The sequence below is a fragment of the Platalea leucorodia genome (genome assembly GCF_965183815.1).
Source record: "Platalea leucorodia genome assembly, chromosome: 8".
Taxonomy (NCBI): domain Eukaryota; kingdom Metazoa; phylum Chordata; class Aves; order Pelecaniformes; family Threskiornithidae; genus Platalea; species Platalea leucorodia.
The window spans coordinates 22,061,338-22,349,695 of NC_138830.1; positions in this window are offsets into that span (position 1 = coordinate 22,061,338).

A 288,358-nucleotide genomic window follows, 5' to 3' on the forward strand; every position below is an offset into this window, starting at 1 on the left:
GATGTTCTCCTGAATTCCTACTGATACTGAAAAACATGCATACTTTTAACATTTATTTCAAAAGTTTGTGAACATGTCCTCCAAATTCAATAAATTATGCCTCCATTGTTTTGCAATTCACATTAAGAACAAAAAAGAAAAAGAAACATGAAAAATCTCAGATACATTCAAGACTTAAAAGAAATTAATTAGAGAAATATCTATCTTAATATCTTCTCAAGGACTTTCCAGGTCTCTAGTCATAAAAGGAAGCTCTAAGTGAAGTGAAGAAATGGGAAATCAAAAAATCTGCAGCCACAGATGCAGCAGGTCCACGCTGCATTTCTTAAAATGGTGGAGTATGTGCATTTCCTCTAACGATCTATCTATGTATAAGTTGTGCTGATTGACACTTAAAGCACTAGCTTTTAATTCTATTCACATTTGTAAATATACATCGTATCACAGATTAGAGCATGCAGCTACCCACAATAACATGTTCTATTTATCAGCACCTTTAGTTACATTACATGTGTAAAATTACACCAACTTAATCTGTATTGGAACCAGACTCCCCACCCTCCAAAGTACCTCTTACATTTTCTCCATTTTCTTCCAACTGCACAGCATAATGAGTTCCTCGTGGGAACTTAAGCAGACTTAAAATGTTTAAAAATAAAGACTTTGTAATTCATTAACAAGTAGGCTGCTGTGAATTTTGTCTTTAAGACTAATTCACACTAAAGGCCAAATTCTTCCCTTAGATCTGCATGACTGATCTCAGTTCAGATATTCTACTCAGCATATAAACGAACTCTTTTAGAGATTCACATATGTACAGAAGACAGTCATTCAGAAACCAGATCTAGCATCTGGTCCCAAAGGAAAGGGCTCATTCTCAGCACCACAGCTGAGTAGGAAGGAACCGCTCCCACACAGCTCTGGTATATTTTCCATACGATGCACATCCTATATGAGAGTGAAACCAAGACCTCTGGAGGATTTTCCCCAGACAAAGTATGAGAGTCATCCCCCAAAAAGTCGTTATCCCAAATTTAGGTCATTCCCTTGCAAAGCAAGACATTAAAATCTTTGAGTGATAATTTGGAGCTTAAGTCCCACATCACAGCCCATCAGACCAGCTGATGTTTAGCTCATCAGCTATTTTAGGGTATTTCTTTTAACCTTTCTCCATTTTGACCACCATTTTCCACTTTGCATAGGAAGCACCTGCCCTGATAAAAGATTCATCAGAAGTGCTGGATTGCATACCTGCAATTCTGCTTGGAACCCACTTCCTCTGCTCAGGTCAATATAATTGTAGCAGAGAGGTCATCACAACAAATTCACACTCTCCAATACTGCTGTTAAAGAACAGAATGTATTTGCAAAAGAGTCTAAGGAGCATACTTTGTGATGTGCAAACCAGATATCGCGTATCACTTCTGTGGTTTTTCATGGAATACAAACAGGAGAAGGCAACCAGACCTAACTCTTCCTATAAATACACATGGCCCCATAGACAGGAACAGACAGGGTCTATTAATCCATCTGTCCAGTGGTGGAGCTACTGCCAAAATTTGCTCATGGAATAGATGGCAGATGTTTGTGTTCTTGACCAAAATTAATGATTTCTACCATATAAACCATTCACAACTTTGTGTTCACATACACATCAAACTGTTGCTACCTTTCCAAGTAAGTATCCTAAAGGATACCTTGAATGCAATACAAAACATATCACCCTCTGCTCACCTTGTAAAAGCAAACTGTCAGAACTATATTGATTAATGGGTGGTACCTTTGTGTTTCCAAAGTTTTAAGGGATCCAGCATCCACTGAGTTGTGGAGACAGGGAATTTATAAAAGTTACTCACTTTGTTCTGAATATTTTTGCTAGTTACTACTGGTCTTGAACAGAAGGAAAAGGAGGCCTTCAGCTTACCACTTACATGGGAATATATTAATTAAAACCGGATAGAAGTAGAACTGAAAATTTACCCTGCTGTTCAGATCCATGGAATATATGGCTGCTCTTCTGCTTTGAAGGACAGCCAAAAACTCTGTGCCTTTGTTTTATTATGCTTCTATTCCAGTAGCTTCTGGTGTCTCCCCTTCATTCAGTCTGAAGATAGAGGTCTACCTAATTAAGTTTGTGAGAAATATCGTATAGACAGCAAAAAACACATCAAAGAAAAGGCAGAGGTGTTTGAAATTGTGAAGAAACAGAAGGTGGACATCCATATAAGAAAGAAACAAGGATATAAGCATAGAAGGTGAGGAAAAAAAGGAAGATGAAACCTCTTCTGACTGCAAATATACTTCACAAATGTAGCTGCTTTTCATCAGAAAACACACCATCAACATGGAACATTTGGATACTTTGAGTAAAACACTAGGATTTATGTTGCACTTGACAGAAATATTTTGATTTTGACTGAAATATTGTTTCGCTAAACAAAATTTTCTTGGAACGTCTTTAAGAACAACTTAGAATTGTTGTGATTTTCTTTTGAAGTGGAATGAAAATCAAATTTGAAATCACACAATAGTGTGATTAAACAGAAATTTTATCTTATAAAAGTTCTATCCTCCACAGAGCTTTGATGGCAAAATAGTTCTGGGCTGCTAGTCCTATGACAACTTTATAAGATTATGTATCTGTTATCTTTCCATTATCGCATATTTCAGATGTCAGAGCAAGTGAAAGGGATTGGTTATATGTCTATAAAAATTATGTTTTCTAGATACACGGGCTCTTTTGTTGGTAAGTTTTTACCTGACACTGAAAATGGACAAACGTGAAAAACTATTTGAAACAGAGTTTACAGACACTGAGTCATACATACTTCTTCATCATGAGACCTTCCCCAGTAAGATCATGTTTAATTAATGATTCTGCAAGTCTCATTCTTCCCAAGATAGCTCTATTAACATGAATGGATGTATCTTGCCTTATATGTTTTAACCTCTAGAGAGAATGCTGAGGCTAAACAGATAAGCAGATCAGCATATCACACTTTAAAAAGATGAATGAAACACTTAGGATTTAGCAAGGTATTTATCAGATAAATTCCACTAAGAATGTAGGTTTCAGATTGCTTTTATGGTCCATTTTACTGATGGTATCTGGCAAGCTCTCCAGGTATAGCAGTCTGCATCAGGGAATGGTCTCATGAGCTACTATTTTAAGTGGCTCACTGTAAACAGCCTATTGCATATAAACAACATTCCACATAGCATTTGGTGGATAAGCGTGATGGAGTCTCAAATGTTATTATTCTCACCAAAAGACAATAGTTGATTTTTTATTTCTTTCTTTTGCTTCAAAGCTTTGAATAAAAGTTGTTGCGAGGCTGTCAAAGCACTTCACACTTGGCATCTGAATGTAATTATGCCATTCAAAGAAAAGTCATGCAACATTGATTACACTTGGGTTTACAACTCCAAACTGCTTTATGAAAGCAAATGAAACAAACACAAACAAATCTCATATGTCTTCATGTCTCCAGAAGCAGAATCTTCCAGGATAGGAGAGAACTGATGTGTATTTTAGTAACTGAAAGCTCCAGTCAGAGAGGTACCACTATTCACCAATGGCACTGGCTCATTGTTACCACTAACAACAAAAGTTTTTGGGATTTTTTTGTTGTTGTTGTTTTCCTCCAATCATATAACCTAATTTAAAAAAAAACAAAACAAAACAACAACAACAAAAAAAACCAACAAAAAAAACCCCACACAAAACCAAAAACACAAGGTCGAAGAACAGAAGCCATGATAGCAAGACACGTATTTCTAGTAATATGTGGAATTATGCTGTAGCAATTATGATTATTCTAGCTGACCTTCTTGCATTTGGATCCTGCCAAAAAAAAAAAAAAAAAATCACCGAAATGTAGAATATTCATTCTCCTCCTCAGGATTATAATGACTACCTCTTAAAAAGATGGAGTGAACCTTCTTGAGCACGCAGTCCTGTCATTTATGCTGACCCATAGGATTTTGGGAGAGTTCCCCTGCAAACCTGCTCACTATAGAAACTTTTCAACATCAAGTGGGAGGAGAATCAACAAGTCACACAATATCAGACAAAAGGTACCATCTGCAACAGAGAAAGCCACACTTTGAAAATAAATCAGTCTTTCACATTTGAGAAAATGGGAATACACCTCTTGTTCAATTATATCATATACAGTAGAAACACTCCCAGTCTCTCAGCCTGTAAATCAATGTTTCTTCACAGCCTTCCATTCAAACACAGGGGGAGTACAAAGACAGATATACTTGTCCTCAAACAATGTTGTTATTCATCAAGAGATAAAATAATTCCAAAGCCATAAAAAGATTAAAAAAAAAAAAAAGATATGCCAGACTGGAAGCATGATGTCATAGCCAAAACTGGTTGACAATGTCTGACTGCAGAACAAAATAAAATAAAAAAAAATTTTCAAAGAGAAAACCATCTCTACAAAGATATTAAGTAGATGTAAAAACAACAAATACCTTAATTTACTGCCCAGTCTTCCATCTGCAAGTGTGAGAACACGGTGGCACTATGCAGAAACTTACTTTTACAAACCAGAGGATGACCACCCAGGTGCTGGCTACTGGAAATAACTTTACAAATACAATACCTCTTAATTCACCTACATCTTTATGGTTGTCTCCAGTGTTTTTATTATAAAGGAATTCACTCTTACTTCAAATGGCAGGGGCAAAGTAAATTTTTCCAAATCAGGAAATTGAGAGAAAGAGGGAATGGGCAGACTAAGGTAGGTCTACTCTTTTAAGGCATAATTCAGAACCCATTAAAGACTTCTTTTAAACTTAATGGATTTTAGATCAGGCCCCTGGAACTTTTTCAAACTGTTGGGTAGATAATTGTATTTCTGATCTAAGCATATTTAAATTTTCGCTTCTTTACATGTCAGGTCCTTTCCTTCCTCTTTAGTATTAGAGGAGTCCAATGGGCCATTAGATAGGATACCTGGTCCAAAGAGCTTTCCTTTCCCCCTAAAAAAAGCTTCAGCAGCTTTCTTCTGGTGCAGGGATTCAAGAGACTCAAAAGGAATTTATGCATTTGTCATCAGAGGACTCACAGATGTTGCGACTCCTCTCTTTCCTCATATGTGTGCCTTAAGTGTTTTTCTCTGAATGCATTTCGAAAATCACCTTTCTCACATCCAGTGGTCCCTGTTGCTTTTATGCATAACATTTTCCAGAGTTATTAGCATTTCTTCAAGTATTCAGATTCCCGTCCACTCCAAAGGCTGTACCCACAGTAGACGGGGAAGAAGATGAAAGTTTTGGGGGAAAAGCCCTTCAGTATTCAAGTTCTGCACCTAACCCTAATTTTGCAGTGAGCTCTGCACAGGCTGACTTTTGCTCTTAGAAGCTGAGCTCTCCTGATACAGCAAACGCCTCCCAGTGTTTCTTTATGAATGACACCAAATAGAGGTTTTTGATCAGTGACCCCCCACACCTTCCGCCCAAGAAATCTTACCACTGCCAAAAAATGAGCTGTTGAGATTCAAAGCTGTACTGATGCGAAGAATAGGGCAAGAAGGAGCACACTCTGTTTTCCAATCCAAGTAACAGGTATCTCCCCCTAGACTTTACAAAAATTTAAAACTTTTTTTTTTTTACCTCCCCTCCTCCAAAAGCAGTTTTTCCTGATGGAGTCACTTTGAGTCAAACAGGGTTCTTTATGCTGAAAATGAGCAGTTAATTGAACAAAACATTTTTTGGCACATGTCAAAAGTAGTACATAACAATACCACAGCAGAAGTCTGCTTACGTAGTCACACTATCTATTTATTATGGTTCAGATCATGCAATGAAAATGCTTCTCAAACTCTTTGAGATTCTTCTTTAACAAAAATATCTGTAAAGAACAGCTTACAGCCCAAAATACCAATGCTACACGAGGAGAATTCCCTCTTGCCATGTCCAGTTGCAGACCCTGGCACAAGTGCCTAACCTCAGCTGTGGCAGGTTTTTAAAGCAGCAAACATCAACCAGGTCCAAAATCAGAACCTGACCTGTGTGATCTAGTAACCCCCAGTTTACAGGAGACAGGGAGCCAGTTACCTCCAACAGCAAAACAGAGACAGGAAACACTGGATTCTCACTCCCACTGATCCCTGAATATTGCAGGACTCAAGATGTTGCATAATGTCTGATCATCAGCTTTTTGTCTTGAGATAGACAATATCTACCAGATTCTGCAGAGTTTCTGATTTAGGAAAGAAAAAATAGTGTGACACACAGCTGTTAGAATGTTACTGACTCCTTGGATAAGACTACTCTTGGGGAGATTCCCTGGATTAGTTCAAGAGACACATCCTTACATAAAGGAATTATTTCATATTTTTGTAGTTCAGTTAGCATTTTTAAACTGTATTTGAACTCCACATATTATTATGGATTAATTTCTCATTATGTTCCATTAGAATTTCTATTTGCTGATATAAACACCAACAAAAAACTAACATGAAACCCAAGCAGGCCCGTGCTGTTCATTTTGCAGAATGACATAAACACTAAGTTTAAATACAAATTATTCAGCACATGACAACTTTAACTTCACATAGATGTCCTACAGTTGAGTTCTCACCCATTGACTCTGATAGAGGTTTATAACTTACATTTTAGTAAATCCATTGTTGGCCATTTGTTACAATAGCTTGTACAAAGTCTCTGGAAATTTGACTTCCAAAGAGGCAGTTTGGTGGATGTGCTGGTTGACATCAATCTTAAATACATCCAAGCAGAAGAAACTAATACACAATTAAAGTCTGATAACTAGATTTGATGCCTCTTGTCTCAAGCCTCAAGATTTGGTCTTGACTTGTTAACAGGCTGCCAGAGATAGTTGTGGTAACATGTCCGTAACAGAGACCAAACCACCACAACCACAAGCAGCTGAAACTGTAGTAATATACTTCTAAAAAACAAACAAACAAACAAAAAAAAACCCAAACAACCACACTCAATTTTTCAGCCTGTTATTTCCACATGCCTCCACCTGAGGCAAAAAAGCATGCAAAGACCTACAGGAACACATTTTCCCAAACATTCCTTCAATTTCTTCCTAATTCCTCATGAAGGAGCAGACTTTATTGCTACAGAGAATTCTATAATTCAGCTTATCTTCAGTTTAAGACAAGGTAATTGTGCTTGAAGTAGTACTGCAATCACATTACTAATATACTTCAGGTTTCTTTTGTCATTTGTATGAGAAAGGGTGCCAATTAATCTACAAATAGAGCTCATGTTGTATTTTTAAGGTAGGGTTGCATGCAAGATTTATAGAGAAACATTTTCCCTTACAGACAATACGAAGATTAACTGACATAGGACTAGTATCACAAGAATTTAACAAATAAAAATAAAAACCCACAAGTGACCAGAAGAACATTATTCAGCTCCAAAAAGAAGGAAAAAAACATCATACATAGCTGATGAGGATAAGGTTAGTTAAAAATAATTTCAGAATAACAAACTCAAATAGAAAATGCTAATTCCCCCCCCACAACTTCAAAAAAGTATTGAGTAGAGTTTTAACTTGGAAAAAAAAAAAGTCTAGAGTTCTGGTCTTATCTATAAGTCTCAGTGGTATATATCTTTTTATGAAACTGATTTGATTTAGAAAAGCTGCTGAGTTTCATTTTCAAATGAATCAAGATGTGCTCTGCTAGGAATTCACCAGCCCACAAAATAGAACTCATTTGAAACAAAAGGTCTGTACTCCACAAGTCATTAACACATCCATGCATTCTGGATAAGATTCAAAAAAACACAAATCAAACCCTCATAATAGTATTGTGCACACAGAACAGAAACCAGAGATGCAGAGGACTGAAAATGGTAAACTTAAATTTTTTTCTGATTCCACAGGTTTTGGACTCACAATACATTTAAATTGTGTACTAGATAAATGTTAGGCACACTTAGTTTGATAACATTGCAATCTTTTAAATTAAGTTTTATAACAATGCAGTATTATTTTCTATTCAGAATTATTTTCTACCAAATATTCTAATCTCATATACCATTACTCCTGTGCATTCAAGAATTGATGACCCAAGCATTACCCATTCCCCCCCCAAGCCCCACTAACCCCAAAAAAGGATCAAAAAACCCCCACACGTTGACTTTGTTTCATAGACTTAGCATATGCTCTGTAAAACTACAGAAAAAAGAATAAAACACCATTTTGTTTCCTTAATACATTTCAAACCATATAAAGTTGTATGATTAAGATTTAGCATAATGTATGGATTTCTGAATTCTCTTAACTTCTTAATGTATAGCAATATATTTCCTTATATTCACATTTATACTTACAATAATCAGCAGAAAAGTCAAGAATGTGCACAAAGATCCCATTTGTTGTGACATCTTCCCAAAGTTAGAGAGTCCTAACTGCCTTCTTCACAAAGAAACTAATGCTCAGAAAAGCAGGGTGGGGTTTCTGGGACACACTGTCATTTTACAACAATTTGAAGTGTTTCTTTAGGATGTTGCCCAAGGAAGAGGGAGAAGACAGTGATGAAAAGACACAAATTGGAACTGAAAGCTTTGTTTCAAGGTGTTCCACTTGTACAGCAAAAAAAAAAAAAAAAAAAAAAGGCAATTTTATTGTAGTAAATGTAGTAAAATAAGAGGAAGCAATTAAAAAAAACCCAGTATATCCAAAAAAGCAGTGCTGCTCATATGCTTTGGCAAATAGGTAGACAGCACCTATATTTTCAAAGACAGCAGAATGCTGTATAAATAAAGATAGTCTAATTAGTCTTGATCACCCAGGTTTAGAATAGTTTTAATTTAAAGGAAACTGTAATTGGTATCAAGAATAATGAAATAAAAATCACTTTCCTAGTGCAGCAAAGATTTGATGTATTACAACTTTAACACCAGTTTTCTCCCTGAGAAGTGAAGTGTTTAATATAATATTCTCAATTGCTAAGAAGAGGGAAGACTTCTCTCTTGCTACCTCCGTGCCACCAGCAAGGGCTGGGAGCACCCCGCCCTCCTCTTCTCTCCCTGACCTCTCTCACATTCCAAGATAAAATCTTAGGTTTCTTATTAGGTCCACAACGCATATCCCGGAAGAACAAGAAATTACAATAGTTAAACTTCAGAGATTGAAACCAAGCAATCATAGTTACACAACCATAATGGAAACGCCACTAGGGAAACATCACAGAAACACTGCTGCACTGGAGCAGAAAGGCTTTGCTTCGCTCACACCTGCGCCACAAGCCTGGGATATGGTCAACACCTGCAGCTAACTCTTTCTTTTTGAGGCAGAAATGCTTTTAGCAGCTGCAACTCAATAACCTGATCACCATATTTGGGGGGATGCCATTCCCAGGCTGTGTGTTTCTGTTTGTATCACAGCAGACCTGGAGAGCTACTGATACTTCTTTATCAACTTGCCCTGTTTCTGAAGCCCTTAGCAAGCTCTGAATGCACATGGCAAAGCTCATTACTCTTGTAGCTGAGCCTAAACACACAAGATGGTGCTCTCGTCTAAAATTCACACCAGATGTTACATGGGGTAACTAAGTCCCAGGCATTTGTTGGACGGCAGGTTACTTAGCTGTTATCCAGTATTTCGGCAGGTACATTATCCACTGAGTTACTTATGTATAAGATACTCAGCCACCAGATGTCCCTATGTTATGCTTCGTTTGGTGAATGGCTGTAGCCTGTGTGCCCAAAGGAAGATGGAAGCCACATTCATTTCCTTGTACATCTCCTGTTTTAAAGAACTGCACTTTAAACACCCCGTAGTCAAGTGATTAATAGCCTGCCAAGGAATTAATGTTATAATACTAAAATTAATTTATATTTCCTAAAAATATACCATAATTACAGCATTCATATTTCACTAAATGCTTTGATAACTGCTAGAAAAGCAAGTAACAGCCTTGTTAAAAGATGAAGTTACTTTCCTTAACATCTCTAGAAGTATATGATATTTCTACAACATACCCTAGAAATAACTGGTGGTTAAGAGCATATGCTTGTATTGGTCCTTTTCCTGGCATGCAGAGTTATTAATTTAAAACCCATAGATATACACAACTTACTTTTCTTTGTGCCACTATGAAAGCACTATATATTCATTCTGTTGTTACAATACCATCATCATCTATAGCTGGTAGCATTTAATAATAAATAAAATGTTAATAAAGATTACAGTAATATATAAAAAAATATCCCCATCAGCGCATCCACACTAATAGCTGAGATCAGCATAAAACCCTAGCTGATGGGTAGGGCTTTCAACACATCACCATTACCTACCTATCAAATAAGTAAAAGATATAATTTCATTACATTTCAATATTATAATATTGAAAGCTGTAACAATTCACGTTCACACTTCATACGAAAACAGAACAAATATTAACACCCCTTTTTTGTGAAACATATATTTACCTAGGTACATTTCAACAGGTCAAGCTGCCTACATCTGATAGGAAGGAAGTAATGACACAGCTTCTTAAATACTTTCTGTAATGCTTTTATACCTTCTGCGCATTCCCAGTCACTAACTAATTAATTACAACTCACTGATGCAGGCAATCACTCAAGCACGCACATGAAGATCAGAATCAGGGCTAGAACTTGGGAGCATCTGGTTCTCAATTATGGGGCTGCTCTGCGAGAGCGTAACACTCATCTGCCTGTTACGCACACAGCAGCAGAGGCTTATTTATAGTTGCTCCTCAGGAAACTGTAATTTGTATTAAAATATGTAATGACTGAATTACTCTTCAGTGCCTATACTTGAGAATAACAGTGTTCCCACCAATCCCCATACTATCTAAAGCTGTAGCTAATACCAAGGATTTGTTCAAAAGGCAGCCTAAATTGGTATGAAACCTGACCCTTATACAGCAGAAAACAACTGTTACGGTTTTTTCAAGGTTATTTCACCAATACCACAAAGTAGAATTCTTGTTCATTCATACTGATATACAGGCATCTGCTGAGTATTAACAGGGCACACAACATTAGGTAATGGTCAAATGTAACACAGAAGCTTGAAGTCATGCTTGAAAAGAAATCTGTAAAAACACAACCACCTTCTTTCACTACTAGTTTGTCCTTCCTTCTCACACACAAACCATCTTGAAAAAAGGACGAAATCAGAGCTATGTTCAGTCAGTGCTTTAAAGCGCACTTAAATGTTCTTCCTTGCTTAGTCCCCCCCAGCTACCCCTTAGCTCCACCCTGCTGTGCATCTTGCACACCTGGCAGTCAACTGCTAGTTTCACATAATTAGTCTGTAATCTCTACCAGTTACATCATTATCACCTGCTCTGCCTACAAATCCATGTCCCTCCCACCTTCTCCAATTAGCAATTCCTTACTTAATCCTTTCTAGCATGGAGTTGGGAAACATAATTTCTATTAAGAAATTAACTCTTTCCTGAAACACTTTTCAGTTTGTTACATGCAGGTTGTGCTTCCAAACAAAACAACATAAATCCACAGCAAATCCTCACAGCACACAACCAAATGTTGCACGCTCTTTAGTGGCCAAGTGTCTCTTGCACTTTAAACAGGGATGCACCCTGTTGCACACATGCATTACAATGCCTAAACCTTAATAATCCAATTTTAAAAGGTTATGTAAATGAAAATTAGATTACATGAAATGTCCTTGTTAACTGGTTTGTAATAGATCTGTACAACACAGCATCCCAAGGACATTCCGTTTCCCCTAGTAAAATCCATAAGTGATGTGACTGAACAAAGAAGGGATGATTCTGTTCATAATTTAAAGACTTGGAAGTTTTGCAATGTTTCTTCTACCTAAATCCCCAGAAAGAAAGTGTATGATTCATATACAAGTTCAATGGGTGCAATAACAGAAAGCAGAGTTATACAACATTCCAAGAAAAAAATTGAGTACAGATTGAGCAAATAGGCTTGTTTTACCTAAGAAGAATGACAGTGAATGTAAGTCATCAAGTATGTGAAAGTCTGGTGCAGAGATACGAACAGTCTTTGTTTCAATGTACACAGAGCTGAGGACTTAAGATGCAGAAAATAAAGATTCAATGTCCAGGAAAACAAAAGCAAAAAGCAACTTTCTGATGGCAAAAGTAGTGAGATACAGGTAGGGAAGCTGGGAAGTTTCTATCATAGCGAGTTTTGGAGAAAGTTTAAAGGAATGTCAGTCAGGGTAAGCCTTGCGTAGAGGAGGACTTATAACCCAGTACTGGTACTGCGCAAACCAGAATGAACTAGAAGAGGCAGTGCAGCGGGTGATGTAGGAGGCCTTGTTACTATAGCTGTCGTTCTAAATCCCTTGCCTAGCACAAATTTTAGGATACTCAGAGAGGTGGAAAAAATTCAGAGAAACTCAAAACAAATTTGCATCTGATTATTTTCCCTTGCAGTTAGTTCCAAGGTGTGATGGTGGTGTTTTTTTCAGGGCCTTGCAATTTGCACTATTACTCTAGAAAAAGCAGTAATCCTTCCAGAAAGGCTGTTACAGGCTCTACTGAAGTTAAAGTGCATCTTTCTATACAGATCATTAGGTGTTTTCCTGCTCCTTTCTCCCACAGAAAATAAGAGGGAATATGCAATAAAAGGAAAATGTGATCCTGAGGGGAGAACATGTCTGTTAAAAAAGAGAACTACTGAATCTAAAATATGCTGAAATTAAATATGCTGCTCTAGATACTCAGAGTTTAAAAAAAAAAAAAAAAAAAAAAAAAAAACCAAACCAAAAAAATCCACTCCTCCCCAACACCCACCCCCACCCCAAATCAGTAGAAGTATTTTTCTCAGGTAGATTTTAAGCATGTGACTTTGCTATTTACATCATCGATCAATTTGCTGAGTTCACACAGCATACATCCCCAGCCTCCTAATCTTTTCACTAGCAAAAGCACAGATATACCCTGTTTTACCTCATTTTTTTGATTTTATATAGCTGCACATTTCAGAACATCAACAGTTGTGCAATTCAGGTTCTACATAACAAAGACAGACCTTACCTATTTCTGGAACTAATATGAATTTACAGGATCAGCGATTAATTGTGTAATTCATGTGAAGTATAGTTTGAATATAATTACAGTAAGTAACATTAGAAAAAGTAGATCTTTCTTATGGTCCATTTTTGTTTTTTTTTTTTTTAATTGCATATCTTAGGTGTCTGTTATGTTCATGTATGTCCAGAAATCTGCTCTCCAGAAATCTGCCTTGATCATGGCCAGAATGAAAGTTCATGGTGAAATCAAAACTTGAGACAAGTTTCCCCACATTTTAGTCCAAGTTCAATAACTTTATCGTTCCTTATAAGCATGCACATCCACTTCTTGCTGAAATAATCGAAGGCCCATGTCCTGTGCATGAAAGCCAAGCCAGACTGGAAACCATCCATTGAGGTCACCAAGCCAGTATTCTTACTTCCTTCTGGTTTATTCCCTACCCTATCAGATACCATTCTCTAAACTAATTTCAAATATCTTTATGGGTAGTTTCCAGATTTTAAAAGTCCTTTATTTCCTGAATTACTTCCAATATTGTTCATGTATCTCCTAGCTAAATGATTCTTTACCCGTGATTGCTCTCTGTTAGCTTGCCTTAAACATTATGAATATACGTATTGAAAAAGGGAAGTCACAGGCCTGAATCCAACAAAAGGACCAGCATAAAATTCACCTATTACTTAAAGGCCTTTAAGAGTTTCTTCACATCTCCGTTTTTAAAATCCATAAAACAAAGACCCAAAAAAACATTGCTTTCATGCACAACTTGCTAGAGATATATTTAATATCAGCATTCCTCTTCTACCCCTTGTCAAAACCACTTAGAGAAAATAGGGATAGAGAAAATAATACTCAAAAAGACTGTGAGATTTTGTTGCTGATCCTATTAACTCGTGATTTTAGGACTACTTATTCATTTTCGTGTGGATTGTAAGGAAAGCCGATGAACCTTACTTTGTGGAAACAGTAACAAACAGAGATGTTGGGAAGTTATTACCATTATATTTCAAGTACAAAACATGAAAAGTATGACAACAGTGACATCTTTGTTTTACTAGGTTACATCTATCAACTCTGAGGCAAATATGGGAAAACCCAATTCACAGTCCTGGGTAGAAAATTCCTGAAACATTTTCCATCCATGGTTGTGAAGTGTTGACACTGACCTGGGGGCCAGTTCTGAAATCCAGTAGCACTTGTCCAAACAAACAGTGCATGCTCACTAGAACTCTTGTGCAAACAAACTATAAATATTACACCTGTGTTACACATTTCTCATTTGTTCATCTACTCAAACAAGCTTAAGATACACATTTGAACTGAATCAGCTTTCAGCCGTATTGCAAACTTCCATCACAGTTTGTAGTTTTATGGGATAAATTATCACAACATTACTTACTGAATCAATAATATTAATACAAGGTAGAACTTATTTTTCTTCAAAAAGAGGACAACAGCACTCCAGATCACTAAATCAATTTCACTTTCCTGAACTACCTACCAATTTTGTCAACACAGCCTCATGGTAACTTTGTTTCAGTTTTTCTGTGATTTTGTTTTCCATGTTTCCATGTATTTAGTGCCTGAAAAAAAAAGAACACATCCCACATATTTACTTTTCTGTCTTAGGGCTTCTGACACATTGGACATGAACCTGAACAGACCCTGACAAAATAAGCTCTCCTTCTCAGTGTTTGCCATTACTCAGGTCCCAGTTTGGTCCACCATAGAGCCAGGCATTAGGCTGGAAATTAAGAGTTAAGTCATAATTACCTCCTGAGGTATTGGATCAGGAATTTTAATTTAGAGAGATGTGATCAATTGGACCAAGAACTGTATTTTACTGCATATTGATGGACGCAGAAATTTTCCTAAAATCATAGAACTTACGTAGCAGTAATATCGTTTCCTTTGCTTACATGTAAGTTGTAGAAATCTCTAAAAGGTACATAGTTCATAAATTCCACAGAATTGTTCACACGGACTATAGAGGTATTATAACACTTTCATAATATTTTTATTTTATTCTAGTACATTTTCCATATGGCTAAATTGTAATCTTTTCTTATGCACAGGAGTCTAATGTCCTATAAATGTATCTGCGGCAATTTTACAAACGTAACAATTTTCAATAATAGTCTTTCCCTGAAAAAAGTTAAATTCATGTATATAAATGAGTATGGGATAAGGACCTGAACGGCTAACCCTGCCAGATGCTGATTTCAGCAGGGACTTTAGCACTACACTGATGCTTTCAAGAGAAATTTAAGAGCAAAGTTAATTTTAAGGGTTCAAGTCTATTTTCATAAAAGCCATAGACATTTTCATGATAAGTTTCAGAATTGGGCCTTACTTGAACTTTGAAAGACAGGTAACAAATATTTCAGTTTGCATGATATAACAGTCACCTGATCTGAGGCAATAAAAAGGAGACAGAAGAGTCAACTGTTCTCTATATGGTTAATCTACGCAGATAAAACCATGCATCCTCCCCAGGCAAGCTACCTTCACTCTAGTGCCTTCAAATACTCCTACTTCTGCCAGTCATGTTTAGTAGTGTTTATATTTAATCTGAGTCAAACTATGCAGTTCTTTAATAATCCAAAATAATAATGCCATTTCTTCATTCTTCTGAAGATGTTACAAATCAGGTTTTTTAAAAAGAAGGAAAGGGGGATGAACAAGTCCTTATCCGAAAAGCCCTGCAGTTTTCCTTCTACTTTGGAAAAAGCTGCCTTTATGTTTTCTTAGGGTAGAAGCATGTTAGTTTGACATGATGTCAATCAAACTCTACAGATTAAAAGGCCATAGTTTGTTTATCTTCAGTTCTGATATTAACCAGTGAAGAGATTGAAAAGCAGCTATCTGGACTTCAGGAACAGTATTTGAGATATAACAAATGCAACATTTGGAAAATTAAAACACAATTATTGTCTGTCATTTATTTTGACAATATTGTTAAATTGCAAATGGATTAGAGGCATCTAATAAATCATCCTAAAATTTAGAGATTCAGAAGTCCATATCTTAAAGCAGAAAGAGTTTTAGCTTCAGTCCTTTCTCATTTTCTAATTTGAGAAATCATTGGAACTGGCATCCCTAACCACAAAATACAGTAGGAAAAATTGTAGGCTATGCAAGAAAAATCTGAATCTGATCTGCAAAGGATCAGTATTTTGTCACTTGTTCTTATTATACCATCCATTCTAGACAAATAGTGCATTCATAAATTACTATGTTTTAGAAATACTGGGGGCTAACTTCCATCCCCTCTCTAGATCAAAAACATGTGCAGGGAAAAAAAATGAAATAAAACGCTTATGTTGAGTTTGCCATTTCTTCTAATAGTTACTCAGGAAGCTTTAGGTTGGTTTTGTGTTGGTTTTCTTTTTTCCTTTTTTCTTTATGAAATTAAATAGGATTTATGAATTCCTGTTCCAGAGTTCTATGTGAAATCCCATCTTGGTTTTAAGCAAGATTACACTGCCAAACTGACTAGGTACAGTTTACTAGCTCCTCAGCCATGTCACCAACTTCAAAGGACCCAGAGGCAGGTTAAAGATGAAATTATACCAGAGCATATGGTGCACATTACCATCTCTGATCATCTACCTGGGGCCAAATCTCCACAAAAGACATTTACATTTTCTAGAGCCAAATTAATATTCAGACAGGTTTCTTTTTCAGGTATCAAAAAGGATGGCACCTATATACTGAGTTCTCCTAGTTTGTCCAGCTCCCAAACTGGAAGAAAACTGTACTAAGTGTATTTAACCACAATTATAAAATGGCCTCTAACTTTGCTAACAAACCACAGTAATTGGAAAATTAAATATATATCAGAGGATATTACATATTTCATTGTGTAAGACCCTATTTACAGTGCTGTAGACAGAGCTTCAGATTTTCAAAGGACATCAAGTTGTGGCAAGTGTTTTGAAATCCCACTCTGATGATTGCAACACAGTATAGTTGAGGGTATCCTCTGGAATTTTTAAAAAGTGTCTCATTTGACTCAAAATACAGCAGTTATCCTGACTATTTGTAAATGAAGCTAAATGCTCTTTATGCAAGTTATAAGAAGCAGCTGGTGTAATGATTCATGGCCAGCTTCAAAATTTCCATCCTAATCTTCCAAGTCTCCTAAATTGCTTTAGAGATTGACCTGTTGAGACTTTTCAGGAGCAGCCAGGGGTATGGCCCTGCTAGTGATTTGGTCTATAAGGTTGTTTTTTCCAGCTGCAAATTTGCCTGTTGTCTATACCTGGGTGTCAGGCAGTCTGCATCCAAGCATGCCAGTGGTAAACTTGTATCAGCTTCCTCCCCGGTGGAACCAAAGTGGAAATCACCTGTAAGGGCACTATCTGGAGCACTCCACTTGCCACATCACCCCAAGGTTTACCTATAGTCAACTCTCTACATATGCAAGGTGTGTGCCTAGGACCAGACACTGGCAGGAACTCCGCCAATGCTAAGGACACTGTGTATAAATGGGCCTGGAACCAGAACAGCTTGTGGACAACCAAACCCTGGCCCCTCCTTGTACTTCACCATTCAATAACATAGACACAGCCTATGTCCTCCTTTGGAACGGTTTTCCATTACAATCCTCAAAACCCTTACAATCAGTAAACTTATATTTGATATACAGGTGTCTGGGTCACGGAGCAAAATTATGGATGCATAATTGGTTGAAAACATTACAGTAAAACAACAAGAACCTTTGGCTATATTCCAGCAATCAAGAGCTACGCTGCCAGGCACTGAACACAGATCTGGTCCAGCAACTGTCTTACCAAGAACCTCATTCCTGTAATGACCGAGATCATTGTTTTCAAAGCACAGACAACTTGAAGGTTTGCTAGATGTCATATTTCTTTAGTGGGTGACCAAGGTGTTCGCTAAATTTCACCACATGCTTCTGCAGGTTTGGATGAAAGTCTCAGATTAAGCTTTATAAAAGAGCAAAATTAAATTTGCCATTCAGTGATAACTCTTCTAAGTGATCTGCTCTCCAGAGGGTCTGATCAAATTTTGTGTTGAATCTATTTGAAACCTAATCAGAGGTGAAGCTTCTTAGTCTTAACATAATCTCAAAATCTGAATGCTTTTAAAGGAAAGCCTCTGATATTTCCATAGCTTAAACTTGGGGGGGGATGGGGACGGGGGGGACGGGGGGGGGGAAGCAGCTACCATATTTTAAAAACCCTGAAGACTCAGCTCTCTAGGTCTTGTCAAAAAGTGTCCACATAGGATTTTCGGCAGCAGCTGGTTTTTTATTGATAGCCACTCAGATAAAGGATTTTGGGTCCAAGCAAAAAAGCAAAAGTTGTTGACAAAAGCTACAGCTAAATCTCCCTCCTTGTTCCTTTCAGATTTATAGCCATTTGATAATTAACTAGTAACTGCATATGACTTTCAGTTTTGTTGTACAGGTGTTTCATGATGTTTAGAACAAATTTTAAAGAAAAATAGCAATTCTTTCAAAAAGCAAACAGAACTAAAATCAGGATGCTTCAGACAAATATGTCGTACACAGTTTGGAAACTGTGTGACAAAACCAGAACACATAATGGAGTGGGATGTATGAATGGATAAAGCTGAAGCAGCATTGCGTCACTACAGAGATGGCAGGCTGGCCCTGGGTTTTAGGCTTCAGACGAGGGAAGCTCCCAGAAAAATAAAACAAAATTCTGTTGGGGGGAAGACAAAGAAAGGAGTTTATAAAGCCAGAGAGAAATTAAAACTTGGTCTTTCTTCTTTCTCTACAAAGAAATTTAAGAAGTTCACATTTGGACTAGAGTATTTCTGACCAGCATCCCTGCTTTGAATAGCACACTCGTGATAACTTAACTTGTCCCTCACTTTTGAATTCTCTCCACAGAAAGCTTTTGCCAGGTTTAATACTGGTCCGTGCCCCTAGGCCATGGCATGATCTGCTGTGTTCCACCATGTGGGGAACAACCCATTTCTTCCTCTCTAGGCTCTGATCAAGGCTGAGGCTTACAAGGAGGTTGCCATGGTTCATCAGCTGCTCCATCTGCACTTGCCTTCTCTCAAACAATTTTGAGTGGGCCTCACAGCCCCTTTAACAGCAACAGCCTCACTCACCTGGCTAAGAAAACACATTTATCAACTCAGCTGCCCTGCAGAAACTTGCTTGTGAATCCTTAACTACTGAGATGCTCAGTGCCCTGGAATGGAACTGTTACAACTCTAAATTCATTGTAATGAAAAGATGAAAGTTTCAGATCAAGAAAACTGTTTCACTATTGACACAACTTCATTAACTAAGCTAAATAACCAGTCTGTGTTAACCATAACAGTTTGAAAACTGGGGGCCAGCCACATTCAGAGGAAAATGAGTTCATTGACCTGGCTAGTTCATTGAAGCATTTCCCCCTTCACGATGAGTAGTAGTTTATTAGTGCCTGAGTTTAGTTGAAACCAGATGTTTCTGATTTTTTGAAGACAACCTCACTGCGATGGCCCTGGCAGCCAGTATTTTCCTTCAGCCCTAGGTGTATGTGCAGTTTGGGAGTCAATTAAGCTACAGATCAGCTAGTAAAATTATTCATAATTCATGATCTACACTATTTGCTGAGCATAAGATTACATCACTCATTTGAGACAGTGGAGATCCCAATGTCTTCTTACATTTATATCAAACCTCTATTACCTAACAGCTCTTGACCTTTTCGTTTGCCTGTAACAGAAGGAGCTGCTGCTTTGTAGAGTGGGCACATTTCTTACCTGTGAGAGAAACTCTCAAGTAAGTTAAACCAGCATAAATCTGCCATAATTTCTTTACATCAATAGGATCTTCACATTTACGCTATTGTAGCAGAGAGACAGAAATAAGTTAATGACACCTCAAAACTAAGCAAATCAAACATATAGACTTCATTCCCAAATCCCAGACTGCATCACATTGTAGGAGACCCTCCTATTCTGACTGGTTGCTGTTGGAGCTTCTGATGCTGCAGGACAAGACATGAGATGATAAAGAAAATATACTTTTTTTTTTTTTTTTTTTTCCTCTTCCTTGCTGCTGTAGGCTTGCCTCATGCTGACCGGAGAGGAAATGACAACCAGATGCCCCTGTGACCCAGTGTTCCCCTGAGGTGACCAATCCAAGCATAACATGTGGTCACCTCATTTGGGAAGGAGCCAAAGCCTGTTCTCTTTAATTGGCCAAATGTTCCCCTACAGCTGCAACAGATTAGGGACAAATTCTCTTCAAATAAAGCTGTGCTTTCTCTCCCCCCTACTTTTATTTGGGGGGTGTTGGGGAGAAATCATGCCTGGAGAAACATGTGCGCATACACACAAAAGTGAAGTTAATAAAAGTGTCAGGTAGGCAAACAAAATACCATTTATTATTAAACAGCAATAAAAGACCACATTGATGTGTATAAGGAATCAAGCAACCAGAGAGCTCGAGAGAGAGAGAGAGGGAGGGCAGTTGTATCTCATGAATCATTACAAAAGTTTGCTCTGATCTTTAATACCAGACTTGGTGACTTTGGGAAGGGGGCAAACGTTCGTAATTTCAAGTCCTAAGCCCTTTCTTTCCAATTCTACAGCAATTCATGGCTGAAAGAGAATGAAACCAGCACGGCTAGAACAACAATTTACTGTAAAAAGAAGTCTAAGCTGTGAGAGCTATCCCAGAGGGGACTTTCATTTGGCCTGGCCTGGCCTGCTAGTGAGCTCTGTTAGCAGTTATTCTAAAGAATAAAAAGAATATTTTAAAGAATAGGATTTTAAAGGCATCTTCAGAGCAGAGGCAGGTTGTTCATTTACCTAGAGATTCACTATCTGAGAAACTTCTGATGGAATGGCTATATTTAGCAGCCATTCAGCTGGCAAAGAAGTGCTCAGCTATTCATTATAATCTCAAATTTTCATGAAACAAAGCTCATCTTCTTAGACTTTGCAGAAGGTGAGATTTAATGCAGTCTTTTTTTTCCTCTCAGACACTTCTTACTGGGTTTTTCTTTCATTGTTTGGTCTTAATTTTGGGTGTGGAAATTAACTCTTTAGGGGACATAGGTGGAACATACTGAGAATATACCTTGGGGAAGGAGTCGCCAGGAGTTCTGTACCAACAGTTCTGGAGCCCCAAACAGATACCAAACTGTTCTTGCTGCATAGACTCCTTTGGATCCTCACAAAAAGCTTGTAAGTTTTCAGAGATCCATTCATAAAATCTGATGTAACATAACAGTTATTGTTTCTACTTAAGGCAAAGGAAACGTCATCCTCCTCTACCAATGGTTTATTAGGAAACTGAGTTCAACAACGATGCAGGGTGTGAGAATGACCAGATACCTAACATTCATTCTGCTCCTTTTGCAAAAAAGAGTAAAATACATTACTCTTGCCATGTCCACTCTTGTGCTTACTTAAGAAGAATTGTCTGTTATTTTATTTAGAGACTGATTTGATAGCCCAGTGCCATTAGGGCACATATTAGTATAGTCATTACATGAAACATATTCACATACTATATGATCAAAATAGTTATACAATTATAGCTAATGTTCCAACTGAATTTTTCCAGATATCTTCCACACCTACTTCATGGATGAGACCCCTGAAGACAGGATCAATCATTCATAACAATTCAACTGGATCTGTTGCTGTGCCTTAAATAATCATATATTAAAAAAAAATAATCTGCAGATTTGTTGTTCATTTAACTGGAAGGAGGAATCTTAGTAAGAACTTGAAAACTCTGAAGTTGAGAACAAATATCTGTATGTGGGTCAGCAATATGAATATGTTCGGCTCCTAGTAAGATGTGAAAGTGCTCAGAGCTATGGACTTTGCTTGAAGACCTTTTCTACCCTCAAAAGATTAGACAGAATGTGAAAGCTCCTCTTGCTTTGCGGTATTAGTGTGTTTAATCCTCCCAACTCTTATTAATTATCTGATTTGTTCCTTTCCCAAAAAAATATCTTCTGAGGAAGGAGGGAATCAAAGAACAATGAAGGATGAAATAAGTCATTGTGGAGATAAGATCTTTTAGAAGATTTGCAATACTTTCAAGAAACCCCTCTAGTTCTCTCTGTCCACACACAGAGGTATTTAATTTTCCCTTCGCTCCATACATTACCACTAACTGGTTTTGCATGTATCTGTTGTAGGTACAAATATATATATACACTAATAAACATTTTGAATTGTTTCCTTCATTTATTTTAGAACAATGCAGTTTCCTTAGCCTGAGAATTCATAGGTATTTACTGTGTATTCATCACATAAAAAACAAATGTAATGTCTTGTATCACTAAATACAGCCTTTTCCTCAGGCAGCAAAATGGTTTTACATCATTTTTCAAATAGGATGCCAAAGGGGTGGGAATGGGATGAGCCCAGCACAAGCTCACATCATTCTCAGGTTGCTATCATTCCATAAGCAGGCAGAGGAACAAAAAGGGCACTCTATCCCAGAAATATTTACCTCAATGATTCAAATGTGACGAGACCCTTTGGACAAAACCCATAGGCTCATGTATGCTGATGTTTTCTTGTACTCAGCTAAACTTGAAGTATTTTATGTTGGGAACACAAACCTTATGTTGGGTGGACACTTGTTTATCAAATCTACCATCTTTCCTCCACTGTTACCAAGCAGAACTTGTTCGCATAGGCATTTATCTCATTAAAATGTTAATTGTATTCATTCTATATGCCTACTAGCATTTTGTCAAATAAATACAGGACTGCATCATCCAGAAGCAAACCATCAAAGGCAAAATCAAAATTCACAAATGCGTACAATGTAAAAAATACTTAAGGGTTATTCCCTTCCTACTCTTGGCTTACTTAGTGTACAGAACTGTTCACAAGAATCCAATTAGATACATAGGCAATTGAAAATCTAGCTTTGAAGCTCCTGTGACAAACCTATTTCATACTGATGTATAATCACAGTTCACAAAAGATTACGTGATAACAGACTGTCAGTTTATCTTCTCATTACACATCATAAATATGTAACTGGAGTTTTTTCCATGTTGATATCGAGGTTGAATAAGTTAAAAAATAGCATAGCTTTGTGCTTCCCCTTGTCTTTTTTTTTTTTTTTCCTGTCCTGCAGCCCTGGCCACAAAGTTCACACTCTTGTGCTATGACATTGGTTGGATCAAATTGGTCAAACCATGGGACCACAGAAGAAAGAGCAGACTCCATCTGCCTTGTGCTCTCAGGAGACAGTACAAGGCTCATGCATGCCTTCACTCCACCTGCAGCAGCTGTGCTTCTGCAGTCAGAGAGGCAGGAGTGACATCCACCCCATGACATTTGCTATGTCTATTTTTCATACCTCATTCTTACCTTCTTACCTTGTCTGGAGCTTTTTCAACACTTTTGTGTCACAGTACCATAGAGAATGACTGCATTTTTTTTTTTTTTCTTTTTTAGTCCAGAACAGTAAGAGCTTTTCTACAAATTGTTATCTTGGGCACATTCTTAACCCATTTTTAATACAAATAAAATAATTTTTTTGTACAAATACAGTCTCACATTGGAAACACACTACATTTATATTTTTGGATTCTTCGAAGGTAAAAATAGCCGACTTTGCTGACATTATTGCATAAAATACACTTTTGGGAGCAATTCCTTTTGAATAATTCAGAGCATATGAAAATGCGTATTTGTGGATTAGACTCTAGTTCTAACTACTGGTATCTTTATTTTTAAATATTTTGAAAAAAATATTTTTATAAAACTCTATTTTTTTAATATTGGATACAAGTATGGTGTAGAGATGGGTTTGGTTTGCTTTTTGGCTGGTAAAGTCCATGTTTAAAAATTTGGCTCTGCAGTGCTGGATGCTAAGGTGCCTGTCTTAATAAAATGATAAATATGCTACCACAGTAATCAACATGGTCCTCACATTGCTATCAATAATATCCAGCCTGTGAAATTCCCAAGATGTTTTTCAGCTTGCCCTGTTCGATGGGTACTGTAAATAATGCTTCTACTGCAAAAGGGTTTTGGTCCTGCCACCACTCAGGCCTGTGCTGGCTGTGTAATCCATTTCAGCAGGAGTCACACAGCACTCAGCCATGCAGGCTGAGCTTCAAGTCCAAGGCAGCTCCGTATTTCATTTTAGTATACACAGAATTGGCCATCATTCTTTTCTGGATATATCCAGTCATGCAGACAGGTTCCTCAGGGGATTAGGGGATGTCAGTGTGGGCAGCTGTGAGGTAAGGGTTATCTACTTCATTCTCCAGAATGAAGGATAAGCTAATAACCATTTGTTAAAGCACACTTAACAGATTTCATAGAGCGAGCTGCTCATTGCAGTTGTTATTCTTCTTGCAAAAACATCACAAAACAAGACAGCATATAATTGAGCATAACTAGTGCTTTGTGGAAAAGTATGGAAAAAGCGAGCAAATCCAACAGGCCAAATCCTATACCAGAACTAATACAATTCTTTCATGCCTTCTCGAAAAACTAGGGAATCCTGCCCAGTTCTGCTGACTCTTACCAGCGTCATATGCTGTAACAGCCATCCTTGGAGCAGGTTACTGTATAAATGTGGTTTCTCACAGAACGTGACAAAAATCTCTCTATAAAATGTCATTACTTTTTGCAGAATTGACCAGTCTATACCACTATACAGCCATGAAGTTTTGCAGTGAACTCCAGATCAGTTGCAGCTTTTGACATTTATCTAACTTGAATGCTAGAGAATATACTTTTTGGTTTGATTCGTATCTGTTACCAGCTAATGGATCACTAAGGCTTTTTTTTTTTCTTTTTTCAGTGAGAGAGGGTCTACACTTGACATCTTCTTTTAAAGTTGGGCAGACAGTTTCATTCAAACTGCAATGCTCAGCAACCTCTGATATTCTAGCAGTACCCAGCTGCTCTTCTATTGTTAAGGGATGGTTCAAATCTCTATTATAAACCCTTCTTTTTTTTCTTTTTTTTTAAACGAGTTTAAAATGCAGCTGTAAAGATTGCTTTGGGATGAACCTTGGCATGCTGAGCTGTCTGCTAGCCTCTCTTTCTCTTGCTTGCCCCCCCCGCCTCTTTAAAATTTGAGTTTAGATGTATTCCACCTGGAGACAGGGGAAAGAAAGCGAATAATAAATATAACCTATTCCAAAACTAATAGGCATACGCCAAGCCATCAGGTATCAGGTATGTGGCTTGACTATATATTAAAAAAAACATATTAGATGATAACATGTATTTGCAAGTGTCAGACCCCAAAATCTTCACAGCATTAAAAGTAAAGATATAACAGGTACGTTGATGTTAAAGGTCATCCATCTGAAAAAGATCCTCCATCACCAAGTCAGGATTCTCCTTCAGGCCATCTCTACAGTAGTTCATGGAGTCAGTCTGGGTACTGGGGTGGCAGTCAGGACTGAAAGTACTGCAGTAGTGTACTTTAATTTAATATTGCTTTTATCAGCAGCAGATCAATACAATTATGTATACTGTACATGTTATGTTTCAATAGATCAGAACATACCATTGTATGGCTGTTTCAGTGCCCCTGCTTCCTCAACAGTGAGTTCATTCTCCACAGTAATGCAAAACAGAGCTATTAAAGAGGCAGACAGTTAATTGTCATGGATATATTTCAGAAAAAGGGTAATAATATGTGCTGTCAGTGTGATGTATTTGCAATAGCTACGGCACTGATACAATCAGCGAACTCCGTAAGATTCAGAGTTAGCCTTCACTAGTGCTGGAAGTAATTAGCTACCAAATTGATCTCCAACTATTGGAGCCCATGGATAGGATGCCTTCTGTCAAGTATACAACTAGCTATTCCAGCAGCCTTTCTTTATGTCTGAAGCATTAGGATGCACTGGAAAGGACCCTCAGCTTTAATCCAGAATTTCCATGCTGTTGTACATTTAATTAAGATTGTGCTTGGTCTGAAGAGAAATGCAAAGTTTTGTCCTTGCTATTCACACCCATATTTGCTAGCACCTATTGGGATTATGGGTATCAAATAACAAATGCTAAATGGTGATACCTTAAGTTGTAAAACATTCATAGAAAAAAATGGCTTGTTTTGTTTCTGAAAGAAAATTCTAAAAGCTGTATTTGCCAATGTTAAAGGTTCTGAACATCTGAACAAAGATGTTCAGAAATCTCAGTACAAGTAGCTGTTTTCACTTGACATGCACACATGACATACCTTAAGAAAAGAAGCTATTTGTGAAACTTCCTTAGAACCAGGTGGCATGGTGTCTTCTCTCTGACAGTAGCAGTATGGCTTATATCAGGGTGATATAGGTAACAATACAATGGGAAATTGTAAAATAGTCCTTCAAACAACAAATTCAATCATAATCAGCATATACTTTGTCACGATAGATCCCAAACCCTTTGTCTCGCCTATCATGTCATCATTCACCGACAAAAATTATTTGGCCTTTTACAAACTATTACTATGTTATGCCTTGAACAATATCTTGCAGCAGTGAGTTCCACAAGTTAATTTAAGAAGACGTACTTCATTTTCCATTTACACATCACTATTTTGAACACATTAAAGAAAATCAAAAGCATTCTCAGTAATACTCACTTCACATTTCTTCATATATATACATATATATATATATACACAATCCTGTTCATATCATTTCAACCAATTCTGTTTAACAGACTTAATCATTCCCTTCTTTCTCTGTATGGGAGAGACTTCATAACTCTTCATGTCTTTAATCATTATTTATTCCTAAACTTCAAAGTTACATTTTTAAAATATATTTTCTTTCTTAGAGAATTTTCTTGTAACTTATTCTTATGTGATGCAAATATTAGTATTTTGCTAATAGAAGTTAAATGCTAAAGTATCAAAGCTAATCAAATGACAGTTCTACAGTGAAGTAAGTCCTTAATTGGTTTTTTTTAACTATTTCTGTGCTCTTTATTAAGTTATTCTGAGCTTTGCACCTGAAATTGTGCCTTACATCAAGGGTCCACAGAACCATGATACTGTGGTGCTTTTGCTATGGAATTCTTATCCCAGAATTTTTATGGCCTGAAGGGATAGAAACATATTCCCAGTCCTTTTCATTTCAGAGATCTAACCTAATTCCAGTGACTTTCATCTTCTATGTAAAATATGTAAACTGTGGAATCCAGGAAATAGGGTGGTTTATGGTCTGTGCAGAAGGAGAAAGATTACAGTGCTTTGCAGCATGGCAGCAGCCAGAGCTGCATGCAATGCATACAAAAGACAGCTACAAGGGCATCTCTGCATCTCTTTGCACTAGAATGTATGAATAGTACACTCTATTGATAAGACCCAAAATAAGTGTTATAGTTAAAACAGGGGAAACCATTACTTCAAACTTGGTGAAAATATATATGTATATATATTTAGTTGATAAAGTAATAATGTGAAAACTTATAAATGAGTACAGTTGATGTATTTAAAACTTAGGCCTTTGAGCCAAAGCTTTGCAGAATAGGTATTCCTCAGAGCAGTAATATAGCATGACAAGAAACACAACAAGCTGAAGCTGATAATTAAGTTCACTTTAACTTGCCATTAGGAAGCTTGGGTCAGGTACTTACAATCTAAAGGCTCGCCACTATTTGGGTTAAATGAACTGTTCTTTACAGCTGTAATCATGATGTACAACACAATTTTGGCCATGGCCATTTCCTCTCTGTCAGAAATCCATCCGTAGTTGCAGTTGGAACCCATGTGCATGCGAGGATTGATTTCTTGACATTTTGTCAGTGCCACTTCTCCCTGCATGACTGCTGATCTGATTAGAAAAAGAAGTTTGCCTTGGTGGAAGGCATGTGTTCCATTTCCTGCCCCTGGCAGCAACCCGCTCCACAGGGTTCCACCAGCAGCTCGTGTTCAGCAAGTCCCTCCTCCACCGTGCCCTCACCCAGAGCCGGGAAAGAGGAAGAAAAAGTTGTTAAAAAACAAATGGGGAGAGAGAGAGACAGAGAGAGGAAAATTCAAGTAAACAGCCTGAGAAATTAATGGAGGCTGAGAGTAAATCTCCATCCCTAATCCCCTTTCACCGTTTTTAGAGCAGATCAGATTAGATTAGCCTGATTTTAACACTTTTTGGTGCAGAATGGCATATAACAACAAAATTTAAATGGCAGGAGAGAGAAGAGGGGAGGGATACAATGATCTCCCATGGCAGAATTTTAGCAGTACTGTGAATAGAAAGTAACGCTTTCTTAGATTTAGGTTATTGTGCATTGTAAGTGATACCATCTCAATTTCACTTGCTGAGTGGCCTTAGAACAGCTAGCAGAAAACTGGAATGAGCCTCTAAGCAACTGCCCCAATGACAGTCATCATAAAGCTAGGAAAACAAGGCTACTTCCAAGCTAGCCCTCATTAGTTTTTCCCACACCATCTTTGCTGCTTAACACAAGCTGTTGCAGCCAGCAGCTTATTCCATTAGGTTCTGAGAGTACAAATTAACTGTGAAAGACACTGAGAACAGTAAATGATGGAAGAGGAGGAGAGAAAGAAAAGAGGGGAACAGGGACTGAGAGACAAGGAGGCCCTTGAATTAGTTGGATTTACCATTCAGTCTTATATTCTTTAAAATAAAAGTGCCATAGTCATTGCTACGAAGAAAGGAAAAAAGGAGGAGATGGCATATAAACATCATGTAACTTCTCAATGTGTTCAGAGGCATTTTTAATTAAAATTTAAAAAGTATCAACTTTGTTACAATCAAACATTCACATGTTTAAAATCTGCTTTGTATTAGTGCAGAAGATTTAATCAGCCAAAGTTAAAAGCTTTTTAAATACACAGGCATTAAACAGAAGTATAAGAACTTGTAAGGTTTTGATGGCAGGAGGACATAGAAGATGACAGGTGTCCTGAAATATTCTCCCAGTTCAAAGATGTAACTTGTTTAAAGCCAATCTGTAGGTTTTTGAAGCAGAGAACTGTTGGTCTGGATTCTGATATATTAGACACCTCTTTCATAGGATCTAGGCTTTGTAACTAGAGACATACTGTTCTGGAGAGCATTCCCAGGCAGGTGTCTGAGACTGAGCAAAAGACAGTATTTGGAGCTATAAAGGTCTAATATAAATCTGGAAACGAGAGGCAGGATTTATTATCTACAGGCTTATTTAGCCTTTAATGTACATTATTGGCAGCATTCTCTGCCCACACTAAACATATCAGATGTATCTGAGATCAAGGCTAGATTGCTTTGTTTACTCAGAGAATGAACCAAAAACCAGCAACCACAACAAAAGGAATCAAATCACATAATCTGCTTATAAGTAGTAACTACTTTCATGGAAGTGAGAGGGGAAGTTCTCTGTGTCATCAGATCACAAACCAAACTGCAACATCCCACATGAACACCCACTGGCACATAAAGTTAAGAGAGAATACTGTTTTGAATTCACCCCCCAAAACCAATTCCATCACCAGTCTCCATCTCCCATTACAGTTTTCCTCAGGTGTGGAAAATTGGATGGGGTCTACAAAAGCCAAAAGCAAGGCTGCGAATACCAACCCTTCTCATTTAAAATGAAAATATTTTTACTTATAGTCAAGTCTGGACTGAACGCAAAAGGTGGAACTTTTCATCCTTCATTGCCAATGCGATGAGCCTTGTAAATCCACCTTTAGCATAGCAATAAAAGAGAAGAAACAAGGAGGAAAAAATATTGTTCATCAAGCTAAGGTCAGAACAATACAGCATTAATAAAGAAAAGGGAAACCCGTTGCTTGAGCTGCGCTCTAAACAAATGAAGGTGACAAGCCTGTTACATTACAACTACATCACAACTCAATGACTTACATGCATTGACTTGCTGGTTTCTGTCTAGTTCCTAGAGGAGAGTGATTTTGTTTGGTGGACACCTACTGCAAATGGCAACATCAGCAGTTTTGAGTGGATTGAAAGACTATGCTTCCTCCATCTCACAGATGGTCCTTTTCATGATATTTGAAGGACACAGATGAGGTACTTTAAGTAAACTTTTGCATTTATTTGTTTTATGAACGAAATCTATGTTTGTAGTTTCTGATACTTTTCATTAATATTAAATCACTTCAAGAAAAAGAATATTTATATAGAACCATATATGAAAATTAAAAGAGAGCCACTGATGAGTTACTGAAGCAAGATTACACGTTTATAATTTGGAAGCAATGATTGTGCTGAATTAAAATAATTCTAACTGGTTTAAAGACTTTCAGAATGAATGGCAAATTGATAATAAGCAATTTCGCTTTGATAGTATTACAATGCCAGGGATTCTTTCAAATCAATTCCTATTTCCTCCACAAAAGAGGTTTGCAGATAGTAATTGTAGAAAACACATCTTTACTGTCAGAGCAGATCAGCTTTTGTCTCTGAAATTGGATCAGCTCACTTTCTTCAATTGCTATTTGCCATTGAACTAGAAAGCAGTGCAAGTGTTACATAGCTGCACAGTGGGATTGTACCCGGGGCCCTGGGCAGAAACAATGGGACTGCTGTATGATCTGTGCATACAAAGTGCATAACATATGATCTGGAACCCTGTTGTTTTTAAGGACAATGCTGACTGAACCAGGTATTTTAGACAAGCCTAGAAAATAAGACAAAAGTAAACAAACTTTTATCTGTGGAGGTCAAAAGCTTAAGAAACAGTGTTACCCTTCAGCGTGACTCCTAAAGAAGCAAGACTGTATAATATCAGTATCAGTCTCTCAGGCATCTTAGTCCTTTCAAAACTACATTTGTTAGAGACTGAAGTTTTCCAGGGGTGAATCCTTTAAAAGCTCTGACCTTCATATGCTAACACAAACCATGCGGTATCACCAGCAATATATTTGGTGTGATGATAGCAATATATCATTCGTGACTTAAGAAGCTGTTGCATGTCAGAGAGGAGGCAACACAACAAAGTAATGTCATGTAAGAAGGCAACATTAGTATCTAAACAAGAGAAAAAGCAAATAGCAAAAGGCATCAAGAGAAAAAGAATAAGTAATAGGAAGAACCACGGAAGAAAAAGCATGACCAAAACATGTTTCTGGTGATTACATGGGCACATGAATATTTCTGACACTACATCAGAAGCCATTCTACATTTACCAAAAATCAACAACAGATCTTCCCATCCCTCTTCTTGCACTTGCAAGAAATCAAAATGCTTAAAATGAGGTACTTCACAATCTTCCAAATACCTGGGGGGCTGCATGATCCAAGATCATGGCAAGTACAGAGTCCAGTGTACAAAACAGGAAATCAAGAACTGTCATTATTTCACTACCTCTTAAAGATAAGGTTCAGTCAACTTCTCAGCACACAAAGCAACTGCACCAGCTGCTAGCTTGAAAGGGTGCTGGATTTCCAGAAAGAGAAAACACTGCTTGCATATAATGTATTGGGATTTTGAATGAAAGACAGGATGCCAGTGAAGCTTTTGGGACATACTGTGATACGGATGTCCAACCTTGACACTGAATATTCCATGGTAATGCGGGAGCTGACCTATCCTACCTACACAATTAGTACTTTCTTCTCATCACCAGCTATGCAGGTTGGCCACAACTGAAGCTCTCCCCAGAGACTCCTATACACTATTCTTTGTTTACAGCATTTACAAAAAGACTAGTTTCACCCATAATCCTCTGAGTTCTTGCTTCCTACAGATTTCCATAAAGGCTGTGGCAAAGGAAGTCTCCTTTAAATTGGCCTTCACAAATGACCCAGACAAGCCTTTAGTGGTTACTATGGCATGCTGTTTGTAGACAGTCCCAGTCCAGCTGAACTGCTCACAAGCATGTTCCTTTGCACTGCAGTTTCAGCAATGTTACTGCAGCATAAACCACACATCCCCAGTGGCCACTCTTCAAGAAAGGAAAGGCAATTGCTTGGAACAACATCATAAAAACAATGATGTTGGACGTCAAAGACTGGGAGAACTTCGTGAATCCTATATAGAGCCATCAGTGGGAGGTCTTATGTTCTAGTAAGGCGAATCACTGCTCTCCAAGATCATATGTCACTAAATCATCACCCAGTACAAACTGTAAATATTTTCCTAGAATGACAAGTGATTGAGGAGAAAAAGTAGCTGCTCAGACAACTGCTTCAGGACTCTGATATCAGCTCTCTGTTCAATTCCTGAGTTTGTTGATCTTGTGGTATGTCTACCAACAACACTACTCGGGCTTTGCTCTTCTACTACAAGCTGAACAAGGAACATCATCTACAAAAGTCAGATGATTAAAACCACTTTTTATTCCTTTCAAATTGAAAGGTGGTTTGTCAAGGGCAATGTGATAGAATGAAAGGAATGGATATGTGGTAATGGACACTGAGCACTCCCACCTGACAGCAATGCAGGAAGAGTTTCTGGTTGGTGAGTTTAGGGGGATAAGAAGTTGTTTTTCCGTAGGTTCCATTTGCCTTGAAGGGAGCAAAATAAACTTCAGGCATTGTAGATTCTAGCACAACTTAAATCACAGTACTACACAGGGCAGAATGTTTTAGTTTAGTAATATAAGTATTTTTCTGACTGTAAAAAAACCCTGGAAGATTCTGGCCAGCTCTGCTCATGATATTCATTCCTTCTATATAAAGTTTAAGCTAAGCAAAATATTGAAGAGTTGTGTTTCACTGCTGAAATGAATAACACTCATTAAATACACTTCACCATGCTTTCCCACAATTGGGTTTGGCAACAGCAAAAAGGAATACTGAAGATCCCTATGCTACTTAAGTGCACAGTGAAGATTTCTCCAAGTGAGAAGAGAATGAGGTTTCCAAGGTACAGCATGTAACAGGCAGTGGTGCTCAGTAAGTTAATTGCAGTCCTCTCCCAGCTACACCACTGACTTACTGCGTGTCTTTGAGCTGGTTAACTTTTCACTCTCCCTTTTTCTGCCTTGACAATTTATATCGTCATGCTTTGGGCCACCAACTCTTGCATTCTGTGATGGTATAACTATATAGACAAGATCAGTCAGGACCTGTTGGTGCTACTGTAATAGACACAATAGGTAATAATGACTTTGCAGATTACATGTAAGCGTAGATGGTACAGGAAAGAGTAGATAAATGATGCACCAATAGGAATTATCTTCCTTAGAAGTCTGTCTGGTCAGTATATCTGAAAATAGAGAAGGATAGATTTTGAGTTACACATCCCCATTGGTTCTTCTGCTTGGAAATCCAGAAGGAGCGTTATTGCAGTATCATGCCATCACAAGCACAAAGTAACCCCGCTGAAGTAAATGACGTTAGAGTAGACCAAAATGACAATATTTACTACCTACCATTGAAAGAAGGTAACATTTTTATTGACACATAATGCCAACTTGTAACAATGCTGGTATATTATTATAAGAGGAAGCTTTGAAATCATATTTTGAGTAACAAAAATGCATATGCTTTTGAGATTGAAATACAACATTTCTTCTTTCCCTGCGCAAAAAGCAGTTTAGGATGGTCTCCCACAGGCTCCAGTGAGAGGTGAGGGTAAGGGCAGCAGTGCAGTGGTTTTAACTTACCCTCTTTTTGATATCTGCAATCACTTTCCAAGTCTTGATTTCCAAGTCATGCGTTCTACCAAAACCCGGCTTGACCCATGATTTGGGAACAGTTACTTCCACAGTATGGGTCTGCTACAGTGCTGGGAGCGCTGAATGATAAAAAAAAAGAAATCCAAGGCTGAAACATAGTGAAAGAGAACACCTGGGATGTTATATTGAAGGGCTGGTGAAAGAGAGGGGGAGAAAGAAGTGTTACATGCCAAATTTAAAAGCTAACAATACAAAAAGGTCTGTTAGCCACTCAAAGAACAAGAAATTAATGTGCAGTATTCTTATTGGAGCTAATAAGAACCACAGACAAAGAGAGAAATCAGCAGACTTTCCACTGCTTACCAATTACCGCTGTTTCTTCCCAAGGTCTGTAAACTAGTTGTGCTTAGAAAGTTAAAGAAAGATAAACGGTATTGATTTAAGCACATTACTAATAGTACCTTCGCTGTAGCAATTGGATTTCACCCAAAATTCTGTTGCACCTAAATTATTCTGTCATACTAGCTGCTTCTTTAAAAATGCAAATTTGTCTTTGAAAAGCAGGATATATTGTGCCAAGTATCCCCATAGCATTTATGACCAAAAATATTTTATTAAAAATGTCTGGATATTTTCAAATAGTATTCCAATGGGCTGTCAAATTAATAGTAAAAAAAAAAAAAAAGTCATAATTCAGAGCTGTAAGATAATATGAGGTTGTACTATGGCTATGGACAGTTGAAACCCACCAGCAGATAAGAACACAAATTTGGAAGCAATACAACCCTTTTCAACTGCCTGTTTTCTATGATTGGAATGTGAAATATGTATTATTTAAACAAAAAACCTGAGTGCCTACATGGAACAGGGGGAGGAATTTCCCTAAGCAGTTATTTCAATTATCCGTCTGTTTTATCAGAAGACTGCCATTCTGCTCGAACAGCAGTACAGACACACCAAGGACACATACCCCTACACTGGTGTAAATGCAGAGCATTCCACTCCTCTGAGTACAGTTACTCCGTTGTGTACTAGCAGAATTCAGAGCATTCAATAGAAGGGTCAAACAAAGCAGCTACTAAAGTCTATGGAACCTTTAGCACAGGATGAGGCTGCAATTGAGGTAACTGTTCAAGAGGATTCAACATTACATTTGAATTGACGATAACAGAGTACAGATGGAAAAGCAATTCTTCCACAAGCTGCATGTGGTTAAGATAAAGAGCTGATGCATCAAGACCATGTGTGATAAGCAGTGACTAACTACCATACTTATCTTAATTCAGCAAGCCTCCCTGCTTAGAGGTTTAGGTTCTTTTAATCAGAGATCAGAGTGTTTGTAGCTGTCTAGTCAGTTTATATTTTATAACATCTTAGCAGCTTTAAATGGTTTCCAGTATTTTGGAAACATATTCTGGGCAGCTAGAACTGACTGAGCTGTGCCGAGCTTGTCACCCTGCCTCCAACTTCAGGCATTCAGGCCTTCTACTTTCAGCAACTCATTGTAGTCCTGGCTGCAATGGAAGAACAGTAGGGTGTGCAGCTCTTGACAAGAAAGCAAGAACCTGTGGAATGACCAGGCTCATACCTATCATCGCATAAGAAACTTTGCTACCAAAGGAGGAGGTATGTATTCTTGGCAACAGGGCATCACATAGCTGCCCTACAGAAGGAATAATGGGAGCCTCCTGGCTTGCCAGAGGCTTTTATGGTCTTGCATCCAACCTTCCCTTCTTGGTATCTCAGCACCTCCTGGCCCACATTGCAATCACATGGAGATCCCAGTCAGTAGCTGATCCATTAACCAAGGGTCCTTAAAGACAGCAGCACTCCAGATAAGCAGAACGGGGGATCCTGTGTTAGGTAGGAAAATATACAAAAATTTTTGCAGAAGATGAAAGGAAGTTAGGTGGAGCAGGATTTGGAGAAGGCATTAGAAAAGCAAAGGATGCAATATCAAGGTGGGAGCAGTGGCCACAAGGATCCTACAATTATACTTGACATGCAAGACAAGCAGAGCTGAGGTGATGGCTGACAAGTTAGTAAAGCAAAAAGACTGCCTGACAAGTGGCACCGAGCCACCACTGCTAGTAATGTAGCTGTAAGGAACTCTCTGTAAAGTTATTCAAACGGGGACCTACATTGAACATATGCTGCCTTGGTTGCAGGCGAGCAGATCCCAGGCTAGGCAGCTGAGAGGCAGTGCTGTGAGCTGCAGTTGGAACAGGAGACAGGCATGGGACAAAGCCCCAAAATTAAAGAACCTGAAATGAAGTGAAGGCAGAGAGTAATCATGGTTTTGTGGGAGTGATGCTGTAGTGTGTAGTAAGAACAGGTGCAGAGAAGAGCATTAAATAAATGTTTGTTCATCAGGAATAGTTTACCACTGCATACATCACAGAGAAAGATGCAGAAAGAATAAAACATTATCATGAGCTACTTTGGCAACTTTCGGGAAACTCATGTACATAACTTTCAAAATCCTTTAAAAAAATATTATAAAGAGACAAAATTAAACAGCATAGACCAGAGCCTCAACCATGTTAGTGGATCAACAGCATTTTTGTGGTAAGTAAGTCCTTCAAATCTAATTTTATTTGTCTCTAAAGGATCCTTAAAAGGACTTTTTAAGCCACCTCTCCTAGCTTTGGCTAACTATACAGAGCAAAGAATTGATTGCATTCCTACAGAAATGCCCCTAATAACTCCTTAGAATGAGCTGTGGCAGTTTTCCACTAATTGTAGAAATAACTAATGGGCACCTTGAGCATGTGTTATTTATCTGTGTGCCAATTTTAAGAGATTTCAGTTGTGAAAAACTACAAGGCAGCAGTTACTCTAGAGCACACACTCTATGCCAGTAAAAATAAAATGTCCACTGTGAATTGGAAAAATAAAAAGGAATTTTTATCATGTGTATTATCATTAAAAGACACAAAATCCTATGTTAGCTCCCCAAAGAACAGGGGATTGATCTGAGTTCAGTTTTCTTTGCACAGGTTCTCAGAAAGGTGATAGGAATCATAAGAAACTGTGTTCCAAGGATCATAACTCTCCAAGGGAGAGATATTAACCCAAGTATGTTTGGACTGTAGCTATGTATTTCACCCATTTCAATGACCGGAAAAGAAGGAATAACTGCAATTACACTTTTCTGCTGAGTCACTCCATGCCAAACATTCTACTCTACCTCATTTCAATTTTTTCCTAAAGATGCAAGATCCAGAACATCATAACAAAATAAAGCACAAGAACAAAATTACAAATCTTGGATGGAGAGGCACTTCCTCTGTGACTAAGATGTTCTGAAAAACACTGTTGAATCTCACACCTTTATTCTTCATTTTGCCTACAGGCCTGGTCCCAGTTTTTGGTGCCCCACATTCTCGTTGTAAGGAGTTTTCCTACCATGAGTAAGTTTGATGTTTCAAAAATATCAGCACTCACCTGGAACGAAACAAAGATCTTTCCTGGTTTTCATGAACTCCTTTTCTTCACGTAGCTAGATGGCTGGGACAGCCAGTAAGGGTATGACATAGTAGCTTCAGGTTCCCGCTTTTGGCCATTTGCCCACATCCCAGATTCCTTGTCTTCATTGCCAGGATGACAACTGTGTTGAGGTGACCAACTTCCAAAATTTCCTACTGAAATTCTTCCATTATGTGTAAATAAATGTGGAGAAACCAGACCTTGAACCTAGATACGGCTATCTCTGGAAGATTAATGACTGAAAAATTGAGCAATGGCTAGTGAAAATTTTATCTAAACTTACGTGTTCTCAGCACAGGACTAGTTTTGCCAAATCAGAATTTTCTAATTAAAAAAAAATGCTATTGGCAACTTTATGTGCAGCTTTCTCCATTACGTTACCCTCTCTCACCTCTAAATTCTGCTGGAGCTGAATCAGGTCCAGAATCAGCATAAGGATAGGGATTGGCTTGAAAACTGTAGGAAAAGGAGCTTATTGCTGTATTTATAACCCCTCCACAGGTTCCATGCCAACAGCAATTGAACTGGGCCCTCAGGAAACCCAGTTATTTTTCAATCTGGGAAAATGCCTTTCCATAGCCAAGAAGATCCCAATACAGCCTTCTTGCAGAATTTCTGTAAAAAAAGGAAAAAAAAAAAACCAAAAACAAACGAAACACTGAGGGGGAATGGGGGACTATATTGCTGTGTGATAGATGTTGAGGTACCATATTTCTTCATCTGCCTTCCTGAGTGCAGTTTCATAATGAGTGTTAACAGGCCAGCTTTAAACACTAAGGAGTACATTTGCAGTGTAATGTGTAGAGATTTGACTGGGCAATTTCCCATTAACACTAATGTGCCCTGCATGGTTAAATCCCTAAACACCAAGTTGAAAATTTAGTTTCAGAACTGCCCATTACATTTGGGTGTTGGATTTTTTTAAAACAGTTGTTAGTCTATTAAACATTCATTGCTCTCACACTAGTCAGACAGAACTTTCTCTTTTCCTTTCAGTTTAGACAGTTAATCATGAGATGCATTTTTGCAACAACTTCACATACTAAATGAAATTTTTAAAATGAATCTTTAGAGCTGACACTGATTAATGTCTTCGTAACGCTTCATCTAAAGATCTACTCATAAATGCTAAAAGCTTCAGATAAATCTATTATCTAACTAAAAATTTTGTTCATGAAGGGCAGCTTGTTTTTTATAAGCACAATATGTACTACATTTAACATAATTTTTGTCAGAATTTTTCTATCTATCTAAGATAAAGACAAAGTGAGTGTATGCATGTTTGGTTTTTTTTTTTTTTTCTTTTTCTAATTAGGCATTTAAAGCACTAACAAGAAAAAAACTCAAGGAATTTCACACTCAGGATGTGAATGCACATAAAACCAGGTAGAATATAGAAGTAAAAATTGAAGCATCAGGCAAGATTATAATTAAGTTCTGAGTGACAATAATGTAAGCATTAAAAAATAAAGTTTGTCCCTACCTTTCCTACCATACAATCTAAGCATGTGTCTGGCTTGTAAATCATGAGATCTTAAATGAAATGTAGCATAGTCTATGCATGAATGGGATAATCTAGTTTTATTAGGAAAAGGCATGCAGCATTGGACCAGTCTTTCTACTAATTACATTTGTTAAGGAAAACAAGGAAGAGTTATCTAGGTGTATGCTGGGGGAGGGGGGGATGAGCAATAGAAATTCTTGAATGTACTTCATAGAGTAAACTGATATGAAATGCCATCTACAGAAAACAGGTGAATTTAAATGTATACTGCATGGGTTAGATTTGTAAATGGACATGAACAAATGAAGTCCACTACATTTACAACAGTTTGCTTATTGGCTTTAGTGGCTTTCGGAAGTGGAAGCTTGCCATTACAGACAAGCATTTAATTCTTCAAAAAGCCCAATTTCTTCTTACGAGACAATAAAGTACTTCCTCTTGCAACAGCAGGTAAGCACTGAAGGCATCCTTAAAAATCTAATCCCAATGTGCTAAAGACACTTAATAATCTTTAAACTACATACAATACCACTTTGTCCCTGGTACCAGGATGTTGTAAAATGTCTAATTAGTCCTTATAATAGTGCTGACACCTCCACAGCACATAAAAGAGGACTTTTAATTTACAAAAGACAACTCTGGTTGTCCTGATTTTTACCTTTAATTAGACTGTAAGATATAGCTCCATGAGACTGCAGATGAATATTCCATTAATTTGGCTGTTAACCAACATATGAGGTATCGGCTTAGGGTACAAGGTAGATTTGTGAGGCTTTTTTTTAAAAGCAATATTCTAATATTTTGAATTTATTTTTAATACACACTGTCTTGTGGATTATTTAAGTCCCTAATGAGGTAGAAAGAAATATTAAAGCCAATATTTTAAATGTCAGGTAAAAGACCCAGTTTAAGGGAAAAAAGAGGACTTTTCTGTTGATTTTCTTGTGATGGTACCAATAACTGCCTAGATTTTGGAAATGACTTCGTGATGTTTAGATTTTATATTAGTGCAATAATTGTGCGCAGTAGGGTACTGTACCTAGCTATGAAATTCATTTAAAAACGAAATAAGAGGCATGATGAAAAATACAGAAAAGTCAGTTGCCCCAAAGGAAATATAAATAATTTTGAAAGTAAAAGTGTTTCTGTGGCAACATGAACTTTAATAAGTCAAAATTTGCAATACTAGTAAGCTATACCCCAATGACAGGTAAATGCATGTGTCTGAACAAGAGGACCAGTGGAAATTATAGTCTTAGAGCTGTCTAATGAAATCAGAGGAAGTGAGCAATACAAGTCTGAGCACTTAATAAAAATCACCATCCAGCTCACAATATGTAACACAAGCCCTAAAATAAGAGGAAATCTGCATTGTGATACGTAAGGGACTTTTTGTGTCACTTGACATGAGCACTTGCCTCGACTGTCATCCACTCCAAACAGGACAAAGAAGGGGGGCAGCCTGACAGGTCCTTCTTTCTTTGTGCCAGCACATCTGGAAGTGGCAAGGAGTTGGCTGCTGCCCTCTAATTCTCTTCCCAAACAGGAGCTTCAAGAAAGCTCTTTATGCATTGTACTGTAATGAACACAACAAGACACTTAAGACAGTACAGCTTCTGGTGAAGCTATACACCACAGGAGAAATATAAAGAATGTGTAACGTCTATCAAAAGCTATCTGAAGACACAAGTTCAGACACAGAAGTAAAATGACCTGCCTGTTTTGTAACAAGTGGAGAGGTTTGGGAAACAGAATGTCTGCCCTGGAAGTGGGAAGAAAAACCATGCAACAATTTTAATTCAAAAATTTCAGTGGAGCTACAGAATTCCATGTTAAAACACTGAGTTCCCTTACATAAAGAAAATAAGCAGAATAGTTAATCAGAAATTATTTTTCTCGCCTTCTTTGGAAATGTCAAATCAGCAGTCAAAACAAATAAATTGTGGTCCTTTGGCCAACTTCTACGATCGGGATATTGCATCCATACAGACTTAAGGGTTCTGCACAGCTCTTTGCTACACACTCTTTCCTCTCCTATCTCTAAAGCAGCTCATGCCAAGTGTGTAAGAAACTGCACTACAATATTAACAGATGGTCTAAATAACAGGATGCTGCACAGCAGGGAATCATGCCCATCCCTGTCTCAGTCATAGCCATCTCCCCTTGTGTATTCATATCTTGACCTACAGAGATTTCAAAGTAAGCCTTAAGGTGATAGAAGTAACCAGGTCCTTTACCATGGATACAGGCAGATCTGTTCAACATGAGTTCTCTCCAGCTATGGACTGATAAAGCCCAGTCCAGGCTAGAGGGGTTATTAAAAACTTAAAGTACCTGGCCTTATATTTCAGTGTACATATTACTGTCCGGGTAACACCTCCTTTACAATTGTTGCTCCAGAAATCAAGAAAAAAGTTTGGGTTTTTAATAATTGAAAAACACACTCATCTAGTCTATAAGACCTAATTAAAAATTTAGAAAGCTCATAATGATCACCTATTCATTTCAAGGGAGAATGCTGGAAAAGAGACAGGAGAGGATTAAATATAAATAAATTAAAATAACAAAAAACTATTTGAAGTATGATGACCGTGTTCGCGGCTGACACCAGAATTCCAGTATGCATCATACTCTACAAGGATGAATACAAAAACTTCTCCATCCTGTATTACCAGACACATACTAATCTATGCTTTGGTTACATCTGGAGACACCTCCGTACTGGTGGTAAGACTAGTTTTAAAGGACATTGCCAAACCACTGGGCTCAAAGAAGAAAAATGAAAATAATCAAAGAGAAAGCTTCAAACATGATGAGAGACTGATGAGAAGAGGAATGCTTTCTTTGGACATGAAAAGACTTGGGAAGGCCTGAAAGAAGTACAGAAAAGTAAACAACGGTATAGAGAAGATTGTGGGGAATGGCTGCATTGCCTATATCATTGCAGAATAGCGTTAGATGAAAATAAAAAAAAAAAGTAGAAATATAGTTAAAAGGTTTTTTTCATTCCACATCATGTTACAGAAACCACCAACATCAAAACCTGAAGATTAAAAGTGTATTTCCAAAAGCATTCACACAGGATCACCAAATATGGGGAGCAATAATTAATGACAGTTCACATTTAATAAGCAAGAAAATAAGTTCTCCAACTACTGAAGACCAGAGTGAGACCTATGTAAAGACAAATCATTCTATTAAAAAGCAAGCGACTCCCATGTATGATTGGACATTTGCATTTAAGACATATGAAAAAAAGCTTTAAAATGGGACATTAATAATACCTCAGCTGGGAGGGTCAAGTTTTGGAAGTTGCTTCATGAGATGGACCAGCTAAAGATATTCCCAGAGAGACAAAAAAAATTACTAGAGGTCTTAAAAGCATGACCTATGAGAAAAGAATTGAGGTTTAAGCTGCAAAAGAGAAGCCCAGAGGACATGACCATATTCTTCAAAACATAAGTTGTTGTAAAGAGGATATTGCTTATCTATGATAGACAGGATGAGCAAAAATGGGCTTGAATTGCTGCAAGAAATGGGAAAAATTTTGACTCTATAAAAAGTTAAATGCTGGAATAAATTTCCGAGGAAGTTGCAGTGTTTCTTTCATCAGAAGTCTTGAAAATTGTTTGGGAAGTATTTGCAAGAGATGAGATAGCTGGAGTTATCTCAGGACAATCTCAAAACTTCTCTTATTTTCTCTGATTTTACATATTCTGAATTCAAACAATAAAGAGCATTCAAACAATGCTTTGTTTTAGAAATGTCAATATTCTAGATCACATGACTAAAACCCTTAGAGCTAGTCTGTTCCATGCTACTAACCCATCTATTAACTCCTGAGGTAAACAACTAGTACCTTCTCTACTTCTGCTACTTCAATTTACAATGTTGATTATCTCTGAGTCATGGAAATACTTATTCCAAACAGTTTTCAGACCAGGCAGACTCTTCTTTTCAGAGAGACAGAACAGAGGAATAAGGCTATCTTGGGTTTTTTTCCCCTAAAACTGCATTTTCCACAGATATGGTCTTAAATCGGCTATAGCTACCTAGCTTTTACTTTTAAATAAAGGTAGATTGTTAACAGATGTTCCAGAGAAAAACATCTAACAAAAGATAACCTTCTCCTTCTGCCTGGCTGTCAGCCCCAGCAATGCCAGGAACAGTAAGAATGGAAACCAGAGCTTGGGCCAAGGCAGCCTACATGGGGCGAAATGAACAGGGCGGGGGGGTGAGGGTGGCAGAATATTCCAGCCCAGACCCAACTCTAGTCTGAACTAAATGCCTGTTAGTCTATTTAGAAGAATGAGTTCTGTGAAAGTCTCATTCAAATTCACCTGGAACAAAAGTGCCCGCACAGAGCCAAGTTAAAATGAGAATCACACTTCATCTTCCCTGTCTCAGTAGAGGCATGCAGAATCCACAAACCAACTTGCCTTCTTTCTTCTCTCATACTTAAATGTACAATTTAGAGTACAGTCCCAGGTAGTCTCAAACCATAACCATTTTGTTTACCAAAAGTAGTAAGTAAAGTGAATTTCACAAGGCCTCTATAATTACGTCTGAATCATTCAAACAGCCGCAAGGCCCAGAATACAGGTTTTGTTCAATAAAGATACATAAACTATAAGCTCTGTTTTTCTCTTTCACATCCTTTTAGATGTGGATGAACCAGTCTGTGTCATCGGTGAAAGGATACAGGCATTCTTTGCTCTAATACCCTGACAGTATTCCCTGAGAGACTGGCCTTTTTCACTCTTTTCTTCTTTCTGAAGAACTGAAGTCTCATTTCTCATAAGAGAGATCAAGAGGGCAGAAACACTTAGCTTGCAGGTGCCATAGCTCATCATCATACAGTTCTCTGGGGAGACTTAAGGTTAGTTATCATGGCCAAAAAGAAACAAGGAGACATTTCTCTCAGAGCAAAGTGACAATCCACAAACAGTTTTCTGCTCATCTTAAGTTTTTATGTGGTCTCACATCTCATTCAGCTTGCCATCCAGAGCACAAAGCTTTTTAGCAGTTTAATTTGAAGTACTGACAGTATATTAATGAAATATACATATTTATTTGATTTTGGTGCTGGTGATCTTTTCGGTTTGTTTTTCATTTACATCTAGGCAATGTTGTTAACTCCTTCAGCTAGGGATTTTATTCTTACCACCTAAATAAAAAGACAACAAAATTATTTTGATCTCTTTTTTACAGTTAGGGACTATATCCAGAATTTTCAAAGAGGTTTAAAGCAAGCAAGATGACAAAAGGGTCAGAGCTTCCTTCCTAACACTTTCCTGCCTACAGACAAGGAGCTGGGACACCTCACTCCTAAGGCAGCTGAGCCCTGCAGCTGGCTGGAAGCCCCACATCTCAGGAGCGACCCACAGAAATTACATGACTAGTAGTAAGCCATCAGGTATGGCATGCTCAGTACCAGAGTATTTCTAAGCTTTTTCCCATATTAGGCTCTTGAAAACAGCGAGGAAAACCACTCCGTCCACACCTTAGAGCCCTGTTTTGGTGTCAAAATGCAGTTGCTTTTTCTGCTTTTTTTTAAAGCCAGTGACTTGGACTGCAAAGATGGGAGCCATCCTTGCTCCCTTTCCTGTCCAGTCAAGGAAATCTGTGGGCATTCTCCAAGGAAGGAGACATGGTTTTAACTCTCAAGCTAGGGGAGTAAGGGTTTTTTCTTCATTCTTTTTTTCTTTTCCCCCAAACTTGTGGAGTAAGTACTCTACTCCCTAGGCCCTTATATTAAAAAGGACTTAAATTCTCATCCATAGCAGCCACACATTTTTTCTGAGGTAGTCTATGTCTCAACATGTACATTAGCCATGGTTCAAGTGGAGCCTCCCACTGGATGAAGCCTGCCACCTGCTCGTTTCTGAATCGGGTTGCTGCTGCAAAACTCCTTAGAACAGGATGCTTCCAAATATGCCAAAAATCAGAACAGAAGGCACTGAGAGGAATTTTAAGACAAAAAAAAATGAACTGGAAAATGAGTATAAGGTCTTCCAAGGGCTCCCCCAATAAAGGCTGACTTTTGATTTACTGGGTTTTTTTAATTTTTTTTTTTTTTTTTTTTTTTTTTTTGACCAGCTAACTTATATTAGGAAGCAATGTCCTAATTTTTGAAGGAATCCTTTAGGCTCCTTAGAAACTCCCAGCTTCATAATTTATTCGATCATTACACAAAGGTGGTTTCAATATCCTTATGTTTCTCATTGTTTTGCATGTAGCTATCCATTACAGCAGAAAAAATTACAAAACTCTTAGAAGATATTATCATTTTCATATCTAGTAAGCCTGATGAGTTTTCTAGGAGCAGAAAAGATGAAAAGATGCATAAGGAAACCAGATTACAGGAAAGAAATAAAAATATGGAGAAATAGGAGAGGACAAAGAAAGGTGAGGATATTTCACATACTGATATAAAAACGAGGGCAGAAGTGCTATCTTTGTTTATGGAGGCTACAGCTGTCCTCTGAGCTCATTAATGATTCATTGCATATCACAGGATTAAAAACAAGGAACGGGTACATCAGCTAGCCTGAGCAGCTAGCCAGATTTCTGACTCAGTCAACCAGCATTTGCAAAAGCCTCCTCTCTTTGAAAACTCCCTATTCTTTTCTCAGAAAAAAATCCACAACTATTTTCCTCCACAGTCCTAACTTCCATCTATAAATAGTGAGGTACCACAGAGCCCTCACCTGGAAGCACAGATGCGTCTGGCAGCCTTGACTGTAGCAAGCCTGTGCTCCGCAGGGCCAGCAGAAAGGTGCGTGAGGCTGGCCTTGGTTACTGGAGACCAGTTATAATCCCCTCCCACCAACAGAGCTGATGACAATAGGGGCAGAAACGGAAATGACTGTTCGTTGTTGAAAGTTCTTTACTTTAAAGAATACTCAGACGGGCCTTTGTTCATAATTCAAATGCCTCAAATTAGAGGTATACACTTCACTAATGTTCCCACTAACATCAAGAGGGCATTTGTCAAAGGCTTCAGTGGGAACTGAAATTATCCCTTAATGATATTGCCATTACAGGACTTCTCTATTTTGCTATTGCAAATCATAACCCACAGTCACATCAACAAAACGTTACAAAATCAAGGTGCAGGAACTCAGGAAGTCTTGGAAATCACCGCTTTTGTCTGCCGGAAATGAAATGCCCTTCTCCAGTTTCAGTTTCTGCTGTTGCGAGTCAGATTGCATTTCAGTACATTCTGCTAAATCAATCACACTGTAAAATACATTAACACTACTCACCCCAAAAATGTTGCTTTTCATGTAATCTTAGAATGATGATGACACAAAGCAATCAAAGCAAGACCATTGACATGCACAGCTAATGCTCTACCTTCACCTCATTACATCGTCCTTCAGAGTATATAGCCCAAATGGTGCTTACACATTCCATTGTATTTTGCCTCTTACACCACACCCGTAACAATGGCACCAACGACATACCAAGGAACACAACTAGGATCTGTCACTTTCAGCTCAAGCTTTCTCAAAGGCAGAAACCTGCTAGTGCATATTTTATATTTAGTTTCTCATTACTATCTTAATTTGTGACTCTGCTGTCACATGTGCTTTTATGTCAATTGCAAAAATCAAAGCAAGCATGTTTTGTTGTTCCAGTAAAAATGGTGACGTATAGCATTCATCAGATTTCTTCTTCAGAAAATGGAGGTGTTTCTCACAAAAGCCTTCAGTCGAGTCCAGAACAAGAAGCAGAAGTTTGTACTCAAGATTTCAGCTCTCCAGTGTTTCGATCAGATCCTGCCTAGATTCTGTGAGACAGATATGAGTATATGAAATTTGAATGTATCTCATGGGCTCTCCCCACCCCACTGAAAAGCAAGTATACTCTACCATATAGAGTTCTCCAGGTACAGCTAAAGATTCAATGTACCTGTTCTGATAATCAATTACTCAATGCTATACAGTAGCTTATCAAAACCCTTACTATATATTGTTAGATGCTTGCTATACATCTGATTGCAATATGGCCAAAAAGAAAAGGAACTTCCATTTTGTAAAGTAAAAGAAAAAGTTGACATACTCAAAAGCTGGGTCTGCATATCTGGAAACTCAGTAAAGCATGTACAAATTAAAAAAAAAAAAAGCAAATGTAAACTTACATGAACAAATGGAGAATATAACTAAAAAACAGAGGATGAGGATGGATTCTGAGCATTTTTCAGGATCAAGTGACCTGGAAAAAGAGAAAACCTTGAGTGGATAAAAAGTGTTTACAGTACAAAAAAGAAAAAAAAAAGTTCAAATAACATTTAAGTAATTAAAATGGGAAAGGGAACTTTAAAAAAGATTTTAAAAGAGAATCTGTGGAAAATATTGTGTTGGGTTTGCGTGGCAAGGTTTTGGTAGCGGGGGGACTACAGGGGTGGCTTCTGTGAGAAGCTGCTAGAAGTTTCCCCTATGTCCAACAGAGCCAATGCCAGCTGGCTCCGAGATGGACCCGCTGCTGGCCAAGGCCAAGCCCATCAGCGACGGTGGTAGCACCTCTGGGATAACATAGTTAAGAAGAGAGAAAAAAGCCTGCACAATAGAAACTGCAGCTGGAGAGAGGAGTGAGAATATGTGAGAGGAACAACCCTGCAGACACCAAGGTCAGTGAAGAAGGAGGGGGAGGCGGTGCTCCAGGCACCGGAGCAGAGATTCCCCTGCAGCCCATGGTAAAGACCGTGGTGAGGCAGGCTGTCCCCTGCAGCCCATGGAAGCTAATGCTGGAGCAGATATCCACCTGCAGCCTGTGGAGGACCCTATGCCAGAGCAGGGGGATGCCCGAAGGAGGCTGTGACCCTGTGGGAAGCCTGTGCTGGAGCAGGCTCCTGGCAGGACCTGTGAACCCAGGGAGAGAGGAGCCCACGCTGGAGCAGGGTTGCTGGCAGGACTTGTGACCCTGTGGGGGACCCATGCTGGAGCAGTCTGTTCCTGAAGGACAGCACCCCGTGGAAGGGACCCATGCTGGAGCAGTTCGTGAAGAACTGCAGCCCATGGGAAGGACTCATGTTGGAGCCGTTCATGGAGGACTGTCTCCTGTGGGAGGGACCCCACGCTGGAGCAGGGGAAGAGTGTGAGGAGTCCTCCCCCTGAGGAGGAAGGAGCGGCAGAGACAATGTGTGATGAACTGACCGCAATCCCCATTCCCCATCCCCCTGCACTACTGAGGGGCAAGGAGGCAGAGAATTCAGGAGCAAAGTTAAGCCTGGGAAGAAGGGAAGGGTGGGGGGAAGGTATTTTTAAGATTTAGTTTTCATTTCTTATTACCTTACTCTGATTTGATTGGTAATAAACTAAATTAATTTTTTTTTCCAAGTTGAGTCTGTTTTCCTGTGATGGTAATTGCTGAGTGAGCTCTCCCTGTCCTTATCTTGACCCATGAGCCTTTCATTATATTTTCTTTCCCATGTCCAGCTGAGGAGAGGGAGTGATAGAGCAGCTTTGGTGGGCACCTGGCATCCAGCCAGGGTCAACCCACCACAATTATATACCCATTTATATTTGACACTTTATTCACATAATTTTCCCCTCATTAGTGCATAATTCTTACCCTTCTACAGCTATTTACCTGCTACAGTATCTCAAATACGATCATTGTTTTTTTCCACTTTTGGTCATTAGTATTTGCATGGCAGTGGCTCCAGACACCTATAGGATGCCCATATTTGAGATGAAGTACCTACGAAAGACAGATAATCCTGGTTCAGAGGCGCAACAGTCTAAACCCTTTATCCAGCAAAAACACTCATGCTCCTTCTCTTTTCAGAAGAAAATGACAGGTCTTTTTTTTTCAAAAAAGATTTTAAAATATTTTAAAATGAGAAAGGCTACACAACTGAAGCTACATGACTTTATTTTGTAGAGGCATTATAGACCTTCCCTTGCCTGTTTTGAATAACTCTTTCAAACAAGGACTATATATTCACACGAGTAAGACACTTCCTCCCCCAGATAGCCCCGTCTTTGGACTAGCATGCATGTTTCCACAGGAGGAGGTTTTCATGTTTTCATCCTCATACCATTCTGAAATTACCTGGAGTGGTTCACATACCAATTCAAGAACCTCTGAATTTTGCCTGCATTTTTGAAAATTGTGGACCCCAAACTGTCAGACTGAAAGCAAGAGAATCAGCTACAATTTCTTTCTCACAGCAAAGTTACTCACTTCAGTTTTCCCCAATTCTGGCAATTCAGGGCACCATGAGTCATTATCCTCTCTTGCCAACTACTGTTTCAAAGCACAAATCTCCATAAGGGGAAATTAAATATTTCTACAAACTCGCCCTTCAAGAGCCAAGAGAACTGTTTCACTGAGAGTGCTTCTTGACATGACACACGGAAAAAAAACTCAACATAATCACTGCAGAGTAATCAGAAAATGTAATCATATTCCAGACCTGTCACTTCCTCTGTTTCTGAGACAGGCAAGTACATTTCTGACATTTGGGGCCTGTTTCTGCTGCCACTGAAGTCAAAGGCAAACCCTCCATTGGCTTGAACAGGCACAGACGCACTATTATGTTATAGAGCAGAGCTATTGTAAAAGAGCAAGGATCTTCCTCAGGAGGACAGATATACATAGCTGAGCTGCTGCTGTTCTCCAGCTATTCTACAAGGTAAGTTGTAGGGTTTCATAAAATAGAGAGAGACAAGCAGTAATAGGATCAAGAGCTACTCTTCTTGTGACAGGGACCAAATTAAATTTTGTTAAGATTAATTTACCTTCCTTATTTCCTCTAAATAAATAGATAAACAACACAACAGCAGAACAAGACAAGCTTATTCTAGTGCTTAACTAATTAACAGTACTAATTAGTGTTTAATGGCAATGATAATTATAATCATATCTCTGTGAGTCTATTGAGGCTGCCACATCAGACGGATTGTACTGTTCCCCCTCCCTCTACAAACTTAAATCAATATCACTTCAAACCTGGCAGGGTCATTTCATGAAAAGTGATCAGAGAGTCACCTTTAGTTTCTGTGCTAAACTGAGAAATTCAAAAGCCTTTTGAGTGGTGGGAGGAGAAAGAATAAAGCACCACTTTGAGTAATGAAATCAGTAAAAGAAGCTCCTTACTCTCCCACACAGGCATCATTCTTTAGGTTTTCACTTGAAGTAGCCACATATAAACAATCCCAAAGCCAATATTCACAGGCTCTGTGCAACCAGCATGTTTCTAATAAAAACACAAACACAGAATAATTTAGGCTAGGAAGGACCTTTCTAGTCCAATCTACCATTCAAAGTAAAGCTACCCAGACCAGAATACTTTCCTTTGGATAGCCAAGCACCCAGCTAAGACAACCACAGAGGATATAGGATATAAAGCAGACAAGAAATTCCTCCAAGGAATGGGCAGAAGAACGCTGCAGCAATTAACTCTGCTTTACATAAGGCCACACCTGACTGTTGCATGAGAACAGGGAAGAAATACAGGGAAGCTACTGAACAGCTAAAAACAAACATAAGCTTGGCATGGTACTAAAATACATATTCAGATACAGGTCAGGGCTTCACACACATAATAAGCATATACAGCAGGAGTACTCTTATGAGTATTACAATAATAATGAAAACAACATGTATGAACATAAAATTCCAAGAAAACAATTCGGAGCATCCAGAGGTCAGAGTTGAGAGTACAACTGTTATTGTTTTCAATGCCAAAAGCAGAAGCACAGTAGAGCCGAGTTTCACAGTGGCTTTTGTTCTTGTCATTAGCTTTAAATGTGGTAGAAGGAATCTTGTAAGAGAGAGACAACTAACTAGGGAACACAAGCTTTTGATCTATCTTAGCCAGCCATCCTACCTTATTGTGATTTTTCTTGTGTTTTTCTTTTTAGAATTATCATATATACTAGACAAAAACAACCCTGAAGTTCAAGTCTCTCATTTTTCAAGAAAAATTGTCAGTTTGAACAAATGCTTGAGTGGCAGAGACTTGTCCCTGTTCCCTGACCACCACTCTCTCTCTATCTCTCCCACTAGGAATATATCTTTCCCTATCTGTTATGCTGATTCCAGAAGGAAATCAAATATACATTTCCACTGGTGACTAAAGCTCTGATCCTACAATTAGTTAAACACAAGCTTAATTTTATGCATGTGAGTCATCCCACCAACATTCCCATATGCCAGAGACTTTGTGGGATTGGTGCCTAAAATGAAACCATCATGAATGAACTCCATTTTTGAGTTGCAGAACTCGGGTTGGAAAGTACATGAAGAACTGAGATACTAGAACATAAATCCACAGTATAATATAGGCCAAGGAATGAAGCATTAAAAAAAAGAAAAAAAAAAGAAAGATTAACTAATTTCTTATTCTGAAAAAAAACACACAAGAGTTGATGTTATTAATTAAGAAGTTTCATTCTTGTTACCCAACAGTTAGTGCTTCTCCAACAAAAACATGGCAAAATGCCTCATTTTAAAGAGCACATGCCAGACTTCAGATTTAACTCTGCCTGGTTTTGGCCACCACAGCATCATAAATTTGGTACATCTTTCATTCTGGCCCCATATGTTAGAAGTAGGTCTAAACCAAACTCTTTTCTACAGATGCAAACCAAAAAAACTTCAGGGATTCAGAGTATTAATGAAAATCCCTAACATGTACTTATCATTTTACATTTGAAAAACACTCTACAAACATTAACTAAATAATTAGAACTAAATTTAACTAATTAATACACTAATGAATTAATCATATGAGTATGTGTATGCTGCTTAAAATGGCTGCAATGTTTTAGTAATGAAACGGTTCATTACAACAGTGGTAACTCTTAGCTCTATTGCAGGAACACATGCCAGAATCAGACTTGTAGTGTAAAAGAAGATGGTAGAACAACATTTAATAGCTCAGAGTGAAATCTCAATACGTACATTGCTGGACATGTCTAAAAGGAATGGGCCTAGAATCTTTCTTTGACATTTTTGCCACCTGCTAAGACAAGTGTATTGCACAACTGTTACTCAAAAGCAAACAAACGTGACTTATTACTTAGTGGAATCTCACACTATTAGTAAATTCAATCTTCTTCAGCCTTTTCACAAAGTATTTTATAGAATCATCTTTCCCTGCGTACTAAAACCACTATTTTAATATACATTAAAGTATATCTCTTGTAAATCTAGTGTATGCTCAACACAACATCATATGCTGTACACAGAGTCATTGTCAGAAGAGAGCAAATAATTTCTTCACATGTATCACCACTTTGTAGTTCCAGACTATCCAAGGCTTACCTCCTTCTCTAGACAGTTTGTAAATACACAACTCACAGGCTATGGCAGCTGGGGATTACTCTGATTTGAACCTGCATAGTAAAACCTGCTTAATTCTGTTTCTCCTACTAAGCAGATTAGTTGAAAAACAAAAATACATTATTTGATTTTACAACGGAAACTTTTAATACCAAAATATGAATTTAAAATTTAGAGTGTGCAAATATTTACCATGCTTTCTTCTCGCAATGGTGCTGATAGCAAACTTATCCCTGACAATATTCATCTCCTGTAAACACTGGCAAAGCAATTTCAGAATTGTTATTCCATTGCATATTCACTAGCTGTTGCTGGAGGTATTTTGTTCAGCTCTAATTAGCACAGTTAATAAGATCAATATTTTCATTACTGCATGCTGCAGTAAGGCAAAACATGCTTAAAAACTTACATTTACAAAATCCCAAGAAATATATTTCTTGGGAAATCCTAGTCTTCTATTGCAAAAGCAAAAAGCCCTCAAAAATTGGAGGAAAAAACACTTTTGGTGTTTGGCATTTTGATGAGGACAAAAAATTAAAGTTAAAACATCCATATTAGTTAGGAGTGCTTTTAGAGAAAAGAGGTATCTTTTTTCTAATTGCTTTTTAGTACTATTTACAGGTGTCCAATTGGCTTTTTCAGGGGAAATAAGCACTGAATTTGGAATTGCTCTCACAGCCCTTAGTGTTGACCCTATCACTCTCTTTGCACCCTCACCTACCTTAAAAAAAAACAAAAAAAAAACCAAAAAAAACCCAACCAGAAACCTGAAAGAAAAGCAGAAGCACTACAAGCTAGTGACCGTGTTTAAAACTGGGCTTCAGCACTGGCAAATAGAGACCAAAGGAAATGAAAACCATACAGCTGTATCAGACAAAATGAGTGCTAGGTCTGAGAAAACAGTGCAGCCCTCAGCATCCCTGCCCCGAGAATGGAAGCACCAGGCCTTGGGGCTAAGACACAACAGTCTCTGCCTTCATTGGACCTTGTGACAGCTACAACAGCACCAAGGAAGCAAAATACATAGATCAGCCCTCCTGTTTCTCAGATATCTGGGCTTTGTTAGTTAGTGTTCTTCATTTCTAATAATAATAGCTCAGAAAAGGATGCTGAGCCTATAACTTTTTTTTTTTTCCCCTAGCATTTTTCTCTTCTTTTTAAAGAAGAAAGCTTTAATTTATATGTGGAATACACTCTTCCATCCATCCACACAACCTCTCCAAATACAACTTTCTTAATGAATCGACAATTCACTGTGCCTCTCCCTCTGCAGAAACGTCAGTCAGGAAATTGTCACTGTAAACCACCCTAAAATAATTCTGTGCTCATGTTGAGTAATTATTTTCAAAACTGTTCCTGCAGAAAAATATGATCAAATATCAAACATACTGTATAATTAAGCAGCAAGACACAACAGGGAGTAGAATATAGGTCTAGATGCTTTATTAAGCATGAGGCTGAAGGTACAAGTTGTCAAAGTAGAAAGAAATGCATTATAGTGCACAGCTTGTAACATAAAGCTGTTTCCTAGGGTAACACATCCTGCACCTGTTGAGGTTTTGCCACCCACTGTGTCCACTTGAATTGGTTTTCTTCATTTCCATGACCTTCTTTTCTACTCAGCTAGTTCTACTTCCTCTCCAACTAACACACTAAACTTGCAATTTTCAGCATCACAGCTGACAAGATATTTAGGAGCCCAAATGACAAAAGACAAATTTGGACTAACACTTCTAGGAAAGGCAAGTGAAAATGCTGATGAAATATGCTAGGCAGTTCCCTAAGCATATTCAGTTTGCTATTAGCTATATGAGCTCTCATAAAAAAACCTGTTCTTTTAAGATGACAATTATAGCAGCATGGCCAGCTTGATCTACTGTCCAAACATGAAACACTTAATTTAAGAAATGGAGGAAAGCTATTTAATAGGAGGAACATAAAGAGAAGCCATTTGGGGACTTACCTGATTAGTAAACTTCACATATTCATTTTCTAACAGATGCAAATGCAAGTAGTAGGCTTAGAATTATAGGAGGCAGTATACGCGTGGCTACCTTACCCAAAGACTCAAATGAGACAGTATTTGAAGTGTATTCCTGTTTCTCCACCACAAAAGAGCTAGTAGAGGGCTAGGAGAACAGAGGGTGAAGGCAGATGGTTACTCAGAAAACCTAAATCCAAATATGCAAATAAAGAGAGTCTCCAATGGACACTAGATCAAGCCAATGCAACCCAAATATTTTCCTGATTCTCCACTTTCACTTGATTGAAAAATGAATTAGATTCTTGTCTGCAAGAAGGGGGGAAGAAAAACAAAAAGAGGTTTGATTCCTTGTTTGGATATATCACTCTGGCAAGATGCATTATTTCTAAATGTGGCAGCAGATATGAACCACCATTTCCAGAAGTAGTCTTTTCTCTTTTTTTTTTTTTTTTATGAAACAGGGCTGGATTTTGGAAAAGAACAAAGGCATTCATCATTAAACACAATCCCTTGACAACATGTGCCAGGAGCCCTGGGAATTCATCGGTCACCAGTGCCATCCAGAGAATTCTCATAAACTACAAGCCTGTGGCTAGTCCAAGTTATGACAGAAGGAGAATGCTGGATCATCCTATTGAAGAATCTCAATCCAAAGACCGTACTGAGAATAAGTCAGGTTTATACTGCATCAGTTCCCATTTTCGTTATGTCACACAACAGATTTAGAGACTATTGTACTCCATTGTCTGTTCTTTTTACTGTCTCTGTCACTAGAATGAGACACCCAAAGCGTAATGCCAAATGCAGTCTGTGAAAGATAGTAATACACTGGACTCCTTCATATTTTATAAGTCAATTTGCCAGGCACTCCCGTATGTTCTTAGAGGCTGCCACAGGTGTAAAAGAGAACAAAAGTAGTTGGCCATTCTTACCACAGGGGAAACTGTTGCATGACAGATCGGCCTCAGAATACATGTCATTACTAGGCACACCTTTGTGACACAGACTGTAAAACCACATAGCAAGAAATGGTGCAAACATAACACATTTTGGGTTATAATTTTACTATTGTATTTGTGAGACCTTTTGAAAATACAGTATTTATGGATGTGCATATATTAGATACCTATACATACATACTTATATAAAAATATATATTTCCATACTAGGAAAGCCAAAATTCCTGTCTACCTTAGGTGAGGAAAGGTGGGGACAGACCATATGCAGTGTTAATACAGGAGAGTTCTCTGCCAATGGACAGAGAGCAAGTGAGGGCAAAATAAGACTTTTCTGCTTGGGTCTAAGGTTCATAATCACTGCTGTGGACAGTATCGAGTCTAGAGACTCTGTAGTTGCTGTTGAACGGGGAACAACATTGCCCTCATCTCACAGCATTCCTACTCAGTCTCATTAGGCATGTTTTGCAAAGGAAAGCTGGAATTTATCCTGTACACAAAAAAGCCACTGCAACTGTACTCCAAACTTTTGGCTGCAGAAGCCAAAACCAGAATTATACTCTTATGTTCTTAGAGATATAAAAAACCTCAAAAAAAACAGAAACCCGAAATGTTCAGAAACAATTGCCTGGAGTTTTGTATTTATTTGTTTGCTTGATGGTGGTCTGTGCCTAATCAACAATGCATCCTCCTAAACCATCCAATTAAATTGAAACCAAACAAAGAATCAAAATCCATCCATCTCTCCCCCCACCCCCATTCACAGGAAAACTTTGATCTGTCACACTGGCAGTAAAACCAAAAAAAACACCCAACCAAAAACATTCCTATCACTCCACTGATTTACTTAGACTCTGCTAGTTAAACTCCACTCAAGTAATCAGTTACCATTTATTGGTCCATTTATCTCCTAGCCTCTTTAGTGTGGTATCTCTACAATCAAACACAAAAATAAAATACTGTAACTCAGTAAGAACAATGCAAACACCGTTAGGAAGGGACTGTGCTATTTGAAGGTCAAGTAAAACAGCATTTGGAGTCAAGTGGCAGTCAAAAACCTGCCATATTGTGCTGCTATTACAGATGTTTATGCTCTCCATTACACTGAAATATAACTAGAGTTGCTCTGGAATTTCTGCTCATTTACACCAGAGTAAATCAGCAACGGTTTTGGATCATAGGAATTAAGTTCATTGATGACTGAGCTTAGTCACATCACAGAGGGATACCTGCACAGTCTTTAATCAGAGAGAGCTTAGTTCTTTCTTTGTATCCTCTAAGATCTAGAGTTTATATATAATTTTCTGTTCCGTCAGTGAATCACGGCTTGAAGTTTGCTTAATTCTACCACAGCATGCATCTCATGTAATGGTCTCCCCCGCAGACAAGATTTCTATCCAAAGTACTAGGCTATTTCAGAAAGAAACCACTCTTATTTGCCTGAATTGGTTGGTATGGTATGGTACTTAAATAGCCACATTCACCTAGTGATTTCTCCAAACGCTTGTTTTCAAATGCTTTAAATTATTTTTGGTTTTGTTAAAGTTAGAAAAAGGTTAGGTGAGTAAGGAACACATAAGATTTAGAATAGATTTGTATCAATCACATATTTAAATTGGGAGCATGTAAACCAACAGTCATATTAAAAGCTGGACCACCAATTGACATTTCTAGGATTCCTAGTACTATTTTAGTTAGGCACAGAGGCATCCAAGTGAGAGAAAATAAAATTAAAAAAAAAAAACCAAAACAAAGGACAGAAGGACTGTGTAAATCCTCAGATGGCTTCGACATTTAAGTGTATTAATTTTCAGATAAGCCATGGACTTTGGCCATGACGTGATAGGAGAAGGCAGACAACTCAGCAATGGAAGAATTAGCAGTCCATTAAGTAGCTTTGTTCCAGTCTGATGGAACCATGTGTATTTGTTGCCCACCTGGCATATCAGGTTAATATGAGAGGGTATCAAACAAGGAAACTGAAAAGCTAATGTCTATAAACGTGCACAAAAATGAGCATGCACTTAATGAAAAAGTAGAGCAAAAAACAGTGTCCTGCATCACTATTAAATAGCTACTGGAAATAAATTTATTTGATAAGCAGTTTCATAGGGCTTATATATCACAAGTCTCCACAACTCCAAGTGCTTCCATTGGCAGAGGGATTTAATTCAAAGGTGATTCATCCTTCCAGGCCTCATCTCATTCCCTGGCACAGTGCGTTGTCTTTTACAGTCATGCTGAATTCCTCAGTGTACTGAAACCAACCAGAATCCAGATATCTTTGATCTTCTGCATATATACACAGAGAGTCTCAATCTATCAAGTGTTTTCACTCCTAGAACATCAAGATTTGGACTGCAGACCTTATATTGCAACTGAGTAGATAAAAGCACTCAGTCCAGAAAAGGGGAACCTCGCCTGAGTAGAGCTGTGGGTTTGGCTCCCAACTCTTCCCCTCACTACAAAATGCTCCGGTGACCAGACACTCAACTACCCTTAAGCTGGGAGCACACTCCACTTTCTGCAGGAATCTGTACCACAGCGTGCTGGAAAAAAATGCAAGATACATGGAACCAAAATAACAGATCTGCAGTCTCATTGTTAGCATGCGAATGCATTCCTGTCTCTCCTCTTCGACCATGCCTGTATGTTACCTTTAAAGGAAGTTAAAGTCAAATGGGAGTCACTACCCTCACCTTCAGTCCAAAGGCGAATGGCAATGCTTTTGCAGACTGTACAGAATACAGGGCTGCAGATCTTAGACAGATCTCTGCAGTCTTTAGCTATATTTTGGGAAGAACGATTTAGGTCTCTTAAATCTTTCCCTTCTCTTCCCTGTCTCCACAAGAGCCCATGGAGAGGGACCCCAGCTGAAGGTTACAAGTTCTATTACAGGGCTGCTCACTATGTGGCTAAACGCCTTTATTACATTTGATCCTAAACGACCTTCAAAACTCTCTAAGTTAGTCTCAGACTCCTAAGCTATAAGGGCATGTTTAAAGCATGCAATGGAGCATATTATAGAAGCCCATGAACGCAGTTCACCGGCAGCTAAAACATGACTTCCATCTGGATGATATGGCATGTGAACAGCAGAAGTATCCTGAATCCCCACTGTGAGGAGCAACAACTCAGTTGAGGCCTGGCCTGCACCGCGGCGGTGGGACCCATAAGGCAGCAGTGCTGTCCTTGGCCTGAGAAGCAGTCCTTGTCCCCGTCTCCCTCTTTGCACTACAAAGCACCATGGGGTGCATCTCAGGACTTATATCCATTAGGATATTTAGCAGCATGGCTGTTTGGCCAGAAAGATTGATTATCTGGCCCCACATGCCCCAGTATTTCCAGTCTGGGGTCGTCACAAACTGAACTAGCTTAAGGGATCTTTACCTACTGCATAGACTTGCCCAGTTGTCTCAGTGACAGCTGACAAACCTTACTTAAATAGAAGCCAGGGATAATATTTTCAAAAGCAGATCCCTGCCTTCTCACCTTTCTCCTTACAGAGGGAAAATTCAATCCATTATTATATGGGAAAAGAAAGCTCTTATCCACCTTTATTCTTATACCACGGGGTTTTCAGCAACCTGATCTAGTGACAGATGTGCCCATGGCAAGGGGGGTGGACTAGATGATCTTTAAAGGTCCCCTCCAACCCAAAGCATTCTATGATTGTCTCAGCATCCAGCCATCAAGTCAGCTATGCAAAACCAAACACGAGAAGAATTTATCAAGTTTGCTAATGGCACTGACCTGTTTTTCTTTCTGACTTTTCCTTTATTTTCCTGTGATTGCCCTCCTTCATAGCCCTTAATGACATTTAGAACCAGATTTTTAATTAAGGTGCCTAACAAGCAGATAGGCAGTTAGGACTTTAATAAATACCTCATAGGCTAGGCATATCAGCTCTACCAATGAGGTAGGTGTATAAGTGCTTTTAAAAATCTGTCAGACATCTATCTGCAGCTTAAAGCATCTAATGACCTTAAAAATAATCTAACCCTCAAATTCTAAATAGTTTAAAAAGCTTTTGGTTTTAGATATATATTATGCACATATACGGAGGGAATATCGTGGAGCCTCTTTCAAGCAAGAACCACAAACGTTAAAAAAAAATATACACAAAAAACAATCCTTTGAGCCTCATAAACTTTCTAAGGAAATTAACTGTCCTGTAATCCTGCTGGTAGAAAATGAGTGCAAGTTCCAAACAGTATTCCAAAGCACGGTAGCAAGAGTAATTGGCTTCGCCTTCCATCCCAAAGTTCTTGACCTTTTGCTCCTCATTAGGGACATAAAACATTGGGAAAACAGTTACATTTGTCATATTTCTTGTAAAATTATACAAGTAGAAATTGAAATGGTTTGGAGTCAGTAAAATGAATTTGAAAGGCTCCCTGTAGGAAATGGCTAAGAAAAGAATTCTTTAAATCCCCTTTAAGTAATTCTAGCAATAGTTATGCCACATGCACTTGTACAATGTACTTAAAAGTATTAAAATTTTAACAAAGTGAAATTATAAACACAGCTGTAAAATTTAAAGATGGTAACACATCTGCTACTATTCTGGTATTTAAACCACAGATCCTGGTGAAAATAATTATAAAAATAACAGTAATTATACAAACACCTGACTTTAGAGACTTTCTGATCCCTACTATTCATTACTGGCTATAAAGCTCTCATTAAGAGAGGATTGCAGAATCGAAATATATTGTCCCTACACATTGTTACTCATAGGCTTGCTCTTTCTGATTTTAGTGGTATTTTTAATTTAAACTCAGGATCCCATGAAGGAGAATATCATACCAGGTAGGTCCTACTTCTGTTGACAAAAGTTTGTGACTTGATGCTAAAAGAGAACAATTCTATGAACTTCAAGCCCTAGGATTTAAGAGGTAAATAACCTTAGGCAACATTTGACAGCACATTTCAGGCATACATATTAATATGTACATTAATATGGGAATTAATGTCGCCTCTGATAGAAGTGTAAGAAAGTAATATTGATAATAATAATTTAATTCAATATGTAACATTAAAATAACTGATGTGTCAAGCACAGAAATGCTGCGCTTCCAAAATTACAATACAACGTCTCTTGAAGGTGATTCAGCACGTGAATTTTCACACTGTAAATCAACAATGAAAGAAACATACTAGTTGCTATAAAGGAGCATGAGAGAACTCCAGTCAAGGGTGTAAGAGTAATTGCCACTTCAATCTACCACTCTTGAGTAATTTTCAATAGTCAGTCAGCTTCTCTGTCTTCAGAAGCTGAAGCAATAAGGCAAGCAAAAATAATAGAACTTGCAGTTTTTCTTGCACGTGCCTACTAGTTCTACATATATAGTTGTTCTATACTATATATGTACAGAACATGTATAGTTCTACAAATACAAGCTCCACAAATATAGCTTTAATCGCAATGAAGGATAACATACAGATACCTAGCAGGGTATGTAGGAGACAAATAATGCTTTAATGAAAAGATAATTACCAGCAATGTCATCTCATGCAAAGTATCAAAATATTTAGGAAACCTACAAAAAAAGACCTGAGCACAGTTTTGACCTGTATAGGATGCGTAATAGCAGAGTCCTCACACTTCCTTTTTCTTTCATATTGTTTTTTTATTTTTTATTTCTTGCTTTATGATTTGAGCCCAGAAAATGTCTGCATTCTTGTGTTATGTTTCCTCATAAGATGTCCCATTTCTGTCTCCTGCCCACTGCCACACATAAAATGATTCATGCAATCAATTAGCAGCACGAACCTTGTTCTTTAAAGATCTGGCATGTTTGAAATTTCACAAGGAAATTCTATGGCAGACACACTTGCTAATTATGATTTAGGAATGAAACCTGAGCGAGAAATAAAAATTATCTAATTTCTTTGTAACTTGTTCTCTGATTCACAGATAAAGTTATTTATTTACATACAGCAAACAAAATAAATTCAATCTTTATAGTCATAATTTGGCATGTGAAAACTTAACTCCATTTCTTTGGGAAGCCAGGCAGTTCCAAGTGTGGAACAAGCAAATACAAACTGACAAAAGGACCTATTAAAGCTCTTTACAGAAGTGATTTTTCAACAAACTTTGATATCCAGGTTCTTCACTAGTTTTGTTAAATCTACCAGTTTAAATGTATAGAAGTCTTTCCAGAACACACCTTCTCCAGAACACGCCATTTTGACATTTATTTATTTATTATTAATCAACTTGTTTATTAAACAACTTCTTTATTTTCTGATTATGAAACAAGGATTTTGCACATCAAAGGTTAATTAAGAGTTTTAGGAATTTTTTCAATATCCCATGCTGAAATACATTAATAAAGCTGTCTTGTGCAGACACTTTCAAATATGAATTTAGAAATACATTATACTGCTTCAGTAACACAGCCCGTATTCTTAAATAGAGAGATCTTTTTGCCACAAGGAAGAACCGTCCGTAACAACTGACGTCGTATGGCAAGGACTTACAGCTCCTGGAGACTGTGGTTACAGACCTCCAGCGTAGCAACATTCTTCTTGTCTAGCCTTGTAATTTTTTGCCAGGTACTCTGTACATTAAGTTGTTTCATTTCAATTGCCCTAAGGGTTTCTTGCTCACTAACTAATGGGGAGCTTGATGCATCATTACTTTAACATTGCACAATGTGATAAAGCTGTAGGATTCTCTAGTAAAGAAATTACTGGTTCTGTTCTTAATAGATTAGTTCCCATAATATTTAGCCACACATCAGCAAGGCCTTTATATTTAAAATGTTATTTAGAAGAGATATTTTACGGGGTTCAACAAATTTCTATAAAATAAAGGGTCATTTCAAACACAATTTACCTGCACACACGCAAAAAATGGAGACAGGGTGAAGCAATGAATTTGCTTCACACAAAAAACCACAGAACACTATATGTTCATAAATGTCAAGAACAGGTTTGTTTTTTTTAATAGCCTAATTAAACTGAAACAGCATATGAGACCTTTGGGGGGTACAATCCTTATAGTTTACTAAACCTAGGGTTGTTTGAAGATGCAGAGGTTGTGCGTTATTGTTCATTCCATGAGGCCCTGATCAGAAACTTCAGAATAGCTTATGAATCTTTTCCCAGTCTGTTACACAGAGCTGAGGCAGTTCACATAAAAGCTGCTAGACTGTAGACAAATCTCATTGTGTATGCATTCTCATTGACTCAATTCCCAGACTACGTGCTTTTCTCTATATTTTGCATATTCTTTGTTTAAAGTTTTTAATTACCATATCCATGTTTTCCTCTCACAGCAATCCAAACAGGGAGACTCTATCTTAAAAAATGTTTTACTGATAGTCCTTTTCCTCTTCAGCTCTGTATATTGAGATAACAGTTTAGGTATCTGCTATTAACTCAGGCTATCCACTATATACCTTGATCTATTTGAATTTCACTTAACATCCTCCAGCACTTTCCTTATTGACTCTTGTGTATCTATCTCTGCCTATGACCTTCTGTCTAAATCTTAAGGATTAAGAGCTCTTGAACCATTGTATGTATTACTGTCAATGCTTTTACAGACATTACAGACATAACTGATAGGTTTTAGAATAGTTCTGTGCTAGCTGCCAAATCCTACAACTGATCCAGAGCCAGAATACGAGAAGGACATGGCATCGACACCATGAACAAAGCGTCAGTCCCTCATTTCTTTATCTTATTTACTCCAAGAAGAATCTGGATGTACAGTACATTCAATAGCATAGACTGTAAGATAGTTCCTACCTCTTGGCAAAAAGGGTGACTATTCTTGTGCTAAGTTAGACTTCCTCCCAAAAATACTCGTTTAACAGTATATTTGATTTCTTCTGAAAACTTCAGCCCTTATCTATGCCTAGGAAGGAAAAAGTAGTCATTTCAGTAGTTGAAAGCAATAATTATCTAGTATATTAATAACACATTTGGTAATCTACCTTTTCATGCCATATGTTCACAGTGGAGCCCTCCAATGCACTGTGGTTCAAGTGGACTGGAAATCCTGGCTGTGTGTTTGACCTGTTACAGGTCTTTGAGGAAGTCAGCTGCATTCTGAATTTCATTTTACAAAGTGTGTCAGGATCCGTGCTGCACAAAAACATTGGTTAATATTTCAGCAATTATACAACAAATCATGATGGTATAAGGTCTCACTCATGTGTAAAGGGGTTGATCTGGCCCCAGTAAAATCAATAAAGTTTTGTTATTGACTTTGCTTGGAGCAGGATTGATCTCTAAAGGCAACAAATGCATTGAATTAGATTAGTAAATTACTGTTCCCACGACCAAGTTAAAAGACAAATGAATAGTTAAGTGAGAGTCTGGTAACAATATCACATCACAGGGCTTCCTGGTTATTTTTTTGTGGAATTCACACAGTGGAATTTCAAAGAAAATATTCTCCCATCAGTACACACGGGAGTTTTATATGAAATATATAAATTCTTTACAAATAGAAAGATTGTAAATCTGTCTCATACCAGAAGGAACCTAAAATTCAAAGTTAAAGACACCCTATTTTGAAGTCTGCATTATGATCAACTGATCTTCTCTTGACTGAGAGTTTCACACAGTTCTAGCTAAACACATTAGAAAATATAGGCTAGCAGGACTGAGTATTTAATTTAAATATGTTTTCAAAAATTTAGACTATATCTTGATTAATGAAGCTCTTCTTGATTAATGGAGCATTGCAGAAAGTCTCTGTGGGACCATGCTATGTTAAAATGAAGAAGTTTTTAATACAGACTTTTAAAATTTTTCAAACTGGATATTCATACAGGTCTAAAGTCTTGCATGATCCGTTTATATGCACAGATTAGAAATGATGGCATATCCTTTTTTGTAGGGGTCTCATGTGTCTGCTCCCAGTGATTGAATGGCACAGTCAAGCAGTTCTCAGAATGAAACACTCTACAGAAAAGATGACCTATAATGTAATAGGTTATGTGCCACAGAAGACAGCATATAAATATTTTAAAATGTAGCATACATGAAACATCTTTACTTTTATTTGCTGTCTCATGCCAAGGGCAGAAGTACCTTCATTGGTAAAGATATCGATTATGCATTGCTTATATATACATAGATATATAGATAGATATTAATATATAATAATATAAGGAAATGCCATGATTCCTGTGTTTATAAAATTCCTCTTATAGTGAACTCATTGGCAAGCAAGCATTTGGCCAATAAGAGCTCTGCAGTGGATAAATTCTTAATGATGGAAAGTAGGCTAACACTTTGAAATTCTGTTTGCATATGACCTTATTTTCTTTCTCCTCTTTCCTTAAACTGGTATATTACCATTTTTCTCCAAAATGGCTACATAAACTTGAGTCCCACAGAGAAGACAAGCCAGTGCAAAGCACTTAAATTCCAAAACAAATGGCCTGGACTCAATGTAAAAATGACCTTTTTGATTCGAGAACTTTTTTGAAAATTCAACATGACACACATAAAATCTTTATTGTCAGCAGCCAAGCAGTTCAGAGCTAGTTCTGTAATCCCAGTGTGGGACCTAAAGTGCACACAGGAAGCTGGATTCAATTTTTCACTTAATTCCAGAAGTTATCCATTATCCTTCCTTACTGAGTAAAAGGGGTTACTTTTCCTTGGCAAGCTCCTTGGTATGCAGAGCTAAAATTGGGTCTCAGTCACAAAAGACCTGTCAGCAGACATTAAATTATCTAATTACAACTGAACATGTTATTGAACAAGTCATATTTAAACTATGAATGACACAAGTCAAAATCCATTCTTAAAATAACCCTAAGTGATACACATACCCCAATATAGCTTCATCGTTTTGCTACTGTCTCATACATGTAGTGTCCGGTATGAGTCATAATTGAGACTTGCAAAATGATACATACTCAATATTTTATGGCTTAATAGGAGATGTGGCTAGAAGCAATGCAAGAAAAATAAAACCATCCAATCAAGATTATATTTTTTAAAAGACAAGAATTTCAGTCCACGGGGTTTTATTCATCAATAACAACTACAGTGAGACACAACACAAAAAGGAGATCTTTAATATCAATAACACAAAATGCTACCTTGCTAATGAAGACATATTAGTTTATTGATTAGTTGTGCAGGAATGTTTATGTTGGTTTTGCTTCTAGTTGCTCATATATGGATGAGCTCTTCAATTTTACTTCATCTGCATGCAAAGACTCATAGAAATGGTTGTAAGGGTTTTCTTGCAGCCTGTGTCCCCTCCTCCCATCTTTCTTACAGCCTATATTTCCCTGTTGCTGGGTTCTGCTATACTTGGTATGCACTAAGCATAGGCAGAATAAAGTAGGCTAATGTTTAGCCTACGGAAATCCAGCTGACCTTTATCAAGCATGGGTTTAGCAAAGGTAAGTTAGTAACCTCCCCCTTACCACCTTTATGGCTTCTTTAGCTATACCTTTTTGAAAAAAAGTCGTTAATAAATAAGTACATATGAATAATAGCACAGATCTAACAAACAGCAGTACGTCCCAAACAATTGTATAGGCCTACCCAGTGTTCTGATGAACAGACAGGTATTGGAAAGGACAGCTTCTTATTATTCCAGGAGGGCAAATCACCACAGGCACACAAACATATATATATATATATATATATATATATATATATATATATAGCGTGTAGGATTTGACCTTCATAGGTCTTTCCTGTCTTTCATAATTTTCTTAATGAGGAACACTACCCCATCAAGGCCAATAAACACTGGCCAGTCTCCACTGCCTCTTTACTCTCTGCTGCAAGGGACCTGGGCTGCAGTACGTGCAAATGCTTCTACAGCACCACATACCAACAGTTGTCAAGAGAATACAAATCATTACAATCATACTGAGGTCCTCAAGATCATTTCATTAGGACAGCCCTTTGAAGGATATGATCCATAGACATTTGCCTGTATTCTTTATAACAAAACTACCTGCCTCTAAAAAGCCTGCAATTTAAGACTGTTTACGGTACCTTCACTTCTCAGAGAGCAAGCTGCATAATCTTAGGCTCTTCGAATAGGGAGGAATGCATAACCTTCAAAGAGTATGAATGAAATGAGTTCTAATATACACATCACTTCTAACCAGCTTTGACTTTTTTTTTTCTTTTAGATTAGTTTCTTATATTGATATGGACCAGATGCAAAGTTCACAGCCTGATCCAGATCTAAACCTGTGAAGCTTCAGAGGTGTGCAGATTCAGGCTTTGGGTTTGTCTGACTTCTAGAAGAAAATATCAGGAGAGTTTTTCTTCAATTAAGAACAGCTGTTTCTGCTACTGCTGTCAATGACAAATTAAGACTTTTGTACCTTTAGCAATGGAAAAAAACAGTAAAAAAATCAGCTTTGTTCAAGAGTTTATTCTTAACATTTTTCTTACTGAAATCAGCAGAAGAAATCACGAGGGAACAGCTTTTAATTACAGTATGTTTTCTTGCATGTTGGCCACTTCTAATTTTACTGCCTGTGGGCTATCTGGGAACTAGCAGGAGAGAATATCCTACATTCCAAATCAAAACCAAAAAAACTAAAGCTCAATGCAAAACTGCATTTACAAAACATAGAGTGTACCAAATTTCAGCATAAATGCAGAGTTTCTACTGCTTTTGTTTAAAAGCATATGCATATGCTCCATAACAATGCACAGAACTGTTCTAGGAAAATATGCCCTGCTCATTGCTCACTGCTTCTGTCTACACTGGGACTTTGTAACGAACAGGAACAGATTTCTCCATTTTAGCCATTTCCAGATCACGCCAAAGATCTCACCTCTCACTTTGTCAGTCAGACTGAATATAAGTATGCAGGGGCATAGAAGTACCGAGATTTCTATAGGCCATTTCAGTCATTACAGTACTTCAAAAAGCAGGACACGCTACATTTCTGTCACTGCCTTCCCATACTTGTCTAACATTTATTAAGATCACCTTGAAGCATGTCAAGACCTCCAAAGTACACTTTGGAGTACTTGTTTCAAAGTATCTACCAATTTCATAAGTCAATACTCTTATTCAATCATCAATAAAAAAATAAAATTAAATGGATCCAGAAAAGAAGACAGAACATTATGAAACCCCCATTAGTACTGTGACAGTTAACCACCAATAATTGCTGCATAGGAAACAGCTATCTAGCAGGTTTTGTGTTGATTCTACAGCAGTCTCTCAGGACTCTGGCTTGCTTAGGAGGGCATCACAAGAGACAATGAACTCACCAATTACAAGATATACAACACCTGCTTTTTCTTTCTTATGTACAAGCCATGATGCTTGCAGGAAGGATTTGATGATCTTAAATCCAAGCTGCCTTCAATACAATTCACAAATATTCTGTTTGGTTATTAGTTTTAGTGTGTTTCAAGAAGCTGCAATTAAGCTGACCACTCTAAAATTCCTCTGCATTTTCTCCCTTTTACCATTTCAAAGATAGGCATCAAATTTGCCTTTTTCAATTTTTTTTATTAATTCCTCTAGACTCCATACTGAGTTTGAACAATAACTACTAGCAGCTCTGAGGTTATTCCATCTAAGTCTTCAGATACCGTAGGATCATTTCAAATCTATTTGAATAAATGACCTTGTATTCTAAGAGGAACTATTTATTTTGGTATCCTTCAAAATCCCACCATATATTTAGTTATCTTTTACAAATCTGACCCAGGAACTAAATCAGAACTGTTAGGAGACACTGCTTTCCTCCTTGAAATTCAGAGACACAAGCCAAAGGTGAAAGCATTGTAAATAATATTGTAGACAGCACTGCGTTTAACTTAACTGGGATGCACCATTATGCAAAAGAGCTAGCAACCTGCTGGCATGTTCAGCTTGATTGTAATAATGCATTACTTTGTAGAAAACGTTTTAATAGAGAAAGAAATAAAACTGGTACACAATCTTTTTTTTAAAACAAATTTTAGAGACAAAACAATACAAAAGTGATCGTGTTTTCTGATTTGACAGAAAATACCAGTAAGTTCTTTTTTAAAAATTCCACACAAATATACAGTAAAAATCTAATTCTTTGACTTGTTCAATGGGATGAATAAAAATTGTAATTTTCTACAGGGGTCCTTCCTAAGAAGGGACCCCATCTCCTCTCATGCAGTCCCTTAGAAGTCAGGATTGTAAAACTCCACAGGGACCGGCTTTCCAAACCTGTGGTCTTTTTTCTTTGAAAACATGTCTAATATAATATATATAATTTTTATATATATATATTTATATATATATTTATATATATAATTATATATAATATAATAATATATACATGTGGGTATATACATATATATATATAATCTTAAAAACTATATCTCTTAGAGATAGGATTTATAGGTCCTTAAAATAAGAGAAAAAAGTTAGTAGGAACGTATCGTTCAATGTGCATTCCATTTTGTACATTTTAGGGCCTCATGTCAATGAGTCCTTGTAAACTACCGTAAAACTATTCTCTTACCCCTTACTTGTAGAGACGTTCACTACACCTACAATATGCATATTTATCATCTGTTACTTTTCAGATATCAGTCATATTTTAAGCTCAAAAGATTTACCTTTGCAGTAGAAATCATACTTAAATGAGAATTAGCAGTGGGAAAATACTTGAAACTCTGATCTACTCCCTTTTAAAGATGTCAGAAAATTAATTATTTTCACTGATATCAGTGGGGCATTAAATCTGTAACTAATTCCATATGTGTGAAAGCTGTAAGGATTAGAAGTGTATAAGGATGTCGTAGAATAAATCAAAACCATAGCAAATTCTGCAAGGTTGCTGAAGTGAGCCACTCTAGGCAATCAGGATATGAAAATTAAATCAATTTATGGGAGGACAAACCATGCTTACCCTCTAAGCATTAATTACTTCTAGTACAGTGGCACCTGGATGATTCAACCCCTTTGTTCATGGAACTATACACACACATAAAAAGATGATTCTAGACCCAAAGGATAAATACATTAACTGTATCCTTTTTGCTTAGCTTTTAAATACTCAAAAGAGTGTTTGAAAAGTCAACACTCACTTTACCGGGTACATGTTCACAGAGAAGAGCGAGTTATATATATATTTCTAATTAAACGTCTATACAAGTGGGCTCTATTCTAGGGTTAGTTCAGCTAGATCAGGTTGTACCTGTCTAATCGTCTCCATAATGAAAGTGAGAAAATTACAGATAAATAATTGCTGCAATAAGAGTACAACCATTAGTAAGGTTTATAACTTTTATTTATGTTTAGCTTTTCAGAAAGACTATCATGATACAAGAAATGAAGCAATGGCAAAAATGTTCCAATGGTTAATTTATCTCCCTGTTAAATCTTTTTTCTATGATCAGCAGAATTAGCCTTGATACCCACTGGCCCCCATGTGACCCTCACTTGCAAAAATCTTTAAGTCAGAAATTAAATTTCTTTCATCTAGCTATTGTTTACAGACCATATCTTGCTCACCTGTGCAATATTCAGTATCCAGTACAATGAGATCTTTGCAAAGCTCATATCCCACAAGGAATATGCAACTGGGAAACTTGAAACAATCTTTAGTGTAGTCTGCCATACCATATAGCACTGACTGAGGCAAAGACCACAAAAGCTGCCTCCTCACCTTGTCCTTTTCTCTTTCTGTGACTTCTTATACTGTCCCTAAGAAGTCTTCTACTACAGTGATGTGTGCCGCTGCTTCTGTCTAGCATGCCATAACTAGCTGTCCCTTTCATTTGCTCATCTTGCCTCCTTTTTCTTATCCTGAACAGTGCACAAGACAGGATAATTGTGCTCTCTGGAACAGATCTTCAACAGATCTATTCTAGTGGAGAATCAATGGCGGTAGGCTGGTACACACACCAGCTGACATTTTCTGTCTTTAACCAGTAATGTGGTAAAAAAATACAGATTTCAAGTTCTGTAAGAAAGCTCTAGTATCCTGGTACTGCAAGGTCAACAGAGCAGGCCTGTCTTTTAAGAAGTCCAATGAATTTCTTGAGCTGTCTTCTGGCATGCTTCAGCCCTGTGAATCAAATAACTGAGGAAGGCTCATAAAAATGAGTAAACAAACATAAAAGGCTGGCCCTGAGAGCTATTGTATTTCAGATCTGGCTCACTGCTCTTGTTAAAGGGCTGCTACAGACATATACAAAGAATCATATGAATAATGCTGGAGCCATCTACCTACAGCACAGAAATGTGATCTTTTCTGTTCAAATGTGTTTGAAATTTGTTAGAATTGGAAAAAAGATTACTCTTTCCTTAAAAGGGCATGTCTTATGCTCACTGCCTTTTTTTGATACAGGACTGGGAGGTGAAAAAAGCCTAAAAACTTACTAAGTCCTTGCTGGCTTAATAACTTCAACATATTATTTCTGATGAAGATGAAAAAATCAGACTTGTAAAAACTGATCCTAAAAAGAAAAAAGAGGCTTTAACTAACAAGGGGGAAAGGAAAGTATGGGAGGCAGCTTAATGCCTCAACATCAGTTAACAATACAAAAGTCTGAAGTCTTTAACTCATTAATTTGAAAGGGTTTGGCTCCAGCTCTTTATTTTGGCTTTTCATTTTTGTTTGTTTGTTTTTCCCCTCCCAAAGGAAATCTGGACTGTAGATGATTACTTTGAAAACAAAGCAGTACACAACTCTGGCAGAGAGATTCTCTTCAAAAAAGATCATTTGAGGAATAAAACATGCTTTAAATTAACAATCAGTTACAACAGCGACAGACCTCGGGGTTTGGTGACACAGCCTCACATTAATTACTTGCTGAAGAAATGGGATTGTGTGCAATATAACACGAGGATAAATATTAGGATAAGTAGTTTCAAGAGGTTAGGCTAAAAAAAAGCGCCTTTTTGACATCAACACTGAGAAATCTGGGGAGGTTAAATACAAAGTTGAAACTAATACACATACACACATGATATCCTTTTCTAATTAGCATGAACTTCTGGCTATGGATCTGCTCGCAGTAGTGCATTTGAGATAAGACAGCTGTTAATGTCCAAAACTAAATAGGAGGGTTTTTAATCTATTAAGAAGGATTTGTACATTTGAAGTAGTAACATTAGTTGATTACTAATTTAGAGTATACTGACTTGTGCTAAATTTTCCTAGAACTACAAACCAGTTCCAAGTTTATCTCCATAGGGACTGGACCTGAATTAGTGAACCACTGCTGGTCAAACAGACCTTTACAGACCATGAACACTCTGTTCAACGTTTTGTGGAAGTCTGATCATTTAGAAAACGTTCAATAAGACATGCTGTGAGCCAGAACTATGTTCCTTGGGAGAGGTCTCATGGTATACCTCAAATGACCCTGCTGAAGTGCTCTGCTAAATATTTGCACATTAGGTGAGCGCCTATAGTGAATTTGATTCATCAGAAGAAGCAGCAGAATTTAAAATTCTCTCTATGATCCAGATGAAGAAGTGAAATCATTTTCCCTTTAGCTACTGTATCAGCCTCTGACAACTCATGGCCTAATAATGTTATCACCTTCGGTAACGCACCTAGTTATTCAAAACTGTCTTACATTATTGTCTAGTCTTAATAAATACATAACAGTTTTACAAGGGGAAAATAGTTTTTTTCTGAGATCAGGAGCTCTGCTTTTACAGCAGAGTGGTAATCTAGTCTGAATATGCTTGCCAGAGGCCTGTATTTACTGTACCTCCTGGAAATTCCTCAGCTAGGGAAAAGCTCTTTCAGTATTTAAATTATAGCCTCCTATTAAAATTTGCATTTTTAAATGTCATGTTTTATCTTATTTTCTAGTTGAATTTGTTTTGGACAACAGCTAAAACAATGCATTCTCCTGTGGATTAAGAAAAAGTAATTGGAGAGTGGGCTGTAAGGACACAGGACCTATGCCACTCTCTGTGGCTTGAAAAAAATACAAAATCACAGCTCAAGAAAAATCACAGTTGTTCTACACCATGTTTCAGCTATTTTGTTTCCTGAGGCCATCACTCCTGTTCCAGCTTTTTTCTTTTCTGCTGTCTCAGAGCGAACTAGCCCTAACTTGTACAAACGTCTATGCAATTCCAAATCTTGCCCCTGCTTTCTGTGAGACCAGGGGTGGAGTGGGGGGTGTTAAGCCAAGTTTGCCAGAGAATGGAAACACAAAACATTTCAAACTCTTACCTCAGCAGTAAAAACCCATCCTAGATTTCATATACAAGAGAGAGAAGAGGTGGCAGGCACCAACCAGCTGAAAAGCATCCTCTTCAAGGCAGCAGCTGTTTTGTTTTGCAAAATCTAAGTGGCCACTCCCAGAAAATTGTGATGCAGAGATGTCCCCATAACCACGCAATTCTCTATGACAGAGAACAGATGACTGGACTGTCACAAGGCTCTGAGATCAAGACCTGGGTACCAACCGTGTATCATAAAGCCTCACAGAGAGGCGGATTCAAAAGACAGTGCTGTCAAGATCAGTTGTGATTGACACTTATTACATACATGTAAAACATACGTTTAGCTTCCAAGCTTCCATGAGCCAATTAGATCCAGTGTTCTCAGGCAGACACTAGGTGAGATAAATCCTCCACACTGTGCATAATTCCCTCTGAAGAGTGTTACCTGAGGCCACCCTGGGATGGCCAAGGACAACTCTGGAGAAGATAAACAAACAAATAAGTAAGTCCCAGCAAAATGAAAGTCCATTTCCCGATGGATTCTTTCTTCTGTCAAATTAAGAAGGCATTCAGGAGCATTGACAAAAATAAACCTTTCCCAGCTGTGGATGTGGAGTGCTCTAACTTCTATGGATTTTTAGAATTAGCTAATAGGTTCAAGGAAAAATTAATATAGTGTTCCAAACACTCCAGGTGACCTGTGCCAAATGTAGCAGCTGGCATTAATAGAGTAAATTGCATGATTATATTAAAGATGAATGGCACGGCTTTACAAAAATAAATATCTAACATTGTTTAGAATTCAAATCAGCTATAGCAGGAGCAGACCTAACAGATACGAATGAACATAGTATTAAAGTGTAGAAATGAAAATCAGAGTCTCCATTTACCTTCCCATCATGACCAGGATTCAGACTTTGTGAATGTAAAATAAAGCTGATGGCATTTTCTCAGGGCTTTCAAATACTGCTATCTTGTCACCTGAGAAAAGAGTATATTGAGACCAGGACAAAGGTATAGTTTGGTCTTACTGGGAACCAGAATTTTGTCTACAAAAAGACCTTGGTGCTTTGCTCTGTGGTAGAATGAAAATAAAACCTTCCAGTTTGGGGGTTGGGGAGTGGAAAGGTGAACAGACTTTCTCAGAACTGGCGGTAGTCCAATGCTTATAGCATTTGCCATGGATAGGGTTTTTTTCTGAAGTAAACATCTGAAGCTGCATCTCCATGTCCCTGTGGAAATGCTTTAATCTGTGCTACTGGCAATTCTGAGCACTGATCTCTCTCCTGGTTTCAGAGAATATCTAACCTTGGCCCAAGAGGCCAGTATGTTTCTACAAAAATATTCACATGTTGATGTGGAGGGGGGAAAAAGCTTCCTGGAAAATTTTTCAGCGAGTTCTAGTTATGGCTCTGCAGCCTTTCTGTAATGGAGTATTTGTGTTGGCAGTAATAGGATTACCTGCATCATTAAAGGTTGCAGGAGCTCTCCCTTGGCAGGTGCAGTAAATGAAGAAAATGATTTTCAGAGTGTTTGGTTTATAACAGAAGGGTTTAATTATAGTTCCAATGAGGCTGAGCTGCACAGATCATGGTGATCAATGTCAGCTCCAAAAAAACATAATGCGGTACATCTGAGAGGTACTGAAAGCAGCACTGCGGGCCACAGGATAACACCACACATAAGCAGCTTTCTCAGACAGGTTCAGAAAAGGAGAGAGGAGACAGCATTTCATTATTTTCTTCCCCGTCTAAGGAAAATTGGAAAGAAAAAGCATTCTAGGCTGCTCGCAGTGCATCACACAGTGTAGTCAAACTAACACAGTTTCACGTGGGTTCACACCATCTACTGAGCGCTATTGCAGCGCTAAACCTAAAGCTATGACAAACCTTAGGATACTAAAGAATCAAAGCAAAAACCAGGAGATCCTGCTTGCTATTATGGATGAGGCTGTGGGAGAGAGAAAAGAAATTAATTGCTAGCCAATAGGAGACATTACTTTTAACTTGTTCTAAATCCAACAGAGGGCTGAAACCGGGGTGAATTACCCTACCACCCTCTCAATCTTAAGTGCCTTTTTTTTTTTTTTTAAGTGTACAGAATATGCTACTTAACTAAGACAGTCTATTTAATACCCTGATTCTAAGAAGTCATCGTCTTACTATCAGTCCTATTAAAATCAGTAGTTACTCAATCAAGTGAATATGGTGATCCAAAGAACCACAGCTGGTCTAAGCTCTTAAAAGAAAAAGTCTGCCTAAAGCTAGTGACTATCAGAGATTGATCTTTATTTAAGACAGCAGTTGTACTTAGGCATTTGGCCAATGGCCAAACTAATAAATATAATCTTTAATATATATATATACACACCTATATTTTTCAGGGTTGTTTACTCAGGTATTCATTATATTTGAAACAATGCCAGTATCAACATGGAGAAGTGACTAAGGACATGATCTTGCACGGATCTGAAGATGGTTATAAACTCTGCTAAGTCCATCTGAAAAGAAGAAATGGAGATTAACTGTACTGAGTACAAGTCTGGATTTGTACTTGCAAAACTAGGTCAGGCTGCCACACAAATCAATCAGAACAGGAGAAAGCCTTGTACAAAACTCTTGGGCAGAATTCTCTATTGTTTCAAGTATTTTTGTCTGCAGAAGAGCTTACTCTCACAGGCAAATGCTGAAACACCCAAGCAGCCTGGCAAGGTAGTGATAAGAAATACAGTGGGGAAGACTCCTTTCCTCATCCAGCCCACAAGACATCTGCAGAGCTGATGCACTGCAATCCCTGGGGTCTAGAATTTCTCTCATTACTTACTCTAAACATCTAACACATAATAATGGGTCTGGGCCTTGCACTTCCCTTCTGTTCCCCTTCCTCAGGTTGGTTTGTACCAGTGAATGTTTTTCACAGGGAATTTGCCTGCAGCAGAATCCATGCAATACAACATTGTGTGGATGCTCACTGTCTTTTTTCTCACAGATCCACCTTTTGTGCACAAATTTGAAGACATGCCATTTAGCTTTTCCTGCAAGCACAGTTAAGTGCAAGAATAGTATTTTCTGTCCTGTCCCTGCCAGTGACGCACACATGCAAAGCCGTCAACAGAGCACGCAACAACAATTCTATATGGATTAAAGGAAATGTAAAAGGTGCCTTATACAAGCTACTAACAACTATTAATAATTGTAAGTATTTAAGGTGGCCCTGTGGCCCAAGGTACTTCACAGAACATTTTGCATCAGGTGAGCTGGAAGCCAGCCTATGCTTTAAATGCTTTGATATTGGGATTCCAATCACTGCTCACCTAAAATAAGGCAGTAGTGTCTGTCTAGCTCAAAGTGACCACCATGTAATCATTGTGGACCATACCTTTCAAATCTGATCTTCTTGTTGAGACGAACAGGATTGAGCAAGATTAGGCTCACTTTCCAGTGATTCTTGCAGTTCAGGGGAGGAAATACATGGCTGGATAGTATGCAATGATTTTCCCATCCCATCCCATCCCCAATAGTAGTCTATTTTCAGTTACAACACCCTGATACTTTTAACAAGTGCAAATAGTCTGACTCAAAAGTTCTTGGAATCAGAACTCTAATTTAATTTTAGTAGATCAGGTGATCAAAGGATATTATTCAGCACAAACAACATTGGATTAAAAGCAAAACAAGTTTCCTGCAGATGACTTCCATTTTTCACTTTATTCCATACCCCATCTGCTTCTGATGACTTCATTTCTGCCTCTCGAGATCTGGAGAGATCAGTATTCATTAAAAGAATCTATACCAGTTCAAGATTCTAAGACCTAATGCTATGGTATAAAAATATAGACAAATTGAATTCACATTGGTAATGGCAATTACACAATTGAATTGTTATATATTTATAGAAGCAGGCTCCAGAAAGTCCCAGCTGAAGCAATACTGACAGCAGCCAAGATGGCCTTTATAAGTAACCGTGAACTGCCTTTTCCTTGTCAGTTCCAAGTCTGCCAGCACTGTCTTGGGGGTACGGGAGCCACCTGTTTCCAAAGGATGCTGAGGAGCAGTGCATAATTCTAGACAAATGAGAAACACTTATGCAGCTCCATTTTTAGTTTTACTGTTTGCGGTACAGATTACTAACCAAACTAAAATGGCATAAGAAAAAGCGTAATCAATCACACTCGCAAGAGAATCACTTCTATTTGAGAATTTTTGTCACTAGACACACGGACACTGCATGCCACAGAAGCCCCAGGTCTCCTACAAGACGTATCTATTATAATTCAATGCCCTTTCACAGTGGCCATGCTGGCTGCTTTTATAAAAGGGAAAAGGGTCATTCAACTATTCTCTTAAGCATCCTTTTCTGTACAAATGAATTTGAACCAGGTGCAAGATGGGATGGTGCAATGTAAGTATGAAGTTTATGCCTTGGATATCAAGAGTATCATTGATTTTTGGATACTGCAAAAATTTAACAGCTGTTTCATCCATGAAAAGAAAGCTGGTATTTTATCCTTAGGGACACTGTATCTCATTACAGAGAAGATGCATGCTTTATAGTTTCTCACAGAGACTTTTCTAGATACTCTCTGTTTACTGTCTTCCTTAACCTAGAATACTGAAAACACACGAATGTCCTTTGGGAAAGGAGAACTACGTTTCCTGTTTTCTCACATTTCTGCATCTCCACCTCACTTCATTTAACCACACTAAGGCCACAGCACATGCAGAATGGCCTATTTCTAGCAGTGTTGCTGTTACAGTACTTGCAGTGCACAAATATTATAAGCTACGTCTGCACCAAGAGACTGGGGGTATTGCACAACTAACCCATTTAGAAAGGAAATCCAAATCATATCAGAGTCTTAATAAGCTCTCACTGGCTTGCCAGTTTGGATAACCACAAGACCAGGACCCTGAATTGACATGCAGCTCTTTACTCTGGATTCTTGTATTAGCTTTCAAATAAGATAGAACAAAAAGATGGAAAACTTGCATTTAACACATTATAGCACTTAGCACAGCACAGCAGCTGTATTAAACATCCTATAACCCCCACTCCAGAGCCTTGCCTTTAAGAAAGCAGTGCAAAGAAAGGAGAAAGTGCCCTTTGGCCTTTGAAGCATGTTCTCTTCCTTACACAATATCTATGACTGATTCATACATCACTTCTGTATATCTTGCCAGCCAAGGGCTTGGCCTAAGCCTTGTTTCATTTTTTAATAACATACTTAATATTAGCATCCAGGTGTAAGCAACAGCAAGTAGAAGCTAACATAGTGTTTCTCCTCCTGCATGCATTTTAGAGTTTCCTGAGATTAGCACTGTATTGTTCCTAGAAGAAACAGCCAAATTCAATAGCACTAGATTTGACTATCCTCATGAATTCTGGTCTTTCTAATCTTCTTCAGTGCTCTTGACTTCCATCTAATAAATCATTTTAGACAGGCTTAGCCTTCATGCTCACATAAACTTTAATGGAGTGACACATAGAGCAGGCAAGATTTCAGGTTCAGCATGAGTCTTTTACTGAACTATGGCTGGCTTTCAAATGAAAATGTCTTTACCATACCTAAACTTTGCATTTTTTTTACACTACAGTTCCAAAGCTTGCTCTTGCTCCCAAAGTAGATAACGTGCCTTATCCCTTATCTTGTAGAATCAGCAGTTCCACAAGACCTCAAACTGTGCTGATTCTAAAAGAAATGTGACAGTATCTGCATCTCTGTTCAAAGGCAACATAGGAGTGTTTCAATCAGATTAATGGATTCATATTTTCCCTTAGATTCTGAATGTCCAGACAATTCTTGCCTAATTGAGAGACCTGCAGCTTCTTCACATTTCAGTCTGAACAAAGCACCTTTTCCAAACATTGCGGCAGTGTTCTGACTGTTTCTCTCTTGCAAACAAAATGCTAAAGGTTAGTCTGGGTTTCCAGTGTCTCTTCATCATGTGAACTGAATCTTCCAGGAATAGGTGTGGGGTGGCTTCCCCCCCTCTCCTTTTATTAAGATGGTAGGTTAACATGTATCCAACTGGGAAACAACACAAATTTTTGGTCTTGATCCTGTACACACAGTGTGATTGCTGGAGACTCAGTCATTCTAGAGAATTTAACTGACCCTGAGGACAATCAGCACCTTACTAGACTGCACTGTAAGGCATTTCAAATAATTGTTTAGACTTGAATGTGACCTTCAGTTGCCTGAAAGAGACAATAAGTTGTATATTTTGCAAACACCAGAAAAACCAACCTTATTCTTACTTGCTTTTCAAAGAGGCACTAAAATAGGCTAAGATGAATACATATTGGAATAATTTACCATGGCCATTCAGATGTAATTTCTATAAGGAAGAAAACACAAACAACTGAACTTTAAGGACATAAAATTGCCTTGAAGTACAAATAACAATTTACATTTACATTCATCTCAGTCTCTATAGGAATGCATGCTCCTTAAAGCCATAATCGGAAGGCAAACAAACAAACAAAAATCATTCTTGTAACCAACCAAGAAATTTGAGGGTATGCTTTCCTTCTAATCCTAGCTTAAGTAATGCTAATTTCTGTCCTATTTCTTCTGCAGCCCTAACAAAATATAAGCACATGAAGAATTATTTGTAGTCAAAAAGGTGGGTTGGGAGAAAAAAGTTAAACTTTTACCTTTATTCAGAAATACAGTCTTTTAAAAGGACTGTTTATTTCCCATGTTCCCTCCATACAAAGACAACAGTATACAGTGAAGTAGGACAGAGCTCAAAGAATTACCATATTTAGCAATTGGCACCAAGGGGAATTTATTTGTTTAAAACTTTTTTTTTTTAATTAAATCATAATTTTAATAGGTTTGAGCATTAAATCAGTACTAATTAGTCACCTATCACATTTTGAAGATATAAGCCCTCATCCCTTTTCTTCATTTTCTCACCTGTAGAATGAGGATAGAGATATTTACCTAACCATTGGGGTTTAACTGCATTAAAACTGTGAGGTGCTCTGAGAACATGATAACATGGGCATGTAAGAATGCAAGATTATTCATAGTTTTGAACTGTAGTCCCTATCTCAGGAAAATCAGCTGTGATCTTACTGCAGAAATGAACATTGATGAGAGAGCTAGCCATTGCTTGACATCATACAAAGGCATAAGTTTTATCGCATAGCCTATGAAATTGTGTAATGATTTAGCTATATCGCCATCATACAAATTCCAGGCAGTAACTTGAGCTTCTCTTTAGCAACTAGAATTTGAAGTTGACCTTTGAGGTTAGGAAAGACTGTGAGTTTTGTAGAGTGTGAGAAGTCAGGGGCTGAGAATATTCTGCATTTATCACTGTGTATGTGTGCATGTGCAAAAGTCCAACAAACTGAAACAAGAGGTAAAACACCTCTTTTCCCAGTCCCACATGCCTCAGAAGCCCTATTCTCAAAGACTGTGTGGTCTGTCTAAAATGTATTTATTGGTCACAAGCGTTGGATTACATATAACAGTATAATCTTGCCTAGACACAAATGATGATATAACTATGTAAAGGAACCACAGGTGACTGTTAATATTACTTGCTCTACACACAGGCTAGGCCTAACTGTGCAAAGATTATAATATATAGGGTAAAATAATAGTATATAAAACGAGAGTAAATTCTTGAGAGAAAATCTTAACCTTGAGAAGTTTTCCTCTCCTCCTTCCTCTCTTCTTCCCTAGGAGACAAAAGAAAGCATGTGAGTCTGGGGGTAAGAGGGAAGAGGAGAGAAAGTACTGTTCATTTATATAAAACACTACAGCTCAGTATAATTAAGTAAGTACTTCAAAAGTCCACTCTAAATTCCAAGGAAAGAAAACTTGCTGCTTTGTATAGCAATTGTCTCTTATTAAATTCTGCATGTATTTTATTCTGGCTTAGTACAGTTTTGTATGGATTTTTTTTTTTTTTTTTTAAATTCTCCTCTGGTTTTGAGTCAAAGCATAAAAACCAGAATTCTTTAGAAGGTAGAGCTGATCAGGCAAAGGTTTTACACTAGTAAGAACACATTTCAAAAATATTTTCATCCTATACTGGTATAAAAATGAAATGATTCAAAGATATTCCCAGGAATGCTTTCCTGAATAGCAAGTGATTCATGAGAGCAAGGAATGAATCCTCATTTGAATACCTACATGTCTAAGAAGCCCCACAACTAACTGGCTATAGAATTATCTCTGTCCCTGTCACATTTAAATTATTTATATTAACTCAAAAAGCTCCACAAGAAACATCCCCCATACTGTGTTGGTCAGGGGACTCACCTGACCTGTAAAAGGTCAAAGGCCAGATTTTCCACACTAAAAAGGAAGATTTGGAAGAAGGTATTTTACAACGCCATCTGGAAGAATGTCTTGACTTACCAGATATTCTGCAGTGGTCTTATTGATTTTTACTATACATTTCTCTCTACTTCTGGACCTTGAAAACTTTTTCTTCTGAACGTTTCATCCAGCCAAGCATGTTCCCATGAAAACTTGCAGGTTTTAACTCGGGGGGGGTTCTGTTGTTGTTGTTGGGGAGGGAGGGGGCAGATTGTGGTTTTTTGTTTGTTTTGGATTTGGTTGGTTGGTTGTTGGGTTGGTTTTTTTTTTACACAAAAACTTATGAGAAAGAAATCAGACTAAATTCATTAATGTTCTTAAAACCTATTTCTAATATGAGTAGTTCCTGTAATACTTTTTCTTCACTTTTCTAGGAGTTATTCATACAAGTATCATCTGTACAATGTTTAGGGAGGAACTCATATATATGAATGAGTATTCAGGCATGAAGTATATTATTCATATAGTCTATACATTTGCTCTAGAGAGCAAGCCTGGAAGCATTTCATTATAATACCACACATGCAATTATGTGGTAGGAATATGATAAGGCAAAATTGGTAGACAGCCAATAAATCTTAGTTTCTCTGAGTCAAAAAGAAAAAGTTATTAAAATCCGAGATCCACACTGTACAGAGTTAAACATTTTGCTTTTCTTCCCCCAACTAGCTCACATCCTGCACTGTCTCCTCATCTGCCCCATAGCCTAAGTCATTTAAAGTCCTCAGTTCTGATCTCTTAATCCTACCAGAAAGCAGAAACTCCATCATTTTACTACATCCCTCAAAATGAGAGTACCAACTTCATCAAGTCAATAGCAGCTAAAAAATCTGAAGGCATATAGTGAACAACATTGACAATTTCAGAAGATCAGCAAATGGTGAACTTCTTTCTTTCTACCTTTATCCTTGCACTATGCAGTGGAAGAGTAGAAACTCGGGATGTAAAAGTGATGGACATTATACAACAAAATCCTTGTATTATTACAAACAATCTGTCTCATGTCAGTGGAGGTTTTCTACTGAAGAAGCACATGTTTGTAAGGACGACTTCATCTTAAAAGAGCCAAGAACTTACATTCTAAAGCTCTGTTCTTCGCTAACTTGAGGCCTTATCCAAAGACCATTGAGATATAAGAAAGTTTCAGTTAATTGACTTCAGAGGACTTTGGATCAGAAGACCCTGGCAAGTCTGACTCTACAACAGCTCTTGAAAGGGAACTGAAAAAGTCTGTCTTATGCCACTACGTATATACATTAAAAAAAAAAAAAAAATCAGAATGGCACAAAAAAGAGTGAAAGGTATTTCTGAGGTACATATGTGCTCTTTATATATCTGATGGCCTAAAAAAAAAAAAAAAAAAAAGAGGGATGAATAGTGTATACTTTCAGAAAACTTGAGTTTACAGGGAAAACCACAATGCAGTTTAGCTTTAATTTTATCTCCCTGTCAACTGCAGAGCCACATGCATCCTCAGAAAATTTTATCTTGTTTTACCTATTTTTGAAGAAAGTGAGAAGAAACGGGATTGCTATCGCCAGTATCGACTCAAATGGGATATAAAGGGAGACAGAAAACTCACATGTAGTATCTGAATTTTGTATGGCCTAATCCCACCACGTGTCAGGCTCCCCACACACTTTCCCTCTGAAACTCTGCAAACAGAGCTACGTTCTCAAACACCAACATTGCACCCTTTTTGAATAGTATAAAAGCTGCAGTAATGATCAGCACTACACCGAGATTGTGTGACAATTGTCCTCACTGTTTTGCTCTCGGAGACCTTTTCAAACAGTTTTCTTCATCTGCAAGAAGCCAAGCACCTTCTCTCAGTGGGGAGGCCACGGCTCTGCTGCTCAGCCTGGCGCAGGCAAGGAGGGCAAGGCTCTCCCTCTGGCCCTATTTCACTTCACAGAAAGGCAGGAGAATGATACAAATAGCAGGTAGCAGGTCTGCAGCGCTTTTGTCCTGACCATGAAACAACAGGCCCTTTAGTTAGAATCATAGGATCATAGAATTGTTTACATTGGAAGAGACCTTTAAGACCATCATCTACAACCATAAACCTAACACTGCCAAGTCCATTACTAAACCATGTCCCTAAGCACCACATCTACACATCTTTTGAATACCTCCAGGGATGGGGACTCAACCACTTCCCTGGGCAGCCCGTTCCCGTGCCTGACTAACCTCTCGGTGAAGAAGTTTTTCCTAATATCCAAACTAAGCCTCCCCTGGCACAAGTTGAGGCCATTTCCTCTTGTCCTATTGCTTGTTACTAGGGCGAAAAGACCGACCCACACCTCGCTACAACCTCCTTTCAGGTAGTTGTACAGAGCGATAAGGTCTCCCCTGAGCCTCCTTTTCTCCAGGCTAAACAACCCCAGTTCCCTCAGCCGTTCCTCATAAGACTTGTGCTCTAGACCCTTCAGCAGCTTCATTGCCCTTCTTTAGACACCTAGGAAATCAGTCAGCTAGGGAACCTGCACTCCCATTTACATCAGAAAATGATCTCTTCAGCTCTCTTTAAAAAACAGTATTTCCCTCGGAAAAGTCTACGATCATCTGAAGCATTGCTACCTTACTAATACCCACTGAAAAGCATTTTTGACATTCAGTCTCTCCACTTTTTCTGGGAAAGCAAAGACAAATTTGTCTGTATTACACTAGGACTAAGATTCAATTGAATGTCGTCTTTGCTTTTCTGAGTTTATATCAGGCCCTTACCATTACTAGCATGTATTTACTGTGGTCTGGTAAACAGAACAGAGAACACAGCACATGGTAGTGATTTAAACTGTGTCATTAGCACATGGCAGGGGGGAGGGCTTTACTTGTATAGTTCACACATACCATACAAATTCTTTAAACAAATAAAGAGCTGTGGAGGCGGGGAAGGAAGGAGGGAAGGGGAAGAGACCTAAACAAAACCCAAATTTTCCATGCTCTCCCACTCTTGTTTGGAGGGCTGGCTTTTTTTCTCACAACACAATGGAGTCTCTCCTCTTACCCAGTTCCTCAGAAATTCCTCTCACACTGCACACACTGAGGTGGCATGCTGCCTACATTTCAGGAAGATCTTAGCAACGCGCAAGCAGCTCTAGAACACATACTGCAGGCAGAGAACATAATCTCATGTATTTTTTTAATAGATACAGTCACCATTTCACATGCAGTATGTTAACCCTTTGTGCCTATGAATTCTTGACAGAAACAAGTACGGTAATGAACAAAGTCCCAAGTAGAGGCAAGAAGCACAGATATCACATTAGAGTGGAGAATACGATGCCTTGCCCTTTTTAAAAATTTAATGATGCATTTCTGTTTATGTTGGAGTTACACAATGAAATGCAACTCAAAAGAAGTATTGGTCAAAGCTCAAGATGGCATACCAAGCCATTAGTAAAGGTATGTTCTCACCTCTCTGCTGGTACATAGCAAAAGGCAGGCTGCCGTGCTCTGATGCAAGCAGCACTCATCTTATCTGATACATTACTTTCAAGGACAAAAGTAAAACCAAAAGGGAAGGGAGAGTACTGGAAGAGGGTGACATACGTGGAGATGATTTTATATTGTTTAATAAGACATGACACAGTTCTTGATTCAATCTAATTTGACAGTTTTTTAACATGGTGCTGGTCTACAAAACACATTTCATATAGATTAAAATTAGCAATACTTCACATATATTATTTAGTCACTGCTTTCAACAGTCTTGTAGATAGGTAAATGAAATTACCTCTCTTTTACTTTTAGGAAACCTGAGGCAAAGTCATTCAGGATCAAATTTGCTTGTCAGAAGACACAAATACTTCTTCAGTGAGTTCCTCAACAGCCCCAAGGTGTTCAAGACCCATTGATTTCAGTGGTCCTTTTAAAATAACAAACTTATCTTGAGCTATTAAACAGTTCTAAAAATTAGAGGTGATGACTTCATTCAGATCTGTGTCAGAAACAGGATTAAAACCTAGGAACCTGAGAAGGCCAGATATGCCCTGAGATACACAGGGCAAAGCTGATCTGAAAGAGTTAGGGCCTTTCACTCACAACCATTCTACTTTATAAACTTTGCTGAGCAGGCAGCGACAGGCCCTGAATAACAGGTGAAGATGACAACCCCACAAGGATGTGGGACAGACTCGATAGAATATCTAGGTATTTGTATGCCACCCAGATCTGCAGCATGTAAGAGAATTGATTTATTGTCCTAACAGCTCACAAAGGAGGAAGAATTACTTCTCAGACAGGGAACTGAAGCAGAGTGAGAATGAGTGACTTTCTTACAATCCCACAGGAAGCACATTCTATTTAAGTAGACTGCTGCATCACCTACAGTTTCCAGGTTAATTTTACACAAAGATTAGCAGTTTAGCAGCTCCCACAAGTGTTTTCAGCTGCAGCGTATACCCTGTTCTCCAGGATTCAATCCCAACTTAAAGACAGATAAGCGTAAAGGAGCTAAGAGAACTTTCCAAAGACAAGCAGTGGCCAGCTGTTGAAGCTCACTGGTGAAAATGAAGTGTTTTCTGAAGTCTCCTCAATATACATGGAGTTGGAGCACAAGAGGACTGGAGGGATTTTGAGTTTGGCAGATATGATGTAGAGGAGGTGAAATTACTGCTTTCTTAACATACCTCATTCCTGAAGGATTTTTGGAACCATAATTTAATCCAGATAGATTTCTTACCAGAATTAACACCATCCTGCACAGATAGACACACAGTAAGTAGATCTCCCTTCAGTATTAAGAAGAAAAGAGATTAACATCAGCTTTCCAACCCCATCCCCATCCCTACCTTTGTGTCTCCAGCCTTCGTCAAATTGACAAGATTTGTCCATTTTTAGAAAATATTACCTGAAAAAGTGTGGAGGGAAAGGAGTCAAGGAGAGAAGACAACTACAGGGAGAGAATGCAGAGCACAGTGGTGTATTTAAGACTGTTACTTGTGATCTTCTAGTGCCACCTTTGGTTGAAGCTCACCAAGTATGGAAAAAGTTTATAATCATTCCCAGGAGAGAATGAAGTTTCATTTGCTTGATATCACCTCATTTGCAGCAAAAGAGTCCTCCTGGATTCCCTGTCTGTTATTATGAGAAAATCAAACACTGAATTCTTCCAGTATAGTGACTGAACTGTATCTCCTATTCCTATGCCATGACTGTGCCCCCTGAAGTGTTGGCTGGAAGAGGCTCACTTGATTTTTGTGACTTAGCGTTCTCATGCACCGTGGAAAAGACGTACATGCAAGGAACCTGCTTTGAGAGGTTCACACGGTAATGCCTGAAAAAGGAGGAGAAAGGACCAAAAAACTCTTCTGTTGTTTCAGTTATCAGACATGCTCTGTGGATTTTTGCGCATTCTAGTCCATGGTTACAGCCATAAGCCTGTTAGACCAAACCCTCAGAGCATGTAAAATGCTCCAGGAAAGTTAATGTAACAATTTTAGCAGAGTTTCAGCAATTTGCTGTTGCCAAGAATTAGGCCCAGGAGCATAACAAAGACAGTTGCTTAAACCTATTAACAGGTAGTGCACTTTTACCACCTCAGTATTATAGTGGCGACTGACTGAAAGCCATTTCAAACACATATGTAGGTGGTCTACTTCATGATGGAGAAAACAGAGAAGAAAATGAACTGAAAAGAAAAATGAAATATATTTTTATATATGCACCCATATACATAAAAATACACAGATATAGAATCATAGAATCATTAAGGTTGGAAAAGACCCTTAACATCATCGAGTCCAACCGTTAACCTATCACTGCCAAGTCCACCACTAAACCATGTCCTCAAGCACCACATCTACCTGTCTTTTAAATACCTCCAGGGATGGAGACTCAACCACTTCCCTGGGCAGCCTGTTCCACTGCCTGACTACCCTTTTGGTGAAGAAGTTTTTCCTAATATCCAACCTAAACTTCCCCTGGTGCAGCTTGAGGCCGTTTCCTCTCATCCTATCACTTGTTACTTGGGAGAAGAGACCTTGTACATATATTTATGCATATCTGCAAATATACACATATGGATCTACATAAATACAAATATATGTATACGAGCAAACACAAGACACACAACAGATATATAGAATTGTTTCAAGAGGGTATAATGAGTTAACTTATAAAGCAGGCCAAAAGCTTTTTAGTACACAAAAACGAACCTTTGAAATATAAAGCAAAACAGTCATTAAGAAGCTCATGGGCCTCCCAGCTTCTCTTTTAAAGCTTCAAGTTAACGGTTGCTGAAAGAGGCCCTTCAGGCTTCCTTCCCTGCTGAGAATCAGGCATACTTCACTTCTAGAGAGCTTCAGTAGTCAAGATGTTCTTCTGTAGTGGTAGTATTGTACCGCTGAAACAAATGGGTTTACTTCACAGCTAGTACAACTAGGTATTTAGAGAGAACTTGCTTTTGCAAGGTTATTATCCACTCTGTGTTGTCAGAAACCAATTTGTGGTTTTTGCAAGAATAGTCATACTGTACTGTCAGGTTTTCAGACAGGGTTATAGAGTCAAGTAACAGCTCCTCATCTTTCTTCTTCTGATCCTCCTCTCAGCATTTTTAATCCCATAGTGGGGAAGAGGAAACAGAGCAGGAAAAACAGTAATTTTTTTTTTACTACTACTGTCTAGCAGAATGTCATTTGCAGAATATATTATCTGTAAATTAGCAAAAATAGGGATAGTGCTATTCCAGGTGTGTCTTTTCATGTGCTGACAGAAACACCTTTGCAACCATTTTATTTCCTGGCAACTTCACTTTCCATTCCCAGACTCTTGTCCTTTGCCTTCTCTTGTCTTGAGGCAGTAACTACACTGTCACTGGGTGCCTCACACAACTACCATCCACTCACTTCCATCTGTTTTCATTCTTACACAGCACTTCTGCAAAACGTATCCTAAAGAAGCCTCAGGCTATTTTATTTGGTGCCCTAGTAATGATGTTCTCTTATGTAAGCAGTGGAGCAAGATGACAGGTTGACTCTAATCTACTCCATGCAGGTGTCATTTGAATGTTAATTATCCCTAGCTAAAAATTCTACTTTCAGGCCATCCATCTTTAAATTTGAACTTAAGATGGCAAATTTCATATGATGAGATTCATTCCTGGTGACTGTAGACAGCTAATAGACACATCTAGGTTAGGATCCTAATCACCAGAAAGAGTAGATTATTTGTCTCTCTCCAGCAACTGTGAGTAGGGCTCAGTTAAGAGCCTGAAGTTGGCTTAGGGGAATCTAGGCTATATTTTCTAGTTCTCATTTGCAGAGAAAGAATCCTGCTTAAGAAGAGCTGCCCTTCAGAAAGACTTCTCAGAGAAAGTGGAACTTCAAGAGGACATTGTTGCTGTTAGTGGCACATGGGACATGACAAACGGGATATTACATTTTCATGATTGGTTGTAGAGTAAGGGCACATCTTCGTCTCACCATCCTCATGTTACCATAAATATGGTAACAGGGTATGGTATACAGGGAAGCACAAACTGTAGTGCCATTAAAGCACTGTAACTCATGGCAATTCAGATGCCATAAAGTACTTTATTTCTCTCTCAGTCACAGGCAACCTACTCTAAGGTACCTTGCACTGACTGTAGCCCTGCAAAATGTGATCAGAGTCAGATGACACAGCCGAAATGTACTATAGTACAACTTGTCCACTTCATCCTTAGGGAAGAATTTAGGTTTTGTTGGTTTTTTGTTTTGGTTTGTTTTTTTGTTTTGGTTTGGTTTTTTATTTTAAAGGTAATGCTATTTCTGTAGCCTTGCTAATGATTCTAGCATTCTATTCAACATTAAGTGTCTAGTGCCACTGCTAGATCCTGTACATGAAATACAAGGAGAGGGGGAGGAAGAAACTGAAACCAGTTTATAATAATTGATATTTCCAGGCTATAATCTTGACATCTCTTTAAATTCATTTATAATTGTTTGCTACCTTTTCCTGAATATGGATAGGCTATTTCACCCATGAAGGGTGAGTGCTAAGTTCCTTCCCCAATTATGAAAGATCCATAACTCAAAAGGGCTGCAGGCCAGAGTGAGTGGCAAAGATTTGTCTTTTTGTTCTCCAAGCAAGTCAAAGAATCATAATCACCCTTCAGGAATGAGACAGCTTATTTGTTCTTCTTTGCTTGTATTTCTTTTAAATTAAGCTTTTTGAAAAGGGACTGGACCCTGGCATCAAACAGTAAAGAGAAGGATGGTGATAGATCTGGATAATTAGTACTTTGGGGCTTGCTGGATAAGCCAAAAACAGTTAAAAAAAAAAAAAAATTGTGTTACCAAAACTATTTGGGTTTTTCTTCTGGGCATATTTTCACCAAAGTGAATAACAAAAGTAACATTGAAGGAAATGTTTTGTTTGACCAGACATGAAATATAGTGTTTAATTTGATGGTATATTTATCATTTAATTTTTTTTAAACTAAATTCAATCCAACCTTTTATTTCAATAAGTGTTAAAAGAATCATCATTCCAGCTTAGTCTACAAGGGAGATAATGAGAAATGAAACAAAGCTTTGAAAGCACAGCGATGTGAATATCAAAGGACATCTGAAAACTGGCACAGTCAGGGAAAGAGAAACAAGCATAACTGTAGAAGCAGAAAGGGACAAAAATGCAGAAAGACAGAAATATAGAACAGGTTGCAGACTTGAGTTTGAGGCTATTCCTCCTACCTTGATTCCTTTGGGCAACACCATAGTAACCCATACAAGCCAGCCACATCACCTTATAGGAACTCACACAGGGATGCTGGCAGGATACCCAGTTGAAAGTCTAGCATGTAGGACTGTTCTTTCCCTAGGGTGCACTAGGGTTTCACAGCAGAAAACCTTTAAGATGATAGTGCAGACAGCTCCCTGCATGATCTCAGTCCTCTTAAAAGATGTACATGGAAATATTATCCCTGCAATAAAAATCAGAGGCGGGTAATGAATTTTACTTACCAGACACTTTTAACTTTGTATTCTACCTGTTAATCCATTTCTGCCAGAAATAGTTTGAACATGTCAAACATCCAAGAGCTGCAAGATGTTTAGATTTATTTTGTCACCTTAACAGGTTTCCTCCTCCTCACCAATATCCTCTGTTACGGCATTTCCCTCTCCAAGTTACATTGGCCTCAAATGCTGAATGAAAAAGATTGAGCACTGGGTTTAAAAATCAATATTATGCCACTCTGCAGAGCTAGAAATGGGAGCTTTTTCCTCTAGTGATTAAATGTTGCCAGCTTCCCAACGGGTTTCAGAGTATTTGTTTCTAGCCCTGAAGGTCCCAAGATTTTAAAGCAGTGACATTTTAACTATCCTTACAGGAAATGTGTATTTATCATATGAACAGGTTTTAAAACCTCAGGGAGCATACCCTGAAATGATATACATAGCTTTTACAGCACAACAAATTAGTTACTGTTAATTGTACTGTTAGTTGTACACAGTCAACTAGGTCACCTGTTTACTTCAGTTGGCATAGGTACTTGTGTTGTAAAAGATCAGGAGGGCTTTAGTGTACAGTGCTTTACAGACATCGTTACAGAAGATTAGTGTTCTGATAAAACGTTAAGGTATTTGTAAAATAGTTTATTTCCCAAATCATCTATTAGATGTAGTATGAATGGAATGTAAATTCTTTAGCCTGTAATAACACTGAAAAGAACACTGGTATAAATCTGTAACCTACATTTCCCCTTTATTCCTTCATCCTCAGTTGTCATTTGTTCATTAATAACTTTGGAAAGATTTTACACTTTAGGTGAAATATCTTGGTCTAATTTTTGCTCAAGAATAGAGTAGTTTTGGAATTTAAAAATAGGAGTAGAAAAAAGTATAAAAGAATATTTACAAATATTAGAAAAACATGCTAAAAATAGAAAAGATATTAGAAAACACTCCATTTTTACTACCTTTTATGCTCAGTAAACAGCAGAACATTGGTAGCACAAGAAAACAGCTCTCAGCTCAGCACAGTGTTTTTCTATGTCCAGCAGAACTAACAAAACTTAGTTTCTTATAGGTTTGTGTCCTTTAATGCTGCCAAGCAAAATAGAAAATGGCCGCATTCTTTCTGCCATCTTCTCCCTGGGCAATAATTTGGGTTTCTTTCCTCTGCCTAGCTACTAGTTTTCAAATTCTAAACCACTATTACAGTTAAGTGAAATTCAAACATGCATTACTCCAAATAAAATCAAAATGTTTTGCTTTAAATCTTTAAATCTCTTTCATCTGCCTTCACTTTCAAAGGACCTGTAGTTTCACTACTTATACCCTCAGTTCCCAGAAGGAATTGGGATACGTAACTGTCCTTCACTTCCCATAATGCATTTATACTAAAATTATACTAAATCTCAGGTTGCTCTGTGGAAATGTATTAGAGACTATGTAACAACTGTCAGCCTAGGCAACAAGCACAATCTATCCATTTCTGTTACACACTGCTCACTGCTGCATCAAGCAAAAATGAGAAAATTCAAATATGGGAGTCAGATGTTACAATATTTCAAAATTCTTGAATTTAAGCTATTTTTTTTCTGCTTCTCCCTATTATTATTATTATTATTACTATTATTATTATTATTATTATTACTATTAAATATTTCTCTCATCTAGATATTAGGGCTGAATTTTTCTGTATTTCTTAACCAACGCAGATTGTTACGAAGAGCTCATTTTCTGTTCATAATTCCCAAAGCTTTCTGAACTGGATGCAGGCAAAGAATTCAAACATACCTGCAAAATATTTTGGAAGTTTTCCCAGTTAGTCAAGGATTTCCACAAGATAAATCTTCGGCCCTTTCAAAAAGGAGAACAAACGTCAGCTTTGTATATATGTACCACAGAATGTGGATTTCTGAATGCCTGTGCCAATATTATTTCAAAGGCCTGATGAGATCGTCTGAGAAAAAAAAAAGATCTGCATCATAATTTCTGTATTTATTTCCTTTCTCCATTTTAGCATAAATATAAGTTCTATAATTACGATGCAGATCTTTTTTTTTTCTCTATAATTAATTCTTAATTAGTACTTAATACAAAGCCGACGTTTGTTCTCCTTTTTGAAAGGGCCGAAGATTTATAAATATAAGTACTAATTAAGAATTAATTATAGAACTTTTATTTTTATGAAAGACTCTCAAACTCTAGTAAAAACTAGAGCAACTCTAGTTGCTCACTGTCAAAGCGCCTTATTTGTGATATCTCAGCAAACTGTAGTGGAAATGATCACACAATGAAGGTTATTATTATTATTTTCTTGAAATTATAAACAGGAGCAGATTATTTCCTATGAAATAAAAATCTTGCAAGCAACCCCAAAAGATGTTAAGCAGGGGTGTGAAACAAGGTGTTGAACATTTACATTCCTCCTCCCACAACTTATTTCCTAGTAGAATTTTTTTCAAAGTTACACCAGACATCAGTGATATCGGGCTTAGGCCCTAAAGTGGTAGGCTACTATGCATTTTACAGAATAAAACTTACTGTTATCTGAATGCACTGGGAAGAATTAAGAGTCTCAATTCACTTCAGGTACTGCTTGCCAGACTTCCTGCAACCAGAGCATGATATTTTTTAGGTCACACATTTTAAGTTTGTAGGTTTGAAGAAACATATACCTCAGGCAAACACGCACATAAAGTAAAGCACATCTCATCTCATTAGAGGACTGTATTACTGAATCCAAGCACGTCTTCCTTCTGTCATGCCTTTTCTTAAGATAAATATCCACGTTCCAGTCATAATGAGCCAAACAATTCCTAAATGTGACTTTATTAAAATCAAAGATGGTCCACATAGAAGTTCAAGCTACTAGTAGCATTTTTTTTATGAGAATGTTTGATTCTTCAAGAGCCATATGACATATGAATCTGATGAACACATCACAGAATATTTTTTGTTCGTATATAAACACAATGATTAGCAGTTAACTATATCTAATTTTTACAAGCATTTCCAGTGAAGTTTTACTGAAAGAAGCAAATAAAGATGTAAAGATGAAATTTTCTTCTGAAATCGTGTCAGGACTTAGCATTTCTAATTTTCTCCTTACCATTTATGAGCACAATTACATCTGTGAAAAATAATGAATTCATTTTACATTAAACTTCCAAATTCTCCAGACTGAATTCTCGCAGGCACCCTACACTGCTTTCTCAACACCACTACATTATACTGACAGCCCTGGGAAGTCCAATATTGTATATAATGGCACAGAGCAGCCAGTTGGTATCGTTAATTAGGCACTAAATATCCCCATATCTGGTTGTATCAGGATTGGGGGACTGAGTTTGGACATTCATCCCATAACGTTATACACACAGAGCTTGACTTATGCGGCACGCTGCTCAACTGTCATTGAGCTATACCTTCTATGCATTCCAACTGTATAAGCCAATTCCATTTCAACACTATCAAGCAAATCCATTTTCACTGCCTTTGTATAAAGCAATGAGAGTCTCAGTTAATATAAGATGTATTTCTGATTATTTCCTAAGAATACACATTTCTGATTATCTTGGATGATATTTTCCTACATTGCTTTATCAAAAGGTACTCGTCCAAATTGTATCTACCCATCATGCATGGCATTGCTTTACTTTTGATTTATATTGACGTGATTACTGTTATGATTTTATATACACATATATAAAGCATAAATGCTTTTACAGCATGAACAGCACCATTACATGCCATATTTGTCACATGACACACTTCATACTTGTGATTGCTAAATGCTACTGAGTTAAGTTTTCCTTTCCCTGAACAGAATCAGAAAGTTCAAATATATATTTAAAAATACAGTACTACTAACAGTTTTAAATAAACACTGTATAGCACAAAATACCTGTTGCCAGCATCAGTTGCATTTTATTTTTGTTTAAGACTGTTAAAGCTTGGTTTTAAAAATGTAATCAATTTCCCAAAGGTCACTCCTGTGAAATAGTACTATGCCAGCCATGAGAACACTGAGCTTGAAACATTTTTAAAGGATTTAACAAGAAAGCTTTATTACTGAAAAGTAATTCTTGGCTGTTACTGCGATAATGTCTATGTCAGACACTTATACACCAACACATCCATCCACAGTGTTCATACACTAAATTTCCACAATCAAAGCGCTCACAGTTTGGAAGCAGTACGGAGGCCAGTGAAGGTATCACCTCCTTTCCTGCCGCTCATACCTCACCAGAGTCTTATTTTTCGTGCTTACTTACTTCCAACCTCATCTACTCAGGCATCTTGTTGTGAGCACTGCAGCTCCTTCCAACGCAGTTTCCTTGTCCAGCCTGCCCCAGCTCTAGCTGCCCCAATAGTTATCGCCCTCCTCTTACATAGATATAAATTTAACCTCACCAACTCCTCTGTCAATGGGATGCTGATCATTTCTGGATTGGAGACGGGCAGCTTCTTCCTTTTGATACCTGCACTGCAGCAAAGAGACTGCAGCCACCCAAGATAAAAACGTCCCTGTTCTCATCCTACTTCAGTGGAACTGAGGTGTAGAAAGTTCAGTCTCGCCATTTCTTACAAGGTGCAGGAACACGCTCAAGTACACCTTTGAGATGCACAGCCTATAGCAAACTCTGCGTTGCCACAGTTAGTTAGAAAATTGAAGGTTTTCTCTTTTCTCTTAAACATAGTGCCTTAATGTTCTACTGCTGCTACTGCTTCCTAAAGAAAAAAAAAAAAAAAAAAATTAAGATTTAACATTGTACCTCAACTCCCCAGGTCTTGCACCACCACTGCTTTTGAACCCTGAAATGTTGATGTTGGCCTCTCAACACTGGAGTAGATGAGTATTTTGGATACGGAGCATTATTTCAGCCTTTCATGAGGCTGGAAGAGGATAATGGAAAATGTTAGACAGTCAAGCGGTCAATAATCCCTCCCTTCTTGTTTATATTGCAGTAGCTCTTAACAGCTTTAGCCATGGGGCACTGGTTGGTCTTCTGCTAACACACATCAACATATTTCAGTTTTAGAATTATACAGGTCTGCCACAAACATATTCTTATGAATTCTTACAAATTGCTGATGATTTAACAACCATCCACTACCACTCTCTCAAAGCACAACTAAAACCAAATGTTCTAATAATCCACAAAAATCAGCAAAACGGATCTTCACTTGGCTGGTGCTACAGAAGTTGTGTTACCCTGGCCTAGGCATTGTTTTACCAGGCAATACCTAGATGTATTTTTATTTGCTGTACTTCAGGTCAAAAAAGGTCTAGTTCAACAGCAGATTCTGACAATTAACAGGTTCAATAAGGCCCCCAGGAAAAGAAAATTAATTCAGAGTCTGGAGAGACTGTGTTAAGTCTAAAGGCAAAGGTGAGATTTCCACATAACAGTCTCTCCCAAGTTATTGATATGTACTAGAAGTAATGCTGAATCCCAGCCTCTTATTTTGGGCGGTCTCCAATACAGCTGATGTTATGGTGAATATGACTACAATGGTTCATTCCTGCACCACAACAGCTGTGAAACAGAGGATTCTGAGGAAATGCTATGTATACTTAAAAAGGCGTTATGGTCCTTCTTTTTGTGAACCAAGTGCTCTTCTTGTGAAAATCTAATTACATCAGTCAAGTATCTTTGTGCTCATACTGGGATTTGGCCTATGTGTCAGAAAAGTCAACACACGTGACTATAAGAAAAGACAATAATGAAAATAAGAAAAGACAGTAATGAAAGTCTGTCCTTATTCACGCAGATATCTCACAGAACCAATTTCCTTTCATTTTCTTATCCCCTAAATGTTGTTCTCTTTTCAGCATAGGTAATTGTAAAAACACAAAGAAGTTAATTCAATTCCAAATTGTAATTTTGCTATCACAACACGAGTTATTTCTAGACACAAACACAGAGAAGGCTATTTGTGCCTAATGCTGTTATTATTAGCATACACTAGCATATTACCTACTGCTTGTAAGTGTTGAGTAACCTGTCATGCTAACTATGTACAATTGCTAAGGTGTACAAAACTAGGCAATTTATATAGGATTCAAGTACTTCATTTCTAAATTCTTTACTGTATATTCTGTAAATCACATTCTATTACTTATTAAAGAACGATGGATAGTTGCCAGAAGTGGTGGCTATAATTAAGAATTGTTTATTTAGTGCAGAAAATTCATGTGAAGCTTTTATAAGAGCATACTCATCACCAGACATGTTTTGCTTATAAAACTGATTTTAAAGGATAATGACACAGAGAGAGAAAGGTGTTTTATTTTGGTATGTTTTTATATAAAAAAGGGGGGGAAGAAAGAGAGTTACATGAGTCACTTGAGATACGTGGTATATGAAGTTTATTTTCCAAACTTCTGTGCATTTTTTTTTAAGTTAATGGTGCCATAAATCAAAACTCTATAATACATTTAAAGTGTCTGAATATGCTCCCAATGCAGACTCTAAAATAAGTTTTCCAAAACCTACATGCTAAGCCAAATCTATAAATTGATCCCATTACTCTAAAGATTAGAGTTAATTGTCAATATGTGCTTTTTAGTTTGTCTGCTAGACCTAGTGTCTTGTCAGGCAAACTAAATAACATGTATATTGTACAGATTTCAGTTACTACTTCACAGATATAAACCAGGATTAGTTTTAAATTGACTCTGCAGATTTTACATCATCATTTGAGTCCTCTTGCTGAAGGCTGTTGTTACAGGTGCTTCACTGGAAGATACTTCGCTATTACCCTGAGGAAAATGTGGGGAAGTGCCAGGGAGAGAAACCAGCAAACAATAATGCAGAGTCAGCAAGCTTGGCATCTGAGATATCTAAGTACCTGAAACTGAATTGTGAAATTAGTCTGGTTATGCAACATGGGATTTTCTAGTTGGGCATCCCAACCACTCTAAACCATTGTAAAAGTTTCTCTCTTGAGAAGCAGAGAACCAGTCACTAATATTCTTTTATTTCAAAGACAAACTCTGTCCTTGTTTCCTGAATGTTCCCCTTTGAAAGAAGAGAGAATACCCTGTCTGAGAGACCCATTGCAATCAATGTCCTAATTAATTAGGATGCTTTCATTGAAAATGATTTTTCATTTTAGAAATGCCATTTCTTTAAAAATCAAAGCTTCTCGGCAGAAATGCATTACTTTCAAATAATTAAGGTCTGGCATGAATTAACTCAGGGCCTGTGATTAGCTGAAGGCATAATGATTAAGGTACTTCCTGAGGATGTGGAAGATCCAGATTCAAACCTGGTCTGCCTGATTCAGACCAGGAATTTAAACCCTAGTCTCTCACGTCCCCAGCAAATACTTCACCTTGTGGTCTGGGAAGCCAGTCCTTCCTTTACCAAGGCATATTTATTTATACAGAATAGAGCAACGCCAATAGCAAATACTTTGAGAGATTCATCCCTAGCCTCTTGTAGGCAACTGTAGCCTGTTGAAGAGCCTAAAATATGTTGATTGGGGCATCCATATAGCATATAGAAGGCTAAGACAGCATTCAGCTGCCTAAATATGGGACTGTAGTGCCATTTCAAATACCTTGGTATGAGACATCTTTTCTGCAGATGCAACAGAGAGAACTGCAGACCTGGAAGATGACCTGTGCCCAACTAGAGCAACAGTGGAAGTCAGATGAGAAAGTTTAAGGCATCTCCAATGGCACTAATTGCCTATGTTTAGTCAGCTAAATCCCACTCTGAGTTCCTCATAAAACTCTGAACTGGGCAAACCAAAAGCTTGAAGGCGCATCACCAACGTCCTCTGTGAATAAAGCGAGTTAGCTGCATACTAGCTGCTCTGAATGAGCGTTGTCTCAAAATCTCAGTAGGTTTCAGTTAAGTTTCAGTTAGAAATATACTTTTTTTTTTTTTTTTTTTTTTTTTTTTTTAATGCTGAAAACTTTCTGGGATGGGAAAACTATTGACCTGTTAGGTCAAGTAAGTCTGGAGACAGGTGGTCTAGAGTGGCCTCCTAGTATGGCTTTGTATAGACAAGAAGGGAAGTTAATAGCAACACTGTTTCAGGGTAAGTTATTAAATAATGTCGAGGGAGTTCTAAAGGAGAAATCAATCCACTACACTGTGGATCTGTAAGTTTTCTAGTCTACCATAAACCAAAACACATCTGGTTTACTAGGTTAGGCTGCATGCATGCACTAATAACAACTGTGTTTCATTGCCTGACTGGCATTTCCACTCTGTTTTCTCCAGGACAAAATTACCTAAAACAATGTGTCCTTGAGGACAGAACTGCTGTGAGCTCTCTATGGGAATCCTATGGTATAGTTTACTACCATTAGTGTCATTCTATTTAATTTGCTATTTCTTCTTTACAACATGTGGGTAATAATCACAGCAAATTGATTCCCATGAGCTCCTTGGACAATTAAAGCTATTTGGTTATTGCCACCTGCCTGCTGTTTCCATTAATGCAATTTTCAAGATTTTTTTTTCCTTCCTGCTTCTCACCCCAGTAAATTCTTTGCCCAGTCTTGACACATTGCTGTGCTGCAATTAGTGTTAAAATGCTGTGGAGGGCATCTGCCCCTGAATCTGATCATTCACATTGCTAAATTTCATAAATTCTCAAAACTAAATTTGCATATGACAAAGCAATATTTGGCATTTTTTTAATATACGGTCTAAGGGAAACATGTACCTAGTGACACATAATACTATTTTTAATCAGAACATGGGTAGCTTTGCTATTATTTAAATTTCTTTGTAACCATTTTATTCTGACTGTCTTTGTGATATTTACTAAGTCACCTGCTACATCCTGACCTCTCGGTTAAATGCACATAAGGGAGAGGATAGGTGCTGTATTTATCCTTTTTTGTGTTGTTGCTGTTTTGTCACATCTTTAACCTTTCCTTTCTTGGAACATTTTGCTTTTGCTCCCCTATTTCTCTAGATCACTATCAGCTTTTTCAGATCTGCATTCTCAAATAAGCAATATCATATGGACCTCTTATGTTGTGATATCTCTTTCTTTCCAAGATCAAACTGGGCACTGACTTCTGTGGAGAAGAAGGGCAAAAGGCAAGATAAGGTCATGGATCAGAGAAGTAAAGACTAAAAGCAGAAGGATGAAATGAAAGGTCTCAGTCACAGGAAAATGCAAGTTTTGCTTTATACAACATCTGGAACAAGAGGGAATCTGAAACTTATGTCATCTTTTAAAAATGCAGTCAAATAGAACTAGATTTACTCATTAACCTTCTGTAACAGTTATGTTAGCTACAGTCAGATGCATATGCTATACATAGCCTGGGTTCTCCATACTAAATTACCAAGATTATGAGGTTGCAGTGGGATAAACACATTGCAAGAATCTGGTGCATCATTCTGATAATCAAAAATAGCTGATTAACTTACTGACAAATTCTGATGGACTCACTAACTTGTCACTGCACAAATATGAGTTAATAGTGTTCTTCATGTTGCAGGAGGCAATAAAAAAAAATTATAAAAATAGCCTTGATTTTATTCATTTCTATTACTCATTTTTCAGGCAGGCAAGGCAAGTTTGAACATGAAAATATTTAGATCCATGGCCTAACTACAAATGTGGATCCAAGTAAGTGTCCTGCAAACTGAATGTGCATGTAGAATACAAATTGGACCTGCAACAGAGAGAACAGATATCAGTCCAATTCCAGCTATGTTCCCCAAGAAACATGGCAGAACACTGATGTGTAAAAGAAGCAGCAGGAGTAACCCAAAAATCCCTAATTTAAGAACAAAGCTTAACCCATCTTTTTTAATTTGTTTTGATTATCTAATGTGCCACTAGATTTCAAACACCAGGGTAGAATTTCCAGACTTTGCAGATCATTTAAAGGCTTAAGGGGTTATCAAACCAGTCATTTAAAATGACATTTTCACTGTGCAAATATTTGTCTGTTAAATAGGCTGTATGGCAAAGGACCTGATCAGCATTGGCAGTATTACAGGTTCCTCATACACTGCAAACCCCACTGTTTCCTCATAAAGCTGTCAAGTCTCAGTTTAATGAAACATATATAAACTCAATGATGTTAGCCATGTCTTGGCAAGCTAATTCATTTTGTTTTTTTCCTGTTGAGTTCCTCCTATTAGGACTTTTATCAATTTATTGTTTTCGGAGCACCCCAGCAGGTCTGCTGCCGGCACTGGGATACAAAACTGAAGAATAAGTTTAATTTTCAAACAGTGAAAACATTTGCATATATAACAATACCTCACCTGACCATTATTATATTAACTCACACAGGGTGGAAAAATCAGGAGGCTTTAGCAAGAAGTGTCTCCAAAATGACCTAGAACCACTCCTTCTTCCTAGTGTCTCATGAATTCTTCCATGCCCTATGCTACTATTGTCTGAGATGCATTCCCTACCACTTCTCTTCACTTGTAATTAGAGCTGAGGGATTTTACTACATACCACCAGACTCAGGGTCCAAAGGATCCAGAGGATAAGAACAGTTTTCACAGAATCATAGAATCAGTTAGGTTGGAAAAGACCTTTAAGATCATCACGTCCAACCATTAACCTAGCACTGCCAAGTCCACTACTAAACCACGTCCCTAAGCACCACATCTACCCATCTTTTGAATACCTCCAGGGATGGGGACTCAACCACTTCCCTGGGCATCCTGCCCCAATGCTTGACAACCCTTTTGGTGAAGAAGTTTTTCCTAATATCCAACCTAAACTTCCCCTGGCGCAGCTTGAGGCCATTTCCTCTCGTCCTATCACTTGTTACTAGGGAGAAAAGACCGACCCCCACCTCGCTACAACCTCCTTTCAGGTAGTTGTACAGAGCGATAAGGTCTCCCCTGAGCCTCCTTTTCTCCAGGCTAAACCACCCCAGCTCCCTCAGCCGCTCCTCACAAGACTTGTTCTTGCGCTCCAGCACCTCAATGTCCTTCTTGTAGTGGGGGGCCCAAACTGAACACAGTATTCAAGGTGCAGCCTCACCAGGGCCAAGTACAGAGGGACGATCGCTTCCCTAGTCCTGCTGGTCACACTTTTTCTGATACAATAGTTTAGGGTGGAAGCTGAAATTGGTCTTAGGAAATTAAGACTATTATCCCAGTTGCGTGGTATCCAGCTCAGAAGACGGATCACCACTATCTCTATTCTTTTCAGCAGAAAAGAACATTTCTACCGTAATTTTGAAATATTGGAAAAAGGTGGTGAAATCAAGTAAGTGAATAAACAAAGCCAAGTATCTTGTTACCAACACACCATACACGACACTTGCCCTCTGTAAAAACTTCAACAATTCTACTGAAAACTTGTGTTATTTCCGAATATGTTCCTGCTATTTTTTAATTTGGAATTGGGAAAGAAGGGCTTCTACATAGTATTGCTACCAATAAACAAAATAGCTGATGTCTGCCATTAATAATGGCTTTTTAAAAAACAAACACGCACACAGAAAAATAACATTCTGTCAACATTTGTCTGAGTTTCTAACTAAACTAACTTTGTTTCTGGCCAATCCTACTCACCACCCCATATTTGCTTTCCACAAATATTCTAGCAAACAGTTTATCTGGCACAAATACTTCTGAAACAAGTATCTTCGAATGAATATTGCAGAAGAGATTTGAAAAGTAAATTGCTAGTATTTGTAGTGGAAACACGATTTGAAGCATCCAAGTTCATTCAATTGAAAAATATAAATACACAATGCTTCCAGGTATACAATGAAAAATTGAAAATTTGTGCATTGAATTTATGATGAATGCATTAAATTTCCTTGAAGATTCTGAACAGACACATTTAAACATCTGAGACAACCAACCAGTCTATTCCCAGAACAATTTGTAAGAGAAGTAAAAAGCCAAAAATAATCCAATACATTAATTCTGTCAAGTTATTTATCCAGTCCCATTTACAATTCTAGTTCAGTTTAATTACCTCTGTAGAGAGTTTTGAACTAAAGGGAGAAACTTTGTCCAAAAAGAAGTTTGCATGTAATCATACTGTGGCCTTTTTTTTTCTCTCCTCAAAGCAAATGACACTACTCCACTCTCTCAAAGCAATGACACTACTCCACACAGAACAGAAAAACAAGAGCTGTATACTGAAGACAAAATGAGACAGCCTGTATGCTCTAGTGCTATAGGTATCAGGGAAGAGGGCTAGCACTAGCAGTGAGGTTCAGAGAGAAAGTTGCTAGAACTGATCTTATTTTTCTGCCAGAAGCATGACTGAGTTTAAAAAAAAAAAAAAAAAAAATCAGAGCTAGCTATAAAACTTCCCTCATTTTCCTTTACCCTTCAGGAGATTACTCTGATGGGAATTAGACGGCCCCCTGCAGGAAGCTCTTTAGTTCTTGTTAAGTCTTTTCACAGCATGTTTGGTGGAAAGGAGAGCTTGTGTTTGATGCTGTTCATCACTGTTGCTGCCGATTTTCTGACGTTAAAAAACATCAGTCTGTTTGCACTGCTTTTGAGGGCTGCTAAAGTGAATATATCACATGTGTTCCAAGCTTCTGACTGCTGTGTTACAGCACATCCCCGTAGGCAAGACTGCGTGCCAGGGCTGAACAAGTTTCACATATCAAATGCTCATTTGAGGATCTTCAGTAGGTGAAACGGCTCTTTCGCCAAGTGATTGCATGTGCTTGTGGTAACATTGATTTAATTGCATTTCTAGAATGTATTTGAAAATCATCAATGAAATCTTTTCCCCTTTTGAACCTGCTGTTACAACAACTATTACAGCTTCTCCACCCAAAGGGGAATTCTTGCCCTCCAATATAGGCAGAATAGGTTTGGTTTTTTCTTTTATTTGCAGTGTCTACAAGGAATAGGGGTGTGAGTACTCCTGTTACACAGATTAATAATTTTCCGCTATAATACAGTGCTTCACTAAGGATTAACATGCACTTTACAAGACATTCTCTTCTATTTTACTTAACAGTGTGTTAGTGTTTTGCTCCCCTGCAACTTGCTGAGGTATAAGCAGAAGCCAAGAACCCACGTTCCCCTGCCTTTTTCAGTAAACCACACTTTCTCCTGCTTGAGTTGTAACCATGTTTACCTTTCAGTTCTTCCCTCCAACTGCTCCTGTATGGAGTCAACCAAGTTTTGTTCTCTGATCTCTTCTCCATTTGCTGTCTGGTTATAAGTCTGTTCAAAGAAAATGAATCTCTCGAAGATTGTCATTACAAAATGAACCTTTGCCTCTTTGCTACTTTTACTTCCTTTCACACTTCTGAAAATTAGAGAGAGCTGATAAAGTCTGAGTCACTTTTATCACTTATCAGGGGTTAAAAAAATTCACTCTTAATGAGCCTCCACCACCTCCTTTGGTTTCCTATTTCTCTCCCTTTACTCAAGCTGTCTTTGTATTAAGTGAAAACCTACTCTAAAGCTGTCCTTTATGTCTACCAGATCCTATTATGCCTACGCACAAGGGCAGAACTTCAGTGAGTCTGGATGTCTTCCCTTCCTGTTCAAGGTCTGCTCTACTGTTGTTACTGAATTTGGTACATTATCATTGTACACACATGCACAGGAGTGTTTTCCAGCTGGGAAAGGCTTATCACATCTCCCCCTGGCATAGTCAGCAGAAGGCTTTTCTTTAGCACACCTTTATGAAGGCTTTGCCTGCAAGGCCCCGAGGATCCCAGCTTCACATTTGTAATGGCTGCACATGTAGTTAATTAGGACAATATGACATCTGCACAGTGTCCAGCCACCATTCTGTCAGAAACACATCTGAGCACAATCCGCTAAACTTCACCAGTGCCTTCAGCTCCCATGCCAAGAAACGTTTGGCTTTCCTCATGGCTAGTAGCAGACTTCCCCTATCCCTTAACCTTTCCTTTGGAAGAATTTATACAACATACTCTGTTAACAGATCAGCTTTCAAGTATCTGCTCATCCCTGCTCACAGGCACAGCAATTTCTCATTTAGCAACCGTGATTCAGCAGCTCTTTGATCCATAGTCACCCTTAGCACCTGAACGTTAAGTGGCATTAAGAGTTTGAGTCAGTCTTCAATGGCTTTGCGACCAGCCAGCCTCAGATGTCTCATATTTTTCTGCAGAGGATGTTTAGTTCATGGTTTCCTTTTTCTGCTTGTTCTCATCAACTAAAAAAAATCAGGACATGACTTAGCATGTAGGCACAGGTTACTGTGATTTGCCAGATCTATTTATCTTATCACTCTTTTTCATGTATGCCTGGGAAATAAAGGTATTTTGTGATGAGATATGTATTATCACCATTATTTATATTAACACAAATAAAATGCTACATGAAACACCACGGACCCCCCATGGATACACACTGATTTCACACACATTTTCCACACATTTCTATTGGCTCTGCTTGAGACCACATATTAAAACCCACCAATCTTCCCAGTACAGACTGATGAAAGCCTCAGCAGAAACAGCTGCATTTCACATGTGGTTTAAGTTAATGTCTCATCCTAAATGTTTAACTCTAGCTGGCTATGCTGCTTTTTAATATTCACAGTCCTCTTTAGCTTCACATTAGAAGCAGGGCATTTCCCCCTGCAAAGCACAGAAGAATACAATGAGGCTGGTAGCACTTCATTTCTGGAGTGTCCAAAAATCACTTTTTTATTGCACATAACATGAAAAGTAGTTCATGTTTGATATCCTGTAAGCACATAAAACAGTTGCAGAGCACTGTTAAACAGCATAAACAAACACTGATCTGTCCACACAGTAATATTACCTTTCAATAAAAATGAAGCAGTACCAAAAGTAAGTAGCACTGCATATTTTTCAGCTTAATTCTATTACTAAAAAGAAAAAAAAAAGTAACATAAAATGCAACTTTTTCTACTCCCTCTTCCTGGATGGGCCATAAGAAAAAGAATCACAACTATTTACTAGGAGCTGGAACATGCCTAAAAAACCAATAGCCATGCATAAGTCAGACAGTGCCTTAGGTAGGAAGCATGACTGTAGAAGGCCCTTCTTTTTTTCCCCCTTGAACCTAGAATTAGGTTAAAGATCAGTAATAATCTTACACAAGCAAGCCTACACTTATACATATGTCTCTCCTGCATGAATAACTATCACAGATAAAGACATCAATGCTACCATTTTTTTCCTGACAACACGCACTTCAGGCCAGAGGAGTCTTCTCTGCAGGTGACTTCACTACAAGTTGTGCTAGCATCCTATAGACTGAAAGGTAACAACTTATAGTGATGATATGGCTTTGGGTGTATGGCAATACACGACACACTGGTTTGGCCAACACACCAAGTAAATCGGTGAGATCAGAAGAAAAAGCTTACCTTCTCTAACATGTTAATTGTTAAGGTTACTATGACAGTGTTGAACAGGCTCTCAGGAGAACCCATCCTCCACCAAAACCAGTGGCAATACACCCCGAGCCAGGATTATTGTCTCCAGTTTCTTCAGCTCTATGACAATAACTTCATCAGTTTAGCAGGAAGCCCTCCTACTCTCTATTTACTTGCAAGAGCAGGAACAGAAACCATCAAATGCCTTTCATGATTCTAGCTATTTTCTCTTCAATCTGAAATGACAGGCCTTATCACCCAAGAGGTTTGCTTTTCAGTGAGCACTACATGCCCATTACACCTAATGCATAAGAGCCTTTCATTTCAAGAGAGCTGCAAAACCCTTTTTCCCTAATATTACCAACAACATACAGTAAAACATAAATGCCTAGACTGTGTGCAGATGAGAGGAGTGTAGAGGACAAGAAAGCACTTTCCAACATTACAAAGCCAGCCGAAGGTAGTGGCACCAGCCCACAGCACCAATGTCAAACATGTTCCACAGAGCAGGACTTGGCTCAGACGATTAACAAAAATGTGTTTCATTGCACATTCGTCTACAATAAATATAACAGGGGCACCCATTATTACTAGAGCTCTTCTATCCTGGTATTTGTAGATAACCAGCCATCTTATATGAGTGCTTTGCAAATCCTAAGTAAAGATAGAAGCAGCTTCAACCTACATGTTGTACAAACTGCTAACAACAGCAAGCAGATGATGAGAGCATAAGGAAGGCCTCATTTTGAAACTTTTCTATTACAATCATACTGAGTAGGAAGTGATGCCTAATTACATGGGGTTTGGTTCTTTACCCTTTATTTTCTCAAAGAACTGGTGTGAGCCATACCAGCGAAGCCCTGTTTGCTGGAGTATGCTGTGCCCATCCTAGAAAAGTCTGGTAATGCAGTGATTCCAGAAAGCCTCTTGCAGTGCAGACTGAGCCCTTCATAAAGTCAAACGTCACTCTAAGAAGCATCAGTCATAGGCAGTAGTTACAGTACTCCAGATTCCCTGGGTGGATTCAAATTTTGTTGCCACTAAAGAAGAAAACAGTTAAAAAAGTTATTTCAGCTACAGGTTTTTATGCCTCCTCTTTTCTTTCTCTTTACCTCAGGGTGTTTCTCTTCTAGTCTATCCTCTTTTTAAAGGGGAACAGAAGTCCAGGGTGTTGATTCCTCATTCATTTTCACCCATGCCCTTCTCATACCACATGCAGGAGTGGCCGCTCCAGTCTCAATGGCTGTCCATCTGCACAAGTCTCCAGGCATGGACTGCAGGGGAAGTGCAGCAGAACCAGGAAGCGCTTCCCCAGAACACTCCATAAGCTCCTAGAGTTACAGCTTGGTAATTTCCTGATAAAGCTGCTGACTGCCTTTGATAGCCTTGATGGTTTTTTATTCCATTAATTTGCCTAATTGTTTTTGAATGTGTTGTAATCAATAAAGTGAATGGACATCAGGAGTGGCAAAAGGTCACAGCTGACAACTACCCGACTCCTTGATGGGCAGAGGGAAAGAATTTAAGAAAAACATTTTTCTTTCTGTCCCTACTCCCCATGTGGAAGAATGGATTAGGTCAGGCTCATTGCATCTTCCCTTTCTCCCTTCCTGTAAAGGTGTGTAATAACTAAAGGCAGTCAACCTGAAAGCCCAGGAAAACGGCGTGTCTCATTCTTAACTGATGCGTATTTATGCATACTAAAACTAACTCTGTTGTGCACAGTGGAATTATGCAAGGATTAAACCAGCAGAGTCCCAAGGTCAGAGTTGCCAGCCAGTACCACCAAACTATGAAACCCATTTCCCTGGAAACCAAAAATAGGACAGGTCATTCCCTAAGCTGTCAAAATCTACTTTATTGCTGTTTTAACAGCCAAAACAAAAAAGTGGCAGAGAACAAAGGGGAAAAAGAAAGAAGTGATGTGACTAAGCCCTCCCAATGGACCTTGGCAAGCAAAAGAAGAAAGGCAAAAAGAGCGAGAGGTCACAAAAGTACATGTAATTAACATAATCAGTGTAAAAGTGGTGTCAGCAAATTAAAAATAGAGAGTCCATAACACCCAGAAAGTGTGCTTAGCGCAATGCCATGAAGAGCAACAAGATATGAGCCGTGTGCACTTTGGAATGAAGATGAGGTGATAGGATTTCTAGTCACTGAAGAAGGTATATCTACAATGTAAAAAGAAATCCTTTAACTGGATTTCAATCATTAATAGTCAACCTCAGTATTTTGCATACATTTATGGTATGCAAAGATAAATTCTAAAGACATTCAAAGCTCCCTCCCTCTCCCATCACCTTCCTTGCACATTTCCTTTTCCAGGGACAACGGAGCTCTTCCATGGGGATAATTCTTTTAGGGAACTCTTGAAAAACAGGGACTAAATTCCCACTTCTTCAATGGGAGCAGGGCTGGATTCTCTCAATCCATTTGGTGAAGTAAAGCCTTGGGATGAAGAGCAATCCCAGGCTTGGAAATAAGTCATATGATTTACCAGCATACAGGAGCACATAGATAGATCATGTGAAGTAATTTTTAATATGCAAAACATTTGGGATCAAGCAGGATGTCCATTGATTTATTTTCCTTTCTTATCTATTTCTACCTCACTACCATTGAGCTATCTGAGGAATACTCTGCTATGTATTTTTTTTTGTTCAAAGACTTAATAGCATTTATTTTGTAAACTAGAGTTATTGGAATGTTTTAAAGTTTTATTAACCCCTATTATATACACTCATTACATTATACTGCAAAACATGTTTCCTTTCTTTGAAAAGAATCCTTGAAAATTATCAGAAAGTAATTCTTCAGCAAACCTTAACCTCTGCAGAAATCTATTGCAAAGAAAAATTCTAAGAATGATACTTGAAACACCCTTATCTCTGGTGCTATTCTCCCTCATCCCTCCTTGGGTAGCAAATCAAAAACTTTTGTGCAAGAGGAAAACAGAAGACTAATGTGTATGGCTAAAAAGTAATCAGATGCCTTCACAGAACTGATGAAGATCAAGGGTCACTGAGAAAGGTAAGTTTCAGGCAACTTCTTATTTTCCAGAAGCTGGCAATAGGAACAATTTTATATCCAATAGGTGAGAACCAATTGAGCAGTTTGCTTTGGCTTCCTTGAGCTTCAGCTGTGGGACTGACTCCACCAGCACACCCTCTGCATGTTGGTCCAGGAGCCCCATTAAGCTCAGGGGTCTCAGTTCCTGTCTGAACTACACTGTATTTGTATCTGTGCACATATCCATTAAATTTGGATTCATCAAGTGCTAGCCTATGACAGGGCAAAGATGCATCAGCCTGAGAAGCCTGAGCCACTGTCTGTTCCCTGGAAGTTGTGATCTCTGCAGAAGGATGGCTGAGTAGGATGTAAAACAACCTCTGAATGCTGTTGGCTTGGTTTGCCATATTAAAAATAAATTAAATTAGCAGCTCAATAAACTCAGTTATAAACTGTAGTTGTTAAACCATTATTGCCACAGGGGCAGCAGCCTCAGGGAGAGCCAGCCGAGTAGTGCTTCAGCCCTCTTCACTGAATCCTCTGCAACCAGCAGACATGGGAGATATTCCTTTCATGAGGCATAAGATGCCATTTCCCTCTGCCCACTTTGCTCCATAGGAAGGGCAGAGAAAGCTTTCTTTCAAGTCTGCCAAACCCCTAAAATTTCACCTCTGCATTTTCATGTTGTTTCTTATTCAAAATACACTTTAAAAATAGCAATATTGCAAGTGGTGCTACTTATGATTTCTATTGTTTTTACCTGAAAAGTCACCTTTTCACTTCAGTCATAGAGAAAGACTTCTCTCAGCTACCTAAAAGCTTTCTATTCAGTCTTGTCATACATCCCTAATCTGTTAACAAGCCACAAAAATCAAAATCTAAACATACAGCCTTGAACCACAACATTTTGGACTTTCTAAGTTCCCAGAGGTTGGGAAATAAGCCAAGCCTTGTTATTATGTCAGAGGCCAAGTGCAGGAGAAGAAGGATTAAAAGAGAGCCGAGTTTCTTTATTAGGCTCTCTTTTAAAACAAAGAGAAAGTCTCCTGTACTGCCAGGGTACCCAGTGCCATGAGGCGCGTGGTGCCTGGAACGGCTGCCCTGCCTCACTGCCTGCTCACAGCCTGTGGATGATGCCGCTTTCTCCTCTGTCTCCCTGCACAGCAAAGACAACAAACAACTCCCTCCCGCTTTGCATATTCCAATCTACCATTTCAAACAGAGTCCTTTGCTTTTTATCCTAAAGTGGTACTTGTTAAAGGAGCTGTGACCACTCAGGCTATTTCCTTTGAGGATGATAACACTGCTGCAGAAGCTTCATTATTATGCTAATCGAGCACAGTCTGAGCAGCTTTCATAACTGCCACATTAAATCATCTACCAAGGGGAGGCCTCAAGAGCCATTTACATTGCACTGTATGCATATTAATGAAGCCAGTAGCAGCAGAATTGTTTTTGAAGCAATAGTCAGGTAAGAAGAAAAAAAAAAAAAGACATTATTTTGAATGTTGGAAAAACTAGAGATGGTTAAACTTTGCAAAGGTTTCGCAAGTTCAGTACTGAGGCTCGGTTCTGTTGTCTGTAATTGGGACTGAATAACACAACAGAGCAGAAACCTGCAGCAGCTGCAGTTGTGATAGAGGTCTCTGACAGACTGCAACGGCTCCAAAGTATCCATGCTGTATAACACACAGTCTCAGTCCTCAACCAAATATATAGAAGATTCCTTTTTTCCTCATCCTGTCCTCCTCATGCCCTGGCTCCCTCCCTCTTGCCCCAGGACACACCACTGGTGATGCACCTAAAGAAGATAATGCTACTATGAAATGAGATAAAGAATAGTACCTAATAGCATGCCTTCAGAATAATTCAAACACATCCATCAGGACCAAAGACATATAAAAGCAAACAAGTGACATTTAGAGTGATCTTGGGCTGACAGCTGAATATAGATACACTTTTACCCAAAGATAAACCACCTGGAAGCCACCACAGATGAAGGTGAATGATACAGACAGACAGGTTACATTGAAGAAATAGCAGGAGCTCACCTGCCCAGACAGTGTCACGCTGCTTTTTTTCACATGTTCTAGAAAATGTGTATTGTCAAGACATAGTTTAAGGGCAGAACAGTGGTGTTTTTGTCAGGAACTGGGAGCTTTCCCAACTCGTACAACAAAACTGCATCAAGGAGAGAGCCGTATGGAAAATGAGGACGACGTTGGCATTGTTATTGAAGCAAAGTCAGGACCTTTTTATCAGATCACAGGCTTATTTAGACAGTAAGGCATATTTTTAAATGATTTATAGGTGAATATTATGTGCACTGTAGAAAGAGCACACACTTTAGGAACCCGGCACCCCAGGAAATGTTTTATTTTATGATTCAAGCTGTGCACTCTCTTCCATCACCATGTTCTGTAATATCAACAATCCACTTCCCTATCTTCCTCCTGCTACTCCTACTCTCCTCCGTGGACACTTACGCTCCAGACCCAAACAATGCTTGACAGCAATCCTTCATGTCCTCAGGACATCACCTTCTAGTACTTCCTCCTTCCCCACACCTCTTTATTCCAAAGGGATTCGATAAGAGAAAGCCAGTGTTTACAAGAGCAAGAATTCACCTGGAACCAGTAAAGAATGACTTCTCTGTATGGTTAAGAAATATTTATCCACAATCTCAGTTGAAACTCAAGAACATAACAGTATCAAAATATTTATTTTCATTATGAATGGACTTTTTGCATATTATTGATGCAAATGCCACAGGAAACCTTGCATATTATTTATTTTTATTTGCACATATTTTTATTTGCACATATTATTTATGTGCAAAAGGTCACACAACCTTCCAAGTAAGCCTTTGCAAGCCTTTACCTGCCAAGAAAAGACTAGAACTAGAATAATGGAAGTCTGCAATAGTTTTTTCCATTTTATGAGCAAAGAATGACTCAGGATAGAGTAGGCCTTCAGAATAATGACACTAGCCAGAAGTAAAAGCTCTTTACCAACTTACCACAGTGCTTAAGAAAAGCAGGCGCTTTGCTGCAAGATGGCTTACCCCATCTTCCCCAACCTAAAAGAAATTATTCTGTACTCCAGTCTTTAACTGACTTTTGAAGATCCACAAATTGACTTTTGAAGCACCTTCCTAGTCTTATTTTCCAGTCGTTTAAAAATGTTTCCTGCCCAATTGATTTTTTTTGACATATCACTCAATAAATAATGCTCATGTTCTCATAATAACTGCCCTCCCTACTAAAAGCTGGAAAGTTTCAGTTTTCCATTTTTGAGACTTTTCCTTCAAATGATACCTTTTCTATCTATTTCAGTTGTGTTGCCTGCATTGAAGGGTACCATATCGTCACATAGAATTGCACAGATCTAAGTTTAAATGGACTCTCTTGAATATTTCGATGCTGGTTTTGATTTTGGGTCTCAGTAACTTAAACTAAATAAATTAAAGGTAGGTTATAACCCTGCAGGAGATTAATTTGAGATTTGTCAGTCCCAGTCTGCTATAGATGCTTTTCTGAACTAATTAGGCAGATAAGCTGGCACATATAGATATTATAATGTCCATCATTCATGACTCATGAGATATTTCAAAATACCTAACTTTAAAGGGAATCTAGTATATACCACCCTTGAAAAGGAAAGAAAATATTTACAAGTATCTTATAATTCAACAAGCAATATTAATCTGCTAATACTATGATGTGATAGAACAATGTAACACAATTACATAAATACTCCCACAAAACCAGTAGCAATATAACCTTAATTATGAGATATAATATATATATGTAAACAGATTTTTACACTCCTAAATTGTACCAGCAGAGCATAAGAAATTTTTTGAGTGACTGCCAAAGTCAAGAGCTTAGTTTGGCAAATGGATAAAACATGTAACATTTCAAGTATCTGATTGCAAATCATGTACACACACTACTTTTGATTTGCTTTTTGCACACCTTACTCCCATTTTTGTCCAATTAGCTGTTCAGCTTCAAGAGCTCTGGGATACAGACTGATTTCTTCTACATGTTTATATAGTATCTCTCAACAGCACAACAGGGCTCACTCCTAAATGAGGTCTTTGCATACTAGTACACTGCTATTATTGCTGCTGTTAATGATCCTGGAAATGATTTGCATGTAGCTATGTAAGAGGCACATGGTAACAGTGGATACATACATACCTTGCATGTATTATGAGTGATAATTTCACAGACTAATTTTCTTTCATTACATAAGCAAGGCAAGTATGTCTTAGAAATGTGTGTGTTTGGCAGTTCTGTGAAAGGGATTGTTTTGTGTTGTAAGCAAATTAATGAATCCTAACCTTTGAAATATGAACAGATGGCAGAAGAGACAGAAATTTCATTAGCTAATAAGATAAAAAATGTACTCAACAAGGTAAAGTTCATATTCAAGAATCTAGCCTTGTACATAGATACACACAGAGCTCAGAAGATACCCAGAGAGCTCTGAGTGGTTTTGATTTGTATAAAAGTCCCACAAGTCTTCATTCCTAATCTCTGAAAGCCTGACATTAAATTAAACTTATATATGTGGTTTTGCTGGGGGGGTGGGAAGAGGGTGGAACTACTATATGTATTTGCTAAGATATTATCGACAGAGGGGACATTTCCCACTGTCAATACCCAAGGATTCAACTTCATTGCTAGTCTGTGAATCACAAGTTCCTAAACTACTGTCTATTTCATTTTAAGCACTATTTTACCCACACCATTTAATGTCTATTAGATCACTGCAACATGCTGGTTTTGCCCTGTGTATTTTCCAATGTCTGTTTGAGAAATGATTTATTCTCTTTCCCTTCCCCGGGGCTGTTCTGCACCCTAGTGCTGTGTCTTCCTGAAAGGATTTTTCTGCAAGGTGGAGTTATGAGAGATTTCAGTGCTGTCACTGCAGAGTTGCTCTCTCAAGTACCACAGCCACTGGGGAACACTCAGCTAGCTGGAACGTCATTAAGGGGAATCAGGAGGGCTTCACAAGGTCATCTAAGAATGAAAGAGGAGCAGCAGTGTCTCAGACATGCCTGTGGGACCAGCACTGCAACTGGCCCATCAGACTGGACACTAAAGTGCCAAGACAGCATCTGAGGCTGCAGGTAAGGCTGAACCACTGTTGGGTCCTGCTTTCCTTCATGAGACTACACAAAGCCAGAAGGGCCAAAATGCTCGCTGGAAGCAACTTCTGATTCTCAGTGAGATTCATCACTGAGTGATTGAAAAAAAAAAAAGAACACTATCCTTCATTACAGAATAACTGTCTAATCTTTTCTACACTGTAGGTGACAGTTTTGGAGCTCCAAACTCCGTAAGAATTCATATTTTGGATATCAGCCATCCTTATTTCTGTCTGGCAGGCAATGGTAGGGAAGAGAGGATAAACCTTCTCTTTCAGACTGGGGACACCAGCCGTCAGAAGCCAGCAGAGACACTAGCCAGAGACCCTTAAAGCTGAAAATCTGCAAGTTGCTGTCCTCTGACAGAGGCTGCTAGGAATGCCACAGGCAGACAGACAGCCTAGGAGGAGGAGTTTGCTCCCCTCTGTAGCTCAAGGCCATCAACTAGACATGTTGGGAGGAATATATAGCCTGTGTTTATCTTAAAATACAACACTTCTTGTAGCTCTACAGTTTGTTACTTCCAGTCAGAATGTTTTTTAAAATGATGTAATTCAAATTGGCTACGTTTCCTTGTATTGCTAATTAATCATCAGAGCAAATCAGGTGGCACCTAGATTTCTTCAATGTCATGTAGAAGCTGAGCTAACCAATTGACAATGTTCAAAGGAATATCTATATTTGTTAATGGACAGAACAACCCAAATACCCAGGTTAGAGGAATATGCACGTGTGTAACAACACTTCCCAATTTTGAAAAGTGAGTTATTTCTCTGCAGGGACAGCTTAATACAATAGAGTGCATAGACCTGGACCTCTGCCAGCACCTGTCTGTTCAGGAATTTCATCCACTTTAATAAGCTGCTGCTCTCTGGATCTCAATTAACCAGACAAGCTGGTGCAATTGTAGAGAACTCAAAAATAAGAGAGAGAAGATTTCACAGATTCTCCATCTGCAGGCCTTCTGTAAGCATGACACATACAAATAGAACATAATATTGTAGGTGACATCCTTAAAATTATGAATTACAGTGAGGCAATGAGAAGCTAGTAGAGAAACATCAGCATGAGGCCCCAGAACAAATGTTATTTTTCATGGCTTGCTTCAATCATTGTCATCAGAAGTCGGCATCTATACCAAGCACCTTACTGATACAACCACTCTAGTGGAATCAGAGATCTGCCAGAACTGCTAACTGCTCCATGAATTAACCCTAGCTCCAAGTAGGCAGAAGGGTTCACCAGCATGAATCTAATTACAGGATTGAGGCCCACATTTATACAATGACAATTTAACTACCAGAATATAGATACATCAAAAGGCTTGAATAGCACAGTAAATCATGAGAACATAATTTTCACTTTATAAGAGTCTCACAGGACTTTAAAGGACTTCCTAAAGAAATTACAATAAAATCCCACAATGTTTGCCAGGTAATTGTATTCTTTCCACATATTTTCCAACCTTAGTACAGAATTCCAGAGCAGGGATAAAAGTTTCCAGTAAATTATTTTCGCTTGCACATGTAACCCAGAGATTCCTACTAAATGCCATTAGATTACTCACATGCACTTTTGTCCTGGTTTCAGCTGGGATAGAGTTAATTTTCTTCTTAGTAGCTGGTATAGAGCTGTGGTTTGGATTTAAGATGAGAATAATGTTGGTAACACACTGATGTTTTAGTTGTTGCTAAGCAGTGTTTATATTAGTCAAGGACTTTTCAGCTTCCCATGCTCTGCCAGGTGCACAAGAAACTGGGAAGGGGCACAGCCCGGACAGCTGACCCAGACTGGCCAAAGGGCTGTTCCATACCATATGACATCATGCTCAGCATATAAAGCTGGGGGAAGAAGGAGGAAGGGGGGGACATTTGGAGCGATGGTGTTTGTCTTCCCAAGTAAAGGTTACGCGGGATGGAGCCCTGCTTTCCTGGCGATGGCTGAACACCTGCCTGCCGGTGGGAAGCAGTGAATGAATTCCTTGTTTTGCTTTGTTTGCGTGTGCTGCTTTTGCTTTACCTATTAAACTGCCTTTATCTCAACCCATGAGTTTTCTCACTTTTACTCTTCCGATTCTCTCCCCCATCCCACTGGGAGGGAGTGAGCGAGCAGCTGTGTGGGGCTTTAGTTGCTGGCTGGGGTTAAACCACAACTTTATTTTTTAATAATGACATAAAATGCTGCTACTCTGCCCTATAGAGCAGCCTGTCATTTACTAGACTCATTATCTGTCTGGCCTATTGGGATTGTATGCTCTTAGGATGAGATCTTGCAGGGTTTATTGGTACTTAGCACAATATAGCTGTTAACCAACTTGTGATGTTTAGGTTTTATCATAATAATGCAGAATTTAGCATTTCTTTACAGGGCATTATAGACAAGTGTTGTCAAAAATTTATATTGTTAAACAGAGCTAGAAAATTTAATATAATTTGTATATTTTTCATCACGTGATAAAAGAGATGTTTATTCTATTTCAATGCAGCACACATCAGAAGTACAGGTTGTATTTATTAAGAAAATTTGAGAAGTGGCAGGATGGACTGTGGATTAAAAGAAGTGGAAATCAGTGTGTTATACAACTTTTTTTCAAAGCAAGTTACTACAAACAGGAATCAGAACACATCTGGTGATTTACAGTACTCATAAAACAATTTACTTCATCTCTACTACACCATCCTACACATCACTTTCCACAGTACTTAGAAGATGACTGGAGATGATATAACCAGGTGTCAATTTACTGGTAAAATTACCATCAATGGAAGATACATATAAGCTAGGACCTGTTGCTGCTCTCAGGGGTGTTTAATCAACTCCTGCTGATTCCTTGGTGTCTTATCTATAGACAACCACAAGCCATAAAAGACAGCTGAAAGTGGAAGATGCTACCGGTGTGTAAAGTAGGCAAATAAGCATCAAGGCTAAAATGGCATATAAGAAGGAAACCACCAGACTGCAGATGGCAAGGCAAAATATTTGCAGATTTTGTACACCAGTATCTCACTATTCAATAGGTCTATTCATATCCCAAGTTTTTAATTCAGGCAACCTTCTCTGCTGTGCTACCTAATACAAACTGTGTGTTGAAAAGACAATAGACATACATGATAGTACACAGAATACAGATTTTTAATTTACAAAAGACTATAAACTACTTTCCAATAGCTAGTCCAGTTCAGATCATGGCCCAGATTTTACATTTATATCCCCAGGAGACGAAAGGAAAATGCAATCTGAGGAAGGAATAAAGCATGAAAACTTTAAGTCAACACAAATAAAAGTTAAGATAAGTTCTAAGTAACTGACAGAGTCCCTTGTGATAGAAACTAGGGGCAATCACATTCACAGGCAGTGTTGACCCCCACCCTCATATTAATACAGGTTTTAAGATTCTAAAAAGACAAGGAGCAGAAGCCTTTAAACAGAGGTGAACTTCCTTAATGAAGAGGAGTATATTAATTCTCTCTTATGGCTGTACTACTGTTCTTAATACAAACCAACCCATTCTTTTTTTTTTTTTTTTCTCTTTCCATGTGTTAGAGGTGCAGCAATACAAATATCTCCTGCCAATGTAACAACAACTCTAAGATGGACATAAAAATCATAGGCTTCCCAATTTTTTCTTTTCAGTTGATCTTTGGACTGTTTCACATTAAGTATACCTCTGCCAACATTAGTATACCGTGGCCATATAATTCTTACACTCATCCCATAGAGGCACACCACATTAGATTATCATACTCAATGACATGACATAACCTGATTCACACTGTAGATCTTCACTGGTAGACTGAGGTCAGGGTAAAATAAATTGCATCAGTGTTATTTGTGGGATCAATTGATTGCAAGGTCTAATATGCCTAAAGTCCAAGAGAATATGTGAATGCTCCAGACATAGGGCATTTCTTTGAAATCCATGCTTGCTTGAAAGGCTTGATAACTAGAGGCATTGAGCTATTAACACCAGCTGGTCATTGAGCTATTAACACCAGCTGGTCATTAAGTCCACACAAATTGTCACAGCTTTTATAACCTTTTATTATCTAAAGAAAACAATTAAACATTTTGATTACATTACAGGGATGACAGAAGATAATTGGAGTTATCAGGAAATTATGTAGTCCTGTTAATGTGAGTTACTATGTCATTTCCATTGCTTACCAATGTACTTGCCATCTAGAGAAAGTAAAAGTAACTGTTCAATTAGGTCCATATTCAAACCACAGAAGAATACAAAATAAGTAACACAAACCCAAATGAATTATCATATTAAGCCGGTATTGTATAATCTCCTTAGTTCTGGAGACAGGACATAATGAGGGAGCCTGAGTTTAAAAAGTGCAGTTATCACCTGTGGAAACTAATTACTTTTCATACCTACCTTTATTTTAAAATTGTGAAGTCCACAGAAGGATAGGAAAATTCTATGTTTATATAGCTTCCGTGAACTATTCTGCAGCCTTTACTTAAAAAATGCTACTACCAGTAGAGGACAACCTGCCAAGAGGTGCTGTTTGCATTACTTAAAGTATCAGCCTCTTTAGATCTTTTCTGGGTATGTGGGTCTCACAAAGCTCCTACTTCTGAAATACCAGGAGTTCTGCCCTGTATTTCAGCACATCAGTTCTTCACTGGGATCAGGTTATTATAGTGAGATTTGCATAGGATTATGACCGTGTCTAAATAGGGTGCTTTTTATAGTATGACTTCAGCCTGTTTGCAAGACGAAAAGAATGTGCAGGAATGTACACTTTAATTTTTTGCTGCCATTTTTTTCTTGCATAAATTGCTAAAGCTGAACAGCAGGCACAACAGCAGTTGCATTAGTTCCCAGGGAATTCCTGGTCATGATGTGCCAGCCTGTTGGACTTTGAAGATTTACTGTTTTGCACTTAAGGGAAATGTATAAGAAAATATTTACAAGTGCTCATTAGGGCTAAATTGTATCCTTATCCTGTGCGGGTACACAGGGAATTAAGAAAATTCTATAATGAGAATGGATGTAAGGCTGTAACACTTATGCAGGAATAGTCAGCTGGACAAGGGAAGGATGAAGAACTATACTACAAATACAGTAAAGGGGCCATGGTTGGTAGAAAGTGGAATATGAGTCACCTTTATTATGGACATAGTCACACTGGGATGTATAAACAGAAATATATTCTAAAAATATTATGTTATCTAGCCTTTTCTCACCTTCAGCCCTGGTGAGGCTTCAGCTGTAGTACTGTGCCCAGGGTTTGTTCTTGTACTTGAAACAGGTTGTAGAACAGATGCAATACAGAAAAAAATATGCAATAAGATTTATGTTCCATAGTGTCTAGATGGTCTAGATGATCCAAAAGGAAAGACTGGCCTGCAAGAGATTTATGCAGAGAACAGGCTTACAATTATCAATTACAGAAGTGATACATATGAGATTGTCATGTCCAGGGTAAACAAAACTGTACTGGAGAAGCCTCAGGTTAAACTACAACATGGGAACAGATTGTGCAGATGTCTTACAGAGTGTGTAAGTAATGGCAGGCACAGATGATCCTGCTATGAAGGGAGACAGGGACAGTCATGTGGGACTCACTCACATGATTTTATGATTTTTTATAACAGAGTCCCACTTCAGTTCCTCACTGCATTGCTAGTAACTGAAAACCTACATGATGATGCTTCTCAAGGAAGTAAACGAGTGAAAAATCTGCATGGCTGTACATGTGAGGCTAAAAGTCCACATACTAACCAGCAGAGCTAGCAGCTCAGAATGGAGAAAGAACTACAATTCTGTCCTAGGCAACACACCACGATGCAGTGTGTTCAATAATCATGGTCGGTCCTGATTTATCAAAACTTCTACTGTACTAAACAAAAAAACCAGGTTCCCTCGTTGGTGACTTGACCACCTCACAGGCTTTGTAGATAGGCAGATGAGGATCTGTAATACATGATTTGGGGTTACTTATGCAGCATCCCAAAAGAAATAAAAGACATACTGCTTTGCATTTGCATGACAGAAGAGCCAGGAGATTCTGAATCAGATTCATAAGAGTAATTTAGATAGTGTCTTGCCTAGCAGAGTCATAACTTGACTTGCATCAAGTTGGGTGGCTCAGAATGGAGTCCACTGCTTTGCAATGTGAGGCTTCACCTATCTGATAGGTGATGCTAGGGGAAAAGGGGCAGTTAGAGCACCTTAGGAAAATCGGAGTGTTCAATTCTGACCTGGTGAGGTCACTCGAGATTAGTTTGAGAACTTCATAAGGTATCAAGTAAAGCCCTCTTTCCAAAGACTGAAGAGGAGGTTAGTCCTTTGAAAACTACAGAACCACCTTTTCTCTATCCAACATCCCATTTTAGATGGTCACAATTTCTATTTGTTCCAGACATTTGTTTTACTTATTTGCCATATGCATCCTGCCATATGGGCATGATCTTCAACAGTCACTGGGAAGACCTAGTCATTAGTGTCTAAGTTTTCTCTTTGCTAGAGAATGCCCAAACAGAATAAAGAGGTGACCACCCGAGTCATCAGCATTAAGCACGAGGAATTAGCACCTGTGCAAGTTTATGAGGTCAGGTCTTGCAAGCAAATCAGGATTTGTAAGTCTTTGCTTGCAGGTCGAACATACGAGGTTGTATGTTTCAGACATAAATAACAACATACAAACCTTGCAAGAGAAAACTTGGCACATCTGAATTTTATGACAGCATGGGGATGTATTCAAATTAAAGCCTGTAAGATTTCATCTCTGGGTGCTTTCATTGTGACCACTTTATTTTGGTATAGTTTGGTTTCTCAATCTAAATCTGTCTGGAATTCTACACATTTCCTAGATATACAGAAGAATTATTTGGTTTGTCTCAGGGAAAGAGCTATTGAAGATGATGTGTGTTCCCTTACATGTAAAACCACAAATTTTTATATTTTTCCATATTATCCATTCATACATCCCATCTTTTCTGAAGTTTGGCATTTTACACAGATTGCACACATAGGTTTGTTTCCATTGACTTATTTGCCATTTGTAGAGACATACAACCATCCAGAATTAGACTCAAAGGGCTTAATCTGTTTTTCTAGATAACTCTGCAGACTGCCTGTAAACATAACAGATCCATCTATTACAGCAGAGTAAATTCAATGGTCCTGATACCCCAAATTTCTTCCTACTAGAAAGGCACACATGCAGCCAGTTGCAATGTTACATGCCATGAAAAGCCAGAACAGATGGCCTGGTTGTTCTTTGTAGCAGTAGTTCACAGAAGACCTATAATCCCTGAATTGATACTCTGCTGCTCAATACTTTCAGGAAGTTTGGTTACAGCTACACAAAGTCTCAGATGGTTGCATGCAAAAACAGGCACAGGCTGTCCATGAGGCAAATGCTAAATAAATCTTCATAGCAAAGCTGCTACTGTGGAAAAATTCTCATGTCTATCTGAGAGTTCTAAATTTATCCTAATATGCCAGTCTTAGTTCACTCATAACAAGGATTGCCTGCATGTCCAGCATCACTTGACCCTGATAATCTGCTCACTTGCCTTTTAAATTCTTTTCCCACAGGACGTACAATCTGTACAAGTCTCCAGTGTTTTTTCACAAGGTCTCCATGCAAATGGGGCCTCGGGGAGCAATCCACCATATTGAACAACTGCAAATAGTTCTCCTGATCTACATGACAAGCTATACTGGACAAAATTGTGCTATAAGGGAAGAATTATTTGAATGTGAGAAGGGTTATAGCTCATCAGGGAAAGCAGGAAAGCAGACAATGGCCACAGTATCACTGATGATACTGAGAAAGTGGGACAGTATTATAATTACCTCTTTATCATGGCTGTCTTTTCTTAAACGGGTCATTAAGAATACCTGATATAGATGCTTAAACAGAAAATAAAATTTCCAGTCTCCTTTTTTATTACAGGTTTTTGGGTCTTTATGTCCATGTCCTGCTTTTGGGGGGAGCTTACATGTAGTCTTATACAACTATCCAGCTTTGCAAAGGATGAGACATTCATAAGGACTCACTGCACTTTTATCATGCAGGACCCAGTATAAGTTCTGCTTAATTTAATGAAGAAACCCAGAGCACATTCACTGGATATTTTATGAAACTGACTGTGCAGCATGTTGGAAGGTCAAATCCAACGTACATCAAGAGCCTACAGAAATGCAGGCCAAGAACTGTGTCTTAATCTTAGGCATTTTGTTTCTACTCACAAGGAAAAACATCCTGTATGTAAGCTATCTGCAGAGAGAACTGCTTAAATGAGTGGTGACAAATCTTTCAGACACTAAAATAAAGGTGAAATAGGGCTGTCAATAGAGCAGCTATAATCATGACAAGAAGCAAATCAGCAGTTTTTGCTATTTTAAAGACTATTTAAAATACCAGCTTTCAGACATTTTTGTATTTATGATGCATCTAAGGGAAATATGTGCTTCATATGAATTCATGGTTATTACACCACTGCTACAACACTTTAGTTTGTGTCAGCATTTTCATGGTGACACTTGTAGTGCTAGGTCTGTAACTTGTCCATAAAAATTTGCCCAAGGCAGGAACCTGACATAAAAGCTAACATAGGTACATTATTCTAAGTTGTGCAGGATTAAACATCTTAACCTTAGACAAACGTAAATACAGTTAATGATAACTGGATTTGGTCACTTTCTTGAATCAGATTGAATACATAACACAATGCCAAGTGTAATAAATCAATCATTTATAATATCATCATACCCTTTTAATACTGAGATATTTTAAGACATCCTCCTTATGTAAACAGGGTGTCTCCACCATTTAAGGAAGATGGTTCTGTAGTTCTTTATCTTTAGCCAGTATGTGTCCAGAACACACACCTTTCACACAGAGGTGTTACTATTTCCATTTTATAGATGGGGCTTACAACTCAGAGACTTGCCAAAGGTCAGGAAGTGTGTGTCAGAGTGAAAAATCAACCCTCTACCCTAAATCCTTAGCCTTCACACCAATCATAAGAACATCAGCAATATTCTGATCTCTTCACCAGAGTGAATCTGCACCAAGAGCTTATTTTTTTTATTAAGATCTCTCAGTTCTAAGTCTCTCAGCAACAGCAACTATCGCCTCTACAACAACTGGACTAGAAGCCAACTCAAATAAAAAATATTCTGAGATTGATTCCACATCATCATGCATGTCCTTTCAGCAACAAAATAACAAAATGTAAATGGAGATTATTCTGAGCCCCTGTCTTTTGGACGACTGCGAGCACTGGTGATTGTGCTATGAACCTAGACTGAATGTTGATATGCACTGAAGATATTTATGTTTCTGTATGGGAGGGACTGTGTACCTTAATGATGACAAAAGCAGTTAGAAAATCAGTTTGCTTCCTCTTTCCACAGTTTATAGCTTTGAAAGGAAAAATATGATCTCCTAAGCAATTTGCAAAACACACAACCTAAATTTGAAAAAGAGTAAGATTATTCTATTAATGAAGAGATGCAAGCACAATATTAGATGATTAAGACTGGAAAGGAAAAAGCAACATCACAAAAAGCTGTTCCATTAATCTCAATAAAAGTAGAAAACCCTTGAAATCTAACAAGTCACAATCTTGAAGTCAACTCCCACATTAACAGAGGGCTCTGGAGTCATTTGCTGGGGATCAGAGTAAGGTTATTTTTGAAACTCAAATGTGTGCAGTCTAGGTTGCAGTACTGTTTTGATACTGGCCATTTCAATAATGCAAAAGAGTATGCTTTAACAATAATGTACCAATAATAATAATGTTGCTGTAGAAGTGTTTTAGAATATGTAATAGCGTATAGAATACACTAATGTATACTGTTTAAAAAAAATCTAAGCAACTATATTATTTGGGATCTAAGTGGGTAATTCCTTAGAGCTGCAGTCTCCAAGATAACAACTTAAACATCTGGTTCCCCATCGTGTCTTGCCAGCAGTTCTTGTTTGTTTGCTTTATGTATTATAGCATCACTTCAGTAAAATTATCACATCACATTCAATATCTACTGTACAGAAATAAAAACATTTGTATTATTAATTACCTTAAAAAGTGGAAAAGGTTCCTAATTGTCTTTATCTTTCAAACAACAGAAATTTCACATTTTAAATTACCTTAGTCAATGGGTATTAACAGTCTGACAGAGAGAAACATGAAGATCCCTCTCCAAACCGCGACTCCTCATTTATATGCTAGTTTCTAACATTATAGGAAAACTGCTATACAGTGTACTATAACGGAGAAACATATATATATATAATATACGACAACTATAAACTCTGATTCCATTCTCCTTGATTTACCACTTAAGCAGGAAGATGAATTGAGGATCAATTAGAAAGGTGCATCAAGAGACAAGACACAGAGAGACCCAGTCAGACACTGAGAACACTTGATGCATACATTTATTTTCTCCGTAGAGGCAGGTCGTATTTTGTCATTTATCATTCGAGAGGCTTAGGACATTGTAGTTTAAAACAGCCAAATTAATCACTGTACTGATAACTCTTTCTTTCTAACAAGATTTCTCCTCACTTAGGTAAGTTCATTTCCAGATATTAAAACCTAATTTTAGTTTGAAGTTCAACCTCAGACTTCTTCTGTGCTACCAAAGGCCACTATAGCACATCCCATCAATACTGTATTTCCAGGCCATGAATCTGAAACAGATTTCCAAAAGAAAATGCTCCCTGGTTCAGAGACAGGCAGTGAAACTACAGGCCCTGGAGAAGGAAGGGGAGGCATTTCACATCATTAACAGAGAATAGCTTTACAGGAACATTTCCTATGTTTGGGAAGTGCTCAGATCCCATGGTGCTGCGTGCCACAGGACCTACATGGGAAAACTAACCGGAGATGCACACATGCAGGTATATTTATCATTTAATTATTTCTACACATTAAACTTTTGTCACACTTTCTTCTTTGCGTTTTATTTTGGACACTTCTAAAGGCTTTTCTGAAAGACTAATGATCATTTTCCAAGATGTTTATGATAGTGTTTCTCAAGACTTCTCTGGGAACTCTTCATGATACCCAAACACAGGAGAATTAGGTTGAGAATCTCTATCTTCTAGGGCATTTCTGAGTGTAGTTCAAACAAATGCTGTTGTCGGCTTCTGTGCATCTACTAAACCTCTTTGTTTTGGCAACCAGACGTTGTTTCTGAGGGCTTTCTACCCTGAGCCCTCAAAGCATGAAGCAGCAGGAGTGGAAGTAAGATTCTCACCTTTGATTATTAAGAAAGATCAGCTCTGATGGATGCCTTCAGGCTCACAGTTTTCTCACCACGCTTGCCCCAATACTGCTTGACAGATTATCTCTTGTTAAATCACTCCAGTCTGCAACAGGACATTCATCTTCCTGGCTATTCTAGACACTCCTGTGCACATCAAGCCCCAGTAAACATTGCCGGTGCACCAATGCCATAGAAACATGAGATTCTAGAATGCTCAGTAATCACTACAAAGTGACCACACTGAGAAAATCTTTTGCAGTCTAGTTGTCTGTGAATGGTTTCATTGCCATATTGCTCTACAGCAGCCAGGTACGTATTTTGGTACTGGTCTTAGAGTTCCTCGTGTATGGCTGTCTTAGGACAACCTGCCATATGATTGGTATGATCCTACCTTTCAGCATAATAGATTCCAAATAACAGGCAACATTTAGGCCAGAGGTAGTTCAAATAGTCTATGATCCTTTGCAAAGCTGTTCAAGTCGGAATGCTTCAGATAAAAATGCCTGAAGGTCCCTGGCAAAATTTACTTTATCATGCCAAACTGTTACAGTACTCATGTGAGGCTGAAGAAAATGGGGTATGAGTGAAAGATATCCTGAAATAAACTGTGATTCTTTGTCAGAGTCAATACCCCATGTGAAACAGGGAAAAAAAGCCTTCCTGTAGCCTCAAAGGATAGAACAAATGGAAGCAATTCCACAGGAGGCTCCACAGAATTTTATCTATACTGAATCATACATTGTAGCAGCCAGGCCCTCCTCTGTGTATGCAGCATCCGAAACTTTGTACAAATTGAACTCATATAAAACAAATCTTAAAGCCAGTCATTCCCTAGGTTCCTTGGTTCACTGAGATTTGGACATTTCATATATCCATCCAGATAACCTGTTCTGACAGAAATAGCATTACTATAATATTAGGGATTTGAAAGTGCAATTCCTTAAACAATGATCATACAGCCTATCATTTCCACATATATTCACTCTCAAGTGTAAACCCTTAATACATAACTGGGAAGTGTTTACCTTACTTTTACAAAGCTGAAAGCAGACCTAAAGTGCACTGTGACCAATCACACTAAAAAAATGCATCATCCAAAGGGCAGCTGAAGCAAATTATTCAAATTGTCTACTGGTTCAGAATTTCCTGCATGAAAGTCACTGAAATTTGTTTTTATACAAACAGTGAGATTATAAATAAACTGACAGAAAACAAACTCTCTTGACAGATCATCCTCAGTGGAAGTTTGTTTGATTTTTTTTTTTTTTTTTTACTCCAAAGCATCTCTCAGTCTCTAAGAGCACTGCAACCCACACAGCTTTCTAAAAACATCCAAGAAACCCCGGATTTTTAACATCTGCCTACCAGTCAAATTGACCTCCAAGGTGCTATGCCTCTGAATGGTTTTCCCCGAAGAATGTGCAATATTGAAGGAATCCTAACTTAAATGGTTTTCAAGGCAACTTCACACACAGAGGAGAAGAAAGTCACGAGCACAAACCTGGGAAAATAATAATGCCTCTGGATTTGTTTCTTGGGTTTTCATTTTGTTAGAATGCTAATGTATGAAAGGTTAGAAGAAAATAAAAGCACTAAATCAGATGCACAGGAGAGGAAATTGCATCTAGGATGTTGCAGAATATGCTCAGCAGGCCAGAGAAACGAAGCTTTAGGACTCTATCTGCCTATATAAGACCTGGATTCAGTATTACATCCCCGTTTGATAAAACACCTCAGCACAGGCTTAAAGCTAAGCCTATGCTTAAATTCCACTGAAGACAAGATAGATTCTTTAAGCTGTCAATCACTAGAGAATCTAAAGGCTTTGAGTTCAAATATCCTAATTCTCACCTGCAGACAGCAGGACTCCTGTAAGAGAGAACAATTTTTCTGTAGCATACCTCACTATTTGAAGAAAACAGTTATTACAGTTTTCAAACCCTGAAGTTAGGTATTTAAATCCCAAGCTAGGTACATAAATAATAAAGCTGCACGATTTTCAGACATGCTGAGTTCCCACTGATTTTAATGAGAGCAATACGTGTTCAGATCCTCTTGAAAGAAAGATTGTTTAGCTACCCAAGTATGAATGAAGAAGCTTGACTTTCAGATGGAAACTGCTTTTATAAGAGCCAGCTGGAGTTTTTTATTTCACGTTGTACACCACTGATTAGGGGGCTTCTGGCTCTGAGTGATTATCAACCAGCACATTAAACAGAAAGGGCAGTGCTTTTGTTTACAATGTGGTGGTACCCGTGGTAGAAATAGACTGCTGTCCAACTACTAATGGTGAAGTTAAAAAATGTGCAATTTAAACTGAGTTTCTTCACTAATAACTCCACATACACCTGGATTTCCTAATAAGAAGAAAAGAAAGCTATAGGAAAGATCATAGCTTCAGACTTCTCAGACATGTCAGGAGCAAGACATATTTCACTGTTCCTGATTTGCTATGGGTCTTTTAGTACACATCTGACCTAAGCCAAGTTCATTTACATGGTTTCTCCATTTCAAGAAAGGTAAGAGTTTGGAATCTGGGAACAGATAAGCTGTTACATACTTTGGCCAGCAAATTTCAGAGTGTCATTGCCATTTGACCCTTCAGGTCTATTTCTGAGGCGGTAGGGAGAAGCAACACACAACCTGTATAAATCCTGTTTCCGTCAACTTCTTGAAGTTTAGCAGGTGCAAGACTCCAGCTATTAAGCACTAATCCATACAACATTGATCACTATCTCCAGTACCTTCTCTTGTCAATATATCCAGTGGCGAAAGCAAAATACTGTGCGGTAATCTGGAAGAGATCCTTTTGCAGTGTCTGGGATACAGCTGCCAGGAGATAGCTGTTTATTGGCGCTCACACTATTAAAACAACATGTGTGGCACAATCCATCATCCATGTTGAACATTAAGCAGTCTCTAATGTCAGTTACCAATTGAGAGCTGATAAATTTTTGCAACTAGCAGCCCAGTGAAATAACAGTCTGCTGGTAAGAGAACAATTTCACCTCCTTTTGTACACTTACTCTCCCAGCCCATTCTCAAATAAGGAGAAGGAAATACAATTGTCTGAGAGAAGCCACTGAAAAACTGGGGAAAGAAATTCTGCCTGGGATTTTCAGATGTTGTTTCCAGATTTTTTACTTTACAAGATCATCACATTTCCCAGTGCCACACTGCATTTATTAGTGTAAACAACATGATGGGTAAGATCATAACAGCAGATCAGTAGGCAAGAACACAATTCATATTGCTGGCAGAGTTTAGATACCTGCTCATTACTTTCAGGGAAGTAACACTCATTACTTTCAGCAAATTGCTCAAAAGGACACAGCTTTTTCAAGAAGCTGTTTATTTAACTGCTTAATGGATATTCTTGTCACACTAGGCCCAGAAAAGTCACATCAAAACCTTTGACACATCACCTGGTCCTATTTTATATTTGAAGAAATCTGGCACACATCACACCACAGTGTGATGCATTACTGAGTGTCATTCCAGGATATGAGATAATCAATCAGAAAAATCCTTTGGGATCAAAGGAAATTGAATTACTGACATTTCTGCATGAACAGAAGGGTAGAGGGGAGTGAAGAAGTTGCCATTTGAGGAACAAACTGTTCAAAGAAGCTTAATTATTTCTCTTTCCCTTTTTCTCCTCGTAAGGATTCCTATTTGTGTCCTATTTAGGTCTCAAATTTAAGGTCCTTCCTCTGCTCAGTGCCTGGATTTCCCACCATCTACATTGTGAGTCCTGGAAAGTCGTAAAACACAGAAATTCCCTGTTAAGAATCTGATCATATTACTCAGACCGTTTGGCCTTGGGCTTGCATTCATTATATGAAATGAAATGCTATGAAATACTATGAAAGCCAGGAACAGAGGGGATTAGGGAATCTCTCCAGATCGCTCACTCTCTTCCCACCCCCTTCCCTTCTCCCTCTGTACTAGGCCAGGCTACTTTCCCAGATCAGTCTGTGTGCGTTTAAACAAAATGCAGACTGATGCAGTATGTTAAGGTAACTGAAACCCCCTCTGGGGAAAAGAAAGTGAAAATAAAGAAAAATTGCTGTTTATCTGAAAAAATACAAACCTATTCTGATGGGTATAAATAGTCACCAGAAAAATGACTCTTGCGACCCAGTATATCAAAACCAGCATTTCTGTTTGGCATAGGCTTGGCAGCTTTAGTTCAAAAACAATCCAGGCTGGAAAAAGTACATGTCTATCAACACACATAAGGGCTGCTAGTGCTCTACATTGAGATAATTTATGAATACCAAGAGGGCTAGATTCTGCAACCAAGGTTCTGGAAAAGGCATATTAAAATATATTTTATAACTTCTTTACTTATTTTATTTCTTTAGCTGTGAATGCCTCCCTTTGGTCATTTTTCACATATTTTACAAGCCTGCACATCTAATCCCCGGGCAAACTATCCACATCAAAGAGGCAGCTCTTGAACAAAAGAAGTAGTCAAAGAAGCACCTGTACACTTCGATAAAGACAAGATTTTCCCGCTAAATCACATGAAAACAAAATACATACACATACACAAACGTCCAGTGAATTTATGACATATTTAAAATATGTCAGTAACAGAATTTCTCACCAGCATTTCTTCAGAATGTCTCATGTCTCACATCTCAGAGAGCAGCTTGTTTGATGATAAAACCCACATTTTAATAGATGGTGTTTAATTCATTACTGTGTTAGCAATGGCATGACCCCTGCTGCACAGACAGGAAAGAGATTTTTGAAACCAACTGACCTTAATTACTTTCAATTTACTAAACACATAAGATAGCAGTAGGATGTTTAAAACTGACAAAATTAACAGCTCTTCTTTAATTATCTTCAACTAAGTAGCCAGCTAAGGAGGTACCTTTAGAAGCAAATAAATGAATTAGGCTTATAAATCCCATAGTAGGATGGGATTTAGTAGGATGTCCATTCCTTTAGTAGGACGTACACTCTATACAGCAGCTGCTGAAAAATATCACTTCAGATGTTGCATTTACCTGGCTGACCATGCAAAGGAGGGTCAGATAGGATCTGGCATGAATGAGCAGAGGGGTCAAGAAGCAACCCGGTCAGAGAAGCAAATGCAAGCCGCAGCGCAGGTCATGTTTCTGCAGAGGCCTGCTGGTAAGTCCACGGCATTTGTTCACAGTGTCTTGGCCTTGCTGTACAGTTTCTAAACCTAGCATTTGCCTTTGGGGAACAAACAGTATCAATTAAGTTTCTTAACGCAGGGCGTACCATATGCCAATTGGGCATTACACATTGGGTTTGTTCCTTGCATCTTTCTCTCCACAGCACATCTGTGAGGAAAACAAAGGCCTTTTTTCTCATTAGTGAATGAGTAGACATGAGGTTTGTGGACTGCAGCATGCAAACAATGGGAGAATTCAAGAATTCTATTTTAATAAGTTCATGAGCTAAGGTATGTGCACAATTATTTTATCCTATGTATATATTTATCAGAAAGTATATGTACTAATGCAGTAATACAATGCCATCTTCCTAAAGACACACTTTGACTTATGTGAATATTTCAAGCCAAACCCAGGAGTCCTTTCCCGCTGGCATAACCAGGCCTACATCCATATTCCTACCAGCATCAGTCAGAATTCAGGCTGAAGAGAGAATACAGAAGCAGCGCTCTTCAAAACTCTTACAGAAGAGCAGGTACATGAGAAGTACTTGCGAGTAACAAGCAGCACACTGCTTCGGGCAGGGGATTGCATCTTGCTCACACACATCTAGAGGAATTCACAATTTCTAATAAGGTCCTATCTTCTCTCTTCTCAATTTCATCCCAAAGACCTACAGTTCCCTTAAAGAGCTGGAGCAAAAAAGTGATTCAAGGAGAGCTCTTAAGCAGCGATCACACTGTGTAACCTGTCTGAAGGTTTACCAGTACAGTTCAAAGGGCATAAAAGGGACCTTGATTCTTTGAAGTACAGCTCCCCATGGTGTTTCTTCCCATAAAGAGCAAAACACATGCCATAAAACTTTATGCTCAAACTTACAGGAATCTGGCTGAGGGCCTGGGAGTGCAAGGAAACTAATTAGTTCAAACCACCCCCTGGTTCCCCTGTTACCTCCCATCCAAACAGTAGCAAACCCAACAGAAGCTAAGAAGCTTTAATAGAAGTACAACCAGACCACAGGACACCCATTTTTGTTTACGCAGTTGTTTTTGGTTTTTTTAAAAAGACACTAAAAGAACAAGAAAAGAGGCCTCATCCAGACTGCACATCTTTCTAATTACAGGAGTTCAGCAGTGGTATATGGGAAAAAAAGGAACAGACTCCAGTTTTACTCAGGTATCAGCAACACGGTACTTTTATATATACCTGTATGTACTATTAGAGCAAGTGCAGTATTTCAGTGCTGCTTTCCAGGGTATTCAGTAATATTACATGCACTTAACTAGACAAGAAAAAAGGTCAGAGTAGCAGCAGCACACAGCCTAGCCAAGGGCAAAATGGGAGACCTGCTCACAGCAACTGAGACTTTTCAATGAGTATGTGAAAGATTCTGTGGTCAGGTACTGCTAAAATAATTGATTCCAACATGAGATGTTACACCAACACTATGCTGTAAAGTGCTTTGCTGAGGAGGTTACAGAACCGACGAAGACAGGCACAAATCCAACAATCTGCCTGCCCAAACTGTGCTATTAAGTTATGATAATGCTGACATTTCCACTGACTATGAAACACAAAGTTAAAGAGATTGACTGTATACCCTCACCTGACTATGTTGCTGGACAGCCTGAAAACTTAAATTCTGTTCTCTCTAAGCACAAACCAGGATACTCTGACTGCCAGTGCAGTGACTATGGCCCACATATGCAGTAGAGTAGGCTGTTTCAGTAACTGTTGCTAAGCTATACATGGAATTTCAGTATTTACTGGTTTGGGGGGAGGAGGAAAAGGAGAACACTGACCAACCATCATTCCCATCTTTCTTCCCCTAACTCATATTTTCCCAAGCCCCTTTCTCTCTTACTTTATATCATGTGAATGAGCTCCAGGGCCATTTTATGTAGCTTCAAAAGCATTTTTACAAACTGTGACACCCACATGAATTAGCTCCTGTCTCACTTCCTGATAGCTTGACTTATTTTCCAGCACTGTGCCATAAGATTTCCCCTATGCTGAGATCTCCCACCTGCCAGAAGCAGGCAGCTAATTACATATGGGCCTTGTGGGCTCCAGGAGCAGAAGAGAGACCGAGTAATGTGCCATAACTAAGTTTGTCACTCCTGCCCAAAGGAACCTGGATGGAACACATAGCCCAGCGTGTCTGTGTACGAGTGCCACCTTTGCGCAGGATCCTCCCAACTCCTGATCGCAGAGCACTTTTCTACACCAACAAGAATAAACTTAAGAGGTTGTGCTTGAACGTGATCATTATTTAGCACAGTCAAGCTTTGCTCTGGCTAGTTAATTTTTGGAGACAGCTACTCTAATCAAAAGAGCCAGGAAATGATGACTAAGAACAGCTGCTAAGAGACCTATGGAAAAACTATACCCTGATAACTGCTTTCAGTTTCAGAAAGCTTTCAGTTTTCTCTGGATAGTCATATCAAATGAAGAAGAGTCACAAGATCTGGTCATGTAATACAGGCACCAAAAATACCTCTGTGCATGTGAACAAGATCTCACAAGATGCTGTGAAATTCCTCAGAACTGAGATAAAGTGGTGGCAGCTACCACCTACCATAATGTGCTTAGTTCTCTGCAGAGACAAGAGCTTTTGAGATCGCTTTGGACAGGGACCAAAAACCTGATCCCATTGCTCAATTGGAAAACCCAAGCTTGCCTGTGCAAATCCATATTCTGCATCATACTCAGTTTCACACGACTAGAGTCACAGAAACCCATGTGACCACTTTGATTAGCAAGGGCTATTGACATGAATGTTTGTGGGCTCAAGACCTGAGAGCACAAACATCCACGTCCTCTGACACAGTCATTTAATTTTCTGTATCATTTGTGGGGGAGAAAGAGCAATTTGCAAAGTAATACACTTATTGCACTGTGATTTGAATTTGCATAATAAAAGCATTTGCTTTTTAAAGCGTATATTAATCCTTAGAAGGGAGAGAAAGTGAATATTCTAATATAATTCAAGATAGCTAGACACAGTTCCATTATTTTAATTTACATTTTATTGGGTTTTTGCTTTGGTAAAGAAACACATGTTATAACTAATCACAGTTCTAATTACTGCCCGATTCTATCTTTTATTACTGCTAAAATTTCTATTAAGGGAATGAAAGAAACTAATAGGATCATTAAAAGATCAATAGGAAATATTGCTTACATAGAACTTGCATTGTATAAACTTCAACTCAACAGTTAGGATCAAAGGAATTCTTTGGAAACAGAGAATAACACATTCATTCCACTTAGGAAAGAACATGAACTGATTTAAAGGCTATCCACAAGAAGAATTCTTTTAAATTTCATTCCTCTGAGAGCAATAGGCAAGCTAAAAACACAACAAAATTTTTATTATCTTTCCATCTCCACACTTCTAATACTCTTCGTATAGAGCCTGAATATCTTTCTTTAAAGTTTATCGTTAAGATCTGGAATGCACGTGACATTCCTGAATATAAGCAACATGGGAATGTGACTCACTTTAAATTGTAGCTTCATGGTCAAGGTTCTCATTCTGAAAATGATGCCCAGGTAGATCCCACTGACTCTCCAGTCTATCTAAATTCTCTTTTTCCTTAGTTTTGGCAGAAAAATAATTATTTCACTTAAAGTCACTACTCTGCCTGAAGTAGTTAATCCGGCACGAATGCAATACAGTATATATACTATATATATACACTATACATATACAGAAGATGCAATAAAAGTATTAATATGGCCAGTGCCTTTTCCCATATGATAATACCTACTTTGATGCATCTTCTTACTATGGTTGTCAGAATGAAAAGTACACATTGTACTGACATAAGTACAATGGTGGAATTAGAGCAGGATAACTTCTCTACTTGTTTATTAATACTTTTAATATTTTTAAAACCTCAAATTCCATGCCAATTTCAAATTTAAATCCAAAATTCAATGACAAGCTAGTACAGCCTACCAGCGGGCAGCAGCATCAGCTTAGCAGTATCAAGTGCCAGAAAGTATAAAGAAGAACATATAGGTATTGCATTTCAAAGCACAGCTCATGTAGATGCACTACCTGCCCCATGACACCAAGAAAAACAAAGGGTGGACACTGGGTACAAACATATGAATGGTGCAGGTGCCCAAAATTAAAACCAAGGAACTTCTGGATCTGTTCAGACCATTACTTACCTAAAAATATCTCTCTTCCTCTTTTCTGGTTCTCCAGTGAACTCTGCTGTGTTCTCTTTCTTCAAAAGTCTTTCAAAAAGCAACCCTGTCAAGACTGGAAAAGAAAAGAATTAAAACCAGAACAAAACAAATTAGTGCTCAAAATATTTCAGCACCTGAAAGTCAACTCATCTCTCTTGGTCACTTGCTGTGATTGCTCCCTCCTCTTCCCACAGGTCAAAACGTCAAAGTCTTGCTACCCTCCCATACCTTGATTTGGTAATAAAACCTTAAGGGAAGTAAATTTAGGAACTCTGACACCACCCAAACTAGTCTGTCTCAGCATAATCAGCCACCCCAAGGTTCAAGATCTTGGAGGTAGATTTCAAAACCTTCTTTATAGATGCACCATGAATTATGGCTCACCACATCTCAGCAGGGCATATTAAGAGATATTTCACAGCTTTATGTCTAAGCACTTTTCACTAGCTCATATAGTTAACTAAGGAATCGATGGACAGTTGACTTGGTTGCAAGTTAGCCATGTTAGAGAGAAAAACTATCTCCACAGAGAGCTAGCTCAGTTCTAAACAAGGTTTTCAAGGTAAAGCAGAGTGTCACATAAATGTAGTCTACTTCGAATGTAGGTCAACTGAAATCAAAAGGTGCCAGCACTGACGCTGTAGGTCTGTGTAGAGCCAATTTACTATGCCTTCCTGGGAGTCAGAGTATTGATAAACATGGTATAGAAAAACATGATCACACCAAAATAGCTGGAGTCCTCCAGAGGGTATAATGCCTGATCCAGCTGCAGTGGCACCTGTATTTCTGAGCATTCTTATGAGCTGGAATACTGCAAGAATGAGAAGAAACTCCAGTGACCCCTCAGGAGCCAAAGTGGAGGCAGCAGGGTCTGAGCTGAATTTAAGAATCCCTGATTCTACACGGTGTTGTGGAGGCAGCCCTGAATTGCACTCTCCAGAGCCTCCTTTGAAGTCTTTTATTCAAACTTTCTCACTATTTATTGTTTCCCAGCCCCCATTACCCCAGGTAATGGAGACATGACTATACAGACCTTAAGAAAGCAAGGGGAAAAAAAACCCAAAACTACTCAATATATATATATATATTAGCGGACTGAGAAAATTCAAGTACTCCATGGTGAAATGGACTGAGCTAGAAACAGCACTGCCAGCAATATAAACAGAAGACCTTTTGTTTCTGCTACTAAGAGTACTAGCAATTCTGCTATTTTTAAAGACAGAAATAAAGGGATGATGCAAGCCAGCACCCATAGTGTATAAAAATGCAACAAAATGGGGGTGATAGTCAACAGAAAACTTGATTTCAAGTGGGTAAAAACTGATACGAGATCAGAGTGAATTTTCTCTAATAGAATGTTATAACTCTGTCTACTTTCTATTTCCCACAAGGAACTATGAAAACAGAGCTCTTCCTGCTCGAAGCAGGATTTTTACTTAAAGTCAAAGACTTCCAATATTCTCAAAAAATATATATTCCATGGCCTAGTAAACAAGTAATAATGCATATTTAAGATAAGCAAGTCACATCCATGAAGAAGTGGCACATAGCTGACAAGTCCTAAATCATAACATTCTCAAAAGCAAACACAATAAAATTCATAAGAGCACACAAAAAGTGAAAGAAGATATTCAGGTCACAAATCTACCAGACTGAAATCTTAGAATGAGTGAAAATAGAAAAAAACATTTGATTTTTTTGCTCCCTCTTTAGAATAAGGTAAAAATAGTCCAAAGTACAGCGTATATGCAGCACTGGTATATCTTGAATTGTGTACTTTCACACTTTAAAAATTTGCCTGCATGAACAGTGTAATGATGTAGATGTTTTGGTTTACACTGACAGTGTTGTCTTTTTTAAAAAGATTCATTGTGAATACCTACTGAATTTCAGGAAATTTCTATTTGAAATTTCTATTTGAATTTCAAAAAGGATTGTTGCCTTCTTTCCTGAACAGTTGTAATTTCTTGAATACTACATGACTAGGCAATCTGCAAAGTAATACTCAAAATTATATTTTGCAGTAAATTATGCTTTGCAGAGCTCAAAGGGATAGTTTTCACAAAGCTCTGATTGGAATCATCTTTTATACAGTCTCTTTTTTACATTATGGTCTTTCGTATCATATTTAAAAAGAAATACTGTTTTCTGATTGCAGATTATCAAGCAGACTAAATGCAATGTAAGGAGTCAATTAAAAGAAATCAGCAATTGATTAACCTGAAGCCAGCAAAGAAATTAATCAGAAAACTGATTAGTTTGAAAACAAAGAAAACAGAACTTTGACAGTCTCAGAGTGTCTCTTTTGGCCAATCACACCACTGGAAAATGGAAACAAAACGTTGTCATTTAAAAATTATATACTTTGCTTAACCTCTGCTCCAAAGGGACATTATATGGCTAAAAATACAGGCTGAAGGTAACGCAGTGGGACATAGTTTATAGCTATTTCACAAGACTTTTCATCAAAGGAAAGTAACGTTGTTATAAGTGCAATCCATGCTTGGCAATAAGGCACCAGCAGGTGTGAATGCAATTCAGCAAAGACTGCCCCGAAACCATTTGTTACCCTTGTTTACGCTTACTGTTTCCATACAGAATCTGGTCCTCCTGACACTGTCCCCTGTTTTTTAAGAACCAAGCAAATTATTGGCTTCGGTGTGCAACTCTGAGACATCTGTTTTCTTCTTTTGTCGCTATATCTTTTTTCTTTTCAGGATTCAGTTCCCTGGAATCAAGCCAAGATCTGGTATCAATCAAACCAGTGGATTAATTTACTCCAATAATAATTATAAAGGGTTTTTTTGAGTGGGGGAGAACATGAAGGAGGTTGATTCAATATCATACAGCATTTCAGGCAACACCCTACCCTACTGGTACAGTGATCTTCATCTGCTAACATTTTATCATTGTCTAAACAGTAGTTCTATAAATCATTGCTTTTCTAGTAACAGAGTATACATATGTGCTGAATGAACACTTAAAATGATGATAATGATTTCACTTCAGCCTCTTTGTATTTCCTGGCATTTGCAGGATCACCTTGCCAGTCTCTTAATAGTTATAAATAACATACTGAAGGTACTACTTTATGACCAAAACCTAAAGATTTCTTGATCATCTGCTTTTAACTTTTATACCTTTAGCTGTTGCCTCTGTTCTTGTTTTCTGTTCCACATTTGGATTATTAAGGGATTTCCCCTGTACTGACTTCCATGGACTGGCTATCAGTTTGTCCTCCCCTCTTTCCTGATCCTACCATATGCCTTATCCAGTAACTAAAGTCCACCAGTACAAACATGGCACCAAACACTTCACTGCCATGATCTGGCACAAGTTATAGATGCTGCCCTACAGGAGGAAGCCAATAATGTTTCACTTCAGGCTATGTTTAAATTTTTGCAATAAAAAAGCTATACAAGGAGATATTGAGATTAAAGTTGGGCATGACACAGTCCAGGATTCATCTGTACTAATGTAAGTAACAAGAGTTGTCATTTCTAGGGGACGCTCATGCATGGGTAGCTATTTTTAAGGGTTGTTTTGTTTTGGTTTAAGTTTATGTGAAATGCAGAGACAATATTGTTACAAGAAAATGTTTCAATATAGTGTATAATGTATTTTAACTGCATAAATTTTGCATGCAGATCCTGAATGTGTTACATGGTTTCAATGATCCGCACTGTAACAGCTTAAACAAAGACAATCACATGGGCTTAATAAAGTCAGTTGTAATAAAAAAGAAAAGCTTTACTTTAAGAGGAAAATATTTATATTGGAAGCAATAATTATATAGTATTTTTCATCCCCAGAAGTGCTTTTTAAGTGTCATCTGGTCGTTTGCTTGAAAGACGGAGAGCCAGGATTGGATTTCTTCTCCCCACTGTCACCAACTTGCTGTGTGGCCTTGGACTGATCACTTATTGTTGGATTTTCAGCAATGCCAGGCACCCATCCTAGTACAGCTGAAAAATCAGACCATCAACCTCCTTGGGCCTCGTTTTTTCCACCTGTAAAATGAGATTAGTTACTCTATTTTGCAAGGCTGTCAGGAACATTAATCGGTATTTGTAGGATATCTGGAGATCCTCAGATAGGAGAGTGCTACCATCACCTGGCTTTACTTATGGCAATGTAAGATACTCCCCATGCCAAAGATCTGAAGTTGCTCCTTGAGGTAGAGCAGAGCTGCCCTTAAGTGTAGGAAATAGGAAGTGGGATAAAAGTGAAGGAAGGGTGTTTCCCAGTTCTTATTAGCAATGATTATACCCTACCAGCTACATTGCAATAGCTCCTGAGAGCCACTGTGGGAAGCAGGAAGAAAGTGTAGCTCTCTTCCTCTCACTCGCCTCCTCCAGCCTCCGTCACTCTGCGGTCAGTACAGAACGGCAGCAGTGAGTCAGACAGCTGCTGTTTGTGACCACTTCGTATTATTTTTAATTGAACCTACCCTGTTTCCTTCTTTGGTGTTTCTCAGACCAGCTCATGGAGCCACCACTTTCTTTGTCTTTACCGTTTGCAAGCACTTTGGAAGCTGGCCTATCCCTTTACACTCTGAGTATGAAGCACCTGACAGTTCTCCAAGACAGCAGCCTCTAGTTGTTATTCCAATATTAACACATTCAGGTAAAAAGTCCTTCTCTTCTCAGCTGGGCAAGGCCCCCTTTCCACCCTCCTTTGCAGCAAGAGCTTAGACTCCACTAAGCATGTAGTACTACATCACACCTGTCCTAACCTAGGTAACAGGCTGCAGAAATAGTGAGAGGACTTCTTCCCACTCCTGAATGAAACAAAAGAGGGAACACACCAGTACATCATAGTAGAGAGTAGATGATACAGCAAACTGAATACCTGCCATATGCACTACAGATCTGCCGGAGAGGAGATTATCTGCCGAGAAACATGGCACGCTGCAGCTTCATTTCTTTAGCACCTCAGAAATATACAGAGTTTTCCAGAAAAAGACATTAAAAAAATTTAAAGGGCCAGCGTACCGTACAAGGTAAGAAAAAGGCTAGAGCTAACTCTCTAGCAGGGACTCCTCCAAGAACCCCTGCCCCATAGATGAGGCAGACTAGAAAGAGGACAATGTAAAAAAGCTAAACGGAAACTAATTAAAACACAACTCACACACAAGGGCTGCTGGAATGCACAGGATCAATTTTCATTGTTGTCACTATAGCAGAGCCAGAGAACTTCAAAGGCTTTTTATCAGATTCTCCAAGGCACATAAGAGTTAGATTCCAAAACCACCTCTCCTAAATCCTCTGTCCTCCCAGGCGAATTTGGTATCCAATTATGGACTCGGCATAGCCAAGACCTTATTCAGTATGGAAATGTATCTGCTGGAGTCTCTCCTGCTCTTCCTCCAGGCATAGAATGGCACCTGATATGTTTAGGTTATTTAATCTACTTCCAACCACTATCTTCTTCCAAGTTCTCATTCTCTATTTTCTCTTCTCTAACATTCAAACAGTTACTTCCCACATGCCCAAAGTGACCCTTCTATCCTGAGCTTTTATTCCATTTTCAGTCCTTGGTAACTCCCCAAGTTAACTTCCTTCTTTCCCCGAGGAGCTGATAAATCCTCTCACCCCCAGCCTCTTAATGTTGCAGCTTGCTCATTTTACTTGACAGGAAAACCTCCTGAGTTTAGCTTCTAGTGCCTGACCTACATATCTGGAGAAGTTTGGAGTGGAGAATTTGTTTCTACAGCAGTTACTGAGGATATTCAATTATTTTTTTCATGACAGTTTAATAGTCACATATACACTTCTGTATTATTCTGATATCTCTAAGTTCATGATTCCTTCAAAAGAACTGACACGTTAAATACACCAGTTATTTAGCACAAGATCTTTTGTATACAACAAAATGTATTTGAAACCACGATGGCTTGAAATGACTTTAATAAAAGAGATACTCAAGGCTTATGAGGCTTTGATTTTCATTTTCACTAAGGCCCTTACTGTAGTCTGGAAGAATAAAATGAGAATAAGTGGAATATAGACATGCCTTATGCTCACTTTAAACACAAATGAGAGGAGTCCCCCTGTCTGGTAAAAAGAGAAGTTGAGCAGTTTACCACATTATGACAAATAGTCTTTTCTCCAGCAATGAAGATCTATTATCCTGCTTCACCAGCACCTCTCAGCAAGTCAGTGAAATTGCTGAAGACATGAAGAAAAGCTCATCTTTGAGTGTACAGCATTACATATATATCACCCTCAGAAGTTATTTGTCATATAAACTCATGAACTATTTTCCCTACACTTAGTTTCCTACTATCCTTTACAGAAACTAACTTGAAAAGGTCTTTTTCTGGGTATTCTGGAAGATTTACAGCATTTTGTTACTTGCTGTTACACTTGCTGTTTCAGTTTGAGGGACACTTGGTATACTAAAAAATATCCCTAATGAAGGAGTTGGTGTGACAGGTTCAATCAGCAAAAGCTTAAAATGCAGTATCTCTCAAAGGTGAAGCATGTAGTTTAATACACACAAATGCCCATCACATTTTTTTTTGTGGGTACACGGAACAACGGACTCAATCTTTGAGAGGTGCCACAAATCATCTTTTCTAGTAGCCAACAATAAATGGTCATTTACAAAGGAGCATTTTTACAGGATCACTTACACATACAATGTATAATATCCTCCATATATTTGTATTCAGACTCAGCAATGAATCACTGTATGAAATCTGGCTGTTTGTTGGCTGGTAACTTTAGGAAGGAAAAGATTCATTTCTCTTTCATGTCTCTGCTTTTTTGGGGGAGGAAACCTTGCTTAAAGAATGCAAATTAACAGCGATGTTAATATCCTTAAAAATATTTTTTCCACAGACAACCATTTAAACAGGTACAGTCTGAAATCCCAGAGAACAATATTACCTGTGTACTTAAAATTTCAATGTGATCTTACAACCTCAATCCATTCCCACATGATCATGACATTCACTTCTAGGAATTTCCTGTTCCCATAGGATGATTATTCATCCCTGAAAAGTGCTCAGAATAGGATGGCACGATCCAGTTAACATTCGTTCATCTGAGTGTTGTATTCTTTCCACAGCACTGCATCAATTCAGCCTGAGATTATAGGGTTGCAGTTTTTTTAAAGCTCAACAACCAGATCCTCTCTCAGCTTCCTGAACTTTGCACTTGTGAGAACTCAGCCTCACACAGCACCTCTTGGTGAAGCATGAGACCACCTTGTTTGAAGATAGTAGGAAGACTGTGATTTCTTGCCCAAAACACAGAACTTACTCCTTCATGAAATCAGTCCCACTTTGTTCCTTCCTGCTTTAAAGACACAGGTGAAGGGCTGGCTTCCTTTTTCACTCTAATTTTACATCACTGACTGCAGTGGAATTACACATAAATGATACTAGCTCAAGAAAGAACAGAACAAAGCCCTAATACTTCCCCTCCTCCTGACCACAAAGATATTAAAAAATTGTATTTCCTTGCATCCCTTTGAAACATAATTCAGTTGCTTTGTTAATTTCAGGAAGATCATATTTAAACTCTTTTTTTAACAGCATAATGCCCAGCTGGGAGGTGCAAAGCTATGATCAATGTAGCAACCACACAACAGATGAGTTTCAAGCACTGCCCATTAGGCTTTATGGATTGCTTTAAAGTGTGCTTAAAAAAAAAAATAACAAGGAAAGGAATTAAAAGACCCACACTACCAGTTTAGCTTTCACAATCCGTTATATGATCCTCATTTTGCAGAGCTAGGGGAGAATAAAACCCCAGCCTTTTAGATCTTGGAAACAGGTGAGTGCATTAGACAGCTGGGCCCATGAATGTCATACTGTCCCTCCATTTTCACTAATAGCTGTGCTTAGTTCTCAAACACCAACAGGGAACGGAAATTATCTCCAAAGGGTACAAATTCAAACTTTTTGCTGACACTCAAGAACAGAGCAGAGAGAGCTGGACACTGACAGGCAGTTGCTCAACACAGTTGTTTTACTCCCCGCTTAGCAGTTGTGATTTTCAAAATATGACACATCAGTGAAGGACAGTTAGGAGCAAAAAATAGAAGCTCCGAGTTGTTTATTTTGGAAGACAAAATTCCTCAGAACATGTGTTATTTAGGGATTCTTCAGAACTGGCTCAGTGATCCTGATTTCCCTTTGTAAGTGCCCCCAGATTTGCATTAGCTGGGGTTACACAAACAGAATCTCTTAATTTGATGTTTATGCTGGAATTGTACATATATAAAAGCGTGCATGGATAAAATATTGGCTTATTAAACCTTCCAACGTATCATTGATACATATAACGAAGTGTACTTTTGTGCAACTTTAAGTATTCATAAGGCCTTTTAGTTATTCAAGCCGTAGTTAAGAATATAGTTTTGGTAAGGCACAAGTGAAGGTAAAACAAACAAATCACCTAGAAGAAGAAAACCCCAATATTTGCCAATCAAACTGAATTAATACCCAAGCTGTCTGAGTCTTTTCAGAAATATCAGTGTAGTGGTAAATTTGATGCTGCTTTGACAGTCTGATTCTGTATACTGAAACAAAGCATTAAAGAACAGTTGCATTCCTATAGGCATTGCCCATAGGAATGCATGCTTTACCTTTTGTTTAATTTCATTCTAAAAAAGTCTGCAAGTAACAGGTCTACATTTTTCCTCTCTAATCTGTTACTCCGACCTTGTAACAACACATACACAGGCACCTAAAAATACCAATTACAATGGAGCTAAGGTAATGATGTCTGGGTCTTGGTTTCTTCATGTTTTTGATGTATGCTAAGAAAGTTAAATAGTAGTTCCTGCTACTCTGGTGAGACCTGAGGAAGAGGTCTATGATAGAACTGTTAGTCTGTGAGTTATGCTAGAAATCATTAGCTCCTTGGAACAAAAATGGTCCAATGCAATCACCAGGAGGGTATTGCTTTGTTGAATGAGAGTCTAATGCACTCTGAATGCTATTCCATCTCCCTCTCCTACCATCCAGCCTTCCTCACTCTGACACCTGCTGCATATGTGCCACTCTCCTTGCTTAGTTCCCTCTTGAGTTGCCTGTCCCATCAGCTGACTGCATAAGGAATTTGGAGATCACACCCTTGCCATTAGCTGTACTTTTTTCCTCCCCAATGCCTTTACAATTGTAAAACAGTGGTCAGTAAGATACCGGGCTGATGCAATGGGAGCTATCTTTCTTTGTTGACACTAACACTGGGATGTGGCCAAAACGGTTCACGTTTCTTTTTCCTGCAAGATGTATATATTCCGTTCAGGATTTACAAAAATGCGGCACAAACAAGAGGCATTTCATGACCATCCCAAGCATTCACAGAACTGCTGTGCCAGCACAACCAATGTGGCATTACTTCTGATTGTCATCATAATGAACAGGTTACTTGGGGTCACACTTACAGCTATACACAGACACCCTGTATTATATCAGGAGTTCTGTATATAAGGAGTGTACAAATGGAGCAATATCATCTATATAAAACATATATCCACTCCTATGCCATTGTGTATTCACGTATACAGAAATGAAATGAATTCACCATTGATATAAGGAGGTGCAGGTTTCTTCACTCAAGCCAGTGGATTAGGCACTATGTGAAGGATTATACAGACATGTAAGGGGAAAATGGCATTGATCATTTTAACTTATTCCTGCTGTCACTGAAAAAACAGGAGCTGTTTCAAGATGATTTGGCCTGAACCCTATTGTAATCAGTCTTAGCCTTTTTAAAGGAAGAATTGAGTCATCTACAAAAGGAGAAAGAGAAAAAATCCCATCACAGAAAGCTGTGCTGTGAATCTAGTGTCAGTAAACAGCATACAGCTGCAGACTAAGACTGCCATACATTGCTGCTTTGAGTCAGGCAGCAGCGTATGCTAAATGCATACCAATTTAGGGCCTGATCCTTAAAAGTACTGTACAAATTCAGCTGCCAGATTTCAATTTGTAGATGATATATAGAATGTCTATGTGAAGCAACCAGTTAAGAGGCAGAACTAAATGGCAATGTTAAGTGCATGGGTAAAAGAATAAGCAGCATTAATATAATGCTCAAGAACCTGCTCCAAATTCAGTGGGGTTCCTCTGATTTCAGTGACCTTTGCAATGAGCCTCAAGACCACAAGTTATTAAAATATAGAACTTAATCAAGTAATTCTGCTTTCTTGCTGATTTGATCTGCTTTATCCTCTCCTTTTCTCGATAACGAGGAACCGAGTGATAGAATTCCCATTACTTTGCTATTAAAAGGAAATCTAAGCCTTATATTTTGTTGCTAAAGATGTAAGGATCTAAAGACGTAATTTCCTATGCCACTTCTGCTGATTGATCTAAATATCTTCCTTACTTTTCAGGTCTTTGGTCAGGCAAATTGTTTTCTATGCTTTCCTCTGTGATAAGGCCCTCACAGAGAAGCACTTAGTCACACAGTCCCTGTACATGGTATCATTCTTTAACCATTCCCCATCTGCTTCTGCAGGGACATCAGAAAATTGGGAGAACTGGTATCAAGTTTAGTTACTTCTTGATTTATCTGGACATATCTAGACTTGCACTGAAACAGTGTTTAACATAACTATCATGAAGGAAAATAATTTCCTATTTGGTATGCTATTTTTCTTTTCCAAACCGCATCATCCATACAGGTATATTTCATCCACAAAATGTCCTGAAAGAGATTTTCAACTCTTCTAACAGTGAGAACAACATATCAGATTTCATTGTGCATGGTCTTCATAATCAAAAAGTGCTTGAGGCATACAGTAAGACAATATAAAACCTATCAGTCTTCAACAGTTTGTACATGCCTGTTCCCTCTTCTACTCCTTCTTTAGTCAGTATTTTCTTTGGGGCACTATCTTACCCTACATATTTACCATACTAGAATTGTGATCTCAGTTGCAGATGCATAGGTGTTAATGTAATAAAATAATAGTAATGTAATAAAAGAAGAATAAAGGTTGCTGATTCGCATTGCTGACTCAATTTGTAAATATAAGATCCAATTAATCATGATCCAGTGATACTTCCGTGAGATTTTGTGCAGTGTAAGTTTAGTTTCTACAGCACCTACATCCACATTACAAATTTAAAAGTGATGGACATTAAGTTATCACAGTGATAGGCACTGCGTAAACACTCAGAGCAGAATGGAATAGTTCAGGACCAGGACCAGGAAATGAATTACCTTCAGTCATTAAAATGTGCTGCAGTAAAAACAACCTGAAGAAATATTATGGCTAACAGAGAAAAGCCTTACATCTTCTGGAAGGACTGGTACATTGTAGTTTCTCCATACTAGCATCAAATTATAATAATCCTGCACCAACTCTGATCCAGACAGTGACATGATGCTTTTCTTCTATTCGTTTCCCTCCTCTTCTCTTGTCCTAGCCTCAAGTCTCATTCACATTGTACAATATGGCCCTTTCTATCTTGTATTGTGGTCTCTGCTCTCCCAGTTCTGTATATCCACAGCGGTTCTTCAAGTGTTAAAGATGCATTTTTCTGATGCAAAATACTCTTCAATACAAACTGGCTTTAAAACAGACAGCAAGGCTGTAGCTATCACTGAGTGCTTAAAGCTCTCACAGAGAACAACCATTTGCTTTAGCAAAATATTCTTGCAGTTTATATAGGTTAGGACTTACCAGAAGCATCTCTTCCAATCTAAGCCCTTCAAATATGATAAAGATGTAACATTACCTAAGAGATCCTGTATGAAGGGACACACTCAATATTGAAAATAGTTGCAGTTATAACTGCTTTCCAGAGATGGGAAATTCTTGCTGGCAAAAGAAAAGCCTTTTTCCAAAAACATTAATACTGCTGTTATACCCACAAGATCTGTTTCTATTTGAAGATGACCACAACACAATGAGTTCATGCCAAAACTACATTTTTGATACCTCTGCAGCATTACTAGGGGACCCACACAATGGCTGATCTCCAAAAACCTCATCCTCTGCTTGAACTTTCAGTCCTTTATTCTGACCGTTGCTAGCAATAATAATCACTTGCAAGGTACACTGTTAGAAATAGGTTCCTGGTTTTAAAAATACGAGTGATCGAAGATCTATGTTTTTAAAAATAGAAGCTTCTTAAGCAGATAGACAGTTGCTTCAGACCAAAGAATTCAAAAGCTTGGTAAACTTTATGTGCCTTAACGAAAAGCCCAGAAAGTTACCTATGTATTCTGTCCATCATGTATATCTGTATTAACATATTTTTCTAAGAAGGATATCAGGTAGCATGAATTTTACTAACAAAAAAGGTGAATAAGAATCAAGCATTTTGAGAGATACTGCTATACATCACTGGCACATAATTCAATGTTTTGACGCATTTCAAGACTTTCGAATCAGTAAAGTAATATAGTTGGTGTCCTGGTTTCAGCTGGGATAGAGTTAATTTTCTTCTTAGTAGCTGGTATAGTGCTGTGTTTTGGGTTTAGGATGAGAATAATGTTGATGATACACTGATGTTTTGGTTCTTGCTAAGTAGTGTTAAGCTGTTGCTAAATAGTTGCTAAGTTGCGCTCACACTGGTCAAGGACTTTTCAGCTTCCCATGCTCTGCCAGGTGCACAAGAACCTGGGAGGGGGCACAGGCCAGGACAGCTGACCCAGACATCACGTTCGGCGTGATGGCGTTTGTCTTCCCAAGTAACCGTTATGCATGATGGAGCCCTGCTTTCCTGGGGATGGCTGAACACCTGCCTGCCCATGGGAAGCGGTGAATGAATTCCTTGTTTTGTTTTGTTTGTGTGCGCAGCTTTTGCTTTACCTATTTAACTGTTCTATTTTATTTTACTTCAATTATTAAACTGTTCTTATCTCAACTCACGAGTTTTCTTCCTTTTACCCTTCTGATTCTCTCCCCCATCCCACCGTGGGGGGAGTGAGCGAGCGGCTGTGTGGTGCTTAGCTGTTAGTTAGGGTTAAACCACGACAGTTGATCAACATAATATATTTCATAAATCAGAACTTGATTGATAGATTAATCCATGCGGATTTATAAATCACATCAAGATATTCCCGTCCTAGCAGAGCTTGCTCTTTACCTATTTTTCTTCATGGATTCTGAAACAAAACATTATGAGCTTACATCTCCAAATGATGTGCTAACCCTCCAGGGTTTTTCCAGAAAGCACTGCAAGATCACAAGAGCAAAGTGTGCAGTCTAGATGAACTTGGCAAGCTCTCTTGTGAGCCCACAGAGACTGGAACAAGTGTAAATATTAATGTAGTTCACACGGCCTTAAAGAATGCACAATCAGAAGTTCATCTACGGCTGAGAATCAGCACTCAAACCCTAAGCAGTGAAGTCATCGTCAGCAACAAAACTCCTTTTAGATTTGTAAAGAATCAATCATTTCTTCTGTCTCTCAAGTTTACTTGTTTCTTAAAGAAGAGTGATTTTCTTCAATATTTTTCTGTAGAAGAAAAACAAAATGAAATTCATTTACTTTGTACCAACAAGCTCTGCCAAACAGAGCTATGGTGAAGTATGTCACTTGGTGTACTGGCCTTGTTTTACTTATTTGTTAAACATAAGAGAGAAATGAAGCCACGTTCAAGTACATTCAACAAGGACACCTGGCAGTAGGCCTTCTGTGCAAATACCACCCGGAAACACTCTCAGGCCAGGTATAAGGGACATTAAGCCTGGCAGAGATCAGTCTCCTGGATCAGTGTTAGTTGTTGCAACGTTTTTGTGACATTTAGCCACTCAGCAGGAACTGACAGAAGCCTTAACTAAGCCTTTTCTCTATTGGTATAGTTCTAGTCTCCATTTTTCCATTTTAATATTGACAAGAAAAGGACCAACAATCCTGAATTTCATTGGGCCTTGAACAGACTCCTGACTGAAAACAGCACCTCAAGCTGTCCCTGTTTAACCCAAAAGGCTCTGCAACAGTTCTGTCAAACTTTCTGAAGTCTGTGTCAAAAGTTCTCATGAACTTCATCAAACTCTACCTCTTAAAGAACAAAAGCAACACTATATCTCACAGAATATCTGCACAAGCATATTTATTTACCTTTAAAGACCTGAAAAACATTTATGCTGACTTCTACAACCTTTAAAGATATTTTAACTCTAGGTTACTGACTGTGCTGATTACACTATTTGAGGTAACAGACACCGACTTTCTGTGAGACTTCAATTGTACTGTATATTTGAGGAAATAGTGTGGGGCTTAGAAGCATATATTGCTGTGCTTATTGTGGAGAAAAGAATCAAATATCCTTAAAAATTGCATATGGTAACTTTCCTGACAAATTCTGTAAGACTGAATTTGAGAAGCTCCACACAGCTCTATACCTTGATAAAGGTTATATAAAATTATTAGATCCTGAAGACCTAATGCTTAAAGACGATTTTACTCTATTTAATAGGGATATTTTTTAAATTCTGGCTGAATAATGACCATCAGTAAGAATTAATGGAAATTTTAAGGCATTTTTATTAGTGGATATTAATACACATACTCTGCTAAAAATCATCTCCTTCTCACTCTTCTATAAGTGTCAGATTTTGAACACTTCCTCATATGAAATGATATTAAGTACAATAGAAATGGGAAAGAGGACATTAGGCATGTACCTTTCAGGTGGGGAAAAGAAGGTGGGGACTGGCAGCAAACCAAAAACCACCCACTGGTAAACCCGGGCTTAATATTCAAGCAAGTTTTTACTAGCACCATTTAATTTAAACAGGAATACTCTTTAATTACAGGAGAATTTCCTTGAGACTTCTTACATGGCCCTATTTTTAGAGCGAACATGAGCCATTCTGGCAAACACTTTTTCATTGTTGAAGTGCTATCATGAGGACGCACCTATCTCCAAGATATGAGTTACAATCCAGATGGCAGCTTGGGGAAATCCAGCTGTTATTTGGAACATCCAAAAGCTCTCATCCCTCCCTCCTTTTATGCCCTTGTGAGCTAAACAACAAACTCTGCTCTGTTCACCTGATCCCGAAACAAGTAGCTCCTAATCAAGCAAAGAGGGGCCGGGTGGGGGGTGGGGGGGTGGGGGGGTGGGAGAGTATCATTTACCTCTACTGTTGTCTTTAATTAAATGTATTCCACTCTGGTGCTGGCACTCACTCTGAACCTTTTGCTATGCAAATTTCAAGGCTAACTTCTATTCAGAGAACAACAAGTGTACACTTGAGAATGAGTTGGCATCTTTTCAGTGCTACTTGTGTTTAAGTGCACTCTCAGGTGTTTATGTTATTCTTCACAGCAGCCTCTTCCTTTTCCAATTAGAATAATTAGAGAACTGCCAGGAAAAAAATGCTTTGTTTCTTTTTATCCACAATAGATCATGTAAGACTGTATTTCATTCTGAAAATTAAAGCCCCTAATTTCCTGCCCCAGGCAGCCTCAGTACATGTATTAGTCTGGTCTTTTTATTTAGGAGACATTCCTAATATTGCTACGAGCTCAAATTCATACACCTCCAGAAGATCACCAACCCTGTGGTGCAGTTGCAGTTCTACACAGCAGGGCAGTTCAGGGACTGTATCTTGACATCTTTAAAGGAGAGAGGGGATCGTTATTTTTCCAGATGGCCTAAAATTAGCCCCCAAAACTGAAAATACTGTGTGTTTGTGCCAAGTATTGAGATCAGTTCCAAATCAACCTGGAGGGTTTTCGACTGTTTTTGAACGAGTAGAGAGAAAGACAGTCAATCACTCTAATTGCACAGCATGATACAACTCCATTCACAGACCTCTGCTCATTCACTCTGTCATGAATATGAGGAGAATTTCTATTTATTATTACTATCCAGAAAAGAAGATGAGTTGCTCCCTGAAAAGACTTAATTTCCAGGGAGGCAAAAGCTAAGGAACACAGTAGCTTTGCCTACCACACAATAAGTTCAACATACTTAAATCTGTCTTTAGGCAGGAGCTATGGGGAAAAGGACAGAAAATTGAAAGAAAAAAAAAAAAAAAAAAAAAGATGGTTCATCTTTGTAGGGCTTCCTCCTAGTACCTGTAAGGATGAGTTAGAAATGGGAGTCTTCATACTGCCTTCAAACTGTACTTCTTGTGCAGATACAGCTGAGCATGCAATTGTAAACAGGACTAGGAACTGAATTGCTGGATCAGTTCTAATAAATTTGAATTACTTTCTCTAATCGTTGTTTATTCATAAAGACTTCCATTGTGAAAAAGAGATTCACCTGTTAGAAACCACAAGTAGTTGTTTATGTGTGTAAAACAGTTTTCTTCCAGTCCAGCCAATCATGTCTAATTTTGGTCCAAAATCTTAGTGCTATTTGCATTCTCCATCTTATTTCAACCTTTATAGTTGACTCAAATTCACATCTTTAAAGACAGCATGTTGCCAGGGTTTGCATTATGAAAAAAACAAATAAAAATATGTAACAAAGTACACAAATACACAATTATTTTGGTAAGTGACTTTTTCCCCGAAAAAACAGAGCAGACAAAATGCAAAACAGACCAGGATCATTTTCTCTCCTCAAGACTGCTGAAAAATGCCATTTTGGTCAACTTAAGAATTATCCACAGATTCACCTCAGATTTGCATTGGATTAAAAATTCTGATAGAAAAAAGAATTAGATTTACATCACTGACAGAAGATACAGCAGTCCTGCATTTTGCTCAATAGGTTGGTGTTCATCCAAGTTCAACTTTAATTTTTACCTAAATAGAGAAGATCTGAAAGGAGGCCTCCCACTTGTCAGAAAGAAAAAAGACTGAGCTTTGGCTTTCCACACCCCTTGTGAGTGTTCTTAACACAGAACTAGGAAGGAAAAGATACTATATCTTTGCATCTTACTCCCAGTGCGGTTCAGTAATTAATGTATTACAGGAAAGTTCCACATACCATACTGTTTCCCATAACAGCAGCAAAGTCTGGATTTCACTGCACATTGTGCTATATTCAGAATGGAACCCCGAAGTTTCTCCGTACATGGTTCCAGTTTGCAGCAGCCCTGAAGTCATGCGTGTGTAAAGGGACAGATGAGTCAATACAGTCCTTGAGGGGATTACTGGAATTGACTGAGCTATGTCAGAAACACCAGGCCCAAGTACAGCTTTACCAGCATTCCCCATGGCACCTGATTGTCATTCCCTGTAGCAGTTCCAAAAGTCCCGACCTGTGACCCTGTGCAGAGCCTGGGAGAGTATGTTTCACCCCATTTTGTGTTATGCCTGTCCCACACTGCAATGTAGAAATGTCCCCCTATTTGGTTTCAGCACAGAGATTCATATCCCCGTAAAATAATATGACATAAGATGGAGAGGCCTGAGTATCTCCATTGCCATCAGGGCTAAGGTAAGGATTTAGAGTATAATACCACAAGTGTTCAAAGAAATGAAACTGAGACCCTGTCAGGTAATGAAACTCAGAAAAATCCTCAGCACATAAAAATTGCTTTCACAAACACCCAAGCCCACTAAATAAAATAAAAGTCTGAAATGAAACAGGAGACTCTGGAATGACCTTGAGAGCTGCAATCTTCAATTCTGTCTGATAGCTGGAGCAGCAAATCCCAGAAACATGATCTATATGTGGTAACTGTCCCATCTGCAAAGACTGTCAGCAGGAGGGTCCCCAAAAGAGGCAACATGAGTCTATTTCTGTCAAACACCTTGTATTATTCTTACATATGAGCTAAAAGCCAAAGAAAACCATGTAGTATACTACAAGCAGGAAATGCTGCTAAAGGGATCTCCAGACACGATGAATCTTCCAAGAGGACAGTAGGGTATCATTACAGTGATATCAAAGCTGGACATATAGTAATCCATAAGAAGTCAGAATCTTCATCTCCATTTAACTAAGGCACTATACTGTTGCTTGTACTACTCTAACGCATTCAGGTCTAGTTGTGTCGATGTGCACTTTTTGACTGGTACATATTTTGACTGGTACATCTCTTTTCTGCCTTTCCCCCTACAGTAACAATTTTTCTACCACCCAGAGTGACCATTAGTGCCTTTACTTCTGTTAGATATTTTTTAACAGCTTAAAGACTTTTCACAGTTTTCAAGCAGGATTAAAATGTGACCCGTAATTTGCCTGTGATCTTCTGCAGACATTCAAAGAGATATGAAAAGAGTACAAACACACAAGGTATATACACTGTTTTGCTGATATAAATTTAGTACACAAAGCATAAGAGGATAGCTGAGATTCGGGCCCGGTAATGAAAACTTTTTAGTAAATGCCTAAACTTGAGGACTCTTGAGCTGTCCATATAATACTTACTCAAGCATCTGTATTGTCCCAAATTAGGCAACCATGACAGCATTTGGTGACAAACACTTTCTCCTTTCCAACAAATATAGAGGTATTTAACTCAGCAGAGCTGGTCCTAATGCTTGTTGTATTATCTCCACAAGTAGTGAAATCATTTCATAAAAACAGTATAAAGCAAAAGTGACCCCTTGAGCTTACATTACAAGGAACATTGTGATGGTGGGTATCTCTGGGTTTGATTTTCCTCATGATGAGGAAAGTGATGGTTGATTTCATTTCAGAATTAAAGTATGGTAAAATTGCTGTAAGAGAGTAACTGAATCCATCACTATTACATGTTCCAACGGTTTTAAAAGAGCATGGGCCTGATTCCGGTCTCATTTATAGCAGCCATAATAACTAGGCTACAGTCTACTTCAACTGATAGGGTTGTTTTGATGTCCTGTCAGTACGACTCCAGAGTTACACCATTGACTTGTGTAGGATTACCACTGATACACACTTGTAACAAGATGAGACATAGCCGTGCATAATTCTGCATTTAAATCCACAGCATTCACTGTAGGAGTTCAAAAATATCACTTATGTGTCCTTTAAAGGTGATATCCCTTTCATATCACGTTTTCGTAACATGAAGCTGCTTTACTTGCGTTTGGGTATTATTCTTAATATACATGCATGCAAAAATTTTGACAATTTCACACATCAGACCATGAATGAATATTATCTCGAGTATTTATATATGGACAGCAGTATGGATTTACAGAATGGACATATGAATTATAGATCATATAATACTGAACATAAAAAACTCTTGCAGAGGGGAATAATTCCTATGCATTTACCGTAGCTGCTTTTCTAACCTAAGTCTATCCATCACTTTCAAGATAACTGAAATAAGCAGGAGATCTAGTTCATGGCACTAACAGTTTTAATGGCACCGATTATCTAAAATTTCAGAAGTCATTGAAACTTTTTAAAATGGTAATACTTCACCTTTCTTTACTTTCTATCATGTTGAAGAAGTTTAACAGGCATTTCAGAAAGTGTCTTTACACAACACAATGTCCCTACCCATGGGTTGAGGTACAGATTTCAGTCTGACTGGGTAACTGTAGTTATCATCTCCCAGTTTCTGCTGTACAATACTTTTTCTTGACCAGATATTCTGATGAGTCCCTTCAGTCTATTTACAACATTGCTATACCATAAGAATCAAAAAATGTTTCCACTTTTTCAGACCAAGGTTCATCCAGTCCACACTATCTTCAAGTTTCCCATAATGGATAATCAGGGTAAAGCATAAGATTAAGATGTGTATAGAGTATATTTTTCCAGTTTCAGCAACAAACAGCTGAGGGACTTTCTCATGTATTATGGTTTTAGTATTAACATCATCATTATAATTGAAGGGTTTTTGTGAATTTTGACCTGGAGTCAAGAGATGACCTGAGAATCTAAGCTTTCATCAGACTAATTATATGACACATTCGCACAGCCTACCTTTAGTTTAACAAAGCGAGTCTCAGCTGTCTCCCTCTGTAGGCAATGGAAAGGGAAAAATACCTCCAGAGATGACTCAGAATAGTAAATGTAGCTTCTGTTCCAACTCCTGCTGTGGAATTAGCCTTTGTGGATTGCTTGGAGATAAACAGGAACAGTGTGCAAGAACCTCCTTCTGAAGAAACCTCATCCACTCTCTCAAAAGAAAGGAAAGACAAGAGATAACCCCCCTTTTTTAAGAATTGTCCGATACTTTTCAAACCAGCTTCATCATTTTTTCCTGATTGTATGGGGCTCACAATACAAGCTCTCATGATTTATTCTGCTCGCATATGATCTAGCTCAGTCTTTACTTTCTCTCATTCTGATTTTTCTTCTTGTTGTGAATGACTGATAAAATGTAAAGGTGTGCAGCAACTGCCTATAAATAAAATTCATCATTTTATCATCCCACTGTAAAGTACTCTGGGGTGCAGGATTGTATCATTCCAGGGCAATGGCCTTTATAATGAATATTCCCAGAGCTTAAGGGTACCAATTTATAGCCAACAGAACTCACCCTAAAACATGATACAAAGTATTATGTACAAAGCATGTTGTGCCAATATATTTAGGAACACATTTTTCTTTGGTGGCATGTATGTACTGCTGTGCCAAAATTTTAAGTCAGAAATTAAGAGTCAGCTAGAAAGCATATGAAAAGTAGCTTCATTTTCTAATGAAAAAGCTATGAAACACACTCCCCAGGAAACCTCACAAAAATCCTGGAAGTCCTGGAAGTAATTGGGACTGTTTTTGTGAAACACAAACTTTCAGAAAATTTTAGAGTTTCAAGGAGGCCTTTTTTCTTTCCTCCTTTTTCTCAAAGACACACTACATACATAGAAAAGACATTAGAATACTCTGTTGGGAAGCCTACCCTGTCAAACCCTCATCACCTGTGCAATAGTTTCTTGACAGGAATCACCTGACACCTTAAACAACTGCAAAAAGATGTGGAATTTCAGCCACTGCAAAAAAAAAAAAAAATCATTTCATCTTAAACTGGGGAGAGGAAGGAGGAGAAGGTGACGAAAGAAATCATTATTACCAATTTTTCTGATGGGTCGTGGGTGAAGTAGCCAGAGGAGAGAATGAGTTCAGTTGTGAAACTAGTGGATGTACATAGAGTTGGCATATTTTGTCTTTCCCATCAGTTCTGTCCTATGAAGTTCCAGAGAAGATAACGTGTCTTCTCTACAGATGGGTCTTGTCACAATGGCTTTCTGAGCCAAAGTACTATGTGGTGCGCAGATGAAGGGCAATGAGGGCAATCTGCTTCAGATGCAGTACTAGAGGCAGACAGAGAAGAATTACCAACTTCCTGGAAAATAGTTTTTGTTTCTTTCACTCTCCTGTCACAGTTTTTTTCAGCCCAGCCAACAAGGATTTCACACCATCAGTGAAACATATCCTGCTTTTCTAAAGTATGTATCCCATCAGCCTACCTAGTTATGAAATGTCATTCCCAACAGTCCTAAAAGATCATAAATCACAATTCTAATATTCTCATGTTCACATTTGACTAATGTTCTGTGCACTGAGATACTCCATGCTCATGAGTAGATGGCATAGAGCAAACTCTTCTCATGCTATTGTAAACCTGGAGTAGCTGAAATGTATTTACTGTAGTCAGTCCAAATTTACGCTCTAGTCAGCATTGCTGCATTCCTCTAGAATTAAACCAGAACTGCCTTATTAAAAGAAAATACACTTATGCTGGAAAAGTACCATCTATCACCTAAGTGTTATAGGAGTGAGACCAACAGGGCCATTCTTGAGAAAAGTTCCATACCAAACTGGATTCCCAACTTCATCCCTGAAGTAAGAAAGACCCACTTACAACCACTGGTTTATTATGATTCACATATTAACCAATTCAGCATTATTTTTTATACACAACGGGATATCTCTCATTCCCTATTTTACAAGACTCTTTGTTGAGAAAGGGTGTAGAATGAACTTCAACACCAAATTCTTTAAGCCCCCAGCACTTTATCTTTGGCATGGGATTGACAGTAAACAGAGAAAAGAAGTTGCTAAGAGATGAATTTCTCAGCTATTTAACTGCCAAATATTTGGTGCCCCAGGGCTAACTTCATACTACTGACAGGCTTCTTTTCCTCCAAAACTAGAGCTCTGTGGAATGTTTCTGTGTGATAAAATAAGAATGCAGGTAAAAACTCTGCTGGCAAACCTCCGTGGGAAAAACGGTACTGGAACTGTAACACTGAGTTCTCAGATTTTAACTCTATGATTTTCACGTCATCACCTTTGTTGTCAGTACCTTGCCCTGTACAGGTAAGCCACTCCATTTTCTAATAACACACTATTCCTGAAATTTTAGGCACTAAAACGCTAAAACTCTCACATTCTGAGACAAGAAAGTGGAACAGAAGATGACTTCTAGTAATAGAAATTCAGCTAATTACTGTAATTTTTCTGGTACACAGTATCACTCATAACAAGAAGCCAAGAATTAATAGGGTTTTTTAAGACCTCTATACACCCTCCCATTCTGAGGCCAGTGAGAGCAAACAAAGCTAACATAGGGTCCTACAACTACATAGAAGTCCTACAACTTCTTTGAGCTGTGTACAAAATTCACTTTAAATAGCAATAGATTTCCTTGTCTCAGTTATCATTATCAGATCCCTTAAAAGTAGCCTATGGACCACTGGGGTCCATAAAACAGAGAATGAAGACCACTCCTGTGAAATTATGTCTAATTTTTATTTGTTACTGGGAAGCTGACAACTAGTTTCCCCAGTACCTAAAAATTCTTTCCTGTGTTGAACTCTAGAGTCCAGTCTCTGTCCCAGAATACCAAAAAATGTGTTCAGAGCTGCAGTGAGCCAGGCAATCAGTCCTGCAACTGCAACCAATTTTCTTTAACCTAGTAGAAAATAATCTAGTCCACCAGTATAGAACAGTTCCTAGTTCCTTTAGTTGTCACTTGTAGAGGAAGATGTGTAAACACATCACAGACAAGCTATGAAGAAAATTGGGTCCCATCTCTGCCACAAATGAGATCTTGAAAAACAGAAGACCACTGAGAAACATTCCTAGCTTGATTTTCTTTCCTTTCTTAAAAATACGTTTCTCCCTCATTTACTTGACATTGCATTCACCTAAGGTATTCTATGGAAAGCTTGCTGGTGGTGCTTCTTTCTTCTGTCCCATTAATTATACATCATATATGGGAATGTTCAGTCTTGCCAAAGGTAAAAGGTTTCTTTTCTTTACCTTGCCAGAAAGGAGGCATCCTCCCCGTGCGAAGGACAGAAAACAGTAAATCAAAACCAAACAAAATCTTTATGAAACTGGAAACAATTGTGCTGCATAGAGAATCCAGTATAAGAGAAATTATGAACAGCAAGGTTTTCTTAAAATCTTCACTTTTGTTGATACAATATTTTACATATTGAACATAAGTTAAACGAAAAAAATCCTACTATACACCTAGGAGAGCTCACATCATTCCATATCAAAAGTATTGAACTTCAAGAAATTCTGAAAAACATCCCAGTTTTAACTGTAAAAGATGAGATTTTATAACACTTAAGAATAACAATGTATTTTAATGATTAATGGAACACGTTTTCCTTTTGCATAATTTTCCCGTATTCACTTTTTAAGTATGTGTGTCAAATATTCAGCTTGTCAGATTATATGATAATAAATGGCATACAATAACTGCACAGCACTCAAATTTCATCAAAACTTGGCAAACAGAACTAAAAGCATCTAAACGAAGGAAACATCAAGGGACAGATCATAAGCAGAAGCTACTTGGTATAACCTTTGAAAACAATAGTCCACCACTAATTTATACCCTACGAGAATCCACAGGAAGGGAGAAATAGTGGTGGGAATTAAAATATATAGACAAGTAACAAAACTGATGTAAGGTTTTGTGTATCCTCATGGAATCCTTCAGAAAACGTGAGAAGGTACTGCACTTCCTGTTCATGCTTTCTCAGATTCAGTGCTTGGGTGAGCTACACTTATAAATACATCCATGGACCATCATTATAGACACAGATACAGTTTTTTAAGACTTGACTATGCCAAGGCTTTATTAGTAAAATATGAAGTACTGAAGCCAACATGATGAGAATACACAAAACCTCATTGAAATTGTTTTATATTTATACCAATAGTAAAATAGTAAAAATGGTCTTAAGCTGCATTTGCCGATGGTATTTTCAGCAGCTAGTGCAATTCAGCAGTTTATCTGGGTTGCCTTCGGGGTATTAGTTGGAAACATAATACAATAAGTGCATGTGAAAGTTTTCTGCATTTATGTCTATAAAATTAAAATTCAGATTTGTGTGATCTCCCAGGAACTGTGTTTCTAGTTATTTTCTTTCTCCATGTTCTTTAGAAGTAATCAACAATTCTTGGATGCATTTCATAGCAGTATGGGAGCACTTTCTACAGGCTTTCCCTTCAGTGGGGAAGTGGCTACACCAGCTCATGGTGATAAAGAATCCCTTCTCCCCTTCTCATGAACTAGTCTACATGTTGCATATTTCTAGTGTTCATCTCCTGAAGATTTATTTGCATCAATGATACTGAGAACAGCATAGACAATGCTATTTTCTGTATTTGTACTCTACTACAAAATTCTCTGTCTTAAGATTTCACTTGGGATTGAAGGGACCAACCATCTTTCTAAAAGTTAATGGCATTTGAGAGTCCAGTTCCTGTAGGCTGAGATTTATGAAAGCATCAAGCCACTAAAAATAGCTATTTAAGAAACAAAACACAAAGATTTTTGTGCTCTTCTAGATCAACAAATGCAAAAAATAAAAATATTATTTGAGTAAGAATAGAGCACAATTTTTAATTACATAGGGGTTACCAGAAATAAACCGAAAAGCTATCATCCTTATTCACATACTTGCATCCTATGAGTGGGAAAATTGTATGTTAGCTCTCCCTCTAGCATTTTGTCTAACAAAATTTTAAATGGTTTTAAGTTGTCCAGAAAATAAAGCAGTAAAGTAAAATTGAAGGGGAGAAAAATCTCTATTCAGAATGTCTCAAGATTCTGCTGATGCATAGACCTTTCTATTTATTGGTAATGAGCCCAAGGCTGTTGAATGCCCGCAGAACCTGTTGGCCAAATGCTCACATGTTCTTAGGATATTTGTGCTGTTCTTGTGATAAGAAGAGGGTTTAAAAATAAACCTGAAGAAGATAACTGTCAGGATCTCTATTTTACATCCTTTCAAAGTTTATATAATGTAGAATGTAGAATTTTCTCTTAGTTTTCCAAAATATCCTTAATTCACAACTTTGCAGCCACAGTTGTCAATGGAACAATTGTGGAATCTTCTTCACAAACTTGAATGCATGCTTTCCTAAATATTTTTTTCCACAATGGTAACACCATCAAGATTGTATAATTATCTGTATCACGCTGAGATGTATAACCTAACCAGAGCACTAACCTCAACCAGATCTGGTAGGTTCTATTTTTGGTTTCACAACTTGATAATGTTTTTAGACTTCTTAGAACTAAATACAGTTGAAAGACCTTGGTAGAGATTTACCCAGAGATCCCTCTTAAGAATTTAAATTTCAGGACAGATGCCTATATCTATCTATACCTCAATTTCCCTGTAGAAGTAGGACAGCAACACAGACGTCACAAGTGTTTTGTAAAGGGTAAGCACTAGAAGCTGCGAGATGCTCACATATCATGATGAGAATGATATAAACATTGAGAAAAAAGGTGTTTACCTAAATCTTTTTAAGGGCAATTACAAAGCCATTGAGTAGTGCACACACTTTAGCATAACAGTGAAGTGTTAGTTCAGAAAATAAAATTGGAGATGCTGCAATCATTTTTTTAAAAATACATTCATTTTTTAATGCAAGCATTTTGATTATCTCTCATCAGGTGTTTCAGCTTTTCCTGTTTCCTGGCAGGCATAATGACTGCATTACTTCCTCTTTCACTTCCTCCATTGTCAGAGAAAGTCCTAATGCCTTTAGTCAGTTTGACCAGAATTAATTCAGACTTCTGTTGCTGCTCACTGAGTATTCAGTGTGTTAATGTTTATATTAGCAGTTTTTTATAAAGTACTACAAGGGGACAGTAACTTTTGTGTGCCGTTATGGTGAAGATAGCCTGCATAAACCTGGCCCTTGTTATGTAATGTTATTAGTATTTTTGGCAAGCTCATTCCGCAAAGCTGCAGCTAAACTCACTATCAAAATCTGAAGGATACATTACAGGGCAGAATGTCTGACAACTCTGTTTCCGTTCAACTTGACTCATGTGGTGAATCCTTCTGTCTAATTTGCAGCAAAGATGTCAACTGCAACAGACCATTGGAAGCTAGTTAATTCTTGCTTACCTGGCCAACATTCTTTATCCTCTTTTATAAGTTTCTTTCAAGTACTGGGCTCCATCAGCAGGTAGATAGCTGAGCAGGTTTAACCTTTGGCAGATAAAAAAATGTAAAATAAGTGTCACAAACATCAGTCTTTTACATAAAATCTATCTTGGTCTCTCCTCTGCTGCAGTTCAGTTTTGCTCCTATCTTCTTCAGGACCAACCTTCTCAATAAGAACATAAGATCCCCCTAGCCTTCATCCTTCAACTGCAGTTTACTCAAACCTCAGGGGAATGAACCAAAAGCCTCCTAATGCTCCTTCTTCCACAGCAATAAATATCCTTCTTCTGGTTCTTCACAAATAATTTCTCAAAATTTACAAACTTCACACCATGATGAATCTTATCTTCTTTCATAATTACAGGTGTAGCAAGCATCTGCCTTAAGGAGCTTTACCTTTAACTTCTACTATTATTATAACTAGACTAACAAACAGACCAAGCCGCAGATTAAAAATTGGTCTCTCTTTGACTTAGGAAGTACTAATATGAACTGTGTAACAATATAGGATTTTTTTTGCCTAATGACTACTTTGCCTCTGTTTTCTCTGTAAAATTTCAAGTCTTTATAATTGCTTTAGGAGATAAACATGACAGATAGATAGATATGTTCAAAAATAAAGAAAAAAAGCCCAAATACTGGAATTTATAAGTGATGGAAAACAGAGTTTATCTTAAAGTTCTCAGGTCTTTGGATTTAAAGCTTGTAAAAATGTGGGGTTTTCTCAATTTTCCATTGCAATTTATTAGTTAGAATTGTCTCAGGTGTTTTCAGATTGAGTTAACTGGAAGGCAAAAAATATACAATAGATGAAAGCGATTGAAATCAAAGCCACCAGAGATCTTTCTATGCTGCAAGTAAAAGTGCTATGAACCAGCAGAGAGCAATCACTCACAAATTCCGCTGAAAACCACTGAACACTTCAGTCACAAAAATACAACTAAGCAGAAGAGTTCAACTTTAGTTTTCTCTGCCAGCATCCACTCATTGTATGAGATACTCAGTAAATACGAAGTGCTCAAGAGTCAAACTGGATGAAGGAGCTGCAGTTGTCAGACACTTTTCACACAATCCCTGGAAGACAAGGTGAATCATGGCTGGCTCAGATCAGCAGGAAAAGACTGGATTATAGGCCATTTCCTCTCAGACCAAGATGAATACCAGCCTCTGGCATTTGGTCTGACTGGGACCCTGATGCTTGCAATTAATTAAACTAATTTTTCCACAGTAAGCCTCCAGCCCTGCACCAGTGAGGTGCAGAGGAAGTAGGAGACACAATGAGATGCCTTCTGTTTTCACACTATGTGGTTCAAGTGAGACATATCTTTTTAATGACAGAACCTAAGTTTAGTTTCTTTTTTTCCCCTTTCTGGTGAAAGAAGCTTGTTTTTCTAACACATCCTAGGAAAAACTCTCTAATTCAAAGGACTTTCACTCTTTCTTCAGAGCATCTTCTCAGGAAGGAGAAAAACATAAGAGACTACATGTAAAAGTAGCTTCAGTAAATAAGGATAACTTAATAAATGAAAATCAGTGTTCACTTAGAACCAGTACCATGATGGAGGGTGAATGCTCAAAACCAGCAGGGAAGATACCAGTTGAATGAAAGAAAGAAGTCAGCTAGCAAGTGCCCACAGATGGCACTCAAGAATGATTTTTTTCAGCTCCTACAACTGTATATTCAATAGCACTAGCAATTATTTGTTGCAGACCATAACATACGAGTCGGTTCATGGCATTTTTTCAGGGCAGTCTTTGCAAAGAGGTGGACTGCACAGATAACTTGTTGCATTATTCATCACAGAGCACAAAAGTCAAATAGTACTTAAGAAAAGTTTCCAATAATTTAAAAAAAATACATATATACACACACATAAAAATCAAAGCTGGGAATCTTGGATAGATTGAAGAAAGAACTATAGTTATCATGTAAGTCATTCAGCAATGTCAAGATCACTCATTCCTGCTGTCAACTTTGACAAAACTCATGCTACAGGTTAAGACCAGGCAATTTATCAAAGAAGTGCCTATCAGAAAATCATTATGATGGGGTCAGAAATTTCTCTGCAAACCATCATTATCACTTAGTGCATCAGTCAGCAACTTGAATACTGTCTGAAGTACCAAACACACCGATAACATGGTATGGCAGCGTCTTCAACTAGCAGGCCATGGGGGTAGCCCTGAGTCCTCAGCTACTTCCTTCTGGTCCCCAAATAGTTATGTACCTTTACATTCCCAAGCACTCAGAAGAACCATTGTTCACAACAGATATACTGCATCATTGATGTAAATTTGATACAACAACACAGAAAATGGAAATAGGAGCCAAAATATTCAGGATCAACATTTATATGCATAGTTAGAAACAAACTGCAAGAATGACGGCTTAATCCCATATTCTTCTGTTGTGGCATTAATGAGTGAATGGATGGTAGTTATTAAGAAATATCTTCTGCCCATCGCTCACTGCTGCTGCTTTTGAAGAAAGAATTGAACTTCTCCTTTTCTGGCAACGCTTGTAGACTCTGTCATGCCAATAATTGCTCCTACTGTTTGCTTAGACATTTGACATGGCAATTCCTGCTGTTGACCAGGTACAAAGAGATTTAAGTGTTAATTATCAGAGTGGATGCAGGTAAAAGCCACCCTGCTTATGGATGTAAAAGTCTGCTGTGTTACTGTAGTCAGATTATTTCAAGTAACAGGAATTCACAGCGCTTTAGCTAAAGATAATTAAGAAAGTCACAGAACACAATGTTCACATGAGGGACCACAGATAAACAGCTTTGAATAAAGGCGCGGATATAATCTTTACAGACAGATTACAGAAGGAATACAAGCACGCACACTTTATCCTTTGATTAGAAAAAGAGATAAAATATATTTTAAAAGGAACAAATGCAATTGAGTTTGCCTATCCAATTTTCTGTATATAAATCTCTCATAGTATTTAAAGAAGAAGGTAAATAAAATTTTCTTCATTTTTACAGATGGAGAAACAGGAGGCAATATGACTTGCCAAAAAACACATAAGGTCTCAAGAGAGCCTGGAACAAAAATCAGTGGGACTTTCTGGTCTTCTTCAAATTAATAGGAATCTCATGGACTTAAACAGGTCCAGAATTTCCCCTAGAACACCTGAATCTCATATGCAGGACACTATGATTTTGCAACATGCCACAAGATAATCTTCCAGTGAGCTGCTAGCCATATGTAACCAACCATGCAAAGATTAAGAATTGAATTAATACTCAAGTTTTAATCATACAAGCAGTCACTACTGTCATGTAACAGCAGCAACACAAAGGGTGAGAGGGAGCACAGCTGTAATTGGCAAACAAAAAGCAAACACTGTCTTTCTTGTTCGTAAGTAGATTAGTAAAAACTAAACCACTTAAACATCCAGAGCCTGCTTTATGAACTCAGGCTTTTATTTACATAAATGCTAGGTGCTTGCTGGTATGAATTCTTTTAATTTGGGTTATTTAAATTTGAGGATCTCTAGCATGAAGGGCAAACCACCAGGACAGATGCTTTCTGAGGCTCTGCTTTTGAACCCACATACAACCTACCAATTGGGGATTCACTGAATGTTTAGGTAAATCTGACAAAACCAAAGTTGTAAGAGAAGTACCAAACAGTTCAGTGTCACACACTATTAATGGTCTCTGTCATATAAAAACCTCACAGTAAAACATTGCTTTAGTCCATTCAGTAAAATGATGGAATCTGAGGTATTCTATAAAGGAAAAAGACCTTTCATTCAACAAAAAGGACTTTAATTTTCAAGTCAGTGTAATACAGAACAGCATCAGCCTTAATATTGGTTGCAGTGAAAAATATTAGATCTTAATTGAAGTGTTTTAGAATTGCTTTTTATATACGTACAGAAAAGGTTATAATTTGGCCACTTCAAATACTCTCCTCACTAGAACCATAACCAAGGACTTCCCTTTCAGGGAACGTCAGTATATTTGACCTGAACCTGCAGGTTAGCACTTCTGAGGATGGGAGACAGAGCAACAGTACATTCTTTACTGACTTGTGAGAAAAGGGGTGAAACAAGAAATAGATCATAACCAGAAAGGAAAAACAGCTTTATTTCTGTAGATGATGTCAAAGAAAGGAAGGAAGGAAGACAGACTTTATCAATATTTTCACCAGAGAAGAGAAGTATTTCTCTCCATTAAATGAAAGTGATGACAAGTTGTCTCATGAAAGTGTTTGGGCAATCACATTCGCACAGAGGAACAGTAAAGAGCCTAGAAGGCCTGGGGAAATTAAAAAGTGACAGTGCCTGCCCCAGTCCCAAACCCCCCCAGGCTCCTTCAACTGCTTTTACAGCTTCCTGTGTGATCACTGCCCGGCCACAGCCACACAAGCAAGCAGAAGAAAGAATGGGAGCTGAAAGATTTTGTTCTGGGAGTTGAAGAAACCTCTTGGTGGTTGTGGATGCCTCAGCTTCTAGGTTCAACCTAAGTCCAGACTAAATATCCTAGGATGCACTAATGCTGCTACCTCAAGTGAGATGTGACATGTAGCTGTAAAGAAGGAGGAAGCCTAACTCCAGCAGAGGGAGGTGACAGCATTTTAGTTTTCTTTCCAGCTCCTCGATTTAATTTTCTCTTTCAAAGTTTTTACCATGAAAGAAAGTCCATAATCCTGCTAAAAGCCACTTCCAGTAGGAAAGTTTCAACCATTCATAAACATCCAATAGAGCAAATTCTGCACACCTCCTTTCTGTTCTTCCAAAGCTACAGTAATTAATTTTTATAAATTTGGAAGGCTTGAATTTATAAGTTTATGAATTTGGATTTTTACCCTATCATATTATCATGTACATCTTTTCATGTTCTGTAATACAGCCATATCAAATCTAAAATGCGCATCATGCTTTATGCAGCAGCAACGGACAGGAATGTGTATCTTTCTTTACTGAAAAATAATTTTGGAGCTAATTTTATGCCAGCTTCCCCTCACAGAAACACAACGCAAAGTAGAAGCAAACCACACATGCTAAGGCAGAATTTTGGCCCTCTGCATTCAGAAATTGACAGAGCGTTAAAACAATTTTTACAAATGTATATTACTTGCAAATAAGAATGATGTGTTAGAAATTGGTAATGATGATTCTCATTAGAGGTAAAGGTACAAGGATCAAGAACAGATGTCATCCTTATGCAGGAATTAAAATGAATGATCATGCATAACAAAGATTCATTCATGATTTTATTGAGCTTGACTCATATGAAAATCTAGTGGTCAGTTTTACAATGAACTGAACCCAAACTCCTTCAGCATAAGAAAAGAAAAAACAATGTAAAAAAAGATAACTTAGTGATGGAAGGCATACAGATTCTGCTCTAACAAATGGGAAATCACACAAAAAGTTGCTTGTTTACAAAAAGACTGCAGATGAGGCAAACCTTTATATGTTCTACTCTTTTTAAATACCAAATTGTTATTCAAAAACCCCCACTATGTCACTATTTTGACTGCCCAATTGACTTTTTCTTTTTTTGCATCCACACTCTCTGACTCTTTAGAGGTGACAAGGGAAACATTAAATTAATGATAAATTCATTAGAAAATGACACTGATCAGATGAAATAAAAAATATTTGGAGACTTAATGTTAGTTTTTTTAAATCACTGTTTCGTATTATTTAAAGACACTTGAAAGAAATAACGAAATCCTCAGTACTTTCCTGTGAGGAAACGAAGTCTTTAAAAATATAGCCATTAAATCATTACCTATGCTTAACAGATACAATAAATCAACTTAATGAAACATTAGGCATAAAGTTCTCGTGTATTTAGGCCTTAATCCATGCAGTCTCCATTAACTTCATGCAGAAGAATTGGTCTGCAACTGACAATGGAAATACTCTCTTGTATTTAGTTACTTAGACTGGGAGATATTTGTTAGGTCAAACTCTACCGTTAATTTCATGCCATAAACACATTTTCAACAATATATGACTTCTGTCAAAATTAACTGTTATTGAAGATGAGGAGTAAGAATAAAGGAGATGTGGGAGAGAAAGAACCCATCCTTGAGATGGGACAGGATTAGAGAGGTGTTCTAATTTTTCATTCACCATGTTGGCACTCCCATTTCCAGGGGCCAACTATAGCCTGATCAAAGGCACACAGAGGCTCCCACGACCTTATTCAGTCTTTTTACATCAGGGTTCAGACAGGCACCTATTAATACATGGTAAAAGAAAAAAAAAAAAAAAAAAAGAGCAGTCACCTCCTTTTCACTTAATTAGGTCATGATTATTCAGCCTTCACACAAGAAAAATCTTATTGCAGCAAAGAGAGTTTTCCTGCTATTAACCTCCTCCATTCTTTCCTAGTTGTGCATTCAAGTTGTATGTAAATTGACTGTATTCCTCAATGCCACAAGCTATCACAGAGACAGGAAAGTTGGCAGGATTAAAAGATGTCTGTGATTAAACTATCTAGAAGAATAATTTATAAGACTACTACATCAGCCTTCATACTTAGAAGAGGAATGCCTGCCACTACATGCCTAAGGTTAGGAATCATATTATTGAATGCTTGCCCATTATAGAGGTTTACGCTTTTTCTGAGGCATCAGAAGATAAACCAGATAGATCATTGGTCTAATGAAACAAAACAGTTTACATTTTCTTTTAGGAACAGGTCAAAAATAATTTTGCTTTTTAATCTATTATTTCAGCATTGAAGAGGCAGCTCTCATTTCCCTTTACAGATAGTTCTATAAATTCTGCTCTTAGCTTTTTGGATTCAAAATGAGAAACACTTTCAATCGGTGTTTTCATACTGGCCCAGTTTTCAAACACTTTGGGGTGGGGGGAGTGGCTAACCTAACCTTAGAAATGAACAAAGGAGCTTTGCAACTGGTCACTTCCAGCAGAAAAGTAACCTTGGCAATTTTGAAAATAATGGATTATCAGAGAGCATGCTGAAAGTCTGTCTATGAAGACAGTCTGAAACAAAACTTTTTATATTACCACATTTTTTTAAGATGATTCAAAGCCCACTAAAGTCAACAGAAAGATTCACATTGATTTTAGGAGGCTTTGAATCATGCCTAAAATTGCTCTTTCATTACACTTTCATCCAACACAGTAAAACAAATCCTACAAATCAATATACTTCTATAAACACAGCAGTACAAGTACGGATTATAAAGTTATAACACAGATAACCAGGATATGTACACATAAGCAACAAAAAATATTATTTCTTCCTGGGGTTAATTATCTTTGCACAGTTCAGAAAGGTAATCACCTTAAATTATACTGGTCACACTAATGCTTTCTTGAGTAATTCTGACATTTTAAGGTAGGAAATTTATGGATAGCAATTACTGTATGAAATAGTTGCAGCAAAATTAAATCTACCTAACATTTTCCACTTCCTCCAAAACACAATATTTTGCACATCATTTATTACATGAATAAATATTTTGTCAAAATTAAGAACATGATGTTTTCCCCATTATCTCTGCAAAGGTTTTGCATTTCTGTATAGAACTATTTGCAAATAGAAATGATCTGTCCTTGGGCTTCAATAAGCTTTTGGTGGTACTTGTCATATGCCTCAGGTCAGATGAATTTGGATTAAGCTATCTGTGGGCTGAGTTCACTGAAATTGATTGCTAAGATAAGCAGATGCACCTTCATGCATTTTTTCTGAGGGGAAGGCTATATGTAGACACTTTTTGTGACCTACAAACTAGACACCTTTGTCTGTGTCAGTTTTTTCACACTTTTGCTTCTTTAAACATTAAAGTTATTTGTTGAAAGTGGAATACTGCCCTAATGGGGGACAATAAACAAACTCAGGGATCTAAATGCAAAATATCAGTGGGAAAGGCAAGCAGCCATCCAGACCATTTTGAAAATAGAGGCTACTTTTAATTTGCAAGTGTAATATCCTTAGGAATTTCAGCAATCCATTAGGTCAAAGCAGTGCATTACATCTCCTTTATAAGTGCTTAAATAGCTGTCCCTCTTCTTGCACGCCCTCTTCCAGTTTAACAGCATCGTCTGGTGCTTACCTTTTCTACTAAACCGTGGCTCTGCCTACAGGACAAAAATCAAAGTGCCATCTCAGATCATCTAAGAAAGAAACCATTGGCAGGAAGTTCTGATGTCCTTGAACTACTGAAATAGTGTGGAAATAAACACTACCCAAATTGCAGCTATTACATGAAAACCTGTTATAAGAAATTGTCCTCTTAAACCAAGATTCAGTACGTCTTGATTCTTGGGGTACAAGAGCTATTCTGAAAAGTAATCAAAATCATAGTACACAAAATAAAAAAAAATAGAAAATCACAAAAAGCTGAACTGAAGAAACATTAATAAAATATCACTTTGTTAACAATCAAGTCATGCAGAGCTTTGATCATCATACTGCAGTGGCCTTTTTCTAACAGTTCTTTCATTAACATCAATGTTATTGCAGAAGGAAGAAAGCTTTGTTTACACTGACTTTTAAATTGGCATTTGAAGAGTGTTTAAATTTTACTTTAAAAAATTGTTTTTGACAGCCTCAGTAGGTACTAATGGATTTTCAAACCATGTCTAAAACCCACATCTAAAATCCAAAAACAATTTCCCAAAACCAGTTTCAATATGGCAGAGCTGAAACTCTTAACAAGAATCCACAAAGTAGTAGCGAGAGTTAGCTATACATTTTACTTAATTAACCATACGATGACCCAGTCTGGTCTTTTCCACAATGATTGGTCAAATATATTCACAATCATTTCAGCTGGCACTCAGGTCAATGTTTCCTTAACTTGATATGAATCCACATGGAAAGACAAAATGTCTTACCCTGGTAAACTATAGCGTTGGGTATCACAAGAATTTGTTATTCCTCAGACAAATTTTTGTACTTTACTGATATTGAGAACACCAGGATAAAGACGCTCTGGAGTGTTTATCATTCAGGTAACATTTATTTCATCCCATCTTAGTCATCCAGAGGTAAGCTCAAGTGTCACAAAGAGAATACCTGATATAATTTCTTGTATGTTGTGATGACAACGTTTTAGTACATTTTTGTAATGAGACACCGTTAGTTTAGATGTAGACTCTTGGAGGAATAAATGGAATCAATTTCTAGTTGTCTCTGCTCCTATCATGCAAGATGTACTCTAAGCCTCTAACCTACATTTGGGAGATTCTCTTTCTGAGAACCGCTTCTCAGATAAGCTTCCAAAGGGGAAACTCCTAGGTTTTGGCACTATCAGACTGAGTCCAGCTTCAGCAATGGTGTTTCTTCTGCAATTCCCACAATACTTCAAAATGAGTCTAGAAATTCACCCTGCGGGAGCTCTCAGTGTTCATATATTTAAAGTGCCACAAACCAGCGTGCTCAAAAGAAATTAAATAGTGTTTAAAGTCAATAATATAGAACGGTAAAGCAAAACCTACATCCACACATATAACCAGCTAGTTCCCTCCCCAGACAGCGTGGAAAATTTTAACTAGCACCAGGCAACACAAGTTCATTACCATCTGTTTGGTCTTTGTTTTTGTTTCAAGGCCCAGCCACACCATTCTCATCTATATCGCCCTGACCCAGTCAGCAATGATCTGCAGCATTGTGCAGCATTTTCCAGTTCTTCATATTGACTCATTCCAAACCCCTCACCCACAAACATAGGTCACCACATTCAGTAATGTCATTACTCATCATGCTCTGGAAAGAAATAAAGCCTCAATTATTTCTGTATAACTCAAAAAGCAGTTATCTTTAATTACACAGATCTCAGGGATGCCTTTTTGAGCAGATCTGATGTTATAAAGTAGGAAATTTATGGATAGCAGTTAACGGTATACGAAATAGTTGCAACAAAATTTAGCCCTTTCCTATATGCTAAATAATCATGAAAGTGACAATGGGGAAGTGAGTCACATATCCTTTCTTTCGAAGAATAGCCACCTTCTCTTCCCCCACACACAGCATCTTGTTATTCTCTAACCACTCTCTCCCTCTGCCTGATGCAGTTTCCTAAGGATTGTATTGTTGTATCTGCTCCTGGAAAAGCCTACTAAAAGAAATGAGAAGTTCCCCAGGTATTTATTGTAAAAATTGCTCCCATAAATGCATAAAAAAATATATCTATTTATTTTTGCTATCTTCCAAAATGCAAGATAGAATCAGCACAAGCTCTTATGACTCCTTCCCATTAAAATCTTTTACTTGGTAAATTAATAGTGAAGACCTCTTAGCATACCTCTTTCATGTGAGTAAATTTATTTCCTTTACACATTTATATCCTAGTTTGAAAGGGATTTCTCAATATATAACCCTGACACAAACTGAAGAAAGCACAGTCATTCAACTTTATAGCTAAACCGTGAGACTGGTATGCAGGAAATTATTTTTAAACAGGTCTATTTTTGGACAACGCATGTATTTAAGCAGATTGAACTGCATATAAAAGTAAGGAGATACATGTTGAGACTGAGATGAAAGAAAAAAGGAAATGAATTAAAAACCAGAGTAAATACTAGTAATTGCACATGTGTTCAGCAATTCTCTCTGTAAGGATGAATGACAAAGCTGACTATGAAAAATGAAGAATCATAAATGCAGTAACTGAGCAGGTGTCGCAAAGTTAATTAGGAAATCTCCTAAATGTTTCCATAAAAATGCAATAGTCCGTTGTATGTAAGAAGAAAAAATTATATTTCATAGAGAGCTGTAATTTTGCTATGTGATTATTGGAAAGCACTGCAGTCTTCTCGGACGAGTTTTCAGACCCTAGGTTATAATGACCAGCAAGAGCGGTGAGTTCCTTCTTCACTGTATTTGAGAGATTTCACGTAAGATAGCCAAAGGAAATTAGACATCATGGTATTTTCATGAAAAACACTGTTGAATTACCTTTGTAGCCAAATAACATTACAGCCATATTCACAGTATTACAAAGTTATTACCTAGACTAAGTAAAATCAACACAGTATTAGAACTTAACTGGAAGTAGAAAATTGGAAAGTTCCACACGACAGTTGCTGAATAAGTAGAAATACATAGAATGAAGGGCAGAGCTGTTTTCTGAAAGCCATTGTAATGACAGAGAGTGCTTGTAAAGTATACGGAAGATTTACTGTTCTCAGAACAAGGGGAGACCAGTGCTGCATACACCTGACAATCCTACCCAAAATGCAACAGAGCCATTAGCATCTGTTCACAATGACAGAATTAAGTAAAGGAGCTTTCCTTAGGCCTTGCTAAAGCAGAGTTCCAACATATATGGTTTGATTGAAGCCAACTAGTAAAAACAAGGGTTGAAAGATGTTCTTTATCTAAATTTAAGATGAAGGTTTAAGTACTTTTTGATTGCTGAAGTTGCTCTTTAGGGTATTGACACGCCTCATTTTAGCTAGGTTTTAAAAAAACATAAACCTTGTTGCTGTGTGTTCTGCTTTATACTTTATTGCAGTTATATACCAGGATCCCCCTGTGTACAATGCACACTGCATTCCACATTCTGCACAGAAAGTAGGCACAACAAAAAGAAACTAAAGACTTGCTTGTTTGGTTACATGAAGCTATGAATGAAAGTAGATAAAAGAGGAGGAGAAGAGAACAGTAAGAATCAAGACCTACTTAACCTATATATTGATGTGGGCTAATATGTGAATTTAGGCAAGACACCATATGGTTCAAAAGAACTTCAGGACTATTATGTTGGCTATGGCAGAAGCCCTCCACCTTCTTATTAAAGTCACAGGTCCAGAAAGGCTTTTGAGTTTTGAAAGTAAAACTTATTTGAACATAAGTTAGAACAAACTTTCTAGAGGAAAAAAAAAAAAAAAAAGAGGTTGGAAGAGGATCTACCCCTAGACTAATATGTCCCTTTCCTCTTCACTTGTTTTCTAGTCCAGTAAGTTCTAGTAATTTTCTGGGTGACAATAGACTCTGCACAACCCACACTAAAACCTTCTGAATCCAAGACCACCAGAACTGCTGGACTATCTCATTGCTGTTCTCAGCAAAGCCCTGGTCTTCCTGTTGGCCGTTTTCCTCACTCCTCTATAGCTCCTGGGAAAAACAATCATCTCCCTTTCCCTCCAGAGGAGTCCACTTGATCCAGTTTACAGCAACTTGCACAAGGCAAATAGCCAGCCTACCCTTTACTGCTCATCTACAGCCCAGCAAGGGAACGGAACACAGCTCTCACACATGCGTGGAACTTCAAGAAAATACAAATACAGAAAGAGTTCACTGGAGTGAACATGTAGTATACCATACCCAAAAAGACTTCCCTCTTTATAAAGGTATGTTTTATGAAATGGAGGTCATGATATAGTTTTGGAAATAGAATTTCCTGATACAGAGTCTGTGTTAGTGGCAAACTTAATAAATCTGATGACTCAGGAAATACCCTCCAGTCCCATATATAAGAAACTATGCTGACAATTTTCAAAGCTAGCTACAAAGCCTGGGTACTCTGTCCACATTTCACAGAATCACAGAATAGTTGAATTTGGAAGGGACTTCCAGACTTCATCTAGTACAACCTTTCTGCTCAAACAGGGTCAGCTACAGCAAGTTTCTCAGTACCTTGTCCAGTTACGTTTTGAGTACCTCCAAGGACAGAGACTCCACAACTTCTCTGGGCAATCTGTCCTGTGTTCAACCACCATTGCAGTAAAAAATGTGGCTTTTTTACATTCAGACAGAATTTCAGTTTGTGCTCATTGCCTCTTGTCTTGTCACTGGGCACCACTGTGAACAGTTTAGCTCCATCTTCTACACACCCTTCTATCAGATATTTATAAAAAATTATGAGATTCCCCCCGACCCTTCTCTTTTCCAGGCTACACCATGCCATCTGTCTCGACGTCTTCTCATATGGGAGGTTTTCTAGTCCTTTGGATTTACAAAAGGACATCTGGAAAAAGAGAAAAAAAATAATCTGGTTTGGAGACTTCATTTTAGTGTGATACAAGTTAAAACATTTTGCGCTTTTCATCACAAGAACAGCTGTACAATATTTGCTGCCTCACTTTCTTCAGTGCTCCAATTAAAGATTGCATAGATCCTGGGCTGGAATGTGTGGAAATGGGAAATGCTAGGGATATAAAAGATTACCAATCCCCTTTAATTTATGCTTTCAAATGCTTAACACAGAGCTATAATTGCAATTTTAATCACATGTGTTCTGTGTGTGCATTGAATACAGAGGTCTTCATGTGTCAACTAGCACCCAGTAAAGCTGCAGGGATTTTTTCCACTTTAATGTATTCATGTTAACATGTAAAAAGATCCATTTTAAAGGCTCTGAAAAAAATAGTAAGTGACAGCTTCAACTATAACTGTCAAAAACAAGTGGATATAAAATTCCAGCTTGCCACTAATGGCAGGGTACTTTTTTGTTTTGCCTTCAAACACTTCAAAAACAACCTGCTCAAGGTGGGTGGCAAACTGCTATTTTATGCCCTATGGATAAGTGTCACAAACGATGCCACCAGATTAGCCAAGCAGGTCTGCTGAGAAGAGCTGAAAATGAATGCCAATAATGCTAGTCTTTTGAGGTAGTTTTATTCTGGATTTTATGTCTTTTTTATGCTGTCACTTTTAGTAGGAACAAGACTTACTTTACACAGTAATTTTTGTGTTTCGTGAAATCTTATTTTGAATGTTTAAAAACCTCAAATACCTGAAGTGTTCTGCACTTCTTGTTTCAATTTCAAACATATTTTCTTTTACTGTGGTGTGGTGGCAATTTTGTCACCATTATTTAAATAAAATGGAAGAAATCACAGGGTAAAACACTGCTTTCCAGGACTAAGGGTTGCAGAGGCTGATCGTAAGCTGTTTTCAAAGTGACGCTTTCAAACTTCCTGTGGAAACATTGTGCTGAACACAGCCACTAACCTTGAAAGGGTCTTCACTACATTTAGGCTTAAAAATTAGAACCTTTTAAATACCAACATTTAAAATGGATACAAGCATTGTCAGGACTTAAAATATGATTAGTTGGAGAAGGTCAATAGCATTCCACCATTAACTCACCCCTTTTTTAAAATACACACAACAGCCTCACATATAAATAACACAAACCACCCTTAAAGAAAAGGCTAGAGTCAGTAGGTAAGATTCATCCCAGCCATAGCAACAAAATTTCACTGAAGATAATGAAGCTGGATGATTGTAAATCCCTTTGGGAGATAAGAATCTTATCCAGTATTTCCTGACAAGTCTTATGTTACAGTCCAAGTTGAATAAAGAACTAAGAATTAAATCAGCAGTATAAAAAAAATCAAAAATAAATCACATTTTGAGAAAATGTAATCATTAAAATGGAAAAACTACTGTTTTATTTTAAGACATCAATAATTTATCTAGCAATACTTCCCAGCAAATATTAACCATGAATATTTAATATATACATGGGAACAATTTATAAACAGAAACAAAAATGAAAAATGTTAAAATTATCCTGGATACGCTCCTATGAAGTATCAAATTGAATCATATCACCAAATCAATAGTAAATTCAACAGTTATAAGCCAATTCTTTATGAAAATGCACTCCAGCTAGTAGATCTTGTAACTGTATTTTTGTTGAAGTACATAGTTTTATCTATGCAAAATATTGTGCAGTCATATCAATTTCAATTTAATTTCTTCTGGAAATATTTTCAGATCTGGGCCTCTCTTCTCACCATAGAAGAGGAAAAGACAGAAATTAATAGCTCAGATTTGCAATCCAAAATAAACTACTTCAACACAATTTTGTTTTACAAAAGCATTCCAGAGGCCTTCTTTACATCCCAACTGGCAATGTCATTATCTGTCTCCTAGGGCAGTACCACCAGGCCACAATGAAAATACAAGTGGATCAACTAACCTGACATTTTGATTAAAATTATTTGGAAGTACTTACACAAGGTGCTGAGCCAGGGCATCTTTGGAGGAGCTAATCTCCAGCTGCGAGCAGTATCAGAGATGACCCTAGCATCTGCCTGTCCTGCTCCTGGAAAAGCTACGCTGGCATAAACTCAGAACAAGTCAAATGTGATTAACTCTATCCAGCCCATTTCAACTCACAATAGCAGCCACATCTAGTTCTTCATTAAAATCTGCTTTCAGCCCACTCTGCTTTCAGCATCTCTGTTACGTGAAGTTCTGTTACCTATGCCCACCATTGCCTCTATGCTGTGCTCACACTCAGGTCCTTCTCTACTGCCCCATACAAGAAGGACTGTTCATTCCTGTTGGTGCTTTACTTGAAGCTCTCTCTACCATCCCAGTGTAAATTTTTATTTACAGCTAAGCCTGTGCTGCTGAATTTGATGGCGTTTTTGTCATTAGCTTCGAAGGAAGTCGAGCAGTCTTTATCCAAGTTTTATACCATATCAGTCTTTACATTTCTTTAACCATGACAATAGAACTGAAGAGAGATATTTATTTATACAACTGCACAGTCCTAAATTTTCTGTTCCTTTTAGCTCAAGGCCAACCATGTAAAAGTCAGAGTAAAATGACCCTGTAAAAGTCAGAGCAGTACCTCATTTCCCATCTGTGGCAATGCCAGGCACTCTCCCTGGCCAAGATCTGAGGGTTCTCATCAACTCTACTGCTCTGACAATTAGCCTCACATGCTCACACTTCACTATTTGTACTTCAAGATGCCTCCTGAACTGAAGTGCTATCAGCAGAGAAACCCGTGCCAAAAATCATTTGGCCCACAAAACCTCTCTCAATCACCAGGAGCAGGAAGGAAGCAGTTTGCAGAAGATGGCTTCCCAAGATATAAAGCAGAAGTTATCCATGTCATTGCTATCTACATCACTCCTCCTGAGTGGAGGATTTACACACTCCTTGCAACGCAGCTGCAAATACCACAGGTTAGGAAAGAGAGGATGTCTCAGCCAGTGTTGGTGGAGGACTAGCAGACTGAGAAACATCTGTTTGGAAGCCAGGAGGATTAACTGCTGTCTTTGGCGAGAGGGCGGGGAAAGGGGAGATGTTATTCTATGCTATCCTGGCAGTTGCGCTTCCCACCACCTCTGTCTCATGTTGAGGGATGTGATTGGGAGATTGTGTCTAAAATGTTCAGACAGATCTGCTAGAAGAGAGATTGTTTTTATATTAGTAGAAAGATCAAAGTTATTTCTTCTTTGTTGCCCTCCCTGTTCCTCTGGACTTTAATTTCATTTCTTGTTTCAGGTAAACAAGACTCATGTGATCACAGTATGTGCATAAGTGTGTCTCTGTGCCTGTCTTTCTGTAGGTCTGTTCAATCCTTCTATCTCCTCTGTAAGTTTTGAGCACACTATCTCATTTCAACCAACACTAGAGGCATCAACTGTGAAGTACAAATATACAATGACTCAGGCTTCATGAACTCTTCTGCTCTCAAAATAACTGACTTCTCTTTGTTTTGGGGTGAATGGTAGGCAGTATTTAATTTTTCCTGAGCTGTTTTCCCTCACCTTGTCATACCCATCAGATTTGCCTTCACACCTATCAAGCCAATCAGGGTAGTTTACTTTAAAGGAAAAATGCACATGGACGTAGAAAGGAGAACAGGAAACCTCCCTCTGAAAAACAAGGAACTTCCCTGGGATGCACAGAGAGCAGTCAGAAGCAGCAGTGCTGAGCAGATCACTGCAGGTGTTGTCGACACTGCTACAGTCACCTGGAAGGTAGAGCAATGGAGCAGCTGGTAGAGCTGGCTAACATTCGGCCAGCTTCCCAAAGGAAGACTGAGAACTCCAAGCCAATTTCCCAAAGGAAACTTAAATTGCATCACTTGCAAGGCTAGTCAGGCTGCTGTTCCACCAGGGAGCCCTGGAGGGCTCCAGAATTAATCCTGCCTGAATTCCCAATCCTGTCTCATATTTCTTATTCTGGTTCAGCCGCTCCCCTTGTCTCTGGGACAGCATCACTGGCCAGAAAAATCAAAAGCCAGTCACAAATATTTCTCTATTCTCCTTCCATCTCTGAACGTAGGGTAGGCAACAGGCCTGACTCTGGTGCTGACCTCACTGCAGTAAATCTAAGTTAACTTCTGTCACCACTGCACCTTAGGGATGGAATTGGGATTCACACAGAGATGATGCAGAACAAAAGCCAGACAGGGGTTTCCAGTTGTACTAATTCTAAGCTGTTGTTTTCTTCAACAATGTTTTGCCACAGTTTTCTCAAACTACCTGGCAAACACCAGCCCTGCCCACCTTCCCGCAGCATGAGCATCCTCTGCACGCTGAGTGCTGATAACGCTCAAGTTGCTGGCAGATGTAATGGTAAGCACAACCTGCCCCTGACCTTTTGCTTCCCCTTTGCAGTGAGTCAGACTTGCTTCCATAAAGCAAGTAGCACTTTTGCAGGCATAACAGACAGCACTGATACGACACAAAATTGTTTACAGAAATATTCTCCTTTTTATCTTCAATAAATGTCTCTTCCTATCTCGTACAATGCTCTGTTAGGAAATCTCCCCATCAGGGCCAGTTTCTACCACTTTTACTGACCATGGGTAGGCCTATTATTTCATCCCATTGACTTCAACGGTGCTTTCAACTGTGTTGAGAACTATCTGGTGTAAGTGTGAGGAGACAGTATAACCACTAAGTCGTAAGCTCTTTTATATTCATATCACTTCTAACCAAAAGGGGATTGGTTTCACCAAAAATAAGTTTTAAGAGGAGAGATATTGTCCGCTTCATTCAGGTTGCTGTAACTATCGGACCCACCTTCAGATACCTGACAGAGGGATGCAAGAAAAGATAGTGCCACAGTTCTCAAGAGCAGACATGGGAGTGAGAAAAGGAGCTCTCAGCATTTCTTGCTATTGAAGGTTCAGATGCAGCAAAAACATCCAGAAGGTCACAGTTACATATCCATTTGGAAAGTAAAATGATCTTGGAATGCATTACAAATTTATCACATGGTTTTAGATTGACTTTCTCACAAAATCTATATTCTTTCTACTAATCGACTATGAATGCACAATAGCCCCTCTAGATTATATGATATGATTTTTAATCAAAGATTGCACTAGTTGGCAAACCCTTTTTGTTACTCTTCGTAACAAAACCTGAGAGATAGTGACGAACAATCACAGTTTCATAAATAGAATGCTTAACCTGGGAAAAATATGTATCCTCGGAAAGTTGATCACGTGCACCCATAGATTAGGAGGACAGAAAGGACCACTAAACTCATCACGCCTGACCACTTGTAACAACGAACAGACATTTTTATATCCTTATTTCTGTACTAAGCCTCAAAAATTGACTACAGAACACCTTTCAAAAAGGCAGCCTCTCTTGATCCTGAAACATCATTTCTATTCAAACTATTAGTTTGAAAGGCGGTCTAATTATAGCAGTTATATAGAGAGATTTAGAGACCACAATGTAAACTATATAGCATTTCCTGCTTATATTTTGCAGAAAACTTAAGACAGAGTGTGCCTGATTTTCACTTGACTCTTACAGTGAGTGTCACATACCTCGATGCTGCATTCCACATGACTTCATAATCACATATAATTTTAACTTTATCACACACAGAGGAACTCTCAAGTTTTAACATAGATTTCTTCAAACATTGTCAAATATAAGCAATATTGTTGTGGGACTGACTGTGCAGTCTGAAGAGTAACCAGGCACAGGATTTAAGACCTGGTAACTGGGACATGTCCAAAGGTGTAGTATCATTATTATGTATTATAATATCATTATTGGATTATGTATATGTAATTTACATACAATACCATTACTGTGTATTATAATGATAATGCTATAATTACTAATTATAATTAATTATTTACATATATTCTATAACTTTATGGACTTTTATATAATACATTGTGCCTGACGATTAACTGTCTTTTTTGACACCTGGGATGACATTAACCCCAAAAATCCGAGTTTTCTGAGCTAGAATGTCATCAGTCTATTCTTTGTTTTTATAGAATACATCTAACATTCACATTCAATAATACGAAATTGCAGCTAAAGAAAACAGGAGAAAACAGATTTCAAAGAAACATAAGCAAGACACAACTGTATGAATCAACTGTAACATAATGAGGAAAACATTCAAGTATAGGTTAAGGCTGATCTGTTCTATTCACTTGAAATTCTGCAGCAGACAAGTACTAAACAGGTGAAAAAAAAAACAACAAACAATGTGAAAATGCATTGGAAAAATAATTTTATTTTCCTGTAAAAATGCAGAATGAAACTTGGGTTTTTACCTTGTGCAATAAACAATTTTGTCCCGCTCTGGTAAAAAAAAAAATTGTTTGTGGGGTTTTTTTACTCCCTATTGCCACATAGATTACAGATCTAGAAAAGAAATGAGAATTTCTGAATGCTTTTGAACACAATGAATTTTCACAGTCGATCTCTTCAGAACAGTAGGAAGACAGCTGAAACCAACCACGCAACAAATATAAGTCTCACCACCCACTGCATTGCTTTCTGCATCTAACATTTCTTTCTCTTAGTTGCTTGTATCCCTGCTTTCTGCCTATTTATAATTGCAGCATATATTTCTGCCTTTTATGTTTCATATATTCCTTCATTCACAGTTCATCCACATATTTATGCTACTTTACTTTTCAGACTGTTCCAAGATGATCTCACTATCCCATGCTGTCACCTCTCTTTACAAAATGAGTTTCATTTGAAACGTTTCTTCAGAGGCAAATTAAAAGAGAAAAAAATGAAGTTTTAGAAAAGATGCAATTCCTTCTGATGTTAGATCATTTGTGCTACCATTTTCAAAAGCAATAATTAGTTACTGCTAGATCTGGGGCTGTACATTCCTGAGAATGTCTGCCAGTCATGAAACTTTTAATTCAGATTTTAAATATGTATTTTCTCTCTCCAAGATATTCCTAGTGATGTTGGTACCAAAAAAAACCCTTTAAATTGTTGATTATTTAACCTTCTATTGATAAGAATCTCTCACTCAAAATGCTTACTTACAGGAGCGTTTACCTTGTAAGAAATTGTTTCACAATCAAATCTTTCACAGTCTTTGATAATACTGCTATGAAAAAGCTTCTATGAAATAAGTTATGAAATAAGCCTATTCTTCTGCCTTGATTTTTTTAAATTATCTATGCCAATGTGAAAAAGATCAGCTCCTGCTATTAGACAGTAATGGAAAAACAAACAATAAACAAAAGGAGTCAAATGTACCACGACAAACAGACAAATGTATGCTTGTGGGTTTGTTTTGTTTGTATGAAAACTGCTAAGTGATGGTTCAAGAGAATCAGTGTAGCTGAATTATAGTGGAGTGCTTCCTATATTTCTCACTAAACCTCCTTCATAAAATATATTAAAACCAGCTTGAACATGATAAAACAGATTTCAGTAACAAAATCTCATTTCTTCTACTACTAAACTATCAGGCAATGTCTCAAGCATGTACCCAACATAAGCTGGCAAGCAGCTGAAGCCTTGTTTTGTCTTGGCTGTCTGAGTTCCTTCTCTGGTTGCGCAAAAATAAAATATCCCCACAGTGAGATGCTACCTTACCTTTCAGCCTTCTCTATACAAGCTTAAAGTTGATCTTGTATAGCTTTATTTTAAGAAAAGCTACACTAAATAAGCTATACTTTCCTGAAATATTCAATTCTGTAAAGCAGACAAAAAATAAACCACTGATTCACCAGTAATTCGCAAGTTCAGAGTATCTTCTGAGGACCCTTACTCACTATCCACTGACTCACTGATTTAAACAAGCATCTGGAGCATACCCATCATACATTGGCAATTATACTAACAACTATATACAAAGCTAACAGTAAATAACAGTTTGGCTTGGTAGTATGATTAATGTATTTCACAGCTTTAATACTGGATGCTATTTTATTACTGTATACCATAAATGGTACTGAGTATTTACCTTACTTCAGGATAAGTTCAGTTTATCAGACAATACCCACTCACAATTGAAATAGAGTTTAAGGTAAATTTTCAACATGTAATTTACTGACTTGAGAGACTTACTCATATCTCATAGGTCTTTGTAACTGGAAAAAAATGCTCTATTTTTAAAGATAAAAACCAATAGATTTTCAATATTGGGCACAGTTTATCAAATTCTGTGGACCCAGCTCTCAGCTGATGTACAGTGTTGCAGTTACACTGATGTCAATGAAGCTATATTAAAATCCTTCAGATTAATATACCACATGTATTTTAATGTATTTATTTAGTATTATTTCATCATAACACCTTAAGATAGCAACATCTCCTTAGTTTTCTTGGTTTGTTTTGTTTTTTTTTTAAGATTACAACAGTAATATCACTGAGGGAAAATCAGAATAAATATCAACAAGAATGTTATTGTTTCATCCTGGTTTTGTAGAAGCTACATTACTTTTAATTTTTAAATAACTTTTGCCTAAACCAGAACTATTCTGGTTTGTCACACCTTTCTAATTTTTCCTCCCAGTCTTCCAGTGACAAAGTCACTCAATTAATGTAATGTTTAAATGCAATTCAAACAAATTTACAAAGCTGCATATTCATCTTCTAATAGAGAAAAACTGTCCTTGCTTTTTTATTATTTTTTATGATGCAGGTAAGTGAGTTTAACATTTATCTCCACTGCATGTCAATGACAAAGTTCACACACTATGAAATGGGAATAATGAGCATTACACTCCCTCTTACAGTGCTTTAAGATACATGCATGAAGAAAGTTCTTTTATTAATATTTCCCCCTGGTTTTCAGTTTTTTCTTAAAAGCTATACTTCACTAACATTAGGGAAAAAAAATATTTTCCCAAAGACAGTTTAGTTCAGTTTTAAACAAGTGTTGAAATTTAGTGAACCTGCTTGCTACTTTATTTAAGTATTTTCCACATACTCCAGGCTGCTAGAGGAAAACACTAGCCAGAGGCAACCAGATGGACATGGACTGAAGTAGTATTGGGTACGCTGTATATGTCAGTCTGACTTTTCATTATAAGTCAGTACAAATGTTTCCTTTTAACAGGAACTTGCATATGCGCAAGGTAAGGACTTTGCAAAACAGCTCAGAGCATTTGCACATAGATAGGAGCTGTTTGGTAGAAGGCCTGGAGATTTTTATTGCCGCAGCAAGGCATTTAGTAGTGTCAACAAAAGAGAGGAGGCAATAGGAAGCAATGCTTCTGACTCCAGGCCTTGCAGCAAAGAGAGCTATTTCCTGAAATGCAACCATGGAAGGTTAAGATGTTCCTTAAAAGAAAAGTAAAGAAAGTTTTCAGTACAATATGCTAACAAAACTGTAAGATTTCTCCTTTAAGAGAATATACTGCCTGGAGAGCCTACATCAATACAGATATACTGGACCATTGCGAAAATGAAGTTAATATATTTTTTTTTTCATTGGAAGATACCACACGTGCACAAGGATTAGAAACACGTTCTAATATTGCAAAGTATGTGAACAAAGAAGTCAACCTTCAGTGAGCTATTATGTTGAAATAACATGCAGAAAGGGGCTCAGTTAACATCTCACCTTCCTGCTCTTTTAATTGACTCAGTCCCCAAAACCTGTCCTCAGTACTGCAGGAATTAGACTACCAGTTTAGCTAATGCTGAAAGGACTCTTTTAGCAAGATTTCCTGAAGTAATGTATAAATAAATACAGTGAAGAGGAAGCTTGTTAGGCTTTAGCAATAAATTTAGTAAAGATAGGCTACAATTCTAACAGATCCTACATCAGGAAAGGTAGGATATTCCCATGAATCCTATCTAGCAATTACAGGGTGGGGGTTTTGAGAATACAATGGAATGTATTGAAAAATAGATACTTCTCTGATAATATTCTTTCTTGCACAGCTTTCAACTCTAACTTAAACCAAATATGTTCCTCTATGTCTCATGAAACAGGTATGAATAATAGTGTATAGATCTGGCCACAAAGTAGTTATCTGTTTCCCATAGATAGGTAGCAGGAAAGCAAAAGTTAAAGGTCAACAAAAGGGTAATAGAGAAGCCAGTTCACTGTTCAAACGTGCGATCTCTGTGCAGAATTATTCTGACTCTCAGGCTGAATATTTATATATCCCTGTAGAGAGCGAGGGATATAACAATATAGGCACTTTGACTTTTATGATGAGGAGCCTGCCTGTTGAGTACAGAACAGATGGTTTATGTGTTCAAAGGGACATGTTCCCGTTGTTCACACCTCTGGCAGAGAGACAGCTTGCTACAGCTCTAGTTTGCTAGGAACTTGATTTGATGGAGTACTTTCAGTTTTCTTTTGATAATCTTCTCCTTCCACAACAAAATGGTGGCATGGAGAGAAGGGAGTGCCCTTATTGTTATTTACTATTTCAATTGTCATCATACTTGGAGGCACTTTAAGAGCTTAGCTCTTATCTCATTTAGAGGTGCAAACAACAACAAAAAACTTTTCCCAAAGGATTCAAATTCAAGTATGATTCACACACATTTCCTGTATGCCTTAAAGTCTTTTTCCTTTTCCAGCATTTTAATATGCATTTCATTTTCTTCCATCAAGCAGGAACCTATAAGGCAGATACATACAAATTCATGCCACAGGGTATTCTGTTGTTAACATTACATGTGTTACTAGCAGGTCTTACAACCATCAGATCCAGTTGGTCCCAGAATACATCAAGGCATGAAAGCAGACAATGTTGAGGAATAACAACTAAAATGAAAAGTAGCAAGTCCTTTAAAACAACTAATTTATGAATAAAATCTCTTTTCCATTTATTTTAGAACCCTAACTTTTTTGGCAAGAAGAAGCCAAAGAAGCGTTTGAACACTAGTACAGAGATGCTTGCACTGGGTTTTGTTTCTCTTTTTTTCCATCTTTTACCGTGTAGAAAATACACAAATAGGAATAGGAGAATTATGTACATCTTATACATGCAGCTGAGCGTAAATAAGAACTCCACCATTTGGATGCAGTTCTAAATTTCCTAAGTCTGGAAAACTTAACCAGTAACCTCATGAGACAGCCTGGTTTTGGGAGACTGCCAATCCAGCAGGAATCATGCAATACTGTCTGACTAGCCAGTTTTACAGTGTTCTGGTTTGGGGTTGTTGGGGTTTTTTCCCCTGCTTCTACGTCACTGGGGATATAGGAGTGCAAAAATGGGGAAAAAAATTTAAAAGGGAAGGAATTTGAACACTTTTTTTGAACCTCAGATGGTGGTTCACATTAGGGTTGAATTGGGGCATGAGGGTCTGGGTACAATCTTATTTTATCCAAGCCACTGAATTTTATTTTACATAGGAATGAAAGAAATGTTTGAAACAGGAATTATCAATGTGTTTTCTTTTTCATACCTGCTCAGACTGTTAATCAGAAACCATATCCTGATATTTTCTAGCCCTTGCTCTAGTGAGAACTCAGTCATGAGGATTTTTTCCTCATAAATTTAACGATGAGATATCCTTGAGGACTGACTTTCAGCTTGGGTTTGCTCAAATTGCAGTTGGTTGAACAATTCTTACCAATTTCTACTGAGATGTATTATTGTTCCAATATCAGACACCATAGAAGACTGTCACTAACACATCAATTTAAAACATTGGGGTTTTTCAAAATTCCTTTAAAAGTCGTGCAATTTAATTAAGTGATATCTTCTCCGGTTTCTGCTTTTTAAAACCTCCATTTATAATTCAATAATAGAACCTGAGAGAACTATGGGCTTTTGTGAGAATTATACCAGATGGCTGATGGAAACCTGGAGATACATTATCATTTGCCACAAAATTCTTTAAGACTTTTCCATATTGATATCAAGCAAATGCTACTAATCATCACGTATATCACACAGCATCCAAACAGTACTTCAAGGAATATGCCAATGTACTCTAGTAAGGGAAGAGGATTTCTTATGATACTATAGCCTGAACCAGGCAAGACAAAGGAGAAAGAGTGACCTCTCCTGGCAAAATGGAAAATCTATAGCTGTTTTCTATCAGAAACAAAAGGGGTTGGTAGAAAGGAATGAGTTGTGTTTGAACAAATTAAAGTTTTTTTAAATGTAAACATTGTTCATCTCATAAGAAAATTCAAATCCTCACCTGATTTTAGGAGCTCAATAACGATGAGCAAGCAATGAGATTATAATACAGTTTGGTAAAGTTTAATGAGGATAATTATTAATAAAAAGCAGCTAACATGCCCTGAAAAAGCTTTCTCTTGGGGTTTGTGTGATCATTTGGCCTAATTATTTTTGATGTTTTGCCCATCAAACAACGAATGTGCAGCTTGTGAAATGTCAGATATAATTAGAACAAATAAAGCTGTAGCATGAACCTCCAAAAAGCCTCCCATACCCATTAGAAAGAATTCTCTTCCTTAGAGCCATTTACAAAGCAGCAGGGGCAGACACTTTACAGGTAGGAAAGTTGGCACACAGGTAATAGACAAAGCTTTTGAAGTCAAACAGAAGTGCTCGTGAGATTACAGACAGGTAATAATGCTCTGTGCTTTGTTATAGTTATTCATTTAGGGATCTTATCAAAGTGCCTTAATTTCACTGGGATTCAGTGATAAAACAGGGCCATATACAATAGGATTTTCATATTTCTCATATGAGCTTCCATAGAGTAACATATGTGGCTTCTCTGCTAAGTTAAATAATGATTTACTGAATCCATACTGAAGTCAATTAAAGGTATAGAATATATACATGCAATATAGGATTAAACTCACTGTTTCAGCCATTCAGGCTTGCCCAGTGTGATCTGCATTGCTGTTGCGTTACTACTCCAAGATTCACAGGTTGCCTAGAGGACCCAGTTTACTCCACTTCATTGCTCTGTTCAATAAGGTTCAAGACAGTGTCCCTTTTCATTTATGCAGAAGTTATTTGTTCATTTGCACCACCACCTAACTGGCATCACTTTTGACTGACATATTACTCAGCTTGTATTCCTACCATGCAACCAGTATTTGTTTGGGAGTGCACAGAAAGGCCAGGTTAAAGAAATAAACATTGTTCTCATGTAACTATGTTTCTAACATGCGATGGGAACATCTGGGAATTCAGATCGAACAAAATATCATAGGTATTTTCAATCTAGCCAAACTCAAGAAAGGGTTTTTTACCTAGCTCCTATGATGACAAAAAGTGCTGGATCTATTTATTTAAGAAAATAAGATACATGAGGTTCAACCACAGAAGTTTCCACTGAAAACCAGGCTTTGACATCTAGACAACAGCATAACAGTGAGAACTTAACAATGGAAGAAGCTGTGGAGTTTGGATTTGAAGCCTTTCCATCAAAAATCACAGCACTACAGATAGAAGAAGCTGTAGTTCAAGAAGCTCCTTTTTCTTTCTTCTTCTAAGGCTAGGCAAACATACCTGCACATATATTATTAGAAAGACATGGTAATGTAACTCTCGAAGAATCCACGATTACACTTCAACCTCCACAATTCCAATCAGCCTCTTATAAATCCTGTTTTGTTCTGCAGGAAGTGCCTTTCATACTTATTTCACTGAGTTTTGGGTATTTTTGCAATGATCCCTCAGTATTCAGGGAAAAATGCTCTTACCGTCTTCAGCTTGGTCAGCAGGTTCAGAAATCTGTTTTCTGGTACCTCCTGTTGGACTGTTGATGAGTACACCGCAGCACTGACCTTGCACCGATCTGCAGAATTTCTGCAGTTCAGAAATTCAACTAATGCCAGGGATCCCGCGATAGAACTACCAATACAATCAAAAAGCTATTCAGGACAGTATCTTTAGACTCTTCAAGAACACCACCAGAAAATGTTACTACTCTGAGTAGACAGGAAGTCACAGAATTTTGCCGAAAGAACAAAGAAAGAAAATCAGACTGTTTAAAACACTAATAGATGCACTCTGATTCCTGTCATTACGTTTTCCCACAAATAAATCTTGTAGTAAAAATTATCTCTAGGGCCAGTGACTGACCCCTGATTCTTAACAGAAATGAGGAAGGGAGGCCAAGAGGAAACAAGAAAAAGGGGTATGAAGATACAAATTTTCCGTCAGAGAAAAAAATATGAAACACTTCCTACTGGAAAAATACCATGAAACAAAAGCATGTAATGTTGCCAGATATCTTTCCCACATTGTCCTGTCACATCATAAAACTCTTAGTTTTGATTACAAACTGGCTTCACAGAACTTCAAAGTTCCAATTGGAAAAACTCCCTTAATGCAAATTATTTAGGTGTTCCTCTGCCTGCAGCTAAGAAAGCCAGCATTCAAAACAATGCAACACGTTCAAGTAGCAAACACCTGCAGATCCTAGCCGGTTGAGGTATGGGGATTCACTATGAAGTAATTGGTCTCTGCGTGCACAGCAAAACCTATCCTGCCTTGTGGGTTATGGAAACTCAGGCAGGGCCTACAGCAAAGAACAGAACACGGGGGGAAAGCTCTGAACAAGCCAGTTATTACATTATATGCCATTATGCCATGTGGCACAGAGGTATAAGCATGTATCTCCAAAGTCATGTAACTGCAAGCGCAGAAGTCACAGAACTGCATGGCATACCCCCAAGACTGTGAAGTCTTCTGTCTGCAACTGTACCCTGACATAGCTACAATATTTTACCATATTCTTCAGAGCTGCTATAAATTAAAAATGAATATACCATGCAACCTAAAGAATATGGACATAGCAATCAGCATTCATTCAAAAATTATTTTAAAAATTATATAAACCAGCCATAGTTGACAAGAGCTACAGATTGATATTGCTGCCATCAGCAAGAGCTACAGCTAAACCACAAGAAAGAAAATAAATTGCATTAAAAGCAATCAATCAAATAAAGAAACCATATTAGTCTCCTGCTGGAAATACAGCCTGTCAAGCACAGAAAGTTCTAATCCGGGGGTCTGTGCTGAAACCAGCTGTGATTCCTACAACACTGAGATCCAGGAGAGATAGGGGAAGATCATCCCAGTCATTTGCAGTTGCCAGAACAAAAGTTAAGCCAGCAGGAGTCAGGGATGTCCAAATATTGAGGCTTATCCAATTTTCCCATTTCTGAAATTTGAAGATAGTATTCTGGTGACATGTTATTCAGCTTTGTCTCTTCTCTGTAACTAAAGAGAGATTTTCAAAGTAGAAGTGGCTGTTCAGCATTGGTTTTCACTAGCAATTTAGTGTTCTGCATCTCTTTAGTTACACAAAATCAACACATCAATATAAAATTAAGTTCATGTTCCCATGTTATTCTTGTCATTCTATATTGAATATTTGGAAATAAGCATTCAGGAGTTAAAGTCAACTGTTATTTAGCAATTGTGTGGCTGCGTAGGAGAGAGATTTCTTGTTAGCTCAAAATAAATACGCTAGTCAATGTTCCCATGAAAATGTCGCTGTAGGGAATAATCTGAATGAGCAGATCCACCTTACAGAATATCCTACATTTTGAGTCCATGACAGAGAGAAGCAGCTGCTTTCCCAAAATAACTAAAATCATGCTCTGGCACTGCTGGTTCTTCCAAATGTTTTTGTGATTTTTGCCTACTTTTGATCTGTATGACGGAATATATTTCAGTGAAGCTGGTGTAGTAAATTTCAGCACTCCCTTGTTTGTCTTTAAAATGTGGAATCTTTAAAACACACACACACACTTTCCAGTAAGATCTTTCAAAGCAAGCTTGTTTGTTTATTTGTTTGGGGGATTCTTTTAATCTCAGCAAGGAATAAAATAGGCAACAGTTTTTTAGTAGGTTTTATCAAAGTAGGAATGAAAGGGCTAGAGAATTACCTGTGAAATATCATAATTAATTTCTGAAATAATTACAAAAAAATTGCCAGGCATTCAGGTAATTTCAGATTCCCTAAATACATACAGATGGCTGTCTCTGAGGTACTGCACTTTGAATTTCAAGGAAAACTGCCTCTGTTTGCCCCCAACTGCTGCTATGCTCACAGAGTATACTAGATATCAGGTTTCAGATGCCTCTTTATTTAATAAAATGATACAGACAGTCCAATCCAGCAAAGTTCTGCACTTAATGGCCACTTAAGGTATTCATTGCTTTACACAAAGTGATCAGGTGTATGTAAGGTGACTCCACAGTAAAAACAGTCTCTGCAGTTTGAAAAATGTACAGAGATGAAGAACTTTTAACTTCGCAGCCAATAGAAGACCATTATATCACCAGCCATATCAGTCCCCGCAGCAACCGAGAACAAAGAAAGGTAGACTCTCATCGTATCTTTACATTGGGCTACCAATGAGGAACAAAACCTAGAACCAGTGTCACACTTCCCAAAAAATCAATATCCCTTCAGGATCTGGAGTGGCTGCAGAGTCATACACTGCAGCAGGGAAAGGAAAAACTGTCACCTGAACAGAAATGCGGAGTGCAGAGCTAGACTTTTGTGCCAGCACAATGCTAAGGAGCATATTCAAAAGTGTGAAAATGCCACAAACTTTGGGGGTAATGTTCAGACTTATGATCCTGATGCTAGAGGGACATTTTCAAAGAGATGTGTTAAAACTAGAAGACAGTAGTCCTCAGACATGAGGGGATCACCTAGTTCAGTGGGAAACTCTTCTCCACTGCAGTTATTTCTTCACAAAATTTTGTTAAGAATGCAAAGTAGCTATGCAGACTACAGTCAATATGAGGACATCTGACTGCATCAGCTGTTGAGAGGAACAGTAATACCATAATGAAGTTTAAACAATTAAGATAATTGGGTCATCTACCATGATTGACTTCCTCTCTTGAACTTCCACAAAATCAGAAGGGAGCTATCAAAGTTCAAAATACACTTAGTCTCAAAATATTAGTCTATTTCATTAATACAACACCCTGTGAATGGATAATTTTTCTTTGAGAAGAACGACAGTTACAATTCAGCATTTCTTTGTCTCCTGTAAGAGTAGGATATCATGGACCAGGCAGAGCAACTCCAGCCTTTGCGCAGTTGTCTCGACCGGTAGACCAGACTTTCTCAATTCATATAAGAAGACCCACTTCTACTGAGTGGTGCATTCTGGTGTCTTCCATCAATGTTAACATACACCAGCCCCTAGAAAAGGTAGATCATGTCCTGCTGCAGTAAATACCTTATCTTTCTCATCTCTAAGGCAAGAATACAAATGTTCGGTGGGTGGTAAGTGGCTAAATTCACTAGTGGTTACAAAATATGTTGTCATCCTCAACTGGAAAGCTCTGTGTAACTGCAAAATAATGTATTATTTGCTTTGGCAATAATACTTCTATTTTTAATCTGGCAGTGAATAATTGGCAATTGCCTGCCAAAGATAGACAGCCAAAAATAATAGTCACCAATGCCAAAAGAAAACTAGAGCAGAAGAACTGATTATTTAATCACAGTAACTATTTTCATGTAGTGGATCAAATATTTAAATAAAGTATATGATGGAAAAGAGACAAACTTGAAAGCATCCATGATATGAGCTTTGCTAGTAATGAAATAGTTGTGAGGAATTACAAGTATTCTACCATATTTGCTGAGCTGCAATTATATTTATTTTGCTCCATTCATGTTTGCCACCCCATTGCACTGTGGCACATGCTCTCTAAAAAAGGTCAGGCAACTGCACAAAATGGCTTTCCCCAGCCCAGATTCTGAGTTTAGTTTAGGCTGATGAAACATTCAGTCACTTCACTTTGTCTTTAACTGTCATGAATTTGTTTAAATCATTTGTTTGTCATCTAATTTATCTTTTATGAGGAACCCATTTAAAAACTGAAATAATTCATTTGTACCTTGAATTGCTATGAAAGATTAACATTGGTAAAAAAAAAAAAAAGTTCAAAAGATAGACTAGTTTAGAACTGTCTGCTTAAGATTATACAGAAATCCAATCAGTTACATTCTCTGCTCGTACTGAACCTGCAACAAGTTTCCCAATAACTTCCTAAGAAGGTTTTATTTAATCAAGAACAAGTTCCACGGAGCCCCAAAGGTCACAGTTTAGAAGGATTACCTGACCTAGACTTTGTATAAAGCAGATGGCTCTGCTTTATGGCAATTAGTAAGCAGGAACTGTGGTATCTGGTTATATCTTCTGATTCTCTGTTTATATGAAGTTATGTGAAACTGGAACCTCTTTGAAAGTCAAGATGTGTGGAAACTATTTAAGACTATTTCATTTCTAATTATAGGCTTGATAAAGCCATTTTCATGCAAGAGTAGGATCAATGCAGAGACTGTCAAACTCCTGAACATCCATCCACTGGTAAGTGGTCTGACTGTTTCAAAGGCTATCGCCAAGATAACCTTGACATGGGGAATGGGAATCTCACTTTAAAGAAAATGTAAACCTTAGCTACAAAATTTAAGTTAATCTGAGCATTCATCTGGGCCTGTCTTCAATGCAGCTTCAGTGTGGCAGCAGTGGTTCTTAAATGATGCTGTTTTCTTTAAAGCTGCATATTTATTACCAAAAACAGAGCTTGAAGATATTATTTTTGTACTCCCTTACATTTCCCATTCATCCATAAATATATACATTTCCCGTCATCTATTGGGATAACTGAAATGGGAAACCAAATTGAATTTTTAAGCTAACTCTTGCTGGGTTCTCACATAGATGCAAGGTGGATGGGTTTGCCAGGGCAGTTACATACAGAAACTGACTTTTTTCCCCCTCGACTTTAACACCTTAGGGCAAGTGTGTGTGGTCAGCTGTACATAGTCACATGTAGCACATGCCAGTTCTGGCACAACTGGCATAAGCCACGTCTAGTCCAAAGGAATGAAACCACACTGGAATGTCACTAGGCCTGAACTAATGTTATCTGGAGTTTTATTAGTTCAGGCTCAGCACTATGCTAATTTAGCAGTTCTGTGCTAATGTAGCTACCCAGCTTCCATACCGGCTAGTTTAAACCAGAGGGCTTCGAACATGGGTGGCAGAAGTATACAACTGTCTTCAGCTGATGATGCAAGTTTGTCCTTAACTAAACTGTCAACACTCTAAGCACTGTATCTTCCACTCCTCATTTCTCTGCCTCTCATAGCCTGCTACACTTTGATGAACTTTAGGAATCAATAAGACAGTAATACCACTGCTGTACACAGTGGGAAGTCTTCCTTGTAATACAAAAAAAAAAAATCTCTATGTTTTCTTATGGCAAATCTTAATTTTTCTCTCCAGAAGAAAACAAAAGACAAAAAAGCATCAACTGCAATTTAGTGAAAGTTATGTATGGAGTAAGTGGAAGGCTCTACAAATCCAAATTGCCTTTAGTCACAGGTCTAGAACATATTTTATGCCGGATTCAGATCTTTTCAAGCAACTAGTTATGTTTCAAAATCTAAAGAGAAAAATATTTTAGAACTCAATCACTGATTTAAAATATGCTCTTGTATCACTGTATGCTTTTAAATAGATTTCAGGAAAGAAGGTGCAATGCAGACAATAATTTACTTTTATAAAAATCACATACACATTTAAAAAAGAACATCAAATGTACCCTTTAAGCCTGAAAAATATTCCAGGAAAAGCAGTTCTACACCTGCAGAACTGCTACTGTCATACAGCTAAACTATTAGATGTTTGCATCCCACTGGCATCTGAAATAATTTTAAGAAAATATTAGGCCAGTCACATCAATTGGCAGAGGGATGTCATCAGCTCTGCTGCACCAGTAGTAAAACCGGTTCTGGGCCACTGTGATTTTTAGTGAGCAAGTTTCCATCCTTAAACCAGGAGACCACTTTGTCTAGGGCTGTAAAACTCCTGACCGTACTAGAGAGTGCTAGTCCAGCGGAAACATTTTTGGGGTTGGATTATTAATTTTCTTAAAATTATTTCAGATGCCACTGGGATGCAACCATCTATAGGCCTAAAATTCAGAAATTTTGTACTTAAAAAAAACAGCAAACATCATAACTTTACAAACAACTGGATATTAACATTCTCACTGCCTCTTGGGGCCAGTTTCTGCAGATGTAGAAAATATCATGTCATTAGGATACACGGGTGAAGTATAGAGTGTCCTGAATAGATGGTTTCATGATACATTGTGAGAAAGGTGCCAACAGTAAATAAGATATGATGAGCAGAAAAGGTAGAGAACAATTTGGGACACACATAGAATGTAAGCACTTCTACAATGTAATCAGTAAAATGTATTCCTAATAAATATTAAAGACAGAAGACAGCTTAGAAGTGTGCTGATGGAATAAAGAAAGATGAATGTGGTAACTGTGTGATCACAATCCATATAATCAATATGACTAAAATAGCTGGTGCTGATTGTGACTTTCATCTAAGTTTCTTGCAAAGTATATCAAAGTTCCAAACTAAACCTAGACATTTAATTCTGACCTTCCTGTATTTCCATGTGTTGTTATTTCCACATCATCACAGAAGACTTGGATGTACAGACACAACTGAAATTGGTTGAGTTAATCCAGTTTAACAAGTTACCATCTGTAGTTGAGTCATAGCAGTGAGTCAAGTGTGCTCTTAACCCACACCCTTTGCAAAGAAAACAACTTTTAAGAGTACATTTTATGATCATTTAATCGAACATGGCCTGTTTCACAACTGAGGGTTGGCTAAGAGCACATGTGCAGAGGAATTATTTGGACCAACCTGTTGGGTAGTACTTTGTTAAAACACAGTAACTTAAGCACTTTACACCTTGTGACCAAAAGTTGGGTCAATGTGAATCTCGCTTAGTTTTCTTCCAAATCAGCTGATCTCTTTTATAATTGGATGGGTTAGATTATTGATTTTATCATCCATTTCACATATGCAAATCTCTCATTCAGAGTAGTTTCTCCTGTATTAGTACACGTTAGCTTTCCTAACATCCCGTGTGTAATGGATTCTATCACTTTCTGCTGGCTTAAGAAGTTCTCTTTAATTATGCTGGACAGGAGGAAAGATGAGATTTCCTCTGCACAATGTGTAGCAATCAAGGTGCAAAAAAACACCCCTCTATCACAATATTCCCAATTATCAGAAAACCATATCATTGTTAAATAGGACACAAAAATATAGTCCTCTGATCCAAGCGTACAACTAGACAGTGGGAAAAAACTAAGTTGTGGGATGAGAGAAAAAGAGAGAGAAGGATATAGCATCTGGTTGGTTCAGAGGAACGAAGGCGGCTGTAATACTGCCCTGCTGTCAAGTCTAAACATCTGCAGTTCATCACCTTTGTGTAAAAGTTACACACATGCACTCTGTCCCATTGCTTTACTGAGCCTGATACTTTCCTGCTCTTTTTGACATTTTGAGGTCTTTAAAGAAAGGAGACTTTGTCAGATTTTGAAAAGTGCCTGTAGATGGAAACAGTCCTTTTGTGAGACCTATATGGGAGTCAGCCTTCTCTGACTGCACATCCAGTACTATCTGTAGGTACCTAAAGGACTTCACATTCTTATCATCTGTGCCTTCTAAAATATGGAGTATAATCTCTGACTCTATAAATTACAAGTCTGCCAGCAGTTGAACACATGTGCTCTTTCTTCCTCTCTGAGCACTCCCGCTGCAGTCATGTTGATCTGAGTCAGCAATGCTAGTTGCATGATAACGATACTCAGGTGCTTAAGTGCTTACAGGCTCAGGAACAAATCTGGAAAGAGACTAAACAACTTTGATACAGGATTTAAAAAAGGAGCAGGTTAAAACGGAAATTGCAATCAAGACAGAGTTGTGAGCTGAATACTTTCCTTCTAACATTGCCTTGCTGGGTGTTGGAGACAAGGCGTGTCGATTACTTGGGTAACAACAGACATACTAGCCACTTGGCACACAACTTTGATTGTGGAAGGTCATATTGCTGAAAGTCAAAGCATCTTGACTGAAGAAGGGATAAAAATGACAACATGCTCAAAAACAGAAAGAGCAATAAAAGCCAACGGACACATAATTTCCCAAGGTTACTGAAGGCTGTATTTAAGTCTACCTCATTGAAACAAAGAAAATAAGCATCCTTAAATCTAAAGTTAAATCTTAAGGTGAGGACAGAGATCAAGATGCTCAACTGCTGAAAATGAGAGTAGTCAACTTCAGTGACAGTTCCATGACATACAGCAGGTCAGTATCTTCCCTTTATACCTCTTAAAGTAAGTAAATCTGATCAAAAGATCATTTATAAAAAACAACCAAGATTAAGTCTATTTCAAGGATAAGTTTTAATTTCTAAAAACAACAGATACCTTTTTATAGGACTTTGTTAAGAAATAAGTCTTTCAAACCATATTTGAAATTTCCTTCACTAAGATTTTGCACATGCTTGAATTAAAATTCTTTGAAGAATTATACTTCACAGTTGGAACAGATCAGAAAATTTTAATACCATTTTAGGATAAACTGTACTCTCCATTTTATATGGCACAGCCAGAATGGAGTAGTCCTGCAGAATATTTGCCCACCTAAGCATTCTTTAGTTCTGATATTAAAATTGAGCCTTTAGTAGTACTTTCAACTGCTGTCTCTGAGTTCAAATCACCAATGTGATAGAGTCTGGTAAGAACAGAAACTCCCTTTCTGCTGGCACAAGCCTTTCTCCATGTAATAAAAAACAAAAAGTCCAGAATCCTTGACATAGTTTCAGTAATATTTAATCCTGGGTTACTGAATCCAGTTAATGACTTTAAACTATTTCCCTTAGACATGGTAAAACACATATTGTATTATTTTACAAAGAATAATTACTCTAAATGCCAAGATAAGATTTACACCCTATTAAAGCAAAATGTTCCTTAGTTTCAACTCTCCTATGCAGGATCAGAATATGCACAACTAATATGTAAGAATAAGTGACAGTTTGCTCATAGTTTGCATTTTTTTCCAAGCTATTTTCTTCATCTCCTCCTGAGCCAAATTTTTACTGGGTGAAATTAATGGACCCCAAAATGAACCCATCCCAGTTAGTAACAAATACTTCACAGCAATTTCAGAAACAAGTAAGATACTACTAACTTCCCAGCATAGTTTATGCAGAAAAGTGGATTTTTACCTTTTCTGTTTCAGTTTGGCATTCTTGCTCAGTATCAGTTTTCTTTTACCTTAGTAGTTTTATTATTGGTAGGAATTACACGCTGAGACTTCTGCACGTACAGAATTCCTTCTCTGTGCTCCTGAACTGACGCTAAATAAGATGTGACATCAAGCCTTACGCAGTTTCTCTTTCGATGTTGAATGCAGTCACAAAAATGCAGTCAAAGTAGAATAAGTTTTGAGGGAAATGTCAGCCAAAAGTCTCTCTTTATTGAGACTTCAGACACCTCTCTTCATGCCTAAAATGTGGACGCTAGTGGGTTGGGAAGCAAGAAGTCATTATTCAACCAATACTATGACCATTAGTCAGTCACTCTCAATACATCCATAACTGTTACCTCTCTAAGTACTCTTTTTGACACTTAAAGATGGTCCAAATCATTTTGATGAATATTAGGAAATTCATCTATCAAAATACACGGCAACTGAATCAACATCACTCTGTTATCTATGGTAGAAAAAGTTAAAACCATCTCTGTAAATAAATCTTAGAAGAGTAGAAAAGGCCAAAAAACAGAGAAGGGAGACCCTATAAATAAAAATTAACTCTTTTCCCAAGCCTTAAATCAGGCAGATTTGAAAACTGTGATTTGTCCAATTAACACAGTTTATTTTTGTTCGTCGCTTTCATGCACTTCTGGGTTCTGGCAACGATCATCAAGCCAAGTGCCAAAATACCTTGAAAAGATTGTATATACTTCTTGACTGGGAACAAGACCTAAAAGAAAGATCTCAGAGAAGCTTCCTCTCTTGAGGTTTTCCTACCTAGATCTGTAATTTCATAACAAGATTTTTCCACAGTGTATGAATTCAACCGTGCACAAGAATCTTAGCCAAGTTAGATTAAGATTTGGAAGATTTTCCAAGTCTTTTGGTGCTTCTCCTAACCAAAGTAAATTGTTTTGAGTTTCCTCAAGTATTCATGCAATAGAAATGTAATAGCAATATTTCATGCCTTGCAAAAACAAATGCAATCAGGGTTTAACAAACAATTCATGGCAAATGAAGAGAAAACAGGAATGAGAGCCAATAAAATAAATCAATTGGAAATTAAAGAAAATATTAATTGAAAACTGTTGCAATATTCCAGATGGGTTTTATGTCTTATTAAAAAATTAACAGCAAAGTGCTAGTTATCATCAGAGTAAGGAAGAGTGAATGAGAACTGATTCAGAGAAAAAGCCTCAAAATCACCTGTGCTTCTTCCCATATGAGTTTTCTTTTACCATCTCTTATCATAACAGTGACTGAGCCCAAATTTCTGTAGACTTAATAATACCTGACAGAACGTAGCCTAAGGTGATACAAGAGCAGACTGAGAGGAAGATGAGTACTGCAACTCTATCCACACAAGCACATTTTTAAAAGGCAAACAATATTTTCCACAATTCAGTGAACCTATTCATTTTGGTGATATGGAGAGTGATCACTGATAGAATGAGATACAGCCAGTTACCTCTCCTACATATACCAGTTTTGCAATATAAGAGCGAGAGTTGTGCTGTTAGGCGTCTCCACAGTAAGGATGCTTCCCCAAATTGTCTAGATCCAAAAGTAAAAAGGAATCAAATTTCTCATTGGCCTTTGGGCAACTTAACAAGTAACTGTGCACCTAATGTTCGCAGGTTGGTTATCACTCGTCTGGTGTTAAAACACAGTCTTCCTAGGAGTAAACCAATGCTGTATCAGGAACTGTACAGAATTTAAGGAATACTTATATACAGAGTCAGCTCATAACATACAAAAAAACAGGGACAAAGAAAAGCAATGTAAAATGCCCATTAGCACAGCATGCTTCCTCAGCACCACTATCACTTTGCCTCAGGCTTATTTCAAGTACAATATCTTTAGCAGAGAGAGAGTGGAAAAACTGCAAGGACATCATTGATCTGACAACACTCCTGCTACTTGCTTAAGTTTCTTTCCACTCCATCAGCAGAATCTGTACCAGTTCTCCTTCATGGCTTTACCCTTTGCCTTTCTAAATCCAGGCTCTCTCGTTCTCTGCCTGTAGCATTAACACTAGTCACACAAGCCAGCCACAAGGATGACAGGGATGCAGGCTCACAAACACTGATTGATGATGCACTTCCTAAGAAAGCAGAAGCAAGTAATAAAGATGACCTTAAGACATGATTTATGTGTTTGGCAATTCAAACACACACTCATACTGCAGACTAGCTAGCAACAGAGGCAGGAAGAGTGGATGTTGGTGATCTAATGGAAAAAGTCTTGCTCAAAGCAAAGAACTGGTTGGTCAGCTCAAGTCAGGGGGAGTAGAATATAGAATAAGTGCAGTATCAGAACTAGATGAAGAAATATATTTAATTTTATTTTTTGCTTGTTGAAACTAAAAAGAATTTTAAATGTTTTCAACTAACTTGGAAAAAATCAATAAATAAAAATAAAAATCATTCAGGGTCAAAAAATACTGCTTGTGAGGAATTTTTAAGGAAGGGAACTTTGGAAACATGGGATTAAAACAATAACATGACTCTGACCTCGTCAGACAAGATAAAAGAGGCCAAAGTCTGTCTTTCCTCTATAAAGGGAGGAGGAACCTGAACTGGGAGCTCACACAGATATAGGTAAATTCTCCAAAGACCCAAGGAAGGAAATAGCGGGATATCATCTGGCAGTCCTTGATTTGGGGGTGGTATCTATAGACCCCTGTGAAACACAGCCTGAAAAACAGAAGTTCCATTGCTGTTTTCCTGTTTGTTTTCCTAGGTAAAATCATTTATGAATCTGATAAGGAGCTCCAGCTGCTTTAAACCTCAGGGGATTTTTTTTTTTTAGTAACCAACCAAAACCACGGAAAACATGCCACCTTTTTATACAAGACTTGCCACTAATGAACTCTGGTCAAGTGCTGAAACAAGTTTTCCAATTTATTTATTCCAATTCTAAATATACTCGTTTGTTCACTTTCCATGGCCATTGCAGCAAAGAAAGTTTCCCAGTAGCAATGGAATTATAGAGATTAAACAATACTGGACAATACTTGCAAATACCTTGACTTGCTATTTGTAAAAATAAGAATTCTGCCCAGGACTTGGCTCTGGAAACATTACCTTGGCACTGTCCAGAAGGAGATTTGTACTGTCCATGTGGGGTGGGCAATCAAAAGATCTTGAACCTCAGAAATGGCAAACATACTGATTCTGTGAACAGAGCTATTTAGCGAGAACTGTTTGGTGAATAATGATTAAACTAGACAAAACTGCAAGTCTCAAGTGATTCATGGAAAAGGAAGTTTTGTCAAAGATATTGCTGAATTACGCATGTAGTGTGAGTACTGTTGTAGTACACTACCTCTGCATCATTTCTACAATGCCCCTGACTGTAGCACTTGCACCAATTTCACTTTTCAAGCCCTCCATTTCAAACACTTGTCATTATATGGTTTACTTTGCCACTTAAATTCATAACTCTTCCGTGAAAAATAAGTAAAAATGACACCTTCTTCATTTAAAGAATTGTTCTTTGCAGTGGATTCTTCTCTAATTTCCAATAAAGCAAGCGAGGGCTACAGAATCATTCAGTGGTCTGAGAACACTGTCAAAAGTCATCATAACAGCAAATGTGACTATCTGACACAGGAGGGGACTTACAAAACATCTCAAACATCCATCAGCGCTTGATGTTGATATTAAAAATTATAGACACGGTAGAGAAACTGGTTTTAGTGCACGTAACATTTCTACCTCCCATGACCTTACATATCTATACCTCCAACCTTCTGTTCCTCCTGAGCACCTCTCATCCACAACTGAAAGTGTCATCTTCATTTCAGTAATCTTTGCAAACCATGAAGGCTGGAGAATACCTGAGCCTTTAATTCTCCCTTTTAGAATGAAGAAAAAAAGTGAATTGGCCTGGATTTTCACATCACAAATAGTATTTATAGAGATGTCAAATGTTAAAACTATCAGGTTTTTTGTTTGTTTTGTTTTGATTTTTTTACTGGCAATCTAAGACTGTTGAACCAGGAAAACAATGACGCCCAATCCCACATTTTAGCATATTGTACAAAAACATATTTATGGACCTGAGAAAGCAGGCGTGAAATTGTATTTACCAACACTATTTATTTTTGCTCATTTACAACATGTTTTTTGCTCTTCTCCTCCGGTCTGGGGCTCAAAATCACTCATCTCTTTTTTTAGTTTGGCTCATATCTCCAAACCAACAGGAATTATGATACAAAATTTTTGCTTTAGCAGTTAAGAGGCCACAGAAGACTCCTTTATTGTCTTTTTGAAAGAAAATTAAAAAAAAAAAAAAAGGAAAAAAAAAGGAAAAAAAACACTAGAGGAATGAAGTCACTTTAGCCACTGCAGATGCAACTCCTCATATCCCCCCTAGCAGCAAATGAACTTGAATGGTAGCTTTATCTAGTCCTTTTTGGATATAATAAGAGCACCCAGGAAGCCAGAACACAATATCCATAGCAAGACCGTCCACACAAAAACATGGGGCAAAAAAGGCTCTGCTCACCATTCTGTCTACTTCAAAAACATGACCAGTTCACTACAAAAGTTTGTGCAGAATTCTCAGTATGAGAACTCCATTCAGCGTCCAGCAGATAAGGCTCTATCCATTTCAGCAGCAGCAAAATGTCCAATGGACACCTTCCACGTGTGCGGGACAAACAAAACTCTGATGTTTTTATATGGAAATACAAAATGGTCTACATGTTGGATTTGTTTTTATATAACTCTCGGTTTACTGTGTGGTCCAATATGAAATCCTTATTCCTGTGAAATAACTGTTTTCTGATCTCTCTCCAGAAAGAAACCCAGAGAAACATTTTCATGGCTAGAATACATTAGCAAAAGATTTCATCATGCCTTAATCTAGGCACATATGTAAGACAAAGGATTACTTAAATCAACTCTTTCATTCATCTAAATTTTATTGTGCCCAGCAGAAATGGTATTTTTCCTATCTGAAAGTAGTGTCACACAAACTGGTTTTGGCTTAATTGAAAAAACATAACCCATTTTTACTACGTTTAGATATGACACACATGCCTAATCATTGTTGTTTGCTTTTAATCTTTCAGCGTAAAAGTTTTTAGCATTTCTCTATTCTCAACTGCATATGATCCAGCCCAGACCTAGTCAATCACAACTCCTGATGTGGTTGCATATCCCAAGGCAGTGGTTTCTTATTTAGCTACACTCTGAGTGCTATCCCAAATAATGTATATTTATGTCTGTATTTTACTTGCATTTCTTCTTTCTTCACAACAATTTTTACCTATGTAATCCCTTGACTTTAGGTGGAGTTACTCCTGGGTTTTATTCTGACATACTCAGAGGAGAATCAGGCTTACCGTCTTTACAATTAACTGAAAGACTGCATTAAAACCCACTGGGAACTGTTTCGATGAAAGTACAGTAAATGCATGACTTATCATTTTGGAGGAAGCACTGTGTTTTGAAGGAAGCACCGTATTTTGAAGGAAGCAGTGTAATAGCATCTCATGAGAGCAATTCTTATTAATTGCAAGTTTTGTATAGCTTGGATTTATTAAAGTTCTGAATTTATTGCCAGTTGCCGCCATATGTAGTCTATAATTTGTGAAATACAAGACTATATGCATTTCTTAAAGACATTCCCTCTAATCATTTGCAAATTTAACAAATTTAGCACGAAGAGATGCTTCCTAATCAGGACTAGCAACCTGGCCACTAGCAACACTAGTATACAGACAAACAAACAATAAAAGCATAGGTGCATCTATCTATAAAAGCAGTAATACTTCTCAAAAAGATTTAGTAAGATTTTTTCAACTGTTTCGGACCCTCCATTCTTCTGGATTTCAGAACGCAGTCTGAGTGTTCTGCTGGGACAGAGGAAGCCCTTCCTAACAAAGCAGTTGTTGCCAGAAATGAGAGGAACAGGTCTAAGGAGCTCTTCAGGGAGAGCAGTAACAATGGCTCACATTGCAACAACACTACCCTGAGACATTCAAGCAAAATGGCAGAAAATAAACACTTGCTGTGTTGCAATTCAGAAAACCCTTAATGGAATGGAAGGTTATTGTGGGGGTGACTGGGTAATATTTCAGCAATAGCACATTCACAGGTAGCATTAATGCCAGAAAACTCCTCATTAATATAGAAGATATTCATAAGGTTGACAGGCTGCTGTATGAAGCCCATACAGCCTCAGGCCCAACTATAGGAATAAGCTTTTCAATGAGTGAAGAAGTTACACACAGAGAAGGCTACACCTTTTTGTTTTAACAACAGTCACTATTTTGAATAGAATAGACTATTTCAGTTGGAAGGGACCTACAACGATCATCTAGTCCAACTGCCTGACCAATTCAGGGCTCACCAAGTTAAAGCGTGTTGTTAAGGGCATTGTCCAGATGCCTCTTAAACACTGACAGGCTTGGGGCATCGACCACCTTCTCTAGGAAGCCTGTTCCGGTGTTTGACCACCCTCTCGGTAAAGAAATGTCCAGTCTAAACCTCCTCCTGGTGCAGCTTTGAACCATTCCTATGTGTCCTATTACTGGATACCAGGGAGAATTATTTTCTACCATGTAGCTGACTTCAACTCTTTGATCTCAATTGTCTGAAGAATGCAAAATAAAGGACAGATTCTTTTCATAATTACTCTTTCAAACACAAGAGATTACAGTGATTAGTGATTAGAGTTGTGGCAACATAGGCACAAACAGCTCACGCCTGGCTCTAATGGAGGGCCTCCACCAACAGTAGTCATGCAATGGTATCACAAAAGATGAAATAGAAGGAAATAGTTTTGTATCACAGACTGCACACATCTCTGTGCAACTTCCCTTTGATACTTCCAAATGAGTAACTTTCAACTTTTCTCCTGAAATAGTTGTTTTATTTCTTTGTTCAATATGTGGCCTGATGGTGTCAACCAAAAGCCAGTCATTATCCTCACCTTTCAGTTAAAAGTGGTTTCATTCGTTTTTCTAAAGCTCCTCTAATATTCATTCTATTAGCTGTCACGTATGAATCATTGCTAGATCTAGGTCAGTCTACCCCCCCAGTCCCTGCAGATATCAAATTTAACTGAAATGACTGAAATTTAACTGATTGAATTTGATCTTTTCCAATTAATTTAACTTTTTTTTTTTTTACATTTACAGTAATTTTTAGTTACAGTGCAGGGTCTTAAAGGACTTCAACACTAGAATTAACATTTCATAGCAGAAGATGCAAAAAACAAAGTGAATTAACTCTTCTCCTTCATAATAAAACAACTCTTCCCCTTACTCCCTGTTAAAGCAGTCTTAGCAAAAGAGTTTTTATTACAGGACAATGAATGAAAAGGTAGATTAAATGTAGTACTTCAGGGTTTTCAGAGCATTTATGAGATCATGTAACCATTTCTGGCACGTGTATTTCTGACAGCATTTCTCCTAAGTGTACTTCACTACTGTTTAGACAAGGTTACTTAATACGGTACCTGCCTAATGCTGTTCAGTAGGTTAAAGTCTTTATTCTATTAGCTTACATGACTCAGCTATGAGGTTTCTGAGAGCTTTCATGACCCAGTAGTAACCTTGCATTTGTTACAGGAGCTACAGTTTACAATCTCAGAAATATTATTGCACCCTTGATTCTGGCCTCATTTAGATTTTTTTGTACAGACAAGGGGGTCTGCGCACAGACTATGCATAAACCTCATCAATAGCACAAAACTCCTTTCTTAAAATAAATTTGGGAAAAAGTGTTCTCAGTAGATGGAAAACACTATCTTTTTAAAGGGAACAGTTTCTCAGCCTCCTGCATTGCAAGTGTCCATTAAAAGGAAAGCAATTCTTTTGTAAATAAATCACTCAAATACTTAATGTCAGGCCTTCTCAATCCCCAAAAATCAAAACACTACAAATATAAACAATGACAAATTCAATTAACACCATTTATGGTGAATAATTAAAAAGAATAATACCTTTTTAACTTACTGCAAGTAGATTAAATTTCTGTTAATCCTGGAGAGACCTTTGTACTGCATGTTGATAATAGTGCCATTGCAAGACCCAGGGAAAAGACATTGGGAGTCCTAAGTGGGAGTGAACAGTAACACACAGCAAATCCTGTAGCCAGTGGAGCCTTCCACCTGCTTTGTGTGAGCACTGCAAACTCCCATGACTGTAAGCAGAAGCCAGTCAGTAACTCCAGCTATTTCAGGAGGAAGCCCCAGAATGTAAATTACGTATAATTCATACATTATTAATAGGTGCATGTTGCACTGCAAAAGGATTGCAATGCACTACATAGGTGCAATATTTATGATCAAATTTCAAATCCTTTACTTCCTCTGAATTGTTTCTACTTCTATATATATAGTCTAACATGTTCTCCACTACATCAGCTGATTATTTTTTTTTATTCTGCATTAATATGAACTCATACTTTTACATCATGCAGCACAACACACTGAAAAACGCCTTTGTTTTACTAGGAGGTATGTGAAGCATTTCTGCATGAGCAGTACTTTGCACACATTTTCTAGAGACATTTACAGTACATATCCACAAGTACATATATTTCTTGGTGAGCTTGCAAAATTATAAAAAAAAAAAAGGCATTTTTCTTTGAAGGATAAATACATTTTCTTTGTAGTTAGCAAAAATACATATGCTGATCTAGTAATATCCTTAGGAAAAAAAACCAGTTATACCAAACATGCTTAATCTATGTCTAGAGGGAAATGAAAAGAAGCAGAAAAGTCTAGATTGGTCTGAACAAGGGTATGTTTGATCTGCGTGTAATGGGAGTACTTACAGCCTTCACACCACTAGTTCGTGTTGATGGACAGGAAGCTTAGACTTTGAGTTGGACCTGGAGGAATTTAGTTAACTAAATGCATCCCCTTGCCTCAGAGATGAGAGCCACTTCCTATATCACATGATCTCTCTATGGCTTTCTTGCACTGCTGTCAGCTATTTCAATATTTCTGTGTGTCAGAAAGGCAAATTTGCATCTATGGTACAGGCTGGGAAAAAGTGCCAAACTTTTCTAATATAAAAATTAAAAAAATTTTAAAAGGCCCAACATAGGAACACACAGGTATACATTAAAATTCACCTACCTAGTTGTGAAATGGTCAGCCTACTTATATAATAATCAGAAAAGCTGTTTTGACAAATATGCCAGACGTATGACTATGTGGCTCAAAAGTCACTGAGGTTTTGATTGGTGTGCCTTCTGAAGGCCTCAGTTCAGGCTGTGAACAGGATGCCTTGTGAAAAAAAAAAAAAAAGGTAAAAATCCAAAGTCCTAGCATTCACCTGACATTAACTGTCTTTGTACCAATCACTGCTTTTGGTTAATTTTAATATTTTCCTTTGACTTTTGAGCTCTGGACAATTCTCACTAGCATCTGGAAATTACAATGGGCTTCACTGTACCTGACAGAGTACAAACAGCCTTTTCTCCAGAAAGCTTAGGATCTTAAGAGCCAAAAGGACTGAAATTAAACATGATTATATGGCACACTCAGGGCTTTGAATGCAAAAGATCTGAGTTCTAGTCTTGTTCTAGCCTTACTCACAAGACTATCCTACTTTTCTTCATTTAGAAAACCAGAAGACTTTCTTATTGGCACTTATGCCTTAAATGCAGTGATGAATTAAATATTGCCAATACTTATAGTACTTTGTAGTAACTGATTTGCAAAAAATTGATTTTATACATAACCCAATCAGGGAAATGAGTTTCAGCAAATATTTTTTGCTAGTATATACAGACAAATATTTTTCTAGAAAAATCATAATCTATGCTTAAGTGCGCTGGACGCGTATCATAGTTAAATACTATGTGTATAGCACTATCTTACACTCTTTGTACAATTATTGCTCTTTTATGAAAGCAAGAGCTCCAGATTATGACTGACCAATTTTTACTCATTTAGTAAAGAAGGAATGAATGTAGCTAAGAACAGAAGACCAATCTTAAGTCTACAGCATTTTATGCTGGCATCAGTTATACTTAGCTGTGGAAACAGCTAAGGGTACATGAAATCTTCTGTCCTTGAGCTACAGTTGTCACTATAATGATTCTGGCAGAGTAACAGAATGAAATTGTTGACTTGTTCTAGTATGCTGTATTGACTTCAGGCTCAACAATGTAACAGAAACCTGGTCTCCATTGGTGGTATTGTCTACCACAATGTATTGCTGAACTGACTCTAACAGAGTGGCACTTTTGTTGCTCTTGCTGAAATGTTTCAGTGGAGGTACTAAGAACAAGTGAATTCTCACTGAATTTCAGGAGTTCTAATAGTGTTTCTGTATACCCATGTTCTCTATAAATAGCACAAAAAGTATTGCCAATAAAACAGTATTTCTGAAACACTTTCAAAACAATAATATTTTTCACACAATTTAGATATATGGCATTCCAGATTCTGGAAACACGTATGTATTTTATTATTCTTTCATATTCAGCAGTGAAAAAGTAAAGTTGTAAAAGTTAATCAAACATATGACATTTGTTACTCATCATCACTTCACTGACATTCTGCCTTTGGTGAAGGCTACGGAGGATAAGGTTCTACAGTAAAATGGAGAGGGACATCAGTCTTCCAGGAAAATAATCCAGAGAATGTAAAAGAACTGCAGGATAAGTGGAGTGTTTAATTGATAAATGTCCCTCTCTGGGGATGGGTTTGGAGCCTTATGGACAGAGATTGCACTGTTTAGATAACTATACCCAGCAGTCTTCTTCCAAGCCCTCCTCACACTGACCCTGACCTGCAGCCAGAGGTTCAAAACGACATCTCCAGAAACTGGATGTTCAAGGCATTAACTTATGCACTACTTTTTTGTTATCCATAAGGTCAGAGGTTGATTCCTTTAATTTGAGAGCAACCAGCGTGTGTTATGGTGACTAATACATAGTAAAGCTCTCTTAATTAAAATGTGTAGTGGAGAAAGAAAGATATGTCAAATAAAACAGATAACAGCAGCATCATAGTTGGGACTAAGGTTCCTGGATTACAACATTACTTCTTCTACCGCAGAATAAGTAGGCAGATGGACAAAAATATTCCACTAGAGTACACAAAGTCTTTTGCAAACAGCTGTTCATCTTGATCAGGTTCAAGGATCTTTGTCTCCTGCCCATTTTTTTTCAAAATCCAAGAATTCTTTTATGAATTTTCCCTTCATAAATACTCAAATGAATGCATTACTTAAAAATACAACTATTTGCATGCCAAGAGGAGGAAATAAGTTTTTGAAAAGATATTAAGTTTTCACATATCACTTTATAGCATTTATTATGTACCCCTTTTTATTCTTGTTTTAAATGACTCAACAGGGGAGCAAAACCATGACTTAGCTGGCCAACCACATTATAAATAATGGAACAAACAGGCTCCACATATCTTTATATATACCACATGTGGTTTGTTTTAAAAAAAATTAACATTTTCCTCTTTTGAGAAACTTCATAGCTCATCCGAAATTGTATTACTAAACTAAAAAAACTTTTGTTCAAGGAGTAGTTAAAAAAATGAACCACCTGACCCACATTAAAAGTGGATAAATAATGTAATTTTTTACAAGCAGTTAGAGTTGCCAAATTTATAATACGGAACTACAAAATTGAGTTTTATTGGTGAAAATGCTATCCAGCTCAAATTTGGACTAATTCTTCCCAGCGCCTGTGGATGATCAAGATCAGGTCTTTTAAAGAGGAGATTTTTCTTTCCATTTTCTTATGTAGAAGATAAGGCAGATGTTTTGAAGGTTCTTTACATATATGTAACGTGGTATTCAAAACAACAAATTTATGCATTTTTTTAGGATGTATATTATCATATGCTCCCTTAGTGTGCCCAGTTTTCAGAGAATTCAGTCCTTCTGTATCCTCAGGTATGGGCTTTTAATTTATGTTTTTAACTCCAGAAATCCTCCATGTAATCCCCTTGGACTTAAGAAGACAGGTACCATCAACAGGCTATACAGACTGACAGAGCTGTCTGCAGAATTTGGGAGGTCAGTCCCATAAAAATCAATCAGAAAGAACATCCAGATCTTCTGAACTTTGAAAGTTTTAGATTTCAAATTATGCTCAGTTTAATTGATCCTACAACTGACTGGCCACATACCTGGACAAAGCTATGCTACATGAACTGCTATTATGCCAGTCAAGGAACAATATTCTTTATATTTACATTAGAATAGAATATTCTTAACTTTATTCTGCTCCAGTTGTGTGGACATCAAGGCCTCATCCATAATGTATCCAAACTGTGGTGATTTTTTTCATCGGCTCCACAGAGCTTTAACTCAAACCCTAATCTATTAATACATACCACACACCTCGACCCCTGCCCTCCCAATAAGAATTGATCAGGAAATTGAACACATAAAATGATGTCAAAAAGAAAACCTGAAATATCAATTCCTGTGCTTGAATTTGGAATTAGGACTGTAGGTCCCGAGAGAAGTTTACTTTCAACAACAAGCTATGATGTAATATGGTCTACTGCCCTGAGACTTTTGTTGTAGGGCCCCTGGGAAGAGGTATCAAACTTGACCGACTTTTTCTGTTTTGTTGGATTACCTAATGATAATGAATTTAGTGTAGAAAGATTCAATTTAAACATTCAAGATGCTGATGAAGCTAAGTCAAACAAGCTACACAAACACAGAGTCATTTTATTTAACTCTCACCCAGCCCAGTGCATACCCCAGTGGTTCATGAAGTCTCAGTTATTTATTGATCATGGAGAATAACCAAGAAGACAGTCATTTTCAATCTTACCTCTTATAAAACTTAAACATGAGGCTCCTAAATTGTGTGGGTCCAAGTCAGTCTAAGCACATTTCAGGGGAAAAGCCATCTGCCAAATTCAGTCATTCTATACACAGAGGTTTTAGGTCAGTGCAATTAGTTGGAGAAAATACACTTTTAATGGCTTAAGCCTAAAAGAACTCAGGGCTTCCAACAATGCTAAAAAAGACGTATAGAACACACACAAAAATCCCTTCAGTCTGACTTAAACAAAATAAAACTAACACCAAAACCTCCCTTTGTAATTTCCTATTACAATAAATTTTCTAACCAGCCACATGTGTGGAAAGTGCCCCCAGCAGCTATGTCACACAATGAATTCAGCTATGATTCTATCATTCTATGGAAATAATACTGGATTACAGATGCAATGGGGGCATATAGAGTATTTCCCTTTAGATATTGTTGCTTTGCAGCAAATAGTATGCAAAATTATAATGAAGGATAATCTCTGGAAGATAATAGAAGTGTTTCTCTTAGTGGAAGACTATAATCTACACAGATTAAATTGACATACAAATATATATATATGGTTCAGCTTTTTCAGCTTTGGACATCTTCACAATTCAAGCAACTCACAAGTCAGGTGACCATCAGTTTGCTCCATCTGGCTGGGCGGCGCCATCAGACAAAAACCAAGCCTGTTACCAGGGCATTGCTCTGCTGCAGAATGACAGGTCACAGTAGTTCAGAGTTACACTGAGCAACAATTTGCTTGGTAGATCTGTTTGAGACTGGCTGCCAGACATTTTACTAATATAATGTCAGTCTGTTTCTGGAACAAGAATCAGTCAGTATTAAATTTTACTAATTTAAAAAAAAAAAGTATCATGATAATTATCTTTAAAAAGTCAATGCAAAAAATTTGAATTTCCTACATATCTAAAATGTATACTTCTGTCTTCAACTGAATGCTGAAGTCAGAGTTACTGACCTCAGACCTACGCTGACTTATCCCAGATGAAAATCTGGCTCACAAAGTGATGTCTGAAAAAGGTTCTGAAGAATTTGAGAATGAGATTCTTTGTTCTTGCTCTGGAACATAGAAAGGCTATATCATTTCAAGAACACCAGCCTCCAGCTTCAAGCACATTAACTGGGAAATTCCTGGCTGCACAATTCTGGTAACTCCATACATCTGGAACATTGTCACTTCTCTGGTTTTGGTATATGATGTATGCATTTGATTATGTAATTTTGGCAGGTCAGCGTATTTTCAAAAAGTAAAAAACATATCAAGATACTCTGCGCAGTAACTGCGGTAATAAAATAAATAAGCATTGCAAAAAAAGAAATGTCAAAAAAGCCACAGATGAGAGGCTGGTAAAAAAACAGAACACCCCACAGTAAAAGACACAAGCCTTCCATCACTTATTTAGTGTATCTAAAAGATGAGAGATGACAATCATAGTGAAGAAAATCCTGGCCTTAAGGGTTCTTTAACGTAGTAGAAAGGCATAACAGGGGAACAAATGGCTGGAAGCAGAAGCCTAACAAATTCAGTATTAAAGACCTAAATTGTCAACAGTTTGAGTGGGAAATTAGTAGAAGAAATTACTAAGAAGAAGAAAATTACTAAGAGATCCCTACCACTGTTTGATGTCTTCCAGCTATGACTGGATGTCTCTTTGAGAGGTTTGTTTCAGCCAAAATTTAGGTCTTAAGTGGATAAAATCAACCAGTGTGCAGCACGTGAGAACACACTTGATGATCAAAGTTCTTGTAGGGCCTTAAAAAAAACCCTTAAAAATCTATTAACTATACTGGTCAAGCAGACAGAAAGGACTCGGAGTACATACATACAAACACAGTATTTGCACAGTGAGTTGAAGCAGGCTTTGTACTAGAGCAGGAAAGACTGACCTCTGGCCAGAGGTATGTTTCATACTTGTAGCTGCTCAGAAATAAGAAATATAAAGGAAATCCACAGAATCCCAACAAATATTTATACAGCTAGCTCTTTACTTACACATTCCCCAAAGGTGTTTTTCACAAAATGAATGACCTGAAATCAGGTTAGAAATCCAGTAATTCGGAGTTTAGTTTGTTAGTTACAAGCACCAGCAGAAAAACCTATTAGCAGGACTACTGCTAGGTGCTTGAGGCAGGAAGAGGCATTTCTCAAAATACCTCTCTTGTTTCACTGCATGCTAGTTTTACTGGGTTGTCTTTGGCCTATTAAATAATATACATTATAAGAAGGTACGGTTTCACGTATCTCCCATCAGAGCCACCAGCTCTTCCTATTTATCACTCAAAGTGCCTTCATTCCTTAATTTAATGCTTACTAAACCACTCTGACAATAATCAGAAGAGAGCATCCAGTCAAAAGAACAGATTCAAACCATGCTGCATTCCAAAATGAAACTTGTTCTGCAGTGCTATGCCCTGAAACATCCATCTTATTTATCTTAATAAAATACCCATCTCTATTTATCTTAGAGGTCTTATTATTAATGTCTGATCTGGATGAATTTAAAGGGAAAGAGGTTACAAACTAGGTTAACAATGATAAGGCCTATCAATCTTTGGACTTCGTGGTAACACAAGCTTTGCAAAAAATAATCTCATTAAGAAATAAAACATACCCCTTTTTGCCCTCATGCTTCCCTCCATTTCTTTAAACACAGGGGAGCCTTGGTGTCATGTTTTACCTTGGTTTCTCTCCCCCACAGGCTGTTACAGCTCTCATCGTGGGGAATTTCTTTGCAATGGACTTGGGGTGAGGGCTGGAGGGGGGGTGATGAAGGCTGCATTTGACTCTCTACAGCCACAAATGAAGATGAATAACAACCTCTACTTCTTTACTGTTTTGAATTAAAAGAGATGAAGGCGTCCTCCACATCAGAGGAGTCTATGTCACCAGCCTTCCACTGAAAACTGAGCATACACAGATGGGTGGGGAGGAAAAAGAAGAGAGAAGTTGTGTAGAGAGGATGAAGGCTCATCTCCTGCAATATCCTCAAGCCTGGGGAGTGAAACACAATATCACTTCCAGCGGGAGATAAAGGGATAATTCCAGTGAAGTTTGCCAGTGACACTCAGCGCCCTACAGAGTGCACAAATCTGCAGGTCAGCGCTACCTGGACAACAGGGCAAATTCTGTTAGTAAATGAATTTAACTGGCTACACTAGACAACTGCAAACAGATAGCTGTCCAAAAAAAAAAAAAAAACCCGAACAACCAACCACGCAATCAAAAAAAAACCCAAAACACTCCAATAGATGCTGCCAGACCAACTCTAGCTGCTATTAACAGGAAATTAAAAAATAGGGATTGGGGATTAACTGGGAAAAAAATGGTTAAGCATTTTGGTGCATTTTCAGTTTATCATAATAATTTTGGTAGCAATAGTCAAAGTTATCATAAGGATGGAAAGTTACTCAACCTTTCGGGTACCAAGATCTCTTTGGCAAGGAGAAGATTTACAGGTATCAAATCTCTTGATGTCTACAGTCTTGAATAATGTTACCCGTATTTTTAACAGTTCCTCACTCATCCTTCTATGTCATAGTATATGTGGAATATTTCAGGAGATTCTTGAAGATAATCTTAGTGCCCAGGTGTGGATCAGGGTAGGCAGAAAAACACAACAGAGAGCAAGAAGAGAGAAAAATAGTTTTGTTCAGGCTAAGCTGGACCACACAATAGTGTACACAGTATATGCCCACATAATCTTTGGCTCAGTTTTTCTCATAAGGCAGCAGCAGCTCTTATCCTTGATGTTTTGATCCCAGTTATATGACCTATGGCATATAGGAACATTCCTTTTTTTTCCTAATAAATTAAAGGTAATAAGGTGAAACTAATCAATGAAACCATAAAGCCATATGGTATTGTGGTCCTGGATGGTAAGTTTATACTCTGAGAATCTGCAAATTAGCTGTGAAAATAAAAAACATTTAAAAGTAGATCAAGCAGAGATAAAAGCCTTGGAACACATTGTAAAAATTACAGATTCCCAGACCCATTAAAGTGAACTAAAAGCAAATGACAATGTGACTAGCAACTTTATCAAATTCAGTAAAAGGTCCATTTCTTTTTTTTAGCCAAACAAGGGTTTGTGATCATGAGCACCCCACAATGTCATATGTTATCTAGAAAGCCATACTGTGTCACCAGTAGATAAACATCATCAGGAGTCCAGTTTCCATCTCAAGGGAAACTTCTGGGACTATCTTTGGTTCATGGCTGGGTCAGGTCACTTGAAGTTTTCACTGACCTGAACCTGATCCAAACCAAAGGATTGAAATTCCTGACCCACTCACCCCAAAAAACAACTATAATGAAAAACTGGAATGGAATCATACAGTATAGCAAGCGCATGCCTGAAGAACAGTATCTGCCTGAGACAACTTCAGGAGAGCACCTGCCTCCTTTTATCAGGAGATCCCCTGTATTTACCACGGCATTGACTTGAAGAAGTAAGTCTTGTAGTCAGAAAGCTATTCTGCTAATTTTATTGAGTTAGTCTAATAAAGGTATGTGAAATTCAACTGCATTTTCAGGACATTCCTAGTAATTTGTTTGTAAAACCTCACTTCCTTAGTGTTTCTCCTTGAAATCTGTTCTTCAAGTAACCTGAAACCACTTACCACAGCAGTGCTATTATTTTTGATAAAAGAAAAAGAGCAATCAAACTAAATTTCTAGCCACTTCCAGCTCTCTCTAACATATAAAGTTACTAAGGCAGTCCTGCAATTTGGCATTCTGGCTGCTTTAACAGCTCTGTACTGTCAGTAAGAACTTACTGAAATACAACTTTAATCTGACAGAGACTTAAAGTAGACACTGCGCCAAAATGTGTAAAGAGTAGCTGGTTTCAAAACTGCACAGGAAAGATGACTCCAGCTGAAACAACATCAGTGCATCCATAATTCTGTCACATTGCCATACTGAAGAGGATTCAAATATTGCTTATGGATAACGTTTCTGTGGTTTTAGTCCCAAATTAGGAGATAACTAGGTGTTATTGTTAGTGGGGGTTGGGAGGGTGGGTTTTGTTTGTTTGTTTAAATTCTGCCTTATAAATACATGACTTGACACTATGTAGACAACAAAAGTGCTACAGAATGAATCTGTGCAGATAGCCTTTGGCACACCTTCACTCCTATAGCAACATGCACCAATTTACAGAGCACAAAAATTTCTAAAGTGGTTAAGAAAGTGCCTGTGTGGCAAAACACAGTGCTGTGCAGAGATAGCTTGGTAACTCTGACCAAACAAGCAGTATGCTGTGCACAGCTGAAGAGCAGGCAATTAAGTACTGGACAAACCGAACCACCTCAGCTAAAGAAATACGTTGCTACTTTTCAGGAAGCAGCACACAGCGCACCATCCTGAGCCTGATATACAACAACTGGCTGAGGCTCATCACAAAAATACTGCTTGGAAATAAAAATACTGTCCTCCTCTCCGCAGCTACGCGGTATCTCCCCACTTCATCGGGACTGGGTTTCAGCCAGCTAAGGATTCACCTGCGCCATAATTTCTGCTACATACTAGATAAATCACGAATAACACAATTCATTTGCATTGCTGAACTTGATGCAAAACTGTAAAATTAGTAAGGTGCATTTACTTATATAAAACAGAAATGTATGAAATATATCTTAAAAGTCTTTTCCAACCTAAACAATTCTATGAGTCTATATAAAATAGCAAATGTAATTTTACACAAAATACAGTATTTAATGTTACATAAGTTTTTTTTATCTTCTTTTAAGAGTATTCTTCCCATGCCACAGAGTAGGGAAAGCAGGTAGTAGCCGTTCCCAGGAGGCTTATTTAAACACTGGCTTGTTGACAGCATGCAGAACCCTTACTAATTTACAAATACAACAACTTTAGTTGTGCAACAGTAAGAGAGATCATCCTGCACTGGCAAGATTGCTTGAAACTTCTCATCCCTTGGTTTTATCAATCCTTTATATGATGTGATCTCCAGTTAGATTTGAGCTTTTCCTTTTATTTACTGCTCCCCTTTCAGTTTAGAAGTTTATTTGTGTATTTTCTTTAATTGGCTATATTTAAGCTTCTTATTCCCAGGAATCCTTCTAATAACTGATTAGAAGTGGCTTTCAAGTAGCTTTAGAATGTGTATTTATGACTCTATGATCATTAGACTTGTTTTCTTAGGTCTGTCTCATACCAGGAACAGTGAAGTAAAACCTCCAGGATGGCTGGCACTAATAAATTGGTCTCCTTTATTTGTTAACAATTTAACATAGTTTTCCTTAGTGGAGGTTCAAAAATTTACCTGTAGCAGTAATATTTTTTGCTTATTTCAAAGGCATGTGAGCAGCCTAAAATTTAACATGGCTGTTTAACATATGCTATACATGTAAATATAAAACAATACATAAAACTCTTTCATTCATTAAATGATATTAAAATACTTTTACTGACTCCAACATATGCAGTCCTCAAAAGCTCATCATCGTATGATGAATCTGACTTCTACTTTCATTTCCAGCAGCAGGTCAGTATTAATTTACTCATTGTTTCATCCATCACTCATGACCAGAACCATATTACCAATTAAGTGAATTCTTTCTGGGATTTATTTGACTGAAAGTCTTAAGAAGCACCCATCCACCTATAGTGCATATCATTTCTTGGGAATGGTACACATTTTCAGATTTGGAGTCATACAAATAGTAGCTCAAAAGATGTTACTATGATGAGCACTGTGCAGAGTGAATTTATTTTCATGGCATTCTCATTCTGGAACCTTCAAACACCAACTTTATTAAACCTCTGAAAATTCAGCCCTGTACCCATACCTTCCTTGTCATCTTTTTATTTTTCTTTGAAGCTGCACAGAAAATAGCATGGGATTACAATGTATTTTCCTCACAGCCTCTGTGCACAGCACTTTGCAGAATGATTTTTACAGCATATTGCATGAGGTGCTTGCAATCTGCAGGCCTGAGCTGACTCCTGCTGAGGAACATTGAGGACAACAGTTGAATGGGTTTCCTCACGTGTTATTGCATGAGTGAAAAACAGCTAAATCCAGCCTTCATTATCAAACTGAAAATAATTTAAGGGACAGGTGGGGAAAAGTTGTTACCAGTGAAGTCTAGACAAATGAATTTCACTAAAGGGGTGATTTTGCAGGAGGACAGTAACAGCAATAGAGTGTCTTCCAAAGAAATGCAGCAATGTGAATTACAGTGTGCTGTCCAGAGTGGGGCGTGAGGCCGAAGAGAGCAATGAAGGAAGAAGACTGAACAGGGTGTGACTGAAAATTTAAGAAAAAGATTCAGACAAGACAGAGCTACATAGAATCATAATAGAGCACAAACACAAGAGCCAATGAAGAGATTTGAGAGATGAGTAAGATAAAATGGACAGTTCGAGCTGGTATTTTGAAGGGCTTTGGAAGCAACGAGTGAGTGATGTCTGAATGAGGTCTACATTTTAGGCTACAAAAGCAGAGAGAAAACTACAGCGCAAAGAACACCACTTGTTACAAAGACGACTGGAAAGGAATGATTTTTCATCTGCTATGGAGAAAAACTCAGCAGAATTTTCCTCTGTCTGGTTGTTAGGGTAGATTTTGGAAGAAGAAGAAAATTGGATAACAAGGTGTCAAGGCTTGGCAATTGAAAGGAAAAGGACATGCATACCCATAATAGAAGAGAAAGGAATGTAACATAGAAGGGAAATGAAAGCTTCAATAGTATCAACCATTTTTTCCATTTTAATAGTAATTAGCAAAACTGTAAACTCAAGAATGTCAAGAGATTAAAGCTTTGCAGGAAGAGTAAAATAATTTGGGTTCTCATCGTGGCTCTGACCTTAATTTGTCCTATGCTTTAATTCTCCCTGTGAACAGTATTACAGTGGCAGATCTGTGCTGAGGTTTGTGTCATTAATGCTTGTGAAAGCCTTCAGACTTCTCAGGAGGAGGAGATAAAAGAATTTAAATGGAAAAAAACAACACAAATGTTTTGAGACTATAGGAGGTGAAGGATCCAGCCAAGCTAATAAACAAAGGGTTTTTGAAAAAAAAGTATAAGAGTGAAAATATCTTGCCAGCATTTATTGTCACTTCTTGTGACCAACTTGTATTGATGTAGATTTGTAGCACACTGTCTTGGTAAAGAGTTCTCAGGACTATCTTTGTTTTTTTCTGGCAAATAAATTTAGAGAGCTTGCATTTGCAGCTTTAAGTGTAATAGTCAGGAAAACAGTGACTGACTTTATAAAGCAAAGTTTTAATTTCATCCAGTTTTAATGATATTTCAAAAAAATATAAAAAAGAGGCAGAAATAATAACTGCTGTCAGTTTAAATTCTTGTTGCAGTTGATGACTGCTAGGTATGGTTCTCAATGAAAGAATATCAGTTGAATGAAAATACTCCCTGAATTAAAATTCTTATAGAAAAATGTGTATCTATAGAATTCAACTCTCCCATCATTAGGATGATGAATGACACCCTGAACAGCAAAATTAAGTATGTTTATTTGGCTAGTTAGTTTAGTGGACACATGATAAATTCTGTTTGTCCTCACAGGAAAACACTGCCAATATTTTAAGTTCCAGTTTCTTTCTGCCAGAATATCATCTGCTTTATAAAACATGACTGCAATTATTAGAAAAACATCTGCAGCGATCTCCTCAGACTGAGGGAGTCATCTCCTGAATTCACTGACTTGACTGGCTGCTGAGTTTTATGTTCTTAACAGTAGTTAAATAAACATGGTTTTAAAATACCCCTCTTATTCAAGTGGTGTAATAAGACTGGACTGACATTTAGCAGTGAAGAAAAAAGATCTTTAAATTCAAGAATAAGTTTTGACACCAATTACTTGTTATGCTGCTTTTTTATACGCTAAGATTAGAAAGAAGGTTTAGTGTAAAATATTTTTACCTTCTAGTTCTTAAGCCTTGGAATTCACCACAGACAGGCAATAACATTGTTGCAGAGTATGCAGATATTAAAATCCTGATGAGAACACTGATTTAGCCCCTTTATTTTTAATGATTAGTAATTAAGAGATCATGAGATCACATGAGAAATGCCTGCTCGTAACCCTTCTTGAAGCAGAAGGAGTCAGACTCAAGATGTAATTGGAAGCTTCACTTTTCAGGATGAAATCCATTAGTATTAATTATTTAAATGTTTGTTTACCATACATCAAGATGCCATATGAACTGCACAAGCAAATCAGCCGATTGCTGTATTGCAGACTTTTTGTTCCTTTTTAAGAATGAAAACTCTAAAACGCTTTTGCTTTTGTACCTAACTTCACACAGTTTACCTAATCTGCAGTTCAAGTACACTGGAAGGACTTCTCTTATACTGCATATAAATAAGACCAGATGCTTTACTGTGGTTGTCAATGTATATTTCATTGTTTTGGCATTTATATAAGCATCTTGAAAGGATGCATTTTATATATGCAAGTGAAATCATTATAAGAACACAGGAGAAAAAAAAGCAACTTTGATCCTCAAGGATCATTTTGTATCTTTGTTCACAACATTCTTTCATTTGCTAACGTTTATCCTGCCTCCTTTTCCTCTATAGTTGCTATATTAATGTGATTCAATCCTTTCTTACATAGGCTAAATATAACTCCTCTTTCTCTCTGTCTTCCCATCTCTCTCTCAAACTACTGGTCACATTTTACTCCGTTTTACTGGTTTTGGGTGGGATAGAGTTAATTTTCTTCATAGTAGCTGGTATGGGGCTATGTTTTGGATTTGGGCTGGGAACAGTGTTGATAATACAGGGATGTTTTCCTTACTGCTGAGCAGGGCTTGCACAGAGTCAAGGCCTTTTCTGCTCCTCACCCCACCCCACCAGCGAGGAGGCTGGGGGTGCACAAGAAGCTGGGAGGGGACACAGCTGGGACAGCTGACCCCAACTGACCAAAGGGCTGTTCCATACCATATGGCGTCATGCTCAGCATATAAAGCTGGGAGAAGGAGGAAGGGGGGGACATTTGGAGCAGTGGCGTTTGTCTTCCCAAGTAAAGGTTACGTGGGATGGAGCCCTGCTTTCCTGGAGATGGCTGAACACCTGCCGGCCGATGGGAAAGAGTGAATGAATTCCTTGTTTTGCTTTGCTTGCACACTTGGCTTTTGCTTTACCTGTTAAAATGTCTTTACCTCAATCCACGAGTTTTCTCGCTTTTACCCTTCCAATTCTCTCCCCCATCCTGCCAGGAGGGAGGGAGGGAGCAAGCAACTGTGTGGTGCTTAGTTGCTGGCTGGGGTTAAACCATGATACCAGTCCAGGTTATTCCTGTGCAAACAGCAACTATGAGTCAGCTCCATTTTCAAGAAGTTGCTATGCCCATGGAACTGGATTCACCTCTCTTTCCTTCCAAGTAATGGGCAAATGTCTCACCTCTCTCCAGTTCCAGTTGTATAATTCACTTGTAGTGAAAAGAAAGCAGTCATTTGTGTTCAAACCTGACCTGTCCCTTGACTTCCCCCATTCACATTTTCCTGTATTGCTTTACTGCTGTAAAGCCTAAATCCACAATTGAACTCAGCAACAATTAATATGCAAGGTCAGCAAACACAGACAAATCTCTGTAAGGAATTACCAAGAAAGAAAAGGAATTTTCAAAAGATGTCAGGCATTTTCACAGGCTACAATAAAAGACTAATTTAAGTTGATGAGGCAAGGGTAAGCTTATCCACCCACTGCTTAATTTCACCTTTGGACAGGTTGACCACACCTATGTTATGTGTTTTTGAAGTCTCTCATAGATACTATACAGCATTCTATTACAGAAGAAAAAAAAACTCAAGAATTTTCCTTCAAACTTTATAGAGAAGCATAGAATTCTGGTTTTGACTCTTCTTTAGTGTAATATAAATTGAACTTCTTAGGAATGCCGTGCTAGATCTTTCAAAAGACTGCTCAGTCTCCCTCCTTCCCCAGCCTATTCTGGCCACAACTGCAGGCTAGCTTTTGTAGGACAACATGGCTTTCCAACTGCCAGGAGTAGGAAGTCACTAGGTCACTAACACTTCTTGTCCTCAGCAACTTCCAACTTTAATAATGCCTAAAGCAAGTCCTGCAAATTAACAGGTCTAAAAGCTATGACAGCTTTTGCTCTTGGCAGCCAAGCATAAGAGGTTATTGCAACAAGACACATTGCTCAGTTACAGCGAGTGCATCTACAAGCTGCAGGATGTGATGCTCAGCGCTTCATCAGGACTAAAGGCACTAACACAAGAGTTTCATACATGCTACCCAAACTCTCTACCTGGAAATCTTAGCTCTTACAGTTACAGTCCTCATAAAAATCCACTGAAAACCTGGCAAACAAGCTGCCAGCTACCACCACCCCAATATGCAAATGCACCAAGTTTTTCCATCCCAGAACTTTTCCTCAAACAGTTCAGCACATCACTAATTGAAAGTAAATAAAGGTTTTAATGATTTGAGCCTATATAAACCTTTTTTCAATTCAAAAGCTAGAAGTCTCTTAAGGATAAAAAACACTTGCATAAAATCACTGCGGCAGAGCACAACCAATGCCTCTATCTCCATTTGTTTGCTTTAGCACTTTACAAGGTTCCCTCAATTCTCAGGTCCAGATCAATCATTTGTTAAAGAAAGAAATGAACAGGCTTGGTGCCTCAGCAAAATACTGATAAGAAACAGTGTCAGCTCATTTTAACTGAGGACAGAAGCCAACTTAGAAGATTTTTTTCCTCTTCTCATCCTTGGTAGAAGACTTGATAAAACCTACCACCAAGGTGAACAAGAGGAAAGAAAAGAAAAAAGATGTTTCCTAGCAACTCATTTATGCTTCTCATGGGGCTTTTATTGAATATTTCTGCTTTACTTTTTGAAATGATTTGTTGTATTGTCATATACAGTGACAGTATATTCTTCTTATTATCTGTCCTCAGCATTATTGGTTGAATATTTATTCAAGACTACACCATTGCAAACCTATCACTTTAAATGCCTTAACGACTGGGTCAAGGAATGTACGAGATAGATGTACAAGTTCATTACAAGCAGACGAAGGACTAAAGTAAAAACAATGTTAAGTCAGAGCAACTTACTTCATATGTGGGCTGCAATAGCTTTTAGTGCTGAGACTAAAGGACAAGCATATTATGAGTTACAAGAGCTGTAAATAAGCACAAGTCTTTCAGCACTAGAGTAAGGGAAGAAAATGTTATTCCCATGATTAAACTTCTTAATTGCTTTCATTTACATACATTAATTTCCTTTATGTCAATGACCACTCACTTTGACATCTGCACCCAGTAACACCACACTGGCATCAGTAACTCTAGCACTCACAAAACACTGCTTCCAGCCATGTTTACAGATCAGCTATAAAAAATTGCAAAAGCAAACAGCAGCACTATAAATACAGTTGGGAGCTTGATGATGAGGTCAAATACCGCCTGACTGGTACCAAGTGAAAGGAGCTTCTACTAAGCAATTGATAAAAGGAATTATCTAGGAAATGGTGCAATACACACTGAAAGTCACTGAAATTGCATACAGGGACAATGCTTAAACCAAAGTTTTACTGGTATCACTTTACTCTTTTTGGCACACATTGCTAGCTTAATGTCTTATCTCTGTTTGCTCTTTTCCGCTACAATTTACTACCATAGTCAAAGCGTAACAAAATACCTCGGCTTTCCACTGGAATTTAACAAGTGTCTCTCCTGCCTTTCCCACTGAACAACTAGGGAAGCTACATGGAAGTTGCAGTGGAACACTGATTGATATGCACTAATTCTCTTCCATATTACAAAGACAAGTCATATGCATTTGGAGGAAGATGTTCTATTTTCAGACATGCCAAACGACTGACTGCAATTCTACTGGAAGATACCAGAATGACATAAGAAATGACTTCTATCATTCAGCAAATTCCCCCAGGTCCTGATTTCCCACCGAATGTTCTTTTTCTGATCACAGCAGATGCCAGGTTAATCTTCCCTGAAACAATAGCCAAAGAAAACAGGCAGCTTCATGGGGTGTCATACAGAGACATGTTCCTTGCCTACTTCTGCCAACATACTTTTTCCTTTCTCTACGGCGATGAAGGCTAATAGAGTGCTGCTATTCAAGGACTCTGTCTCTGCTCTACAACTCTGTAAAGCGACATCTGTGCTCTACATAAGCATCTACTTTTTCTCAGTCTTCTCCCAAGCAGACTCTGTGCAGCAGATCACGTACAGTACTGACTCAGCCATGCTGCAAGTTCTCCAGTTCTCTCCCCTCATCTTCTCAGCATCCATGAGGAATACTCTAGGTAAAGTTTTGCCCTATAATGCAGGCATGCAGAGTAAATTTCAAATGTCTGACATTGCTGTATAGTACTTAATTAATTGGTATTCATTAATTAGGTAGCCTAATGTTTCACTCTATGTAACAGGTTAGATTCTTCTTAGGAACATTATTAACTGGATTCAGCTTCATTTTCTATTGGGATACACCAGCTGCAGGAAAAAGACAGCCTCAGACTACTTTAAACTGTCTCCCATGGCCTGACCTTCCTTTTCTCTCTCTCCCCCTCTTTTTCCTATCCCATTTCCATTTTTCTGGCAATTCTATTTCACTTTCTTAGGATTATACAAAAAATTATTAAATTGTTAATGTGGAAACAAAAGTAATTTAGAAGTATACTTTGTTCTACACACATGTAGAGTCACTGCTTGTACATCAAAATGGGGTTCTGCAATGTAGATAAATAAATGGAAGGAAACTAGTTCACAAAGGCAAACTGAAGAGGGTTTTCCTGTGGGCCGTCCCAAGTTGTACCTGGCTCTTTACAAGTGTGTGACAATCGGATAGGGAACTGGCTCTGGGGCACGAATGATACACAGCTGCAAGAGCATTCCACCTCTTTGAGCTCCTGGTGCTGACGGGAATACCTCCTGGCCTGTGTTACAGGCACAAGTAGGTTTACTTGCCACAGGTAGGCTGAATGTGTGTCTCATCCAAAAAAAAAAACCAAACCCAAAAACCCCAACCCCCCTGCCCCAAGAAGGCATAGTTTCTAAGCCACCACAGCATTCCTTGGGAGTTAAACTCTCTGCCCCTTTGAATTTAAGGCTGAATGGCACATTTTCCAAATCCCTGTTCATCACAACTACAACTGTTTATTGCCACCAGTACATAACAGATCTACAGAATTCCTACAGATGTGTACGTTTGGTTATTCATAGCTTTTTTTCTGCTTCCTCAAATTGCAAGTGCACAGAATCCAAACTCCTGTTTAGAAAGCAAACACATTAATCCAATGCATTACAAGTGTTGTTACCAGTTTAGCAGTTTTTAAATAAAATAAAATAAAAATTTTTAAAAAGGCGAAATCCAGCAAGGCATGGATGAGAAAGTTACATGGAAACATTTTCAACAATCACTGAAATTTTGATGCTGGGGCAAGAGGAGAGAGATTATGTTGAGAGAACATAATGCCCGCATTCTCCACCAAGCTCAACATGAGTGAACAGTGTGCTGCTGCGGCCAAGAAGGCCAATAGGATGCTGGGTTGCATCAAAAAGGGCATCACTAGCAGAGATAAAGAAGTCATTATCCCTCTCTACTCGGAGCTTGTCAGGCCACACCTGGAATACTGTCTACAGTTCTGGTCCCTGTTATACAAAAAACATGTGGACAGGCTGGAGGGGGTCCAGAGAAGGGCCACCAGGATGATCAAGGGTCTGGGAAGCCTGCCGTATGAGGATAGGCTGAGAGAGCTGGGCTTGTTCAGCCTTGAGAAAAGGAGGCTTAGAGGCGATCTCATCACCATGTACCAGTACTTAAAGGGGAGCTACAAAGAAGATGGAGACTCCCTTTTTACAAGGAGTCACATGGTGAGGACAAGGGGTAATGGGTACAAGTTACTCCCAGGGAGATTCCGATTGGACACGAGAGGAAATTTTTTCACAATGAGAACAGTCAATCATTGGAATAATCTCCCCAGGGAAGTGGTTGACTCCCCTACACTGAACATGTTTAAGACTCAGCTGGACAGGGTGCTGGGCCATCTCATCTAGGCTGTGCTCTTGCCTAGAAAGGATCCTTGAGGTCCCTTCCAACCTAGTATTCTATGATAATATGATATTAGAAAGTACATATATACAGTACATATGTATGTATAAACACACACACATATAAAGGATTTATCTGTGACATCACTGTATTCACAGATTTACTTTTCAGCTGGTTCACGAGAAAGTTCTGGCCATCACTGACTAATGCAACTAGATTAATATATTTTGCATTTGGAGAGTTCTTCAGTAGAGGAAGCTAGCATCTTCATACACTAGTGTTTTTCAGAAAAGTCTTCAGCACATCAAAGCCTCTGCAGCACTTCTTGTCCAAAAAGATGGTTTCTTTGTCAAAATGAACATCAGTGGATCTTTATACCAGATGTTTGCTTATACAAACAGAAACAAAGGATTTATCCCTAGCCGCCTGCTTTTGTTAGATAAATGGACACGTAGACTCAAAAACTTTTATAAGCTCTGAACTCTCAGTCTCTCAAAAACGCTGTTTTATCACAAGTGTCACTGACTACGTGTTCTGAAGGTCACAGATCCAAATCCAAGACGAGGACAAGTTTCCATCACTGGATTTTTTTTCAGCCAAATTTACAAGCAGTGCATATATTCCTCAGTGCAGCTTTACTAGACATTATATGAGCAAGCCAGTTCTTTCTCCAAGGCTGCAGGTAATAACAAGGAACTACCTATAAATCAACAAAACAACCTTTAAGAAATTTAAAGCAAACAAATTGATGCATTATGTCAGCAGTGATCTTACTGGTTCAGGTAATACCTATTTCCCAGGCTCCTTATTTCCTCTCATAAGAACGGTATACCAAGTATTGAAGCACTTGTATATTCAGCGTATGACAGTTAAGGCTGCTACACTGCCCTTTCCTTTTCCTTTTTCTTTTCTTTTTTTGACAAGATTACTATGTCCACAGAGACTTATAAGATTAATGAGCAAGAAAACAAAAACTGTAGAGCAAGCAAATTAGACGACATGAATGAGTCAAACATATTCAGTGTATTCCTCTGTCAGACCAAGCCATTAAAAATCTGGCAGGTGACTTCCACAGCCAAATTATTATGAATAAGAAAAGCCATTATCCTGGTAATGGACATTAATTGATAGGACAGCTAATCTAGTGGAAATTATTGGCCTGTAAAGGTGTGCAGAGAAGCAAGACAAAAGCTTAACCTAGCTAAAGAGCAGTAGCAGTGTTGTTTTTTTCCTAATCTTCCTAGTTTGAGATGATGTTCACATTTGCCTATTTAGGAATGATCATTTTTGCTTGCAACCTACATTCTACAGACAAAGAGAAGCTCAATTCTCTTTATTTCATCCATTTCATCATTCATTTAGAATTTAATTCACTATAAACATACTTCCCAAGTCCGACTGAAGTTTTTTTGATTGACTTAAAGGAACTATACAACTATTAAGTTGCATTTATCAGATTTCTAAGCGAAGATACTCTTAGATACTCAAAGCTAGAAAAGTGCAGTTGAGACAGGAAACCTGAATTTATCTTGTTAAAGAATACATACACCTGTGATGGGGTATGGAGAGGGAGAAGAGGAATAAAGGACTCTGCACACAGCCTTAACAGAAGAACAACAGTTATTCCCTCCTTGAAAGTGACCAACAAATAAAGACAAAGCTTAAAACCACCAGAGAAAGTCAGTCCAAGAAACTTAGAAACCCAAAGCTTTCCTTAGTCTTCACTCTGAGTTTCCCTTTTCTAGATATTCTCACCATTTCTCTTCCCTTTCTCTCTCCTTCTGTCAGTAGCCAATTCCTGTGCTCTGCAGTAACAAGAGCTCTGCTAATTGTACTCCAGCGCCTGCCTGTTCAGCATTGCTGCCCCTTGATTGGTGCCCCCCGCTGTTATACCCTCTGAGCAATCAGCCAGTCTGCTAATTTCACTTTCCTCTGTGTAAAGCGTTTTATGGAGGAGAATCACTGGCTCTTACAACACAAGACGTGGCAGCTTTGCTATATCCCATACCAGCACCACCACCTGCTCCACCAGTGCTGTGCAACTCAGTGTGAATGGATATTAAGAGCTGGTATAAAGTGCTGCCAAAGCAATTTGGACCAAACCCAGTTTTCAGGCCTCAACATTTCCTGCAAATCTGTCCTCTTCCTGAAAATCTGAAAGTCCAGATTTTGGTCTGCTATAGCTTCTGCTTTGCTACAGAGAACTGTATGTAGTGCTTGGAAACTGGGGTGGCGAGTCCCAGAAAGGCTGGCTGTAGTGGATTATAGCACCAAAGAGGGTGAGAAAATTACCTAGGTTCCCCATTTCTCCCATTGGACTCAAGTACTTGACACCCTGACCTATTAGCAGAAAACAAGGATATAACTGCAACTGAGTATTCTTCCCTCTAACACCACCCCATTCATAATATATCTGGAAGATACTTTTTCCAACAAGACAGACATCAAAGGCAAAGCAGACCACCACTGTGGAAGCCCACGCTTTTCACTCTGCTCTGCAGCATTCAGGCACAGGACATTAGACTACTAACCCCATACGTTAAACCCAGGCTCCCCCAACACTACTTCTGTTCAGCAGGATTCTTTTTTTCCCCTCATTCTTTAAACCACAAACCTCGCAAGACCCTGCACAATTTTCTGCAGGCTCTGCTTTGGTGGTGTTTTAAATCAATTACAGGGGAATCAGACCATCCTTCCTTTAGTTATTTTTTATTGCTCACTTCAAGGAATAGACATGTTAAGTGGCAGAAGCATTTCTTTATAACCTAGAAATTCAGAGAAGTACCATAATTGGAAGTTACACCTCAGAAAACAGCTCTAGGATTCACAACTGTCAAGGCTTGGTGTGGAAGAATTAACTCATTAACACACCGCTATATTGAACCGGTACCACTGACTAGCAATTACCAATTGCACTACTTTCAGTTGCAACTCCAAATTGACTGGAATTGCTGCCTTTCTTTTAACCTGTTTATTTACTGGAGATGGACCGACTGAGTTTTCCATGTGTTCCATTTAAATTCTTTGAGCTAATCCCAGTGTCTTGGATAATTGAGCCTTTTACTGAAAGCCATATATTCAAGTTCACATTCTGAAAATAACAATAGTGCATCACAATAGCCATTAATGCTGCACGTTCTGCATATACCTACCTCTTTCCTTTCTCTCCATCTATTGCATACAAACACACGTGCTCCATAAAAGCGCAAGAAAAAAAAAAATCTTCTGCTGTTAATTAAACCAGACAATGGGATACCACTGGGGGAAAAAAAAAAAAAACAATGTAATATAGCAGGGACTGAAAGAATTAAGTAATCTACCTAAAGAAAAAGCAGATGCCATCAAGTTGCCACAGTTTGTCAGCTACATTGCAGTAACATACTACACACACACTCTTTCAACAATGGCCTGGGCTCACGTATCTTCTTTTATAATGGACACAACACACAGTCAGTTATTGCAGCTCAGCTAATAACCAATTTCTTTTAAGACAAGTTATACCCAACAACAATATATTTCAGATGTATTTTTGGATAATAAGTATAACTGATCTTTTTTTTTCACAGGGTAGCCACATGAAATTTGGGGTGATTTTCTGAGTCTTATCATGACTGCTTTGTAATGTAAATCCAGTTTGAAATTTTGCAAGGAGATGGCTGCTCAAGACCCAGTGCTTCCCCTCAGACAGTGCCAATTCCAATACCAGTTGAAAATAGATAGCACACACTACTTTCATTGATGTTGCAACGACAGATAAAGCATCTAGTCTAGCCAAATTGCATGCATGTGAGAAAGTCACTTACTTAACCTCAATTTTTCCTACTTAGAATATGTAAAAAAATTACTGACTCCTTCGTTAGCAGTTTTCTGAATAATGCTAAGGAGTGTAACTACATAGAAGAGTTAGGTAAACATTGAAAATTAGCCATATATTTTGATGTGATGTATCATGGATTCCAGAGTGAACCAAACGTTTCTGTGAGACAGGAAAGGACTATATTCCTTCTTTAGTACTCTCCTTGTTGTTAACAATTTAATACACTGTCTATAACATAACATTATTAGATCTAGAGCTTTCAGACCAATATTAACACACTCTTTTGGAACTGAAAGAAACAGACCTGTGCTTTAAAGCTGAATAGAAAGGGTCAAGGCCAGCAAAGTAAAATGGCCTTGTATTAAATACTTGCTGTGAAGCTTTCTGTGCACATGCTAGTGTAAGTATAACAGCACTGGAGCAATGGTATTTTCTTCAGGTAGCTAAGAATTTAATAAAATGTTGTCAATAACAAGCTCCGAAATTGAGTCCTTCATCAGTAATATTTACTATACAGAAAAAAACCCCACCACCCTTTTCACTGAATCATTTTATGATTTCGTTTGGTACAGATCCACTTCAAATACAAAAAGTAGAAGACAATGTTTAAATCAACATCTTTAAAAGGATAAGGCTCTGCAACAAATAAAGGCCACAGCTAGATCCCCATGAAAAATAAACTGCAGTAACTGTCAAGCACAGCAAATGAAGACATCATCTGTGACCTGACTCATGCAACTGCTCTATACCACCCCTAAAATGAGATTAACAACACAACTGCTGAAACCATACTCCACCACTACAAGTTTAGGAGATCTCCAGATAGAAGGAATAACTCAGAGATGAAATAGAAACAAACAAACAAAGAAGAGAAAGAAAAACAAATAATCTGAGTTTATGAGCACATGACCTTAGCCAGCCCTGCAGTGGAATCCCAGAAACACCAACAGCTTGATTCAAATCCCATTGGAGTCAATGGAGAAGCTCCTGCTAACTTCAACAGTCTCTCATTTAGGCTTGCTCTGAATTCTCAGTAGATATTAAGCTCATTGTAGATTTGTACCTATCCTTGCTACTAGAAATCTATATTTTGCAAGCAGTAGCTATACACTCAACCTTTTTATCCCAACTCCACAGGGCTTTTTTAATAAACTTGTTTCTATTTTTCCTAATTTCTCTTCTTCTTAAAGAAATTAACATTTTTTCTGTAAAATGAATAAATAAGAAAGAGTAATATATACAGTTCAGAAACTGTGAACGAAAAGTAAGGGCAAAAAACCTGAAAACACAGTCAATTAAACATTGGCTTGGTTTTATACTCAAATGCAGTGCAGTCTTTGTAAAGTTTAGAGAAAAATGATCAATCAAGAAAAAAAAAATAATCAGGAATCTGTCAACTGCCGTGATCTTTTAAAAAAATTATAGTAATCTTGCAGTGACATTGGGTAGCTCCTTCAGCACCCTCAGATGTGTCCCACCTGGTCCCATAAATTTCAGTACATCTGGCTAACTTAAGTCCTCCCGAACTCAATCTTACTCTTCAATAGGTAATTTTTTTCTCCCACAGACTCTGCTAGGAGGCTCTGGGACCTCAAAGGCCAGGCAGCAGATCTTCTCAGTGAAAACCAAGACAAAGAAAGCATTCAGTACCTCAGCCTTTTCCATGTCTTTGGTCTCTAGATCTCCTGCCCCTGTGAGCAGTCGTACCACATTTTCCTCAGCCTTCTTTTTGGTGCCAATATACTTGCAGAAGCCCTTCTTAGCACCCTTCACATCCGTTACTCAGTCCAACTCCAGCCAAGCTCTGGATTTCCTATCATCTCCACCTCTGTATCTGCAGGCAATGGCTCTATATTCCTCCTAGGTAACCCATCCCTGTTTCCACCTTCTAAACACTTACTTTCTGTGTCTAGGCCCTACCAGGACTTCCCTGTCCATCCATGCTGGCCTTCTGCTACACTTGCTTCACTTTCTGCAGCTGCAATGGACTGTTCTTATGTCTTCAGCAGGTAGTCCATGAAGACTGACCAGCTCTTCTGGGCCTCTTTCCCCTCCAGGGCAGTCACCCCTGAGGTCCTGACAAGCAGATCTTTGAAGAAGCCAAAGTCCGCTCTCCTGAAGCCCAGGGTTGTGATTCCACTATTTTTCTTGCTCACTTAACCTCCAATGAACTTCTTATAAAGTTATACATGAAAGGAATTTAAACATCTGCCTTGGCTACCTTTATTCACCACTGCTCTCCCAAGGTTTGCATAGCTCCTAAGCAGGAAGTTTGCAGGCTCCTAAGCACTAATTTTGAGAACATCTCTCCAGGACCCACAAACTACACAAGTTAAATAAAAGGTATAGTTCTAAGACAGTAGGAATTCATGCTCTGGGTTACACAAGTCATCTATTTCTATGAGTTCTCACATAACATAAGCCACATCTAGGAAAGTCTGAAGAAGCCCTTGCAGAATTTCAAACTCCCTCAAACCACGTTTTTCAGCTGATGCCTCTCTATTTTGCAAGAAAGTGATTGAAAGTGCCCAGGCAAAGACATTAGCATACATCACCTCAGGCAACAGCAGCTGTTGAGCATTTCAGTTGCACTGCTGATTTCTATTTAAAAAAATTAAAAATTGTGAGGGGTTTGTTTTACATTTATTTAATCAATCAATAGTGGTCATTCAGATACTGAAGTTGTAGAACAGTAGTCTTAAATAGTTAGAAATGTAACTGCACTTCATTATGAGGTCTCATCAGACTTATTGGTGCTACTTGAAAGAGTGAATGTATTTCCCTTAGTATCCTCATAAGAACAGCTCTAAAACATATTCTTTAACTTGAGACGAGCTTTTTCAACAATAGGAAACGTTTCACCTTGGAAGAAGGTAACGAGTTAAAAAAAAAATTCTGCCATATTGTTTAGAGAAAGGCACAGTAGGGTTGTATATGTTTACAGCATTTTAAAGTATGTATTCCATTATGACAGAAGACTGCACAATTACAATATCTCCATCACGATGGGAGACTGTCATCTTCACCCTGAAAGCACCGTCTGGGATTATGCAATGTATTCAGTGGATATAATACAACTACACACACACAGTGATACATTCTGAGGAATTAGCAACTACTCTGCAAAAGTATATCTGAAATGGTCTCAAACTTTCCACACATAGTGGGATTTTTATACTTACTTCCAACTCAGATAAGAAACAGTTAAATTATTTTTAATCATCATGTGGTATTTTATTTAGTAAATTGATGTAAACACCAATGTAAATTCTCTGCCAATGAATTAAATTAAAACAAATGAAAATACTTTGATGAAGGAAAATTGGATAAGTATTGCAGGACAAATATCCAGACAGAAAGAATTAAAAGCGAGCAATAGATTTTGGTAGGCTATTAAAGATTTAATTAATTGTCAGCTCAAAAAGTATACAATACTAAAACCATCTGTAATACTGAAAAAAATTAAGGAAAGGGAAAGTGTAAAAGTCAGTAACATTTTTATTAAAAACAAATCCCTCCCATATACATAGGATTAAACATTTACAACTAAACCACACAACACAGCATTTCCATCTGCACCAGTGGTCCTGATACAACTGTTAAGAGTCTCATCTGACTCCCTGCATGAAGAAAAAATCCCAATTAAAAAAAAAAGAAACTAATGTAAATCTTGAGTGCTGCAGTTTTAATTCAGATAAGAATTTGGCTTTAAATGCCTATGCAAAGTCATTAATAGAGGTCTCATTTTGGATATAGTTGTTTTAGAACTGGATTGTTTGCCCTTGAGCAGCTGGCACAACCCTGGCTCACTAAATGTTCCAGCAGGAGACTGCAGGTCCTACCTTCATGGCACCAGTCTCTGAAGCTTATTTCTTCCAAAATGAGAAGGCCAGAGTTATAATATGTACCAAATCCATTGTCCCTTCATGTCAGCCCACAGAAGTGGAGTTGCAGGCTAGAAGAAGCCTTCTAGATCATGCTGACTGCTGATATAATGGGCAGGAAGGTCTTTAAAAGGATGGGGCTTCTGGTGCTCCTATAAATACAGTTCCCTAATACCTACTATCCACAAGTATTAATCAAAATCTTGATTAGACACAAATACTGTTACTGTAATGTTAAGGGTGACACAAATAAAATTAAAATAAAAAGAAACAGTCCTTCAAATAATTTATATTTTAACTTCTGGATGTTTTCTTACTAGATTTCTCCACCAGCGGTTTAAAATCTCCATATTTTAACATTCTTGAGTGGGGAGGACATCTCTTAAGAAAACTGCATTTATCAAATTAATGGCAGACCACTTTCAAGCTTAATGCATATCTATCTATGCTTGTTAAAACAACTACCTGGTCTTCTTACCACTTAATTGATCATTTACTCCTCAACAGGCATATCAACAGTTATGACAGCCAACACTGTCATAAAGAACCTCTGAAGGGAAAAACTCTTTTTTCAGGCCTTAAACTGTTCTCTGAGTAGTACAGACTAGGACACAACCATTAAGGGAGTAAATTTTGCCACCTCTACCTATTGAGAGATTTCTTGTATACTGTTCTTTAGAGGTAACTACCTGTGTCACAGTCTGATTCGGTAAGACAACTTCCAGTAGTTCACAGCTTTTGTTTAGTACAAATAATACGCTACAGTCACAAGTAAAACATTAGATTTAATCCAAAATCATACACAGAAAGAATGAAGGAGCTGCACTACAAGCTTTGCTTTTTCATCATTCATATCTTCATTTCTGACCTCCGTTCACTGAAGAGAAAATCCATGTTAGAAGGAAATTAATTAAAGAATGAATTGCCAAGGCACAGATTTGATACATGGACAACACCCCCTTGCTCTCCTCTGGAAGGGAAGAGGGCACAGCCAGAGAAAGGGTGTGCTGCTGCTGTGTCTTTGTGGCTCCTCAGATCAGCTGTCAACTAGAGTATGCTCCCAGTAGCTGCATCTCAACAGTTGAGATGTGGAAGGAAAAAAAAAAAAAATAGTATCAGGATAGGGCAAAGCCAAGCAAGACTTCTAAGCTATACATACACGCCTGAGATGCTCACCAGATTGATCACATACCCCAGCCCTCTGCCCAAACTGTCCAAATGCCCATACAGGGGAAGAAAGAAGCCTTCATTTAACTCCTGCATATATACAAATCCCTTCTAATTTATCTCTCTGTTGAATGTAGTAGATTAGTCCTCTATTTCAAACAAAGGAAAGTGCTCATAAATCAAGCATGTTAGCACAGCAATGTATATTGCTTTGTTTTGTTTTGTTCTTTCCAATGTCTTCCAAAGAGGGGAAAAACTAGTCCTTTCAGTAGCTATTGGAAATGACCCATAATAGCCATGATCTGCTAAAAAGCTAATCTGTTCAAAAAACTACTAGATTTAGCAAGACCTGAATTTGGGCAGTTGGCCTTAGCTGTCCACAGTTCACGGATAATTCTTCCTGTGCTTAAAGGCTTTGTAACCCATAACTACACAGCTGATCTTTAATCCTCACTTCTGCCTTCCATCTATCCTCTACCAAACAGCCTGTAAAAGAGCTACCTCTTTTTTCAGATGAAAAATGGCTTAAATCATGGTCTTGTTCTCAGCATTTTATTTCAGAATACAGAACTCAAAAAAACCCCAAACCCCTCACTTTTGTAATTATCACATCTGGAGCATGGGCAGGGGAGGAAACCAATGGTAATACTGGGAAATTCCCCTTCCAGATTCTCAAAACTAATCTCCTATGTTCCAAGTGAATCAGCTACTGTATACGAGCTATTTCTCCACTTACGCTGTAATTCTCTGGCAGGTTCCTGTACCCATTGAAAAATATGCAGATTATTAACTTTTCTTTGAAGAAAAAGTCCTGGAATCGAAATTCATCACTTCATTTATGTACAATAGAAACATGTTCAAAGGGAAACACCACCTGTTCCTAGCAGATGGTAAATTAGCATTGAAAAGGATCACCTGTACTGGAAACCCCATTTTCTAATTCTACCATCAGGAGGTAAATCAGCAATGTAAGTCACAATGAAGCGCTATCTGATTTAGCACTTGCTTTTGCTCCAGGAGCATGCCTGTAGTGCATGCTGCTAAGCGTCCATTCTCTTAAACTGGTGCTCATTCATCAAACTTACAAGAAGTGTGCCAAGCCCACATCATGGCAAAATGGACTTGGATGTAAGCCATTGCATTTACATTTATTAATGACCCTTGCTGAGGAACTTCAATACATGATATACTAACCCACTCCAGGATTTCTTTATAAATATATGTAGTTATTATTCCATCCACTTTTTTTCTTTTTTCTTTTTTTTAAGGAAACATCTAAGATCAAAATTGTGATGGATGCAGTCACTGCTCTCACTCTTGATCTTCATCTGTAATACCATCTGACAGTCATATGTGCAACAAAAATTGAAAGTAACCATGAAAGATGTAAACATCATCAATCTTTAATGAGGACTTAATATGTGAAGCTTGTACTACACTGTGAGTCAGAGACCATATCCCTTTTCCACCAATCTCCAGCCCACAGTGAGTTACAATACTTTGAAATTTTTTCATTGTTATCAATGCTGCAAGAAAGTAAGGAAAGATGCTTCTGCACTTAAAGCACTTTTACTTTATTAAAAGCCTTTCTAATGTGAAAAATGCTCACACAGTCACTCTTGTGGCAGCTGCATTACTGTTATTTTCACCACTCCAAGTACAAAATGAGATTATGAAGGGGGTTCAAGAGCTGGATTTAAATCCAATTCTGAAGCTTCTGAACGTGCGCTAATGTAATATTGTGGGATTTGGAGGTACGGGCCTCAATAGCTTAATCTACGGCTTTTTCAAACATCTGGGTCATTGGCAATGTCACTGGTGCTTTTATTCTAACTAAATCAAGGGGATAATCAGAAGTATAATCCTTGATCAGTTACTTGCCTGCAAGTCACCAAAAATACACTTACAGCAATGAATCTATCTTGCTGTGGAAGGCCTTGGTACAGCAGCCCGTATTAACCCTTTCAAAATATGGGATGCACTGTTAACAGAAAAAGCTGATGTTTTCAAGTCTATCTGAATGACTTTGTAAGGACAAGGACTAGAGGTCAAAAAGAGAAGCCCGTCTCAAACTACCACACCAAACACCTGCCCAGATTGCATTCAGTAAAGCTAGAGAATTCTTAAAAATTAATTAATTAAATAAATATACACACACACCCTGCATATCCAATTCAGGTACTGAAATAAATGGCTGAGCCTGGGCTTATCAAGATGCAGGCACCCAGAAGGTCTGAAAACCCAGTTGCATTTATATAAACAGTATTGTGTTTGCCACCTGGTGGCTAGTTACCAACAGCAAGTCTACCAGTTATAAAACCCTGTACCTGGATTCACTTTGTATTTAGCTTCCAAACCACTTGCATTAAAACAGTAAGTGGGCAGCAGAAAGAGAGCCCTCAGCTTACGGAAGTTCTCCTGCCTTGCTTTGATAACATCCTTTTAACAAATGATACTTCTGCATTGTTTTTTTCTGTTTCCTACCTGATTAGAAATATCAGAAGTATCACTGGGTTGTATGTCCAGATGCAGGCACAGAGTGGGAAAAGCCTATCGGTTCAATTGTAACGCACAGAACTGTGGTACTGGCTACAGCAGAAGGTCAATCATTCAACCACTGCAGGCCTGGGTGTTTTTGCAAATGCTTCTGTAAGAAGCAAGCTCACCATTTCAATGCAAGAAAGCTACACAATCGTTCTTCCTAACGTCAGCTAAACCACAAAAAGCTGATGATTCCTATGGATATACAAATACAAATCCTTCCTGGAGCTGTTTCAAAAGCACAGCAAGTATGCTTCAAAGAGTAAGCAAGTACTGAAGGTTCCTTCATCCCTTTTACTGCATCTGGTATTCATCCACTATTTGTTACAGAGCATGGTGAAAAGAACTGCCAGGCAGCCTTCACTGTTCATATAATTCTCTGTCGTGTTTTCCCTCACTCTCCTTCCCTATCTTTGTTCTACCACCAGCACTACTTCTTGGAGTACCTGCTCTCTGCTGCACTCTGGCCCCTACCCAGTCCTATTACTATTTCAAGATTCTGTAAAGGTGGAAGAAACAAGCCAGAAACAATTACACCTCCAGTTAGGGTAATGCAGCCATGCAATGGCTCTGTGCTTATGCAATGGGGGACCACACCAGCGGCTCGCTGTGCTCCTGCTCTGCAGAGTGACAGGTAACTGAGAAACCAGCAGCAACAGAGACACTCGCTTCCATTCAGACCCATTCTTTTTTCCACCTTCCACCTCAGGGTCTTGGCAAAGGATGCATCACTGAGCACATTATTCAAAGCAAGATCTAGTATACTGCCATATAAATACTGCCATCATATTTTATGCTTTTATGTCTGTTTTATGTTTTTCTATCAGCCTAGACTCTTACTGCTTTTTATGGTCCCTATGGTACAATGAGTTGCCTATAGAAATACTCATGTCTTTCCCACATGAAGTTAAAATTGATTCAATACTGTATTTGTACAAATGGTACTTTCTTATGCGCATTCTTCTGCATTAGTCCACATTACATCTAACTGCCAAAGGTTCCATTGTGGTTTTTTATTTTTAACTTTCCCAGTGAAACCGAGGTAGAGGTAGCACCTTGGAATTTATATTTTATTAGGGCCTTCTGAATTTCCTTGTTTTTCTTCTGATATTTGACAAATATAAATAGCAGCATTATATTTTATCTGTTTCCAGATTACCAATAACTTTACAGAACAGCAGCTCACGTGCTAATGCCTGCCTTTCAGTCTAATTAAAGGTACACAGCATGCACAGCCCACGTTCTGTCAGGCTGTAATATAAGCTGTATTCCTGCATGCAGATGATTTGGCATGCCAAAAACAATCGTGTGCACTGGACCAGGGGCAGTACTCCTCAGCTTCAGGTTGGTGACACCTTACACAAATAAAGAAATGCTCACATTATAAATATCGATGCAAACTCTGTAGCAGTCAATGATACGTTTATAACTTCTCTGTATGTGCGTATGTGTATATGAGTATTTCAAGAGGCTGACAAAACATATGACCTTGAAAATTAAGACTGTACCATAAATGGAGCAGCAATACAATTCCTTGCAGTGAACACTAATATTGTTTTCAATGCCTCACATCTCTGTGCATTCTCTTCACGCTAAAATGACATTAGCAATTACAGCTGATATAATTGACCCTTCTAATATTCATCTTTAGTGAGCCAATATTAACAAAATGGCAATACTCTAAAAACTGGCACATACCAGCCTGTAGACCTTTCTAAAAATCTCTGCATTACCTTGATACCTCCCCAAAACAGGTGAGGTAACATTCAAAGTGCTGAAACGCTCCAAATGCCCAAAATGATAGAAACCAAAGGACAAAAATATCACTGGGGGGGGAAATAAACAAACAAAATGCCCCTCTTTCCATTTGGACTAATAAGAAACATGAAAATGTTCTGAAACATAACAGAGTGATATGTAAAAATTATGAAATTATGCAAGTGGTCCTATAGCAGCAATATACTTCACTAGTACAGCCTCCGATACCGCAGGTCGTTAGCTGTTGCTCCCAGCGCTTGTCACCTTGTTAGCACTGCAGATAACATGGAGCTACCTGGATTTGAGAATATGATTCTATTCCCACAGAATTCAAGTGGTTTGGCAACAACTTGTTTAATGTTTTTTGTCTTATTCTTTTCCTTTGGCTTATGATAAAGTCAGCAAACCCTTGATGCTGGAATTTCTGCACAGATCACTTTTCTTTCCATTAAAAATTTCAAGTTTAAGCCACATGTACATTTTCCTTTCAGGAAACAGGATTGAGGGCTGGAAATTAAAATCTCAATATTCCATTTATCTCATTTTAACCTTAGTAACAAGGCTTAGGCATAATATAATCTCTCCTGTCTACCTTTGATTAGCTTCACATGATCCAAACCAAACAGAACTCACTAAAAAAAAAATCTCTTGCCTATTCAATAGGCCCCTTGTTACCTACTAACCAAGCACATAGTTGCAGCTATATGTTTAAATAAGAATTTATCCAATATTTGAACTATCTGAAGAAATCAATCCAGAAAGAAATCCTGTAATGACAGGCAACATTTTTTTTTGTTTGAGAGACTGCCCATTCTTTCCAATTATTAGCATTTTATCAAGAACCATTCTGATAATGTACTTGCAAAGCCTGGACTTCAGCTTGAAATGCACTGCAGCCTTTACTTTCCAAGGTGAAAATCCTCAAAATTCTACCTTTTACAAAAGCTGGTCTGAAGAAACACTTCAACACATGCTTCGCTGTCTCACAGTCATTGCTAATGAACCATTCCAGCTAAATTCCTATAAAAGATTTATTCAGGAGACACAGAAGACCACTGTGCCTTCCTGTGGCGTTAATAATAATAATAAAAAAAAGACTGCCTTGCAAGTTCTCTTGATTTTTCAGAGAAAAATAAAGTTATTTAATCACTATGATATGTTATTAGAGACTATTTGTGGATATTATCTGTCCCTTCCACTTCTGGAGGACATTAAAGGAAATAGACATTACCTAATAGTCCACTGTGGTCAGTTAGGAACTAAGTTAAAGTGGAAGCTTAGCTTCCTAAAGGCACTAAAGTCAATGGAAAATTAAAATTGACATAAATGGATCCCGCAGTAGGGAAAATGAAAAGCCTTCCTGATTCTCATTGTCACAAAATCACAGAAGTTGAAGGGACCTCTGGAGATCGTTCGTTCCAACCAACCCCTGTGCTCAGAGCATTGTCCACTACAGCAGGTTGCTCAGGACTATATCCAGACAGGTTTTGAGTAGCTCCAGGTATGGAAACTTCACAATTCTGGGAGCTCTGTTGCAGTGTTTGACCACTCTTCGCAGTATCTTTTTTTTCTTATGCTTAAGTTGATTTTCCTGTATATTTCAATTTGTGCCCATTGCCTTTTACTTCAGCAAAGTAACCTTTTTACAAGTAAGTAGGAATAGTTTACACTTTAAAAACAATTATTTGGTGCAAACAATCTGAAAAAAAACATAGACCCCTTTACCTCCAGGTTACTGCAAAACATGGCCTTGGTCCCACAATCCTTGCTTATGCATGCCTATTCATAAGAAGAAGGAGGCCTATCTCACACTGGGTCTGGCAAGTGTAGTGTTAGTGAGATTTTGAAGCCATGTTGTACCTTGGATCGTGTGGATGACATGAAATTCCTCCTCACACAGGACCTAGTACTATTACTCTCATTACAAAGTCACAAACTTTAGGATCACAATAGTAAAATTGTAATTTGCCCTCAGTCAGAGCAGTGCAGTTTGGGCTGCTTTGCGTGTTTGGGGTTACCCAGTACACTAAAAGGAAGAGTACTGCAAATGATAAAGTGAAAAAAACATATAAAGGCAGAGTGCTTGGAGACAAGGAAAGGCTGGAGTTTTCTAGCTCTGAACATAAGCAAAGACAAAAAACAATAAGGGAAAGGGAAGAATGTGCTAAACCAACAATGCTACTAGAAATTCCAGACAAGACCAGAGCAGCAGAATGCAAAAAAGCTTGACAGACAGTTTGGCAAACAACCTTCTTCACTTTTTTTTTTCTTTCTCCTTGCTAATCTGGACTGTACTACTTCCAGCATTGTCCTGGCCAAACTCAAATACAGCAGCCTTCCCTCACAGTAGATTTTTCATCTGAAAGCTGTTTTAAAATTACAGTAGGCATACAAAAGAATTTATATCCTTTCAGTACTTATCCTTCCTACAGGAAATAGGTATTAAAGACTATATTAAAGGCTAGGTGAGGAACACAAGCTTAACTAGGTTCACACAGACTGCCACCAAAGACAAAGTTGCTGAACCATCACAAGTAGGGTAGTTTTTCCTGAGACTTGTCCTAGGACAAACTGAGCTGTCAGGTAGTTTAGAAAGGCTCCACAGAGGCATGGATACATGTCCTAGAGATGTAGATGCCTTTCTCAACATGCTGGACCTCCTCTAACTTCATGTTAAAACTTTGATGAAAAACTTGTCTCAACTATTCTCCAACATTCTCACAGAGGTTCTAGCACAGGGTATCTACATCGCCACCCAGTCTTTGTCATACACATTGCCATCAACAAGCGTGACCAGTGGGAGGACTTCAGACCTTCGTGCATGGTCCAGTAACCTTAGTCCTGATACAGAAACACCATCCTTTCTGGGAGAGAGAGATTCAGAGGGGGGAAGTTGACCCCCTCTGTTCACTCCTCCTTGTCTCTCTGGAGTTTCATTTTGCTTCTAATGAATATTGTCATTAAAGCTGCGACGTTTTAAGGATTCAGTTGAGATCAGCAACTTATTTCCCATTAGCCTAACAGCTACCTCATGCTGACTGCTAAACACTGACCATTCAGCTCGATTCAGACCTACATCTGCCATTCTCTGAACTATCTGTATTGTCTTTCTCTCTGATAGTCTGAATACAGAAAATTACAAAAATATATTAATTCTCTCACGGTGAACAAATTTAATTTCCTTCATGCATAACCCAACACTCATGTATGAATGAAATATCTCTATAAAGAACCAGAGGAGATTTCCAGTTTAGACGGCTTATGTCCACCCACCACCAGAAATGATGAGAAGTACAACTTGTACATCTATACTCTGTCACACAGATCTTTTTATCTTTAGACATTTCTGTATTGTAATTTTCATCTCCAGGATCCTGCTTATCAGCCTGTCCAATATTTCAAATAAAAGATTTCTTGTATTAAAGTCATGCAAAGTTAAAAAAAACGTGGGGGGAGTTATCCCAGTAGGTCTCTTTTGTGTAGCACAATGCAACTGTAAGTACGGAATGCCTGCCACCTACTCCATCACAGGTTTGAATGGCAGCTGCTTCAGTAAAACAATAGCAGCTATGCAGATGCTAATGCCAGACAATGGCTTGACATGCTGAACCATAGTTCAGCATAGTTACATTGTGTTTGAAATCTGATTGAAGTGATAATATTAGAATGACAGTTGGAATGCTTTTAACTCCTTTTCTTATTGTGCTTCTACATAACTTTACAACATTACCTAAGTTAAAAATGACTGACCATCCCAAAGTGCTGTAATAAAAAAGTGTTTTTACACAATTGTTTTACTCGCATTGTAAATCTCTTTAATGTATCTTTTCAAACCCCCCAAGTGGACCCCGTTTTTCAAATTGATGTTTAAATGTCTTTTATTACTTAGCATTCTGAGACACCAAAAGAAGGCATTCTTTCCAGATCGTGGACGTGACTAGGCAGTAAATACATGAAAATACAGATAAAACCAAAAAACTAGGAAGATACATTCCACGTTTAGGTAATGTCTGCCTTTAAAGAATCTGTACTATCATTAATTTAGTCTCTTAAGACCAAAACTTTGAAGACACGTGCTTGTATGCGTATATACATTTATTGCCCCAAATAGCAAAGAGATCATGCATCCAGTACATAAACATTCAACAGTAAGAGAGCACTAAATGCTAATGAAAAATGTAGGCTGATCTACAATGTTTATGTTGACTTTAGATGCTTCTGATTAGAGTTATCTGTTTATGTTTTCACAGAAAAACTAATCTGGAATATTGAGTTACACAAGTCTCAAATGCCACTTAATGATGATAATTATGATGAATAATCAATCAAAAGATACAGTGGTTTAACTTTCATGAAGAACCATGCATTTTGGTTGAAAAAGTGCTTTTTCTTCTAATGTCCCCATTTCAAGAAATCTTTTTTTAGTTTGTTCCTGTATTGTTTTCTTCTTTATTATGCTTTTTAAGATCACATAATTAGCTTTTCCCCCTCTTCAAAAGTAGGTTTTTTTAAATGTAAAGTTCTATTCTGCCTACCCAGTAACAACAGTGCTTTGAGTTTATGACCTTCAAAAAACCTGGCACAAATTAAACCACAAAGCTCTCCCTGATAAAGGTAATTAAAGATATGGAACTATACGCTCAAAGGAATTCAGACCCTAAACTACCACCAAAACTAAAGGGATTTAAAAAAACACGTAGGATTTAGCAATTCTGGACCTTCTTATCCTTTTAATCACTGATGAAGACAAGAGAAATGAAGTAATTTACCTGCATATTCAAGTCAGCCAGTGCTAGAATGACGACCCACGTCTCCTGACATTCCTTCCAAACACACTGCATTTCAATACTACTTTTTCCTCTCCATTTCTGAAAAATATAAACAGATTAAAATAGTTGAAGAAACTTGCAGCCATGTTCTGCTTGATATATGAAGATCCTCAAAAGGATACATTATGAGAGGGTCTACATAACATATGAAATTGTGCAAGGCTGCACCAAGTTTTTTAAAGCATGTGTTAACAGGGAGGTACAGCTTGGCTAGGTCCTGTAAGAGCTACTACAACCTAACTATCAGACCAATACAAACCTAAGTCTCAACTATAATTCCTTGTTGCCTCAGCAGCTCCCAGGTTCATTTACCATCAGATGTGGCCACAGGTTCCACTTACTCAGATTTTACTGAGCAATCTACCTGGGTTTGGTACTGAAAAATGGTAGGCAGGAGATTGTGATGGGTAGGCTTAGTTATTGCTGTTATTTTTCACTTCTACATTTTTTAAAAGAAAAACCATAACTATTCCTAGGAACTTTAAAGGGTGCATACTTTAAAAGAGAAAAGCAAGCAAGCAGCTGTGAACATTCTTTACATTGCTTGTAAAACTATTATAAATATTCCAATGACCCAGAAAACAAAACTTTTACCAATATGGACATTTCTAACAGCAGCAAAACCAAGACTAGGATCTACGTTTGTAAAAAGCAAGCTAGTACCACACAAGGCTCTGCTAATTTCAGCACGCAAGATTATGAGTTCCACATGTTATGCGATTTCACATACATTTGGAAGTCACCACATGGTAGAAGCAGCATATTTGTGGAATTGGACTGCCCTTTTCTTCTCCTTCTCTCACACACAGATGCATTTTTCTCCTCTTTTTCAACTGTTATTTGTGGAAAGACATTACAATCCTCACACTACTGCATTCTTCACAGAAAGAATCCTGTCTGCTTACAAATGTCAACTGGTTTGTTAGCACAAAGAGGAAAAATGCAATACCATCTGACTGGTTAAATAAATAAATGCCTTTTCTACAATTCTAAGTCATCCATCCCATGTGAAACTACAGAGACCATCCTTCTGCTTGATTTATGATACACTGTTAGCCACAGAATTACTTAGCAAAATCAGTTTGGCTTGATGTAAAATTCTCTCTCTTCACCAGGAGAAAAAAAAAATGTAAGCCCCACAAAAAGAAGACATTAATTTAGGAATAGTTGAGCTATCATTGACTTATCAAAATAAAGCTAGAGACATAAATCAATTCTACCGCCTGGACAAAGATAAATCAATAAAGCTCAGAAAGACATTATTGATTCTGTAGCCATCACTCAAAGGCTCTTCATTTGATTCCTCAGCCATCTGTTTAATTGAAATGATAATTCTGATAACTTCTGGTAGGCCCTGTGCATGTTGACTTTGATACAATGTTATTCAATCAAATACAGATGGCGTATGACCTCCTGTCAGTGAGAATCCTAAGTGTGTTATCCACGTGGATTAGTTTGGATAGATACATTTTGTATTAAACAAGATGCTTCTGTCTAAACTTCTTCTTACATGACCTTCAGCAGGTGAGTCTTTTGTTCAAATCACCCTTTAGTTCCAGCTAATTTCCTCTCTTTAACTCACTGGTAGCTGAAGAGTAAATTAAACAGTTAAAAAGAGTATTTGACATTCGTCCTCCAAACATCCTTCCTGTCTTAATTTCTGCACAGGGATTGAATCATTTACCTGTATTTTCTCCTTGGGTTGTACCTATCAAGCATAAAGTCAAAAGTGGAGAAGCTGTGAAATATGTCTTTGGTACAGACATTTTAGCATGTTTATGGATTTGTTACTCAAAATCTAATGGAATGAAAAATAGGATTTGTCTGTAAGCTAAGATGGTAGTGCGTGAGGATGGGTACGCTAATTCTATAAACCTGCAGCTAGAAGAAATACCATACGAGATTATGCAGCAACTCTATAGTGAGAAACTATAACCAAGATTCAATTGTTTCCTCATTTTAGAGAAGTTCCTTGTCAAGTATTAAAAGAGACTCAGATTCTTTTCTATGAGAACGTACAACAGAGATTTTCTGTTTTACTCAAAAAGTAAGACAGAGTTCATGGTGCTCTATAGTATCCTCCTCGTTCATCATCAAGCCACTGTGGCACAATACACTCTACCGAACTACAGGAAGATAGCATGCAACATATTGTACACTCTTCTTCCAGTGCTATAATTAGACAGCAGAACAAAAATGCACATCAGAATCTGAGGACATCAACTGAAAATTATTAAGCTGTCAAGTGCATTTGGCACAAGCTTTCACCAACACAGTTAACTTCCTCCCTAACTAGAAGAGCTCAAAGACATCAAACAATATACACCGTAATTAAGGCATAAAGGTCAAAATTTGCAATCCTGCTACTTTGTTTTTATCATACTGCAAGTACACAAGAAAAATCGGGGCTACACTAACCTGAAAACCATAGGAAATAAATATATAATAATTCTACAGGAGTTCATAAAATAATAGTTCTGCTACTTTCCCTGTTGGAACCATGCTGAATCCATGTATTACATCAGCACTGGGAAATACAGAATGACGTAAAGCAACATTAAGTTCTAGATTAATGGAATACATAAAACCAGACACTTTGACAGTATAAATGATGTTCTATTTCCAAATAATGAATCTGACCTAAGTAAAAACAAAGGTTTTGAATGTTCAGCTAAAAACTACTCTGTAACCATACAACTGTACCACTAAATTGTACCCTGGCAGTGTTCTCCCAACAGGATTGGAATTTGTGCTTTCCATATTATGGTGCAGCAGAACTAAGTGGGAACAACTTTCCAAATATAGAAGTTTGCTGTGCATCATGAAAGACACAGCGGTGAGTTCTGGAAGCAGTACCTGCCCGTCAGCAAGATGACTCATCTCAGAAGCACTTAGCACTGCCTTCAGTGGGCAAATGCCTGCCTCAGCAGCCCCTTAGTTGCTTGTAGAGGACATCCTGGAATTCTCCTGTGTTTAAGATTCTCCGTGAAACATGCAAACAGCTGCTGTCGGTCAAACAGTAAATCCCTTGGATCTGGACTGAGCAACCCAGAAAACAGTGAAGCATAGAACTGTATGGAGCTAGGGGAATTGTGGATATAGCAGGATCACTCTTCAGACTGTAAGAGAACGTTTTCGACCAAAAGTCAGCTTCAAGCTTTTATTTGGTCACAGGCTTGTCATCCTTGCTCAGGAGGAAGTTATAGTGAATTTACAGCTCTGCACTCTCCAAAATCATTGCAATGGACAATATATTCCTTCCAGGAAACATGGAGGAAAGAATCCATGTGCACCTTAGGACTTCCAATTCTGTCAGAGCAGTAAATTGGCTACAAGGTGATGAGAGCTTTACACACTTTCTCCCCTTCCATACCCATGAAAAAGCCAGAAGGAACCAAACTTTCACGATAACATTCTTTAGAAGAGGACTGGAAAGGGTTTCTTTCTGCAGGAAAAGGGCTCTAGCGTATTAGCAGGATTTTTAGCCTTCACTGGAGCCAGCTGTTAGATACTGTTGAACTGATCTTACTTTCTTATGACACTGTCCACTGTAGAGCACAATGTCAGCCTAAGTGGGAAATTATACTTTCTGCAATGATCCTACATTTTAACAGCATTTCCTGGTGGTGTTAAATATAGCTGAAGAAGAATATTGCTTAGAGAAGCAGGGAATGAAAAAGTCTGCACACTTTTCCATCCCCATTTTCAGTGTCTGTAGTTGAAATAACAACTGAGTGCATAACGCTGGCCCAGCACACCAATAAATTTTGTAGCTGGAGGGTAGATGTCTACTTAGTACCATAGCGCAAACTATTTGCAATACAGTTACTTCCCATTAACATCAACTAATATGCTATTTACAACCAACAATACACTTTATTTATAGTGCTAAAATAACTAAAGCAAGTCATGTAAGGAGGCATTTTTAAATAAGAAAATATCCCTGAGGTTTTTTTTTTATTTCAATCCTAATTTCTGTGTCTATCACGATGAAAGAACTTGAAAAAAAAGGTATTTTTCCATATATGAAGCCTATCAGCTGTCTATTTCTGACACAGCTTATGATTTTTATTACTGGTATAGTTTGTCAGGGAATTAAGTGTCTCAAAGAGAGAAGGGGGCAGAGAATGCTATATAATCAGTATTCTGAATAAATATCATTGTGTTAAATAGCCTCCTCGCTCTCTTTGGTATAGAAAATTGAATTTGAAAAGCAAATACAGAGGCAGATAGTAGCAAAAAAAGTTCTGCCTAGAATGCAATATGCAATCATATCCAATTAAAGCCAATAAATACCATTTGATGGTGCAAGCCTAGGAAAGAACAGTTTGTACGACAAACATTTTGATAAATAATTTTTCATATAGATTTAACTTTTCTTTAGCTATCGATTACCATTACAGAGCAGAGAATATTGACATGTGCATGAAACCATAACGAGTTAAAATCAAGTTTCAGATAGAGTATCTCTGGTTCGTCTCTGTATTTAGAATTAAACAGAAATGCTGAAGTTCTCCAATAGATTCTGTAATCAGCTCTACCACAGACCTGTCAAGGTTGACTAACCATCCAAAACATCATTCTCCTGTAATCTCACTGAGAAGCAGTGACAGTGCAAAGACGCCAGTCCTTGAAGGGGATTTACCTCCCAGCCAGGTTCTGCTGATTACAGGGCTTCTGTGCCACCCTTGCTTCACATACAAGAAAACAAAATCAGAGTAGAAACTTTAATCACACCACCTGATTGGCAGAGGTTGAGGAGTGGAGTAGAAAGATTTCTGAAGTAAATGACATTATTAAGTTTAAAAAAAAAAAAAAAAACCACAACCAAAACACCCCATCAGGGATCAAGGTTTCTTACAGCCAAAGTCCTGAGCTTTACTTCAGTTTCCTCATTTGAAGCAGTGCACAGGAGCTGTTCATCCTTCACAGGATAAAGTGCCTTAGAATTTAAAATTAAGGTAATAATGTATCATTTAAGATTATATACTTTGTACACAGAATGCAGACTCTCTGCCAATTCATCGGGGGAAAAGTGGGCATGTTTTCATTTGTTATTAATAGTAAGTTAGGACTTATTAATATATTATTAATAGTTAGTAAAAGGACTTTGAGACCCCTTAACAATGAGTAAATTGGTGCAAATTCTAAGAATTTCAAAACAAAAACTTTTTTTTTTTTTTTTTGATCTGACAATTCAACATGAATGATTTCACAACAAACCTTGGAGCTTTTGTTTCAAAATGGTGTTTCATTTACAGATTAATCTAAATAAAAAGTGAAGATAGATAAAATAAAATTAAAAAGAAATATTACATTTTAAATCAAGGGAGTTATTCTATTCTAGTTTAATCACGGGGATTGTAATTACACTATTTTACATGGTGAATAGAAACCATAAAGGATGAATCCACTCAGCAACTAAATATGCTTTTTCTAACTCTGCCATAAAGGATACATATGATATTTCTCATATGAACAAGAAAAGAATTATTTAATCCCCACAAAAGGGGGTTGTTTTACTTTCACAATTCCTAAAACAAATTCATAGAAAGAGGCAAACTTTGGTCTGAAACACAATGTCTTAAATTATATGGGCTAACCAAGCCCACCAAAAAATTTATCCTCAGGTCAAGATTAAAAACTACAATCAAATTAGTGTCTAAATTGTACGTCATCTCGATCTTTGGCTGGAAAAATGATACCACATGGAAAACAAATTAAGGAAAAGATAAGCCCTTATCCAATTGTAAATATAAGAGTTTGAAATATACATGCCTAAAAAGCAACAATCCCTCTACCTCTGAGATGTCTCCCAGTAACGATGCAAAAGTGTATTATCACCATCAAAAAATAGATATTGTTCATTTTCTTCTAAACATTTTTCAATGAATACTGATGCATTGAGAAGAAATTTTTATGAAGATCTCAATCATCAAAAAACTATTCTTAAACGTCTGTTTTTAGAAACATTTTTAAGAAGCATTTAAAAAATCCCTCCAAGAATGTTTCAAAACAGAGTAATATTTTAACTATCAAAAAAATTCTTTAAAATTCATGTGACTAGATGAACAAGTGAAAAGTACAACATCACGCTAGTCTTTATAGATTTTTGTGTCATTTTAACAAAAAAAAGAAAGGAAAGAATCAAAAGGCACTACAGAAGTAGTAACTGTTAGAAGGGCATACCAGTACACTGTTTAAGGAAAATGCGGTCAAAACTTGGCTTATGGAAGACATTCTGATGGATTAGCTAAATGCAGCTTAATCAATTTTTTCATGAGCAAATTCCTACAGGAATTCCAAAATGAGTTCTCCACCCTATAGTCTGTACTTACTAACGACTTTTGCCTAAGCGTTTAGAAGAAACAAGAGGTGGCTGCATTTCAACTGCAAAGCAACTGTGGTGTTAACATGACAGCCGTCCCAGAGGCAGCCTGCTCTTTTACCTTCCCCTGCTGTTTTACCTTCCCAGAAGCAAGCTGTAACCTATTGAAGATTTTGTCAGTCTGGCCCTTTCTATGAAGAATAATATTCTCCAGCCCTATACATGGGTCCATCTCCTCTTTCCAGCTCTTGTGTTCAGCAGACCTGGTGAAGGATTTTTGGCACCCTTTTGGAAAGGGTGCTATCAGAACAACAGAGGCCTGCAATTACTTTCATGGAGGATCTAAAGCGCAACATGCTCTCATCCTACATCTCTCCCAAAGAAACCTCTCACTCCAACCATCATTTTGACTGAGACAGATAATATTCCTCCTTGATTATACATGCTGCTTTTACAGTAACAGAGGAAGCTGAGGTATTATGCTGCTAACAGTAATCACATCAGAGAAGTGTACCTAGAAGGAGAATTGGAAATGATCTGCATATGACCCATTTTCTGTTTTCAAACAGAAATTCTGAGGTTCCGCTTCTATCACACTGGTAAAGAATCACTATGTAGATTTGTGCTGTGTTTCTAAGCAGAAGCTAAAGACATTTAAATCTACCCCTCCAGCTGCCTGATGAGTCTATCTATCTGGCAGGCCATAACATTTAAATAAATGCTTGGTAGTTTAATCTGTGCTTCACAGTGAACTTTCAGAGATGTAGTAACCAATGGATAACCCCAGGCATACACAAACTCTCGGATAGTTTACCATTCTGCTTAAATTAAATATTCATTTATTCAAGTCTTAGGATTTAGGAAGGTTTCTTATTAAAAAGAGCAAACAAGGGAAGTGCAAATTGTACTGAGAAGTATTGATAAGATGGGGGCATTTTAAGCCCCGTGTCCCATTTAAATATGACTGTTCGTGACTGAAGTCTGGAGTCTAGTTTTGTTCTGGAGAATAGGTTCAGTACTATACCCAGGTAATGCAAATGTTTACCAATACAAAAATGTATTATGAATTTTCAGGAACACATTAATTTCACTGATGTGCATGGAATTATCAAAATAACAAGAATGCTTGGATTTTATGCTGATATACTTACAGGGGGGAATCTTATTATAAGTGTAAAAACAATCATTCTTAATTTAAAAGCTTTACTTACTAATTCAGAAAATATGGACAATCTGTACACCTTAGATGATCAGACACACCACATTGTATGGTGAAAGACAAACAGGAACGAACGAGGAATTGCCGTGGGCTTAACACTCCACACTGGCACAGAGAACCTGGCTCAGTTCCTGCCTATACAACAGACCTTTGACAAGTTACTGAATCTCTCAGTAGGAGAGTAATTGGGGAATTGGCTGGCTATAAAACAACAATTCCATTGGCAGGGGAGGCAGGGGGAATAATGACAATTAGCACTTCCTTTGCTCTATCAAGATAGAACTGAGATCATTGCAAAATTGTATAAAGGCCAGAAAGACACACTCGTATGCCCCATAATAGCCTAGTGGCTATGTCACTCAGACAGCATATGGAAAATGGAAGTTTAAGCAATGTCTGATTTGAGCCTTGAAACTTGAGCTTAAGCTTATGCCCCATCTCTAGTGAATATCTTAATAACTGAATTCTGGGTTGTTCTGACTCTCCCCTTCCCAGCACCAGCATCCTATCTTGATACTGAGAAACAGTTTTGTTTCAGCAAAGCAGTACTACTCAACATGAAAACACTAAGATGAACCTTTTTTAATCAGCTCTGTTATTATGTGTTTGCGCAGTGTCTTTCCAAGGGCCCTCAGATGCTACCAGAGTACAAACAGAAAAAGACGTCCAACTTCTTGGTAGCATTTTTAAAAATTAATTCTAAGAAACACTGAAAATGTAGACAAAGTAGCTGTAATTAGGATGTAATGTAGGATTTTCAAACTGAGCAAGTCAAAATCCTTTGGATATTGCGCAAATTATATACAATTTAATGAGATCTATGCTGGACCACATTAATTATCAGAGGGTACAGAACATGATACGAGAAGACTGCTACATGATTTTTAAGCCTCAGCATCTAAGACTTGTCAAAAACATAAGGCTTCCCATCGAGTTCTTTCACAACTGTTTATTCAACAGCAACGGTCTTTTTGGATTCAAAAACTGGTTTCAGGACTGGGTTATACATTTTCGGGTCCTTTCCCCATATTTTACAAGATTATTTCCCACAATGACATTTCATCTCTCAGAATTACAGGTCTCAATAAGGAATTCAAAATTAAACTCAGAGTTTATTTTGTCTAGTTCTTTGAAAAATACTGATTAAAGTCCTCTTAGCCCCCAAGCCTCTCAGAATACTTAGGATTATGCTGTCCTTATCCGTAAGCAGACAGAAGTTGACCAAATCATGCTTCCTACAGCTATTTAGACCTCTTCAGAAAGAAAGGTGTGCCATCATCTTGTCATAAGGTAGGCCAGTCACAGATGGCAGGGACATTTGCTTTAAAAGCACAGTGCTTCCTGAGGGAATACACAGGTTCCTAAGTGCTGAGTTTTTCAATTAGTAGCTGCCCAACATCAAGCACATTTATTGTAAGCAGTGAATAAGCAGCATAAAATAATACTAATCAAATATACCTTATGCCACAATATGCTTTCAAGGCCAAGCCTAGAGAAGGACATAAATATAAACTCTTGTCCTATTTCATAAATATGTGACATCTGACAACACCTCTGCAGAAAGAAATGTCCTGGAAGCAGGGGAATGCACAACAAGCTGTTGCGGGGTTTATTTTTTGTTTGGTTTGGGGTAGGTTTTTTTGGTGTTTGGGTTGTTTTGGTTTTGTTTTAGAAAATTTGTAAGGTATGCAGTATTGAACATGCTGGAAAGCCCACTTTATAGGGTAATTTTCTCAATTTTTCTTTTCTTTGAAAAAAATAGAAAATTGGATCATCCTTTTGAAGAAGCCTCACAATTTCATAAGTATTTATGCTCTGAGAAACCCAAACAATTTCTCAGAAAACAAAGGCTGAGCGCATACATGTGACATTACCTCATCTGTTCTGATGTTTTCTTTATTTCCATAATTACACACCATTTTTCAAATAAAACAACATGGCCTGTGCCTTTATATATCCTTAGATAAAAACATAATGTCTACTGCTGGGTACTGTGCTACGTATTCCAGACAAACAGAATTCATTAGAGTTGTTGAAACAAAAAGAACACAGAGATCAGTTTTTACCTACAGCTTAAGCAAAACAAAAAGGGTGAAAATTTGCAGCCTTTTGTCAGCCACCTAATTCTGAAGCTAAGTTAACTCTGAATTTTAAATGAAGGTGGTTCTGCTGCTGTCTGAAAATAATTTCACCATGTGGCTGCTGATTAAATTAGTAAAATAAATACCTTGGAGAAAAGAGATCTTATCATATAAAATGTTTAACTTAATAAAAATATTCTAGGACTATTACTATAATGCAAGTGATATAAAAATACAGGATCTGGAGAAAAATTACAGGATGTGGTATCTTAATTTCTATAAAACAGATATTATATTATCTTTTGTTTAGTTTTGCCATGTCATAATGTTTGACAATGTAATGTACAACTTAACATTTTCACAGCATGTGAAATTTGTGGAATTTTCCATTTCTTGATTTGAGGCGAGGCCTGATACCTGTGTACTAGAAGGCTCATAGGGAGCAGGAAACAGCACAGAATTGCACTGCCGTGAACATCCTAGGGATAATTTAGACAGAACATACAGGCTGTACAAGTCAGGGATGTCTGGCAGGGCATTCTGCCCATAATTCTTTTGTCATTATGTTCTGCAACCAGACCCACAGCACGCACCTTTTGCCTGCAGCCCTGTTTATTAAACAAAGGTTCTGAAGGGATACTTAGAGCAGATAGTGACTATGATTCTCTAAATTTCCCATTCCAGGAACACTCTCAACTGCAGAGTTAAAGAGCCTCAACACCAGCCCAAGCCATTTCATTTCAGCATCCTTGGGTCTGTGCAAGGCCTGGTCTTTCTATCCATCTCTCCCTCCCCTTATCTGCTTCTAATGCTACAAAACTCCCCAACAGGCCAGGGCAGATATTGCTACACCTGCATTCCTCACCGGAAGAGCTAATGGTCCCCTTTCCCCATGCAGTTTCTGAAAGGATTCACCTTAAGACTCAGCCCACCTTTTGTTTTATCCACATGACCCTCACAAAGACCAGAGCCTTCAAGGGCATCTGCCCACCCCTATGAAAGGACAGGATAGAAGGAAAAATGTCATGTTTAATATAACATTCAAACTTACTTTTCATAACTGCCTCTATGTTATTCTTGTTTCAACACATTTGCAATTGATAAATGTGAAATATTTAAATCAAGACGTTTATGGAAACAAATACCAAAACAAGCTCTTTCCAAAACACAGAAATCAGTGCGAGAGGAATTTCTGCAAATAAACTTACCATGTGGCCTCCTCACATTACAACATCTGGAAAAAACACTCTTTTCCAAGCTCTTCTGAATTTCCTGATCTTTATTAAATATCCCCCTTTCTCCCTCTCCGCCTCCCCAGTCCTTAAAAATTCTATTTGCTAAATTTTCCTTTTCTTTGGTCTGACAAACATTAGTCAAGGTGGATTATAGATTACTTTTTTCCCTTCTTTTTTAAGAGACTTTCCTGCTGGCACTTGACTGATGTAATAATATTGTTGGTCTTAAAGCTTTAAGTCTCAGAAAATACTGTAGAAGAGAAACACTAAAAAAAATAAAATAAGAGAAGAAGGAACCCATTTGAAGGGCTAAATTGAATACTTAGATACAACCCATCTTCTGAGAAGCTACAAAGCTGGTGTCAATCAGAGTAGGCAGAATGGAAAAAAAAAATCAATCTAGAATGTTAATGAAAACATATCTACTGCAATGAGAAAATATGGTAACGACCATTACTGCTTAACTATGGATTGAACAAGTTTTCTCATGCTCACACTCTACTGAGGATTAAGGTGATAATGGGCATATCTGTTAAGTGAAGTCACTGCTGTAATGTACCACGGTAAAGTGCGCAATGCCTTTCACTTTGATTTGCAGTTATTATCATTTAGTAGTAAATGGACCTTGGTAACCAGGTGGTTAATCTTTCCCTTTCATTACAATCTGTGTGATATGACAAGAAGGAATGTTATCATAACTTAAAGACAACCAGGATTATGTGAAAGATAGTTGTTTGAAGGGCCTTCAGAAGCTTCTTTATCCTAAAAAAACCCAAAGGTTCCTAAAAGCTGCTACACTTATATATCCATCACTCAAGACAGTAAAATATGCCACACAGTACTTATAAGGAGCCTTCGATGAGTTATAAGTAACAGAAAAAAATTAAGTTGATTATACTTTGCTTCACTTTATATGTTATCAAGGATGATTTTGTGTGTCAGTCCAAGAACTTTAGCCAGCTGTTAGACACAGTGAAATCTGAAGCTTTAGTTCTCACAGTTTATAGTTTTAAACTCTGTTAAAAATACAGTGGTTAGGAATTTACTTAAATTTAGAATGTTTCAAACTATTCATTGTCATGTGACAGTCATTTGAATTGGGCTCAATTTTGAGCTCACTTATGCTGTTTCACCCTTGAACAATATTATTGTCAATGGTGTTAGCTCTGGTCTTCAAGTTTGGAAATCAGTCACTCATACGATCACACACTGGAATGACTTGCAAAAGTATCCTGGTTTTCTGTATTGGTGATCTTCCTGATTATCACTGTTAGCCCTCAAAGGTACTGTTCTGATACTGGTACAGGAAAACCAAACAGAAGTTAAGATTAAGAAAAGGCAAATCTTTCTGTTAGAATAAGGGCAAACCCAAGGCAGTATACTCCCACTTCATGGCTAAGGGTTGCTTTCCATTTTGCTGGTGAATATGAAAGATGCTTAAAAGTAACTCAGTGTGCTCAACTCTACAGAACCAGCAATTTCCCCTCAGAAGAAAAATAAAAGAATAACCTGTGGAAGTCTAAAGCGTTATTGTTAAGTTCGGCAATTTTTGGAACATAAGAAATTCCAGAGAACAGGGAAGAAAAGGGAAGGAGAGGAAGAAAGCAATCAAAAATGTTTTGGAAGGGTAAACAAATGGAGAATGAACAAAAAACAATTTGGGGCAGGTTGACACAATCCCTCAGCAAAATCATGGAAAAGCTGGTAATCTATGCAAGTGAAAAATAATTAAAGATTAACAATGTCAGCCAACATAGCTTTATAGCTCCGTTCCTTGGTCAGACCGGTCTTTTCTCGATGAGAACACAATATGGACAAGAAAATTAACTATATGTTGAGAATTTATAGCTGCTGTGAAGTGCTTCACAACTTTCAGATAAAATTAGTGGGATATGCCATTGTAATTTCTACTAAGTTTACAAAAAACTAATTAACTTATTCTTGGGAGCAGGTTTGGGAGGGGTGAACCTAACAAAAAAAAAAAAAAAAAACAACACACAACTAATGAGTAATACATCATCCAGTATAAGCATTGTTTTATTTACTTATTTAAATTTGAGTCCTTCACTAACCTAGCTGAGCAACCGTCCCACTGTCACACACTTCAGTCTTGACTGAATTCTTTCCTTTCCCTGTCAAAGTCTATCAACTTTGTCTTGTTACTGGGAGGTCTTTCAGTAGTGTCTTTGAGAGTGCAGATGCAGTCCATTTTCTTTTTTTAGGTTAGGAACATCTCTTCCCATTTTACCACACTGAGATTGATCTATGACTGATGAAACAAAGTCTTCTGAAATTTCAGTGATTTTTTTTTTTTATTCTGTTTAAAAGACATCACTCCACATCAAATGTATGTGTTACACAGTATTCCAATATCTCCCATACAGTTTCATAACTAGTCTACTCTACCAAAATTAGCAAAATCTATTCCAGATTTCAAGCTGCTTAAGAATCTACTGTTGTCAGAAGTTAGGCTAACCTCTTACTACCTCCTTTGTGCTGGCCAATACTGCTTATAAATTAAAACTGAAGCTGTATTTAACTGTTCTGTACAGCTCTGATGAGACTTCTGACTGCTCGGTTCTTCCATTCAGAGTTTTATTTTCTAAATTTGCTTTACTCTTCTCAGCACATCATTCAGAGATTATTCAAGGAAGTTTGGTAGAAGGCAGCAGCTTTCTTCAATGTCTAAATTCAAGATAGCTACTGCTTAGTATGAACTTTCGTACGACACATTTACAACTTGCATATCCTAGATCCACCACAAAGTACAGGTCCACAAGTCCTGTGCACTCACTACAGGGTGAGACCTTTCAAGAAAATATTATGTCCATTCCAGTATTAATTTAATAAACATGACATTAAAAAATAAGAAGGCCTTATCTCACAGTGAGAAATTTGACAAATTCCATGCATCTCATTAATCACAAGGTAGTTAAGAGCATGTAATAACAGGCAAAAAAGTCCAATACCAGGTGGTTGTTTAATCACAGAAATGAGAAAAAATAAAAGCTGAGAGCTGAAGTAAAACAGGTTTCCCTAGAAATAAAACATTTCTTTTCTTTTTAAATTAGCAGCTGGCAAAACTAGGTATTGGAACCATTTTCCTAATGATGAGGGAGAATCTTTACCATTTCAAGTCCATACAAAGGAGGAGGAGAAGCCTGGCAGACTCTCACTCTGTTACACTCAGTCGTCACAACTCTACCACCTACTTCTGCTTAACCGTTAAATGTAAGGGATGTCTAGTGATGACTATGCAATGCTACTCTCTCAGGTTCAAGTTGGAATCTCGAGACCCAAGATTTACAGATGGCTCTAAAATAGAGAGACATACAGTTTGATAGCCAGACTAAGGCTGCATGTAGCTACTGTTAAGAGCTCCTTAACCAAAGTTCTGTCTGTATGGGGAAGAAAAAACACCAAATAAACCTTTCTTCTTTTTCTTTTCTTTTTTTTTTTTTTTTCTTTTCTTTTCTAAATGACTACAAATTGATTTGGGGCCTGGATCAGGATTATTATTGCCCTAACGCTGTTGAATATGTGCAGAAGTGATTTAAAATGGTCCAAATGAACACTAGGATTGTAGGGGAAAAGAGGGCAGGAGAAAAGAAACTGATTTTGCAGGCAAGTTCCCCTTGCTTTTGGGGTGATGAAACAATCCTTTGGATGACAGATATGTGCACATGTATCATTATTCCCCTACAATAGGTCAGGCCCTTCAGTTGCTCCTATTACTTTTATCCTTGTTCCTGATCCACATAAAATTACTTTGGAATATAAAAAAATCCAGACGCAAACAATGCTCCTGGTTTTTTACATCAGCTGTAGGAGTAACCCTTCCATATATCTTTTTTTGTAATCAGAATTTGATTATTCTTTACCATATAATAAAACAAGCTATAGTAGCATTCTCCTAGTGCCACTACACCAGACATAAAGTTCTGTCAAGATTTCCACTGTAAAAGCAATCACTAGGGGTTTGTATCTCAGCTCTTTTTCAGTCACATGGGGTTACAGTTGAAATAAAACTTGTCAGCCCACATGCATGTTCTGTATTAAAAAAAAAAAGGGGGGGGGGGAGGAAGAGAGGGAGTAGAATTAACTGGTCAAAATATTTTTTAACTGTAGAATCCTGAAAAGCATTTTCAGGTAATTGCAATTACCTGAGTCATGGCAAAAGTCAAATGTTTAGTAGTTCTCTAAGTTCAGCACAGATGCATCTTCTGCACTTAATACACTAGCAAACATTAAACAGCAACAGGTCATGAAACAAAACTCTGGCTTCTAACATTCCTGACATGCAGATGTGTGTGGCTCTACGGCTCAAATCTTGTAGCCAAAACCTGCCAGACCACCACAACTTTAACAGGTCAAATCTGAAAGTAAGAATCCAAATGTTGGAAAACGTGGGAAAAACACAGATCTAAGCTCATTGCTAGGATAAATGTTTGTCTTTATATAGATATGCAGCAGAACACCCTTATCATTAAATCTGTTATTCTATCACACAACAAATTTACCCTAATTCAGAATTCCTTTGATACTAGGAATTGTTCTATATGGAAACAATTAAGCTACTAGCTGGAGCAATTTAAGGCAGTCCTGAGACTAATCTCAGCAGTATCAAGGGCTACAAGACTGTTCTTGCTCAAAAGTACATTAAGTCTATTTGACATATTTGAAAAATCAGCCCACAGCCTACTTTTATCACAGCCTACTTTTGTATGCACAAGCAATCTCAAGGAAAGTAAAGAGTTAATTATTTGTGCCCAAGTCACTATACTGATAACTGCATTTTATTAGTAGTAATACAGTATGATCATTTGCAGCCTGTGTAAATAGTTTTTCTAACTGAAAGAAGGAATGTTAGACAGGACACAAAGCTGCCCTATAGGCTTCTGAATCTTTGGTTTCCTCATACAGCTTCCAGAAGTCAATAGAAACAGCATGGAATGAACCCATAAAAAGACCATTGTAAAGAGCACCATATTTAATTCCCTCCCCCCGCCCCGAATTCTAAGTGGCTAAATTAGGAGAGCTCTCACTGACAAGAGGAAGGTATGTTACCCATAAAATGAGTCAAAGTTTACCCAGACAAAAGAGAGCTAGGCATAAGTCAAAATATAGTTTGGAATTAGTTAAGCCTTTTACTGACTTTAAAAATTGCCTAAATTATTAGATACCATCTATTGAGTAAATAATGGATTAAAAGGACTGCTTGTCTCCATATTTTATGAAAGCAATTATGATAGATCCACCTCTATCCTTAATACTCAAATATTTATTATGCCAGACCAAATTTTCAAAAGGACAGTTCCCTTCAGAACGCCTGCGATGCTTAAAAGTAAGCTTGCTCTTTAGGAGAAGGTAGCAATAAGCAGCTCCAGCTGAGAACAGCAGTGCCATTAATTCTCACAATGCTGCGTAAAACCAGCCTCTGCATCTGTGCTTAAATGGTTGGATGAACTCTTTGGCCTGCAAATGTCTTGGCATCTCAAGATACAAGTGGACTTTACTCCAAAAATAACATCCTTCTCTGAGCATTTTGGACATTAATGTCAGTGAAGTCAGGTTACCATCTCCTAAATAAATATATTGGCAATTCAAAGCTACCACGAGAAAGAAAAGAAGAAAAACATTTCAATCTTGAAGAGGGTGCTGGGCTCTAATTGCCACCCAGCTATTAAGTGATCTTGGTGCCAGATCTTATGGTGTCCATATGTTTTCCCACTGTCAAGACAGTACAGTAATGCCAAACGTCTTTATAAAAAGTGCTTTGAGAACTACCATTGTTCCAAACCAAAATGTTTATTATTATTATTTGAAAGTAAATACGGTCCCTTAAGATATATTTGTTCTCTGTTCAGGAATTTTAAATTCTTGCTGTCTGCTGCCAAATCTATGGCACCTGGTTTTTGTTTTGTTTATTAAGGAGGAGTAGGTATAAGAGGATTTAAGATGAGACCTTTTCCACAATAAATGACAGACACAGTATAGTGCCTGATTTATACATACCTAAACAACTGACACTTCTAGATGTAGGAGACATAGGAGACTTGGCACAAGAAGGAACTACTTTTAAAAAAAAAACAAACAGAAGCTGTTGGTCAGAAATCAGACTTCTTTGCTTTGGTTGCTAGAAGTCAGGTTCACAGCACTCTTTCAACTGAAGTCCTATTGCAGCAGAACACGTTCCCCCGAAACAGCAACACTCCACTGGAGTGCTGACATGTCTTCACAACAGGCACCCGCAGAGGCAGCCAGCAATATATTTGTATGAGTTAAGCAGTGAGTGGTTTTTAGAGGGAGGATTAACCCTCTTGGACCAATTATCAGCACCATCTTACACAAGAATTCCATTATACAGCCATCTGCCTCTCTTAGAGAGCTGCCAAAACCAACCACTGAATCTAGGTGCCTAAATCAAGATGGGAAGGGCCTGGTTTTCAAATGTGTTCAAAGCATCCAAAATAAAGTTTGTTGATTTGATGGTACTTCTTTATACATCTTGACTATTGGTTAAGGTTTTGGCAAGAAAAAGAACTGTTTCAAATACATGCAACCAGCCAGCTTCTTTACCTTCACTGATGCACCACAACTGTAGTTTAACAGAATTTGGGTTTGGAGCCTAGTTCCAATCACCTTTGCATTAGAATAAATTAGAAACAATTATAATGAAGTCAAAAGTGCTATACAGATTTAAAATGACCATAAGATGAGAATCCAGACATTTTGTCCTTTTCTATAAGATCAAAGAGGAAGAGGTGGACACAATTCCAGCATGAAAATACAGAGAAAGTGTGGAAAGAAATAAAGAAGCATCAAAGAAACTGATGATTCCTGACTTCAGGAAATAAGATACAAGGACTGAACAGAATCTAAAAGCTACGGTGAAGAAAAACAACAGCTCTGTCCTATAATACTATGTGAAATGACCAGAGAAGTCAGCATAGCTGGATTGTTTATACAGCAAATCTATTGTTCAATGTTAAGTTCAGTGTAATTTGATCCCCAAAACAGAACGTGATTCTATAATAGTAACATATGCATTTCAGTTAACTCATTCATTTATCTTCCTGATCTATTGTTCATAGGAAAGTGAAGATGCTCATATCCCCCCAGCACATCTTTGTTTCATGAAGTGAAAAAAGTGATTGAGTTCTTCATAGATGATCCTCAGAATACTCATGCCTTATAGGTGATGCTCATGTCTGCAAAACCTCCTAATTCTTTAAATTATGATTACTTAAAATATATCAAAAAGCATAGCCATTAATTCTAGATCTTCTTAAATCACATAAGCATATAGAGCTATGAAGTTGAAAATTTGAATTTAAACATCTCAGCAGGAAAATAATCTTAATTCCAAATGAGATTACAAAAGATATTTTATTCATTTTCACAGGTGCTTTCTTGCTAAAGGAAGAGACTATGTTCCTGGAGAATTCTCATTTAAATGCCTCCCTCCTTAGCTTTCCTTTCCTACAGAGTACCTTCTCCTCATGGTTCAATAGTTATTAAAAGGAATGAAAAATTGGGGTATTTAAGAAAACAGCAATTAATGCTGCTCTCACAAAGCAAGGCCACATATATTGTTAACAAGTGACAGAACTATGAAGTGACATAAGGGGCACGGAGATACTGCCTGGAGACAATAAAATGACTATTCCATTTTGAGTCAAATCTTCAGGTTTCCATTACGCATTGAAACTTTTGTCAAAACAAGAATGTGTGTGGCCTTGTGAATGTGGAAGGCTGCAAAGTCTGCTCTGCCCAGTTCTTGGCAAAGTCTCTATACATATGACTTACAGTGATATTACTCTGGCTGTCCCACATCCCAGGACAGTACCCTAACTAACAAGTTGTAAGGTATGAGTCACTCTCTCCTTCTTACAAAATACATTTCTAATGGAACTAAGTTGAAATGGAAACATCTCCACAAGATTTCCTCTGCTGTAAATACCCAGACCAGATCTTAGTACTTCACACAGAAGACAAAGAAACATCTATATTTTTTTACATACAAAACCCCCCATGTCAAAATGGCACCACACTCAAAATGTTCCAGAGGTTTATGTATTCACTTGGGATTGGTAAAACATTAACAGTTTGAAAGGGAAGAACAGACAAGGTGTGATGTCCTCAGGGATCAGCGATTATACCTCGTACCATGAAACATAACATGTTGCTTATGCACAAAGGCTGCAGTGAATTAAGCAGCAGTTTATTTTTTACTTATTTTAAAGTGAAGTCTTCAGCTGTGCCTCAGCCAAGACTTACATGTGTGTTTCTGCCTTGGGAGGAGGAGGGAGGACAAGAAAAGGAATAAGCAAGCATAGAGATGAGAGTCAGGCAACAAAATATTTCTACCTGCATTTTTGTACTCATGCCATTTTTCAAGGGTTAGTCTTAGAAGCTAGCAGGCTAACTGCCTTATTTGTATGGTCTAAATAACTCTCTAGCTACCTCATTAATTGTAGTCAATTGATTGTGACAGCAAAAATGTTGGACCAGAAACTGCATCTGCAAAACGGGTAATCATATAAAAAATTTCAGGGGAAACTGTCAAATAAAATGTCCTTATCATAGCTGCAGGCAATTATTTTTAATTCTTTGTAACATTATCTCTATGTGAATCCCTTATCTCTATAAAGACAGTGACTACGCATGGCTGTTGCATCTTCAACTTTCTCCAAAAGACACCCCAAACCTTTCAAAATCAGGTCACAATTAAATGTGATTCTGGTCAAGACTGAGTGATCCATGTCAGGGTGATATAAAAGTGAGGATCCTCCATATCAACTTCCACACTCCACACAATGGGTTTTCTTAGTGGGTGATTCATGTGCTGCTAAGACTGCACAGTCTTCAGAATAACTGGGGCTGGAGAGACGGCTGCAGCCTCACGTTCCTGACACACTGACCTGTGAAGCAGGCCCAGCACACCAAGATAATATTCCTGCATCATTCTCCTGCACAAAATGCATAAAGGACATCTCATCTCCTTAAGAGCAAGAGCTTCCATAGGAGTTTTGCACAGGCACACACCCTCTCCACACACATAATTATGGCTGAAGGAATAATACCTAGGCTGCTACTACTTCTCACCTTTTCTAACAAAAGATCTAAGCTCACATTTTCTAGGCAAAGCTATAGCACTTATGGCCTTTGGACCACAGGCACAACCCCTCACAACAGTGTAACTGGCTATTTCAGAGTCCCAGTTCCAGTATAGAAGAGAGGTGACACATTTGATAGGTGGTGCTTTGCACCTCACAGTCATCTTTTGTCATTCCTCTGATGACTGCAGAGAGAACTACAGCTCTCTCTACCAGTTGCTTGTGTACATGTCCCGTCTCTTAGGAATACTTTTGATTCCATTAAACTTCAAGGAATTTAGCAAGTCTTTGAACTCTCCCCACTGCTTTTCCACCCCTTCAGCAGAACAGAAAAAACACTCTCCACTCCTCAAGTTATAAATGGATTTATAAGAAAGAAAACTGTTGACTTGATGTGGTAAAAGCATTCAGAGTTAGTAGCGGTCTTTTCCCTGCAGGGGAAAACACACTGTTTCCTAAGCTCTCTCATTGAGAGTCTGCCCAACATACAACCATTCTTCAGAAAAAAAATGGTGTGTTTTCATTTAAAATGTTACCTTATGGTTTTTGGCAGCTTCCTTAGCTTCTGAGTTGCAAACACGTCACTTCTTTCACAGCAGAAGCTTCTCAGAGCTGGTTTTTGACGACTTCTTTGTGAGAAATCAATAGCACACCATGTTGCTGTAAATCTGGGACTGGAGCTTTGAGTCCATCTAAAATTACAAATAAAACAGAATTAGAGGATACAGCAATAACAAAATCCACAGACATGATTACCACATGTTTCCAGTTTGTAGGGCAGACAGAGGAGGATATAGAACGCAGCATGAATATAGAGTACAGCTATGGCTGTGTCTATCTCATAGCTGTGTTCTCTTCCCATGCTAAAGTCTTACTTATATCCACAGAAATTAAAGGCTGAGTCTGTGTTCCATATGGCTCATGTCTCCATATCTAAGGATTTAGTCTAGTTATGGCACAATCTACTATTGCATTTCAACTGAGGAGAAACAATACTTATAGTTGTAGCAGAAACGCCACCTCGGTCCTGTAACCTGAAAATATGCATTCCAAAGCTTGTATGACACTTGAAGAGATGGGGAGGAGAATAGATGGAACAGTGTAAATGGAAATACGCTGCTGCTGCTTTCTGTATGACAAGCTGGAATAGCAGCCACAATACTTCATGAATGTTTCTCCTACTGAAAGGACTTTTTTTGTTGGTGGTGGGTTTGGGGTTTTTTTTAGAAAAGCAGTTTTCTCATGGTTGTTTCCTATTTTGTTTTCTGGGTGATAATCTAATAAAAACATGCTGAATACCTGGTTAAAACAGTGCACCCAGCCATCTGCAAACACAGATCATTGCTGAAAAAGTCCTGGTGCACGTTCAAATATTATTAATGGCATCAACATACATCAGAGTTCTCATTTCTCCAATGATTAGAGGTAGATCTGAACTGTAGATGTGGAGGTTTTTGTTCTCTGAATAGAAACACAGATTTTTTTCCTAACCAACATAGAATGAAATGAAAACTAGAGAGATGTAGTGTTGAAATCTATAGAGCAGTGATTCTAGCTTTAGTCACTGACTTGTGAATAGGAATCACAGCAGTTATTGGGAATAAAGCCATATTTTTTCATTCAAATGTTTTCCAATTATGTTGTAGCTATGTTGCCCCCTGTAGAAAGGGACGTGCGAGCACATGGGAAAGAAGAGTCCCAATTCTTAAGACAGCTGCCTTATACATCAGAATGGCTTTTGAAGTGCTGTATGAAAGCATATAAAAATTACATTTGTGTGAAAACAAGAACACATTCTAATTAGAGGAGAAACACTAGCACAGAAAGAAAAAAACAAAATCACAGAAAAAAAATCACTAAAACTTTTTGTATTGGTCTAAGGCTTTAATTGAGAAACTGCAGTAGATTTCATCAACTTTTTTGCCATCATTTTTTGCTTCTTATACCTGTTCCCTTTCTAAGCTCTAAATGGAAACAAAGGACCTAAAATAGAAGAATATTCCCACCCCATTTAAGAGCCTTCCCATCCAGTTTTGAAAAATGAAGTGATTTGTAAAGCTAACAGAAACGGCAGCTAATGCTAAACACCTAAGAGCTTGGTGCCTAAGGGAACTGTCCATCTCTAATTGTTAGCAAAACACATTCCTTCGTGGGTAAGGGCATGAGGAACAGCAGCAATTCACTTTCAGTGAAGCAGTATAGGACCAGACCATAGCTATAATCATGACATATTTAAAAAAAAAAAAAAGCACACTTCCTACTCTGTTTTATATGGCTTAGACTGTAAAAAAGGTTGCTTGGAAATAAATCTTGTGACTTGCATTTGCAACAGGTAGAATCTCTAAAGCAGACATTAGGTGATGTTTTTAAAAGCAGCTAAAAATCAGGTTTCAAAGACACTACAGATAGACCCTAATACCTAATGATACCAATAGATGTCTGGAAGGAGTTCAAAAATACTCGTTAGATACCTATGGTCGGGGCGTGAAACACAGAACTTCTGAAAAGCTCATTTGTACTTTTTTTCAGGTGACTGCATATTTTGAAAATCCAGCCCCAAATTACTAAGAAACTCTAGGTCCATTTAGAAACAAATGGAGCATGATTCTTAGGAAGCTAAGTAGGCTTCTCATTCATTTTTTAAACCAAGACTTGAACTATAAAGTTATTCATACTCTTCCAAACCTGTATGCATTTATGTGTTAGTTCTTCATGGACATGTTTCTACAGTACAAGCATTTTGAAGTATGAGCAGTCTTTCATATGTGAACATTTAAAATCTCATATAGTATTAAATAACTGAAAACCTGGATTTAAACAATATAGTAAGTGCAGTATTTATTTTTAAACGCAATTTAAAAAAAAAAAATCTTTAAGTAAGTGCTATTTAGCCCCTTTTACTAGAGTTTCAAGTATAAACCTAGAACAATTCACTTCACTGGTATAGACTAATTTTGCATCTATAGCTGCAGAACAGCATATTTTGCCAACTAACTTGTAGTGCTAATAAAGCGTAATAAACTCTTTCTTTCTGATACTGAGAATCCCAACCATTACTTAGTTGAAATCTTAGTACATGTTTACATTCACTTTCCATAGCTTAGGTTTTCTAAAAGTGGATGACAAACAGAAAAATATAACTTGTATTTCACATTGCTCAAAATGGGGGAGGGGGAGAAGGCGAGGCGGGCAGTAGCACATAAATTGTTCTACCTCTGGATAATTACTTTGAAAACATGGAAATCCTGAGTGTGTAAGTCTTCCTCCTGATACTCAACAATTTGGTTTACAGGAAGACAGCAAATAGGCAACACACTTCTCTCAGTAAATTCACCGCATCACTGGGACTCTCAGCTTGCTGCTCTCCGGGAAAGGTCAGTCTTGGCTACGTTGCTACCACGAGGCTACACATCATAGTGTTAAGTTTTTTAATACAATTTCTGGCAACAGGACTCCAGGAGATCAATAGTGCTGTTTCCTAGGCTCTAAAACTGCTTTTAGTGATATACTGTATCATCAATGTCCAATAAAACAAAATGCTGACGTGTCGTCTCTTTCACATAAGATTTGTCACTATGTTTTCCTTTTACCATGTTGAAAAAAAACTTTATGAATGGAAAACATGCACTGCAAGTAATTCAACCGGTCAATCTCAAAGCAGATGACAAGCAGGAAGGAGACTAATTCCGTATGAAACTTACGCCCCTTCCTTACATTAAAACCTTAAACACTGACAGGCGGGACTGTAATGCAAATGATACATCCCACTGCCCATCATATTAGTGCCACCATCAGTACAAGTCAATTCTGACTGGGTGGAGATCATTGTCCATATTGTTGAGTGTATACAAGTATGAGAAATAAAACAAAAAATACCGAATAATGCAAAAAAGACATAAGCTGCATTGGCTTAGAATTCAGTCTCATTCCTTCATTTGCACCATAGCACAGAAATAGAAAGACAATATTTTTTAAATATTAATTTTAGGAAGCTCAAAATATCACAAGATATATTTCTTTCTATGTAGTCATACATTCTAAAACAATTTTAGCAGAATTGAATTGAGACAATGTAAAACTTGTATGACATGAAAATACTTTTGGAACATAAAGCTCCTCACAGAATTTAAATTGATCGGCTAACAGCCAGCCCAAGAGTCTGATGAACAGGTTTGGTTTTGAAAAGCAAGGATGAGAAGTGTGGAAAAATGCCAATTTCTCCCATCCCTGTTCTGTCTGCAATGCTCTTCTGCAGAAAGGTGGGAGTGACAAGCAAGTATGGTGACACTTTACATGAAAACACTTAAATCCAGTGAAGTCCACCATTCAGAACCCCTGTACAACCTACTTTCTCTTTACAAGTATTTATGCAATAGTAGATGACTAGTTTTTAACAACCATGTGGTAAGAACATACTCATTTTTTCTAATGAGGATGCACTTTGTTAATACAGGACAGCTGCCAGAGGCAACTTAAAAAAGCTTTAAAGTTGACACTTGTCTGAGCAATCTTTCAGTGTGGCTTATTCTGATTATCTCAAAATCACTTTGGGAAAGGTTCATATGTAACCAAAAAAATCCCAACATGAAAATGAGCATCCCTGCAGAAACACGAATGGGTATAATTGAACCACTTCAAGTTCATAGGGTAGGTGAGGTCCATCTTTCCTTTATTGTTTTCATAAGGCCACAGTTTTGCTTAGATAAATTACATAGGGAGGGAGGGAAAACAGAATATCACACTGAAACACAATAAAAGTAACTCCAATATCCTGACCATAGCCCATAGCTGCTAGAGGACCTCACTTACAGAAGCTGAGACACGTTATTTAGGACAAGCCTGCACCAGTTCACTTTGTTTCTACTGAAAATGATTTTTCATTCCTAGAGCAAGTTCCTGCCTTTCCATTCCCTAGAGAGAGATTCTTCTGCAGAGACTGCAAAAATAAGGAATGCTTCCCCCAAGTGTTTTGGAAAAGGGGAAGTTACTTCCTCCCTGCTTATATGGTAAGTTAAACACTTTCCCTTAATCTTTAACAAAAACTAAGGATTGAATTCTTCCACAGTGGTAAACCCTGGCTTAATTCTGCTCCCACTGGAGAATTTTATTTCATTGTATTTACACAAGGCTCAGTATAAATAAATACCTTTAGAATCCAGACGCCTGATTAGTATAGACATGAAAAGAAATGTGGAAAATGGAAGTAATCTATGGAAGCAATACATGTGAATCAATAATGCCAACCAATATTTATGGATCTCATTATCTCAACATGTGCTTTTTAGGATCATGTTAAATTACTATTAAAAATAGCCATAGGTACATTTAAAATTAATACTTTAGAGTTCAAATGGTCTGCATTTGCCAGTGCAGATATACATTTGTTATATAGCTCCATTAACTAAAGGAACAAAAGGTATTGCAGAATATAATAGTGTTCTGCGGAAGAAGAGATTTCTACAGCAAAATGATTCAATTATTCTAAATCAATTACAACAGGAACAGCTACATAGCTCTATATCAATCTCCTTATGTGTTTCTAATTCTTTTGTCTATTGCCTGTGGATAGTTTAATAGGAATTAACATAGAAAAATATATCCCACTGGGAATAAGATTTAAATGGTTTGGACCATTTTTCTTACTCTAAATTCTCTTTATGAGAGATGTGTGAGTGACAAGTCAAACCCATCACTTTGCGCAAGCGACAGCAGTCAATAACAAGCTTGAAATACAGCTTCAGGCTTCTCTGCATGGGACAGTTGGGTTGGCCGTGTACATCATCGCTATGTGGGAGAAACCTGCACCAAGTGCAATATCAGAGCTTTGTGGCCAACTCTACATTTGACAGTCATTGTTTGACTAAGAGCCTTCACAAAGGACAGCAAAGCCCTTTCCAAAAGGAAAGCAGACTGTTCAACTCTGTCAGCAAAAGCAATAAAGGCATTTTTCTGCAGAATAGATGCAGACCATATGATAAAGAGGGGTAAGAGACACCTCAGACATTAGAGTACTTCTTCCTTTGAAGCCAGCTTTGCAGGCTACTGCCAGACTTACCAGCCACAGGGACACCACATGTTAATACAAAGTCCTGTACTCAGAGAAATGAAGAAATCCTAGTGTATCTGATAAGCATCTGCTAACAGATCAGCCCCTTGGCCCAGCCCTTGAAGAGCACAACAGTTAGCACTTCCTCTTCCTTTAATCAGAAGGGAATGTCTCCATGCCTCTCCCAGACTCTCCACTCCTTCTGTGGAAGCATTAAAGGAGTTATGAAATAAATTACAGAGACAGCTGCTTCTTGGCTGAGAAAATATGGAGGTCCTGCTCTACCTACCAGCTACATATGGCATGTGGGACAGCAAAAAGGAAAAGAAGCGGAAAAAGTTTCATACAGCAACAGCTCATCCACTTCCTTTTCTCTAAAGGGATCAAATTTGATTCCTGTTGGTCCTTCTGTCTGTCTCAAGGGGTGAAAAAGAGGCCTTGATACATCTCTGGCAGACCTCATGGTGAAAAGGCTCTGTCAAATCCCTCTCAAATTCAGGGCATTCCCAGCAGGCTGTACAGTAGCAATTACAAGTGCTTAAGAAAAGAAATGGGGGGGGTGGAGAGGGAAAGGAAGATGAGGGAAAGGAAGCACTGAGGAGACAAAGGAGCAGATGGGAACCAAGATAATACCTCTTATTTTCATGCTGTGCTGGAAAATCTCGAATCTTACTCTACTGTCCCAAGGTAAGAACAAAGAAAGAACTTAGACATATGGTGCACCATTAACATAACTGATAACACTGGAAAAAAGCTTGTGAGAAGGGAGAGGACTGGAGATCAATATGTCTGAGTCAAGCTGCTAATGCAAAAATAATAGAAGCAACTAGTTGCCTCTAACAGTATTTCAAGTGGTCTCATTTGCCTTCTAAAGGGACAGTTAACACTTAAAACCTAGCATCACCAATGACATCAACAGGGTTGTAGTGAGAAAGACAGGCTTTGGCTGGAGATTATGATAAAAGGAGAGACTGGCATTTCTAATATCAGTAGAACCTGGATATTCTACAGCTTGCAGACCCAGGTGCCCTGGTGAGCTGAACACTGAGACATTGCCACATGTACTGCTGTTTGCTGGCACAGTTATAGCTACATCTAGTATGTACACTTTCAGTCTATTTCTTTTAATTTATGCTACAACACTCATTCTCAGTAAAACAAACATAACAACTTGATTCGCAACCACACTGAAGGAATGCAAACTCTCATGACTCTAAAAGATACCATGCTGGTGTTCATATTCATGAAGTTATGAAATATTTCATTAGCACATCTTGGAGTATGAATAATTTCTCACAGAATTTCACTCAGCGGCCTCCTCCTCTCATGTGGCCCATCAAGATAGTACATTATCTTTTAACTTCTAGAAAACATGACTTGCAAGGGATGACCGAAAGACCAGAGTTGTTTATTCTAGAGGAGAGGGTGAAGGGGCTTTGCGATGATAATCTCCAAGTACACAAAAGGGCTGTTGAACAGAAGGGAACATGTTACTTTCCATGTGTTTTGTGTATAAAACAGTGAGTAAAGGATTAGACATAAGGCAAAGATTTCTAAACACAGGAACAGAACAGCACATTGCATCAGAAGTTTATGGAGTCTCCATGATGGGTAATCTTTAAAGATAGGTTAGACAAACTGAAGCAGTACACAGTTCAGTGGGCACCTCCTTGGACTTTATTATTTTCTAAGGTCCCATCTTTTCATCAATATTCCTGTAAAATTCATATAACTTTGTCAGATACAGTAAGAAGTAGCCCTAATCAATTTGCATTTAATGGATTACATAGCACAAAGGACTTGGAAATGCAAAAAGCACAGCAATGCAGCCTTGTAAAACAAAAGATACAGAAACCCTCTATGCAAGCAAAAAGTTCAGGAACTGCATTTCTGTGTATACAAATGTACTCTTCAATGTGAAAGATGATTGTAACCTTGTTCTCCCCTTCTGGGCCATTACTAACACAGGCATTCCAGTCACTTCTTTTTCAGGCCTGTTGTATCTCACATGTGCATCACAAATTCATCATCAGCTTCTACACTGGCTTATCATGGCCTGATTCAAGTAGATACAATGCAGTCAAATGACCTTTAGTGTTACTCTAATGATACCCAATACATGACACTGCACAGGATGGTGACAGTAAGGCTCATTTTTCTTTACAGCATTTGTTGTAGTCTTTATGAGAACAAAACTATTAGTTACATGTGCATAACCACTGTCCTTATTTCCCTTTTAAACAAGTCTAGGTTTGCATTCATTATCCTAAAAAACGTCATTTGAGAAGGAAAGAAAAAAAAAAAAAAAAAAAGAAAAAAATAAAGAAGAGTCTGGATGCAAATTAAAAGGTTTCTAAGAAAACTTTCTTCTCCTCAGCACAAGAACGAGTGGATCCAGTCAGTTCCAGCCCACATCTTTATCTGACCTCACTGTCTTGTTTAACCTGAGTGACTGGAAAGAAATCCAAATCAGAACGTAAAGGCTAACCATGGATGTCTTCATAATCTCACAACTGAACTAACCATTAAAATACATAAATAATTTAAATTGGCATCATATATCCTACCCATTAGAAGTAGAAAGATGACCTTTGAACTCTTTGGAGTCCATAATAAAGCCAAATACCAAAAGCTTGCAGCATCCAATGGGACAGATAGGCATCCTGCTCTGTCCTCCCTCCTCTCCTCTGGCTATGAAGTTTTAATGTGTAACCTCCATTTAATCATCACCTTTGCCTCCTCTGCATAAGGGAATGTCAAGAACAGCTTTTATTACTGCAAATTTATTTCCCTCTTGATAAGCTCTCAGCCAAGAGGCAAATCAACAATCCGAGTTTGATTTCCCTTCTCCACCCCAGACTAATAGTACTATAACTACAGCCACGTCCAAACCTCTATTAAAATTAAATCTGTCCCTGTGCCCAATAAGTGCCTCCAGCAGGACAAAATAAATCTGGGTAACTATGAGTAATGAAATCATGCTGCAAAAAATTGAAAATACCTGTCAGTCCACAAGAACAAGTGATCTCTCTTTTGAACTCAATTCATACACAGTCTATAGCCACAGGGATGTTTTTTGGCTCCCCTCCAAACCTACTTCAGCAGCAAAACAGACTATAATATTTCTGCACCCAGGAAAGCATTTTAAAGTCTTTTTTAACCTTCAAACCACAGTTCAGAGATGTTGGCTGACCTAACTCTTTTCCTACAGCTTGGCAAGTTTGAAATGCCCCATGTGCTGAGACCAACAAACACTCAGAGCTGCTGTGTCTATGGCATACATCCATCCACCCTCCTTGCTAGCAGAAGCAGCACCCCCTTGAATGGGCAGAGAAAGAAACCTGACCACCTCCACACTCGTCTGACCAATTGCTGCTTAACAGCAAGGCATACCTCAGTTGCATGGAGAAACGATTATCAGCAAGAGGAAAAAATATTGAGCCTGATAGCCTCATACAATGGCTCCTCAATCAAATAAGATCTTTTCCACTGCTACAAAGAAGTTGATGTGAAACACTTCAAGTATCTCCTGCAATTATGAATGTTATTCTAACTAGAAAATTCACTGTACACCTACTTGTGACTTCTAGGATATTATATGCCATGCCATTTTAATAATTTTTACTACAGTGCTCATATAAATATATACAGATAGAAAATTTAGCTCATTTTTTACATTTAAAATGTGCTTTACTAGTAAGTTTTCCACCCCAAGATGTGGAGTGCTTATTTCACTGGAAAATATGAGGTTAATCCAGCTCCAGATCAGAACTCAAAAGAAGAGAAAATAGAACAGGAGAACAGCCCTCTGTGACATGCAACTACATTGTGTGAATAAGTGAGATCTGGGTTACTTAAAACATCATAGTACTGCCAGCTTGACACATTCACAAATCATGAGCCAGATCCCTAGGAATTCTAAACATGGCTTAAGAACCATGAATTTTACAAAATTAAAATAGTATGGATTTCCTGTTATTTCCCTATGTGTACTTAAGCCACTCGGATCACATTTCAAGCTACATATCCCCTATGGCAATATCAGCTAAAAAGATTTTTCCTTTATTTTACTTTTTCACTGAAAGTTGAGATTCTCCTGTAATCACACATTCTAAGGGCTAGGACCATGGCACAGATGCTGATTGCCAGCATTCAAAAAGTGGAGGTTTGGGAGAGGAGAGCTCTGCTTAGGCTTTGACCCAGTGCTCATCTCTGCTGTTTGAAAAAACAAAATAATGAATGGAACAAGATATGAGTGTTGAGGGAGTATATCCTTACAGAAGTAATCAAGCTTCTCGGTCCTCTGCCTGTCAGTGTATTTCAGCACAAGTTTTAATTGTGTAAAATTACTTGCATTACTGTGGATAGAAATGATGAACTTATCACCTAACTCTGCCAGAGATAGAAGCAGAGATTTTGTAGAGTCCCCAGATGATTGGTGTTACCAGTTGAGTCCTATAAAATTCACTCTACCTTGGATCACAATATATTTCCTGAGAAAGACATTAAAAAGACCCCCAGATGAAACAGCATGTGTATCTGGTCTGCTGATACCTTTGTTGTTTAAGCAGTCACACACAAGTAGTTTAATGGCAAAGAAGAGGTTAAGAAACAGAGCATAACTAAAACCCCAGAATTATTTCCATGAAACTCAATTTTTCTTAGTTAGTAAGAAAATAAACTCTTTTCAGCTCCCTTAATCAAAAACAGCGTGCTTGTGCTTTTAATTATATCCCCTAACTGTGAGAAGAGTAATTTGGCATCATGCAATACAATATTAGACTGACCTCCAGAAAAAGGTAATCAAAATTACATTAAAACATTATCAATTTTCAAAGACTAATTAAGGAGCACCAAGAAGGTAGAAACACTAACCTGTTGCTAAATCACTGACAACCAATTTATTGTCTAAGGTTTTATATCTCACCCATGATTTCCTTACCTTCAGATCTGTTTTTCTCTCTGAAGATTTTTGTTAATTTTTCAAAAGGCTTAACTCAAAAAAAAAAAAAAAAAAAGTACAAAACACCCAAAGAAATAGTGGGTTCACAATTTTTGATGTAACATGAGAATGCACAGGCCAAATAAATTTAAGTTCTTGCAGTTTAAATTTTATCACTTCTTTAAAAGATTCCATAGATTTTTAAATATTTCGCATACTTAATACTGAGAAACAGTAAAACTATTAGCATCACAAAACATTTGTGTGGGGGAGAAAAGTAACTAATGCCTAAACTAATGTACTGGGATGATTAAATGGGACAAAAGGTAGAGTGTGCATCTGACTTTGTGAAGTTACCGGAAGTATCAGTGGAGTTCGAGTTGACTAGGGGTTTGAAGATTTGCTTGCACTTTTCCATTAAAGCAGCTACATCAGAAATGCCCTACAGTTTTTCCAGTATCAAAAGTTCTGTTTTACTCAGATGCAAATTAAGGTAAAGACATTTTTAAAACAGAAAATACTGTTCTGCTGGGTGACAGATAAAAGGTTTGCAAATAAATCTCCACTGTTGCCTCTCATGGCAGGCCAGCAATTCCCAAGGTGCACAAACTCTACACTATCCCCTCTGCATCTGCAGAGCATCCCCCTCTATTCTGCTCTGGTGAGACCCCACCTGCAGCACTGCGTCCAGCTCTGGGGTCCTCAGCACAAGAAGGACATGGACCTGTTGGAGAGGGACCAGAGGAGGACCACAAAAATGATCAGAGGGATGGAGCACCTCTGCTATGAGGAAAGGCTGAAAGAGCTGGGGTTGTTCAGCCTGGAGAAGAGAAGGCTGCGGGGAGACCTTATTGCAGCCTTTCAGTACTTAGAGGGCTTATAAGAAAGATGGGGACAGACTTTTTAGCAGGGCCTGTAGCAATAGGACAAGGGGTAATGGTTTTAAACTAAAAGAGGGCAGATTCAGACTAGATATGAGGAAGAATTTTTTTACAATAAAGGTAGTGAAACACTGGAATGGGTTACCCAGAGAGGTGGTAGATGCCCCATCCTTGGAAACGTTCAAGGCCAGGCTGGATGGGGCTCTGAGCAAGCTGATCTAGTTGTAGATGTCCCTGCCAGTTGCAGGGGGGTTGGACTAGATGACCTTTAAAGGTCCCTTCCATCCCAAAGCATTCCATGATTCTATGATCTGTCCCCTGCACTTCTGCCTGTTCCACTCCCATTAATGGGCCCCTGCTCCCGTCTGTGCTCCAGCAGGTTCCTTTGCTGAGCATACCCAGCTGCTCACTAGGACGGCACAGCCTTTCCTCTTCTCTCCCCCAACAGCTCCACATAAACCCAAAGCACATCACCAGACAGGCAGCCTTTCTCCTTCTCATCCAGCCAGAGGAACAGACATGGTATCCACAGAAAATAAGTTGTGAGCAACCAAAACACATGTACCCTTGTCACTTTTATCAATATAGGTCACAGATGGAATGTGTAAAGTTGTAATGGGAATTTGGACACCTAATTCATAGCAGCTCTGCTTGTTACTTGGGTATAAGGAACCGTGTAACCCTGCCCTATTTTACTTAGGACATTGGGCACACTGAGATACTTAGTTGTCACGAGCACAGGGCAGAATATCTTACTGCCATAAAGGAAGGAAGTGGTATTGTCCGTTCATTACAGAGGACAACCCCATGTGAAAGAGCTAAATCAGAGACCCTACACATTTCACGTGCCTAAAGCTCACCAGTGACATTTGAAGTCGTACAAGAAACAGTCTGAAACAGAATCAGTGCTGATACTTGCACCAGGAGTTCCAGCCCAGTTCTGAATCTGTTTCTAACGTCTCCTAAATACTGTCACCAGCCGTGTGGGACATTACTTATGCTTTTCCCAACATCTTGAAATCTCATTCCTATCATGAAATTATCAAGAAAGGACATATCTACTGAAATAGTGGCTTCTTCATCAGCAAAGTGCTGATAGAATTTTGAATTGATTAAATAAATGCCGTTGACTACTGTTCCTCAATCCAGCCTTCAGACATGATACTTGGTCAAATCAAGCATATTCTATATACTTTCAAAATATAGACAGGTATAATGTATGCCCTGGTGCTGACAACTCAAAGGAAACAAATTCAGTCACTAAGTAATAGCTGTAACAGACAAGTAGCTAACATATTTTGTGATGGAGAAGATATTGTTGGATTTCTCCAGGGCAGTTCTGTCCCCTGAGATCACTTTCATATTCTTGTTACATTGAGTACGTGGCATTTTCATATCCTGCGAGGACCTTATTTAACTGACATCTACAAAAATAAACTGTATTACCACCAACCTAAATAAATGGTTTTGAATTCTGTCTTTCCTTTTCCCAGTCCTATTACAAAAGAATCTGAATGAGGTATCAACAGGTATAACAACTTCTAAAGTGGCTTCAAGGACCTGATGAGATGGTATAGCTCACGGGAAGCACCTCTTGAAGAGGTGATTGTATTTACGCTGTCATAGACCATGCCAAATTAAACCCATCATCACTTAGAACCTGTGCCCTAAAGAGCAGGCACCATGCCATTCAAGCAGATGGGCCAATAGTGCACACAGCCAGGAGACATTGTTATGAGCATTAAATACGTTTGTTGAGGGCGAGATTCCCAATCTGGAATAACGAATTAGCTATCAAGGATCCTCTGTCCATATGCAAAAGGTATATCATCTAGGCCCGTAACAGCTTAGCTTTTAAAAAGTAAAACCTCACAGCATCTATGGGAAGCAAAGGAGAGGTTAAACCCATTATGGCAACAAAGCTCTGTGAAGATACATTTCTAATAACATCTTCATCCCCCTTAAGCATTTCTGCCAGAAGCCAAGTATATTTGAGGCGGACAGGGAAAGTCCTGAAGACAGATTCACTGAGTCCAGAGCACAGTAACATAGAAACGCTCACTGAATAAATTCAGAATCACCTGAGAAATAAATATAAGCAAGGTATCATTACTTTCTTTTTTGCTCAGGAGGCTTATTTTCACTTTATGTAAATAGTTAGAATTGAACAAGAACCCTTCCTTTAATTAGTGATTTCAGTCCATTTGCCGCAAGACATTCTAAAACAGGCAGATAGAATTACACAGGTAAAGTGTGAGGAGTAGGTTTCAGGGAAAATGCAATTCTCTCATGTGCTTCTTGGAAGTTAGGATAAAACAGCACAACAAAGCTTGCCTGAATTTGCACCCAGACAAAAACAACAGCTCTAACTCATGTAAACTGCTCCACTTACGCCACATAAACCAGGGAAATTGGACACTTCCCCATTTCCCGTCTTAATAATAAATCACTTTTTTTTGGTTTAGGGAGGCCTGCAGCAGTTTATTTTCCTCTTCCTTGAATTTCCACTTGTTTAATTCTTCTAATTTCTTCAGGTGGATTATGGTAAATGTACTGTCTTTAGAGAGCCCAAGTGCAAGACCATTCTTTTTGTATGGCCTTGCTGTCTGAAGACACACTTTTCCTGTTGGAAAAGTTGGACAAAAGGATGCCTGAAGACTCTCCAGCTATTGAATACTTCAAAAGGTTTGCAACAGTAGGTGGCATACATGCGTACAACCACTAGGAAAAAAGATCAGTAGGTTATTTAGGAACAAAGCATCCATGTTTCTCCTCAGAATTATCAGGATTCTTCTAATGAAAGTGCTTAGGTTGACTAAATTATTGTAATTTATCAAATGGCAATGCTGCAAACACGAAAGCTCCCCAAGCACCATATTTAGGCTTAACAAGCATCAAGACTGCGATTAGCAAAAAGTCGCCAAACCTCATCACAATGGAAACATTGATTGTACTCTACTCCAGATGTTATTGATGCTATCTGGAATCCTGCTGCTGCCAGTCAAGCCAAAGCTATTCTCCTCTTCAGTGACTCAATCAGCTGACATGATGTAGCTGCAGATGTTCCAAAACAGCTGCTGTTTTTAAAAAAATCTAACTTGGTGAAAAATATAGATGTGTTTTCCACACAAGAGAGGAGGTGCTCACAGAACACAGGGCACAGCTCAGAAGAGCAGCTCCCACGGAGTGGCTGACATGGGGGGTTCAGGGGTGCAAATAGAGGGCAGGAGCTGTCAGGAACGAGTGGGCTTCCTTCCCTGGAAGTTCAGGAGAAGAGAAGGGGTTTCTGAAGTTTTGGGACCAGGGGATGGTTGGGAAAGGGAGGCAGGTTCACCAGCCTTTCTCAGATGTAGCAACTTCTTCTGTGTGCGTGCATATATGCGTGTTTGTGGCTAGTGTCAGGTTATGCTGCATAGGAAATTCAGAAAAAAAAGGAGTTTTTTATAGGATTTGCAGCAAGCAAAACAAATTTTAGGTAGTCATAAATCTACCTATCCAGCGTTTTCCACCCACAGACATAATAGCAAAGGGGATGGCGAAGGAACCAGAAAATATCCTTGCTGAAACTTTGGTACCCCTGAATTGCAGTAAAGTAGACCTCAAGGCAGCTCTCTTTACTGTATGATTACTTACTGAAATCTGTGCTCAGACTTCATTGCTTCTCTTCCACAAAATATCCCATGCTTTCAAGTGGCAGGGCTGGAATCACTTGTTTGGACTCACAGAACATATGATGACGACCTGCTTAGCATGGTCTCCTAAGACTCTGACTCCTTTGGCTTCCCAGCCAGGGTCTCCAGTCTCACAGGGTTTATGATCAGCAACTGTGATCAGACCATTACTAGATGTGGAAGAAATCATGGAACAATCCACAAGTGGAAAAAATTACTTGCATTGTAAAAGAAAATGAGAACATGCAACAGAGTCACATCCTTGGCTGGTATAAACTAATGTAATTCCATTAACTGGGTATTTTACCCTCTAGGAGATCTATAACTCTAAAAACTTTTACCAAACAGTACATCACCACAGACAGTTTTGCTGCTCAGAAAGGACTGTCTTTCAATAAGAAGGTAGTAAAAAGCAGAAGAGCTGACATTTTGAGGTGCTGAATCTGAAGGAGACCGGTTGTTTTTTTCTTTCCTTTAAACAATGAAAAAGATTGAACTCTCACTTCAAAAAAAAACTTTTTACTGGTAAAAGTTGGGAGATGTGTTGTAGGCTGAACTTTATCCCAGCTCTATCACTACATGGGATAGTGGTATTCACCTATGTGCTTTCAGGCATATGATTTAGGAATCCAGGTTAGGCAGCCTGCTTCACTGTGTGCTCAAGGGAAAAAGGTAGGTTTTTCCGGAGGCCAAGTCAGAACAGCTAAATTATCTTCCTATCTCTGAAGTGCATTCTGCAGGCTCTTCCTTTGCTTTGTTCAGTACACTGAGAGCCTACTCTTGCAACTTACATGTGTAAGGAGTAAATAACATCTGTATTCTACTCCTTACTATAAGACTCCTGAAGAAAGAAAAGTAACTGATTGGCCAGCACCAATCACTGTGCCACTTTCAAGTACTCTAACGAGCCTCACATGTGCTGCATATACTGGGATATTGTAAAGTAACTCACTGAAATTAGTAAAGGTTTGAAAAATACCAATATTTACCTATCTCTGCCGCAGTTTTTGCCAAGCCTCATCTGGTGTAATATTTGCTTATCTTTTGCAGACATGCTTTGAAATCAATAATAGAGAGATAAAATACAAAATGTTACCACTAATTATTACTAATTATTGCTTTCTTATTATAGGCAGTAATTTGAGAAGAGTTGTAACATGCAAGTATTACATGTATTTTTCAGACTTTAGCACAGAATTGTAGCTCAACCTAGGAGTTTAATTCATGAAAGATAACAGGATCCAGGGGGGGAGAACTTAGACCACAAGTGACAGTCCACAACAGATGGAAGAAACAAGGCGTCAACCCTTCCACCTCAGACACAATAGAGAGGCATATTCCCTCACCACTTTGGCAGCGCACAATGGGAAGAATAGAAACAAAATGAAACTGAGCTTATTGGTAAGATTAAAGGTACAAAAATTTACGGATGTAGTATTTTAACTTTGATGGTGAAACAGAGGTTGGCTGAAAGGGAAACACATGCTTCAAAAAAGGCTTCCAATAATTAAGATTGCTGGCCATCCATCTATAGCCCATTTTAGACTAATCACACTGCTCTCAATCCTTTTGGTCACATTGGTCAGACAGAACAGGTTTGAATACTGACAATTTTTTTCCTCTTCTTTTATTCTCTATTGCTTATAGGTCTGTACTTTCAGGGTCCTCATGAGGCAATGTTCTGGGTTTTAATGCTGGAAGACAAGGAATCAGTCATATTTGGAACTAAGGTCTGCAGCCAGGATCCTCTCCTGACTGCCAGCTCTCAGAGAAGATTCTGCCTAAAAAGCACCCAGAAAGATCAGTTGGCCACAAACAATCAGTTTCTGTCAGTCTGGCTATCATTTAAGTCCCAACAGCATTCATGCTTTAACTGTGCAAGCCAAAGCAAAGGGCCTGGGATGCACCAAATTCTTGGAAATGCCAAGTACAGAGAACACTGATCAGAACAGAAATACTACCTAAAGCAATGAAGACACAGCAGAATTCACATTGGATGGCAGCCAGAAAAATTACCAGGGTAAGATATTAGTCTTTTACAAAAAGAAGACAGGAGGTATCTTTTTATTTCCCTCCAAGGCTATTGCATATTAGTCCAAAAACAGTGCAGGAAAAAATTAGAGCTTTGCAGTAGAGCAATCCAAATGAAACACATGATGCAGTTGTTATTGTGATTTCACTTCTTGGCCAGAAGGTATTTTGCAAAATCAGCCATTTCTGGATAACTAAAAATCTTCAACCAGTCATAGAAAGAGATTAGATAATCCAGGTGCTTGACCTTCCTGCAGGACTTCTTCTAAAACCTTAGCAAAATACCATGAACTAACACTTTTTTTTTTTCCTACCGGAATCCATTGTAGATCTGTCTTCCAAAAGGAACTTACTATTACTAGAGCTTGGTTTTGCCACTGGTTGCATATTAAAAAAATGCCTCTGTTAGGAAATGGAAAACAGTTTGTCTCTATTCCCATCTGCAAAGAAACTGGAGGCTCTGCCAATGGAGTATAAGTCAGTGACTGGATGTGGTCTCCCCAGTCTTTGTGGCTAGACCAGTGGAATGCACAAGCTGTTCCTAGAATTTACATGCTGAAAGAAGGATTAAGCTTCTATACATTTGGTATTTTATTTGCAGATGGAGGTGACAGCTATTGAGCTGTCTTTCCAATATCTTTCTGATTTAAGCTTTTCACATGAAGGAACCAAAGTATGTGTTATACATGTTCCCTGTGTTTGTCTGTATCAGGTAGAAATATTAGCTGTGAACCAAAATGAATTTTCTTGAAAAATAAATAAAAGCATCATTTTGTTGTCTAGGAACCTGCAGGTTCCATCGTCTTGTCTATACCTGTCTCTTTTTCACTCTTCTTTTTCATTTTCTTTTTTTCTTCTGCCCTTTTTTTATTCCAGCCTGTCTGTCCCTGTGTGGGCATGAAAAGGTATAAGAAAGAGGAAGCTCACATCCTTACAGCAAACGCGCCATAACTGGATACTGTTGTAATAGCGACATAAATACTCAAAAGCCAAAATGAGTACAGCGTAGCCACCAACAGCACACTAGCCAAAACCAGAGGTGAATAAGGGTCTATGGCATCTGCAGCACTTGAGCAGCCAGCAGATCTGAGGTGGAAGGGACCCAACAGCGTTACCATGCCTGTTCTGGTGACACTAGCCCTTGACAATCTTCCACCCTTTCCAGCCACACCCTCAGTCTCCTCCCAGGAGCACTTCTGCCAAAACACTCCCAAGTACTTATACTCTGCACCTCTTTCTGTAACAAATTTGGGCTTAGAAAATGAAATTAATTGAATTCCAAAAGTTAGAATAGATACCTAAATCCTACTTCGAGAATTAAAACCCTTCCAGGGGAGTTCCCTCATTTTTGTTTGCCTTTATACCACCATGCACGCTTCTGGGTTGTCTGCAATATAATAAGGAATAATTAATGCTAAATAGGCTGTCAAGATCTCACATCTTTAACAGAAAATGTGTATTGTTTAAAGCAAAAGACAATGGGGGCAGGGTGGGGAAAAAGACTGACATACTTAGTCTGAAAAATCTTTTGCCTCCTTTCCTTACCTGCCAGAACTGAACTATAGGGACTTTGTGTTGCCTATTGTATTTGATGACTTCCCTAACACCTAAAGCACTCAGAGGAATGCAGCTCAGGGCTGTTTCAGGTGTTATTTATGTTACCAGCTATTCTAGGGAAATTAGAGGAGTGTGAGGCCCTGAACTTAGGTCTGGCAAGGTAAGAAATTTTCAGTTCTCTCTTAAATAACAGTAATCTCAAAGGGCTTAGAACTGTATTGTTCGAGTCAGTGGGAGTTTTGACATGTAATTTTTTGAGAATGAGCCAGAGTCCTAGGAAGTAGTTAATTAACATCTCTTCAGGAATTCTGAAAATTTCCTTTCTCAGGAACGTTACAGAAGTATGTCGAGTGATTCTCAGATTTGCGTGTCTGCATATGGGGTATTCTCCAGTCTTTGGCAAGACCGGATCTCTATTGCCATTACTTTTCTTTTCTTTTTTTTTTTTTTTTTTAGTCAGACATTTGTCTTTGTAAGCCTGGGAGAACTACGTTTGGGAGTAAATATTGTGAAACAAGCAAATCCCCTGAATAGAAAGGTTCTTTGAATAACTAGAAACAACATTTTGTATTGTTCCTTTGTTTGCTTTTGATAAATTAAGAATTAGCGTTTTGGAACCTGAATAGGAAGTGTTTGAACTCTGATTTTCCTGCCTCTCTTTCAGTCCTGGGCAATACTCTTGCTTATTTTATGCTTTCTTTGGGTAAAACACTGACCCCACTGAACTCAGTGGGAGCACTGCCATTTATTTCAGCAAGGCCAGCACTTCCTTTCCAGTGTCTTGGAAGTTTCTGTGAGGTACATGCAAGTTAGTCTGCAAACAGTAATTAACTGTACTTCTCTCTTTATGTAAATTATTGTGACTTCCCAGGAGTATAGAAACTAGAAATGTTTCTGTTTTGTTTCTTTAAGCTGTATGAAGATCTTAATAGATAAACAACTGATACAATGTGCAGGCAACTGTTATGAACTTCCACTGAAAGGAAGACATGCCTTAAACTAGCACTACCCAAACCATCGGGTTCTTCCAAGAGCCATACCAACTTGGAAACAGCCTTTTTTCAAAACCGTCTGAAAAATAAAGGCAATCCATTTCCACCCATTACCAGCTACTCCTTTTTCATAGGGGCAAAGGTTTTAAAGGGAGCACCTGGGTCAGAGGCTCTGAGACCACCGAGCACATGCAGCCACACTGGACACTTAGCCCAGCGTAGCCTATGGAATATCTTTTCCATCATTCCTCATGTATTATGAAATATTCTCCAGTGCCCTCCAGCAAGCTGAGAAAAGCTTAGCTCTAACCTCAAGGCATCCCAAACCATGAAGTAAATTTCTTCTCTTCCTGTGACATCTTCTGTGCCCTACACCCTTTGCAGAGGGGCTCAACATACACAACCTCACTTTAACCAACCTCCACTTCAAGTTACCTTAACTAAAAGCCTATTTTACTGGTAGAACCCAGAAAACAGAAAAGCATGAAATTGAAATGGATTAAGTTATAAACATGGCTTGTTTAGCACAGCTAACCAGGCACAAATTTTCTGTTGTTACAGTCTGCCACAAAGGTAACTCATAGCAGAAAATCCTTTCTGTATCCAAGTATCCAAAGCATCAGGATAGTTGTGTCACATCTCACAGCAAAATCTGTGAGTGTGATACCAGAGAGATTCCTTGTCCCACAGGTCTCAGGGGGAAATAAGCTCTGCTTTCTCTCAGATAAAAGGGCAGGTATTTAGGCAGCGAAAAAAAGCCTACAATGACTGTTGTTGAGTTCTGGTATCTCACTATGTCATCATCCAAAAACAGCTATCGGAAGTCAACCTTTGTTCCAAAAATGAGGTAAAAACTGATTTTCCAGTTTCGTTTGCCTAGTCCTCAGCCACAGTGACCATTTATTACACTTTCAAATTATAGTATTTTTGTAACAAGTGATCTCTCCCTAATGAAAAGAGGAATACAGAAGCTCTTATCTTTACAAGCAATTAGCTTATTAATTAGCTTATTCAATGGCATTTTCACAGAGCTCAGTGCATTCAATGAGTAAAAATTCAGCATTTAAAAAAGGCATAGAAATAAAACAGGATGATTCTGAAACTTCTCTCTCTCTCTCTCCCCCCCCGCCCCCCCCCCCCCCCCCCTTGTTCATCAGGCCTGATGCTTAAGTCATAAAATTTACAGTTTAGGGCGATCTCAGGATGTGTATGGACTGGATATGTTTACAGTCAGGCTCAGTTTAGTTCGTGCTTCTTGAAAGGAGAGTAGACACATGGGATGTAAGAGGATGCTGTTATCACTTTTGAGAGCTTCACCTCTCCAAACTGGAGCTTAGTGAATCCAAGGAGACTAGCAGGTCTACAAAATACAACTTGTGTTTTACTTCTAACTCCATGCAAAGGGTTTGAGTCTTGGGTAAAATGATCCTATACTATGGGGAGATTGGTGGGAATTTTGCCTCAGATTTACTTTCTGAACATCCTACAGTGCAAGCAGGCTGGCAAGTAATTAAGGGTCAAGACAACAAATTTCTTTTACATGATGCAGCTCAATATGTACTTATATCATTCCTTCCCTACTGAAGAAGACTATATTTGGATGCCTTCTTGAGAATAAATGCTGCCTCAGGCCATATTATGCCCAGGGATGATCCTGCACGCACACAATCTGCTTGTGCCTTGGCTCCTGGGCCATGGCAGACACCCTAAAGACTGCAAAGCAAATTCCACCTCTCCTGGAAATTATTGCAAACCCTTTTTATTATATCTTTCCTTTCTTCCACATCCTGGGATTTCCAGAGGTCAGTGGAACTGCTGAAGTAGGTGTTCTCCATTTAGGTCAGGAACTTAGTGTGCTTATCTAGGCTTTCATGTTTTCTTTCTGTTCCTGGCCTCTTCAGTTCAGGACTTCCCTGAACTATAAAAACTCCTACGAATTCTCCGCTCTTCAGGCTCACTGTTCTCAAGTGTTCACTTGCCTCGGGAGTTCAAGTTTCCTTGTCCTCCTTGAATTTTCCCAAAGGACTAGGTACTAACCTTTTCCTAGGAACAACATGCAACAACCTAATCACTACCTTAATCCATCTTAAGTCAGCCTAAATCAGAAAAGAGCCTGAGTCAATCAAAAGAGTATAGTAACTATTTTGCAACATTTCCTCTCAACAACCTCAAAAAAAAGACTTTCCTTACTAGTCACTAACTGTTCCCTAGAGCCATCCTTTCCTCTTCTAAATAATTTTTTAAATATTTGAGACAATTTGTCTCTCTCAAATGCAGAACAATATAACCAATCTTGCAAATCTTAAAGGAAAAGTCTTCTGCATAGTTATTTTTGGGTCTGCTTTTGAATGTACAGCAGTCAATAGCAAGAGTCAAAAGTAACGTGAACAAATTGTGTTGTCACTGCAAGAAACACCTGAAATAATTTACAAAGTCTCATTGTCTTGGATTTGTTTTTATGTACTCTTATATAGAGCAAAGATGTACATGTATTATTCCAGCTATTTAATATATGACGCTTTTTCTACCAAATTCGTCCAGTGAGATATTCACAAACTGAAGCTTCCTTAGAAAGGCTACAATTCCACTGAAATACCTACTGACTCAATAAAAATATGTCTGGCTTATATGTTGCAAGTCTAGTTGAAACCACAGAAGTCAGTAATTCAGGTATTCCATGGATCAATGCAGAAATCTGATGCTTATTTTGTGGGACTGTGATCTTACTAATATTACCTGATTAAATATTTGCGTTCAGCTATGTGTATTCATTTAGCCATTAGCCAAATAAAATCTAGTTGAATACAATGGAATTTAATGAATTAAGACTGAATTTCATATTCATTTACTCATTCCATGTACAGCACCTGCATCTTCTAGCATTTTCTGTGTTAACTGAACAGCTAGAGAGGCTAGACAACTCATGTGAAGCAGAAGCTTATAATGATCTGGCATATGAAAAAGATCAACATTTGAGCACTGACATTTGGTTTTAGAAAAGGAGAGAATTATAAAGAGTTTTATGCTACTTTGCAAAATATTTTACCTGCTAAGATGAGTTCATTGTAACAAGACAGGTTGAAGTCTGAAACTGAGTCACAAAGGTTAAAATCAGACTTTTAACACCTTTGTGAATAACCCAATAGACAAGAAAAGGAATATATATGTTCCAGGAAAAAAGTTGCTGCTCCTCTTTTGATGGTAGAGGGACAATATTCTCTAGGTGAAGGAAGTTCTTGGTCTTTGTACCAAAAGCAAGCCTAGTGAATTTGACACTATCTATCAACTTCAGAACCATCAATGACAGAGAATGTTAAATCCAAGTTACCATTTAGGCATACAAAACTTGCAGAGGTAGATGGGGTTCAAACAAAATTACAGCTGCAAGAGTATTCCCCTGAAATTTTATTCCTACTCCCCAAAAGTATCCTTCATAAAACATCCACTTCTATACTGCATCCACTTCTACCACCCAGGCAAAGGCTATGGAAGAAGAGGTAGCCCAGATCTCTCTCACTCCCCCCACATGCATTTTCTGTAAGTGAGCTCCTAGATATTAAGTCTGCACTAAATTGTGAAGGAGAAAGGGTTAGCTGCTCACAATCTCAGATTCTGAAATACAGACTTTAAAATACTCTGCGAAAATGATCATTTGAGTGGTAATAAATTCCAAGCCTCTCAGTTTCAAATATCATTTAACTTCCACAGTCTACAACTGGTGCCTAGGAGAAGTTCGTTAGTATCAAAAAGTGCTTATTTTTTCTGAAGAGTCATGAAAAATGGCTCATCCATATGAAAAATATAAGTATTATGTGAATACATGCTTTTTCTCAAGTTTCAAGAAGCATGCACTTAAGTGTCAAGGAATACAATACTCCCTAGCACTGACTGTGAACATCATATAACAGCTTTTCAAAATATGTCTGGACAAAACACTGGAGAATTAACTACACAAAACAATCCTGCTTTGGCATGTGTATTCAAATGATACTTCATAGTCCCTTTCCATCTGTAATTTCTAGGATTCTGTAACTGTTCAGGGATTGCAGATTCATAAATTCCTTGGCCAAACTGGCAACAGGCTGCAACAATTTCCCACCCTTAAATCAACTACAGACCACAGACATCCCTGGGAAAAGTACAGGGGAATTAGTTTACCTGAGAACTAAACTTACAAGAGGATAATTTGCTGAATCCAAGTCCTCAGATACATCCCATACACCTCCAGTGATGTCAACAGATCTATGCAGGGTGTAAGAGCACAGTTTGGGTTCAGCATGTTGGTCAATGCTTCAAAGTTCTGACTTTCAAAGAAAGGAAGCATTTTACAAAGTAGGGAAGTGGTGTTTCTTTGATATAAAATCACATACAGTTATTGTGTTCCACTGATACATTAATTGACCATTATTAATAAAATATTTATCTAACCTCACCCAAGGATTCAACTTGTATCATGACAACTTTTATGCTGATAAAAGCTGTGTTTTCAGAGGTACAAAAGAAAGCTAGACATTTAACAGAACTCATTATGGAATTGTAATCACCCGTAAGGTTAACTCTTTGCTGTGTAGACTTTTGCTCATCTGAGGAAAGGGGAATTAGAAAGTAAAATTCTGCCTCTTTATGCAGAAGGCTACCCCAGCATGTAGTTTAACATAGCTTATGGGCTCTTAAGATGCTGTAGGTTACAGAAGTTTGTTAGGTTCCTTACTTGCCCTATTCTCTCTCCAAAATAACCCCTCCACCACAAACTCCACATTAACACACACTGTATGTTGGCGGCAGAAGAGAGCATCTATAGGGTCCTGAGGTGAAGTAGGCCCTCCCAGAATCCCTTGCTTGGGAGTTTATGTATAACTCCACTCCCCTTAATATTACTTCATGAGCAGAAACTCCACCCCCAGGTACTCTGCTCAATCTCCTCAGGGCTTCATTGTTAAGATCTAGAGCTTGTGTCATCAATTACATCAGTTCAAGTGAGCACAGACCACAACAATCTTCAAATAACTGTACTTCATACTTGCCTACACAATGGTGTACATAACAAGTGTAAGCAAAGCCTGTGCCAGATTCTAGAGGGCCTTTGACCTGGGAAGGGGAAGAACTATCAGTTTCATTAGTCTCCAGCAGTAAGTTTGGTTCATTTTGGCTTAAATACATTTCACACATTCTCCCTCTTCAGTCTAGCTACATTATAAAACCTGTAAGGCCATATGAGCTGACAGATTGGATCAGTCCAAAACACAATAGATGCCTACAAAACAGTACAGAAAAAGAGAAAACGTGCATTGAAACATCCTCTAAACCTTACAGTGATTTGTGCAGCAAGGACTCCCCAGTCTGAGGCACTTTCTTTGCATTTGGTTGTTCTTGAGAGATTTTTCTTCCATGAATGTAGTCAGTCTCGTTTTTAAACCATGTAAGTTTTTCGTAGTCACTGAATCTTTCAGTAGGGAGTGCCACAGTTTAACATCACACGATGGGAATAACTCCCACTATTTGTTTTGAACTTGTCACTTCAGTTATATAAGTTCCTGTTAGTATCAGCTACTAGATTTAAGTCACAGCACAGGAAGTGATCTATTTGGGCATATTGATGTTAAATAATAAAAGCAACTTCTGTTCCTTAATTTAAAAAACAAAAACAAACAAACAAAAACCCCAAAAAAACCCAAAAAAACCCCCAAACAAAACCACACGCACAAATTAGTGTGCCTAAAGGCATACTCACTTGTGATATGGAAAATCACTGTAAGGAAATAAAATTAAATTATATGACACAGTACAGTACATGCCCTTGGCACATCGGTGCAGGCAGTAAAACACAACAGTGTAAAGGGTGCAGACATGTTATTTCCTTTTCCTACTACATTTTGATGCCATAAAATAAAACGAAAAGTACTTTGTCATTACTATAAATACCAAGGAGAGAAACAAGCAATAGGATTAGCATAAGAATCATCTTTGGAACTAATGTATCACTTAAACACATCTGTAGCATGCTGTATGTCAAACAGTAACAGGGAACAGAATTTGAATCAAACCTAAACCCAACAAGATGATAAAAGAAACTGTCTCAAGAGAACCCACAGCTTGTTGCTTAAAACTGTGACATTAAAGCATCTTATGCATTTACCCATCATATTTTAGGGTGGTTTTCCTGAAACTTAAATAAAAGAGTCTGAGGCAGTGAGCAAAATTAAAGACCACAACCAGAACAACATGCAAATGCAGGATCTCTTAGCTAGCCCACTATACAATGCAGCCCACCTCGTAAATTATAGTTTAATAACACTTTTGTATATGATGATATGGGTTATTGGTCATGGGGTATTAACACAACGATGCCTGGAAATGGGAATTTTACAATCTCTTAAAATGCACTTGTCACTTCGCTTGGTCCAATTCATTGTTTCTTGCTGTTATAGGTAATTATGGGTGCTGTCCTATATTAGGCAAAATTACAATTGACGTGAGCAGGTATTTTGATCAAAGGGAGCCTGTAGTTTCACGTCCTGTTTTACTTCATATAAAATGATGCTAGAATCATTTAAAAGGAAAAAAACAAAAAAGCACCAAAAAATAAACACCTGCTCCCATTCCTGATCCCAAGGAATTCATATCAGCAGCAAGGTTTTCAATCGGTTTCAGTGAGTTTTGGACTGAGCCCTTATACATGCACCTTCTACTGAGCAACGCCAATAGATACAAGTAAAGAAGCCATTTTTTTATTCCAAAGATGTCCTCCTGAAATCTGAGGTCACTACTTACTTCGAAGTTTGAAAGAGATTTACAGTTATATACATGGACACAATGGGGGGGCAGGGGGGAGAAACAGAGAAAATAAATATTATGGACGCATTTTATGTGGGAAGCTGGTGACACTTCAGTGCTTTGTCTGTCCAGCGGGCTGATTTAAGATGATCAAATTGTTGAATCGGTTGGAAAAAAAGGAATGAGAGAGTTGAAAACAAGGCGAGGAGGAGATC